Source organism: Lissotriton vulgaris, chromosome 1_1 (assembly GCF_964263255.1).
Source record: "Lissotriton vulgaris chromosome 1_1, aLisVul1.2, whole genome shotgun sequence".
Classification (NCBI taxonomy): domain Eukaryota; kingdom Metazoa; phylum Chordata; class Amphibia; order Caudata; family Salamandridae; genus Lissotriton; species Lissotriton vulgaris.
The window spans coordinates 1751759399-1752047756 of record NC_141685.1 but is presented as its reverse complement, the minus strand read 5'-3'; the positions used below and the strand labels follow the sequence as shown (position 1 = coordinate 1752047756).

General features: G+C 45.1%; 1 protein-coding gene across 1 annotated transcript; it reads right to left on the bottom strand.

Annotated features, from left to right (window-relative positions):
* Positions 1-56055: 56055 nt before the first annotated feature.
* Positions 56056-286926, bottom strand: GNS (glucosamine (N-acetyl)-6-sulfatase). The gene is made up of 14 exons (XM_086919043.1): positions 286689-286926; positions 181509-181568; positions 167212-167415; positions 165872-165937; positions 160934-161032; positions 159365-159532; positions 153212-153294; positions 149835-149953; positions 128575-128678; positions 127478-127579; positions 105163-105270; positions 85123-85233; positions 65053-65213; positions 56056-57854 (listed from the first exon to the last, which is right to left on the bottom strand). Exons 1-14 carry the CDS (start codon positions 286839-286841, stop codon positions 57776-57778), a joined length of 1617 nt encoding a protein of 538 aa, XP_086775169.1. The 5' UTR covers positions 286842-286926; the 3' UTR covers positions 56056-57775.
* Between the last annotated feature and the right edge of the window lie 1432 nt (positions 286927-288358).

Here is a 288358-nt window from a genome sequence, read left to right as displayed (position 1 = left end):
ATGCACCTTCATATGTGTGTCCCGAGCTCGCTCTTTCTTTTTCTAATCAGTGACCAACTTTTTCTCCAAAAAATACTTCCCAGTGTACAAGGGAATATTTCCCCTCCTACAACTACATGTATTGAGCCTTGTAAGTACTGTTGCATGTGTTGTCTCTGGTGTTTGGGGTCAGTGTCGGAGTAGTTGCGAGGACATCAGGGTACTCTGCAGCCCTGCTTCCGGTCCTCTATTGAGGAGCAGATTACAAAGCGGATTTTGATGCACCTGAAATTTTCTGGTCCATTGGCAATGCCGCAAAAGATCAAGATGTTTAAGGAGGTCATGCACCACATCTTTGGCACTCTACTGGCACCTTTAGGCCCCATGAATCCGCTGAGGCCTCTAGTCAGTGTACCACCCATGGGTTTGTCCTCTGCATCATCTGTAGCTCCTGCACCCACTTCAGGTTTAGCGCTCCCTCCACGTTCTGCCACACTGTCCATGGTGGTTTCTACGACATAGACGCTGCCAATTCCAGAGGAAGAGTTCGATCCCTCAGTTCTGAGCCAGATCTGTCTTTACCTCAGCCGAAGCCACGCTGAAGACCAGTCCCTATGCACCCATCCCCATATATCATAGCTTTTAGCGATAATGGGGACAAATCTCACCATGATAGTCTGCACATGGACTTGCAAGAGTCCAGTGGGCTGGACAATCCCTCTGACTCAGGACTGGTCTCCCCCTATGGCTCTTCAACAGACAGAAGAGTCTGCTTCCTTCGCCATGGTAATTAGATAGGTGGCAAAGTCTTAGATGTACAATTGCCTTCCATTAAGGTAAAAACCAACCTGCTCAAGGAAATGTAACAATCTGGACAAGACTCGTCTGAACCCTTACTTCCCTTCAACAAGGCCCTCACCAACACCCTCATGAGCACTTGGACCAAACCCTGCTCTAGCCCACCCGTAAACAGACAGGTGCCATGTTATCACATATCCGCTCCATGTGACCCTGCCTTCCTTACACAGCATTGTATTCCTGAGAGCCTGGTAGTACAGGTCTTAGTGGCGAGGTTAACCCCAAATCTTTCCCACTTCCCCACTTGACAAAGAGTTAAAAAGAATTGAGGTATTTGGGAAGAGCATATTTTCTTCCACTACCCTTGTTCTCAGATCATTCAATAGCAGCTGTTTGCTGGGAAAGTACTCCCATGCATTGTGGGGCTTTGGTCGTTGCGATCTCAGCTGCAGTCCTGAAAGAATTTTGCACCAGTGTGGCAGAGAACATTCAAGGGGACCACGATGAGACCAAGTATGTCTTTCAGTCAGGCCTGGACACAACAGACTGCTTATGCAGAGAAGTTGGCACAAGCGAGGTGCTCCAAAGCTATACCTGGATGAGATCCACAGGCTTTTTGGGTGCTGTACAAGCATCACTCATGGATATGCCTTTTGAAGAGTCTCATATCTGGCATGAGGCATTCACCCTCGAGCACGTTGAAGAGAGAAGAGCTACTGCACGCTCCCTCTGTTTTTCCACACTCATAAGGCAGTATCCCCCCAAATGTTTCCTGTTTCAAGGCATCGCTATGAGTTCCGCTATCAAGGCCCACTGCCCCAACAACAAGCACCCCAGCCTCTCTGGCAGCCCATCAAAGCTGCTATAGTTTGTCCTTAGCTGCACACAACAACCCCATGGGAGGCAGGATCACTCATTTTCTCCACGTGTTGCACACCATAATATCTGTTAGGTGGGTCCTGTAAATTGTATAACGTAGTTACTCCATGCCATTCCACGTCTTTCATCTACATCAGAGCAGCTTTCAGAAAACCATTTGTCCCTTTTCCTACAAGAAGTTTTGAGAAACAAGCTATAGAGAGATTGGAACTGGGTGTTATTCCTATTATTTCATAGTACAGAAAAGGGGTCGAGGCCTTCGGCCTAGTTTACATCTTTGATCCCTCCATTTTTTCCTCTTGAAGGACAAATTCAGAATACTCACGTTGGCCCAGATTTTATCTACCCTGGATTCAGGAAATTGGATGGTAGCATTGGACCTGCAGGACGAGTATTTCCATGTCCCTGTCCTGCAGACCCACAGGCGCTACCCGAGTGTAAAGAGGGCCACAAGGATTTTCAGTTTGCTGTGATCCCTTTTCACCTCACCTCCCCTACTTCAAAGACTGGCTTTTGATGGCTGGCTCACCACAGTCAGTCATGGACCACCTGCAAATGATGGCGGACATCATTGAGTTTCATGATCAATGTAGCAGTCACACCTAACTCCTTTGCAGAGACTCCCTTTCATTGGGGCCATTCTGGACATGGTGCAATATAGGGCAGTTACCGAGAACTAGTTAGACATTCAGACTATGATGCTGAAGTTTCAGCCTTTGTCCTTGGTCACAGTGAGGATGGCTCTGAGGCTTCTTGGTCTCCTGGCCTCCAGTATCTTGCTGGTTGACCATGCCAGGTGGCATACTCGGGCACTGCAGTGGGATTTGAAATCTCAGTGGACCCAGCATCGAATGAACCAGTCAGACTCCATCCAGGTTTTTTTAGAAGGATGCAGAAGATCTGCTGTGGTGGCTGCTCGACTTCAATTGGACCAGTGGTAGACCCCTCAGCCTACTCTACCAAGAGCTGTAGAGGGCCACAGATATGTTACTGATGAGTTACTAAGGCCATCTAGTGAAGATCAGAGGGCTCTTGTCTTCAGAAGAGACCCGTCTCCACATCAACCTGTTGGAGTTGCAGCTCATTCGCTTGGGCTAGAAAGCCTTTCTGCTGTTAATCAGGGAGGCTGGCTCCATTCCACTGTGCGGTATTGCAACAATGAGGGCACTTGGCTCCTGGGCTGGGTGACAAGAGGCCCAGCGCCTCTGGACCTTGCTGAATCGCCAGGGAATCTCCCTGATTGTACACCACTTGGCAGGATCTTTAAACTCCAGGGTGGACAAACTCTGGCAATGCTTTGCAGCTCATGTATGGCAGCTACACCCATGGCTGGTGCATGGCATCTTCCAATAATAGGCTGAGTCTGGCTTGATGGCTTTGCCGTTGTCAATAATGAGCAGTGTCAACTTTTGTACATCGGAGTCTCAGGAAGGCTCTCACTTGGAGAAGCCTTCTGCCTAGAGGCTGCCAAGGGAATCCTGTATGCCTTCCTGCTGGTACTTCTGCTGCCCAGAGTTCTGAAGATAAAGAATGATTGGGACCAAGTTATTGTAGTGGCTCTAAATTGAGCCAGGAGATTGTGGTACCCTGAACCTTTGGGCACGAGAACCTGTCCTCTGATCAGGCTGTTGCTTTACGAGGTTTTTGTGTTGCAGGGCAATGTCTTACACCTGGGCCAGCACAATCTACTCCTCCATGCATAGAGATTGAGAGGTGGCAGTTGAATGCCTTTGATGTACCTTCTAAAGTAGTGGATGTCATCCTGGCAGTCTGGCGTCCTACAGAATCTGTTTGTTTCAAGCGCTAAAACAAGTTTGCGGGTTGGTGTGACACTAGTAAAATGGACCCACTGCAAACTAAACTGTCAGATGTGTTACTGTTTGTTCTGTCTTTGGCCCAGCAAAGACATGCACTGGGTATTTCTAAAGACTGTCGGCCCTTTCAGCCATTTTATGTTTATTGAACCAACCTTCTTCCTTCAAATCACCAGTTTTGCATTTTCTTAAAGGTTTGGTTTACGTGTTTCTGCCTAAACCTTTTGCGATGCCACACTGGGACATTAATTTGGCCCTTGCTTTTCTTATGTGTACTCCTGACCCATTGCAAAGCTCTTCCTAAGTCTCCTGACCCTGAAGCCAGTCGTTCTCATCTCGATGGCCTCAGCATGTTGCATGAGTGAGCTACAAGCACTTTCAGTTCAGCCTCACTACATTACCTTCTTTTGGGACAAACTAGTGCTGAGGACTAGAGCTGATTTTCTCCTGCAAGTGTTAACTTCCTTCCACGACAGGCAGTCCATCACTCTTCCGACTTTCTTTGTCCCACCTTACCCTATAAAAGAGGAGAGACTTAATTGTTCCAACCTCAAAAGAGCATACTTTGTCCAGATGGATAGTTCTCTGTATTAAGATCTGCTATGCAATGGTCAAAGAGTAGCCATCAGAAGACTTGAAGGCTCATCACCCGGGCCAAGGCTTCTACCACTGCATTGGCATATGGAAAGTCTGTTCTGAATATTAGGCTGGATGCATTGTGGGCATCAGTGCCCAAGTTCACCAACCACTACTGCCTTGACAACCAGGTCCAACAGGAAAGGCATTTTGGCCATTTGGTACTGCAGGACTTAATGGTCTGTCATTTCACAGACCCACCACCGTGGGCGATACTGCTATGGTATCTATTCTAAAGGTGAAGCATTCTGTGAACTGGTCTAGTTTCCTTCTAAAAACATCTCAAATTAGAGATCTGCACACTGGCATTAACTGTTAGCTTATGGACTCCATGTCTAAGGGTGAAGACGATGTCCAGAAAGAAACTGACCTCTGCATGCTTTGGTGATGTGTAAACGTGGCTACAGCTGTCACTCATGGGGAGAAGCAGAGGAGACTCAGAACCGCACAAGGCCACCTACTTGTGTACAGGGGATATTCTGAAACATCTTCCACATCCTGTCTGGTGCCTGGGGATATTCTAAAGGTGAGGAATCTGCAGTTGGATACAGTATCCACCAGAAAGAGCATTACTTAAGGTAAATAACTTGTTTGTACAGCTCACCAGTAGTCCTCTATTCTGTAGTGTAGTTCCTATTTTCCCAATAGGCTCTGCGCATTGGAATAACATAAACAGCAGTGTAGATTTAGGACTGAGGTAATCTAGGTCTCTACTGACTATGTTAAACTTAATTTAGGTTTGCGCCAGCTAGCTCAGCGGTCAATAGAAACTTTATCGAATGAATAGGGAGGGATGAACTTCCCTGACTCAGACAAGAAGGGTTTCAGTTTCTGACAACCGCATAAACATGACAACTTTGTTCCCACAGAATAAGAGTGTATCTCTAGAGTCGTGTGAAAACAATAGGCAGCTATTTCACTCAGTCAACAGTGCATACTTAGTTTCACCAGAGTGCAGAGAAATAGAGAGACGGCCGTTTTCAATAAAAGGTGTTATTTATTGAGCAGTCTTCTTTCTCATGCAAGAGAAATGAATTGCCACACTTATCATAAAGTAAAGTGCGTACAGTAAAACTAGTATTATGAAATAATACTGTAAAAGCATTGATATGGTTTCTTAGCCATATGATACTTTAAAATGGATAAAATATATATATACATAAAAACATTTTACTAACGTACTCAACTGGTGCTTCTAACTACGCCTACCCCGGTGTAGCTGACCTAAGCCTAATACTTGGGAAGGAGTAAGTAAGTAAGTAGCAGTTTAAGTTAAGTTGGTCAAGATTGTTTTGCCAAGAATCTGCACCAAGAATTCTCTCAAGGGTTTAGTCAGCTCCGTACCTTGGTAATAGAATGTGGGAGGTCTGGTATCTCTTTCCTCAGGACTTGATCCCCCAGCAACCAGCAAGAGTAGGCTGGAAACACCGGAGCTGTGTTTTCTCGGCTGGAGAAAAAGACAGCGTCTCTCTCAGTGCGTCAAACGGGAGGGGCGGCTTCCGTGGGCTCTCGCATCAGATGGGCTCTCGGGCAAGTAGATGGCCGCTCTGCTCCAAACCACTGTGTGCTTGCTTAAGGCAACTCTTGGTATATTTAAACCTGAAAGGTGCCGGGTTTGACGTAAGGTTGGACATAAGACGTCACTAAGAACTAACGGTTCTTTCTGGACTTCAGGAGTTCTTGTTCAAATCAAAACAAAAGCAGGGGGGATTTCCCGGGCTGCTGGAGGCTTGGTTTGTTTAAAGAACGCGTTGTGCTTTCTAGGAGTCGATGGGAGTAGCCATGCTGTGCGTTGGACTGCATGGGCTATAACTGAATATGGATATGATTCTTATGCCTTTATCAGGACATTATTGATTATAACCTCATAAGGGCAAGGATCGGGAATATCGAATTAGGGTCCTAGATATAAACACAACAATTCTTGTGTGAAAGTAGGAGCAGATGATTTTGGGGGCCATGCATAAACATCAATAAAAAGTGAATAACAGATGTTTTTCATCTCAGGGTTCTGAGTGACATCATAGAGAACTTTAGCTTTGCTCTAGTCTGTTAGATGCCACTTGGAGCCCCTTGGTGAAAAGCATCCTTGTAATTCACTGTTATCCATCTATAATTCTATTTGTAATTCCTTTCCCTGATCTGATTACCCTAGGCTATGATGCAAAGAGTGGACAAAGCAAGAAAGTGTTGCTTTTAGTGAGTCATTCATGAAAAGCAAACACCCCAAAGGTGGTGGGAGGAATTCTTGCAAATAGCCTAACCAGGCAATCAGTCGAAGTAGCATTTCAGTGCATAATGTTTTTTGCTGACCATGATACTTCAGATTAGACCCAGTCATATGCAAATCTGCCTTGATCCTGCTCCAATAGGAACAGTCCAGCCCGAACATCCAAGCCAGGTCTCTCTGAACAAGAACCAAATAACAGCCTCTGCATATTTGGGCCTCTTCAGTAGGGGGCAGCTTTGTTCCACTGCTATTTATGTATAATTCTAATTAGTTTCAAGGATGTGATGTCACAAATGTTGCTGTGCCCCTGGGCTGGCAGTTACAGAGCGGGGCAGAGCAGGAACGGCGTTGCTCCTCCTGGGACATTGCACAAAGAAGCTCTTAATCTTAAATCATTAAAAAAAACTAGTTTGGACACCTGGATAACTTACCTTTGTTGACAACACTGGCGATACTTGGAAACAGAAACAATCTGCATTGAAGACAGATAAGGAAAGTAAACATAAGTACCACCTATTTTGTAACCAGAGTCTCTTATTATCATCAGAGAGTTGACAGACTGCAGATGTGTGATTGGAGGGTCAGCTCAAGCATGATGTTTGCTGAGTGGACTTCAGTGTCCGAAGCTGTCAGTTGAGCACTGCCAATGCTAGCTATGATCCAACCAGAACGAAAGCATGCTCAATTAAGTGAGACACAACATACGTTCACATGGATGACCATGATAAACCTGCCAAGCAGTGGCAGTACAAAGGACAGCATTAATGGAAATTCAGTGTATTTGGTGGGAAAATAATACCTGTTCCAACTCTTTGGTGAAACAACCACTTCTGTTCACCACCCTTGGGTGAGACATAATCCGCATCCATCAGTCTTGGTGCACTACAACCTGCCCTCCCAGCTATGAAGCATACAGCATTCAACTTGTCTGCCATCATGATACCACCACAAGCGCGGCACCAAGTGGGGCCTGTAATGCAACGCAAGTCATCTGGATGTCTGATCAGAGATGCAATGTGCGAGCTGGCACACCACACACACCCTCCCAAAGCTACTGCACAATGCTGTAGCACTGCTGAGTACTCATACTATGTACAACATCTTGACAGTTCGGGCTGGACTGTTTCCATTGGGCGCAGGGTCAAGACTGATTTGCATATGGCTGGGTTCAAACTACAATGGCATGGTGAGCAAAAAAACGATGGATTTAGGCCCAGATCTCTGTACTGGGGTGAATGTATGAGATTGTTCTGCATTCTGTCCATCAATTGTTCTTTTTGCATTTGTCACCCCGAGTGGGACGGGTATGCTCAGACGTGGATCCTGTGCTCTCCATGCCACTGGAGTCAAGCTATCCTGGCTGATGAGGGCTGAAAGACCGAAACCGGCTCTAAGATGCTTGTTTCCAGTTCAGGGAGGACCTGGCCTGGCAGTTCGGGCTGGACTTTTCCCATTGGGCGCAGGATCAAGAATGATTTGCATATGGCTGGGTCCAAACTGGAATGGCATGGTGAGCAAAAAAACGATGAATTTAGGCCCAGATCTCTGTACTGGGGTGAATGTATGACATTGTTCTGCATGTTGTCCATCAATTGTTCTTTTTGCAACATCTTGACATGCCCTACTATTTTTTCTTCTAATAAATCAGCATTTTGTTTTTAGGTAAACATTTCTGCCAATTTAAAAATAATGTGGCATGTCTCCTAGCATTCAGCATTCAACAATGGTGAAGCAATGCTCAACAATAAAGCAATGTATTATAGACCAAAATGAATAGGAAAACTGTATCAGGTAATCCGAGAACTAAACAAAACTTTGCTGAGTTAATGACATTCCAAGTAGTCCTTCCAAATGCAATTTAATTTGGCTATAAAACACCTATAATTAAAACAATAAGCCTTGGCAAAGTCAGTAGCTCTTACCTTTTTGAACTATTGGCTTTGTCAACACTTTTTGACAATGCTGTGAAGGCAAAAAAAGACACGAGACAGACAAGTCATTCTGTAGGTGTGCACAAGTGTGATAACTAGCGCAAGCCTGCGTCACCATTGTGCGTACCTGTGGAATACACTGGTGGGGTTTTCTATTTTATTTACTGATCCAAGATGGCAGCTAGCACATCTGTCATTAAATATGAAAATATATTTTTTTTCTTGCACAGAAGCACATTTTGATATGTGGAGCGGACCGGCAGCTGCCATGTCCTCGCAAAAAAGCTTTTGAGATATTTTTTTTAAAAAGACCATGAGGGATAGTTTGTATCCGGAAGCAATGGAGAATGAGGGCACAGCAAAGCTCACGTGAGGCTGGGGGTAATTAAAAAAATAAAAGTAAAAAAGCTAGTGAGTAGTGGAGAAATTAATGGACATGCTTGAAGGGGCATGAGCGTGCAAAACAGAGCACACACTGACATTTGTTTGTAGGGTGGAAGCAAAACATGGACTGCTGAAAGACAAAGGTAGTTCCCAAAATGTGAACAGTAGAAGGTTACACGTCTGCCAATCAAAAGGATGTAAAAGAGGCTATACTCCAGCCATTGACAAAGGAGCAAGCAAATGAGAGTGCCAATAAAGCCACCCAGTTGGAAACAATGGGCAGGCCTTACGCCCACTATACATTTTTAGTGTGGTTCATAAAAAGTATTTCGCAACCAGACAGCAAAAAGCTATATGGTACATGACACCTAAGTAGTATTCCACAACCGCCACTCATACCATTCCTTGAACCCAACATTCAGTATTGACCTGTTTTTTCAATTCCTTGAAACAAGTCTTCTGCCCTCCATTAAGGTCATCACACCCATGTTTTCTTTTCTCGATGTAGACCGGCGATGCTAGGGGTGGCATTTAAAATAATATTTACACTGATGGTAAAGTTACAATTTCAAACCTGGTTTGCTGTGGCTTTATGTCATCCTATAGAATCTTTATGAATACACAAGACAGAAAAAGATGAAGCAAACCAACATTCCTTACTCTATATCTCCTAACAGGCATCAGACTCCTGTAATCCTGAAATAAATTCCTGAATTACGATCTGGTCCAATTTTTCGCAAACTCAGTCCATAACAATATCATGTTTTCTTGTTTGTTTATTTTTGCACTTTCATACCAGTCTCATAAATTACATTTTTCAAATACTAACTTCAAGTCTGAGACAACCAACAATTACATATGTAGGAAAGAAGCCTTTAGATGCGATTCTTTCCCAAGCGTATGCAATAATTCACAAGCATGTTTCAATAATCTGAATGTATCAACTTCAAAGTCTGAGAAGCTTTAATCACCGTTTATTACATTAAAAAAAATTATAATCTCACCTTCCAATACATGTTGAGTAAAGTTAATTCCAGAAGTTTCAACTATCAGCTCTATCTAGATTAAATCTCCTTTCTCTTACGACATGTTTTGCCACATGTAATAATTTGAATATACTGTTAATCCAAACTAGGGGGCATATTATCAAGGACAGCGTTAAAATTATTGCTGGTTTAGCGGCAGAAAACTGCCGCTAAAGTGGCGATAATGGGCTTGATAATATGCCCTGGAGAATTCCAATAGAAGCCCATGTTCACACCAGAACATGGACATCTATTGGAATTCTCTATGGCATATTATCAAGCCCATTATCACCGCTTTAGCTGCACTTTTCTGCCGCTAAACCAACCGGCGATCATTTTTAACGCTGTTCTTGATAATATGCCCCATGGATTTTAGATTAGACTAAATAAAAAAATAAAAAATCGTCCCCATGGCGGTATTGCCTCTACGCTACTAGACTGTTGGAGAATAAAGACTTGGTGATTTTTTTGCAGACAGAAACAGCCAACCTTTCTATTCTATATCACTTTATTCATTCAAATGACCATTAAAGTGCATAGTAATAAATACATTAGAACATATAAAAACTCTTACAGATCCCTTTAAAACAGCATCGATGGCTACAATAATAAACATTAGTTCATTTAGCTAGGCCACTACCCACTTTTCGTCAGATAGATGCATGGTAACTCCTTGCTCTCATCAATTCTTCATGCTGGGAGTACATCAGTACATATTGTGAGCAATAATGTTCTTTAAATCAGTATATAGTATACATGTCTGTCATAAAAAAAAGTATTGTAATACTTCAAAAGAACAGTGCAAAACGTAACAGTATTACACCCACAGAAAAAAGAGACAAGTAGAAAATCGTAATCATTGTATCCTTGTACATTCTAACTAAGAACCATAAAGTGCCATGTGTCTCCGGACAACAATATACCCATGTTAAATTCCACAGAATAAGGATCACTTTGACTGTGGCCACACTTCCAACTCATTTAATGCAGGAACCTCACTTACAGACTGGTACAAGAACTTCTGATGCCTAAACTAGAAACTCAGCAGAAATCTGCTCACAGCAAATACAATGGAAGATGTAGTGTCAGATCTTAGTATTCTCAGAGCCACCCTATATTGCCTGATACCCAGACTGCAGCAAATCGAATGAATCCATTTCCTGCTGTAAAGAGAGTATTCAGTGCAAAAGAAAAGAACATGTTCCACTGTTTCCTGTGCAGCACCACAGGCTGGGCATAGTTATTGCTGAATTTGACCCGAAACAGTAAATGCCTTTAAAGGGAAGCAGCCAAATCTAAATCTCATAAAAACATTTTGCCCCATAGGTGGTGCGATTTGATCATAAAAAGGCTCGAATTCTGCTTAGGGCTTGATGCTGAAGAACTCAGAGGTCAAGCGCCCGCTGATCTATTGGTAATCTACGTATGCCCAGTATTTAGCTTTCAATATTGAAATTTCATTCTTACTGAAGGATTCTGGGCTTTCCCACAAATGAGACATCCCCAGCAGTGTGTCTAAACCAAGGAATTCGTTTGGCACCAGTTAGGTTCAGAACCTCTTTCAGACATTCGCAGTATTGGGTTATCTATGGAGTGGACCAAATACGTAACCAGTAGGTGAAAAAAAGCATTCAACCTATTAATATGTGTAGAGTTAAGTGGTAAAAAGTAGCCCAGATTGTTAAAAAAGAAAACATCAGATGATGCTGGGTTTACGTCATAATTGATGTGTCAATGAGCGCACTTTTCAACAGTGGATAAATGAAGCCAACCTTTTATTTATCCACTGTTGAACAGTATGCTCATTGAAGCATCAATTCCGATTAAGGCTCCCGGTTTTATGGTATTTATTTTTTGGACATTTCCGTCTGTATTTATCCATATTTATTTTTTGCTAATGTTATCTGTATTTATTCATATTTATTTTGGGTTTTGATGCTGTAAAACACCCACAGAAGATAAATGTATGCACTTTTAAGAAAATATGCAAATTTCAGTTTCAACCTTGAGCACATCTACTGCTGTTAAAGCCTCTTTACTATTTATTTATTTGAAAGTTTTATAGAGCGCGGACAAGACCCTTGCGGGTATCGGAGCGCTTTATAGTAAATGAGTTTGGTTATATCATACAATAACATATCATAGAGCACAGCATTATTCATGAAGACAAAAGTAGAACAACATGACGCAGAACAGGAGCGGCTTGGTGATGATAATGAGTAAACAAACAGCAAAGCGGTAAGGTGCGCAGCAAAGGCGGGCTGACGAAGCAATGTCGTGAGAGCCTGGGGTTGTGTTTAGGTGAATTTTGCCATAAGGATTCCTTTTACTTCCAACTTGAAGGTTGAGGTGGAGGGGTTCAGTCTTGTTTCCGGTGGAAGCGCATTCCATATCCTGGGTGCCATTCCTGAGAAGGATCGTTTGTAAGTTTTTTTCTTGTTGAATTTTTGTGGTTTCAGAAGGAGGTTTTCCGCACTTCTCGTGGATCTGTTCCCCCCGCATATTGTGAGTTTTTGTGTGAGAAAGCTGGGAGCCCGTTGATGTAGGGCCTTGTGAGTCATGCAGGCTATTTTCAGGTGAATTCTGGCTTCAAAAGGCAGCCAGTTTAGAGAGTTTAGGTCAGGGGAGATGTGGTACCGTCTTTTCGAGCCAGTGATGAGTCTTGCAGCTGCGTTAGTGGCGGCTCTTAGGGAAGCTGTAGTGGCTTTGGGGAGACCGCATAGAGAGACACTTCCATAGTCCAGCCGCGGTAGAACTAGGGCTTGATCCACCATCTTGAAGTCCTTGGGAGGTAGGAACGGTTTCAACTTCCTTAGTGTATTAATCTGAAAGTTTGCTCCCTTTGTTGCGGTATTAATGCGTTTCTGTATATTGAGATTGCAGTCCAGAATTCTACCCAATGATTTAGCTGAATCCACAATGGTTGGTTGTATGTTGAGTGCTGTAAGGTCTTTAATCCAATTGTGCATTATTGGGACTTTGGCGGGTGGGGCAATTAGGAGGAATTCCGTTTTCAAAGCATTCAATTTGAGATGATTTTCTGCCAGCCATGTTTGGGTGGACTTAAGAGTGGTGTTAAGCAGATTAATGTCGTCAAGGGAGTTGATCTTGAGGTACAGTTGAGTGTAGTCAGCGTACATGTGAAATTGCACGTTGGACGCTTGTAGCAGATCAGTGAGTGGTTCCATGAATAGGTTGAAGAGTGTAGGGGATAGTGAGGAACCTTGTGGGACTCCTAGTGTATCTGTGACAGATTTGGTCAAGGTGTTGTTGACTTTGAATTTTTGAGTCCGGTTTTGCAGAAAGGAGGTAAACCAGTTGAGCACTGATCCTGATAGACCCATTCTGTGCTTCAGCAGATCAACCAAGTTTTCGTGTTTGACCGTGTCGAACGCCGAGGAGAGGTCTAGTAGGATCAGAAGGCACGCTTCATTTTGATCCAGTATTTGGAGGGCATCATCAATGATGTGTATCTTGGCCGATTCTGTGCTGTGGTTTGCCCGGAAGCCAGATTGATGAATGTTGAGAAGGTTGAAGTGATCATTATGATTTGTCAGTTGATGGTGAACACATTTTTCCAGAAATTTGACCAGGGTGGGAATATTGGAGATAGGGCGATAGTTGTTTACGTCCGTGGGGTCAGCTGTGGGTTTCTCAAGGATGGGAGAAACCTGCCCCACCTTTAGGGAGTCAGGGATGCAACCTTGTAGAAGAGAAATGTTTATGATTTTGGTCCAGAGAGGTAGTAGCAAGGGGTAAGATCTTTAACCGCATTCACGGGGACAGGGTCAATGATGTGATTGGAAGGCTTCAGGACATTGAGAAATTTGCCAATGGCATCTTCAGAATAAGTGTAAAAATATGACCATATTGCGTCATTTTTTAGGGCAAAATTAGACGGGGTTTGTTGTGTTGAGATAGTGGGTGGAGAAGTTTTGGCGAGCTGGCAGGCCTGCGCGTTTAGATCCTTGATGAGATCTTTCTTGATGTTTTCAGTCTTAGTATTAAAGTGTTTAGAAAAGTCTTCACATGTGTGTTGAGGTTGAGTTAGATCTTGTGGGCGTTTAGGTGGGTCCTTGGATTGAGTTTTAATTAATTTAAAAAGTTTTTTGGGACAGTTTCTTGCCTGGTCAAGTTGTTGGCTGAAGAAGACTGCTTTGGTCAGCTTGACCTTTCGATAGTAGGAATTTCTCTTTCTTTTTAGCGTCATAAGGAGCTTGGCGGATGGTACCGATCTCCAGTAGCGTTCAGCAGTTCTAAGAGAGCGTCTGTCCTCGTTAAGAAGATCATTGAACCAGGGTTTAGAGACTTTAGTGGCAACCCTTTTCAGTTGCAGAGGAGCAAATTCTTTGATAATCAAGGACATAGAGTTGAGGTAGTGGTTGGTGAGATCGTGTACATTGGAGGACCCAGTGGGGGTAGAAGTAGGTTCTGGCTTGAAGTAGGTAACGTGTTTTGGTTGACTTTTTTCCAGTCTCGTTTCCATACTTAAGGTTTTGTGGGTTGGGCCACGTTAAGTTTAACTGTTTCATTGATGGAGAAGGTGATGATGTTATGGTCTGACCAGTCACAGGGGAGGATCGACTCCAAGTGAGTGGACTCACTCTTAGAAATTACCAAGTCCAGAGTAGCACCTTTATTGTGTGTAGGGCTGTTACAAATTTGGTTGAGGTCTAAGGCGTTCAGGAAGTTCTTAAGACTGTTGACCACTGAGTCGTGGGGGTCGTTCCAGTGAAGGTTGAAGTCCCCCAGGAAGATTTGGGTGTTTTGTCGGCCAGTGTGAGTTGTGATCAGGTCCATGAGGAGTTCAGTAAAGAGGAGGTTGTCACCAGGTGGGTGATAGATGATGTGTAGCGAGCAGACAGGTTTGCCATTACTGCTGATGTCGAGGTTTATGTATTCAGAGGAAGGGAGTGCCGAGGATATAGCAGTTTACGGTGATGCTGCTCCGGTGAATGCATGCAATGCCTCCTCCAATCTTACCAGTCCTGTCAAGCCTGATAATGTCATAGTTCGGGGGTACTAGGATGTCGATGAGAGGTGAGGAGGATTCTGTGAGCCCTGTTTCAGTGAGAATTATCAAGTCCAGATCAGAGGAGGTAATGAGATCGGCTATGTCCGTGGCGTGTTTAGAGGCCGATCTGCAATTCAGGAGTGTGCATTTAAGCCGGGGTGTGGCGCAGGGAGGGGTGAATTCCTGTATGATTGGGAATTTGCAGAGATTACTGTCGGTGATTCCCCTGTTGTTGTAAGTAGAGGGCCTGTGAGGGTTGGTAGGGATAGAGGGGATAGGCAAGTGTGTGAGTGCAACGGGTGACCTACAGAAGGGTTCATAGGAGAGCAGGAGAGCGTGAAGATCGGTCTCCGAAAAAGGGGTATTGGTGCGCGTAGGCCGGGAGGATAGATTACGGTAGGGTATAGATTTCCAACCGGTAGCGATGTGTTTGGGGGGGCCGGGGGGGGGGGGTTGAGGCCGGGTGGGGGATTTGCTAGATAAACTGGTTCTGTATGATGTGGGAAGCCAAGGATGACGCAATAGCATAGCTTTAAAAGCGTGGAGATCCTTTTTGATTATCCAGTTATCCAGTCTGGTGTCAGGAGTGGTTGTGATAGGCGAGGGAGGAGGATGAGAGCAGTGTGTGTGTCTGGGGTGTAGACTGGTAGGGTGTTTGGGCTAGAACTAGAGTGAGTGAATCGGTATGTGTAGGTGGATGTGTGTGTAGGAGGGGTGTAGGTGTAGGTGGCTGAGTAGATGGGTTGGAGTATTGGTGTGTGAGGTGCGATTGGGAGAAGTTGGTGTTCAGAGGGTAGACTGATGTCTGAGGAATAAAGGGGTGATATGCAGAGTGTAGGCGACAGAGCTGTGGGGGATTGGTTAGCTTGAGTGGAATGCTTGATGATGGTGTTAATGCAAGTAGGGGAAGAGGTAGCCGGAGAGTGGGTATTGTTAGAGAGGTGGGGGGCGATTGTGGTTTCCGTGGTAGGTTCAAATGCTCATATGGGTGCAGAGGTAGAGTGGATCATGCTGTTTGTGGATTGATTGGTCTGTGCGGAGTTCGAATTGGGAGTGTAGATGAAAGGAGGGGGTGGGGGGAGAGATGGATAGGAGGGGTTGTGTGGGCGGGGTGAGGAGTATCAGGAGAGGGATCATTAGCTGATGGGGTTACGTCTGTAGATATGACCCTATTTATGGGAGGAAGTTTGAGGTGGGAGTTGACAGTGTTGAGTGTGTTATTGTGAGGTGTGGTAGGAGTAGGGGGTGAGACAGTGTTATTATGAGGTGTGGTAGGAGTAGGGGGAGAGACGATTGGGGAGGGGGTGGTGAAGGAGGGATGAGGAGCTATGGTCGAGCCTTGAGTAGTTTCGGTTGCCAAGTGTGGAGCGGATGTAGTTCCTGCCATGGTGGGAAGGGGAAGCGTGAGACGTTTTGTTGAGGTGCTGCTAAGTGTATTGGTGGGGTAGACGCCATGGTGGTAGGGGTGGATGAGTCTGGAGCCCTTGATGGTGGGGAGAGTGGATTAGCGGAGGGGCCGAAGGGCGTTCGGGCGGTGACACCATGAGTAGTAGTGGTGGTGGGGGTGGATAGGACAGCCGCTCGGATATTGTCCACTCGTTCTTTAATGATGGGGAAGATGTTGTCTAGGAGATTTAGACTACGGTCCGTGGCTTGGATGAGGATAGTACTGTTGTTGTAAATGGTAATAGTTGCTGTAGCTTGGAAGAGTTGGGAGGGGGCGATATGGATGGCTAGACCATGTGCCGATTTTTTTGTGGAAGATATCGGAAAGGTGGCTAGGAGTGCTTTCCTCCATTGTGCTCTCCGTTCCGTGTGGAAGATGAAGTCGATGGTTGTGTGCCCATTGCGTGGGGAGAAGTAGGGATCAGCGAAGAGAGTTTCAGGGTGTGATTTGATAAAATTGTGTTTGAATCGTTTGGCCGATTTTTTTGTGAGGCCAGGAGGCTAGATGATGATGGTGTGAGTGCCTGTGAGTTCCATGGTAAGTGTAGGCAAGTAGGTGCGGCTGAGAGGGTGCCCGGAAGACTAAGTGACTAAAGATGTCTTTGACTAGGGAGGTGTTCAGCGAGAGGGAAGGGGGAGGAGGAGGTTGGGGTGCAAAGTATGCGCCTAGGGCGCAAAGAGGGGGGGCCAGGGAAAGATGAGAAAAAGAAAAGTCCTACTTTACTGACCCATCAAGTATAGGGAGGGCTAAGGGGGAGCAGAGTCCTGTTTTAATGTTCATGAACCCGGTCAAAGACTATGGTCCTATTTCAATTTTGGTGAAAAGCACAGTAGAGTCCTGTTTTTATGTTCATGGCCCAGGGCAAAGACTGTAGTCCTATATCAGTTTTGACGAAGGACTATGGTCCTATTTCAGTTTTGTTGAAGAGCACAGGAGAGCCCTGTTTTTATGTTCATGACCCAGGGCAGAGACTGTAGTCCTATTTCAGTTTTGATGGTTAAAGTAAGAATGCAGAGGAATGGGAGGGATCCCTTACACACCATCGGCCATTTTAGTGAGAGGGGAAAGTACGAAAAGTGTGAAAAAGTACTGGCAGGAGAAATGGCGGTGGTAATGTGGGATCAGGAGGAGCAGAAGTAAACAGTGATTGAAAGCACTACAGTCAATAACTCAAAATTAGAATTTCCCTCGAACCTAGAGAGAAGGCTGGGCTGTCTGGACCGCTGTAAGTGTGAGGGGTACTGATTCTTTTGTAGGCAGTGGCGATTCACCATGATTTCCTCATCTTTGACATCTGTATGAACCAGTATGCATCTTCAGCGATGTTGAGGGAGGGGCGGGATCGCAGGAATGATCCTTGACGTTGTTTTCCTTAGTACGGAGCTTCCGCCTTGAGGCTCTGATGGTGATCGTTGATCCAAGCTATCAAGGCGCCGCTTCCCCCAGGTGCCGCCGAGGTGTGTAGGACATGGCCTTGGCCCAGGAGTGCACAGACAGGCCCCCGCTCGGTAACCGCATTAGCTGCGCTGCGGTTGGTTCTGCGAGGGTCCCGTGCGACAAGACCACTGAAGTTAGGGGGGGGGGCAATAGTATCTGTGGCAGCAGGACGTCCCCTCCTGCGGGAGCCGTCAGAGTGTGATGGGGTCGGCTCCCATGGGAAAGGCACCCGTCCTGGCAGGCCTGTCACACTGGGCTCTAGACTGTGTGGTCCTCGATGGGTCGGATGGGACCTGGAGCCATGGGGGCCCCCCCGAGCTGCATAGCCATTGGCCTGGCAGTCATGACAGACAGTATTTAGAATTACTCAAAAAGTAACCCAATTTCTGTTTTTATACACATTTAAAAATAAATACTGACAAGAAAATAAATGTTTTCTGTGTTATATTTATCTGTAAAAATCAGTAAAAACGGAAAACAGGGAGCCTTAATTACGATATAAACCCAGAATCATATGATGTTTTCTTTTTAACAATCTGGGCTATGTTTTACCATTTAACTCTACACATTTTAATAGGTTGAATGCTTTTTCACAGTCTCATAACAAACATTTAAAATAAATATATTTATGATTACACTCCTAGTTACTATTGTACTTTATTCAACATAACTTCTTAGAACAATGTACCTTTGGTAACGCCCTGTTGGTGGATTCTCTATTTAACCCCAGATTCCTCCCCTTGGGATCTTCCGCCAGAGTGGATTCAGAATACTCAAAAGCAGTGCTCCAGTGACTCCACAGTGTTCTGGAGCCGCATGCAAGCACTACCCAGTGCGCTGATGTCAGTTTCTTTCATGAATTCTTCTGCATGTTCTGAGTCAGAGCCATCGGCAAATTGAATAGACAAGTGTAAATATATGTAGATTGGGATCTTTTCAGAGAGAAGACACCATGTCATAGAATGGAAAGTGGGAAGATGGTGTAGAATCTGCGGTTAGATAAAATATGCACCAGAGAGACAGCGTCCCCAAAGGTAAGCAACTTAAATATATATATAACAAAGCATCACCTCTCAAGGTGGTGAGTCTTTGGAATGGCTCAGACTAAAAAAAGTTACCCTGCTTAGTGAACTCTGCTCTGTTTTCAAAAACTCTGCTCCATGGAGCGGAATTTTTTTCCATGCTCGCGCTAGTCAACGTCAAGTTGGCAAGCGAGGAAAATCCACCTTTCCGCAAGATTTTTCCATGCTTACCACAGTCTAGTTAGCGAGCGAGGAAAATCAACCTTCTGGCGAAATTCCCCAAAGTGGGCGGCTGGATTTCTCTCTTTTTTTAAAAATGTTTTGTATTTTTTTTTGTCATATATGCCACCAGATGGTATAACTCCAGATGGGATCTCTCAAATCCGCCTGCACTAATCAATACTATGCGCCCTGGAATTGTATGCTTGGCGGTTAAAAGATCTCCCAGAGGTAGGCTGTCTACTAGTCCAACTCCCATATTCGATGGCAGTAAACCTTGCCCCAGGGAGGACCAGACCACAAACCCCTGGCATATCCATTGGACTTTTCATCATCTATCTGTCCAACCATTTTATCAACGGAGCCCAGATCTTCGCCGCACCCTCTCCACTACACAACAGATCTACAAACCCCTCCAAAGAACTGTTTCGGATCTATAAAGAACTTACAGACGCATCGAGCCTGGACACGCAAGACACATACTCCGATGAGTTATGCGAAGAAATTGCGGATTTCTTTGTCAACAAGGTAGAAAAGATTCACGCCTCATTCCTCGTTCCCTCCACACCCGGCACGATATCTCCCTCTCTCCATAAGACCACTCTCACCCACTTCCTCACTCCTGACAAAGCAAAATTGTCCAGCATAATTAACAGTATTCATTCTGGCTCCCCTAATGATGTATGTCCATTAGACAAATGTAAAGATATCATGGACAACACTCTCCTGGATCAAATAAGCCATCTCATCTCTCTCTCCTTCAAAGAATGTTACGTCCCGGAGGCTTGGAAAAACGCCCAAGTCATCCCTCTGAAAAAAAACCCTAACATTCCAATCACTCAATTTCAAAACTTACGGCCAATTTCCCTACTGCCCCAATGCGCCAAAATAATAGAAAAAATTGTGAACATTCAACTCATGGCGTATTTAGAGGCAGAAAACATTCTCCATCCCACCCAATCTGGCTTTAGACCCAAATACTCCACAGAAACTGCTGTCTTGTACTCTACGGAATCTATCCGCAAGATGGTGGACGAGGGTGAAACCGCAGCGTTGGTCATGCTAGACTTAAGCGCCGCTTTCGATACGGTGCTACATGCCACGCTGTTGTCCCGGCTTTCTGACATTGGAGTAAAAGATGACGCGCTGGAGTGGATTAAATCTTTCCTCACCAACAGAACCTTCCAGCTCCATTGCCCGCCTTTCAAATCATCCTCTCGGATCGTGAGCTATGGGGTTCCACAGGGCTCTAGTCTGAGCCCTACTTTGTTCAACATCTATATGGAACCCCTGGCTCAAATCATAGAGAATTTTGGTATGGGCATAGTGAGCTATGCCGATGATACGCAGCTCATGTTCAAGCTTACCCCGGATACTGATAAGAATGCTTCTAATTTCTCGGAGTGCATGACTGCTGTCGCCGGATGGATGGACAGTAACTGCCTCCGGCTGAATGGTGACAAAACTGAGGTGTTAGTAATAGGAAATAAAACCTCCCTTTGGTCCCAAGCATGGTGGCCCACATTGCTTGGTGAATGCCCTCAACCGGTCGAGAAAGTCAAAAATCTCGGGATCATGATCGACTCTGACCTTTCAGGTAAATCCCAAGTCCACAAGGTCATTGGCAAATGCATCGGTACACTTAGAATTCTTAGGAAAATCATCGACCTAATACCGATTACAGCCAGGAAAACCATCGTTCATGCTCTTGTCACACCTCACCTGGACTACGGGAATGCCCTTCTGCTAGGCATTAACCAAAAACTTCTACACCAGCTGCAATGTGTACAGAATGCAGCCGCCCGATTGGTACTAGGCCTTTCGAAAAGAACCTCGGCCAAGACAGCACTGTCCAAGCTGCACTGGCTTCCCGTAAGGGAAAGAATAAAATTCAAGAGTCTCTGCCATGTCCACAGGATAGCCCACAACAAAGGCCCCTCATATCTAAAAAGCCTCATGACCATTCATCGTCCTATTCGCCATTTGAGGTCTTCAGGAATGTCCCTCTTCAAACTGCCCCGCGTTCAAAAAGCAAAAATCGGCGGCCGATCCTTCTGCTATCTAGGAGCGAAACTCTGGAACGCTCTTCCGATTCATTTAAGAATGGAACCCTCTGAAACTCTTTTCAGAGCGAATTTAAAAACCCACCTTTTTCCTCAATAACTCCGGCCCCTGTCCCCTCCGACATAACCTTCGGATGAGAGTTTTCAGCATTTAGCGCGGGGATACACAGCTGTGCAGCCATGCGCTTAATAAATGTTTTATTATTATTATTATTATTATTTACTTATGGCCATGATATTTCTTAGGCAGTCTGCAAACCTTGGGGGGGGGGTTGGAGATTTCTATTCTCTGCACACCTCCCTCCTAGCGATGACAATCACATAAAATATAAACTGAATGATACTGTCTCTAATATCGTAATCAAATGGTAGACCCAAAAAAATCAGTCTTGGGCTGCAAGTAACTGGTCTTGACAATACCTCCTCTGCGAAGCTGCAGACCTGTTGCCAATAGTTTTTAATTTCTGGGCAGTCTGCAAAAATGTGTAAGTCATCTGCAGCTAAAAGCTTACATCTAGGACAGAAATATGATGCTCCAGATATTTTTGTCAATTTGGAAGGGGTCCAGTAGACCCTGTGTGCTGTGTAGAGATGGTTCCTTCTAAGATTGGCAGGTTTTATTGTTTTTTGGGATATTATAAATGAATCTATCCAAACCTCAAGCTTCTTTTCCGTACTATCTACCAATAAGTCACCCCAGAGTTTAGAGATTTCTTCCTCCTGTCTATCTTTTGCCCCTATTAGTAATATGTACCAAGAAGAGACCTCCCCCTTCCATCCTTTGTCTACTGGCTATTTCTAGAAATTCACTTCCCTCTTCTTCTAGCGCCCAGTTTTTACTTCTCCACCAAGATGATAATTGATAATATTTAAATCTTGTAAGGGATCTTCCTGTCATATTAGATAAGGATGTCCTGTCTAGGAGAGCTAAGTTATCATGCAGGTCTCCCCATCTTACAAAGCCTGCCTACCTCAAAGGGGAAGAAAGGCGATCTAATAAACTTTCCGGTGTTCCGGGGGAGTCCCAAATTGGTGCTAGGGAGTTGTAGTAAGGAATTTTCCAGATTTTACAGACTGCTTGCCACAACTTAAGAGCTGTAAGTAGGATTTTTAGGCGGACTTTCTTATAAAATTTCTGGGCAACGAATTTAAACAAGAAAAATTCAAGTCCCTGGGAAGGTCGGATAGCATTGCTTGGAACAAACGGCCATGTGAAGATGAATCCAACTTGTTAGCCAGGAGTCTGAAATTTTGTAACTGGAACGCATAACAGTAGAAAAGTAAGTCGGGGAGGGCCAGGCCACCTATTTCCAACCCCCTTCTCAACTTCCTCCAGGCAATTCTTGGTGACTTAGTAGCCCAAATAAATGAGCCTATCTTGCCTTGAAGGCTGGAGATGTCTTTGTTATGGAAGGTCAGTGGAATACTGTTAAATAGGAAAGTCACTTAAGGCAATACTATCATTTTGATTAAATTGCTTCTACCGTATATACTAAGAGGTAAACCGGCCCATCTTAGTAAAAGTTTAGTTATATCTTTAACCACTGTTTGCCAGCTTATTTTGGAGACATCCATCAATTTTTGCGTAATGTAAATACCCAGATACCTGATCTTGGTTTTCACGCCTGGTATGGGGGCAGGACTATTCCAACTCATTATATCTGTTTTGCTCTTATTAATGCTGTATCCCGAGACTGCCCCATATTCCTCTGCTAGTTGAAATAACTTAGGAATAGCCTCTAATGGATTGATGGTATACAGCAATAAAACGTCAGCATATAATACAGTCTTTAGCTCCAGCCCACCCATTTTAAAAGGAATGATTGTTGGATCTGATCTCAACAATGAAACAAAGGGCTCGATGTACAGATCGAAAAGGAGAGGAGACAGGGGACAACCCTGTCTCGTCCCTCTCGATATCGCAAACCAGTCCGTCAGGCAAACATTAATCAAGACTTTTGCTCGTGGGTTCCCGTACAATATTTTAACAGCCTGAATAAAGGATGATGGAAAGCCAAACCTGATCAGCGTGTCCCAAAGGAACATCCAATTGACCTGATCAAAGGCCTTCGCAGCATTAATTGCCACGATGGTCAATGGCAGTCCTTTTTCTTCTGCAAAATCTATTGCTCCGATGACCTGAAAAGTCAACTCATTTAATTGTCGACCTGGCACAAAGCCCCTTTGATCGGGATGGATAATGGTTTGAATAACTTTAGATAGTCTCTCAGCCAGAATTCCAGAGAATATTTTTAGGTCGGAATTCAGAAGAGAGATAGGTCTATAAGACTCTATTTTCATGGGATCTTTATTAGGTTTAGCTATTAAAGTAATAGTAGCCTCTAACCATGAAGGTGGAATACCCCCTCCTTGCTGGTATATATTGTTAAAGAGAAACAACAAGTAGGGAAGAATCTCTTCCACATTATCCTTATAGATCTCCGTTGGTAGGCCGCCTGGACCTGGGGCTTACTCCTACTCGTCTTGTTTAACTGTACCCTGATTTCCCCTTCAGTGATCTCACCCGATAGCGTCTCCTTATCTGCCTCACTCAATTGAGGTAGTACCCTTTGGCTCTACCACTTCTCCAATTCTTCTGTTCCAATGCTTATATTTTCCTGATATAGCTCTTCCATGAAACCCCTGGCTTCAGCCCTAATCTCTTCGTCCTTAGTCAACTGTTTTCCCGAATTTCGTTGAGACAGGGTATTGATGTTCTTCCTGGTCCTATCTGATCTATCTTTCCACGCTAGGAGTGCCCCACACTTCTCCCCATATTCGAAGTTTTTAAGTTTTCTGGTCTCCCATCTATCATGAATCCGCTTATCTGCTTTGGCTTTAAAACTCAATTGTAGCTCTAGAAGTTCCTTTTCTAGTTCTGGGATCTTCTCTCTTTCCCCTAGAGCTGCCTGCTGTAATTCCTGTTCTTTCTTCTTAATAGAGTCCAAATCTTTAGCTTCTCTTTCTTTTATCTCTTTTCTTTTTTGTCTCATCTGGTATCCCAAAAAACCTCTAAGAAAAGCCTTGAATGACTCCCAGAGAGTTTGTTCTGTAGTCGAACCCATATTGAATAAAAAGAACTCCACTATACTGCCCTTAATTTTAACTCCAATACTATCATCTAGTAGGATAGTTCTATCTAGAGTCCATCTGCGTTCATAGACAATATTCTTGAAATTGATGTTTAGTTCTACAACTGAGTGGCCTGAAAGGCCCACTGGGATATGGGCAACTGAGGTCAGAACAGACTCGAAGGTATGGTCTACCAGGAACAAGTGAATTCTTGAGAATTGTTTGTACTTTTTACTATAGAAAGAATATTCTCTTAAGTCACCATTCTTGGCTCTCCAAGCGTCCAACAAGTTGAAATCCTTTATTATGCTTTTAAGAACTGAGAGAGACCTTTTGGGCGGAACATATTTTGCTCTAGAGGTGGGGTCTAGCTGACAATCTAAAACAAGATTGAAATCCCCCCCACCCCCGAGAATAAGAGGTGTTTTGCTCAAGATTAGAATCCTCTCAAGATTACGAAGAAAAGTTTCATTATCTTCGTTTGGGCCGTAAAACACTGCAAATGTGTAAGGTCAACCAGCGATCAGAAGGACCGCCACCAACCACCTCCCTGACTGGTCAGTGTCCCAGCTCTGTACACTGATTCCCTTGTTTGCCCTAGTAATTATTGCCACTCCCCTAGAGATTCCCTTCTGCCTGGAGCATAAAACATCCTGTACCCAGCGTTTTTCCTCAAAAACCTTCTTACACACTTTTGCCTCAAGATGGGTCTCCTGCAACAAATATATACTAGCCTCCAGGTTCTTTAAAAAATCACAAACCCTCTGCTGTTTCTTGAAACTTCCTATTCCATTAAGATTCCAGAAAATGATCTTACTACTCGTATGTAAATTTACAGCCATAACCAAATGTTACCCAGCCAGCAACCCTCCGGGATAAATGCAGCATCTGAGTAGCTGTGTATTGTATTTCTGAGGTCAAATGAGGAATTTTTATTCTTTATTCTTTTTTCCCTTCCCTTCCCTTCCCTCCCCACCGCACCCATTCCCTCCCTGAGGAACCCCCCTTCATCTTGGGCGTTGTCTCGCCCCTATGAAACTCCCCGTCTTTTAGCACCCTAACTATCCTATCCCTTACCATCTATTATATGTGTGATTTAGTGTGTTTACAAAGTTATTTTTTTTCTTTTTCTTTTGTAAGTGTAATGTGTTATCCTCCTTTTTTTTTTCTCTCAAAGAGAACCGATCAGTATCTCTGATATACCATGTTCATTATTCATATAAACAAGTGCTAGCAAATGCTAGGTTTAAGTATATGGGCAGTAGTGAAGACTAGATATGCCCAAACTAAACTACTCCCTCATATTCAGTAACAGCTCATCTACTTCTTTTGGCTGGTTACAAGTGTACATTTTATTATTCCACATGACTTTAAGCATAGCTGGAAACTTCATTTGTACTCGCGCCCCCAGTGATCTAAGTTCAGGCATTCTCGAACCTAGTTCCCATTGTCTCTGAGCCGTTCTTCCTCCTATATCCGACATGATTTGGTATGGATTGGCCCGATAATAGAGAGAGGCGCTCGCTAAAGATCTGCTAAGTATCAGCTCCTTAACATTGTAGGTCTGGAAATATACCAGAATTTTCCTGGGTCCCTTACGGTCTGGGTGTAGTCTGAAAGGGTCTCTATAGACTCTGTATTTCTGCTTCTAGATCTATATCTAAACAATCTTTCAAAACACCCTCCCTAAGGAGTCTGCAGACAAAGGCTTTAATATCCCCCACCTCTTCTCCCTCTTCAATATGCGAAGATTGTTCCGCCGTGAGTGAGTCTCCAACCGTTCCATGTCCATCATTAGAGCCCTATTTTGCTTTTTTAAAGCACAGAGATCCACAGAGTTCTCTGCCGTAGTGACTGAGAGGGTAGAGACCTTCTTTTCCAGTGTGGTCGTCCGAGCCTCTATTCCTTCTAATTTGGCTTCCAAAAGGTCAAACCTATCATGTAATCTTTTCTGATTTGCCTCGGAGATTTCAAACTTTTCAAACAAATCATCCCTCAATGAATGAAATAAAAGCCCTATTTTATCAAGCTCCTGGGGGGGAAGTAGGAGACTGAGGTGTATCCTTTTCAGATCGAGTGTGAGTTTGAGAAGTTAAGGTAATTGTGGTATCAGGGTGGTTACACACTGCACCTCCTGATATCCGTGTAATCGTAGAATCTTGATGGGTTGAAGTGTTTCCAATCACACTATTACTACCGCTCATCAGAATGTCTTTGTCTAGGCTGACCAGACTCTCTGGATCCTCTAACACCTCCTCAGCTTGTATTTCCGCGATAGGGGAGTACCTGTTCTCCAAGACTAAAGCAGATAGAGAAGGGATCTGAGTTATCTGGGTTGACTGTGTATCTACTTCTACACTTACTCCCTCCTTTATGGAATTCATTTTCTCCATCACTTTAAAGTAACTTTTAAGAGAGGGGGTGTTTTTTTGTGTTGAAACCTGCTAGGGGGGGTTTACTACTGACACTCTTCTTAGCACACCACTTCCTCTTACTCTTGTGTGGTGTAAGTGGTGAAGGTCTCACTTTTTCGCCCAATTCTGCTGAGTCCCAAACCCCCAGCTGTTTTAATTCTTGCTTCGACCTCAGTTGGTATCTATTTCTTAACACCTCCCCTCTACTTTTAGTTTGCTTAATACCAGTCTGTTCTTTCTCTCCTGTCCCTGAAATCACTGTTACCGAATTTGTCTCTACTGGTGCCAAGGTATCAGAGCTTGCTTGACGCTGGCTAAACAAAACTGGTACTCCTACAGGCAGAGCTGCCTCCATACAAACACTTCCTTTGACTGGGGTTAAGTATTTAGTAGCAGAAAAGTGCCCCCAGCACACAGGGCCTCTAAAATGATGTAAAAACGCTCCTTTTGTGCATTGCCACGCTTCCCACTTCCAATTGGCACAGCGCAAACCCCAAACCACAGTCCCAGATCTCGGACTTATCTTTTCTGTCTGTGTCTGATTTGGGGAGACCGAAGCGCCTGTCACCAACACCTCGGCTGCTGCTCCCGGGGCCTCTTCCAAACCAGCGTCTCTCCTGACATGAATCAGCCTCGCCTCGTCCTCCAGGTGCGAGTCAGCTTTACCATCTCCCCTGGATCCTAGCGCCGTCTCCATCTCCGTTCCGCTCGTTTTATCAAAAAAGAAAAAAAAAGAGAGAACTTGTTTTTACCGCGCTACTACATTGTGGTTTCCCTTATCACCCATTCTCACCGCAGGTTTCTGTGCGGGAACATCTAAAGCTGATTTTCCGGTGCGTTCGGACGGGGAGCTCCGCGACAGCCGTTAGCCTGCCGCCGCCATGTCCCTCTCCGGTGGCTGGATTTCTCAATGTGAGTGGTCACCGTAGGTCGCGACCACTCGTGTTGAGAAACTTTCTATTTGCTTTGAGAAAGCTCCAGTTAGAGTAGAAAATCTACTCGAGCAGCAGAAAGGAAGCAGCTCCCTCTTGCTGCTCATGGTGCAGTTTGCAATGATTTAACAGCACTGGACAAACATCCGGCACTCAAAATCACAGCCAACGCCATGATGCTAATGCACTCCGCCGCTTGTGGAACGCCGTGTAGCATGACAGAGTTTTCCGTGAACTCCGCCCAGACATACTAGACTTAACAGGCAAATTACCCATACTGGTGGACCCGACTGTTGATGCACTAGTACTTTATCAGCATGCACTAATACTCATATAGTTACCTGACAAATACCCATGACAAGCACTCTGCATTCCAACGCCATAGTAGCAGCCTTGCCTCTGGTGCAGTGAGCCCTTAGGCCTTCTGGAGACTGCCACTTAAACTACGTGTAGCTGATCTAAATGCGAAGGATATGCATCAAAAGACTTGTTTCTACACCAACTTGCTCTTCGTTGCCCTAGAAAATCCCACAAAGATCTGACTTTGGTACAATCGATGTAAAAACTGAGTGCACTCTTGGGATCCAAATGATTTAGGGCCAGATGTATGACCCTTACAATTTGCGAGTCGCAAATTACGTTATTTTGCGTCACGCAAAATGTAATGTACAACAGTGATTGTGATTGTTTGTGATTACAAATGGGTTCGCAAATTGCCTGCCTCATTAATATTCATTACGCAGGTGCAATTTGTGACCCCATTGGGAATGGCTAGCACTCCTAGGGATTGTGGCCTGCTGGGGTCAGCTGACCACCAAGTCTGTGTCTGATTTTTAAATAAAGCATTTTTAAAAACATGCAGCCCGTTTGCATTTAAAAAAGAAAAATGTAATGTTTCTGTTTCATTTTTTAAGAGTAAGCAGTGGTCCGTGGGACCACTCCCTGCTCTTAAAAAATATTTTCACATCCATTCACAAAGGGGTCCCATGGGCACGCCTTCCCGTTTCCGAGTGCCTACCACCTACTTTAAGTAGGTGGTAAACTGCGATAGATACCATTGGGACTCGCTATTAGGAAGGGATGCCCTTGGCACTCCCCTTCCTAAAGGCGAGCCTCAAACCCTATTTTTCGAGTCGGTAATAGGTTACTGACTTGCAAAATAGGGTTTGTACATAGGGCAGACCGATTTTGCAGTTGCAAATGGGCCAATTTCCCGTTTGTGACTGCAATAAACGGTCGTACATCTTAGTCCTTAGTGTCTCTTTCGAGGTTGGAGGTTGAGAAAAGGTCAGAACGATGATGTTCTGCCCATCATGAAAATGTGTTACAACCTTTGGTAAGAATGCAGCTCGAGTCCTTAGCACTAGTTTGTCTGTAAAAAAGTGGTATAGGGTGGCTGCACAAAGGTGTGTAGATGTTATTGCAACCAGGAAGACTGTTTTCAGAGTGAGCAGGCACAATAGACAACTGTGCATTGGTTAAAAAAGTATACACATTAGAAACGGGAGAACCAGATATAAATCCCACTGTGGCATCTCAAAGAGCTTAGGTGGAAATGTGCTGTGAAACTTTTAGGAAACATGTCACAACTGTTGATTTGATTAAGGGCAGTTCATCCAACATACATGGGAAGAGGCCGACAGGTAACCTTTCACTATGCCCAGAGCAAGACGTGGCTGGGGCAAAAACAAAGCAAACGACAATAAATCCAACAATTTTACCAGCAACGGATCCAACCAGTGGGTACCGCACCAAGCTACAAACTTGTTCCAGTGCCCAGAATACACTGATTTAGTTAAAGGGCACCAGGCTGCCAGAAAGATATGAACGACGGTCAATTGTCTTCACATAGAGGTGCAGATTGTCAAGGCTTGGAAGCAAGACCCTGCACTGCTACTGTGACAAACAGTCCTCTCGAAGTGGTAGTTTGCTGGAAGGACAGATGCTCAGGCCCAGAAGTTACAGAAATCACATTCTCCTGGCCACTAGGATTACTTGGGCCCAGTCGTTCCTGCAGGACTAGCGCCTATGGGATCCTGGGCAGAGAGAATCTGGGCCAGTCTGAGCATCTTGAATTTGTCCTTCTGCAGGAAGGTGCTGAGAGGGTGAAGATCCATGACAGGATGGAGCTTTTCTGGCACAAGGAAGTAGCAGAAATAGCACCCAGTCCCTACTTCTGAGACCTGTCCCATCATCCTTTGGTCAAAAAAGCTTACACTTCCTAGCATAAAACAGACATATGGTCCTCTAAGAAGTGATCTGGTGTAGGTGGCAAGTGCATTGGGTCGGGGAAAAAAAGCAGGACAGCCCTGGAGCACAATCTGTGGGACCCATTTGCCAGATTTAATTTGTTGCCACCACTGCAGAAATGGCTGATCCTGCCTCCTACTGGTCACCTGTGAACTGGTAAGGGAGCACAAAAGGGATGAAGGGGCAGAAGACTGAGATGAGCATTGCCTGTTTGCCAGGTCGTTGTCTGTTGGGTACATGGCCCAACCTTGAAAGTGCTGGCAGGCCTGCTGTGCAGGCAGTGCGGCCTAATGTTGCCGATATGCCAAGACAGAGGCATATGGCTGAAAAGGATGAAGTTGTTGGGGGGGATTGCCTGGCGAGTTTTGAAAGACTCAAGGAGCGTGCCGTGACCTAGCTTTCCTTAAAATGTTCCAGGGCCGAATCCACCTCCTCACCAAACAGGTGGGTGCTATCGAAATATCAAAAACATAAATTTGAAAGAGGGTCTCAGGGCATATTTATAGACCAATACATAGGCACAGCCCCCAAGGGATACACTTACACAAACAGCAAAATGTCTATGGGTCTGTAGAATCAACTCTACGTCCCGTTCAAGAACATAAATGGCTCAAAACAAAATCGTGAGAAATAGCATGCTCCCGGATGTACTAGAGGCACAGCATGATATTACCAGGGTATTAAAAGTACCCATCAGTTACCGTTCGATGCCGCCCTTGTCATCATATGGGTCTCCTCACACCATGGAGAATATGCTCGCAGACACTTACTGCTGGGGTGGTTGCCGCGAACCCATTCAGAATGGAATTATCTTCAGGGATATTGAGCAAAAATATGTTTAGGTAACTGATTTGCAGTGCGTGAATAAGTGAGAGTGAGAGAATGGTGAGGGGTGTAAAATTGGAGAGAAGAGAGAAAAGAAAAATTTAATAAAATCTCTCAAAACTTCCAAGCTTTGAAAACAGTGCAAAATAAAGCATATTCAACACATAACTGCTTTTCAGAATCATGGGTCAACATGTTTCAGCAGGTGTGGATATAAATTGTCCACTGCTTTAGTCAGGACCACATTTTAGCTACTGCAAGAAGGTGAGAAAAAGTAAAAGTAATATAAAATGGTAACCATGTCACCTGATCATCCTAGGTCATGGAAAGTCTCCTCCAGAAAACTGGGAATTAGACCAGAAGAGCAATCATGCCAGGAACAGGATGCAAGGAAAGAAAAAGCAAACAATTATGTCATCATTAGTATATACATCTATTGATAGCTAAACATGCTTATTGTTTTCTGTTTGTCATACAGGCATACAAACAAACCTCCATTCTTGAGGTATAAATCCGTGTACCTATTAGGTAGGAGGATAAAGCATCACCTCACCTGGCTGCAGCTCAGGTAAGAGGAGCACCACTCTAATAAAACAAAGGATAATAAGTCAGGGATCTTCAATAACGTTAATGCCCATTATATTCAATTGGTGTATAGTGAATCTTCAATTAACCTATATACAGAGACTCTGTATACAATACAACCACAGTACTAGTCAGATATTATAAGACCGCTTATCATGTGGCTCTTATTTGGTGGAGATGTGGCCTAGAGACACTCGCCTAGCTGGTCTAAGACCGATCTATATTGTACTGTGAACCAGCTTCTCTCGTAGTGATGGGATGCAAATACACACCCTGGTAGTATTTCTTAGTCGCTAGTTACTGTCTCTCACCACCGAGAATCATTTCTCTGCCTTCGTTGTAGAAACGCCGTGCTCTTAACTGCACAGCCTACCTCTCTTTGCTCCGCATTCATACTCATCTACAACAGTTTTGGATAGACCTTGCTCATAACTGTGCAGCCTGCCTCTCCTGTCTCCGTATTCAGAGTTAGAGTATACACATAGAAGGGCTGCGCACCGAGCGAACACTCATTCGGCTCTCAAACCGCGGTAAAGGACCTGAGGAGCAGGAGGAAGATCCCGCAGGAACCGGCGGGAACGAGCACCGGGACAGTCTTGTGATCAATCTCAGTTCCCGGCCTTTAACCGAAGACGAAGAGAAGGTGCTCAACAGGGGACTAGGCTTTGTAGCTACACAGACAGGGGATCCCTTCCTGGCACATATAGAAATGTCCCAAAAAATCGCCAGATAAGGTTACATTTCTTTTTTGCCAATACAAAAGAAGGGTCCGATCACATAGATGTAAATACTGGGCTAAAGAAACCTTTGACTTTTAATCCACCCACTGCCTGTTTACCTGCAAAGGTGTTGACATTTGAACAGGCAGTTGAGAGTGATGTCATGAAATTATATCAAGCGAGCGATCGTCCCTTTATCAATCTTCCTAGAAAAGAACAGGATGCACTTCGCAGCCTGACGGAAGATGACTCGCTGACGATAAAACCAGCAGACAGGGGCGTGCCATTGTCTTACTCAACACGGCTGCTTATCGCACAGAAAGCCTTAGACAACTTCAAGGCACTAAATCATATCTTCCTCTGACAGAAGACCCGACAGAACGACTTGCTAACATCATTGGCCACATGATAGAGGAGGCGGTTACAGAAGGATGGATTACATCACAAGAAGCTAACTTCCTGTGTACCACTCATCCCACAATGCCTTATTTTTATGTACTCCCAAAGGTCCACAAGCAACAACGACCTCCACCCGGATGCCCTATAATATCGGGGATTGGTTCTATTTTAGAACCTTTGTCCACTTTCGTGGATTGCTTTTTACGTCCCATGGTCAAAGGAATGCCAACATTTCTGCAAAATACCAAGGACGTACTTCGGATATTACCGGACATTGAATTTGATACCTCTACAGATCTCTTAGTGTCCTTTGACGTAGAATCCCCTTATACTTCAATTCCTCAAGATGACACCTTGGAAGTAGTGGGAAGTCTACTACAAGAGAGAGATCTACAATCAATAACTCCAGTCCCTTTTATCATGAACCTTGCACACTTGAGAGAAAGAATTTCTTTCGGTTTGAGGAGACCATTTACCTGCAGATATCGGGGACCAGCATGGGAAGTGTCTTTTCTCCCAGCTTAGCGAACCTCTATGTCCACCAGTTCGAACAGGAACACATTTTGACACCCACTAACCTGTTCTTCCAGTCACTGCGGACATGGAGGCGCTACATCGACGACATTGTTGCCGTCTGCGAGGTACCGTAGAAGACCTTCTATCATTTCATCAATGGCTTAACACGAGGAACAACTACCTCCGGTTTACAGTTGAGCATGATAAACATCAATTAGCATTGCTCAACCTCTTGATAACAGCTACATCTGCAGGCTTAATATCAGAACTTTACAAGAAGCCTATGGCCCGCAAATCTTTATTGAGTTATGACAGTTGCCATCTGAGAGCTTTGAAGAACAATTTACCATATGGACAATTCTTCAGGATACAGAGGAACTGCTCCAGTAAAGGCAATTTTAAAGCACACGCACACAACTTAGAAGAACAACTGATAACAAGGAAGTATCCTAAAAAGCTCATACGTCAGTCAATGAAGCCCGCGTCTAACAACCACCGTGAAGCTCTCCTTGAACCGCCCATTACTAAAGAAAAAACTGAAAGAATTACTTTTGTCAATACATACAACACGAGGTCCAATCAAGTACAGAAAATAATCAGGAAACATTGGTCTATTCTGAATACTGGTGGAGATCATCTCCCGCCTCCCCTGTTTGCTTTTAAACGGGGGCCAAACCTTAAGGATAAACTAGTGCATACTAGACCTAAGGGCAAAATACCATGAGCGGTGGGCACTCTCTGGGATTTGCCAGCGGTGGAAGGACACCATCCATGTGGTACTTGTGCTGCATGCCCCCAGACTTGTAAATCATTGAGTTTAGATATCGGTACGGACCGTCCCTGGCAGCAGAAGATATTTACTAATTGTAATAGACAGAATTTGATTTATCTAATCACATGTCTTTGCCAATTGAAGTACATTGGTATGACCACAAGAAGAATCACAGTCCGCATATCTGAACAAAGGATCACCATTCGGTGCCGGAAACAAGCCACCCGACTCACAAACCATTTCCTACAAGCAGGGCATGGACCTACATAATTCTCATGGACTGTAGTAGAGCAACCGTTTATTCCTGAACATGTGTCAGACATCATTAAATACATTTTCGCCAAAGAACAAAAATGGGTATATAGACTCAACACTGATAAAGAGGGCCCAAATGAAGATATACCTTGGATGTCATTATAAGGGTGTGACGTGTCGATTTTTTCATGCATGACAGTTGGCAGTCTTAATGACTCCCTATACTTGTGCGAGAGCTATGATAACATTTAACCAATTTCTATAAACGAACAACTAATTTGAGCAAGTTCTAGATATCACCGGTAGCAGAAGATTAGATAGGTGAAGACACGTAATTATAATTATAAAAATCTTTCTGTCGGTCACCCGGCTGGGATCTTTTTCTCCATTAACATATACCATAAATTTCCTTCAAATTATGAACACACTACTTCTTCCATGTCCCCCAGGAATGAGGCACGGTTAACTTCATGTGGGTAGATCGGTAGCTATTGAAGATTGCTATAAGAGATATGGGTATTTTTCATTAGCATTATTAGTACCATTCCCACCAATTACCTGTAGATCCGGGAAGGAAGATTAGGCATAAGAGAGTGGTTGCATGAGGTTTGTTTGATTACATAATTATAATGCAACTGATAAGGAGAATCGCCGTATGCATGAGTATGCCTTCCTCCCTCAGCGTTCGTCTGGTAGTGATTGCCATGGTCACGCTTAATGCGAGTGCATTGGCAGGCTTGGTGACATACACACGTCACACTGTAGGCAGTACTGACGTGCCAGTGTTAATCATTAGGCTGGCGCGTACCACAAACTCCTAGAGGTTTATAAAAGATAGCTCTTGTTAACTACAATATTCTAGAAGCATTTCTCTTTAGCCAAAAACAGTTTTTTAAATAAAAGCTTTATTAACAACCTGAGCAATACAGACGGAGGCAGTCATCGGACTCTGGACTATATTTCCCAGGTACACGGTTGTATCAAGTGAGCCGCGTACTCACGTGACCCGCGTCCTGTCTTCTGGCAACTGGCAACAAAAATAGTGTTGCAGTGCTGCAGGTTACCTCCCTGAGTCAGCTCGGAGGGACGCCAGGAGAACCAACGGACAGGTCAGTGCCCATATTTCTTTACCGCGGTTTGAGAGGCGAAGGAGTGTTCCGCTCGGTGCGCAGCCCTTCTATGTGTATACTCCAACTCTGAATACGGAGACAGGAGAGGCAGGCTGCACAGTTATGAGCAAGGTCTATCCAAAACTGTTGTAGATGAGTATGAATGCGGAGCAAAGAGAGGTAGGCTGTGCAGTTATGAGCACGGCGTTTCTACAACTAAGGCAGAGAAATGATTCTCGGTGGTGAGAGACAGTAACCAGCGACTAAGAAATACTACCAGGGTGTGTATTTGCATCCCATCACTACGAGAGAAGCTGGTTCACAGTACAATATAGATCGGTCTTAGACCAGCTAGGCGAGTGTCTCTAGGCCACATCTCCACCAAATAAGAGCCACATGATAAGCGGTCTTATAATATCTGACTAGTACTGTGGTTGTATTGTATACAGAGTCTCTGTATATAGGTTAATTGAAGATTCACTATACACCAATTGAATATAATGGGCATCAACGTTATCAAAGATCCCTAACTTATTATCCTTTGTTTTATTAAAGTGGTGCTCCTCTTACCTGAGCTGCAGCCAGGTGAGGTGATGCTTTATCCTCCTACCTAATAGGTACACGGATTTATACCTCACGAATGGGGGTTTGTTTGTATGCCTGTATGACAAACAGAAAACAACAAGCATGTTTAGCTATCAATAGATGTATATACTAATGATGACATAATTGTTTGCTTTTTCTTTCCTTGCATCCTGTTCCTGGCATGATTGCTCTTCTGGTCTAATACCCAGTTTTGTGGAGGAGACTGTCCATGACCTAGGATGATCAGGTGACATGGTTACCATTTTGTATTACTTTTACTTTTTCTCATCTTCTTGCAGTAGCGAAAATGTGGTCCTGACGAAAGCAGTGGACAATTTATATTCGCACCTGCTGAAACATGTTGACCCATGATTCTGAAAAGCAGTTATTTGTTGAATCTGCTGTTATTTTGCACTGTTTTAAAGCTTGGAAGTTTTGAGAGATATTATTACATTTTTCTTTTCTCTCTTCTATCCAATTTTACACACATCACCATTCTCTCCCTCTCACTTATTCACGCACTGAAAATCAGTTACCTAAACATATTTTTGCTAGATATCCCTGAAGATAATTCCATTCCCAATGGTTTAGCGGCAACCACCCCAACACTAAGTGGCTGCGAGCATATTCTCCTTGGTGCGAGGAGACCCATATGATGACAAGGGCGGTATTGAACGGTAACTGGTGGGTACTTTTAACCTCTTCCATGCTCATGATGAGCGGAGCTCATCATGAGCCACGGTGCTCCGGTGCTCATGACGAGCTCAGCTTGTCATGGCCTGTGGAACGCTCACACGCGGGGATAATTCCCCTGCTGTGCTGAACGTTCCACGGAGCCAATGCACCTGTGTCGTCATAAGCACAGGAGCACTGTAGCTCATGACGAGCTCAGCTCGTCATGAGCATGCGGGCGCTGTGCGCCCCCCCCAGCACAGCGGGGGAATAACCTCGCAGCGAAGGGGCTAATACCCTGGTGATATCATGCTGTGTCTCTAGTACATCCCGGAGCATGCTATTTCTCACGATTTTGCAGGATGCACGCGGTCCCTGCAGGGGACCCCATAGGAGGGCAGACCCCGTAGTAGGGCCGTGGGGAGCCGACCGCCCATTCCGGTGGGTGGAGGTGGTGGGGGGGCGTTGACAACTGAGGGAAAGGGCGTCCCCCTTGGGACAGTAGATAGTGGTAGCCCCTCCCACCTCGCGCCCTCTTTGCTGCTGCCCCCTTCACTAGTCGGTCGCTCCTTAGGCTGCTCCTCGCCAGCCGTAGGGTCCTTAGGCCTCCCAGACCCCTCCCATCCCCCCGTCGGACGCGAGGCCCGCGCTCTTCAGCTCCCCTTAAGGTAAGCGGATCAGAAGGCCTCCCCCTGGGCCCCGTCCTTGGGTACAACCCGAGTCGACAGGGCTCCGTGGCTATGCCACGGGGAGACTTGAGATCTGTGGAATTGTGTCGTGCGGGGTCTGTTGTGCGGTTCTGGGGCACCGAGTATGTCGATTGGCAGCCGGTGCGGGGGCTAGAATCTGGGCTTAGGGACATCAGTCGGCACCCATTTACGTGGCTGGCCTATACGGGGGCACCGGATGCTGGTGTTTGGTTGAGGGGACGGCCGGAATAGCATTGGAGCTCAGCGGCGGTAGCAGGCCGTATCAAAAAACTGGCTGTGGTTACTTCGCCAAAGACCAGGGGGCAGCCAGAGCGGTGAACGGCGGAGGAGCGCAACAGGCGATCTCCGCCGGCACCACGCCGGCAAGGGCTCGAATAGGTTTTATTTATAGATTAGTGGCGCAGTCACAGCGGGAACCGTAGCGGAGCGCAAACGGCGATCTCGATCAGCAAAGCCTTAATAATGTTAAGTGCATGAATGAATTAATTGGTTCAAGGTCTGGGGGCAGTCCTAGCGGTGAGGCGGCGGAGCGCAACATGCTGTCTCCGCCAGCACCATGATCGGCGGCAAGGTTGAGGCGGCGGGGCGCAACATGCGGCTCTGCCAGCACCACGATCGGAGCAAGGTTCAAAATATGGTAGCGCTCGTGAGTATTTTGGGATCACGCTTACCGGCTTCCATATATGGCTGGCGACAGAGGCAGGCTATTTTTCCTAACCAGCTTTCTATTTAGCTTCCGGTCGGCGCTCAGCGTACGCCGGAACCTGCTGGTTCTGGCACAAGGAACCTGTTCTAGATCGGCCGGGCTGCAGAGTCACATTGCTTTTGGTGGTTTAAAGTTTTCGGAAAGGACCTGGGCCTTTTAGTTGTACTGTTTTGAGAAACCCCGCACTGACCCGGTGGGTTGGTAGTTGGTACCTCGACCCGTTTTCCAGCTTGTGTGATTAGCCGTCATGGAACTTGGGACTCGACTCGGCGCAATAACAGAGAGCTTTAGCAGAGGCTGCAAGTCGCAAGTGTGACGCTCACTCATTCTCACGCAGCACGCACTCTATCAGGATGGGCACCCGTGGTGTGATTTATAGGGCGGAGTTTGCGTAGCGCTGCAGCCCAGGTGGCGCGTTCTCTCATGTACCTTCCCTTGCTTCTTCGGCGCTCCCTCAGTCAGGGGTGCCACGGGGAAGGCTACACATGCAGGCCATCATCGCCTACCCGAGCCTTTGCTGCAGCCTGCCGCCCTCCCTCTTCCCAAGATGTGGTGTTAGGGCTAGTGCTGCCGATTTTGAAATAATTTGGGGCACCAGGTTCCAGTCTGGGCAAATCACTTCATTTCTTAGGCTGACAGCGATTAATGTGACCTTCTGCAATGTTACAAGTGCTCACATTAGGCACCTTCATATGGCAATGCATGGCGGAAGGAGGGGGGCGTAGCGGAGTGTGCACGCTCGGACCTCAACAAAGGGCGGGGGACCTCATTAACGCAGTGCCATGCTCCCCCCCTCCTTCCCCGCCCCCCGCCCACCTTTTGGGCCGAAAGCGGCGCGCACGAGGGGTTTCAATGGAATGCCTTGTCCATGAGTTCGGGTAAACAAGGCCAAGCTGACAAGGCTATCAATTCGTTTGGCTGCGGGACGGGTGTGCAATGATAGGTTATGTGCTAACTAAATCGTTTGACGCTATTCATTGTAGTCATGTTGCGTCGTCTTGGTACATGTATAATGCGTGTTCCTCATTTCAGGCAAACCGGGATAGACAATCCATTAAAAGCAACAAGAGCACGGTACCACCCCCACAATCATAAGGTAAGAACGAAGAAGGTGGGGGGGGCACCGAATTAAGGAAAGGGGGTCCCTGACAGGGACCGGTGTTCATGGTCTGGTCTCCCGGGGTCTTCTGTAAGGTACTGGACACTGGGTGGGGCGAAACTTAAATGATGTTTATATCAATCAATACAGGAGCGAGACACACAGTCGACGTCGCAGCACCGTATTCGTGGGATAAGTGACGCCCAAATTATACCCGAGGCTGCGTAGGTCAAAGTAAGTATGAGAAAGGTTAATAGAACGCCAGCAGTTAGAAGGAGGGTAGGGGTCTACGGATCCACGGGGGTTTCGATCGGATGGTCATTACTACTTTTTCTTGCAGGAGAGTAGGCCACACAGGATGTCCGAACGGAGAACAGCTGGCCTAGGATCAGGGTCGGTTTCGGAAGCACAGGCGGCACATGCGGCGATCTTCTTACAACTCGTGGAAACGAATGGCCTGGCGTGGGCCACAGACTTGCTTAAGGCCAGCACATCGACCCCCTGTGGTAACAATGACATTATAGCACTGGATGGTGATGACACAGGTGGAGCAGGTCACGCTAGAGCGTCTAAAAGGTTAAGGGTTCCTACGAACAAAGAATTCCTGCCTCCGTTGAAAAAGAAAGGTGGTACAAAAACGACGGTCGCAGTGGTACATGAGGTGCCTTGTCCATCAAACACGCCTGATCTCGGGCAACCGCCGGCGGACTATGCCACTAGAAGCGATCTTGGTAAGATCATGTCCACCTTGGAAGTGTTTATGAAGGACATGAGGGAAAGTGTGTCGTCCGGTGCTAGTGGGGATGTAGGCCCTTCGAATGTATGGGGGAATGGGGCATCAATTCCTGGCTCATCTGGAGCGGCCAGCGGGGAGCCAGAGGGCAGCGACCTGTCCAACCTGCCTTTCGCCCCGCCGGCGCCTGTGCCAGCACTACCACCGTTACCTGTCACACCCCACATGTCACCAGTTATTCCAGCACAGCCAGCTCCACCGGCGCCACAGCCAGCGAACACGGTGCCCACCCCCCCGTCGGTGCATATGCCTCCTTAGAATACAACGATTCCTCCCCCCACGACGCCAGCTGCTTCTCCTGCGCTGCCAAGCGATGAGGAGGAGGTGGTGTTGGACGCTCCTTTGTTGTCAGGCCGATCCTCTTTGTCCTGGGAGGTCCCGCTGGCAGCGAAGGAATTAATATGGAAACGGGAGTTCATCGATATTTTCTCACTACTCATGTTAGGTCAGCAAGGTGCGGATGTACGTAGGGCAGGGTTAAAAGAAGACGACAAAAAAGTTAAATTTCAGCCCTGGCCAGAAAAGTCCATTGACACGTGGTTGGAAGCATTTGCGATATTGTCTTCTGTTATCATGGAGAAGTTTGCGGACCAGGGACCGGCTTTAGTCCAGTACGGGAGACTAATACATAAAGAGGCGAAGAAGTGGGGAGGTGTAGGTTGGTTGGATTACGATAGGGAATTCAGGAAGAAAATGTCCAGATCGCCTAAGATGCGCTGGGACCACAAAGAAGTTCAGCTGTGGATGGACCATATGGGGTCCAGGGCGCTCCAAGGCGTAGCAACGAACAGTAAAGGGAAGGATGCGCAGGTAGTGGCAACTGAAAAGAGCAGCACAACGGTTCAGGCAGAGCAAAGGATTCCGCCCTTTCGGGGGGGCCAAAGGGGGAGGGGTCTAAGAAGGGGTGGCGGGAAGTCACCAGCGGGGTCATGCAGATTGTTTAACAGCGGGCACTGCCACTGGGGGAGATCCTGCAAGTTTACACACACATGCAGCAACTGTGGAGGGCAACATCAGGCAGGATCATGCAGGACGCCCAAAGGACACAAGCAAGGTAGTCATCACGGGGGGAGGGGCGGGTCCTGGCAGAATAAGTAACCCGGGGCCGTTAAAAAGTAAACCCCCCTGCCCCAAATCCACCCCCCCCTTACCGCTGCCTACCAAGCCATCACCAGCCCTGTACTGCCCAAGTACTGCCCCCCTCAGTCGGTTAGCTACAAGGACCAGCGCAGTGAAAGGGCCCTCACCAATAAAACTGGACCGACTAATTAGCCTGCTGAATAAATACCCCAATAGATTGGATGGAAGACTGCTCCTGGGAGGGTTTGCTGAAGGTTTTGTCATACCGTACAAAGGGGCGCCTGTGGCACGAGACGCTGAGAACTTGAAATCAGCTAGGGACAATCCGGAGGTGGTGAGAGCGAAGGTTTTTAAGGAGCTGGAGCTGGGGAGGGTTGCTGGCCCATTTTCACAGCCACCGCTCCAAAACTTCGTAGTATCTCCCATGGGGATAGTGCCCAAAAAAGAGCCTGGGGCGTTCAGGCTGATACACCACCTGTCCTACCCCGAAGGCGAGTCGGTCAATCACAACTCAGAGGAAGGGGTGTGCTCCGTCTCGTACTGCTCATTCGATGTGGCCATGGACCTCGTACGTGGGGCTGGCAAGGGGGCCTGGCTGGCGAAAGCTGATATTGAGTCAGCTTTTCGCCTCCTGCCAGTGCATCCCAGCAGCCAAAACTTGCTGGGTTTTAGGCTGGGCAATGAATATTACTATGACAAGTGCATGCCCATGGGCTGCTCCATCTCATACGCATTCTTTGAGGCCTTTAGCACCTTCCTACAGTGGGTACTCCAAGAGATGGATGGGGTTGAGAGCGTGACTCATTATCTCGATGACTTCCTTTTTGTAGGCAGAGCAGAAACACTAGACTGCGCGGAGGCACTGGCGAAATTCCAAGAAATGACAAAATATCTGGGAGTGCCATTGGCTCCGGGGAAGACGGTGGGGCCAGCGCAGGTATTAGTTTTCCTAGGCGTAGAAATAGACACGAAGGCAGGGGAGGCAGCCGAACTGGCAGCTCAGATCAGAGTGGTACTGGGGCAAGATAAAGTGTCACTGGACGACATACAAAGCCTACATGGCAGACTAAGCTTCGCCACAAAAGTGATTCCAGCTGGTAGGGCCGTTGCGCGCAGGTTAGCCAGGACACCAGCAAAAATAAAATGCAGACACCATCAAGTGAGGCTGAGCTTGGGGGTCAAAGAAGACCTTAGGATGTGGGGGTTGTGAAATCATGGGCCCTTGGGAGCAGGAGGCTTCGATACAGGTTGAAAGGGTGCAGACATTCATGGTCTGGGCGAAAGATAAGGGGAAGAGCCACTCGTGGATGGCCGGTCACCTGTCTGCTATCGGGCATCATGCCAGGCTGTTAGGTCAGAAGGACCCAACCACATTATTTGCAACCAGGGCGGCGCTCAAAGGCTGGGCAAGAGTGATGCCCAAACAAGCAGACCAAAGGGCCCCCATAGATTACGAGACATTAAGAAACATGCTAGATGCCCTTCCCACAGTCACCCACTCTGCCTACGAAGCATCCCTCTTCGCAGTGACATTCAGCCTATCATTTTTTGGAGCATTTAGAATAGATGAATTGGTGGCTCGCTCCGAAAAAGAGATGAATTCTAGGGCTCTGCTGATGAAGGACGTACGACTGACAGCGGAATCAGTAGAGATGTACTTACAATTCTCAAAGACAGACCAGGCAGGCAAGGGAAGGAGCATTTCATTACGGCGCCTGGGCAACGACAGCTACTGTCCGGTGGCCCTGCTAGCCGCATTCTTGTTTTGCCGTCCACATACAGAAGGGCCGCTATTGATACATTTAGACGGCTCCCCGGTCACAAGATATCATGTGGAGCATGTGATGCAGGGGTGTCTATTCTTAGCAGGCTACACGACGAAGGGGGCCAAGTTCAGCTCCCACTCTTTCAGGATAGGGGCGGCTACCACAGCTTTCAGGGAAGGTCTTCCAGCCGAGGCGATTAAGAGAGTAGGTCGATGGGACTCCAACTGCTACAAAAGATATGTGAGACCAATGAGTGCAATACGCCCTGTTAGCAGAACTATGGTAGAGAACGTATAGACAAATAAAGAATAAGTACGTAGGCCATGCTTAGGTGGCAGTTTAAGGTACAATGTGTGTTACAAATTCCAGTTGCCTCAATTTGGTGGTTGTTTTGCTTTGCAGTGCTTTGAAGTGTCAAATAAACTATAATCTTGCAACCTATTGGGTTTCATTGCAGGAACACAGGTGTGGGTGATGGGGCACTCTTATGTCACAAGACTGGCGAGATGGGTGAATGCAAACACTTGGAAGCATGGCTTCACCAACACTAATATATCTTGGTTTGGCTTCCCCAGAATGCATTGGGCGGCACTTTTAGCGAAGCTGCGTAGGACATTGAGGGAGAATAGGCGGCCGCCAAACATCCTAGTGGTGCACCTAGGGGGGGAACGACCTGGTAACATTAGGCAAGAGGCGTTTGTTAGATGCAATGAGGAAAGACTTGAGCATCATGAGCAGCGAATTGGGACAATGCAGCGTATTATGGTCAGAAATATCTCCAAGACCAATATGGCATGGGGCAACATCGCAGGAGGCGCTAGAAGTTACCCGTAGGTGCGTAAACGCAGCGATGCGCAAATTCAGCGAACAGCGAGGGGTAGGTTTCATCAGGCACGGCTTGCTGCACGCTAAATCCATTGGTTGCTGGGAATCTTGACGGGTTACATTTGTCCAAAGTAGGCATGGCAATATTCCTATTAGATCTAGGGGAGGCGTTAGAAACAGCCGGATGCAGATAGAGGAGAAGAAAGGGCTAGGTAGTGGGGGCTCTAGGCGCAGCGGGTGCCACGCCCAGGGCTGTGGAAGAGGTACAAGGCGATCACCATACAGGACCGGCGCAGGAACAGGACCTGAAGCCCCAGTGCGAAACGCACCGTGCTGAGTCATACATAATCCAAGGGGCCCTTCTTGGGGACTTGGTTTCGACTGCGCCCCGTTAGTCCTTAGGGCGGTTGTAAGCCTGAGCAACCGGGGGCTTGCCGATAACGCCCCGCCTGGATGGAGAAGGTGTGAGTTAACTCTCCCTTGTCGGGAGGGTGGGGTGGGTGGACGATAGTTCCGCCGGTGGGAGGATTTCCTCCCAGGCACCCCACCGGGCTATGGCCGCTGGTGTCCGCTTCTTTGGCTCAACTTCAGGCGCCCTGCAACAAGGGGTTGCGGGGTGTAGGGAGGTCGCCTGTCAGTTAACCCATTCTGTTATTTGTACTACAAATAAACCTGCAATTTCTTCATCCCAACATGCTTGTCTGTGTGCCATTTGGTTTGGGGAGGTTGTGGGCAGAGGCGTACCAATGGAACTACTATGCAGGATGCACGCGGTCCCTGCAGGGGACCCCATTGGAGGGCAGACCCTGTAGTAGGGCCGTGGGGAGCCGACCGCCCATTCCGGTGGGTGGAGGTGGTGGGGGGCGTTGACAAGTGAGGGAAAGGGCGTCCCCCTTGGGACAGTATATAGTGGTAGCCCCTCCCACCTCGCGCCCTCTTTGCTGCTGCCCCCTTCACTAGTCGGTCGCTCCTTAGGCTGCTCCTCACCAGCCGTAGGGTCCTTAGGCCTCCCAGCCCCCTCTTATCCCCCCGTCGAACGCGAGGCTCCCGCTCTTCAGCTCCCGTCCCTGCCGCTCACCCGCTGAAAAGGGGGGAAGTGGGGAGGGGGGGTTATTAACAAGGTATTTATGTTTTCTAGGTTACAGGAGGAGTTACAAGGCGATCCCCATACAGGACAGGCACAGGAACAGGACCTGAAGCCCCGGTGCGAAACGCACCGTGCTGAGTCATACATAATCCAAGGGGCCCTTCTTGGGGACTTGGTTTCGACGGCGCCCCGTTAGTCCTTAGGGCGGTTGTAAGCCTGAGCAACCGGGGGCTTGCCGATAACGCCCCGCCTGGATGGAGAAGGTGTGAGTTAACTCTCCCTTGTCCGGAGGGTGGGGTGGGTGGACGATAGGTCCGCCGGTGGGAGGATTTACTCCCAGGTACCACATCGGGCTATGGCCGCTGGTGTCTGCTTCTTTGGCTCAACTTCAGGTGCCCTGCAACAAGGGGTTGCGGGGTGTAGGGGGTCGCCTGTCAGTTAACCCATTCTGTTATTTGTACTACAAATAAACCTGCAGTTTCTTCATCCCAACATGCTTGTCTGTGTGTCATTTGGTTTGGGGAGGTTGTGGGCAGAGGCGTACCGATGGAACTACTATGCAGGAGGCACGCGGTCCCTGCAGGGGACCCCATTGGAGGGCAGACCCCGTAGTAGGGCCGTGGGGAGCCGACCGCCCATTCCGGTGGGTGGAGGTGGTGGGGGGCGTTGACAACTGAGGGAAAGGGCGTCCCCCTTGGGACATATATAGTGGTAGCCCCTCCCACCTCGCGCCCTCTTTGCTGCTGCCCCCTTGACTAGTCGGTCGCTCCTTAGGCTGCTCCTCACCAGCCGTAGGGTCCTTAGGCCTCCCAACCCCCTCTTATCCCCCCGTCGAACGCGAGGCTCGCGCTCTTCAGCTCCCCTCCCTGCCGCTCACCCGCTGAAAAGGGGGGAAGTGGGGAGGGGGGTTATTAACAATGTATTTATGTTTTCTAGGTTGCAGGAGGAGTTACAAGACGATCCCCATACAGGACAGGAACAGGACCTGAAGCCCCGGTGCGAAACGCACCGTGCGGAGTCATACATAATCCAAGGGGCCCTTCTTGGGGACTTGGTTTCGACGGCGCCCCGTTAGTCCTTAGGGCGGTTGTAAGCCTGAGCAACCGGGGGCTTGACGATAACGCCCCGCCTGGATGGAGAAGGTGTGAGTTAACTCTCCCTTGTCCGGAGGGTGGGGTGGGTGGACGATAGGTCCGCCGGTGGGAGGATTTCCTCCCAGGTACCACATCGGGCTATGGCCGCTGGTGTCCGCTTCTTTGGCTCAACTTCAGGCGCCCTGCAACAAGGGGTTGCGGGGTGTAGGGGGTCGCCTGTCAGTTAACCCATTCTGTTATTTGTACTACAAATAAACCTGCAATTTCTCCATCCCAACCTGCTTGTCTGTGTGTCATTTGGTTTGGGGAGGTTGTGGGCAGAGGCATACCGATGGAACTACTATGTTTTGAGCAATTTATGTTCTTGAACGGGACGTAGAGTTGATTCTACAGACCCATAGACATTTTGCTGTTTGTGTGGGTGCTATCGAAAGGCATGTCTATCAAGAACAGCTGAATGTCTCCCGAAAAGCCAGTGCACCGCATCCGGACGTGGATTTCATAGACCTACCTAAACAATCCATGTTGTCAAGAGCACAATGGATGACAAATGGGGCCGCATACTGAACATCTTGAATGGTTTGGGCTATAAAAGCCTGTAAGGCTTCAGGGCCTGCAGTTAAGATTCTACCCAAGTGGTCCCATAGTGCATGGGTGTAGCCACCTAGCAACAGCTTACGTTGACAAAGTACTCCTGGTGAGTTTGGCTGGGAACAACATACACTCACCGAATATATCCACTCGTTTTGACTTCCTGTCAGCAGGCGTGGCTGGAAAGGCGTTAGGGTTGACTCTGCTGGTGGTTGCCTGCAAGACCAGACTTTCAGGTGTTGGATGATGTGTTAGGAAGTCCGGGTCCCCTGGAGCACGTCTACGATGACCAGAGACCAGTCAGTTGATTGGGGTGGGGCTAGGGGACAGAGCATTACTCATCCCATGTAACCAGCAGTGCGTCAGTAATAGCTCCATTGAAGGGGAAAAAAGGTTCAGTCGGTTCCTGGCCAGACAAGACAGTAGGAACTCTGTCAATATGTTAGTTTTTACCACCATAGTGGGGAGATCGATGTCAAGGACCACATCAGTCCTCCTGGTCACTGTAGCAAATGAAGTGCTTTCCTCGGTAGGCATCCTGGGGGAGGAGTGGGGTAAGGGGGGAGAGGCAACCCAGTATAGGGTGCAGTGTCCAGCCCACTGGCTCTCGCAGGTCATGGAGTTGTGTGAAGAACCGGAGCACCAGCGGCACAACTCATGGAGCTATGTCACTGACATCTGCTATCAACAGTCCCTACAAGGCTTGAATCCTGTCACTTTACGGGGTTCCATACCTTGCACATTGGAATCTTTCTTGAGAGAGAAATCTCTTCACGGACACGGACTCAATAAACGATGAGCAGAGTTTCGGATCCCGTTCTGAAGCCCAGAAAGAAACTGACGCCAGGGTGCATGGGTTCTGCGTATATATATGTATCTATATATATATGTATATATATATATATATATATATATATATATGGCTCTGATCATCAATTCCGGAGCAGAACAAAGTCGATGCGGAGGCGCACAGCGCCACCTACTGACGCAAAGGAGATTTTCAGATCCAGTCTGCCAGTGGGTAATTCACAAGGTAAGGCAACTGTGGTTTTAAGTATCCATCAGAAATGCTTATTTAAAACCTGCATCAACGATCTGCATTTGAACAATAGTCACTGGCATCAATGTTGTAGTGTCATGCTACAAATCACGACAGACAATCTTTATATTTTAATGGAGCCTTTATTATGTGCTACTGCTCTCGTCCCTGTCCCTACTCTAACTGCCCTAGTTCCTGTCCCCTGGACCCTCCCGTTCCTGTTCTTCCCCTTAGCTCCACCCCAACCACTAAACTGTATCACGGTATTACATCTCCCCCCTTGTTAACAAAATAAACTTAGCGTCCAACATGTTTATAGTTCCTCAATCAGCCACACGGGTCTACAGGTCGCCTGTTTAGGCTCTGGAGACACGTCTCCATTTCCCTGGTGTGGTTTTCTGTTGCCTTGACAAGATCATCCGTGAATACAGGAGTGCATCTTTGAAATTGCGAGATGTCTTGTGTGATCTTCTTGTTCCTAGGTTCGTGGCGGTTTCCCATGAGCTTCTGGTTTATTCCCTCATCTTCAGTTTCTGAGGCGACCATGATTGCCCCTAGAGAGGTGACTGTGAAGGGCTGAGCTTGATGGCGGCACTCCGTCTTCCTTTGTGGCTCTTGTTCGATTGACGCTCGATCTCCTCCGTGAGTGGATGTTGTTCTGGTTCTCTTCCGAGCACCCGCATAGAATTCTACTTCCTTTTGTCTTGTCCGCTCGAGGGCAACACTGTCCTCCTGTTCAGAATCATGCATGCCAGACGGTGGAGCACTATCTGACAGGGTCATCCTAATTTGGTTAGGGGACTCATTTGCTTCCTCTGGTTGTCTTGCCCACTGCCACTTGCGTTTGAGACTGGTGAACCTGATCTGTAGCTGTCACCACATCCGGCCTTCCTTGCAGGGTGACTGGATAGTCTTTTCCCATCCAGTTGGTAATGCCCCTTATGTCTGTTTTCCTTCTATAGGCCCTTTGAGTCAGCCTCGCTAACCCCTTCAGGGGTGACGGTATATTATTGATGTCTTGATATACCTGCGACTGACATGACATGTTGTCTTGTGGGGTGATTGTGTATTCAGAGACATTGGTGTGAGCTATGTCGCTTTGGATGGGATGAATGTCCGGTGGTTCTGTGGTGTGTTCGGGTGGTTGATACCATGGCCATTGTCGGGACCATGACTCGGTTGACCCGGGAGATCGGGCAGACATGCTTTCTGAATCGGAGGAGTCTTTTGTTGATGTTCTTTGAGAACTGTCGTTTGAGTGTGTCTTGAATGGTAGATTTCTGAAACGGGTAGGCCATGACGAGCTGCTCCTCGAGTCAGAGTTATCTTTGGGATATTTCTCCGGGTACCTTTCTCGACATGTCTTCGTTGTCATTTCGATGGAGAGGTTGTTTGATAACCACATGTTTATTTCTTGTTGTTGATCCCCGGGCACTTTGTCTCTGCCTCTCTCGTATGATGGTGATGGTCTCCTCTCCATTGCCTCGTTGTCCCGGGTGTCGTGTATGCGTTGGTCTTCCCTTTTCCGGTGCCTGAGTGACTCATTCCGTCTTATGTGGTTTGCTTCTTCTTCACGCTTGTTTCGTGCCCTGACATCTGGGCTACAGGTGCGATGTGTCTCACTGCTTGATGCTTCCTCTGACTCATCTCCAGAATTTGGAGAGCGGTGAGGTGCTCAGGCGTGTTAGTGTACTGATTTTCAGTGTTGACGTGGCTGGTCCGGTCTTCCATACTTTGTCTTTCTTGCACATTTGTTGGGCAAGCGGTCATCTGGTCCATTGTTGCGATCTGTCCTACTGGACATTTCATCGGCTTCAGAATCGTTTGCACCATACATTGAATGACTCCTTGAGATTGTATCACTGCGACTGTCGTAATCCTGGATCCTCTCGGTCTTTTGTATTGTTGACTCAAAGTATTTCATGTCATTTTGTCTCTCCCACTGTCTTATCTCTGGTCCGCCTTCACCCTCCCTGTTTCTTGTTTTGTTTGTTTCTGGGGCTTTATTTACAGACATGCGAGATGTCTCTTTCCTGGTATCTTTGTGTCTTGCACTCGGGTGCAATTCTTTTGATAATTCTCCTGCTTTGACCCGCAGCCCAACTTCGGCCTTCTTGATGATTTCCTTAAGCGACCACTGCCCTCGAAGGATCTTGCGCTTTGTCTTAGAACTTGAACAGCCTTCGATTACCCGTAGTCGAACTGCTTCCTCATTTGCGAATGTGTTGAAATGGCAGCATTGTACCAGACTTTCCAGCCTTGTGATGAAGTTTGGCAATGATTCTCCTGGTTCCTGCTGTGCTGCATTGAAAACCATGTGTTCATGATCCACGTTTTCCTGTGCGTTGAAATGAGTGCGTAGCGTCTCTTTGAGGTTTCTATATGTCTCTGTGTCCTTTGCTGAGAACGTCATGATTAGGCGTCGGCCTTCTTGAACAGCCGAAGTAGTAACAGTAGACGGTTGCTATCTCTTTGCTCTTCGGTTGTTTCAAGAAATGCATCTAGTGATTCTAGCCACTGGTTCCATCTAGAACCCAGACTCTGGCCACTGGTCTGTGTCACTGGAGGTGGCACCTCAATGCAGATATTGGATTTTTGTTTTCCTGGTCTCCCCGACATGGTGGAGGAGAGTCCTAGTATGCTACTGTCACAAGACTGTTCACTTGTGCTTCCCGCGTTGTTCTATAACTCTCTGCAGTCTAGGTCTTATGCACAATTGTTCCCTCTTTGATTTTAATTGCTTACTTTCACTTAGCGCTGGAACTTACTTTGGGACCTGGATTCGTTCGTGCCTGTTGCACTCCAGACTTGCATTTGCTCGGGCTTGTTGCATCTGAGGCTTGTATGGGCTGGGGCTTGTTGCATTCGCGCTTGGTATTGGCTTGTGTGTTGCATGCGTGACTTGTATTTTCCTGCGTTCTTTGTAGTCGCGCCTTACGTTTCCTTGTGCTTATTTACATCTGACGCTTGTTTCTGTTCGGGCTCGTCTATATCAGACCTTGCAGTTGCCTGCGTTGGTTTATTCTCAATCGTTGCCTTGGCTTGGTCCTTACATTTGCTTGCATTTGTTTTGTTGTAATTCTTGTATTTGTTAATGCGTGTTCCTGTACATTTGTCACGGCTCGTTCATTTACATGCATCAATGCTTGTTCCTTCACGTTTGTCAATGTTCGTTCATTTACTTTTGCCAGCGCTTGTTGTGTTTATTGTTGCCTTGGCTTGTGCTGGTTGCTAAAGTCACTTCGATTCATCACACTTCTTGTTGCTTGTATCAGTGCTCGATTGTGCTCAAGGTCATCTTTGTTTGTTACTTGTGCTTGCTCATGCTTGTTTCATTTGTATTTCTTGCCTTTACGAATGCTTGTTGGGCTCACTGTTGTCCTTGTTTGTGCCTGGTTACTTGTTTCAGCTCTTGCATTTGCTTGTGCTTGTTTACACATTGCACTTCTTGCATTTACTCGTGCTTGCTTGTGTTGGCTCTTGTTTGCTCGTGCTTGTTTTCTTGTTGCACCTCTTGCACTCACTCGTGTTTCTTTTGTGTCTGTCTCTTGCTCGTTTGTATTTACTGCTGCCTTTGTCGATCTTTTTGCATTCACTTGTGCTTATTTATTGTGAACTCTTGTATTTGCTTATGCTCGTTTCGCTACTCTGCTTGAATTAGCTTATGCTTGTTCTATTGCACTTCTTGCATTTGCTTGTGCTTACTTGATTACATTTCTTGCATTTGCTTAGGCTTGTTTCATCACACTTCTCGTATTGGCCAGTGCTTGTTCCTTTACCTTTGCCAATGCTTGCTCTTTTACATTTGCCAGTGTTTGGTCTTTTACATTTACCAATGCTTGTTGCTTTACATAACAATGCTTGTTCTCGTGCATTTGCCAATGCTTGTTCGTTTATATTTGCCAATGCCTGCTCTTGTGCATTTACCAGTGCTAGTTCTTTTACATTTATCAATGTTTGCTTCATCCCATCTGACAATGCTTGTTGTATTTCTCTTCTTGTCTTTACCAATGCTTGTTTTGTAGTTGCTTGTTGATTCTTGACACTGCCTGACCTCAAGATGGCCGCTTATAGACTTCACATAGGGGATGTCTCTCTGGCCGCCTGACTCTAAGATGGCCGCCGCTATGAGAATCTCGTTTCCCACGAGATCTCAGTCTCATTCAGGCCTCCAGACTCACGTCTCTTCACTCGGCACTCACCGGCAGCCGATTTCCAAGGCAGACAGCACTTCCAAACACACCCGGGACACCAGCGTGGAAGGTAGGATCGGGGTGGGCTCCCGACCTCCGTTTCTTCAGCCGCCCCTCCACTCCTCACGCATCCGGGATGAGCACCCGGTCCTAGCGCTCGGTCGCGCTTTTCCCGCCAGGCAGATCCAGCGCTCGACAGCGCTCACCAACTTGGGCTCCACGCGACCAGCCAATCGCGGAGCAGGGGACTTTCACCGCTGGCCTTCTCACTTTCGGCCGCGGTTTCCTTTCAGCACACGTGTCGCGACAGCGACTTACAGCGTGTGCGGGACGGGTCACGAGTCTATGTGGGCTTGGGAGGTGATTAGCTGCACCATCCCACCCTCGTCGCCAGCTGTAGTGCTGTGCTACAAATCACGACAGACAATCTTTATATTTTAATGGAGCCTTTATTATGTGCTACTGCTCTCGTCCCTGTCCACCTCTAACTGCCCTAGTTCCTGTCCCCCGGCTCCTCCCGTTCCTGTTCTTCCCCTTAGCTCCACCTCAACCACTAGACTGTATCACGGTATTACAAATGTTTTGTCAGAAAAATGTATTAAACCTTCCAAGAGTGCTTACTATTAACGCTTGTAAAATGTCATACTTTCTGCAAAATGGAGGGAACTGAGAGGTTCTCGAACCTACCTGTGCCTGAGGTCGCCTCGCAGTCCTATGCTCATCAGATTTCCATGGCCATAATATAGAGACTATTCTACTTCCTTATGTTGGGGCCCCAGAAAACAGTCAGTGCTTGCCACCACTCTAAAGGGCGCCCCAAGAGGCGGGACACATCTCTCAGCTCATCAATTGAAGAGAGACTCACAAGAGGGCCAACACAAGATGCTCAGCACTACTTCACGTGCATAGTTCTCCGAGTGATTGTGATATACACAACTCCCCCCACTGTTCTTTCCATACTGTGCACGTGGCTAAACAAACTACACTCATGTACAGTCCCCCTCCCCCCCCCACCTCCTCCAAAACAAGGCTCTGTCCACCTGGACCTGGAATGCAAGCTGTAACCCTGGCAAGGAATTTGCGGCTCCTCTCTTGGCATGTCCGTCTATTTCCCATCGCCCTGCCCTTCCACTAGCTTGTGTGAGTGCACGAGAATGACTATTTTACATGCAGCAAATATTAAGCCCCACATCATGAAACCAACCACTTGGGTTCCGAGTCGTGTTTATCACTGTATAAAATAACCAGGGCGGCGCGGTAGAAAGCGCAATGGCTGTCCTTTTTCAACGGCCTTCACACAGCCGCCATTTTAAGGATCAGTAACACGAGCTTCCTGGACCCAGGCCTACAGAGCGACATTATAGATAGTTAGTATTTATTACCATTGACATTTCTTTCTTGTGCAGCAGCTAGATGCGCACTCGTTCTTTCTTGGCCGCAGCCCTCCCTGACTGGACTCCACCCAGTTCAGTAGCAAGGGGCTGAAGACCCTTGGCAGCACATACAATCAATATCTGTCAAATGTATGCTTCTCCTCTTGGCTTGCCCTCACCACTTAACACATCATCTCCTCCTTTCTTTGGCCCTGGCTCTGTGTTTCCTGTAATTTTATTGGTTCCTTCTCTCCCTTCCAGCAGAGTCCACCTCCACCTTCACAACACTATGTTCCGATTCCTGCATTGCAGGGCTTCAATGCAAGCAAGCGTGCAGGGGCGTAGCTTCAGGGTGGTCGTTTTGGGGTGTTACATAACCCCCTAAAAATATTATTCTCAAGGAAATAGTTGGGCACAAGTGCTTACAGTTGGGTATGGTGAAGTGTCAGCCGGTTTTCACCAGAGATTTTTACATACTTACATACCCATGTACGCACACACACATACTCTCTCTCTCTCCTCCCTGTTTTGAAGACCTTAAACATGTTGGGGCAGATTTACAAGATTATCTTCAACAAGAAGCTACAGGGGTTCTATAGCAGTCGGGTCAAGCCCCCACTCACTGATTCAACACAACTATATGACCTGATGCTGTTTTTTTAACAATTCAATGTGGATTTCAAAATCTCTTATAGCTCCCACCCTTTGGTGTGCCACCTGGGCAGTTAGTACATATACTGTCCCTTATCATGAATCCCTGTTCAGTTTTAATATTCTGTTCCCTTTTTATACACCCTACTGTGTAGTGCAGTGTGTGACAAAAAAGAAAACACCAGAAATGTGAGAAACAATGTGAGAGAAGATGTGGAGTACCGGAAGTAACACCATGGGAGTCCTCTGGTTGGTTCTCACCAGTGGACTCAGGTTCTCATCATTAGCACTACCACATCAAAAACTAAAGAGGAGAAAGAGAAAGATCAGAAAGTGTTGTGATGGTGAAAAAGAAATGTGCACCACTAGTAAATATGCTGGTGCTGCGGAGAAGTGTCTCCCTAGTGGAACTGCGTACTGACCCAAAATAAGGTGGACCTTGTGACTTAGGACCACATTATTTGGAATTAAAAACGAGCTATACCTCCACTGGCTTTACCTCTTTATTCCTTGCCGTGAGGTTGCAGACTTTAAAAGACACTGTGTTGCCTTCTAACTCCTTAGAGGGCCAACATGTTTCATTGCCTTTGGAATTTTGGCAATTTTGTCAGGGCGAGGGTCAGTATTCACCACACTGCTTGTATTTCATATACATGTAACCGTTTGGATGTCCGACTAGCATACCAGTGACCCCTTTCTTTGTCACTCACACTGTAAAAATCCACATGCTGCTTTCTGTCAGCCGGATCTATGAGTGCACTTCTTTTGAAATCGTCTGCAGATTTACAAGAAACTGACGCACCCTGCATTAAAGTAGAGATGTGACAGTTTCCCTGCTCTTGCGTGCAAAACCCTTGTGCCACCATGGATGCGATTTAGATACGGCGCACCATGGTGCAAGGATTGACTGATGCGTCCGAAATTCTGATGCATCTGTTGGCGCAAAAGTCACGCATTGCTGGAGTTGTGTCGCAAGCACAACGCAACTCCAGCAATGCATGGGGAGGCCTATACTTCTTGTGCTGCATCACTCCGTATGCCGGCTCCAAGCAGGCATATGGTTTTGATGCAGTGGCGTCCTATTAGTGGCCTAGTGAAATGTTATGGATTTCACTGCGTCAGTTTTACGAGGCTTTCAAGCGCTGCTGCGCCGCAAAACGTGATGCAACGGCGGCGCAAGCTGCGCAAAAGTGATGCAAGGGGCTTGTAAGTGTGTCCCGTTGTGTTTTAAGTGCTCGTAAAAATCCGCCCATTTCTCTCTCTCTCTTTCCACCATCCCTGAAGCCCCCTCATGTTCTGCTTCTCATATGTGTTCTTTTAACAAGAACCGAGCGTGATTGTTAGCAAATCTAAAGTTAACCACCCCCGCCTTCTTGACCAAGCTTCGCCCCGGCAAGCATGATTCGCATAGACGGTAGTTTTGCTAAATTGGTGAAAAATCCAAAATTATTAAGAAAATATTAAATAGATTTCCATGCATGTCTGCTAATCGAACTCAGTATGTCTATAAAGTAAAACACAGTAACTATAGCAAACTAATAACACATTATCATTGTTTATTCTTTTACAAAGTGCAGCAGTGACTAGGGTTAATTGAAAGGGCACTTTCCTAATGAAAAAAAGAGGTGCACAAGCATTCAGTGCAGGACAAATCCAGGTCTGGGCACCATTACAAAACATGATGTTACAAAGAACATAACACCGGGGTGGGAGAGAGGAGGCGTGCAAATTAGTGCATTAGTGTTTCACTTAGTAAACTGGCGGCAGCGTCCTGTGTGCAAGAAGCAAGTTTGGTCAGCAGCAGGAGTCAGTCCGTGCAAAGTGCTGAGTCACTGACTGACCAGTCTTCATTCCTCGTCAGTTGAAAGCACGCTTATCTGTGGTCTTCCTTGACATACCTAGGTCTCTTCTGTCATTCGGAGTATCCAGCAGAATATGCGCTGGTCACGTGATGATTCCGCCATCTTCATCCAGTCACTCATCTTGTGCAATGCAGACTGGAAACCCCCATTGTGGCAGGATATATTAACCGCATTGCTGCGGCGGCTTTTTCCGCTGTGTGCGGCATTTTTTAAAATACCGCGTTACATGACGAGCTCAGCTCGTCATCAACATACGAGCGCAGTAGCTGATGATGAGCTGAGCTCGTCATCAGTAGCGAAGAGGTTAAGGGTGCAGAGTCATAGGAAAAAATGCATCTGTACGTTTTTACTGGTACGGACGGGACTCATGTATGGAACTTTGGAACACCAAGATTGTAAAACAAAACAACTTTTGCACCACACTCCAGAAATGCTCCCCGCGGATCAGCAATGAAGTAACCACCATTTTCCATTTTTAAGACATTACTTAGTATCGTTCCATCGAGTGTGCCAGGGAACGCAGAAGCCCGCTCCTGACCACCGTAATCTTGACTCAATGAAGGGGAACCCACCAGTTTATTTTTCTGTCCAACCATCTCGGTGATTCTGCCCTAATTTATTCCTGTAATGAAGTAGAAAAAATTCCAATAATATCACTCTACGCCTCAGCTTTAACACAACACTAACCTGCCATGTGGAGGTTAAAAGATGCGCTTCGGTGTTATTTACCCAGGCTTCCAATCACTAACCTTTAATGTATTCAAGGGAAAATGAATGGTTCTTCAAAGAGTCTAAACATGTTTTCGGTGAAATGACAGTTCTGCAGTGAAATGCAACTGCCTGAGGATGACAAGGACCATGTAGGTGCTTCAGTTACACGTGCTTGGAGATTTGAAAAGTATATGCAACCCCACACATTTTTCCTGAACTAAACTGAAAACTATCCTGAGCGAGGCTTCCCAAGTGGGTGTTGTATCAGCACTCTCCCTGTTGAGTCCCCATGCCGGAGGGAGGCAGGCCAGCAGCTGTCTTCTGTACATCATGCAAAAAAAACTACCTTGTATTAGGCAGAGCTGAGTAGCTTCTGATCAAACATGGTCAAAGAAGGACTTCAGTTAATTTCTGTTAAAACTTTATCTGTTATGTAACTATTTATCTATTTGCAACTTGAAAAACACAATAATAAGTAAAGAATTATTCAGCTAAAATCTAAATCGGTTTTAATCTGTCCCACCACCTAAAACCACTCAACAAGGCTTCAATGTTTGACATTCTTGACTGTGTGGTAAAACACATTGACACACACATTTACCCATATGCCGCTAATTTCTGACACAGAGGTTAACACTTTAAAACCTTTCTACTGCATTCAGACATGAGAAGCGTTATTGACAGCAGGGTTGGGGTTGCTCCCTGGCCAAGTGATATGGATAGTTTTAGCAAGAACACAGTCCCGTCAAATAGTTATTAGAAGGAGTGGGCAAGGGGGGGGGGAGGAGTTGAGTAAGACCTATTGTGGCTTCACAGCCGCATACTTGTGTTGAGGAGTTGCAAAAGTTTTTATACACAGTGTGTTCTTTTAGGTTTTACATTACCAATTTTAAATTGTACTACACAAGACTTTCATGTGCACTGACACTGCAGCGGGGAGGTGACCAGAAGTGTTATGGACCAAGGTGTTGATGACCGTGAATCAGGACTGTTGATGAGGAGCGTGCACTGGAGGAATGAGGACAGTGAGGAGGCAGTAGAGTGGAACAGAAGAGGGGAAGCAGAATAGATCAGTAGGAGACACGTATTATAGTGCTCGGAAGAAGCGCAGAAAATACACACAACTATAGTATAGGAGGAATTAGCAGGGAAAAATTGAGTGACTGGTAGGAACTTAAATGAAGAGTAAGAAACATAAGGGGAAATGCACATTTGAGACTGTCGCCCGAAGCACTGTGATCCTTTTCGAAATAGATGACAATGACCAACTGCCAGGGACACCCCATCTCCAGTTCATGGTACCACCAGTCACTTCTATGTGAGCAAATTCTTCAGTGTTAATTGTGCGCTTCTAACCAAATGTAGACAACAACCAATGCAATACCACAACCTCCGGTAGCGTTACTATACATGTATATCTACAATTATCCTCCAAGCCTGAATCTGCTTTTTCATAATGACTCTTGCAGGCACTGCACACATGACCAAGGGAAGCAGACCTCGACGGTGAGTTGGCTCAGGTGAACAACAGAAAGACGTGCTGACCAACACCCTGCAAAGCCGATCCCACTTTCGTCTAGATAATAAATCTATCAGGAGCCTTCCAAGAAGATGTCTAGCTAAGCTGGAGTGAGCTTGTTACAAATCTTGCAGTATCATCAAGTGAAAAAGTATTAGGCGGCGCGCTCCCCTGTTGTAAGTCCAAACCAATGACTTTATATCAGACGATGGAGCTGATCACAGCAGAAACTGCACTTGTGGGTTGTAAAACTGTGGAAGTTATACATGGAAGCCACTCTTGTTCAGGGGCCTATAGAGGAGTCTAGATGACTAGAAACAGCTGACCATGAGCCACAGCCTAGATATGTTTCCATTAATCTGTGAATGAATGAATGAATTCACAGATTAATGCATGGCTTGTTCCACAAAGGAACATCACAACCCCGAGAGAAAGCATACCTGGAGAGTGGTACACAAGCACTATAAAAAGAGTGGGTTATGGCCAGGCTACAAACATGAACATATTCATCATTCGATTTGTACAAAAAAATTCATATTGCACAAGGAAAAGAAGATTGAGGTTTGAAATCAAAGCTCTTGGACAAAAAGGCAGCTGCTAGGGTCCGTGTTCCAGATGGAGTTCTTTGCTGACAGACCTTGTCCAATCCAACAGAGAAGAACTGGCGCCAAACTGTTCATGGTTTTAACAATGTCACTTTAATGGCCGTTTGGAAAATCTGCGCATGTGCATTCCATTATTGCTGAACATCTGTCGTGGGTCAAACCTGTAACTGCAAAATAAGAGAGCAGTTTATGTATGGCACACACAACATACTCTGGCAACAAACACATGTACAGTGCAGACAGACACCCAAAACACAGGTCTATAAGCATCTTCTCCTTCAGAGGTACAACAAACATGGGGAGAAGCACAGACAGACATCAAGGCCATGAATTTTCAATAACCTGGTCACTACATCATTATTTTATAACCGTTCCCTTCCTGACTTCAGCAACATAAGTAATGGTTGCTTCTTGCCATCTTGGGTGTCTTCATGAATTTCATAGGAGCTCCAATATCTCCATGTAGGCGTGGCATTTCAGTATGCCCGTGATAGTGGGCTATTTCCCATCTAAAACCGTAACTATTTCATGATTCAAACTATATTTTAAAAGGTTTCCTTTGCAAAAAAAACTACTAAGGAAATGCACACAATGCAGATGATTATTTACTTTTATCTTAAGCTTCTAACGAGGTCAGATCGTTCAAACCACCACCCACATCATGGCGGATGATGCACGCCATGCGCTGGAGGACGACAAGCATGCCTCCTGGCCCTTTGAGACGTCTCTGTGTATAGTGACTGAATAGGCTTCCCAGAAAGGGTTCTGGATATCTTCACCTCCTTCCAGATCCACAGGCATACTCTGGCCAAGACACACGCAGAATCCTCTTAACATCACGGTGGAAAGGAGGGATATATGAGAATATCCACACACCACTCTACCTGGTGCTAGACGCAGGGGATCTGAAGTTAGGAGCAAGGTGTATCCTTTGTTCAGTATGTAGATGTAACTCAAGTTATCTAAAATATCTATCATCTAGAACCTTTTTTTACCCCCAAAGCTCACCTCAACAATGATAGAAAATCTCTCAAAATATGCAAAACGGGATCCCTGCAAAAATGCCCCAACAATATAATACAAAAGCTGGCACAGGTGTTGCCATTGCCTTTCTCAAAAAAGCCTGAGGATTCATACTAGATTGCAGACCTAAAGCAATGCATCAATCAAACTGTCAAACCAGACAATCTTCCGCTGCACTCCTTCACAATGTAAAAAAAACTGAATTCCACATATGGCCTTCGTATCAGTGATTTGTGAAATAGTCACATTCTGCATTGACACAGGAGGCACAGTCTTCACTGGACCCAACGTTGGCACACAGAAAACTACCTTATGTAGTCAAATAGGTCTCGCCTATGCAAGAGCTATTGACTTTGTTAAAATGTTTTAGCCATGTTGTACATCAGCGTGGGTGCTGTTCAGCATGACATAAAGTTACCGGGGTAAAGGAAAGTAGCATAGAGTGTTGTAAAGTGGAGTGTAGTATCATAGAGTAGCCCTGAGTGTCATGGCGGGAGTAGAGTGTCATGGAGTGTAAGGGCGTAGAGTGGCGTTAAGTAGAGTATCAGAGTGGGTTGGAGTGGTGCAGAGTGGCATGGCATAGAGGGTGTTGGGTAGAGTGAAGTACAGTGGCATAGATTGCAGTAGTGTGGTAGAGTGTTGTAGAGTCAAGGGGCGTAGAGCGGAGTGGCATAGTGTGTCATAGAATAGAGTGGAGTCAAGTGGTATGGAGTGGCATAGAGGGAGTAGCGTAGCTTAGAGTGGAGTGTTCTAGAGTGGAATAGAATGGAGTAGAATGTCCAGAGAGGAGTAGAGTTTAATGGAGTAGTATCATAGAGTGGAGTGTCGTAGAGTGGCCTAACGTGAAGGGGCCGAAAGTGGTGCAGAGTAGACTGGAGTAGAGTACACTGGTTGTGAGTAAAGTGGTGTACAGTGCATTGGCATACAGTGCAGTGACAGAGTAAAGTGGCGTAGAAAGGAATGGCATTGAGGAGGCCGCAGTGGTGTGGAGTTCAGAGGCGCAGAGTGTGTGAGATTGGAGTGACGTGGCGTAGAGTGGAATGGTTCAGGAGAGAGTGGAGTGATGCAGGGTGGAGTGCAGGACTGTAGAGTAGAGAGGGATAGAGTGCAGTGGTATAGTGTACAGTGGCGTAGAGTGCAGTGGTGCAGAAAACATTAGAGTGTCGTGGAATGATACAGAGTGCAGTGGCGTAGAGTGCAGTGGCATAGTGCAGTGAATAGGGTGCAGAGGCATAGTGAACTGGCATAGAGTTGAGTGGTGCAAAGAGCAGTGTCGTAGAATATAGTGGTCCAGAGTAGAATAGAGTGGTGTAGAGTGCAGTGACGGAGAGAGTGCAATGGTGTAGAGTGGTGTTGGCGTGCAGTAGCATAGAGTAGCATTGAGTTCAGTGGCGGAGATTGCAGTATTTTAAAGTGTTGTAGAGTGCAGTGGAGTTGAGTGGTTCCAGGCAGAATAGAGTGGTGTAGAGTGCAGATAAGTGCAATAGTGTAGAGTGTCGTAGTGTGCAGTGGAGTAGCATACAGTGGCTTACTGTGCAGTGTGCAGTCCTGAAGAGTAGAGAGGTGCAGAGTAGACAGTGACAGAGGGGCACAGAGTAGAGAGCGCAGAGTAGAATAGAGTGGCATAGCATTCAGTGGAGTAGTGTGCAGTGGCGTTTCATCTTACAGAGTAGATTATAGTGGTAGAGTGCAGTGATACTGTGTAGTTGACGAAGAGTGCAGTGCCATAGAGTTCAATGGTTTTTAAGTATAGTGATTTTGAGTGAATTGGCACAGAATGCAGTGGATTAAAGTAGAGTGGCATAGAGGGCAGTGGTGTAGAGTGTAATGGTGCAGTGTGGCATATAGTGCAGTGATGTAGAGTAGATTGTTTAAGAATAGTGAAGTGACTTAGAGTGGACTGGTGCAGGGTAAAGTGGAGCGTTGCAGGGTAGAGAGGAGTGGTGCAGGGTAGAGTACAGTGGGTTAGAGTAGTGCTAGAGAGCACAGTGCTAGACTGCAGATTAACAGAGTAGAGTTCAGTGGTACAGAGTGGAGGGGCTTAGAGTGCAGCGGCGTAGAGTAGATTGCCTCAGAACAGAGTGAAGTGGGGTGGAGTGGTGCATAGTAGGATAGTGTAGAGTGGTGCATAGTAGAGCGCAATGGCCTAGACTGGAGTGGTGTAGAATGCAGTGGTAGTGTGGTAAAGTGCAGGGGCATAGAGTGCACTGGTGTAAAGTGGTGCAGAGCAGAGTGCAGTGGCGTAGAGTGAAGTGCTGCAGAGTGGACTGTTGTTGAGTGCAGCGGTGTATAGCAGAGTGACAGAGTGAATTGGCAAGGAGTGCAGTGGCATAGAGTATTGCAGAGTAGAGTATAGTGGAGTAGAGTGCAGTGGTGCAGAGTAGATTGGTGTAGATTGCATCGGTTTTAAATAAAGTGGCGCACAGTGCAGTGTCGCAGAGCAGAGTGGCGCAGAGCAAAATAGGGGCAGCGCTGAGTGGAGTGGCGCGGAGTAGAGTGAAGTAAAGTGGCACCGAGTGCAGCTGTGTGGAGTAGAATATTTCATAGTCGAGTGAAATGGTGAACTTTAGCGTACAGTAGAGTGGCATAGAGTGCAGCATATTTTAGAGTGGCATAGAATGGATTGGTATTAGACATGGAGCGGTATAAAGTAGAGTGCATTAGCATAGAGTGCAATGGCAGAGTGTGTTGTGTTGCAGAGTGGCGTGGAGTGGTGAAGAGTACAGAGGTGCATAGTAGAGAGGTGTGAGGTAGAGTGCACTGGCATAAAGTAGAGAGGCGTAGAGTCAGGTGGCGTAGATTGGAGTATAGTGCAGTGACACAATGTAGGGTTGAGTGGAGTGGTGTGGTGTAAAGTGGAGAACACATGGTGTCGTAGCACACTGCCATTACAGACAACACATCTTCAATTGAAATTACCTTTATCTTTGCACAAACATACAGTTTTACCGTGAAAAGAATACAGTGCACAACCGATAATGTGTGGAAATGTCATCAGCTAGTGTATTGGTTTGTTTCAATCGTAATAAAATATGTTTCCACCACATATCAAAATTACAAAACAATCTGCTCCATTTAAACTTTTCTAATTCTGATATATTCTGAAATATCTGCACAGTTCATTTACAGAAATTTCAATTTTGCTGCGTGCTGGAAAAAAGAAACAAAGTCGTACAGCCTTCTTCAAGCACACCCCCAGTATCCAGCATGATTGTCACATACATCTCCTCACTTTGAAGTCTGAGAAAGAAAAGTAAACATCAGGCTCCCTGGAAGACAGAGCCTGGCATTTGACCTCGGTCTTTGAATGCACATCAAATGTGACAAGATAAGAACAAGATTTAAGGCCTGTTTGTAGAAATCTAGTACTGGTGGAAAAATACAATGAATGGAATTTGGGCAACAGAAGGGACGAACTCAAGCTGGACAGCCCAAAATAAATAGGCCAGCAAACAGAAGCAAGCACATGTGAGTTACAAACCACAAAGCTAATGGGAAGCAATGGGCAGCATGCATTCCCAGGAAAGCTTTCCGAATGTCCCCAAAATGTCAGCAAACCAGACAACTTTAATATCTGGTAGGCTTCGACTTAAAAAGCAATGGCAATGTCAACCAGGCTATCAATACTTCAATGATGTCCAATTTCTATTAGTGCTCCTTTAATGGCCTCTCAGAATACCGTCTTCCAGATGTTCAATGATATCCATCATTTCTGCCCAAGCAATGGCAACTCCCAATTGGAACCATACGATTTCTTATCTACAACAGCTCTCCTTTGGTGGAGATGTAAAAGATGAAGATGGCTACTCCTAATAAACTACCACTAACATTTAGGAAGCTGATCTACAGGAAGGCTGTCAGTAAGACAACCAATAAAGGACAGGCACCATTCTTTATTTCCCACAAGACTGGCAGACGGCAAAAAGGGTTAGTTGTGGACAAAAACACCACTTGTAAAAAGGTGTAAATAAAAATCTTCACCTCATTAGAAAAGACTTCAATGGAAGAAGCATCAGAAGTTGTTGAAGGATGAAAATGGGATTCTTACAATCATATCTATAGAAAAATAGATAAAGGGGCAGTAGCCTAGTATTCAGAGACTCTTGGGCGATAGAGCAGAAAAAATAACTGAGGTACAACTACCAATGCAGTAAACTACAGGATTCTTGGATAACTTACGACCTTAATGTGGCTTTGACTACTTGTAACACACTGCACTTACAGAACAACAAAATAAAAGTTAAGGTTCTCCTGCGCGAATGGTATAGTCTGCTTTCACTTTTGATTAACAAGGGGGAGAAAGCGATGTAAAGAGGAAACTGTACAATTTCAAGTGCTCTCTTTCCCTAATGGATCCCTGCTTGGGGATCACACTGGGCAGGTGATTGCAAGTATGGCTCCACTCCACTAGACACCGGGGAGGTTTTCTTGCAAGGGGAACATACTCCTTTGCATTGGCCTGTGGTCCTCCACCCTGGTCAAATCGGTCTTCCTGTCTTCCGACCCGGGAGTAGAAATGGGGTATTACCCCCAACCTGCTCCCTCTCCCCAGGGAATTGTTTGGTGCTCTGTTTTTGTGGGTAGCAGGCCCCCTGGTCAAGGGCCTGTGTCCCCTTAATCTCGGGGTATGATAGTCTTTCTGGCCTCCTGGGGGCAGATGAGTGCATCCCCAATCTGCTTGATGGGAGAGGCAGAAAAAACATCAAACACCAGGAACAAAATGGTCCAAAAACAAATAACTACAAATGAGGGAGGGAGGCCCATTTAGGCATTGGGGTTTGCTCCCACCCCAAAGGAGGACACACAGACCCCTCCAAATATGGGGTAAAAACACACGTTTGCTGTGTTTTGGCTATTTTCTAAGCTCCCTCCAGGAGCATCAACAAAACCTGTGTACCTTTAAAATGCCCAAGACGTGAGAAAAAATGGACACACATTTGTCTTGAAATCCTTTCGTGGAAAAAAGGTTCTCAAAGCTTAAGTGCTAAGTACCCAAAACATCAAAAAATGGCTCAGCACTGAGGAGAGAAGAGCCTCAGCAGCCAAGGGGTTAAACCTCCAGAAACCACCATAGATTATTTTAATTCAATCAGTCAACCAAACAAGACTCGTATAGTGTGGCTAATAACCCATGAGGGTATCCAGGCACTGAGGATCCTGCTGCGGAGGTGGGGCTCAGTCGAATAGTCAGGTCTTGAGTCCTTTCCTGAATTCCAGCAGAAAGGGTGAGTTTCAAAGGTGAAGGCGGAGATCGTTCCAGGACCTGGCCGCAAGGTAGAAGAAGTAATGACCTCAGCTGTAGTTACGACGTATGAGGGTGTGTGAGTGAGGCGAAAGGAGGCAGAGCGCAGGTGTCTGGAGGGTAAATTTATTTATTGTGTTCCGATTCAAAAAGAACTTCTCTATTGAGACCACTGATTTTTGTGACAAACAATCTCAACTGTATTCAAGAGGCCACAAAATATCACATCAAGGGTCACTCATGACTGTGGAGAGAGGTCTTTTAAGATCACTTTGTAAGTCACTTGAAAATAAGAACAAAAAACGAATCTGCATCACTAGTAACATTGGTCAAGTAAGAGTTTCTGTTTCTGCGATTTCCCCCTCACCTCCCCAAAACAAATTACAGCAAGCCCCTTGAGCAATTGATATTCATCCCTAGTCTGAAAAAATGGCATTTTCTTAAATGTGTCCCCATGACACAGCTGGCTATCGTAGGGGAGAGGATGCGGCTAGGGTGGTTGATCTCAAATCTAGGGAACCCAGTTCGAGTATCTGCAATGTCGCTCAACATCCTGTGATTCTGGGCAAATTACTTAACCTCCCCGTGCCTAACAAAAACAAATGTGTCGTTGTGTAAGCAACTGATGCTCATGTAAAGCGATCTAATACCCGATACCTTTGGGTCAAGATTGCGCTATATAAAACTCTGGGGAATATATATTGCTCCTCATCATCCTCTCAACAGTAAATGGTTTTAATCACAAGAAAATTCCATATATCATATTGAAAGTAGAAATTGTTTTATCTTTTGAAAAGTTAAAACTATTCTGACCTACACCAAATGTTAATTGACAGGGTAGGCCCCAACTCCCAGGTCCACTGTGATATAGCCACATTATCGATCAAGAACATCTCAATGATTAAGGTCATCTCGTATCAGAGCAGTGAAGGAAACTCTTCAGATTACAGGAATATTAACAGGAAGTTGCTATATACTAGTTAATTCAATGGACTGGGTCAATAAACATTCCATAGCTCCTGACTCTCAAGGACAATGCTGACAGATACAATAAACGCAGTGACTGAAACAGTCACATTTGAGCCAAAGAGCTTGGTTACCTTGGGTCAAAGACGCCTGCTGAGTGGCAGGATGATCCGCAACAGGACTGCAACATCATCAACCTATGGTTCATCTTCTCGAGGATTTCCTGGTCAATGGTCTTAGCAATGTTGGTGAGCTGGTGTGGGTCTTCAGTCACATTATAGACTTCCACAAACACCTATAAAAAATATTAGAGAAAAAAGTGTTATGTGTTGTTTACTAGGAAGGGTTTAAAATACTAATTGCAATTGTTAAAATTATTTTGTTGCAAACCTGCCATTACAACAGTAACACAAATCCCTACCTCTAAAAAATAATTTGAAAACTCAGTTTTATACACTTTATTTGATGCACATCATTCATAAATATCAACTTCATGCCACATATTTTGGTATCCATATCTCCAGATAAAAACAAGTTAAGAGATGCAACATCTTGGGGCAAGTGACAGGAAAATATTTTTGGTCTATACATAATATATGAAGACAATCAAACACCTGCTCAAATATTTACCAAACATTAAGAAATTTTTAACACCATCCTTAATACAATTTGGAAGGAACACATTATTCCTACAAATCATTATGCCCTAACCCGCCGACCCACACCCATGCCAGGAACTTCAGAATAATCATCGAAAGCAAACTGGACATAGCTACACAGGTCAAAGCCGCCAGTGCATCCTGCTTCCATACCCTGAAAAAGATCTTCAAATGGATACCAAGGAGCACTAGAAAAGCTACCCGTCATGCCCAGTCACCAGCAAGTTGGACTACGGGAACACCCTGTACACTGAGATCCCAAAGCAACTCACTAGAAGACTACAAACCATTCAGAACTAGGCAACTAGACTCATCCTCCATTTTCACACAAAAGTCACAACTCGCCATACCTCAGGGAGCCCCACTGGTTCTGGATACACAAATGCGCTCATTTGCAACTCTTTATAGACACATTCAAGACACTAACTACATAACGTAGGCCCCAACTACCTGGACAGTTGCATCTCATTCTACCAACCACCCGGACACCTCCACTCCACAGGACTCCTACTCGCACACATCACATGTATACACAGAATTAGATCAGGATGGGCTCCTCCTCCACATCAGATCCTCCTCTCCTCTTTTTGAATCCCGCAAAAAACTGAAGACCTGGCATTTTAATTAACCATCAAAATCAGGAAGGGGAGGTAGAGGTAGGCAAAGAAAGGACCTGTCCTCCAAGGTACTATGCAAATAATCAAGAGAGGTACCCTCCAAAGGGACAAAGAGAAAGGGGATAGTAGTTATATATATATTTCCTTGCAGAGGCAAAAAAGGAGAGGGAACAGGGAAAATATTTTTTCTTTTCATAAAACCCTCACCCACCCGGGTTTCCCATTGGCTGCATGCTTCATCATTAGGTCCTTCCCTGCCCTCTACGGACAGGGTGTGCTGTGACCAGCGTATGCGCTGGAGCTTTGATTTATGAAATATAGGGGTGTCCCTATGCACCTACCACTTATGATAAATCGGAAGAGAGTGGGGTTGGGGTGTCGCTAGGATGCCAAGGCAAGATGGCGGTTTCTCCGTGAGCTCTGCTCGATCGCGGAGCTTCAGGGTAATTTCAAGCCCCTTTCTGCGGAGCATTTCGTCCTCCGCCATCGGTCCCGCACTCGCTATGTGGCGGTGAGGCTCTGGGCTAAATTTAGCTTCATAAACTGGTTTGCTGACCCCAGGAGCCGCAGCGGTTGTACTTCTCTTCAGAAACGCGAGCGCCCGCCATTTTGTTTTGCGGCGCTCGCGCTCTTTTTTTTCTTTTTTCCTCAACGCTGCATTTGTATGTCATTCTATTGACATGAATTATATTTGTGGCACCAGTTTTGTATCAATTCCTTTGTGAGTCGCTTTATCCATGGTAAATGAAATGGGAAACTCACACCTCAAGTTCACAATTATCGCTTTGATATTCTTCAAGTCATGGTCTCATCTACCCTGCTGCTATATGCTGAAGCAACTCATACTTCTCTTCATATGCTTTGATTGGATAACAAATGGACTTTGATGTTGCTGATATTGCTTTTTTGAGAAGGTCCCAGTTATCTACTCTGCCCATAGTACGTTCTTTAATATATGCGCCTATTGCAGTAATATGCTGTGCGTTATCTCTTAGCATGTTGCTATTGAGGTTATCTCTGTGGTGAAACAGTTGTTCTGTATTGGGGCGCCCTTGTAAATCACCTTTAAGTGTTTCATACACTTTGCATACACCCATTTACTTCATTTTTTACTCCAGTGACCCACTTATTGCCTCTGGTTCCCTTTTTGTTATTATATGGGCCGGATTCGCCCTGTTCTTTTTACGCCTCATTGTTCAAGCCAACAAACAAAGATGGGCAGCGATCATCATATCAATTCTAAAGCAGCTTCTTCAGGTGCTACACCAAACAGACATAAAAAACGATCCACCTTCTCCTATTCTTTCCTCGCAAAATCCAGTTCTTGATTCTATTTAGGATGAAGTACGTTGTCTTCAGCCATTCATGGTTACTACCAAAGAAAAACTAAAACAGAGGACAGATGGATTATCATGGAAGGAAATGTGTTAGAGCTTGAACAACCAGTAAGTGACCTTCATGACTTATCTGTTAAAATTCCTTTACTAGAACAAGAGATTTGCAAGCTGAAACTACACACTGAGGACCTTGAAAATCGTAATCGAAGGAACATCCTCCGCCTGTTTGGCCTTCCGGAAAATATTGAAGGTCTAGACATGTTATCTTTCATGCAGAAGTTCCTTCATGATCTGTTAGATCTTCAATCATCTACACTTCTCAATATTCAATGTGCACATCGCCTGGGTTGTCTGCATTCTATTCAAATAAACCATGTGGCATTATTATGCTCTTCCTGGAATTTACTGAGCTTATGCAGGTTTTGAAGGCAGTCAAACTTAAACGTCGTCTTACATGGTTGGGACATAATATTTACATTTCTCAGGATGTTTCCAACGCCACGAATGTTCGACGCAAAGAATTCCTTGCTTTTCGCCCACAAGTGAGACACCTGAACATTCAGTATGGCATTCTCCATCCATGTCTTTGCAAGATTACCCATGAAGGACATTCACTTTTATTTGAAGATCCTGAGAAACTCAAACTCTTTCTGAACAACATCTCTTTCTGCAACATGGACACTAACGTTTAAATTCTTTTCTTTGTTAATGATTTGATATTGTTGATATGAAAGGTCAATCCCTTTCTGATGTCCTATTTCGTTGTTCCCTATTCCTATGCTTATACCATTCTCTCACTTTTTCTAAATATCGTCTCTTCTCCTAACATGAATACTAATTTTTCTTTTCCGTAGCAGATTGATATCTATTGTTATGAAGGTTTATATATCCTATGAATCTACTATTTTCTTTATCTTTTCTGTCTTCCTAATATCTATTCATCCTTTACTCTCTTCAATATTTTGACTGTCTACATTATTCTGTTTTTTTCTCCACTTTTCCTCTCCTTCTATTGTTTTTACTTATTTACTTATCTATTTCTTTTTACTTTTCTTTGTGAGGCCTTTTCCTACCTAATCCCTTCGTCCGCTGTTTCTTGTTTTTGGAATCTCCATGATCCTCCCTTGCCGGATGCTGTTCTTTCTTCAGATCTGGATTCTTTTCCTTGATCTGCTCACTCTTTCTGTATATCGATCTCTTACTTCATCTTTCCTATTCATTTTCTCTCCCATACTTTTGTCTTTTCTCACATTTCTCTTTGATCTGTTTCCTTTGTATCTTCTTTTTCTTCTATTCTTTCCTCCTCTTCTTTTTTTCTCTTTTTCTTAATGTTTGTTCTTCTCGTTTAATGATGCCCCACTTGTTGCATGTGTCCATTAGTGCTGTTTATTGTTATATAACACATTTTTTCCTCCCATCTCATTTATGGTGTTTCTTTCTCTCCAGCTGTTTCCCTGCAGTGTATCATCTCCTTACATGCATTACCCCTCCATCCCTCTATTATGTGTAATTTTGTCACGTGGAATGTTCGTGGTCTTGGACAGCCCATCAAAAGACAAAAGGTATTTTCTCATTTATCAAAATTAAATGCTCAGGTTGCCTTTATTCAAGAAACGCACTGTAATGAAATAGAATCGATTTAGTTAAAAAGACAATGGGTGGGTCAGGTTGTGTTTTCTCCTTCAGCTAGTAATAAAGGGGGTGTTGCGATATTGTTTCATAAATTTGTGTTTGTATTTATATAGCGCACTTCTACCCTGAGGTCTCGTAGCGATGTATTCATACCGCTGTGGAACCCTTACTGGCCAGGCATCCAAGCGCTGCTGCGGCCGTTGCGGAGATTAAGTAAGCTACTGCCCAGAGTCACAGAGTGGGACCCATGATTAGACAAGGCACCGAGACAAGAATTATCAGGTCCGGGGAGATGGAGTCCAAGAGCCGCTGAGGCGGGAATTTTACTCTGGTCCTGGACCAGACCTCTGCATCAGGGTCTGCCGCTCTAACCAATGAGCCACGCTTCTCCACTAAGTCATTACAGGTGCTAATTTTATCTACACAAACTGATAAATAGGAAAATGGGTAATGGCTAAGGCTGTCATCCATAATAAAGAGCTAGTTCTTTTGAACATTTACAGCCCAGTCAGACCAGAACCAGAATTTTGGAATTCTATAAAGATTTTACTTTCCTCCATTGATTGCCCGAATATTGTACTTGCTGGTGACTTTAATCAATGGATAGATCCTTTTTCTGACAGACAATCTAAGTGTAAATTTAATCCAGATAAATCCCAAAAAGCCTTTCAATCTGCCATTGCCTCTCGTTCATTATTTGATGTTTGGAAAACTTGTAACCCTGACTCTCTTGAATTTACTTTTTTTTCAAATGTTCATCAGACTCGTTCTAGAACTGATTATATTTTGGTTGGTTTAAACAAAGAGAGAGGTAGTAGTGTTCCCTTATACAGAGATAAGAGATTGAATCGCACAACTAGGAATCATTTACAATCAACAAATCACAGTGTGAACATAAGGAGTTATCAATACAATTTTTTTTTTTTACTGTTATCGGGGTGCTATTCTGATCCTTCTGGCACCCACTACCCAAAGAGTACCATTGGTTGCAACAACAAAGTTGTATACACAAATATTAGAAAGACATTTGCAGCACACCCTTATGTTTACAAAAACGGCCAATGTGGGGGCCTTAGAACCATGAAATCAATGTTGCGCCTGGCGCAAAGACTGGGCACCTATTCACAAAACCGCATATAAAGCAGCCCTTAAACTTTACAAACTAGGACGACAAAAATCTAAAGCTGCCTTTTTTGAAGAAAAAATTTGTCTCTCTTCTAATTCTTCCAGAGAAACATTCAAAATTGTGAACATGCTTCTTAAAGTCCCAGCCCCCCCTTTGGTCCAGAATGACCCAGTACTGAGATGCAATCAGTTAGCAGAATTTTTCGATACCAAAATTCGGAAAATTCTAGATAGCCTCCCTCAATCCTCCATCACTGAACTTGTCGAGATCCCTTCCCCTGACCCTACCTGTCCCCAACTTGAGGCTTTCAGTCCCATATCCAAAGAAGATTTTTGTAATATCTTTTCCACTATTAAAAGTGGCTCTCCCTCAGACCCAGTCCCGATGCACATTCTAAAGCAAACTTTAAACATCATTGCCCCGGTAGCCACGGAGTTACTCAACTCGTCGCTATCCTCGGGCATAGTGCCCCCGAGCTGGAAACAGGCCAGAGTCAAAACACTTTTAAAGAAACCAGGACTAGACATCTCCGATCTGGCCAACTTTCGCCCGATCTCGCTTCTACCTGGACTGAGCAAAGTGGCCGAAAAAGTGGTGAATAAGCAGATCTCCGAGTACCTAGAGGTTAACCATCTCCTCAGTGACTCTCAGACTGGTTTTCGCCCGGGTCAGGGCACAGACACCGCCCTTTTGGCGGTGACTGAAGAGGTAAGATGCATCTTGGATTCAGGGGGATCAGTAGCTCTGATCCTCCTGGATCTGAGTGCCGCATTCGATACTGTGGATCATGCTGTCCTGGCCCAACGCCTGGCCCTGCTGGGCATTACAGGATCAGCCCTCAAATGGTTGCAGTCCTACTTGGAGGAGAGATCCTTCAGGATCTGGGAAAATGGGTCCATGTCAGAGCCCTTCCCTCTTCAGTGTGGGGTGCCGCAGGGCTCCTCCCTCAGCCCCACACTGTTTAATGTCTACATGGCCCCGTTGGAGAAGGTGATAGCCCCATTCGGGGTTAAAGCTATAAGTTATGCCGACGACACGCAGCTTGTCGTCTCGCTGTCGCAACATGAGGGCAGCCCGGTTGATCTCCCAGACTGTCTTACAGCCATTTCCTCCTGGATGTCCAGTTCAAAACTTAAACTAAATGGATCTAAGACGGAGATCATGCTCCTAGGCAACCAATTTACCTCTCTGCCCCCCGAGATGTGGCCTGCTTGTATGGGAGATCTTCCACCCCCTAAGCAGCAAATAAAAAGCCTAGGGATTTGGTTCGAACCCCAACTGACCTTCAAGACCCATGCGCAGAAAGTGGTTGGAGGCTGTTTCGGCCTGCTCCGGGCAGCCCGGAAGGTACTTCCTCTCCTTCCGTTTCAATCTAGAAAGCTGTTAATCCAGGGTTTGATTTTGTCCAAACTGGATTATGGTAACTCCTCGCAGCCCCTCTTGCTACCATCAAGACTCTTCAGCGAGCTCAGAATGCCGCAGCCAGGCTGCTGATGGGGGCGCCGAGACGGGCCTCAGCCAAACCATTGCTGAAAGCCCTGCACTGGCTCCCCATCCAAGAGCGGGTCTCTTTCAAGTCTCTCTGTATTGCACATAAGACCCTGCAAGGTAAAGGCCCTCCAGCCTTGAGAGGATTGATCCGACCTTACAAGTCGACCAGGGCCCTTCGCTCGGATGGAGAAAATCTGGCCATTGTCCCACGAGTGAGGAAAGCACGAACAGGAGGCCGACGGTTCTCACTGAATGTGTCAAACAAATGGAATGCTCTCCCTAGAGAACTCCGAATGGAACCGGATCACTTGAAATTCAGAAGAGCACTTAAAACCTTTTTGTTCCCTACCACCCTCTAACCTTGCTTTCGCTTGAGTTCACCAGGTTCAGATTAGGATTAGCGCTGGGACGCTCCAGGGCAGCCATGCGCTCTACAAGTCCAAATCAAATCAAATCAAATCAAATCAAATGTTTCATGTACTCATCTTATTTCGCACAAATTTTCCTTCTGATGGCCAAGTAAGTTCAAACCAAAAAGCAATAAGTATTTTCAAATGGCGTTTTCTTTTTTATTATTCTTTTTCTTTTCTCTTGTGATATTCAAATCAGACAAAACTGCCAACACGTGTTTCATCTACCCATAGATTTTGTCAAGGCTGTAATACAAGACAAAGCGATTTTGGTAATACAATATCACAGAAAATTATTTTACATACAGTTTGATTGATATCAGTTAAAAGACACATGAGTCTTGTATCATTTTACATAAAATCCAAGGAAAAAGGTCCAAAAGAATATCATCCCAATTCCTATTTAGATTTATGGAAGAGAAGATTTCATCAGAAAAGTGGATCATACCATTGCATATAGAGAAGAAACCCGAAAAAAGTACCATAAAAAGAAAACTACTGAGTTAATTCCTTATATATCACACCCACAGATGTGTTAAAGAAAATTTGTAAAAATTGTTATATCACATGGCCTACTGCCAAGTATTCCTAGTTATTAATATTAGGAGACCACTCAGAACCAAGAAACGTAAGTGATGCACGGATGATATATTTCACCTACCATGCGGCGTAATAAAAATAGATCGAAACGAGTGCCAAATGGCTGAGAAGTAACAGATTCCTACGACTTGTCTTTAGCACGACCGTAAATCTGTACCAAGAATAAGCCAAATTATAAGTACATATTATGACTTCAATTTGTCTAAAAATTGGTTAGGTTGCTAATATTTCATCACTAGTTAGACCACGAAAAGCCTCCCTAATACTCACTCGAGAAAAAAACATTACAAGTCACACATAAGTTCTTGATGACTTTCTCTGTATCATTGCAATACAAAATTCAGTTAACAACTCTGCCCATATAATAGTTCTTTCTGTACACCACATATTATAAGATTATTCAAGGAGAGCATATTACTAACGAATACTCACTTGTAGACACTCGGTCTTCTGAAAGACTGTTAGATATTGGAGATCAACGGGATGATTCAAACCAGACCCCCTTCAAGCAATCTATATAATCTAAAGGTAACCAGAAAGCATCTTTTATTGCAACTGGTCTTAGCTGTGTGCAAACATTGGCAAATTGGGACAGAGAATATAAATAAAATGTCCATTCGTACCAAATGTGAGTACCCCTTTGTAGACCAAATTCGGTCTATCATGGCCGATTGTGCTCCAAGATTACTTCAAAATATATTGAGAACAACTTTCTTTTCTACCATTTTGCCACCTCGCATAAATGTGGGTGGGAAACGCCTAACAAATCGTCAATGCTAAAATCCAATAACGTTTGTTTAAAAATGGAAAAAGATATAAAAAGGGGACAAACAACTAGTATATACTTTCAATATATGTAGGATATACTGCTCATTCCATATACCATGGCATGTCCTACATCACGAAAATGGCTGACCTTATAGACCTGTGTGAGATGAGCTCCACTAGGTTTCAACACTGACGGTGTAGGAACCTTGATAAGTTCCAATCTAAAAAATAAATGTAAGCAGTCTCGTTCCTCTTGCATTGTAAATCCCTTGTCAAGCTTGTAAATGCCAACTCGTACTTCCGTTTGTAAGTAATTAATGGGCAGCTTACCAGAAATACTGGAGGAGCATCCGTACACTCCTATCCCTCAACGCGTCCTATCCCTCTTGTGCATTAAACAGAACGCTGCTAACCGCCATGTATTTAAAGAAGAAGCAGGTGTATTGCTTACGTACATCGTCACATGATCGGCCATGTGCCCCAATAAGTTTGTGGTCTCATAACCTACCTTAACATTGTAAAATGTCAGCGCCATTTTGTAATAATACGCTATTATGCCATATCATGGTGATTTTGATCTATTCCACCAAAATGCTGACAATATAGCATATCCTCATTTTTCTTTCTCGCAACTATTGTAATCGCCCCATATCAATCGGGATTAGACTTTGTTTGCAAAAAATAACGGTTTGTTGGACATTGTTGGATAGATGGAAGGTTAGCAAATTACAGCACTTTGCATATGGTGAGAAGAGCGGCTTCCTCTTAGCCTGGAAAGCTAAAGTAGATAAAGCTCACAATCAAATAAGTAGTTTAAGAGAGTCTACAACAGGAGATATAGTTGATACTAATATAAAAATTGGTCTGGAAGTTTGCAGACACATGAGTCAACTGTATAAAGAGGATATTTCTCCTGGGAGGGAAAATATTGAGGGTTTTTAAAAGAAAATTGAACTCCTGAATTTAAGAGAAGATCAGAAGGGGACTTTAGCAGCTAAGATAAAGGAGGAGGAGATCCCACTACAGTTGAGAAAGATGGCTAGAGGGAAGGCGGCTGGGCCGGACAGCCTCCCAATTGAAATCCACCTCAGTCTCCTAGATTCTATAGTTCCAGTCTTTAAAGAGCTCTTTAATACACTATTTGTAGAAGGGTAAGATCCTCCGTTAACCTGGGCTGAGGCAACGGTAACTCTAATCTTGAAACCCAATAAAGACCCTCTTGTGGCAGATTCTTACAGACCTATATCACTGTTCAATACTGACTAGAAGGTTTTCGCAAGGATTTTGGCTGCCAGAAGGGCTCGAGTCGGGGTACCACGCGTGTGGACTGCGTCCCCCCACTTATTTTACCGGGAGCACGATAACTATACACTGCAACGGAGTACAAGCCACCTTTCGTGATGTCACTTCCTGTTGTGACGTCAGCGTCCCCCCACTTTTTTTTTAGGACTTGTGCCCCGGCTGTCAAGGTAGCCAAAATTATAAAATGCATTCTACATAGTGATCAGAGAGGCTTCATTCCTGGGAGGCAGCTTAACAAGTTAACCTTTGTAATGCTTGGGGTAGTGGATTTGGCAGAAACTTATTATCTACCAGTAACAGTTGTGGCAGTGGACGCCGCTAAGGTCTTGGACCAAGTTCCCTGGCCTTATCTTTGGGAGGCCCTAAAGATCTTCGGATTTCCCAATAAAATAATAAAGGCTGTCCAACTCCTGTATTGTTTGCCTAGAGCATGGGTGCTTGTAAATGGAGTGTTAACCGATTGGTTCAATATAAGACAGGGCTGTCCCCTATCCCCGCCTTTATTTAATCTGTATATTGAACTGTTAGCGGCATGGATCAGAAAGGATGATACCATTGTTCCATTTAGATATGGAAACTAAGCATGGGCGGAAAATCCGTTCCGCTCGCGGATTTTGCGGATTTTCGGTAAATTCGCAATCCGCAAACTCTCGCGAATTTACCGAAGATCCGCAAATTCCCACGCAGCGGATTTTTTTGCTTGGTGATACAATATTGCGGCGTGCGACGTTCACTTACCGTCATTCAGCGTTTGCCGAGTTGTTTTTCTCGATATTTTGCGAGTGCTGCACCATTTTGGATCTTGCTGCGGGATCCCGCGAGAGTTTGGCGACGCATCGCGAGAGTTCGCAATTGCGAACATGTAGATGCGGCGGGCAGCAACAATCTCGCACTTGCGAAATTACAAAATTTGCAATTCTGCACAAGAAATCCACCAGCAAGCAGCATAAACCTTCTGAAAATGATGATTTTTATCAGAATAACTCCTCAGGTTGACATTTGCCTGCACTTTTTTTGCAAGGAGTCCATTTTGGAGGGGGGGGGGAGGAAGGAAGTGCCCCACAGAAAAACAAGTTTTGCAAAACTGAAAGCACTCAGCAGGTGCAAAAGTTCAAACTCCTCATTAGTAACCATTCCCTGTAGTGCTTCCTGAGGGGCCCCTCCAGAGTTCAGTTGCCTACTTGCAACTATTCTATGACCCTGCTCTGACCCTCACAGCAGGCTCATAGAATAGCTACAAGTAGGCCACAAAGGTCCTGGGAAAAAAATTGCACTGCAACAGAAAGCAAATTACAGAGAAGGAAGCAGGTGCCAGACAGGAAGTTTAAATTCAGTGACACATTAATCAACCCCAAATTAATTCATGTCAGTTGAAGCAGGGCAAGTGTGCTTGCTCCCCCCCCCCCCATAATCTACAGTGATGAACCAGAAATTAATTCATGTCAGTTGAAGCAGGGCAGGTGTGCTTGCTTTTCTCCCCCATAATCTACAGTGATGAATCAGAGGGTGGCAGTGATGTACCAGAGGGTGGCATGGGTGAACCAGAGGATGGCAGTTGGAAACAGAGGGTGCTGTGAACCTGTGATGATGTAAATGTAAATGTAAATGTAAATGTATAGGCATTTATATAGCGCACTACTTACCCGTAGGGTCCCAAGGCGCTTCGACCGCTGCGAAACCCTTCCTGGCTTCCCTGAGAGATGGTCCCTTAATGGGTATCTCCAGGGTGAGACCAGGCATCCCCGGTGGTCTGGTGGGGCCGTTAGTGAAGATGAGGCAAGCTAATGCCCAGAGTTGCCGAGTGTGATCGCTGATCAGAGTGGGCACCAAGGCGAGAGAATTATCGAGTCCGCTGACCCTGGTCCAGAAACCTGTCGCGCCGGGAATCGAACCCTGGTCCCGGGCCGTCCTCTGCTCTCGGGTCTGCCGCCTCTAACCAGTGAGCCACACTACTTCAATGATGAACCAGACGTAGAAACAACAAAGTCGCGACCGTTGCGAGCCGACAAGTAAGTTCGCAATTGCAAACTGGTACAAAACCCTCGCGAACACAAAAAAAAAATCCGCAAATTTGCGGATTTTCCGGATTGCGAATTCGCAAATACGCAAATTCGCGAACGCCAGATTCGCAAAATTCGCCCATGCTTAAAGCTAGAGATAAAATTAGCTTTATACGCTAATGACCTTATACTGTATACTTTGAACCCTGAGAGGGCTATTCCTACTCTAAGGGCCAAAGCAGAAGCTTTTGGTAAGATATCAGGATATAAGGTAAACAGGAATAAGACAGAAATTATTGAATGGAACCAACCAAAACAAACCCTGGGGGCAAAATCGCATATGCGCTACCTTGGCATTATAATCACGCAGAAATTAGCGGAAGTGACTACTGTGAATTGAAGGAAGATTAGCCAGGAGGTAGGGAGATTGCTGGTTAGGTGGGCAAACCTTCCCCATAACTTGTATGGTAAGGTAAACCTTATTAAGATGATTATTTTTCCAAAAGTCATTTTGTCTTTTTAATTCTCTACCACTGTTAATTAACAAACGGGAGATCGCTAAACTACAAGGAAAGAAAGGTAGCTTCATTTGGACCTCGAAGGGTTCCCGTATATCTTGGAAAAGATTAAGGAGGAGGTTGAGAAGGGGGTGCTGGCACTACCCGATTTGATGATATATGGCCTATGGGCATGGGCATGCTTTTTATTTTAAGAATTGTCGGATGATTTTAAATAAAGCTGACAGCTCAGCAATAGGAATCCTCTTTGGGGCAAAGCTTGGTGAGCTGAGAGAGGGGCAAGATAAATTTCTATTTAAGTTTGGGGGCCCAAAGTTTTTTAAGAAAGTAAGATTGAAGATTTTATTGGAGGCATTGAAAGCCTGGGTCTTTATCCGGAAAAAGCTAGGCATATCCTATTACTCATCTAGGGCCCTGATATGGGAATCACCAGGAACTCCGGAGTGCTTAAAAGAATCACTCAGCCTTCTTTTGTAGAACGCAGGAATCTCTCGCTGGGGAGATCTGAAGTTGGGAAGTGATTTAGTTGGTTGGGAAACGTTGAGTTTATGTACAGGGGGCCAACTAACAAGATTCAAGTACTATCAACTTTCTGCGTGGTGGGCAAGTCAAGACTGGGATGAGGAGGAAGATGATACCTGGTTGGATCAAGCAACCAAAATCAATACCGTTAAGAAGGAGGTTGCCTTGTGGTATCGTATTCCGGTAAATGCAGAACACGAACTGGATAAAGACATTCAAAAGCTTTGGGGATCTGAGGTGATAAACACAAACCTGAGTGATGTTTGGTCGAGTTCTTTTGCAATGCTTCAGGACACAGTTAAACCTGCTGATCTTAAACGAAATCACCTTTTTACGGTCTACAGGGTGTATTGGTCCCCAGCAAGACTGGCACATTTTTCAGGAACACACTATGCATGCCCAAGATGTAGAGATCCCTCAGCCGATGAGGTCTATATGTTTTTAACATGCCCAGAGATTACGAAATTCTGGTTTGAAGTTTGCGAATTCTTAACAGAAGTTACAGGTGTACAGGTGAGGGTAACTCCCCTACGTGTATTCTTTGGAATATGTCAAGATAGTGCTACCTGTACTAATAAGCTGAATGCAAGATTAATTTTTTATGAGATTTTACTGGGGAGACGATAGATTTGCAAATCATGGAAATCTGGTGTTCCCCCGCCTTTTTTGGTGTGCAAAAAGAAGGTTATAAATATAAATCAACAGAATATAGCATGCGATCCCAGCAGTCTGAAAAAAAGTATGGGCTAAGTTGGTGGACTGGATTCAAAAACCTGGGGTCCAATGATTAAGCCAATGATTTGCTGGCGGTCCTGTCCCCTTCTCTGTTACAGCCACACCAGTGAAGGGTGGAAGTGGAAGCAGCTTTCTATTCTTGAGTGGAATGACTCCAACCCGGCCTGGTTTACCAGAGATGGGAAGGGAGTATTGCCAACAAGTAAATCGGCAGAATGAGGACACACAAAAAAACTATTTATAAAAATAAAAAAAAGGAATAGCAACCATGTCCTACTTCTGGCGCAGGCACCCTTTCGGCAATAGAGCCTACACTTCCTGATGGAGCAAGTAGAAATACTCCTCCATCAGCTGGGAGAGGGTTTTTTTTTTATAATTGGAAGGGCATAAACCCTCTGCACAATTTGAGCTCCCACTTGTCAGAGGTTATGTTGCTTCATTGTGGCAGGTGGTGCCAGATCCTGCTGCCAACAGGATGACTGTGACGGGTAGAGGGATCACTAAAGTTGCTTAAAAGCTGCAGCAGGGGGAGGGGAAGGGACTGGACTGAGCATGACTCCCACACCCTTCTTGGGATCCGCGACCACTTCCATGAAAAGGCTAAGTAGCCTGCTGGGAGGCAAGGCTGATATTGCGGACGCCCACAAGTGCCCCATACCAGTTCCTCCACAGTAAACTGCCAATGGACTCTGAGTTCAGATACGTGGTGGCGATGCTTTGGCATTTTGCATTTTAAGGAGTGGGGAAAAGGTCTATTGTTGGAGTCCCCATGCATTGAAAGTCCCTGTGCAGGATTTGCGGGTGGAGATTCCACTTGGGGACTTGTTGATACGTCCTTCTATGCGGGTCTGCAAAATCATTGTCCTCTCCCAGGGTGGGTTCCTACAAGAGAGGTATCGGTGTTGATGGTCACCTGTAAAAGGCCTGCAGAGCAACAGGTTGTTGTTGTTACACCAAAGGAGAATACTGGGCTCTGTTTGTTGCCAACACTAGATCCTCTCAATGCCATTCTGGTTGTGCCCATTGCCATCAGAGGCACTCTTGTAATGGGCACATATATAACCTGGCATTTGGAACAATAATTATGCAGAAAGCCATCATTCCCAACAGTTTAATTACAGTACGGACTATGATGGGATGGTGTGTCTTGAAAAGAGCCAGCAGCTGTTGGAATGCCAACATCCTCTGTGGTTGAGGGTATGCTTTGCCTGTTTCCACATTCGGAATGGAACTAAACAAGGGCTGAAATTGTTAAGGTTGAAGAAGCAACTTATTTGCCCTGATGGTGAAACCTAGACTGTGAAAGAGAGAAATCGCTAGCTGAGTGTGTGCTAGGCATTTCTGTTTGCTGCTGCTCTTTATCAGGCAGTGATTCAAATATGGAAACTTTGTAAACTCTCCTGGAAGTGTAGTAATTCCGAAGGGCAACACCTTGAATTGTCAGTGTTTCCCACTTACCACAAAGTAACGGTAGTGGTTGTGAGCTGGGTGTATAGGAATGTGAAAGAATGTGTCTTTCAGATGCATCACTATGTTGCCTTGGTGTAGTAGCAGGATGACCTCTTGTAAGGTGAAAGTTTTCAGAGAAGATGAACCTGTTCAATGGTTTGTGGTCAACAATCGAATGGAGTGAATTATTCTTTCTGGGGTGAGAAAATATAAGCAGTACACCCCTGCCCAGTGCTGCAGTGCGGGTGTCTTTGCTAGGATCGCTTGCACCTCTTCCTCCAGAAGATGAAGGTGGTCTGAACTCAGTACAGGATGGTGGGATGTTTATAGGGGCTGTGTAAAATTCAAGGCAATGCTCTTCCCACACAATGGAGAGGATCCAGTGTGAAAGGAAGTGCCTTTGTCTTCCCCCAACAGGAATAGAGCGATCAAGGGAAGAACAAATCACAGTTTTGTGGCAGAGAAGGCTCATGGGGAGCCACTTCTATGTCTTCCCCGCCCTTTGACTCTATAGGCTCCCCTTAAAAGAATTTAGGCTGTGAAGAGTACTGAAAGGGCTGTTGGCAATGCTGATAGGTGGGTCTCTGCCCCAAACCTGCTTGCCTTTTACCGACCCATATATGCTGCTTGGAAAAAGCAGGCTGAAAAACTGTAGGCTGCCCACAGACTCTGCTATGCCTCATTCTTTTTGATTTTCTCAAACATCCGGTCGACCTGAGGGCCGAACAGATGCTCACCGTCAAAAGTACATTCAAGAGGTGCTGTTGCATCAGACCCTAAGCCAGGTGTGCCTACAAAAGAGGACACTTGTATTGATCCCTCTAGCTGCTGTGTCTGAAGCATAAAGTGCACATCAAATTTTAGCACAGCTAATTATTTTACCCTCCGCTACCAGCTCTAGTCCTCTTTTACAGTGAGCCTCATGTAGGTGCTTTATAAGCTCCGCAATCTCTTCCCAGTGGTAACAAAGGGGCATACTGAGTTGGAAATTTGCCAGATTGTGCCTGCCACAATTGCTATCCGCTTCCTTGCAGCATCAATCTTTTTGGACTCTACATCTAGGAGAGGTGGATCCCCTGTGACCTGTGCATTAGCCCTCTTACAACAGTGCACACCTCCAAGGGAATCCGGGACAATGTGCCCACGAATATAAGCCAGATCTTCTGGGAAAGGTGTCTCTGGTGAACTTTACCATCAGTATCACCATGGAAGATAGCCAACGGATCACTTGGTCGTGGACAAAATTGCCATGAGGAAGTTGCCCTCATCCTTCAAACTATGGAGCTTGGCGTGATAGTACTGGGTAACCTGCTGTATTACTGCATGATGCGCAGTAGTATAATTTGTTGGGGATGGTTTAACAGGGTGTGGGTTGAGATCAGGTCATCCTATGGGTTCACTATATAATCCTCCCAGGGATCATCTCCCTCCTGAGGTTTAAAGGTTCCTCATAGGGGTACTGTGTGTAGTGAGGACTACCTTGGTCAGAGACAGTATCCGGTGCTTCAGGTGGAGAGCAGTGCGGAGACAAAGTACATGGTGCAGAAGGAGGTATGGAGGGCAGTGGTGGGAAGGCTGTAGGGCTAGTAGCCACATGCCTAACTCTTTTGGGTCTTGATAGTGCAAAAGATGGGTACTGAGGGTCTTCCTTGAAGACCAGATGTCTCTTCTTAGGAGTTCTGTAGCCGGAGGTCTAGTCAGCATTTTGCAGGGGTCCAGGCGACTAAAAAGTTTCTTTTGTTTTTTCGTCCATTATCTCGGCCAGCTTTTTGAAGATTGACCTTCGTGTTGGTGGGACTTTCGGTGCCTGTTGGGGGATCTTGGGGGTCCTACTTTGGCTCCAACTGGGTTTTGTCAACAACTTGGGGTCCAGCATGTGGTGGCTTTGATGAAAAGTGAGGTTTTTCTGTGCCTGGGCGTTGACAGAGCAGAATGAGGTTTGGTGCCCTTGGGTAGGGCTTTGCTCTGCATCGAACCAAATGCTGGAGTATAGGGTGTACCAGCTGGATGTATGGGTCCCAAAGGTTTAGACCGTTTTTGGCTCAGCACTGGGCTTAATGCCCAACTCTCAAGAAGACGGCACTCTGCATCAGCAGTGGCTCATTTAGAGGCCTGAGACTGACCTTGAGGTGCAGCAGATGTGCTAGTGTGTAACTCCTGCTTTGGGCCCGAGCACATGCTGTAGTGCTCGTTTGAGGAACTTGACCTCCTCCTTAACGTCAGAGGTCTTGGTCAGCAGGGCCTGTGGGTCTCCTTTCATCTAGCCCTGATAAATGCATCAGCCGCTTGCTTCTTGGCGCAGGGGCTCACCTCTGCTATTAAATTGTCTTGTGATTCTCCCACCTTCATTCCCTCCGGTACCTGAATGCCTTTTTTCAGCAGAAGGCAAGGCAGTCTTCGCAGGATGTCTCTGCATGTTCTGGAAAGAGACAGATGTAGATCCTGCGTCAGTCGGCCCAGTGGTTTTTCATGTTGCAATTAAGACAGAAATGGGATCAATAAAGTAATTTTAAGTGCATTCTCGAGGAAAACGTCGATCAACATCAAAGGAGAAGACATCTCGAAGCTGCAATACATCAAGGTATGACTGGCTTCAACAGTCACTTCCAAAGCCCTCTCGGCATGAATGGAAGCTTCCTCAATGCTGTCTCACTGTTTTCATCACAGGTGTGGAAGAGGGGTTGCAGAACCCAAAATGAAACTGAGAAAAAATAATGCAGTGAGTATTACGCTTTGACTTCTGAGCAGTGCTTCCCAACGTCCGAGACAGATGGTAGAAGAAAACAATCAGAGATGGAATGTGTGTGTGTTGGTGCATTCTGGATTATGGGAGGAGTCGTATAGGGTCTTGTGATTCTAACTTCTAAGAAGTAAAACAAGTTGCAAACGTCTGGGGGAAAACATTAGATGGCAGGAGTATGCAGAGCATGCGTATTTACAGCCACATATGCTATGAACACACGGTTTCATGTTAAGAAATTTGGCAAAACTGGAAGTGTCAGCTTGATGCTTTACCATTTCCGGATGCTTTATTTCATAAAGATTAATTCTGCCAGTTAAAGTTGTGTAAACAAGGGCTCCTATTACTGGGAAGAATGTGCTTATTAAATATTTGTTGTATAGAAAACTATTTTAATATATACAGTTCTTTTTAAAACCTTTGTATAAGTTGGACAGATCAACACATTTTGCACTACTTATGTCCAAATGGAGTATGAAGCAAGTGACTAAATGGCTTTGGAAGAAATAAGTTACTTACCTGAACTGCAACTCTTCTTTGTTGGTATCTATCATAGGTTCTCATACTTGAATAGTTTCCACTTGTCGAGAATGGAGTCCAACTGTATCTTTCACATAGCAGGATAAGACTTTTAAATGCCTAGAATGCTTAAATAACAAGTTACTTACCTTCAGTAATGCGGGATCCAGGCTGACGCCTGTAGAATTTTCTAAGAGGAGGAATCTGAGGTTAAAAGTCTCAATCAGAAACAGTCGCCTCACTGAAAAAGACCCAAATTTCGTCCACCAGTCTTTATACTTTCTAATGCATGTCGTGCATAAAGAGCTTCCTCTCGGTGATCTGCCCTATACCTTCAAAAGCTTCAAAATCTTTCTTTCTGCTGCTGTCCTGGGTTAATCCGTATCCTTTGGGCAATCTCTTCTTGGAAGCTATTGTCTTGATGACGGGTAATGATTCACTCATGTGAATCTATGAATGATGCAATGCTGGAGAACGTACATTCCTATAATTTCCTAAACATGACATTTGTAAGTGGTGATCCCATATATGTTGCATTTCCACGCTCAATCTTCTTGTATTCCCCTGGGCATCCACACCTTGTTAGTGGAAGGAAACGTGAGACAGACACATACAGAGCATGTAAAACGCTAAATAACAATTCAATACAACAGACACACATCTCACAAATGTATGTTGCTTGACTATTCACTGGTTCATCATGCACACAACGTGCATTCAAACACTTTAACTTTTACAGGCTGACGTCAACTTTAAACGTGGAGAATAATGATTTTGCAAGTTTGTCCATAGATATCTGAAAACAAGACATCTGGAATGCAAACCCAGGGTTCACTGTCTTTATACCTTTCTACATGTGGTGTTCCATGAATCAATTCGGTATAATTTCTTTGTAAACTACTTATATTTTTGATCTCCAATTTGATGCTTTTCGACACTTACGTGAAGGACCTTAAGAATTCTTTAAAACTGTGATTGTCTCACTGTACATTAATCTACATGGAAATAGCTGTAGTTCAATAGTGTATTTTTTCTTTCACTTGTCACAGCATGATAGTGTTCAAGTATTTCCATTTTGTGAAGAGGTATAATTTTAAGGCAAATGCAATGATGTTTGTAATACCTTAAGGGACTGTTTCGCCAATGATCTTTTTGTACTATTTATTTTTTAATACAAATGTTTTAAAAAATACAGTGGTGTGATTGTCATGCAGTTTCACTATTCTAGTATTTGAAAGTTAAAGCGGAGTAGCAACTGATGAATTCCAAATCTAAACCATTTTTCATCCTCGCTGTGTGCCAGTGGAATAATGTGTCGATTAGCTCATACAGGACAACTATCAAATCTACTGTAGGCATGGAATAATAAAAATAATTGGTTGGGGTATAATGTCAAAACATCCAGGGAATCAAGTGCAGTCTACCGTATAGAAAGGAACGCCAAATGGTTATTTAAAGCGGATACTTTTTGCATTTGGCTTAGCGAACCATGTTACGAGAGGTAGTATCACTACATTGACGTATGACAATGTGTATGTGTAAATTGGATGAGTCTAACAACCTCAAAACATCTAAATGGACTCATACATGTCGATATAGTAGTGCAGAGCATTGTGTACTGCTTCCAATATTAGCACAGCTCGCTAAGCCTTTTATTCTCCTAATATTGATATAATGAGTACCACTGAGCTGGGCAACAGTAAGATCAGACATTTACAGTTTGTGGCAGCACGCGCTAAATCTGTAGAACAGGTTATTACTAAAGGTAACTGTACATACCTCTGCATCATCAAACTCACAATATTGGAGATCAACCGAGGCACCAACAGTCCGTACGCAGGCATAGGTGTTGTTATAGGAATCTTCACAAACGCAGTCTGGGAAGCAAACCTGTAATATCAAATGTGAAAAGGTCACTGCCTGGAAAACATTATACATGGCACTAAACGGATAAACACCGAAAGTTCAACACACCCATGCTTTTAAACTATCCAAATTAGCTCTAGAGCAAATTTGCTACTCTGCTTATTTTATTAATTGAAATGTCAAATAAAAAAAAATATTTTAACAAGATAGTATTCTCATTCAGTGACGTCCAAGTTAACAAGCAGTGGAATAGTACGATTCAAAGCACTTCATAGGCACTTTCTTCCCAAGTAAACATATTTTCAGTAAAGACATACTTTCTGCAGATATTAACACTATGAAGTTAATTTGAATGGCAGTTAATCCTTCAAGATTGTAGCTGTGTGTAAAAATATAAAGAACAAGTTTACAGAATTGTCATCGCAAAATTTGGCACACAAGAAATGTTTTAAGGGACATGGTCTTAGGTAATTCGAAACACGTAGACCATTAAATCACATTCTTTGGAGCATATATTCAAATATGTCTGAAATACATTTTCTCCAAACACTATTTTGAGCTGTTTTCCTTCAATTGGCAATCAAACAAAACACACTTGCGTGTCTTCAAACACTAATATATCTGAATCCCAAATGCCACTGGAAAGTTTTTTGTAATAATGTAGCCTTAAGGCCAATGGTTTCATTCAACATTAGGACTTATTCCAATAAAAGCTTGGGTGAGAAGCTGTGGCTATGTATCAAATGGTATTAAAAGAGAGTCATACATTAGGAAAGAAGATTAGGAAAGAAGAAACCATGAACCTCTAACATTTTATTAACATAATTACAATTGTTTAGAGATTTCACAGCTGGACCAGAGGCAATAAGGCTTTCCCTCTCTTTACTACTGAGAGCAGCTTACAGCACAATGGATGCATACACGAACAAGATCACATTTCCCAAGAAACCACATACAAAGTGGAGATGACAAGATTTACATGTTCTTGGTGTTCCATAACTAAATTTGTCCAGCAACGACTCAGAGTGCAGAGGCATAATTCTACCCTACACACTGGTACTGAGGCCTTTATTGACAGTCCTGTGCCCCCTAGCCTGAGAGGGGTGTTCTTTCACATGCACTGTTCCACTGCGTTTGCTTGTGATTAATCTGGCTGCTTTCTGCTTTTCTGATCCCCTCTGTCCACTTTGTATCCTAGTTTGTTCCCTTTGTGCCTTCTGTGGGATTGCATAAGCCAGAGCACCCTTAACATGGACAGAACATTTCCGATGCTGTCCTCCCATCTCGCATAGGAACTTGATCCTTGAGAGAGCTCTGATAGTCGGCAGAAGCAGAAATGTCCCCGACTGGAAGGGGGTGTGCCACCTTGAAAAACAAAATTACTTATCTTTGGTAGCCCCTTTTATGGTAGAGACTCTATAAAACTGCAGATTCCTCACCTTTTGAATTTTCTCAGGTGCCATATGGGATCCGGAAACTATAAAAGCAATTTCATTGTGCGCCGACAGATGGGGTCACGCAGTTTTGTTTTGGATCTGTTAGTTCCAGATGTGACATCGAGACCACTATAAGACCTCCATCTCCGAGCACTGATATCAGTTTTTTTCTGATCTCTGTACGCATTGCCAGGTGCGGAGCCATTGAAATCAAAAGTGAAGTGTGCAAACGTTTCAGATTTTGGATCTTATTAATGTACTATATGATCCCTCTCCACAGAACAGAAAGGTGGTTGGAGTGGTGAGGAAGCTGCAGTTAGAGTCTCTACCAGAAAAGACATTACTAAAGGTAAGACACTTTGTGATACGACTGAGATGATAAAAAACAAGGTCCAGGATGAGTAGAGATAAGCACATCACGCCTGGGCTAGGGCTGGCCGGTGATGAGGCCACTGGTGGGGCTAACAGGCGTAGTGTTTTGTGCTTACTTGTTTCTTGTTGTCTTCTTTTTCTTTTCTTTGAAGTTCTTGTTTCTTCCTTGCAGTTGTCTTCATTGTACTGTGTAGAAAACACATTTTTCTTCTTCTTAGTTAATTCCTTCTTGTGGTTACCTCTTCTTCTGTAAATTGTGGTTGTTGCCACTGTGGTTTCTTAAAGTTGCGCCATCTCCAGGTTCACTTGTAAGTCAGGTACCTGAGATTTGCTTGTAGCTGTAGGTTCTTCGTCACCTCGTCGCCAAAATATGTAGTGAAGGAGGTCCACTCAGGAAGGTTGTAATTCAGGATGCTTTATTCATAAAGACAACAGGTTGTAAGGTACAGGATATCATGTTGATAAGTGGTAGATTAGAGCCCCACCAGGAGCTGCCTGTCAGCTGCTCAGCCCATGACCAACTGTCACTGCCTCACTCAGTCCCAACATTCTGAGGCATCATCAGACTCCAACATTCTAATGAGACAGAGCACAGGCACTGGCAGAGCAGGGCTGGTAAAACACCTTACAGTGTAATATGCAGGATACTACACACTTGTTCTTCTGATAGATGATAAATGCAGATTCCTCACCCAGTGAAAAGATACCAAAGTAGTACCTCCATAGGTGGGTCTGTGGAATGGCTCAGACCAGGAAATCCGGTAGGGCAGATCGGAGGAAATGCCCATCCCACAGAACCTGGGTGTTTAGGCAGTAGTGCTTTGTGAAAATGTGGAGGGATGCTCATGTAGTAGCCTGGCAAATGTCCATGTCTGGCACATCATGCAAAGGCACAGTGGTAGAAGCCTTTGATCAGGTAGAATGAGCACAAAATCCTTTTGCGGGCTGCTTCCTTATTAACAAACTATAAGTTGGTCATCTTGCAGGTATTCTCTGGTTCGATCAATGTCATTAAAGTGTCCTCTTAGGGTCAAGTTGGTGAAGTTGATCCTGCTCCTTCTTAGAGAGGTGAAGTGAAGCATAAAAGGCCAGTAGAATAATGATGGCTTTCTTAAGTGAAAGGGCATAACCAAATTCGGCAGTAAAGCGGTCTTTGCCTGAAGGACTAGTTTGTCCAGAAAAAATGAACTACATGGTTGCAGGAGACACAAGGCTTGAAGTTCATTCACTTGTCTAGCAGATATGTTTGCAATAAAAGACACGGTTTTGATGGTTTGGAAGCAAAAGGAACAACCATGCATGGCTTTGCATGGAGTGCACGTTAGATAAGTGAGAACCAAATATAGGCCCCACTGTGGCATGAGGTGATGGTGGGAACATGCGAGTCAGCACTTTGAAAACAAGCATTTACAATGCAATGGTTTCGCCTTTGGAAAAGTTAGAGCTATTGGCATTGCTCACACACAGAGCCCCACACACAAATACACACACACACGCACACGCACACACACACAGACACAGAGCCGGACACACACACACAGAGCCAGACACACACAATGGGGTAGATGGCTCTCAACGCCCATTCCCTACTTCACAAATGCTTTGTGGTGGCTTAGTGGACTATTGCTTCCACTGTAGAGGCCTTTGTTCAACTTTATGGTCACAGGTTCAAATACCGGTGGGTCCACTCAGCCTTTCATCCTTCTGAGGTCGATAAACTGAGCACCATTGAGTTGGGCAACAATAAACATCTGTTATTCAGTACTAAAATACCCTTGGGTGAACGTGTGCTTCACAAATGGAAGTTATGTTTCCAGCTTTCACCCATCTACCGCACCTAACGGAAAAATCATCTTTGTATACATAATGGATTAACAAAACCAATGCTGGTCAGGCTCACTCACAAAATTAGGTTAGGAGGCTGGACGCCTTCTCCAAAACAATGTTGCAAAAAGGCTTACCACTCAAATATTCCACTTATAAAACTATTTTAATGCATCTCCCACACCCCAACAACACGATGGAAGGGTTAATATTAATGGAAACACTGCCTAATTGTTCAATTATATAACTGATCAGTTCGGTCACAATTTAACGTATCCAGTTTGAATCCAAACGCTTTAACTAGTTCATCAATACTTTCGAGGCAGGAGAATGATCACGACGGATCCATTCTGTAGTGCCGCTTCTACCAGCAGCATCGGACGTTCAGCTTTCATTTCCTGTTCCTCGACTCCGGACTTAAAACACTCCACAAATCCCGACAGTGTCGGGCAGCTATAGGACAGGCCATCGCCACACATACATGCAATTTTATACATATAGGCCCCTTACCCACCCCACGCGAAAAGAACACGCCGGGGCATCAAGTACTGAGAAATATTTAATTGTGAAGTAAAAGGGAACAGCTGATCACTATGTATGTGTGGCTCCAACCAAAATCTATATTCCGTCTTTTTCTGCAATTAGACGGTCATCACCGGACTAAGCTGCATTAAAATGGGTTTCTTCTCATTCAAATGTTGCCACAAGCAGAGAAATTCCTCCTCTGTACAGAGAGCCACAGTGGCTAATCTACGACGTTGCTAGGTAACAGCCTCACTGCTGCCTCCACAAGTACCATACCGAGTCAATTTATATTGTTTTGAAATGCATCGCATGCCTATGGAAGCAAAAAGCGAGCTTGCGCTGCTTCGCTAGCTGCACGCTGAGAGCAGTAATGCCGCAAAAAATCACCACATACATATCTGGCCAACCGTTGAGGGCACCGTACGGAGGTAACGTGCACTTTGCAGAAGGTCGGACAGTGATGTATATCAGGGGTCGCTGTGCTCGGCGCTGAGCAGACATAAATCACAACATAGTACGACGCCAGCATACCCGTGAGCTTTCACTGTGGGATAACATCTTAGCTGGGGGCCAACGGTGTAGACTGTCCCATCGGTTATCTGGTTTTGGATTGAGATACCAGACATTTTATAAAAAAGCACCATAGACAACTGCACCAGCCATCGCACCCTGAAGGAGCCCCAGTCAGCACCCCCCAGCTATGCACCAGTGTTCTTCCACTGCACGACACCCCATCTGTGCACTAGTGCACCAGCCATCACACTCTGCAGGAGCCCCAGCACCCCCAACAGCTTCTCAGCAGTCCAAAAACTTAGCAGCTCTAAGCATATGAGATATCAATGATAGCTAAAGCTGTCTGGAGGTAAGACCCAGAAGAGCATATCGGCCAATCACATTAAAATGTCCTTTCAGAATTGGATTATCCCACCAAACTGTTTTTTTTTTTTTTTTTTTTTTTGAAGTTCAACAAAGTCTTTATTGTCGCGATTTAGGCACAAGTGACACAGCCTTAGGCCTACAACCCTGGGGCCGGCCGCGTTTTGAAAAATTATAGCATCATTAAACTACACAGCCTTACAGCTGGCAACCCGGGGTCCAGCGGCGTTCCTGCAGCAATACAGTGGTGACGTGTCGTATTTAAGCGGGGTCCAGCTGACTGCTACTTCACATGCAACTTCATTTTTGGGGGTGTTTAGCCCCTTTTTTGTAGAACATTCAAAAACAATAAACCTGGTAACCCCTGGGCAATTCTACACTCTGGCATCCTCTGTGTGTAGTATGATGAATGTGCAGTAAGTACAGGTCTAATACATTGAGCAGTGTGGATAACACATTAGATCTGGTGCTTTAAGGGCAGGTCACATAAGGCAACACCAATCTATTCCTCCATTTCTTCCCCCTCAAGAGTAAGTAGATAGTCGGTCAAGTAATACCAAAAATTCTTAGGGCGCGATCTCCTGGGCAATTCCTCCTCGTATGTGAGCAGCATGTCCCTACAATACGTCAGATCTTTTAGCCATGCTTTAGCATCCGGGACTTTTTTCCCTTCCCAACACCTGGAGATTTGTCTTTTAGCAATTAATAGCGCCACAGCACAGAACTTCCGTTTCCCCGCTTTAACATTTGGTACCAGGCCCAGCAGACAGTTTTTAATAGTGCACTCCACCTCAATCCCCACCATTGTACTCAGAGTGGTTGTGATTGTATCCCAGTATGCGTTTATCTTTGGACAATACCAGGCTAAATGGATGAAATCCGCCCCGTCATATCCACAACGTCTGCACCTGGCATCGTCTCGTAACCCATATTTATGCAACCTATGTGGCGTGTGGTATGTTTGATGTAGGTATTTAAGGTGTGTAATGCGCAGGTTTCCATTTGAAGTGAGTAGCTTGAGGAGCGTGCAAGCAACAGACCATTCACGCTCCGTAAGCGCTTCTGGCAGCGAATCGTTCCATCTTTGCAGGGCTCTGTCAGTGTTGTGCGGGAGTTCGCTTTGTGCCATTCTGTACAGTCTAGAGACCAGATGGGATGTGTTCGAGGAGGTGATTATAAATTGTAGTGATTGCAAAGTTGGTGGTTCTTCAGGGTAAGTTGGATATAGTTCCTGAATTGCCCTTTGTAGCCTAAAGTGTGTGAATCTGAAAAGTAGGGTCGGGTTGCTGACATAGGTCAGATCGTCGGTTCTGCGGAAAGTTCCCTCATGGTATAGATTCCCAAATGAGTCTATTCCTATATTCTTCAGTATGTCCATTCCAACTTTCTCATTGGTCACTGATATGTTTGGGTGGAAATGCAGTGGGAGTGCCGGGGCATAAAGCGGAAGTTTGTGAGTCATCCTACCTAGTGTTCTCCATGCCCGAGCCGTGGTATCAATCGTGTTAATATCTTTTGAGTGTAGTGGCGGTCGCTTATGCATTACTATCGCATCCAGTGGAACCGGTGCTGCGTCACCCTCTTCCACCGCTGTGTGCGTGAGATATGGGGTGGGGTGATACCAGTGCGCTGCGTACTGGGCCTGCCCACACAGGTAGTAGAGCCGAAAGTCAGGCACACAATACCCACCCTTTTCGTAGGGCAGTGTTAATGTACGCAGGTCTATGCGTGCCTGCTTACCTGCCCATATAAGCTTAAGCACCAGGGATGTTATTTGGGTGAAGACCGCCCTAGGCGGTGTGATTGGTATATTAATGAATAGATACAAGAACTTCGGAAGTACATTCATCTTGACTATTGCGATTCTGTCCGCCAAGGACAGCGGCAGCTGTATCCATCTTTGCACTTTACCCTCCAGTTCTGGGAGTACCCTCCCGTAGTTTGTCCTGATTACTTCTTCAGGGTCCCGGCTGTACCATATGCCCAGATAGCGCGTGGGGTCGGACTGCCAGTCCAGCGGGAAGTCAGGTGAATGTGGAGTGGTGGAATCAGTGAGTGGGATGATGATTGACTTCTCCCAGTTAATCTGTAGCCCAGAATGGCGACCGAATTTAACATACTCACGCAATAATGGGCTAAGATTCTGTTCGGGGTCTCGCACGTAGAGAAGCATGTCATCCGCATACAGCGAAATATGCAGAGGCCTCCCGGGGAAATGTAGAGCTGAATGGTTATGTGTCTGCCGAATTCTGCACGCGAGTGGTTCCAGGGCTAGGGCGAATATTAAAGGCGACAGTGGACATCCCTGTCTAGTCCCTCTAGCAATATTAAAAGGTGCCGATATGTAGCCATTCACCCTCACTCTAGCTACCGGCCTCGTGTATAGTAGCGACACTCAGGATATATACCGTACCGGAAACCCCATTCTCTGCAATATGGTAGGTATGTAAGACCATTCGATGGAGTCAAAAGCTTTGGCTGCGTCAAGCATGACGGCCGCCGCTTTTGTCTGGGGGTTGAGGTAGTGAGATAATGCAAATAACGTTCTTGTATTGTGGGAAGTGGCTCGTGTAGGGATGAACCCTGCCTGATCAGGAAGCACCAGGTTCGTCATCAGGGGCTGCAAGCGGTCAGCTAAGAGTTTCGCTAAAATTTTAGAGTCTACATTTAACAGGGACAGGGGACGGTACGATTCGCAGTTCTCTGGCTGTTTATTAGGCTTTAGGAGAGCGATGATCACCGCTTCGCGCAGCGACGGCGGTAGCACCTTCTGGTCAAAGGCCGCACCATACATTTCAACCATGTGGGGGGCAAGGATGTCGACAAAGGCTTTATAGAATTCACATGTATAGCCATCAGGCCCCGGAGCTTTCCCGTTTGGTAATGCGTGTATAATGGCAGTCACCTCTTCTACTGTAATTGGTTGTGCCAGGTATTCACGCTGATTGTCAGACAGCCACGCTATTGCTATATCCTGAAGGTAGTCGCGTGTTTCCTGTGGCGGAGCAGGTTGACGGGAAGTGTACAAGTCGGCATAATTACGAACAAAGCTATCAAGTATCTCCGCAGGTTGTGTACATAAGTTGCCATTCCTGTCTCGCACTTGTGTGATCAGTTGTGGCTCTCGCCCCGTACATATTTTCCTAGCCAACATCCTGCCAGGCCTCCCACCCTCCCCGAACCGTCTGGCTAGTGGCCGCTTGTTTACATATTTCAGCTCATCTTCCGCATATTTTTGATGTTCTATAAGGGCAAGCTTAATTTTCCCCAGTAGTTCTGCATTACCAGTGTGCTCGTACTCCCTCTCTAGGACTGATATCTCATGTTCAAGCCTGGTTATTTGCGCTCTTATGTCTTTGAGTATCCCAGCGGTCGTGCTTATGCAAGTGCCCCTGAGCGTCGCTTTGAATGCCTCCCACAGAGTGCATGGATCGTCAACTGAGTTCTCATTCAACTGGAAGAACTCCTTTATTGCTTTTGTTACTGTAGTCACGTATAAGGGGTCTAATAGTGCCTGCGCGTGGAATCGCCAACTGAATGGAGGGGGTGTGTAGTGTGGGATCTGTAGAGTGAGTTCTACTGGGTTGTGATCGGACAGTGTGCGCGGGTGTGTCAGTATCTGTGTAGTCCACAATACCACATCATCTGTCCCCAGCCAGTAATCTATCCGTGACCAGCTACCGTGTGACATGTTCACATGTGTCGCACCCGGTGTTGATGGGTGCTTGACCCTCCAGATGTCTTTGAGTGCAAGTTCCACCCGTATGTCTCCTAGCTTTTCCCTGGCTTTCTTGTGTGGCTCCACGGAAGCAGCAGAACGGTCTACTGTGTCTTGCAATGCTACATTAAAGTCCCCCCCCCCAGAGTATAGTCGTATCAGTAAATTCCAGCAGGTGATCCCATAATTCCTGATAAAAACCTGGAGAATCGACATTTGGACCATACACATTCACCATCGTCACCCCCCGCCCACGCAGCACCCCCGACACAATTACATATCTACCGTTTGTATCAGCAATTGTACGTGTTATTCTGTAATTGGTGCCTTTTTTGACCAGTGTCATCACCCCTCTGGAATAGGAGGAGTATGCTGCCGAGTGGTTCGATTCCGCCCAGCGTGTACCAATTGGTCTATGTATTTTGGGGTCCATGTGAGTCTCTTGAAGCAACGCTATGTCTATGTGGTGCCTGTCAAGACATGCAAAAATTTGCCTGATCTTTTTAGGATTGGTGAGGCCTCTCACATTCCATGCTAGTAATTTCAGACTATGTGCACTCATATTAACAACATTACCTCCTGGATGCACCACACGTAACCCGCCCCCGCCCCAGATGTCAGCTCCACGTTGCACAGTACCATGATTTTGGATGCCAACCTGTTAGCAATGATCCCACATCGGCGTGCAGCAGTGTATTTCGATTGTCCAGGTAGTTCAAAAACCAACAAACCCCAACTTTCCCAGTACCCACCCACTCCAGCAACCCAATTCTGCTGAAGCCATAATACCCTCAGAACTGTGATAGTCAACATAACTTGTCGGGGACTGCCCTAGTGGAGGTCCGCCGAGGACGCAGTACTCCATCCTAGTGAAAGGATGTGGGCGAATCTACGATCAGTATACAGAGCGCCTGAGCCCTGAAGCAGCACCATTCTCATTGTGCATCAGTGAAGCAATAGGCATTCAGAACAGTTTTACAATATGTGACAGTAAGCATGTTATCTTTCCCTCAGGTACACAGAGGTGGTATATAACGGCAGTTCAACCAAGTCTATACTCTGATAGTGTTAGGTTCCGCTGCCATGCAAACCATATTGTATTGTGTCCCCCTCTGACATGTTACCCATACTCAACATTGTCTCAGTATTCATTACCCTCTGTATGGATAGGAGGCATCGGTTGGGAGCTGTAGTTCATGTGGAGTCCAGCTTCACCCTCCTATAACTGTAGGTCCGTCAGTTAGGTAAGCACAGCGCAGCGTTTATTAGAAGGTCTTACCTTTCAATCTGACTCGGTGTGTCTGTCTTTGCGATTGGATCGTTTACCTTTGGCAATCGTTGTTTTGATGAAATCCATTGCAGCTTTCGGGGTCGAAAAGAAAATAGGTTTATCCTCCCACGTGATCCGAAGGCGAGCGGGGTACAGCATGGCATACGGGATCTGCAGATCACGAAGTTTGGATTTAGCCTCGTTGAACTCTTTGCGTGCCTGTTGTACTGCGAACGTGAAGTCTGGGAAAAATTCAAGTTTGTTACCCTGATGTTGAATCTCTCCTTTTTCCCTCGCCAGCCTGAGCACGGTGTCCCTGTCGCGGTAATTTAGAACTCTAGCCACAATCGGTCTAGGCACGGCTCCCGGTTTGGGTTTTGGCGCCAAGGATCGGTGCGCTCGTTCAATAATAAATATGGGGGATAGATTTTCAGGGCCAAACAGGTCTTTGCATAGTTTCTCCACGTAGGTCTCCATTCGGCCTGTGTTGGTTGATTCTGGCAGACCTGAGATACGTATGTTGTTACGCCTCGACCTGGCTTCCAACTCCTCGGCCTTGGCTTTGATCACTTCAAGGACTTTCTCCATTCCCGTACATTTGGCCGCCGTGGTCCGCGATTCGTCTTCCACCGTCGAGATCCTGTTTTCCGCCGTATCCAAACGTTCGCCCTGTTTGTCAAGCTTGGCCGCCATGCTGTCCACTCGACCTGTTAAATGATCAAGTTTGCTATTGATATCCTGCAGGTTTGCTTGTATGGATTTCAAGATGTTTTCCATTACACTACCATCTTGAGAGTCAGTTCCCAGGTCTTCCTCTGCAGCACCAGTTTGATTTTTTGGCGCCTTTCGAGCCTCAAACGTTAGCTTCGGCTGTTGTTTATCTGGTTTGCCCATGTTGTGCAGCAAGGGGATGCCGGGTTAGTAGTCCCTGGGGTTTGTTCGCCTGCGCGGTGTGTAGTGTATCTCCTTGATCCGTAAGGAGGGAATATAGCATCAATTCTCTATGTACACTGAGTGGCGCTCAGATCAGACCCCCCAGACAGAGCGCTCCGCATGGGTGAGTTGATGTAATATCTCAGCGCTGCACCAGGACCTCGCCGATCCCCACTCGAGTACTGACAGCAAGGATCGGTTCCGGCAGGCGAGGCGCACCACCCCACTGCTTCACAGGAGATGTTGGTAATGCTCCTCGCCGTTTATACACCCATGGAAAGAGCATCCAGCCCTAGCAGTAGGTACCTCTCCGTATTGCTGGTGATGCGGGGTCGGTGACAGCCGCCCGTGAGGGATCCCAGCATCGGGCGCGCAACCCACTGAAGACTTGCTCTCCCCTCCAGGTCCGCCACCGTATGCAGGCAGGAAGAGGATGGTTTTATTCCTCTGTTGCGTGATGGGCTTAGAGGCAGCAAGCACCCCACTCTCCAGCGCGCTGGGTAACCTCGAGTTTGCTAATGCAGGGGCGCCGCCATTTTGCTACCCGCCGTGACTCGGCAGTTAGGAGCAGTCCAAGGGGAATTGGGGGGGGGGGGAATCGCTGTTATGGTAGGCACTGTAGGACCGTCCCGTTTTTCTTTGCTGTTGCCAAGAGAAAATCAAGCTAGTTCCGCTCTCCCCATTTCACCACTAGCACCCGTGCATGCACAACGTGGAGCGCGTATCAGTGTGAGAGACATAAAAGCATGTATGAACGGGGGTATGCTGCCACGCCATGTCGGCCCCGTACCTCCGTGTCCGCCGTCCTCACACCGTAGTGCCGTGCAGGTCCTATCGGCAATCCGCCACAGGCGGCACTCGCTCGGAGCACACCCGCTGCTTTCCAGTCCGCCGTTAAATGTGTACACTCACTCCAGGTGGTGTCTGCGCGCTCAGCCTCCGAGAGCCCTCTGCCGAGCGCCGCCCGCCATGATGGACCACCGAGTACGCCGGGACCCACGGCTGCAGTCGCGACTCCAGTGTGGCAAGACTCGATTCTCACACGCACGATCTGTTCCCACGCCGAATGGTGTGCCTGGTGGCCCACGGCGATCCGTGTCAGCGCATTTTATCGGAGCTTTTCAGACTCGCCCGGCGGAGCTGCACAGCTAGGCAGCCATTCCGCTGTGCGCCCCCTAGCGCCTCCGATTATCCCACCAAACTGTCACCATAGAATTGTGCTCTACAGATCGACACTAGACCACAAAAGGATTTCAAGTTGCACCAAACCACTGTTTTCTTTTTGAAGTAGATTCATGGTTTCGATGATATACCGCACAGAGAATTATTTTTCAGCTTTTCCATTTGCTGCAAAAACGTATAACGTTTTAGGTATCAAACTTGGGAAAGATGGAGATTTTAGCCTGACATTTGTTGTGCCTGCTCTCATTTAAGCTGGCGGGAACGGGCACACATGGACAGCGGGAGGAGGGGGGGGGATAGGGCAGGAAAGGCACGGACAGCAGGAGGGGGGCGGGAAAGGACAGCGGGAGGGGGGGCGGGAACACGAACAGCGGGGGGGGCGGGAACGGGAACCCTCATTCACATGACTTCCCGCCATAGAGGTTGATCAGGAGCCGCCCAAACCCAGAGCAATTCAAGTGAAGCAACGCCATTTTAGACTGCGAGAAATGGGTTAGAACACGTGACCGGATCTGTATACCAACCCCCACTCTGAAGCACAAAGTAACAAACGCGGTCTTCCGGTATACTGCAAAAGGGCACGCGGGAGGTGCTCCATGGCAACCATCCCGAAAAAAACACTACGACAGTTAGAACGCAACAATCCCCACCTAGAAGTATTTCGAGTGAACGGTACAAACACCATTGCTATAACTACGTCCAGCCAACAACGCATCTTCGCCCATACACCACCCGTACAGTCGTAACAAGGACTTGTCCAATGAATTGTCTCAATAATATTAGGTGCGTCATTTGTGGTGGTTTGCGAAGATAGAAGCAATACGCGCATAAGTTGGGTAGGATCATGTTTTTTGGAAGGAATTCTAAACTCAAACAAAACCTTTCAATAAATATTTAGCCAACATACAACTAGAATTATACATAGACTTAAAATGGCGCGCATGACTATGTGAGGAAACTATTGCCAACGGCATCAAACAGCAAAATATCATACCCTCGTCTACCATTGTAACCCGTTGCCTCCATCGCAAGAAAACCCCTCGGACACGCTGCAACCCCACGGACAAAAATGTTAGGGTCAGAAAGGTGACTCACCTGAGCAGTAAGGGACACGTCCACCACCCCGAACGACCAAAGGAGAAAGAGAGAAGACGACCAAAAACATATACCCCGCCCACGCCGCGATGACGATGCAAAAAGGGTGGAGAGGGTAGAAATCGCGGGAACGCCCATGAATCTGGTCCGGCCATGACGGACAGATCTCTGTTCCAGTGGCTAGCCTCCATTTATGGAGCTAGCCAATGGAACAGAGGGGCGGATTCCAAGCCACACTGTTTCTAACATTAGTTTTCGCCTGCGCCGAAAAGCTGTGCAGAGCGCAGCCTTCGACGATGCGAAACCTAAAAAGCAATGATCCGGCAAAGAGTAAGACAACCATAAGGGCCGTCAAATAACCATTAACGGTAGCACCGCTGATTTACAGACATTTCGCATCAGGATAAACACCGACACATTCTGGACGCCTATGATTGATATTTTTGAGGGGGGGCCCTCACAATGCCCTCCTCACTGTGGTGACCATGTCAACTACAGTTGCAGCACTGCTTAATTAAGCGCTGCAGTGCAGGTGGTGAAATATCCAACAGTATAATTAACGTGGGCCAAAGTTTGCATATCACCACAGCAAGGCCTTACTATGACAATAAAAGACAAAACAGAAGGATGGTCAACAAACTTGCTTGCAAGGGTGAATAGGATGAGGAGAACACCAGGCAGCAAACTTCTCCTTCTGCCCTGAAAATACAGATTTAGCAGGGGGCTGCCTGGCTGCCAGAATGACTCAGACTGCTTCGGGAGGAAAACTAAAAGTCATCAACCGTCGTTGCTCAATGTCTAGGTACAGAGATGTGGGTTGTGCAGACTCTCTTGCCAGGCCCCACTGTGCTCTTGTGAAAGAATGTTCTCCAGAAGGGGCAGAAGGATTGTAGGACAAATGCTCATGGCAAGAGGTTTCGGATACCACAATTTCCTTGCCCTATCCAGAGTCACCAGGATAACTTGGAGCTGGTCTTTCCTGATCTTTTGTCAGCACTCTGGGCAGGAGACGGAGGGGTGAAAAGGCAAACTGGAATTCTGATCCCAATTGCGTCTTCATCGTTCTCCAATGAAACAAACTCCAATGCTCAAAAGGTTGAACACTGCGCGTTCTATGCGGTAGCAAAGAGGTTGAGCCAGGGTTCTCCCCATTGCTGGAAGACGCCCTGTGCCATCTTTGAATGTAACTGCCATTCGTCATCTGCTAGGTACCAGTGGCTGAGCTTGTTCGCCCTGATGTTTAAAGATCATGCCAGGTGTTGGGTGGTCAGGGAGATGCCCAGATCATTCAGCAAAAGCCTCCTGTCACTGGACCCTCGAACCCACTCTGCTCTGTTTTTTTTAGGAACACATGTCAGTCCTGTTGCTTGAGAGAACCTGCGTTCCTTCCCCAGATAGTGGAGAGTAATTCCTTTAGTGCCAAAAGAATTGCTTGCAACTCCAACAAGTTGATGTAGACTTGATCTTCCGCATGAACCCTGCGGCCTAGCAACAATGTATTAATCACAACAGTTAACTCTGGATGGGGTAAGGAGAGGACTTCGCTGCTGGTCCAGTTGCGGTTGAGTAGCGACCACTGCAGATCTCTTCCGGTCTTCGATGACACCTGAATGAAGTCTGCCAGGTTGCCTTGGGGATGAGCCCACTGAGACTTTAGATCCCAAAAGAAGAGCCCGCATGTGCTACCTAACGTGATCCACAAGCATGATGCAAGAGGCCAAGATGCCTAGAAGCCACATAGCTGTCCTCACTAACACCAAGCACAATGATTGAAACAGTGGGATCATAGCCCAAATGTCCTGGACTCTTTGAGGCAGAGGAATAGTTTTAAAAAAACACTGTATCTGAGATGGCTCTGATGAAGCAGAGGTGCTGTGGAGTAGTGAGGAGTGCCTTCGGCACATTGATGGTGAAACTCAACTATACTAACAGATTTGTCGTTGTTTGGAAGTCGTTAAAAACTGTTTGAAGTGTGCCTGCTTCAGCAGCCAGTCACAGAGGTATGAGAAGAGAGGTATGCCCTCAGATGAGTTGTGATCAACACCATCCCCTTTGTGAACACCAGAGTGCACTTGTCCGGCCAAAGGGGAGCACACAGAATGGAAAGTGCTCTTTGCCTATCAGGAACTGCGAGTAACACCTGTGGAACCGCAGGACGGGTATGTGAAAATATGCGTCCTGCAGGTCGATTGCCACCATCCAGTCCAGTCTCCTGAATCCAGGGCAGACAGAACTTGGGCCAGTGTGAGCATTTTGAACTTCTCATTCCGGAGAAAAAAGTTCAGAGGGTGGAAATTTAGGATGTGGTGAAGGCCCCTGTCATTTTTGTCAGTGCCAGCAAATAGCAGGAATAACAGCCAGTACACTCTCTTATGTTCCTCTCTAAGCACCAAGAGATCTTGAACTTCTTTGTGCATTATATACAAAGGGACTTCTGAGAGGTGTTGCGGTGTGGGTGACATGTTCAGGGGATAGGTCAAAAAAGGTAGGGAGTGACCATGTTCTCCTATCTGGAGCAGCCATTGGTCTGAGACTACCATCCGGGGAGGTGAAAGGTGAACCGGCCTCCTACCTGATGTATGTGTGACACCAAAGACAATTTGAAGCGGTTTTGCAGAGGTGGCTATGGGGGGAGGGGTTGTGGTCTGGGTAAGATGCTGCCCCTGTGTGCCTGAACTTTGTATGCCGGCTCACAGGCCTTGTCCCCAAAACAGCTGGGAGGCTTATTGCTGCTGAGGCCTATACTGTTGCTGTATCCGCGGAGATCCCCTGCTGAAGCCTCAAAAGGGGTCTTGGGTAAATACAGAGCAGGCTAAACTAGGCCATGATAGCGCACCGTGGCTTTGCTCTCCTTAAATTTCTCGGTGGCAAAGTCAGCATTTACCCTGAAAACTTTCAACCCATTAAAAGGCATGTCCATGAGGAACAGCTCGATGTCCGAAGAGAAGCCAGTGGAGAAAACTCAGGTGTGGTGCCTAAGCACCACACTGGTTTCGACTGCCCTACTCTAGCCAGTTTGTTGTGTCCAGGCCAGAGTGGATCGTATACTTCACATTCGAGGGTCAGATGTTGTAGAGTATGCCCGACAACTTCAGGACAGCAAGCAACACATCCACCAGTCTTTCCCACAAGGAGTTTGAATACCGTCCCAGAAGACACGAGGTGTTGACGAATCGCGAGGCAAGACTGGTACTTGACAAAAGACGCTTTGCAATAGTTTCCATCCATTTGGATTCCCCGTCAGGTGGAGTGATGGGAAATGAGTTGGAGTTCAGGTGGCTAGATGATGCTTGTACTACCAAGCTCTTTGGGGTAGGTTGCTGGAGCAAGAATTCTGGACGGTGTGCAAGATCCTGTTTTAGCCCAGGTGTCCATTACTATATCAGTTAGGGTCTCATTAAAGGGTAGTGGAGGTTCTTTGGGGGGGAGGGGGGGGGTAAGGGGGGTAAGAATCGCTGCATGGTTAAGAACCTTTGCTTAGAGATTGGTCCTAATCTCCTGTATAGGTAAACTTAAATCATGCACTGCAGCTGCCCATCTGATAACAGTAGCAAAGGAGGCAGATTCTTCTGTGGCAATTGGGTTACGGGATGAGGGCCAGTGTCAGGGGAGGTGTGAAGTCCACTAGCATTTTTTAGATCATCGAAAATGTCACTGCATTCATAAAAATATTTTACTTCCGGCAATCCGGTTAATACGGATCATAGTTTTGGAATGAGGGCCAGGGTGACAGAGGCTGGGCTACAGAATCCAATAGAAGTATTTGGTCTGACTCCGGCAACAGTAACGCCAGAATCAGCATCTAGGCTTGCACCTGTGGCGTCTGTCTTGGCGCCGGAAGTAGCGTTGAATATTGCACCAAGACAGGAGCCATCAGGACCATGCTCGAAGATGAGATAAACACCCAACAGGTCTCTCGTACTGCCAGTTTCAAAAACTACACCGAGCATCTCTCCTCCACCCAACTAATCCGTTATTACCCGAACGCCCAGGGAGAAAGCCCCAGATGTCACATGCCCAATGTGGATCTTACTCATGTTATAGTCATGCCCAGCCTTGCAGCAAAATTGGCAAACAGTACATGACACTTTGCGGGAGGTCACAGAACTACCTGATCTCTGTACCTGGGAGGTGACGCCACTTAGTATATTCAAGCACCAGAAGTAACAAAGTGCGCATCCGATTCGCTGTGCTGTCGCTTTTCCTAGCCAAGTATACGCTTACACTTCAATGGCGTGCACCACTGGTGATGGTCTGGTACGGGGCACTGAGTAAGTATGGTAGAGGATGCCCTTTGCAACGAGGAGGTGCAACATTTCTGCAACTGTCCCACTTCTCCATAATGAACCACCTTCTACTTGCAGCTCCTTTAACTAGTCGAACAAGATTAACCCCTTTGCCCCACACAGTGATCACTCCCATACCCCTGACACAATAAATCCTCCAGACGCTGCAACGCTAATTCAGTGACCTGGACAACTGAATCCAGACTTGTGTTGGAACAAACGCCTTGGGAAAACATTGCCTACTACCTTGCCTTGCTCCTACCCAACCACTTGGCCCACCTGGGCACCGTCTGATCATGTCTAAACCTTTCTCCTAACAGCAAATTCCACCTCATTTCCTTGCAACTACCTATGCGCCACAGTCAACCCTGGCACATTTTATCTCCCCTGCCTACTTCTCGTTTACCGCCGACTGTGTTTACGTAACAGGATACAAGCAACACGCTCCTGTCTCCTTCACTAATTTTCACCTGGACCCTGCCACCAACAGATTAGCTGACAACCAAGTGGGAATTTGTTTTTATTCTGGTTTGTAATGCTGTGTTTCTTTACGATATTTTGTTTCACTACGACTATGTACCACAACGATTTGTTTTGTTACATGTGCTGTTCACATTGGAAAACCAAATAAAAATATGTTACCAAAACAAAGTGTAGTCTAGACAGTAGAAAAGCTAAAATCTAGTAGAGGAGATCGAGTAGCAGAAATTCACCTTGACTCCGAACTAAGTAGGAACTCCGATCAATTCTTTCGCTCGTGGATGTTTTTATTTTTCTTGTTCTGCATTGCTGTTTTGCGGTATCATAAATTCATAATGCTTGACATTTGTAATTGTTAATTAGAACTTGCATAGACCTTTTGTTGCGCCTAAGTGTGGGGCAAGTGCTGTAGACAAGTTACATATGTAAATGAATGCTACTGATCAATCAATCAATCACATATATTTATAGAGCGCACTACTTACCCAGAGGGTCTCAAGGCGCTTGGGGGGAGGGGGGGTGCTGCTACTGCTCGAAGAGCCAGGTCTTGAGCTTCTTCCTGAACGAGAGGTGGTCTTGGGTCAGGCGCAGGTCGGGAGGGAGGGAGTTCCAGGTCTTGGCGGACAGGTAGGAGAAGGACCTTCCTCCTGTTGTCGTTCTTCGGATGCGGGGGACGGCGGCGAGGGCGTGACTGGCTGATCGGAGTTGGCGTTTGGGAGCGTAGAAGTTGACGCGGTTGTTGAGGTAGCTCGGGCCTTGGTCGTGTAGGGCTTTGTGTGCGTGGGTGAGGAGACGGAAGGTGATTCTTTTGTTGACGGGGAGCCAATGCAGGTCTCTCAGATGTCCGGAGATGTGGCTGTGTCGTGGGATGTCGAGGATGAGTCTGGCTGAGGCGTTCTGGATCCGCTGGAGTCTCTTCTGGAGCTTCGCGGTGGTTCCGGCATAGAGGGCGTTGCCGTAGTCCAGTCGGCTGGTGACGAGGGCCTGGGTGACCGTCTTCCTGGTCTCGGTGGGGATCCACCGGAAGATCTTCCGTAGCATGCGCAGGATGTTGAAGCATGACGAGGAGACGGCGTTGACTTGTCTGGTCATGGTGAGGGAGGAGTCCAAGATGAAGCCCAGGTTGCGTGCGTGGTCTGTCGGTTTGGGTGCGGTGCCCAGGGCGGGGGGCCACCAGGAGTCGTCCCAGGCGGAGGGCGAGGAACCCAGGATGAGGACTTCCGTCTTGTCTGAGTTCAGTTTCAGGCGGCTGGTCGTCATCCACTGACTTAATAACACAATGGTATGGAGGTCAGTGTAATATTTGTTACCTTACAGATCTATCCAGACATAAATCTTGAGGCAGGGATTGTGGAGTGCTCCCTTTTCAGAAAAAGTGCCCGGAGACAGATTTCTGTCTGAACAAACTTCACAGAGTCCAACCTCGCTATTAAGAGGGTGGAAGTTGAAAGAGGGTTATAGTGTCAAGTTTAAGTGACTCATAGATGAATAGATGAAGCTTTCCAAAAAGGGAAGACCGTTTTACAGTCCTTATGCCCGGGGATCTTTAGACATTTTGGATACATCATTAGTTTTTTGGCAAAGCAAATACTTTCAATTCACTCTGCACACATAGTCCAGTGTGGCGTGCACATTTACAATTTGGCAATTAAATGCCTCTGAGCGGAGAAGGTTCACAGGACAGTATATATGTTATGCTCTTTGATAACAAAGCATCAAAGTCCAAAAACAGATTTCTAGTAAATCAAGGCGAGATCCTGGGAGCCAAACAAAACGTTATCTCAGCTGTTGATTGAATCTGCCTAAGTAGAATACAAAATTAGTTTATATTTCAAAATATGAAAACATACCCTTAAATGAACGTTTAAATCAATGCTTAGAGTACTTATATCTAGAAACACTATTACATGGGGTAAATATCTGTATTTCATCTATTGTGCGCTAAGCGTTTCTTACAGAGACACCGGGGCCCAACACCGGACAGGTGGGATCACTGATGTTGTGTCCTTCTCCTTGGTACTCAATCAGAAGATCCGTGCGCCAGGTCACATTGGGGTCACTTTTCTGCGAAATGAACAAAAGAACACATTTTGTTAGTGTGAGACATAAAAACACAATAATCTAACAGCCCCTCATAAATGAACAGCATGGATTCAATCAGGTAAAAGGCTTTCTTCATTGCGTCTATGTATTTATTTGTGCTCAACAAGGTATTTCACCACGTGAAGGTCCCAGGCTAAAATAAAAAAGATAGTGCAACCATTTTGTTTCAAAACAGAAAAACAAATGCTGCAAGAAACCAGTAGCAAATACGGAAATAGCTGCAAAGAGCATGGCAAGCTTTTCCAAAATATTGGGAGCAGAATCCATGTTGCATCTCACAGCAAGAACCCAATTACACCTAATGCAAAGACCAAAGCTTCACACAAAAAGATCTCCAGAAAATGGGCATTCCATAGACGAAGAAAGAAACGTACATCTACGTCATGCAATGCTAACTGCCACAGCGCTGGCAGAATGTGCTTACACCACAGTATTGTATTTCAGCATTTACTTCATTTATTTCATTTACTGCATTTACCTATGTGGTGCACTGAAGTAGTTGCCTACATGAACAGCAAGCTACACACTCCATAGTTGGAAGAAGGTTGTCTTGATTTTTGATCCTATGTTGGAAGTGTTTCCATGCCGTGTGTGATGACCACAGAGGTGTGGTTATCGTGTTATGGGATGCAGTGCTTAGCAGTGTGGTGGATGAAGATGTTAGAGAGACAGGCGCATAGTGCATGGTTTTCAGCGAGCTGCCAGCTTTGAGCACATCTGCAGGTCACTTATGATATTTCTTATTGTCTTATGGTCATAGTCTACTTAGCTGGTGAGTTCACTGGGTTATTAGACCTAATATTTTGTTTACATTGCTTGGTTTTGAGCAGGCATGGCTGGAGAGAGAAGTGGTGAAAAATTCTGCTGGAATGGCATTATTACTGTCATAACATACTGTCATAACATACCTGAATGCCATCGTGAGGTGTAAAGAAGCGGTCATAGTATATGGATAGCTGGGACTGGCAGTGGTGGACTGGATTAGAATCCTCTGATTGGACACCAGTATGTGACAGATCTAGTGAGTTATTTCATGCCGGTTTTGTATGGAGATGGCTATGTTATGGGCTAGTTCAGTCCTGGGTGAAAGACAAGGCCTGTAGCAGATATGTCTTATAGTTTCAAGTTTTTAAAATTAATTTAGCACAGTTACTTAAAACCATTGCTATACAGAATCTACTTTAGCACAGTTATAAAATTTAGCTTTTAGCACATTTATCATATAAAAACAGGGCTAAAAAACAATTTTCCAGGCTTAGAGACCGGTATGCTTATTGAAGAACAGCGTTATAGTTGCCTGTGTGAACATTTTGCTGTGCTTGGCCAGATAAAATTAATTAAGACAAAGGGTACTGGGCCAAAGGACGGAAAAAGTATGTAATGAGTCTTTGAGGGGGGGGGGGAAGCGTGGCGGCCAAGGGAGGAAATAGAAGATTGTACAAAAGTCTCAAAATTTTACCTCACCTTGCGAGTACTTGGATGTAAGTAGATGTAAAGCACAAGGCCGAGGCCTCCCAGCACGTCCTAGCACCCCATTTTAAAAACAAGGGTTTCAAGAGGGGCCTTCTGGGGGCTGCTAGTGCCGGGCAGCAGCACAGGAGATGCAGCCATGATTCAGAGTGGTATTTGCAGAGCCTACAAGCCCCCCCCTCGCTTGTTGGGGCCCATTTGTTGAAGGCCCTCGAGCGCAGGCCTAGAAGTCGCATAAACATTATATTCTTCCGAGCCACTGCGCTTAAATTTTCCTGGCAATATGCTTGTGGGATCCCAGGAAGATACGAAGAGTTCAAGCGGAGCAGAATGGTTGATGTCTTTAGAGCCTGCAGATCCATAGACGGAGAGATAAGTTTGACTTGCTTGTTGATGGCGCTTTTCCAGGCCGAGTATGGAATAGTGACTGAGAGGAGAGATGACTTGTCAATCTCTAACACTCTTATGGCCTTTACAATCTGGGTGTTCCAGGGATTGCCAGGACTGGACAGGATTCCTTTTAGCTGGGATTTAAGAGTGTTATCACCTGCTTTTAGGGTCCTTATAAAATATTTCAGGATGTCGGCCTCGCATTAAAGAGATTGTCTTTCTAGACCCAGCTCCAATCGTAGTCTTGCACGCTGAATGAAACTTGGCAAATGGACATTTTTTTGTAGGTGGAGATTTGGGCAAGCTCAAGACTGGGAGAGCATGCACCAGGAAAGGCCTGATGTCCGTAGGTTACCGCAGGAAGTAGAATAGCTTTGGTCACCTTCAGGATGGCTTCGGCAGAGGGGCTGCTCAGGGTTTGGTTCAGCCGGGTCAGGGATTATGTAATTGCACCTGCTCTCTTTTGCAAGGCAGCTAGGTGAGCTGTAGGCCTGGACGTCTCGTTGAACCAGACTCCCAAGTAATTATATTTTACTATTGTGTTAATCCTGGCGGGCCCGATGTTCCATACCAGCCTTTTCTTATTCTTGCATCTGCCAAATACCAGTACCTTCGTCTTTGCCTGGTTGATTTTCAGAGCATTGGCGGTGTTATATATATGGAGCGTACTTAATGCCCGTTGGAGACCCGATTTTGCTTGGTCCATTATTACGATGTCATCTGCGTATTGTAATATGTGAAGGGGCTTTTTGTCGGGTCCTAGTTTTGGAGGGAGAGGATTACTATTCTCCAGGAATGTACCGAGATCATCTGTGTAGAGATTGAACAACAGCGGGGCAAGAACACAGCCTTGCTTTAGCCCATCTTCGACGGCAATTCTTGAAGAAAGTGTCTTTGGGCCGGTTTTAATTCGCACCCACGTGTTCTTATGCAGGGAAATTAGTGCTCATAGTAGGCCGTGCGGAATCCCCCATTTGTTCAGCTTCCTCCACAAGATGTTCCGAGACACTTTGTCAAAAGCCGCGCTGTAGTCTATGAAGCAGCAATAGAGTGGAAGATGTTTTTTTTGTACTGCTTTTTGACTCAGAGTGGCTAGAGTAATAATGTTGTCTATTGTGGAGGCCGATGCCCGGAACCCAGTTTGGTAGTATGGTATGTTATTTTCTACGACCCATTTTTCAAGCAACCGAAGACAACACCGGGCATATGCCTTTGCCTCCAGATCTAATAGGGCAATGAGGCTGTAGTTAGCCGGTGACGCAGGATCTCCTTTCTTGAATATGGGGCATAGAGTCGAACCTAACCAAGAGTCTGGTAGCTGGCCTGTCGCGAACACGTTGTTAAATAGGGGAGTCAGAAGGTCCGCCCACTCTTCCGGGGCACTTTTAAATATCCCGGCAGGGAGTCCGTTGGGCCCTGGAGCTCCGTCTTTTTTCTTGGCTCGCAGATACTTGGGGACCTCGACTGCAGTGGTCAGTTCGAGAGTTTCTATTTGAATGGAAACAGCGCGATCTCTTAATTCAATCACCGCGGGGTCCCCAAAGTCACTGCGATAAAGATTGGTCACGTGCAGGGCCCAGGCTTCTTCACAGACTGCGTTTCCTCTCGTCTTGTTGGAGGAGCGGAGTTTATTCATATGATTCCAGAACTGGGACTGACTTTTGCCCTTGAGTAGGGCGAACATTTTTATCCACTCAGACTGTTCTTTGAGTCTCTTGTTCTCCCATAAGGATTTCTTGTAGGTCGTCCGCAGCGATGCCACCTTGTTGGCAGTGTGAACAGTTCCAGTCAGTTTGTGCTGGCGGACGGCCTTCCTGAGGGTCTTTCGTTGGGAGGCTAACAATGGGTCGTGGGTTTGCTTCGAATGTGGCCCGAGTGTTCTGTGATGAACCGCAGGCCCTGCCAGGAGATCCTGTAGCTTACCAATGGCGTTATCCCACCGGTAGTGTGATTCTGTCGGAGCACTGTGTCTGAAGTTAAGTGTTTCGCCCTTGAGCCAGGTTCCCACCGTGGCAGATCCCCGTGAGTCCCATTTGATTCTTCTAACCATGGTGTGCAGTTCGGCTCACGTTGAATGCCCCACTTCTGTCGTTTCGAGGGCGACTTGCACTTGCAGGTGCAGTGTACCATTATGGGATTGTGGTCGCTCTCCAAATGATAGGGAATTTCCATCCTGGCCAGATGATTGCCCAGGAGCGGTGAGAGAAAAATATAAATTGATAGTTGAGATTCTCCTGAATGTTGGCAAGAAATGAGTGTCCGGGTGCTGTTCCAGCGAAATTTGCTGAGCCGAGCAGAAGTTATGAGTTGTTAGAAAGGTGGTCATCGCTTCTTGCTCTTTGTTTTTCCCTGCTAAGAGGCCGTTGGTTGTGAGGTCTTTGATGTTAAAGTCTCCTAGTAGCAGTACCTCCGTGGATGCAAATTCCACTAAAAGATCTTCCAGTTGTTTTATCATTTGATCAGTTACAGTTGATTTTGCAGTTTTTGCTGTATTGTGGTAAATGTTCATTAGGAGGATAGAGTGTGCCCTGCCTGAAAATGACAGACCGGTGATCAGGACCGTCTGCCCTGCCGTCGGGTTCCGAGGGATAGGTGCACCTGTGGCTGTTGAAAATAGAGAGGCCCCCTGAGGGTCTTCCATGAGATTTGAACTTGGCGGCCGGTTGAAAGAGTTCATAATAGCCAAGAAGAGGCGATGGAGATAGAGACCAGGTCTACTGAAAACAAATGATGTCGCTTTTGTTCAGGAATTCCACGGCTGATTTTGAAGCAAGGGTTGACTTTAGCCCGCCCGGGTTCCAAGATATGATAGTTAGTTTGGAATCGGGCCAGTTGGTGTTCTTGTTAGGAGGATCGCTGTTGCTGGGCGAAGTTGATTGACAGCTCTGGGACGAAGTCTCCGTGGCGCATGTCGTTGGCATGGGGGATAGGGCAATTAAATTTGCAGCTTATCATACGTTGATTATTATAGCATGCAATGGTTAGGAGATTGTCAGCTTTCGACGCATCTGGGAGCCAGGCATGGGTTGCGCCCTGGGACCCCTTCAGTACACTGGTGAGCTGTTTCGCAGGGGCCTGTGGGAGAAGAACGTGGGGGTATTTTTGTTGAGTAGGAACCCACTTTTCAATGCCCCAGTTTTCAAATCGATTGGCTTCCTTGAAAATTGCATTCCTGATGGATTCCTGGGACCACATTGTAATGGTGGCATCTGAGCCCCCTTTCCCTGGTATTGTGGAGAACTTGACTGATATAAGGTCTGAGGAGGTGACCCGGCCAGCGCTGGAATGCAGTTGAATAGGCGAAGGAGGTTGCATCTGTGAAGAGTGTCATGTGGGCCCTTGTGCTCGTAGTGTGGATAAAAGATTAGTTCTGCTCCCTTTTCCGGGCTCTGGTGATCCTGACTCCTGGCTGTTCCAGGTAAAGGAGCTGTCGCCATCAAGAGTTGGAAGCGTGCTTCAGGTGGGTAAATAGTCCCCCCCGGTTGACTTGTCATTCCCGAGACTTGTGGCACTTGAGGCAAGAAATGCTTTTGCATGTGGAAGTCCCAACAGGCTTTAGTTGGGTCTTCTAATGGATGGGGCGCACAGCGGTCTGTTGCCTTGCCCGCTGTTGAGCTATGAAGATCCGTGTTCGTGATTTTTGCCGGGGCTGGTCCCTGATGACGGAGGTGATGGTTGTCGGTAAGGGAGTGGAGCTGTGGGGTGACCAATGGTGGCCCTCTGAGCTGGGACCCACTCCGACCCCGGTATCTGAGGTGAAAAACCTGGGGGTCTGGCTGGATGCGGGCCTTTCCTTTGTAGGGCATACTAAAAAAACTGCGGCCTGTTGTTTCGGTCTCCTAAGGGGCTTGAGACCTGTTCTCAAGTTCTTTGACGCCCCGACCAGGCAGCTGGTGATCCAGGCAACTATCATCTCCCGCCTGGATTATGCCAGCTCTCTTCTGGCTGGGGCTAACCAGGCCGAGTTAACCCGTCTGCAGCGGGTTCAGAATGCTGCGGCGAGGGCGATTGTCGGCCTGCCCAGATTCAGCTCGGTGGCAACTGTCCTTCGTACCCTACATTGGCTCCCTGTCAGGAAGCGCATCCTTTTTAAGGTCTTGTGTCTCGCTTTTAAGATTCTGAGAGGTATTGGCCCAGAAATCCTATCCAGCTGTCTTTCCTTTTATGTTCCCACCCGCACCCTCCGTTCCCAGGGTTTGGCTCTTGCGGTGGTCCCCAGATTTAGGCTTAGTCGCATGGGTGGCCGCTCGTTTAGTGTAAAGGCCGCGTCAGTATGGAACTCCCTTCCTGTTGAAATTCGTCTGATGGAGGACCTCTTGACTTTCCGGAGGGCTTTAAAAACTTTCCTGTTTTAGCTGCTTTCATGTTTTTAGTTTCCTGTTGTGTTATGTTCTACCTTGTCTCTGCGCCGGGACGCCCCTTGGCTGGGGTATCTGTGCGCATAATAAATCAATATAACATAACATAACATAACATAACATGAATGACTGGCCGGACTTTTAGTAGCTTGGTCGGCGCGAGGGGGAGTGATTTTTCTCACAGTGCATGGGCCGGCTGGTGTGGCGGAGCGTAGAGGCTCTTCAAGGATGGATGGAGTTTGAGACTCTTATATGGGCGTGGGTTGAGATGTTCCATGTCTGATGCTATGGCACTCTACGCTGTTCAAGATTGCGCCCAGGAATTCGGGGAGGGACGAGAGTTTGTTGATTATTGGGCTGCAGGAACAGGGATTCCGATTGCCCATTGTCCCCGCCAAACCTTCGAGGGTGCTTATCCTGGAGCCCAGATCCGACAGTGCTGAGGCCAGAGTTTGCATTAGATTGATCTGCAGCTCCATTTTCTGCGACTGCCATAGCGTGGCCTTGGCAATTGCATCTTGTTTGGCATGGAGGGATGTCATTGAGACCGAGACAGAGTTTGTGGGGTCCGACAAAATAAACACGGATGATTCCTGGTCCTCTGGAGGGATTCTGAGGGAGTTTGAGGAAGGGCTGAAGCCCGGTGAGTGGGCGAGTGATTCTTCAATTCGGCTTTCTAAGGAGGCGAGGAATCGGTTGAATAGTTTGTGAGATAATGAGGGGCCGTCATTTTTGGGGCTCTTGTTTGAAGGTTGGGGGTCGTTCAGGCTAGTTGAGGGTGCCACTGAGCATGAGCTTGGGCTGGGTTGTAATAGAGCCTTCGGTGTTAAGTCTGCAATATAGCAGTTGTCAATGTGTTCAAACAGTGTAAACGGGACGCTGCCATAGGCTTGGGCTTGGACTTCTAGCTTAGTTGCAGTGTTTAAAATGGTGATGTTTGTAGAGTCTGAGCTGAAGACTGGTGAGGATGGATTTCCTGGATCTACAGAGAAGGCACTCAGTGAGACAAAAGAACTGTCATGAGTCGTGACAGCGACCTCCTGGGAGAGGATGAGCAACTGATGTGTCTCATGGAGTGACTCATGGAGTGTCTCATGAGTGATGGAAGATTTGGGCGAGAGTAGAGAGGGTTCCTACGGAGTTGAGTTTTTAACGTAGGCAGGTCCGGGGGAGCAGTGGTTATCAGTCTGGACGTCAGCTTTTAAGTCTGTATCCTGCTGAGATGTTTGGGTAGGGGAGGAGCCCTTTTGGACAGGGGTTTTAACAAAGAAGTCGCTAATCCGAAGATGCGATTGCGATGGTGGACCGCCATTGTGTAACGTTTTCTCTTGGGGTGGTGGCGACTTCTGTTGAACCCCACCGGGGGAGGCGGAGCGGAGGGTAGTACCCTTCCTCCGTGGGAGTTTTCTAAGTTGCTTGGAGTTTTCCATAGCGAGCCTGCAAGATATTGATCGCCGGTTTAACAGGGGGGGGGGGGGGGGGGGGACTACACTCCTCCTGTCCCGTCAAGAGTGGTAAGTGCCCAGAGGTGGAGGAAGAGAGCCAGATAACAAGGACCAGGGCAGAGGCTTCTCACCTGTTGACTGGTGGCCCCCCTCGGGCTTGGCGGCTTGGTGGCGGTGTGGCGTCTCCCCTTAACACCGGGTCTTGCCCTTCCGGTTCGTCCTGCACACGGGTAACACTTTGAACCACTTAAACCCCCGTTGTGGTCAGCTGCTTCCCACGGCACCGCAGCACACCCGGGCTCTCCTTTTCCACCTGACTCGGCCAGGTATCAGGCACCACTATCAGCGGCTCTGAGGTGGGGCGGGACAGGTCCGGGACAGGTCAGCCGAGCTCTGCTGTAATTAGCCGTGAATAATAGAAAGGCCAGGTTAGCAGAACCACTGCTACAGTGACTGTTGTGGCAGTTGTAGATCCAGCAGTCAAAGGGATTGTCCGATGGTAATCCTGAGGCCCCCCCCCAATAACCAGGTCCTGGAGCCTGGGGTCTGGGCGAGGGCGGGGGTTGGAGCCGGTTACCCCTTGCCCCTTACCCCTTCCCTCAAAAAGACACATGCGGCTGCTCGGCGGCGGAGGTGTGGCCCAGAAGCTGCGGTGGAGGGGGAGATGTTGTGGCGAGGTCCGCAGCTTCAGTTTCCATAGCTTCGGTAGCGTCGGCGGGCAATGTCCAGCTGGTGGTTTTCAGCGGGCAATGTCCAGCAAGTGGTTCCCGCGGTCCCCCAGCGGTGCGGTGTTTTCTCTGGGCTAGGCAAGGCAAATAGTGTTTCGCGGCAGGCCGATCATGTTAATGGTACCCCCGGCAGCCCCGTAGCCCGTAGCCCGTTTTCCCGCGGTGACCTGTGCGTTCCGCTCGGTCTGGCGTTCTGCCGATTTCGCCTCTTGGCTCTCCGGTGCTCTCCGGTGCTCTGTAGCGGACAACTACAAGGCTTCCAGAGAGTGTAATACTCGGTGTTTTTAAATCTTTATTTTGCAAAATTTCACTGGGCTGAAGTGTAACCCGTTGGTCTTACTCGTTAAATCCAGCTCCCTTCGTGTTGCACTGCATGGGTGCCTCGCATCTATCAGTGCAAAAGTCCGGACCAGAGTGGCAAACCCAGCGGATCGGAGTCGGCCACGGCCGCAAAGAGCCACGGAGCTGCCACACACAGTCTGCCAGTAGTCGTTCACTCACCAAACAATGCCAGCGATCAAAGAAATCCGTCTCCGATGGACGCCACTAGCTCCCTTGGTCACTCAGTGAGTTGAAATGCCCGAAATATCCAAAATGTCGGCATGGAAGCAGGCGGAGAGCAGAGAGCGGCTGGCTCCTTCGCAGCAGCTTCAACAACACTGGCTGCGGGCTCTCTGGAAGATCTGGCACTGGTACTCACTGAGTCTTTCAGATGTCCTCGGTAAATTAATTAAGAGTGTAATGTCTTATAGAAGTGTAAGAGGATTAAGCTACAGTTGGCTGCCAGCCATCGAGTGTTATGGCATTAGCATTAGCCAGATAGCTTATATATGAATTGACATTACTATATAAAGGCAGGCTAACCATAGGTCAGGTCTTATTGTTTTACCTGGATATAGAAATTAAAAGTAGTGTGCTTGTTGGGTTCTTCCAGATCTGTGGGCCGTACACTGCAGATTGTACTTAAAGGCTGGTTAACTTTCTGGGTTCTATTCAGTTTAACAATGCAATAAAAGTGGGCATATACTATGCAGCATAAAGAAGCAAATCCTAAAAAAACTTGATGAATATCGGTAAATCTGAGTGGATGAATTCCTCTATGTGGCAATAGCAACCTGCTAAACAAGAGAAAAGAAGCTGCTTAAAGTGCAATATTTCGATATGTTGTTACGTTTGCAAAGGAGGTGGGGGTGGAAAAATTGAGCAGTAAAATCTTGATAAACTAAGGTAAACCCATACCATTAGACACCGGTGCAGATGGCCTTCTGGAAATGGAGAACTAGGTTATCCACAATGATTAACAAATTATAAATGAACAGATGTTACCCAATATATGGCTTGCAAAAATACAGTGGAAGAGGGACATACTTTGTACATACCAAAGCCAACAAAAGTTGGATGGGAGATTCAGAAAACACAATGCATACATATTGTCAATCTGCTGGCGTAAGATCCACAATTAATACCAAATGTAATCAAGAGACAAGACAAGCCTTCCATTTTAGGGGCAGAACCTTAATGCATGTACTTAATTTCAAACATCAAATGTGGGAGGCAGGCAGGTTTTTATATCATTGTAGTTTAAATATGGCTTTTACACCAGGCTACACTGCTTCAAACCATCCCACATGAGGCATTTTAGGCAAAGAAGCAGGGGTAGGGTGGTGGAGGGGGGGATTTAGAAAAAAACGGATGGCTCTGTAAAACCTGGAACTGTAAAGACAAGGAGGTGAAATGGGTGAAGTGCAATAAGGATAGGGCTACGGTTTCTGAAATAAATGTCCTGTAGTGCCTGTATGGGATGATGTATTAGCAAACTAGTAAACAGTCCCCCCCCCCCCCCCCCCCCCCAGATAGGTGGCCCTAAAAACAAGTGCTGAACGAGCACAGGGCTATATTACTATTACAATGATAAAAGCACCACCCCTGAAGTGCTTGAAGGCTTGACTGTATAGTTTGAAAAACAGATTGAAACATTACATTGCTGATGCCCTCTCTCATTTTAAGATGTATATCTGGAAGCTCGTACAAGGTGGAGGACCGGCTATGCCCACTTTCCCAAAACCCTGAGGTGTTTTAGGCTTCCAGATTGAACGTGCTGCAGACCATCAGCAAGCATGAGGAGATAGCTTACTTTGTTAGAGGATGCTACTACCGCCTTTATGTAGTGGGAAGCTCAAAACCCAGATCCAAATAAATGGGAGTGAACCAAATCAATGGGAGCAGGCCGATAGGCGACCCGAACACCCACTGCGAAGCCTGCTATTGGTCTGCTAGTAAGGACAATGTTGATTGGGAGGCAGAGTTCTAGAAATTTTGTTAAAGACAAGAAGGAGGGCATCACCAAACGAGTTTAAAGAGCACAGGTGGTATGGGGGTCACACATATGCATTACTCCTTTCAAGACCAAGCTCTTCAAATGCATGCATGTCCTAACCGTTTCTGAGGCTCTTAAGGTCAGTGATCCAGCTACTGCTAGAAGAAACAGAGGCAACAGCAAAGTAATACAGTTTAATGACCATGGGGTAAAGGAGGTCATTAAGGGTTTCAGGATGGTAAAGGCAAATGGCAGGTGCTTAAGAATTTCACTAAAGCATGTTTGACAGATTGCAGTTACAATGGGCTTAATGGGGGTTGTGTGGAGAAAGGATTACGTTATTTACCTGTAGTAATGCTCTTTCTTGTAGACACTCTATCTAACTGCAGATGCCTCACCTTGTGATGCTCCTCATTTGCCAGAATGGATTTGGAAACTCTTGCACCAAAGTTTGAGTCGGCAGATAGATCAATTAGCCTCCATTCAGACTCAGTCCTATCTTCAGACATTATGACAGGGAGCCACATATAGAAGGCATCTCTGAGTGCTGCAATTAGATTGTTCATTGGTCTTTTCCTCACCCTTAGTCACAGAGTGTGACCGATCTGCAGTGGCAGTGTATGAATCTAACTCACAACTGAATTAACTTCTGTGTGACCAGTCTACAGAATGGGGAGGAGGTCATCCAGTACCTAACCTGCAGTTAAAAGTCTCCACCAGAAAAATTGTTACAGAAGGTAAGTAACGTCTTATTCTGATGAATACTTCTAACTGCAGATGACTCACCTTGTGAATCGACCCCAAAGCAATGCGCTGTTCAGGTGGGACAGAGGAGTGAATTTTAGACCTGGAGGTCCAGCAGAGCGGGAACAAAGGCCCTCGTGGACCTGTGAACCAATCCACTAATGCCTGATTTCAGTGTGGACGAATGTCCAAGTGGCCGCCTGAGAAAACAGAGGAGAGCCCTTTTTAAATAAATAGATAAATGAGCATCACAATGAAGAAAGATGATCCGGGCTAATAGGTAACCCATAACTATGCCCAGACCAAACCTGTGTTGGCCAAAGATAACATGAACAAAAAAAGATCAGACGACTTAGCCTGCAGAGGGTCAACCTGCTTCTCCTCACACCAGCTACCAAATTTGGACGAGTGGCCCGAACTTGGTAGAAGGGTGGCAGGCAGCCAGAAAGACATCTACAACTTCTCATGTACGATCAATATTTCTCAGTAGGTTCTACATGTTCTCCATGCATGGAGCACTCTGCTCTTCTGCGGAGATAGCCGGACTTACCAAAAAGAAAAACAAATTAGAAGACAAATATTCAAAGTGAACAGCTCAGAATACCACACTCTCCTAGCCAAATCTGGGACCACCAGGATCAGCTGCACTTGATCCATCCTGACATTCTTCAGTACTCACAGATTCAGTGGCAGAGGTGAACCAGGTCCCCCAGAGACCCACAAGGATGAAACTCAAAAGCAAAACAGACTGGAAATTTAGTGTTTTCGGAGGTGGAAAAAATATCCACTGAGGGTATGGCCCAGCATGCAAAGATGCCCTGTACCATTTACAGAAGTAGATGTCGATAATCAATCAATTAATTAATCAGGGATTTATAAAGTGCAGCAAATCACCTGTGAGGGTCTCAAGGTGCTGGAGTAGCTAACTGACTTGTGGTGATTTGTTCAACTTGAACAGCCAGGTCTTGAGACCCTTGCTGAATTCCCAGAGGGATGTGGTGGTCCTGAGGGGCAGGGGAAGGTTGTTCCAAGCTTTGGCTGCCAGGTGTGAAAAGGAGCATCCTCTGCTGTTGCTTTAGCAGATCAAGGGGGTGTCTGCAAGGAAGAGAGAGGCGAATCATAGGTGTCTGGTCATTGGTGAAAGGTCATGTGTTTGTTCAGGTATGCTGGTTCTCTGTTGTGCATTTCTTTTTTATGGGTCGTCAACATCTTGAACTGACATTTCTCCTGGATAATGTTAATGTTATAATGTGTTTTATATAGCGCTCGGCTACTCCGAGGAGTGTCCCGGCGCTTTAAACCCAAAACGAACAGGGAGCAGAGGCAAAAGGGGGAAAAAAAAACTACTGAGCGTACAACCATGTCTTCAGATTCTTCCTGAAAGCCAACAGAGAAGGATTCCTTCGGAGACCAACCGGCAAGGTATTCCACAACTGGGGCGCTAATCGCCTGAAAGACCGGCCGCCAACCCTCTCTCTTCTTATGACCGGGACCAAGGCCAGAGCCAACGACTCATACCTTAATGATCGAGTAGGTTGGTAGAAGACCATCCCCTTTTGGATGTATTTGGCCCCGGACAAATGAAGCGCTTTGAAGGCCAAAGTGAGCGCCTTGAAAATGATACGTTTTCGAATGGGTAGCCAATGCAAAGTTTGCAACAGATCAGAAACCCTGGTGTGCCGATGGAGTCCAAAGATGGCACGCGCCGCAGAGTTCTGAACTATCTGCAGGCGCTGAAGAAGATATTCTGGCAGACCCAAATACAGAATGTTCACGTAATCAAGGCACGATCCAATGAGCGCCTGAACCGTGGATTTTCTGTGAGCCAGCGAAAGAAGAGGGAGAAATTTACGAAGCATCTTAAGAATGCCGAAGCATCTCCCTGTAAGGCCAAGGATCTGGGGCTTCATAGACAGATGATTATCAATCTTTATCCCCAGGTTCTTGGCCGATGTAGAGGCAGCCGAAGGAGGAGACATATTCTCAGGCCACCAGGCCTGCCAGATGGGATCCGACCGGCAGCCAAAGAAAAGCACTTCGGATTTGTCAGGATTGCACTTGAGGCTGTGTGTGATGTGGATAAGGAGCCAGTGCAGCTTCTTGAGGTGGTGTGTGATGTGAGTTCATCTGGGGAGGTCGAGGATGAGTCTTGCCGCTGAGTTTTAAACTGTCTGTAGTCTCTTCAGGAGGCGTGTGGTGATTGCTACGTAGAGAGTGCTTTCTGTTGTCCAGTCTGCTGGTGAATAGGGCCTGCATGACGGTCCTTTTGGCTTTGACTGGGAGCCACCTGTGGATTTTCCAGAACAAGTGTAGGGGGTGGGGGGGAAAGGTGGATGACACTGCGTTTGCCCGTTTCTTTATAGTTAGGTTGCCGTCCACGAAGATGCCAAGGTTGTAGGCGTGGTCTGTCGGGTGGGGGATGGGCAGAGGTCAGCAGGCTACCATGCGTCATTTGATGGTGAGGTGTTGGTCCCAAAGATGAGGACTTCCATCTTGTCTGTGTTGAGGACTTCCATTTTGTCTGTGTTGAGCTTGAGACAGTTGTCCTTCATCATGTAGTGTTCATCATACATCTGTGGAAGTGGCTCTGGTGGTGGAGGGGTCTTCAGACAGTAAGAGGATGAGCTGGGAATCGTCAGTGTAGGAGATGATGTTGAGTCCCTGCAATCGAACAGTGTTGGCCAGTGAAGGATGATCCTTGGGGGACGCCACAGCTGATCTGCTTATGTTCCGAGGTGACCGGTGGGAGACGATTCTCTGGGTTCTCCCGGTGAGGTTAAAGGCAATCCATTTGAGGGCGTCTCCCTGGATTCCAATATGGTGGAGTCTGTTGATCAGGATGTGATCGGGACGGCATCGAAGGCCACTGACAGGTCTAGGAGGATGAGGGCTGCCTTCTGCCATGGTCCAAGAGGGTCCTGATGTCATTGGTGGCTGTGTTCAGGGCTGTCTTAGTGCTGTGGTTTGCTCAGAATCTGAATTGAGAGAGGTCCAGGAGGTTGTTGTGCTCCGGGTGTTTGGGTGAGTAGCTGGTTGACTTCCTTCTCGAGAACCTTCCCTGGAAGGGGAAGCAGGAAGATGTGCTGGTAATTCTTCGGTTCTGCTGGGTCGGCAGATGGTTTCTTCAGGCGCCTACCTTCAGCGTGTTTCCAGTCCTCAGGGAAGGATGCTGAGGTGATGGAGGTGTTCAAGACTTTCTTGGGCTTGTCACCAATCTTCTTGCTCTGAGGCTGAAGATGTAGTGGGGACAGTTCATGATGGAGATTGTGGTGGCTTGAGTAGTGAGCAGGACCCACTGGGTGAACAGGTGTCCAGGGTTTGTGCTTGTTGGTGTGACCAGGCTAATGCTGTTTGCAGCAGGGGGTCGGGTTTGAAGGTTTCGTTGATGACTGAAATCTTGTCGTGGAAGACGTCCGCCAGGGTGTGACAAAGTTCTTTCAAGGGGGTGATGTTCTCGGCAGCTGTGTGGTTGGAGAACTCCTTCATGATGGCGAAGACCTCATTGCTGTGGTTTGTGCTGACTTTTATGCAGTCTGCTAGTGCTTTCTTCTTTGTTTCCTTCAGAAGATGTGATCAGCAAGGTGAAGTCTGCTGAGTCCATCTGCCTTGATGCAGAGCAATCCCCCAAATGACAGATCATCAGTGAAAGTCCAGCCAGCACCAAAGCCTTAGAGCCATCAGACAGAGGGTGCAAGACTCTATTCCGCCCTAGATTGTTGAAGTACCAAACTGTAGTCGAGCTGTCTGTCAGTATTTGGATCAACCTGCCCGTAATGAAAAACAGAAAAACCTTGAGGACCAGAAGGCTTGTGTGCAGCTCCAACAGCCTGATGTGATGGCTGTAAGAAAATGAGTTGTTGGTTGACTGGAGTGTGAGCCCTGGTCAAGCAGCAACGACCATCATTGTCAGGGTGAGGCACAAGCCAACCCTAAATTAACCTGTCCCCAACCTTCTGGGAGCTTGGCATAGAGAAATCAGGCTTACCTTAGAGGCAAAGTATTTGTGCAATATTTCAAACAATTTATAAATGGAAGCACCACAGAGAAAGGTTCATACATCAAGGTATAAATATTGAGATTTCTTTAATAAAAAACAAAAAAAATAAAATCCAATGAGTAGAACCGAAGATATGCAGTTTTAAAGAATTTAGTGAAAATAGTTCCAAAAAGTACAAATCTGGTCTGGAAGTTATTCTCAGTGCTGGGCCCACTACAGACAAAGGTACCATTGAAGGGCCCGAATGTGCCAATGAGCATGAGGCACCACAAGGAGGCAAGTTGGTAGAAGAGCAAGCAGCCTCAGAACCATAAAAGTCTCAGACAGTAGCTCTTGTATAAAATATTGAGATCTTAACCTGCAGGTTCCCTAGTCTGAGCCAATGGAAAAGCACATAGGGCTTAATGACAATGGCCCAATAAAAGGAAGCCTCTTAGATGGTAGAAGGTGAGACTTGAGCTTTTTGAAAGAAAATCCCAAGGTAGGCAACACCACAACTATCTGTAGGTGCTCTAAAACTAGCTGATGCAAGCCCATCTTCAACAACCAGTACTCACGGTGTGGGAATACACAGATCCCTGACCTGAGAAGATGAGCTACTGCCACAACCTTCTTAAAGGTCAGAGGGGCGGATGTCAGGTGAATGGCAGGACAGTGAATAGGAAGTGGTTAAACGCCACAACAAAGCGGCGTTACTTCCTGTGGGCCTGCAGGATCAGTGCCTAAAAGTATGTGTCCTGGGGACTCAGGTACCCCATCCAGCCCTCTGGGTCCAAAGACAACAGAACATGAGCAAGAGTCATAATTTTGAACTCCTTGAGGAATAAGTTCAATACTCTGAGGTCCACAGTCCGAGGCTCCAGCCTTTCTTTGGGACTAGGAAGCACCAGACTATGCCTCAGGTATAATTTCAATCACTCTAGGCCCCTCAAGTATCCACAAACCTTCCAATACTGCTGAAGGAATTGGTGAGGAGGGAAAGTTATGTACAGAGCATGCTGCAGCTCTGCTTTCATTAAGGCGTTCCAGCACAGAATTTGCCTTTTTCCAAACAACCTAAAACCATTAAACAACATGTCTGGGAGAGAGGACTTGGCTTCCTAGAAACCCCAGTGCCAGGCATCCAAACATGGAGTGCACTGGTGCCCCACAGCTCAAGCAACAGAATCCATGGTATCTCGGCTGGCCCACAACATTTATTTTGCCATTTCCTGGATGTTTTGCAATGCCTGAGGAAATAGTTTCATAAATCTAGAGGCAAAGCTGGTAAAACCACACACATTAAGTTCTAAAGAACAAAAGTGTGTGACTAAGCAGACACACAGTACTCCAGGATCGAAGCACCGGGCTAGATGAAATGACCCTTTTGCTCATAGTATTTACTCTTTTGATCCAAAGTCCAGTGGAGCACTAGGGAACAGGAGTCATTGCAAGAGTTTGCAGATTGACTCTGGAACCTTGGAGATTCCCCAAGTGAGGAATCTGCAATTAGAAGTAGCCATCAGAAGATTTAAGATGGTAATGGCTTTCCTTTGTTCATGTGGAATTGGAATCGGAGAAACTTAAAGAGGCTAAGCCAGTTAGACAATTCTGTCACTCTTCAGAGCAGGGTTTTACTTTTAATGGCATTAATATTGGCTGAATGTTTAAAATGTACTGGGTATGTGCACAGTCTGGTTTCTGACCCAGCAGCTGAGCGTAAGTGGGTTTGGACCTGACTGTGTGTCCGTTTGCCCCTCCAATCACCTTGTTTTTGTTGAAGTGTTCCTCCTTTCGCCATTTACCGCATTGTACTCGCAATGCCTTTCCAAGGATAAAGCATAGCAGCTTGTATGGTACACTCAGGTGACCTTTGCCAACACTCTGCTTAATAATGATTCTCTTTCATTGTTGAGTGGAACCCATATAATGCTCACTAATGACACACACTAACCTGCCAGCACGCCGTGAGGGCAATGGCCTTCATCTTGCCCCCAGGACCGCCGTGAGGGGAACGGCTCAAACAGCACTACAGACCCACCGGCAGCAGCGGGAGGACCACAGCTCCCAGCTGCCTCGGCTACCCTGTGACGCCGCAGACGCGCCCGGAGGCGCTTGAAATCAGCGGAGCGCCGAAGCGCTCTGGGGGACACACACTTACCTGCCAGCACGCCGTGAGGGCAACGGCCTTCATCTTGACCCCAGGACCGCCGTGAGGGGAACGACTCAAACCGCACTACGGACCCACCGGCAGCAGCGGGAGGACCACAGCTCCCAGCTGCCCCGGCTACCCTGTGACGCCGCAGACGCGCCCGGAGGCGCTTGAAATCAGCGGAGCGCCAAAGCGCTCTGGGGGACACACACTTACCTGCCAGCACACCGTGAGGGCAACGGCCTTCATCTTGCCCCCAGGACCGCCGTGAGGGGAACGGCTCAAACCGCACTACGGATCAACCGGCAGCAGCGGGAGGACCACAGCTCCCAGCTGCCCCGGCTACCCTGTGACGCCGCAGATGCGCCCGGAGGCGCTTGAAATCAGCGGAGCGCCGAAGCGCTCTGGGGGACACACACTTACCTGCCAGCACGCCGTGAGGGCAACGGCCTTCATCTTGCCCCCAGGACCGCCGTGAGGGGAGCGGCTCAAACCGCACTACGGACCCACCGGCAGCAGCGGGAGGACCACAGCTCCCAGCTGCCCCGGCTACCCTGTGACGCCGCAGACGCGCCCGGAGGCGCTTGAAATCAGCGGAACACCGCTCGCCCCGCGAGTCGCGCGCAGGAGCAGGCGGGAGAAGCCCGGGACAAGGGCGGGACCATCTAAGGCCATCGTAGGCCAGAGGAGGCCGGGCTGGGCCACCCCCCCTTGGAACCGATTTCAGAACAGAGGGGAAAGGACCTAAGGTACAAACTCCCTTTTGCCTATTGACTACTTCATCTTCCATACAGGTCTCTCCCAAGTGTTATAGTAGCGGAATTGATGAACTACTCCTGGGGGAGGTGATATTGCTTCAGTGTCCACAATCAAAAGCTAGTTCTCTATGAACTGCAACGGGGGCATTAGAAAATCTGACAATCAGAGTAATTCGCTTAGGGGAACAATGGATTACTACATTAAGAGCTCTGTTCTCCCTATTGCCCGTGAATTAGAGAGAATAGAGAGCTCGCCAGTTATGGATAGTTCTCCGAGTGTTTGTTTGTCTCTGCAGACTGCCGATGCAACCCAAGCAATTTCATTACCTGAGGAACTAAATAATATGTGTAGATCCTCATATGCTCCTGTGGAATCAGAAGGTCTTCAATCTAGAGCTCCCATTTCCCCTATACCAATAATTAGCCCTAGGACTAGATGCTCACCCCAACTTACCCAAATCTCGCAGGCTACCCCACATGTAACACGCCCATAGGAAAACTCACATTCCGCTGCTGCTACCCAGGTCCCCTCTACCCAGGTCACCTCTACTAAAAGGAAGAGAGATGGGGTCCGAAAAAAGGGGAGGCAGGGCAAGCAACCAACACTAACCACAAATTCCCCACTCCCTAACACTCCTAGCATTGTAAAATCTAAAGTATCTACCAATGCCTCCTTATTGGCCTCGCTTGAAAACTTGATAAAGTCAATACTTTCTCCGTTAATTGACAAAATGACCAGCTTAGGGGATAGACTTTCAGGGGTCGAGGAAGCAATCAGTGCAAATTCTCTACTTTTAAGAACTAAGGCAGGACCCTCTCATCCACCGTGTACCTCTAGTCCACCGTGTCCAGCCCCCACAGAAATACCCAACATCACCATGCAAAGTAAGACCATCCACAAACAACCAGTAACCCCACATAGCAAAAACTTAAACCCCTCGAAGGCAGTCACATCTTCACGGAGCTCCCAGCCTAGAAAAGGGCCAAACAAAGAAATGTCACTCCAAAAGGGAATAGAGGTCAATTGCGACAATGTGCCACAAAAAACCAAACATCTACATTTGCCACCTGAGGCCGCTCCTTTCGTGTGCGTCCTCTCAGGTGTACCAGAACTCCCACTGGGGAAATACGAACACAACCAAGAGTTAAGAAACAAAGTAGTATTTTAGCTATCTAAAAATAGATCCCTCCCACCCAACATTGATGGTACCATACTTAGCGTCAGAAGAGTGGGTTGGTTAGGACCTCTCCCGAAATATATTGCGGGTGATCTGGTACTTGTTAAATTTAGGAACAGACATGTCGTCTCATACCTTCAATCTCGACAGCCACAGCTAGGAGATGGGCCTATATCCATTTGGAGTTTAACTGATTTCTACCCCAGAACTTCCTATGCTCTGTCGTATTGCCAAGAAGAACATAACAGCCACTGGATGGCCAGAACTGGACATGTATTGAGTGGTCGATTTATTCCCACGCTTAATTAACTTATCTTACTCCCCCGCTCTTAATGATTAGTTATTGATTTAATCCTTGTTCAACACACGTCACTTTCTACAAAATGAAACGTATTGATGTATTTGTTTTTATTTATGTATTGCTGTCACCTTTATGATTTCTCATATTTTTAAATTGAAATTGACCTTTTATGGGTTTTTTTTTGCCACTGTATTGTACATGCTTTTATGAAATGTTTTTACTTTTCGAATAAAGCTAACGAACTGAACTGAACACTAATGGCTTAACAGTGCTTGCAGAGGGATTGGCCCTCTGTATGTCTGGGTGGAATCCCTTGTATTGCTCTCTAGTTATGTAAAAGCGCCTCGAATGGGTTGGTCCTCTCTCACTGCTATGTGTAATGCATGGAATTCTCACAGTTTGATTAACATTGCATGTAGTAGGGTTGGTCCTTGGTTATGCTTGGGTGTACTCAAGATAATACTCCTGAGCAACCTAACAGTGCCTCCAGTTGGATAAGGAATTTGATGTTATCCTAAGATTTATCGCCCATTCAAGCAGTATCAACGTTTTTTTTCCTCCATGATATTATACTCCATAAAGTGGTAAATGCTTGCATGCATGGCTGTGTCTATTGTTTCAGACTCTGCAACAACCTAGGTTTGAAGCATGTCTGCTTCATCTGATGTTGCTAATTGTAAGTCTTCAAACATCACACACCTCGTCCAATATGTCCCACAGAGGCCATACTACATATAACAGCCTTTCAACCATGCTCTCGGAAACACACGAAGGAACGGGATGCAAATATGAGTGCATGACTTCACTAGGGGTATCAAGTGCTGCATACACATTAAAACAGGACAACCCAGAAAGCGTTTGGGCCTCACAAGGGATAAGAAAGCCTGTACAAATATCAATACAAAAAAAGTAACAAAAGGGTAGTGATGTTAGTACATGTGAATGAGTTTCCACTGTCTTATCTGTTCTACAAGATCAAGAAAATGGACTTGCATTAAAGTGAGCAAGGACATGGGAAGTATGAAACACATTCCTTTAGGTCTGAGGCAGTCCCAAAGATTGAAACAGCAGGGAGGCGCCAAGATTTGCAGGTGGAGGTCCAGGTGTTACAAGCAATATATTTGTTGTCACCACACTGTAGACGTGATGGATGCCTATAACTCGCACAAGTCAAATTGTAATGGATTACAGGATACCTATAATTGATGCAAAGACCTAACTGAACATCCGGCTATCGAACTCGGGATGTCAATGGTTGGCAGATGGTACAGTAAATGGCTAGAAATTGATATTCAGAATAAATATTGACATCACTCTCTCCGGACTACTGGAAGCACAAAACTACACTTCCTAGGATTACACTAAAAAATATTCTGGGTAGGTTATGGAAAAATAAGAGCAAAAAATGTTTATGGAAAAAGACCATCATGCCAAAATAATTTTAAGCTAAAGCAGGGTAACCAGCATTTGTAAGCACTTAAGGACTAAACTCTAGTTCAACTGGTCACAGAGAGGAGACTAAGGATAATTCTTACCTCAAACATCTTCCCCATAACATTTTTGGTAGAACCACTGCTAGCATGTGTAGAGTATGCTTAACTTTCTGTGTGAACAGGCAGGCTCTGGTAAAAATAGAACTAATAAAAGGTTTCAAGCATAAATACTATTATTTCAGAATGGGGCCTGTCACTATTAATATAGATATTCAATATAGTGCACAGTAGTGTGTGGTGCAGGAAGAAAGTACAAACATAATAAATAGGACAGGAAGATGTGCTAGGAAATGCTTAACTCTTCTGAGAGTCTAGCACTGGTGGTGGTGGATGCCCAGTCAATCAGGGTCACTAACTAAGTAAGGCAGCTACAGAGGTATCAGCTCTGCACTACACTGCACCAACGCCTCTGTATGGGGCCACATTTGAGAGGTTCACATTAGAGTATGAGTGAGGAACTGCAAAAACTAATCAGACTGACAATAAGGCAGGCTTAGTGGAAGGGACAATTATAAGCAAAATAATACCATCTCCATCCTTGGCTATAGTATGAGGATTTTACAAACCGCTGCAAGACAATGTTCATTATATTAGATGCACTTCTGTCAGTGGCGTAAACAGGACTAGATGAACATCAATAATTGGGTGACATGAGCATTAGATCTTGTCATCAATGAGAGGAAATGATGAAAAATTGGTTATAGCCATCTTGCATCCCATTTATTGACTGCATTCTTAGTATCTCAATAGTCCAGTCATAAAGTATTATATACTGTGAGAGCATATTTTTTTCAAAATCAAGAAACGTAAGGGTGGAGCGGGCTGATCCAGAAAAGTTCACCAACAAGTAAAACTTACCAAGAGAGGTAAAAAGGACACACCATCCATCTTAGTCTTATTTAGATCGTAGCCAGCAATATCAAGAATGGTAGGCCCCAAATCGATGTTTGCGACGAGCATCTGATGGGGGAGGGGGAAGACATTAGTTGCCATACAACAGAGAAGCATTTTCAAGAAGAATCGAAGAATGAATACAGTGTTGCACAGGCACATAATTTAACATAGCTCCAAAAGGTCTGAATATTTGTGCATTGTATATCGTACTTCGGCTGATAGGGGGTGCATGTGTGTGTAACCATAAACAAAACTTTAAGCACATCCACAGGTCGACAATTTAGCATGTGTGTAATTTCAGTTGTGCCAGGTTATTCCTAGAAAACTGAGCCAGGGGTGAACTTCCACATACTATAATGCCACTTTACTTGGGCATTCGCTTTCCTCTGGGGTACATGGTATACAATTTCAAGTGGGTACTTGTGCATAGGGTACAATTATGCAAACTGAAATGCTAGCACATTTGCACAATAACACTATTTACTTTTCTACACAAGAAAATGTTCTTCCTCATTAAGAAGCTGCATATCCAGGGCTCTCAGGAGTTGTATATCCACCCTTAAGAGATTCACTTGTGCCCTTGCCATGAGTAAATGTCTAACCATTCCCAGGATGGGAAAGAGACGGACCGAAGCCGCAAATGCTCACATATTCTCATGTATGTGGACATTTTCAAGAAAAAATATTCCTTGAAAGCCCACTTCCTAACCCTGTGCTAGGGATTAACTCCCACTAAATTTTACGCCATCAAGAATTAGCGCAAGGCCCCTTTGTATCTTTGCTACAGAAAAAAAAACAGCAACTGCTTGTGTAAATCTGACCTGCTCTCTAAATTGGCTTTGTGAATCAGAACCATCGGTCTTACTAAGTGTTTAAAAACAGTAAAGAATATATTGCAAGATGCATAGAAATACACTTATTGGTGTGTTTTTGTACAATGAGTCCCCAAGTCCCAATTGAAGCTTAAAACAGTCAATCTGACGTTTAAAACTGCCATTTCGATAATAATCCAATCGAGAACATAGTTATAAGAATAGTAACCCCGTCATCAGTTATCCTACCTCGCTTGTTTGGTTCTTTTTGACGCCAGGCCCTCGCACAAGTAATGGAACCTTGATGTCAAACTCATACAGCTGACGCTTGTCTATTGGCAAGGAAAACTGTCCTAGAGCATGAGAGAGAGCAAGGAATGGAAACAAAAGTCACATCATCAGATCTATAAATGTAGACAATGACAAACTACAGGATATGCCAGAAAGTAAAAGAACTATATATCATGAGCTTCTGATCACGGATTAATTATTAGTATGGCATGGAGAGGAGCAATTCAGCCTTTCTTCACAAATTGGTATTTACTGTTCTGCTGAATTAGCAATTATCATGAATTATGACCAAGGTACAACGTCATAGCTACAATTCAATTTTAGATAAGTCTTCTGTTTTTTCCCAAAATCGTTTTATTGGTACTTTTATGAACTTAACTTCACAGTGCAAGAAGACAGTTTTTGCATTCAATGCTATTTCAGTAACTTTTAAAATATAATCGTTTCTCGATCACGGACCCCAATTTAAGCTAGGGGTCCATGTAACCAAATTTGTTGGGACATCACAAAAAAAAGCAACAACTGCAAAAATGCTCTCTTTCCCTTTTACATTAACAATCTACGACAGACATAGGAGTGTGGTCATTTCATCCCCATGTTTCGGTCTCGGTCGGCCCTCTGTATCCTACTTCGAAGGTGATCAGTCTGGTAATCAAAAAGATGCCGTGTTCTGAGCCTTGGTGGGCAGGTTATCTCCCTGCAGTGCTTTTCCACGTAAGGCAATAGTGGCTCTGTGTACACATAAAAAGGTATCTTTGTCATGAATCATTTGAATTGAAAGTATCTCCAATGCTTTCAAATTGTACACCAGCCATTCTTGTTGGGAGAGACAGGTTTTAACAATGTTTTGCTATTAATATCTATGCCACTACTACCAACTTAAAAATCAATATCCGATTCTTAGGCCTAGGATCGTTTCGGATATTATGTATATTGCAATAAATGATTTTCACAAATATTATTTAAAACATTCTTTACAGAGTTTTATACAGCGCAAATTCGACCAAAATCGTGTATCAGAGCGCTTCAAATAGTAGCATCAGTTACGTTACATCAGGACACACATTCATTGAACTTGTTTTGTAAAATATTTTTGTAGACTTAGCACTTCACTTGGGCCACTGATGTTCTATAGTCTTTAATAACACAGAAAGATGTGTAATGCACTCAGACCCTTCAGAAGGATTGCCTCCTCCTGCTGGTGATCTAAATCCAGGATGTGTTTCAGTCACTGGAACACCGGTCTCTACTTTGTGAATCACAGGACACATGCCTGCACTCAAAGGATCATATGAAAGGATATTCATTGGGTCTCAAACCAAATTTCCCCACACAAAATGGTAGGGATGCATAGCTGGACAAACACGGACAACAACCGCAAGACTACATACACCTGACGACTCACATTTACTCGGGTCTGCCTAGCGCTCTGGGCATCCAGACGGCTCAGACATTCCATTTTGGCGCGTAATGAAGGCACCTAATCTGACTGAAAATAAGAGCATGCAGAACGGTGAGCCCAAGAAGAAGAGTTGGTGGAAGGCTTTGCAGCTTTGAAGGACCACTTCATGAAGGCATAGAGCACAAACTACTTTGCCCACGAGAACTACACTCCTGCATTATTTAGAAGTAGGGGTGGTCAATGTTTATGTTAAGTATAAGTTTCCTGGTGGTCCATGGAATTCTTGCAAGGCAATCGTGATGTTCCGTTGCTGTAGCAGGGATCTTGCTAAATGAAACCCATAACAACTTGAAGAGAGTTGTTTCCACAGATGACTTGCATTCTGAAACAGGTCACTAAGTTCAGGAAGTATTCTAAGGATGCAATCATATTAAAGAAGTGACTTTGAACATTTACATTTGGAGACTACACAGTTTAAGTTATAAACTAGAAACAAAACACTGATTCCAATGTTCTCAAAAGGATTTCTGAACTATTGTTTCTCAATAAATTTGGCTCAGTATTATATGAAGTAACAAATAGGATCTAAACATGTTCATGATGCCTGCATATTGTGTTTTAGGTACTGATAATCCAAGGACAGCGATTACTGTAATCAGCAAGGTAATACAATACTTATTCAAGCTGTATATTTTAGGTCACAGAAGTTCTATCCAGAAATTCATATTACATACATCAAGAATTCAAAGTGTAACTACAGTTAAAGGTAGTCATTGTTTTAATTGAAGTGTTACATGGGGCGGCTACAATATACTTAAGACATTAAACGTCTTCTCTGTGTTTTCAGAAATAATCAGATATTCCAGTTCACCAGAAAGTCAGAGATTTAATGACAAACTGTAGAGATCTTGTTGGCTACATAACTTTTTTGCTGTCACTGGCTGGTTCAAAGGAAAGGCACTTGACTTCTTTCTTGTGGTTAAGGCATGCAGAGTCGAAACACATGATGCTGAGCTGATCTCTGAACGTATCTGTTTCATGGATAGGGGAACTCAAATCCAGAAGGTGCCCCCAATTTCTGATTCAGAGCATAGGAAGGCTTACTTTCCAACCAGATACAGTACTTTCGGATGTGCCTCCTTCACAAATACACTCTTCACTAAAGCTCTCTGTAATCCCTCCAATGAGGTGTACTACCACTCCACAGACTACAGCTTCGCAGGCAGTGGTTACTCCACCACTTTCGAAACCCGATCCTTTTGCAAAGATTCCTATAAGAGGGGTTGTGGCTCTGCCAGTACACAATGTTGCAGACATTACTCCTCAATGACGAAGATATTGCACTTCTCATATATAGAGGACAGACCATTCATTTTGTTTATCAAGTATTTTCATTGAATTTTACAACAAAGAGCAACAATACGTGTTGACCATACAAAAAGATAATTTTAGCAGCAGAGTCTGATGTGCTACAAAAATAAGAGAAGTAAGGTATGGAGGAAACATGGTGAAGGTCTGAGACCAAGGTGCTGCTGGAGATGTAGAGGATAGGAATGTCGGAGCACATGAGAGCTGTAGGGTTGGAACACATGATACACGTGATCAGAAGTTGATTGAAGGGCAGAGCCAGAGAAGGTCAGACCATTCATCATCAAGAAGATATACTTGTAAAAGTTGAATTGCAACTGGGATCACTGTAATCTCTGCAGGTGAACTCCACACAGATCCTGCTCTCCTCAAGACTCTCATACTCATTCATTCAAATAACTTTATTTCGATTCCAAAAAGGAGTCATAAAAGTATACACCAATATAAAAGATACATAATTTGTCATAAAAGTCCACAATACATATTTACATTTTAGGTTTTACAATGCATTAAAAAAGTAACCTTGGTCATATATATGGACAGGACATAAAGTGCTAAATGCATTTCATTAACAGGCCAACAGGAGAAACATTTATAACAATTTCCACCAATAACTTATTTCAGTATTGATTTCTAATAGCAAGGGCCGATCTAATAAAACTAAGTACAGCATTACATATCCTTAGAGTTGACAAGGACAATATATGTTCATAGCCCTCTTTGTAGTAGCGTGATCCAAGAGATAATGTAAATTGATACTTGTATATGCACTACTCACCCGCAAGGGTCTCAAGGCGCTTGTACGAATACCGCTGTGGAACCCATCCTGGCTTTCCCTGTGAGGCGTCCACTCCTGGGCACCCCCAAGGTGGAGGCCAGGCATCCTTAGCGTTGTGGGGGCCGTTGTGGAGATTAAGCAAGCTATTGCCCAGAGTTGCAGAGTGGGGACCATGATTGGAATAGGCACCGAGGCGAGAATTATCAGGTCCGTGGAATTTTGAGCCCAAGACCCGTAGAGGCAGGGAATTGAACCCGGGTCCCGAGCTAGACCTCTGCATCAGGGTCTGCCGCTCTAATCATTGAGCCACACTAATGAATGTATTTCTTGGGACCTTATACAAAGCACAGAAAAGGATAAGGTGTAAAGTACTTTGCGAAACCCTATCATTACAGGGGCAAGGGGGTAACCTCTCACACCACCCCCTTGCTTTGGAAAAGCAAAAAGGAAGTGTAATGTACTAAGACGAAACCTTGTAAAATAAAAATGCCATTGCGTATGGATGATGTAGGATAAATAAAAATGCCGTTGCAATTTACCCCTCCGATACAGTGCATGCTCACTATTCCTTAAGGTACCCAAATTAAAACAATAGGCGTTTTTAATAGTTAACTTGGAATCCTTGCCAATCATGTAAGGGTTTTCAAATATATTACCTAACCCAATCTTGTAAAAGGTATCCCTAACATATAGGAGCCTTGGAATCTCCATACAATGGTCAAGTTTAAGGCAGTCTGTAAAATTTCCTTTGTCAATTTCAGTTCTTCAGATTGCCAAACTTTAGACCATAACAATAGGGGAGACACATGTATAATGTCACTTACAAACTCCATACCCACCTCCCCATACTCATAGGAAGGCATCTCTGTCAGACTTTCCTCTGGCTAGGGTAGCTCCAATAGGAAACAATATCGTTCCTGAAGTCCTAGTCAGAGGGGTAGCTAAACTAAATATAACCATGCCAATACCATCAGTGAAGTCTACAGATGTTTTTGAGACCAGGCAACATAAATCTGGTGCCATGCAGCTCTTCACTGATGCAGTTTCCCTCTGAAAGTGATGTGCGGAGCTTATATAGGTGCAACTCCTTCAGGCTGATGTCAATTGATTTCAAGACCGTCTGCTCCCCATACGTGGGGCCCCAAAAGCAAATTGAAAGATCAATGTGCAGATTACTAGACTTGGGATGTAATCAATGGGTAGAATCCAATCACATAAAATAGGGGATGGGAGGGTCGGTGAGGAATCTGCGGCTAAATAGAGTCTCTGCCAGGAAGAGTGTTACTGAAGTAACCGTTTCTTCTCATGGAGACTTCTAGCTGCCAATTCCTAACCTTTTGAATAGATTACAAAGAGTAGCAGATTGGAGGTGGACTGTGAATGGACCAGAAAATCGTGCAGGACCAAGCAAGCAAAGTGTCCTTCTCAGCGGATCTGGCTGTCCAGCCAGTAGTGGTTTGTGAATGTATGGAGGGATGCTCGCATAGCAGGATGGCATATGTCTAGGACAGGGACTGTGTGTGCTAGCACAGTAGTAGCTGCTATGACCCTAGTAAAGAGAGGATTAAGTCCTTACAGAGGCTGCTTTTTAGCCAATGCATAGCAGATCTTAATGCAGAACACTATCCAGCGGGAGATGGTACTCGTCGACAGTCTTGCCTTTTTTCACTCTGGCGAACCCCACGAAGAGCTGATTCTCCACTCGGTGGTCTTTGGTACGATCGAAGTAAAAAGTAAGCTCTCATTTGTGGTCCAAGAGATGGAATCTCTCTTACTCCTTAGAGAGTTGAGGAGGAGCAAAGAAAGCTGTCAGGGTGATATTTGACAGATGTGGAACGGCATCACAACTTTCAGCTCAAAGGATGCCCTAGTTTGCAGAACCAGCTTTTCAGGGAAGGTGGTGGTGTATGGTAGATGAACACACAGACCCTGAAGCTCACTCACAAACCATGCGGAGATGATGGCAACCAGGAACACTTTAATGGTGAGGAGTTGTAGAGAACAGCTGTGGTGCGGCTCCAATGGAGTACACATCAAATAAATAAGGATGAAATTGAGGTCCCATTGGTCCAAAAGGAAGAAAAAGATGCAGCAACCCTTGCAAAAACCTCATCACAACCGGTAACCTTAAACAAGGAAGGAAGGTTGATCAGGCTATTGCAGGAAGGACGAAAGGGGCTAAAGATAACCTTTAACCATGCCCAAATCAAGGCCTTGCCCAGAGAGGGACAGAAGATACAAAAGGGCATCAGACAATAAGACCTGGAGGGGGTCAATTTGGCGTGCGCCAGTAAAAAACCACAAACCTGTCCCAGTGACAGGCCTATACAGTCTTTGTCGAGGGATGCCTGGCTACCAAGATGGCATCCAGTACCTCCAAAAGGTGATTGAAGGCATTCAGCTGGCACCACTCAATCTCCATGTATTAAAATGGAGATTGTAAAGGCCGGGGTGGTGAACAGCAGATCCTCGAGCAGGAGAGCCTGCGATCAGGCTCTCCTGCTGGAGGATATGCTGTTCACCACCCCGGCCAAATGCTCAAGTCCAGGAGTTCTACATACCATACTCTCTGTGCCCAGTCCAGACCACTAAGATGACTTGGGCCCGAGTGGTTCTGATCTTCTTGAGAACTCAGGGCAGAAGTGATATCGGCAGGAAAGAGTTCAGGGTCTCGAGTGCCAGCCGAGGCGGAAAGAGTCCCAGAGCAAGATGCCTTGGAAACTTCAACTCACACTGGCACTGTTTGTTCTCAGAGATGGAAAGCAAATCAAGCCAAGGTTCTCCCTATTCGCTGAAAAGATAAGCGCAAACTCCGGGTGTAACTGCCGCTTGTGATCCGGTAGGCGCCGACAGCAGAGTTAATTTGCCCGGAAGATCCCTTGGCAGTCCAGACATTTCCAAAGGCACAAGGTCTCTTGGCACAGGGTCCGTGACCCCACCCAGCTATGTTTGTTGCTCCAGCACATGGAGGTGACTGTCTGTGAGCACTGGTACCAGCCTACCCTTGATGGATGGCAGGAAGACATTCAGTGCCAAGCGGATGGGCCTCAGTTCCAGAGGTTGATATGGAGCCGGGGACTCTGCCAGATACCAGAGGCCTCTGAGCTCCATTTCTCCCAAGTGGCAGCCCTGGCCCAGAAGTGGCACATTTGTCACCACTGTCTGCTCTGATTTGGAGAAAGGAAAGGGGGGGTCTACCACTGACCCAATAGCGGGCCAGTAACCATCACTGCAGAACTTTCGCAGTCTCCGCTGAAATCTGAACTTAGCTGGACGGCCTCGTTAATGTTGGGCCATTGGGACTTCAGATCCCACTGCAGAGCCACGAGCAGCAGGATGCAGGAGGCTCTTGGGCAACAGAAAGTAGCAGGAATAACCATCATGTCATACTTCTGGAGCAGGCCCCTCTCAACAGCCCCTTTGGTAAAAAGGGCTTGCACTTCCTGCTGAAAATGGAGAGATAGATCCTCTGTGAGTCACTGGGTGGGTGGTGGAAGGTGCAGCGGGGATGGAAGGAAGGGTAAGGCATAACCTTTGTGGACAATCTGTAGGACCCACCTGTGCGATGTGATGGCTCACCAACCCACATAAAGCTGTTGGATTCTGCCACCTACTGGGTGGCTGTGACCACAATTGGCTACAATTCAAATGTTTGGCAGATGGGGCTGCATGCGAGGGGGGGGGGCATTCAGGAGGGGTCAGTGGACTGGTTGGCACATTGACCTTAGGGTACAGTGGGCCCCTCTGCCCCTACCACGAAACTGCCGTTCTCCCTACAGGGGCAGTAAGGGGTGCCTCAACCAAAGCCACTAAAGGAATGTTGGAATTGTTGCAGGTGGAGAGGCTGGACAGAAAAGGTCAGAGCGCGAGCAGGAGCCCTACTCTACTCGAAGTGTTCAAAGGCAGAGTGAGACTGGTCCCCAAACATGCAAGTCCTATCAAACAGCAGGACCATCAAGGAGGACTGGATGTCGCAAGAGAATCCCATCTACTGCAGCCAGCATGGCAAAGCTAGTACCCAAAGAGTAGGTGGTGTCCATGTCACAACGAATTGTGATTTTGGCCGCATCACAACTATCTTCGCTCACCGCCAAAAGGACCAGACAAAGGTCTTCTTGTACACCAGGGAGGACTTGAACCACCAAGTTCCAAAGCAAAAGGAACAATTAATGGACAGAATGCTGAACAATGCAACATTCAACCCCCGTACAAGGATCTGGGTTTAATCAATCAATCTTTTGCTCACAATGCCACCCCAGTTTGGACCCAGCCATATGCAAATCAGTCTTGACCTTGTTCCTTATGGAAACTAGGCACAAGTACCAAAGGGCATAAGTGTAACTGCCCAAAAAACAGGAGACATTGATTGCAGGGATAAACTGCTGATGACAAGAGGCATTTACCAAAGGTAGGGAGACGTGGTCAGCATTGGCGTCAAGGTACCCAAGCCTGACATGGGTTTGGGCATGAGGGTAGGAACTGAAGCAAAACACAGAAGTGGCTCCTAGATTCCGAGCTGGCTCTAGGGCAAACCCCCCCACGGAAGTCCAGGTGGAAAGCCTCTTGGCTCGATGAGGCTCAAAGACATACAAGCGGGAGTCTGTAGGGATCCAAAGAGCTAAAGTATAGCTGCACTGGTCTATTTGATGTGGTGTGGAGTGGCTGAAGGTTCCAGAAGGTTGTGCCTGAACCAGCTGCGGAATCGGCTCCAAAGTTGGCCGGATTCAGGAGCAAGATGGCTGGTGATGCCCACACACATTGTCAGAGGAGTGTGAATGGCACAAAGGAGAGGAACTCCACTTCCACTTCTTGTGTTTCAGCCTACTGGAGCACTGGGATTGCAGCGAAGACCGGCCTCTAGCGTGGCTCCATCGACTCTGGAAACGGGAGAGGGACTGGGATCAAGCTTTAGTGCGGGACTTGGAGTGGTTACAATGCTTTGTTTTAGTGTTCTTGGAGACAAAGTTTTGCCTTGCATTCCCTGATGGCATTGGGGCTCATCGGCGCACAGTTTGCAGAAGCCTTGTTCAACTAAGTGTTCCAAACCCAGACACCACAGGCATAACTGATGGGGATCTATCACAGACATATGTTTGCGACAGTCATTACAGGGTTTAAAACATCTCATGCACATTGTAAAAAAAATGTGTGCGAGGAAAAAACCAAGATAAGGGTCTCAGCAAAGAGAGGAATCTCCGAATCAGTGTCGAGTGGCGTAGAAGCAAAGGAAAGGACATCAGAACAGGAGTGGCGCCTATATACGCCCCGAATGTCACTAGAACGGCCTCAATGTAGAGCCACAGGGTGCCACTTACCAGCGCACATAGGTACTATGGAAACGTTTCTGGAACTAGCCTGACCCCTGAATATTGAAAAGATGAGAAATCTGCAGCAAGAAGTCTCAGATTTGCTAATTACCTTAACATAGAAATAAGAGAAGGCTTTAACGAGATTAACTGCAAGGCAATGATAACCTCACATCTCAAAATAAGAGCAGCAGCAGACTCATCAGCCTTGGCAGCACACAGATATTGCCATGAGCTGGCAATGTGGCATTCTTCTTGGCTATGCCTGGCCGGCCAGACACCCGAAGATAAGCAACACATTGTCAATCTTCCTGTTCGATGCATTAAATTAAATCAGAAATAGTCTTTCAGAGCTTTTGGGTGGGGAAAACAGGGTGCATCATTTCAGGCACAAGGGTTGTCAGTGGTCAATGGCCTAAACAGTAGACCTTAGTGCGGAGTAATAAGGGATATTCTAATAAGAGTTATGAACAATGGCAATGCACAGGGTTGGAGTGATGTCCGAAAGGAAGCTGGATACACAAATCAAAGGTTCAGTCAATTTGTGAAATTGTTTATCTAGGAAATAAGAAGGTAAAACAATACATACACAAGGATTTAAGTAGAAAAATATTCTTAACAACAGCTAAACATTAGACAAGGGTGTATGACTGTATGGTGTCCCAGTGAAATAACAGTTAAACCTAAGCTACATAGTGACATTTAAGGCAACATATGTACAAGGTTTCCATTTTTTAGAACATTTCAGCGACCATAAAAACAGTAGACCCAGCACAAGCAACAGTAACACGACAGTGCAAGTCAAAAGAAAGAGGAAGACACCAACCCTCTAAGGCTTCAGTGAATCTTCTACACAAACCCTCAGTGGAAGCAGTGAAGCCTCTAGCAGAAAATGGTGACACTCCCTTCCCTCTCTGACTCCATTATAGCAAGTGTCATGAAACATCAAGCAGAGTGGCACAAAAACACAACAGAAAGATGGGTACGAAATATAATGCAGAGTTGGTACAGTCTCTGATTCAAAGCCCTTTCACTGGCAATATCCCCCAAAACGTCAAATCATTTCTATCAAGAAAACTGCAGTAGAAGGTGGACATTTTATTGTAAAAAGCACCTTGTAAAATGTTTCCGATTCCCATAAATAAAAGGGCATTTATTCCCTTTACTTTCTGGTTCAGCAGAAAGGACCCAAGTTGAATTCAGGCTCATTCTCGATCTTAAGTTAGCCAATAAATGTAGAAGAAAAGAGAACCTCAGAATCTTATCCCCAACCCCCAACCAGATATATTCTCAATTTCATCAAGGAGACTGGATGTGATCTGTTGAATGTCTACTCTCATATTCCACTCTTTGTGAAACATCAACAATTCCTGAGGCTGCTGGCGGGCAAACTGTGGTAGAGTCTAGTAATTCTCGTGCAGAGCCTTGGTGGTGATGCAGTTGGAGGCAGCTACTGAAGGAGGACGTGGAAAGTACAAGTTGGCGATTTCTAAGGAACACATTTTGCTCCAGCTAAAGCTTGTCACCTACTTTATATGGCGATGAGTGGTCGGAGAAACGTGTCCACGCAGACATTCGCCCCAACAGCGTTTACTATGGAGAGTTTCTGTGCTAGTTTCGAGCGCCAGCACTAATCAGATGGAGACGTTGGGGGTGGCAATGGGTTTCTGCTCATACTATATCCGGGCACTGTGAAGGTTTCTAGCCTCTTTCCAAAGCTTTAGGAGGTTCCCCTCTCACTATATTTGTAACGACGGAGCAGTGTAGCGTGATGCAGTATTGAATGCATTGCTGCGGGAAACCGCACGTGCAATGCTTTCAGCCTCATTACTTGAATGACAACTTCTATGCGTGGCAGCCATCTTAATTCTGGTTAAGTACTTCGAGCTCCATAATATTGCTTTTTACCTCATCTGGTGTGTCAGGATCTCCTCTTACACGGTTTCTCAGGATTTAAGGTGACTATCCCAATTCAATTGACAGAATATACCCCAATATGATGGATGCGAGTACATTTTTAATTTTACGGTTTGCTCATTCCATTACTCCTGTCCTGAGCAAGTGAATAACGGCGATTCACTACTTCCTTATGCATTTTGTTATTGCGTCATCCAATTCATAAGGAGTTCTGTTTGATTACATTTGATTTACTTGTACTATGTGATAATGTGCGCTGCAGCACAAACTTTCAGCCTTACTCCTCCTGAGGCTTTTCTTTCAGTTCCTGGTGAACCCCCAATGAAATGGACGGAATGGATGGAATATTTCTTAAATTATATCTTTATTACTGTAGATGTGATTCATTGTTTTGCTTAAATGAAGAACCAATGCATGATTTCCAACAACATGAAATTCATATTTTAGCATAAATTCATCGTGCACAAGCTGTATTTCATGAAGGCCTCAAAAAGTTGCTTTTCTGTCATAGTATGAACTTATGAAATGAATAATCTGAAGACTATGGGAACCTTTCGTAAAGTTTCTACTTGTGCCCTAACACTCAATGATTCCTGTCACGTTTGTAGATCACTCGACTGGACTTGCAACAAAATTGTTACTTCCTAGAGCACATGCTTGGGAAAGAACTAACAAAGGATGAGACAATGGACTCACCTACTTCCTAACAGGTCACAACCAATCGTACAAATAAAGTATAGTGGTCTTAAGAAATGCAAAGTAATGGATTACTTCATTCTTCCGGATTTGTATACTTTTACCTACTACATCAGCTCATTCTTCTGATACTGAACAATAGGAAGAAGTGGTCTGACAAATCGGTGATGTCAAAGGGTGTAAACCAGGAATTGATAGAGTATAATTGCCCCAAGTATGGACAGAGGCGGTTCTTATATTGTCCACCTTCTCAACCCACGTTGCGGTACAGAGACTGATGATTTGAACTGTCAGAAACTAACGCGAACTATGACGAATTACTGCGATTGCTTCTGGCTGTTTTATTGTTTAATACAGAATTCAAGGATATGGTTATGTGTCAATGTGAAGATGTGTAAGCAGAAATGTATTTATACTGTACATTTTTATACTGTATTTACTTTATTAGTAATGCTTTTTTGTTGAATGTAAAGATTAGTAAGTTGTATTAAGAGGGGAGAAGTGTGGTGGATCCTTTTTATTCTCGTCCAGATCCCTGTATGAGATAAGATATGTTGGAATGTTGGTGGGGTTTGAAAGGGAGGCAGTGATTCAGTTGGAGGCAACTACTAGAAGAGGACACAAAGAGTATAGGCTGTAAATAACTAAGTAAAAATTGCACACCAGCTGAAGCCTGACACCTACTTTACAAAGACTATTGCCAGTACAATTTGTCTGGGCTAAAGTTGGATGTGAGAACTTTCTCAAAATACATGGCAGTAGTGGTGGCAGAGGATGGGGATTTTAAATCGGACCATAACTAGACGATTAGTTGAAAAGGCTTCTTCCCCTATGCAGACCGGTCTTCATTTCAGTTTGTAGGTAGACGCTCTCCAGCGCTTCGGACTGCATATCAGTCATGCCAAGTCAATCCTGACTCTACTTGAATCCATCCACTGAATGGGGGCGGTACTGGGCACCCAAAGTGGAAGGGCACTTCCTCTGGGTGACAGATTATCTTCTATCCAACTGAAATGTTTCAGTCTACAGAAGCTGAAGCTCCAGAAAAGCCAAGTAAGTCTCTTCTAGGTTCAATGGTGCAATGCCTGTCTGGATCTCAGAGTCTTCAACAGTTTCTCGAAGCTCACTGGTCGCAATTCTCAGACAAAGATGGGAAGATATGGTGAGCTCACTCCATCAATCCAGTCCTTCCCTTGGTGATGCAATCTTAACAATCTTGTGTAGGATTTTCCTTTCCACTAGAATATTTCCACTGAAAAATGATAGTGATAGATACTTTTCTGCGGGGTTGGGGGGTGAATATAGGTCCCAGGAAGAAAATACCTACTACATAAATATTCGAGAACTCAAGCAGTCCATCTCACTCTCCAGTCTTTTCTGTTGGCTTTCAGGACAAGCTTCCCCTTTGTTCACATGGACAATACAACATTGATACCCTACTTGAACAAACATGGGGGTGCCAGATCAAAGCTTTTATCTCCAGAGGCTTGACTCATTTTAGGAATTCTCCAAATTACCACAATTCATCTCTTAAGGTAGAAAAATGCAGAGCTGGACATACTCGGCAGGATTATTCCAAAAAGTTATGTATGGATCCTATACAACAAAGTTTTAGAAGATGCTTACTTTGATAGGAATTTTTCTTAGTTAGACTTCTTTGCAAATGCCGAAACAGAAAAATCCCCAAATTGCCTCAAGATACTACAAAGCAGAGTCAAAGTTGAATGCCCTTTTCATTAACCGGGTAACGGACATATCTTTATGTATATTTTTGTTTTCCATGATTCCAGCAGCCATTGACAAACTGACTAATTCCGAGGCATGAATGATGTTCATCTCCCTGGAATGGCACCAGAGTAGAGGGAGAAGGAGGTTACTACAGACCAGGTCGTCCTCCTAAGAATAATTGCAAGAAATGAAGCCAGTATCTGGGTTCAGGGACCTGTCTTGTGTGTGGGCTATCTACCAGCAGTGTGTGGGTATAGCCGTTCAGAAAGAAAATAATTTTTCTTTCTTGTTTTCCCCTCACTCATCGGAGTTTCCTCACGGTGACATGCTTCATCATCGGGGTCATCCCAGTTCTCTACTAAAAGGGGCGTGCTGCGACTCTCGAGCTACGAAGGAGCACTGTTATGTGAAGGACTATGTGTGGTGAGAGTAAGTGGAGTGGATGTGTGTGTGAGTGTTAAAAATACCGTGCTAGTGGGCCTCAATGTTTTATTCTGCTCCTAGACCGGTATGTTAAAAGTGGGGTTTGTACTGTAGACCAACCTGTGATGTGGGTTGGTTCAGTATCTGGTCAACATGTTTCACGCTACCCCTAGCGTTTCGTCAGGACCATACAGGGACCAGCCCTGTATAATGCCACTCCTAAAAAACCTAGATTTAGGATTCAAAGAATAAATTAGTGCAAAAAATATTTACAGTGAATGACGCTGTTCCAACTCGGTACACGCGTAGGTTTCGTTCAATGGTGAACCTGAAAAAGATATGAACAAAAAATGTTAACAACTACCTCGCCCCTTTCTCAGCCGAGATCGGGGTCTTCTAGTCCTTCAAAACGTGCAATTGTCCATGCACGTTCACTCATGCACGTGGTTGATATGGTGTGAGTCTTGCCATACTGGTACGTGCATGCTTTCAAAGTCTGTTGCCTGCCGTCGATTGACACTGGAAGTGAAACTACCGTGAAGAATCGTGACAGACACACATAAGTGACTATACAGATAACAGTGAATACACAGATCAGACACACAAAAAAGAGAAAGTCTTGCCAATAATTACATTTGTTGGTGCAAAATGGCACATCATGGTCTCATAGGGGGGCGGTATCGCCTCGGTGGAAACAATGCTAAAAAATTATTAAAGTTGTAAAAGATAGAGTTAGTATTCTAAAGTTTCTACTCTTCAGAGTACGTTTCTCATGTTCCCAAAAAAGTTTTTAGGCCTGGATGGATGGAACTTACTTCCTAATCAGCAATGCCGCATAGTATTACCTAGCTGCTCCCCCTTGGACCGCATCTTGAGAAATGGTCCGTGGGTCCGGGTTTTATAGGTATTGACTTCCGGTTTTAAGAGACTAGACTGTTATAGCGGCCATCTTTGAAGGATGTAAATAGGCTTTGTTTGGGTCTTTTTACTATTCCTATTCTGCAATAGGCCTTGTCATTCTGAGTTCAAAAAAGTACATTGTTTACATGGGGATTTTGACGATTGCATCTAAGGTTTCAGAAAGAGTTCTGGTTTGGAGTGAATGGCTTTGTAATGTTATCTATTCAAGACACCCCATGGTATGTCATCGTTCAGACCCCTGGTATCCGTCTGAAGTTTGAAAACCCACCGCTGTTCACGTTCATGGAGGGCTTTCTCAAGGTTTTCCCTGTTTTTTACACATTCCAAGACAACCCATTTCAAGTCGTTTGGGGTATGATTTCTCTCGATGAAGTGGTTGGTCATGCGTGTTGTTGACTTTTTGCAGCGTATATTGCTTCTGTGCTCCACAATCCGGGTGCTTACTTTTCTTGTTGTCATGCCAACGTAGTGTAGGTTACACGTGCATGTGATCAGATACACCACCCCACTCGTGTTGCAGTTGGAAAATTCTCTGAGTTGCCATGTGGTGTTGTTGTTAAAAGTGATTTTTTTGGTTACTGAGGTTAGATGACATACGCTACAGTTGTTACACGGGTAGTGGCCATTTGGTAATGGTTGTAGTCTGTTTGTGCTTACTGTTGGTTTGGGTCGTGTATGTACCAAGTAGTCCTTCAGATTTCTTCCTCTTCTGTGACTGAACATCGGTTTGGGGATGTTTAGTTCTCCACTATTCAGTATTGTCCAGTGTTTTTTTACGATCTTGCTCACTTGATCAGACACTTTGTCGAAGGTTGTGATGCAGATAGGTCTGTCACCGTTTGGAGTTTGTGCCACTTTCGGTTCCAGGAGAGCCTCTCTGTTGTTGTTGCTTGCTCTTTTACAAGCTTTCTGTACCATTTTTTTCGGATAGTTCCTTTGTTGTAATTTAGTGCTCAATTCCTCCGCTTGTGATAGATAATCTGATTTGTAGGAGCAATTTCTTCTTAGTCGGAGGAATTGTCCGAAGGGAAGGTTTTGTTTCAGGTGTCTTGGGTGGAAGCTGTTATAGGTGAGGAGGCAATTTCTAGAGGTTGGTTTGTGATGTGTTGTGGTTATCAAAAGTCCGTCTCTTGCCCAAATATTCAGATCCAGAAATACCAGATGGCTCCTGCACAATTCAAAAAAGACTGGTCATTAATATCATGGCACTGCACCAGGGACTGGCTAGTCCTGATCATCAAAACAGCGGCTCGCCTATCCGAAACACTAAAGGAAGTAATACAGACATTAGAGGTCCATCTAAAGTCGTACATAGCACCTGCCGAGCTTAAAAAAAGATTAGATGAGTTGAATAAAACGATGACTGAATTCGAGATCAGTCTAAAAGATTCCAAATACACGAAATTGGATAAAGACAAGAAAATGTTTTCACATGAGACAATCTATCCATACATACGAGACGATTATAAACCAAGCAATAGAAACCCTGGTTACAATACAGATAGCGATGGATCTGACAGCGGCTCTGACAATGCAAACTCTCCGAAACTTTATAATTACCCTCCAAATAGGAAACAAAGGAGAGGTAGAGGAAATGCAGGAAGATACCGAGGAAACCAACCACAAATGTGGCCTACCTACCAGCCACCATTCGGCCCCCCACCGCCATTCTTCTATGGCCCACAACAGTTTCCACCGATGTACCCCCAACAACCATTCCAGAATTGGAACAGCAACCAAAGCAACCAATCTCGCCCTTTTTTAGGAAGAGGCCAAACGACTCAGAGAGCGAAAAACAAAACCGGCCAACAGGTGCAATGGGCCGAGCCCGTGGAAGTATCGAAACGCCACACACGGAGCAAGGGGCAACCAGAACCATCAACGAGCAACCCCCAGATCTAGTAGTAAATCTATCAACTCTAGCATTGACCGAAATCCAAAAACAAGTTCTAAATAAAGGACTAGGCTTCATACCTACACCAACAACGGACAAATTCAGACTGTGTGCAGAGCTAAAAGAGTTTCTGAGAAAACTAAAACTACAGGTCTTTTTCAAAAACAATGATCAAGCACAAACCTCAAACTCGGACACTGGACTAAAGAGAAAGTCAACTTTTGTCCCACCACCTCAAAACCTACCAGTCGAATTACTGGCCTTCGAAAAAGCCGTAATGAAGGATGTAAGGGATTTGGATCCGAACACCATAAGAGTCTTTAAGAACACAAGCAACTCGGAGTTCGAAGCGATCCGAGAATTATCGAATAACACCGCCATAACCATCAAACCGGCGGACAAGGGAGGAGCAATAGTCCTACAAGATACCGAAAAATACAGACAGGAATGTCTACGACTTCTGGCCGACACAAGGAATTATATCATCATTAAAGAAGATCCCACGGAGAGAATAAGGATCAGCATAGCACACCTGATTGAGGAAAGTCTGGTGAATGACTGGATGGATAAGAAAGAATCCGAATTCCTAGTCAACACAAAACCGGTCATCCCATACTTCTACACGATCCCGAAGATCCATAAACGCATGGATGACCCTCCAGGAAGACCAATAGTCTCTGGTATAGGGTCTGTCTTGGAACCAGTATCAAGATATGCGGACGCCTTTCTCCGCCCCATTGTTCAAAAAACGGACACTTATCTGAAAGACACTAAGGATGTACTATGCCTTTTGAAAGAAACATCTTTTGACCCCACATCTAGCGTTTTGATAAGTCTAGATGTGGAGAGTCTTTACACGAGCTTACCGCACAAAGAAACATTGGAAATCTTGGAGGAAGTACTGTTTGAAGAGGAGTGGACGTATCACGCACCCAGACATGTGGTATTGGAATGCTGCAGGCTAGCTCTCACAGAAAATTTCTTCCGGTTTGAGGAAACCTTATATCGCCAACAACATGGGACTAGCATGGGCAGCACTTTTGCGCCGAGCATAGCGGGACTATATGTCCATCAGCTAGAGAAAAAGAAAATCCTAACTGCCACCAACCCTCACATGGACCACATTAAACTTTGGAAACGTTATATCGACGACATTTTGTTGATATGGAACGGCAATGAGGAAGAGGCATTGAGATTTTGCGATTGGCTAAATGAGCAAGATCCATTCTTAAGATTCACAAACACCATGAGCAGGAGCCATCTGGTATTTCTGGATCTGAATATTTGGGCAAGAGACGGACTTTTGATAACCACAACACATCACAAACCAACCTCTAGAAATTGCCTCCTCACCTATAACAGCTTCCACCCAAGACACCTGAAACAAAACCTTCCCTTCGGACAATTCCTCCGACTAAGAAGAAATTGCTCCTACAAATCAGATTATCTATCACAAGCGGAGGAATTGAGCACTAAATTACAACAAAGGAACTATCCGAAAAAAATGGTACAGAAAGCTTGTAAAAGAGCAAGCAACAACAACAGAGAGGCTCTCCTGGAACCAAAAGTGGCACAAACTCCAAACCGTGACAGACCTATCTGCATCACAACCTTCGACAAAGTGTCTGATCAAGTGAGCAAGATCGTAAAAAAACACTGGACAATACTGAATAGTGGAGAACTAAACATCCCCAAACCGATGTTCAGTCACAGAAGAGGAAGAAATCTGAAGGACTACTTGGTACATACACGACCCAAACCAACAGTAAGCACAAACAGACTACAACCATTACCAAATGGCCACTACCCGTGTAACAACTGTAGCGTATGTCATCTAACCTCAGTAACCAAAAAAATCACTTTTAACAACAACACCACATGGCAACTCAGAGAATTCTCCAACTGCAACACGAGTGGGGTGGTGTATCTGATCACATGCACGTGTAACCTACACTACGTTGGCATGACAACAAGAAAAGTAAGCACCCGGATTGTGGAGCACAGAAGCAATATACGCTGCAAAAAGTCAACAACACGCATGACCAACCACTTCATCGAGAGAAATCATACCCCAAACGACTTGAAATGGGTTGTCTTGGAATGTGTAAAAAACAGGGAAAACCTTGAGAAAACCCTCCATCAACGTGAACAGCGGTGGGTTTTCAAACTTCAGACGGATACCAGGGGTCTGAACGATGACATACCATGGGGTGTCTTGAATAGATAACATTACAAAGCCATTCACTCCAAACCAGAACTCTTTCTGAAACCTTAGATGCAATCGTCAAAATCCCCATGTAAACAATGTACTTTTTTGAACTCAGAATGACAAGACCTATTGCAGAATAGGAATAGTAAAAAGACCCAAACAAAGCCTATTTACATCCTTCAAAGATGGCCGCTATAACAGTCTAGTCTCTTAAAACCGGAAGTCAATACCTATAAAACCCGGACCCACGGACCATTTCTCAAGATGCGGTCCAAGGGGAAGCAGCTAGGTAATACTATGTGGCATTGCTGATTAGGAAGTAAGTTCCATCCATCCAGGCCTAAAAACTTTTTTGGGAACATGAGAAACGTACTCTGAAGAGTAGAAACTTTAGAATACTAACTCTATCTTTTACAACTTTAATAATTTTTTAGCATTGTTTCCACCGAGGCGATACCGCCCCCCTATGAGACCATGATGTGCCATTTTGCACCAACAAATGTAATTATTGGCAAGACTTTCTCTTTTTTGTGTGTCTGATCTGTGTATTCACTGTTATCTGTATAGTCACTTATGTGTGTCTGTCACGATTCTTCACGGTAGTTTCACTTCCAGTGTCAATCGACGGCAGGCAACAGACTTTGAAAGCATGCACGTACCAGTATGGCAAGACTCACACCATATCAACCACGTGCATGAGTGAACGTGCATGGACAATTGCACGTTTTGAAGGACTAGAAGACCCCGATCTCGGCTGAGAAAGGGGCGAGGTAGTTGTTAACATTTTTTGTTCATATCTTTTTCAGGTTCACCATTGAACGAAACCTACGCGTGTACCGAGTTGGAACAGCGTCATTCACTGTAAATATTTTTTGCACTAATTTATTCTTTGAATCCTAAATCTAGGTTTTTTAGGAGTGGCATTATACAGGGCTGGTCCCTGTATGGTCCTGACGAAACGCTAGGGGTAGCGTGAAACATGTTGACCAGATACTGAACCAACCCACATCACAGGTTGGTCTACAGTACAAACCCCACTTTTAACATACCGGTCTAGGAGCAGAATAAAACATTGAGGCCCACTAGCACGGTATTTTTAACACTCACACACACATCCACTCCACTTACTCTCACCACACATAGTCCTTCACATAACAGTGCTCCTTTGTAGCTCGAGAGTCGCAGCACGCCCCTTTTCGTAGAGAACTGGGATGACCCCGATGATGAAGCATGTCACCGTGAGGAAACTCCGGTGAGTGAGGGGAAAACAAGAAATAAAAATTCTTTTCTTTCTGAACGGCTATACCCACACACTGCTGGTAGATAGCCCACACACAAGACAGGTCCCTGAACCCAGATTCTGGCTTCATTTCTTGCATCTCCCTGGAATGGTCATACAGTGGTAATTCACAGATCTACTTCAGCTGTGGAAATTTCACACAGGAGGCTGTCTTGCAGACTAAACCTTATTCACAATTTCAAGAGCCAGATTCTGCATTCCAGCCCACTATCTTCCAGATTGCCTCCTGAACTCATCCATTATGGTCGTTTGAGTCTGTCACAAGATTCCATGGACATTTGAGAGAAGCCAAAGGCCCATCAAATGGCAATCCTACCCTTTTCAATTGAAGAGGTTCTGCACTTGGTGCATTCAGAAAAACGACTCAACAAACTGCCAGGAAGAGCTTCCTTCTCTTATACAGCCTATTAGTCTTACAACTTCCATATCCAAAGATAGAGAAATACCAACTGCAAACATTTATTGATAGTAATGTGACCTTCTAAAACTGCACCTCAATGGACAGTGTTCAACAACAAAGCCGCCCCTTTATGAGATGCTGGTTTTAGAGACAGAATCAGTGCATAATTATGGTGGAGACTCACTTTCAGTATTCTGATGCATCACAAAAGGATAATTAAGAAAAAAACAAATGCAGTATTAATTTTTTTTAAATGAAGTGGTTTCAAATGCAGGTCTTCTGCTCCATCAACCCAGCAGGGAGGCAATTCATCTTCCCAGCCACATAGAACTTCACAAAAAGACTGAACTACCGATGCAATATTGCATCTCTTCTGTATGTGAAGCATCGTGAAATGCAGTTATTTGTACAATGAATGTGCTGGGCTTTGTATGGTTTTTGGCTATGAAGGAGCGCTGGACCGATGCTGCAACAAACACTGCAACTGTTCTTTGTGTTAGAGAAGCATGCACTGCTGTTGCTGCCCCTGCACCACACCTCCTGTTCATTAAAGAAGCCTGGTAAATATGTTTCATTTTACAAAATCAAAAATGATTGGTATTGGTAATGGTATCCTAATACTGATGTAGTGGACATATATTCCAAAATAATCCCTGTGTTTATGTGAGTAATCTAATGAACAAAGAAAGCATCAAGTGCAATATGTGATCAAACTAATTTCCTCACCCATTATAGTCTGCATACAGCGTCCAACTTTAGGCCTGTGTCAGGGCGTTGACAAGGAATTAATGTAATCGGAAAGGCTTGCGGTGGTAACATGAACATATTATTGCACATTTCAATTTTCAAACAGCGTCAACTATTTCTTATGTTTACCGGTGTGAAATCCATTATCAGAGGTGTAGAAAATAAAAGTATTTTCGAGCTCCTCGCGTGCATCTAAATCCTTCACCAGTTTCTCTACCAGGTCGTCCACAGAGAGTAAGGTCTGCCATCTGTGCATCATGGGAGAAAAGATGCAACCATTATAAAAAAAAATCTTATAAACCTTGCCAATAGGAGGGTTCATCAGGTCCTATAAAAGTATCAATGCTAGTCGTTCTATAAATACATAAACAAAGTAAAGGCAACACGTCAAACAATCTATCTCGTTTAAATGTAGTAATACAAAGGATTTTAGTCACATATATTTGTTGAAGATAGTAATGACTAAGACGCCAACTTTATTTGGAAAAACACAAGCACCAGCAAGAGCTCTTATATTGAGGACCTTTTCATTCACACACGGACAGCGAAATAGTGAAACTGACATGTACCCTGGAACTGAACAGAAGACCCACTGATCTCATTGAGATGTTTAGCTGGCAGGTCACAAAACTACAACATGGGGAGAACACCACTCTGCATTCAATGGGCTGATAGATAGCCACAGCGTAGACAAAACTCAAGACCAACTGACCACGCACACAAAGTTTAGTGCCAGAATGAAGTAGCAAAAAACAGTTTCTTTTTGGAGCCCTCAGTACTGGAAAACCCACAAACCTGCTGAAAATATTCTGCATACTGAGGCCTAGACGGGCATCCTTCAATGAAAGGTTAGTGAAGGATGGAAAGATGAGGACAACCCCACCCTAATATAGTAGCCAGACAAAACAGAATTATTATTATTTTTTCAAACGAACGGTCTGAATTACTAGGAACAAATACATTCTCACTAACAAACCCATGACCCATGGAAAACACTTGTAAGATTAGTGGAGGGTCACAAGAACGGACTCTCTATGCCACTGAGAAGGCCGACAACAAGCAGAGAAAAGTCTACTTTTCAAGACACCCAAATGCACCCAGAGGCCAAGGAGTTGACAAACTAAGAGCAACACAATACTCTGTAACATAACATAACGAAGGTTGTGAACTCTTACTAGTGGGAATAACCTTTAAAACACGACACATGGGTACAATTTGTTTTCAAATTACAACAAAAGGAAGATTATCGGAAAACAATCACAAAAGAAAGGTTATCAGAAAACAACGAATAAAAATCATCCGAGAAGAGCGTTTTATTATTTTTAAACATAAGCTTGATTGGCACTTAAAATAATTCGTAAAATGTTATGAAAAGGTTAGGGGAAATTGAATACAGGGCACTGCACTAAATGGATACAGTCATACCACACAGAGAATACCAAGTGCATCACTAGACCCATTCGTACATTGCATTCCTCGCAAATTAGTTGCATCTCTTCTTTTAAGATATATCTAACTTCACTCTCTGGGCTACAATACTGCTTTATTCTAACATGTTACAATTATCCAGACGAAACTCAGATTATTCCAGCGGTGGTTACTCCTCTTGAGCGTAGGAGTGTTGCCCCCGCCTGCAAGTTGCTGTAATTGAAATAGTCCCACTCCCGGCTCTTCAAAGGACTAGGGTCGACCTCGATGACGAGTTTGTACATGTGGAGGCAGGACGTGGCCTATATCGTTACTTGGCAACGATGGCAGCTAGCTGAAGTTCACTGCGCATGTCTGGTTGGACAGGTTACTGGCTATGTCCAACCTTACATGCGCACTTTGGGTCTCTTAAACCCATGCTCTATTCGGAAACCAGGAGAGAAATAGCACAGACCCTTGGAGTCCTTTAGAGCGCCGGGTTAACCTGCCCAAACAAATCCCAGTTGTTCTCATGCAGTTTACAAGTATAAAAGGCATGAGAACCAAGTCCTGATTGTTTGTGGTCAGGTTAGCCTGTCCCACGGGCCATATTTGACTAGACAGCGCGAGGGCAGGTTGATTAAAGAACCTGACCAATCACTGTGAGTGTTTGATTGGTTCAGATGCTCCGTCCATCACCACCCCCTTTTGTACCGCTTTGTTCGCCATAAGTTGGCAGGGTAAGCTCAGACGTGAGTCCCTTGCTCACTTTGCCACTGGATTCAAGCAAGCCGGGCTGAAGACGGCTGAAATGCTGGAAACCGGTCCTCGGAAGCTTGTTTCCGGTCCAGGGAAGACATGGCTTGGCAGTTCGGGCTGGACTATTCCCATGAGGCACATGGTCAGACTGATTTGCATACAGCCATGTCTGAACTGGGGTGGCAGAGTGGGCTAAAGAACGGTGATGGATTAAACCCAGATCTGTTGACTGGGTGTGAGTGTTTGATTGGTTCAGATGCTCCGTCCATCACCACCCCCTTTTGTACCGCCTTATTTTTAAGGCACACATTGGGATTGGTCATGTTTATTTAAGGGTGAGGCAATGATTATCCTTTTCACCTCACGCACAGCGCGAGTGACGGTGCTGTGCATGAGTGGAGTGCGTCACCGTAGTGGCATACTCCAAGGGGAAAGAGAGTGCATATGTGCAGCACACCAAATCTTGGATGTTAAGGGACTGCAGAGCAATTAAACTGCTCTTTAATTTTGATCCGGACTGTAAAAAGAACCCCGATTGAGAAGATAATATAGTCCCCCTTACCAGACAACCCCTACTCGCATGTGCTCCTCTTTGTGGTGTGCCACCCTATGCAGTGCCCTTTACAAATTCGCCCGGACTTAGAAGATGCTCCATCTCAGTGACATACCCACAGCGCCCCTCAAAATCCTTTCCCAACCCGAAGCTTGGCTTTCCAGAACAGAGAACTAGCTCCTGTCCTGAATACTTGGGTTCGTGCAAGACCGGTTTCTTGTTTAAATAATGAGACCAAGGTTTATTGTAACCCCCCTTTCCACCCACAGAATTATTACTCACCCAGGGAGATGTCGGTGATGTCTGTGAATCTCTCTCTCTAGGTTGTTTGCATTCTGTTTGAGCACACGCTAATCCAGGATTTCACAAACCTTCTCTCATTGTGACAGATTGCCCTCAAGAAACCCACATTTAATAGTGGCTTTGGTTTATTGCTGATTGATCTGGCCCAGTGAGAATGCCCATTCACAGCCTTCTGCCAAATCCACAGGGGTCACTCTCCAGGAACATTAGAAACCCTGCAGGAGGACCGTACTTTGAAATAAATTCTGAACTCGGTGTGGTCCTTCACTTTATTAGTGTACAGGTCGGTTATTCTACTGTAGCTCTGCATGCCTCACAGTTATAACCACTCCTAAAGTCTTCAAGAGTATTACAATAAGTAAGACCACATTTTGATGGTGTGCACAAGTTAAAAAAAGAAAATCTGAAGAAAGTCCAATGGGATAATACAAAAAATCATAACTTAAGTAAACTATTAAACTTTACTAGAATAACACATTTTTACCTTTTCCTGTAAGCATCGTCTAGAAAGTTAATTGAAGAATTTGCCATTGGGGTCTTGGCTTGCCGAATTAGCCAATGTTTGTCCTAGTGAAATAAAACAACAATTAAGCAAAACAAGAAGGACACATTTTATTTCCTTGTGTATTCCTAGCACTACAAACAAAAAGTTACGCATATAATGCATCTCATTCTACACAGTAAATGCTTAAACACAAAGTTATATTGCTTGCCTTCCATCTGTGACTTACTACAAATTTTCATGAAATAAGACAACTAGGGCCCGAGTGCTAGTTCCTATAACTAAAGTCATTTTTGGATCAGTTGATTTGCCAGTTTCTAGATCCGATAGCTCACAGGTGCATTATATGGAAGTTAGAGCTAAATGATCCTTTGAATCGCATCACCAATTTTATACTGAAGGTCACCTCACATATCTATGCAAGAATTTGGCTAGAATTATGCATTAGCAAGCTATAACTGAACCATCTTCTTAGTTCAAACTAAATTCAGGGTGGTCTGCAGATTATGATCTTGCTTGGAGCTATTACTCATAATCTTTGAGTACCACAGGTTTTAGCCGCGAGCTCGCGTGCTTCCAGTTGCGCTGCAGTGAGATTGGCTTTGGAGATCAGCTATATATGCAAGATTCTTTTATATTTGGTAAATATGCACAACACAATTTTCCCCTTAAGTGAACTCTGACATCTCTACAGAGATCCTTATTATTGGTATTTGATAAGCCTTTACCACAACAATTTCACCTCAAACCACCAGTCAGCATTTATTACATGTCAGGGGAAGGCTTGGGTATCCAAGAAGAGAGGATTCTTAAGGTTTTTTTCTTAAATTCTGTACACTCTGTTACTTTACTAAAGAAATCCATCATTGAACTTGTAGGTATCCCATTCTGGGACTATCCACAGTAAGATGGCATTTACATTCTTTTTCCACCCACCACAGCATACAGCCCATTTCAGCCATTAGATAACTGCACTGTGAGTGACAACGGTTTTCCCTTTCACATTGAGCACATTCACAGAGAAAGTAATTCACTTCAGTGCCAGGGATTATTGTAGCAATGTATCCTTTTTGAGACCAATAGAAAATGTTTGCTTTTAGCCAATTTTTAAATGTTCTAATTTTTCTGATTCATGGGGGGCAAACAGCTTCCCCCAAAAAGTTTTGCAAAAAACGTAACACAACAAAACACGTATTTACAAAACCAATAAACTGGCAGCCAAAACCAGATCTCTAGTTTTTGTCAATGCTCGATTTACTTCTTTTTTATTTTTAGGGTAGATTGCTTCTTCGACTTACCTGGAGGTTTATGGTGGTGCTTTGTAATTGAGCTTTAGTGTCAACAAGTAGAATCTACATTTTGCTAGACTAAAAACAGGTTCTTTACTTCCAAATCCCAGTTTCGGCTTTTTGATCCAAACAAAAAACAACCAGATGTAAATGTTTCATAACAATTTTAGGTTATAAAGCCGGTGGCAAGGTCACCACACTTTAATTTATACATGACGAGACCATAGCGAAAATATCAATGTCCAATCGTGTCACGGTCAGGCGAAAATTTTCACAAGGAAATTAGGGTAAGCAGTGCTTACACCAAAAGGAACCTTAAAGATTTCTAGAGGAGGAGAAGGAAAGGATGTAACAGTTATAGCCTGGCACTTGTCATATACAGATACTACTTTCAGCTAAAAAAAATGGAGAAGAAGCCAATATGGGCAAAAAAGAATAAAAATGGTGGCCAAGCTGATAAAGCATGTTACTCACTAACCCTATTGCGGTGAAATGATCATTACCAAATACACGGTCGTAAAGGTTAGAAAGTGTGGAGAAGTGTGGATCAATGATTAGAGCGGCAGACCCTGATGCAGAGGTCTAGCCCGGGATCAGGGTTCAATTCCCCGCCTCGGCGGGTCTTGGGCTCAAAAATTCCACGGACCTGATAATTCTCGCCTCGGTGCCTATTCCAATCATGGAGTCCCACTCTGCAACTCTGGGCAATAGCTTGCTAAATCTCCACAACGGCCCCCACAACGCTAAGGATGCCTGGCCTCCACCTTGGGGGTGCCCAGGGAAAAGCCAGGATGGGTTCCACAGCAGTATTCGTACAAGCGCCTTGAGACCCTTGCGGGTGAGTAGTGCGCTATACAAGTATCAATTTACATTTACATTTACAAAGTGATCCCAAAAACCATGCATCAGCTCAAACAGTGATACCAACACTATGGGCCTGATTAAGACTAAGTCGGTCCATTGGGCTGCTGAAGTTGCTGTGGCAGTCTACTTGCTGTATTGCGACTTTGGTGGGTGGACCGCTGCTACCGCCAGGGATTAGCTATCTTGCAGCGGTCCGAGGAAGTAATATGCTGGAGGTGCAGCTGCGCCACCACCAAGCATATTGCAAGTTTCCCCACCACCCTCCCTTTCATGGTGGTGAGCCCACCATGAAAAGAGTGGCGTTGAGGAAACTAAGGGGGCCCTAGTAGGGCCCCCTTGTCACCTCTGTGCATTGGGGCGGCATGCAGGGGGGCACATGGTGGGCCCTCCTGTATTTCTGCGCCCCCTGTTCCAGCACGGGAGCAGATGCATGACAATGTGCATTTTCTCCTGTACAGAACGTGCTTTTGTGCTCCCCGGCTCTCCTTTGAGCCTTAGATAGGCACCGCCGTAGCACGCACTGCCCGCCAGGATTCAACTCGTAATCCGGTGGGCGGTCTGACTACGAGTTTGGCAGTCTTCCTGCAGGGGCGGTGGCGTGGCGGCCCGCAGGAAGTCCGCTAAAGTCGTAATTAGGCCCTATATATAAATTCTACTTCGGAACCATAAAGACCATAGGTGCATCAATTTAAATAAGCAGTCAAAAAATATATGTATAACATCCCGATGGGGAAATATGGCCAAACTATATCTAAAATCTAGGTGGCATCATGAGTTTATCTGATGAGCCCTTAGCTTATGGTCTGTGTAAAGAAAAGTCAACCACATTTTTTACACAGACCATATATTTAAACTAAGCACTCATTCTACATGGTTCATGTAACTGAAGAAGGGGACATATATTTGAGGGGTAATCAGAAAAAAACATGATGTTGCATAAACTGTATATAAAGTTAGGGCGCATTTGGAATGAATGCCCCCATTGGGAAGTTATATATTTTGCACTACGTATTTAGATTGAGGTTTTATCTATACTGTTGTTGGGTCTCCCTGTAATGGATCCATGTATAGATCCTATTGCTTTTTGACACAAGGCTGACTCTATGTATATAATAAGGATGACATTCAAATGTGATCTGGTTGCTGCTCACCAAAATGAAATCTTTGAGGTTTAGATATTTATTGATGTATGACCTGCACGTATAGTTGTTATGACTAATGATTGCCGTAATTTATATGTATATGTTTACAGAATTGAGACAAGGAAGAACGACTTTAATATTATGTGTATTACATCCACTTTTTATACAGGATTGCTTTTATTATGAGAAGTTCTCATACTTAATTGAAAATACGTAGAAACATCAGGATTTCAATTAAACAAAATGACAAGCTTGCTCGGTATGCTCTTTCACTTACCGAGGATTAATGAATTGGTTAATATAGATGTGTTCGTTGTTTCCCACTATGAATGTAAATTAGAATGAGGGTTATGACTTATTTCTAGTATGAGATCGAGTTGGAGGCAGAGCACCTTTCACATTTGTTCCTGATGCCGCATATCCAATTTGCTGAAAGAATGGTCGGGATTCCAAACAGATGACTATATAGGTAAAATATTTCTATAGTGTTTTTAAGCAAGTAATTTGGTAGGCGTTTAGTGTAGATCTAGGGATCTAATCTGTGTTATTAATTTTTTTTATTAAACAGCTGTGAAGATGCTCAATTTGTTATATAGGAACGAAATTAGTTGGTTGCGGCTATGATGTTTGATATAATGAAGAATAAAGAAAGACGTTAATCTACAACTATGAAGTTACTGAAAACAGTGTGCCCTTCTCCAATTGGATGAATTAACTTTGTCTGCAGCAGCTTGCAGCTGTATTTCAAACAGCTGAATACAGGGAGAAGTAGCACCTGAGAACTTGCCCTACGTGAAGGACTAATCAGGGGCGCGCTGGGTTATCTTTCTCGCCACGGATGCTTCATTTGTATGCTTAAAATGAAATAAATCACGCATGTCTGTCGGTCACATCACAGACTTATGAACAAGGGACTGCACTGAACAGGGATGGCCTTTATAATCCCTTCCTTCACTCTTAAGCACCAGTGAAACAGCGAGCCACAACTCCAAGCTAAGGGTCACGAGCCTTGGGTACACTTTATTTCATCTGATGAAACACATCACAGTGATAATCCACTTGAGGTGTAAAGCAAACGAAGTTTTTGCATTTCAAGTAGATGAGTACAGTCGTAGCTACCAAGAGAAGACAAAACAATTATTGGTAATATACAGGATGTTCCCCCTCCCAAATTTTCATCGGACTTTCTGAGACTGAGCAGGTACAACAATTAGATAACTTGTGAGTGTGAGTCACATTAGAAAACATCTGAACATCCGAGGTAAATAAGGCCTGCAATTTGTTAATATTTCAACTATCTGCACTTTCAGGTGCTATGGAATTTTCTATTATTGATTACAGCTGAAAATAAAGTATTTAAACTCATTCCGCTCCTGTTGCCAACTATTTCACTGACACCTCAATTAGAAACTCATGAAATAGAACGTTATGTAGCTCTTAAACTGCCTTTGTGTTTAAAAACTGTAAAAATAATTACTGCAAGGGAATATATGCAGTTGTAACTAATAAAATGCCATGATTTTTCCTTGGCTGCAGTTTGTGCTTTATGTATCAATAAACCTCTAAATAAAGCATTTTGGGACGCTTCAATTGCAGAAAAATTGAAAAGACGTAACAGGTAAGAAAAGGACTGAATGGTCAACCAGACAAAGTAGAAGGTCTGCTGGAGCCTTCTTCACCTCAAGCTCTTAACAATTCAAAAAAATGTGCCAGGCATATGCCAGCACCTCAGTCTGGAAGGCAGTAGATACATGTAGCTGAAACAAACAAGGAAGGAGACAAAGACCCAGCTAGTCCTGTGCCCCTCATACTATGGACCTTACCACAAATGACTGGAAACACCCTTGCTGGAAATCCAAGTCCTCCTATATTTGAGTTTATGAACTTGGTGAAACAAAGTGCAGCAAATGGCTGCAAATGACCCTCAGCTGCATTATTGTGATTGTTAACTACAGCTATTAAATAGCATCCTTCCAATCTTGTATTGTGGTTGCATTTATATAGCGCTTCATACCCTCTAAGAGGCGCTGAAGCACATTTGCAGTTGGAAAGCAGGCTACTCTGTGGGAGTGCTATGGGTGGAAGTGTTACTGTCACACAGCCTACCTGGGCAGCGTTTTCATAAAGTGTGCGAGGACCACAACTGTGCTCTTGCCATGCTTTTGTCATTGACACTTTGAAGCAAAATGGAGTGAAAGACAGGATGTTTAAGCGCATGGATGAACAGAAAGTGTATGAGTGCACTGTGGCCAATGTGGGACGAGTTTTGGTGTGTTCTGTGTTTGGCACAATATTCAAAACAGTGTCAATTCTCTGAAAAACGTCAATTCCTCTATGGAAATACCACATCTTCCACATTACAGCCCAAGAAGACAGTTTCTCCCTCGCTCGCCACAGTACTTTCCGGTGTCACTTCACCCACTCTGCGTTCCCTGAGCTCTGCTTTTAGTGGACTAGTCATAGACAGTCTACTCTTTCCTAGACCTCTCATATCCATGGCTCAAAACACAGATCATCGCCACCTTGATCCAGCTAAAACCAATAGGTGCTGCGTACATCTTTGCAGCTACCAAGGCCAATTTCAATAGCCAGAATGCAGCTGTTTGTAGAGATTTTTGTTAGCAGTAGTACACACAAACTGTATTTATTGATAGTTACTGAACGTGAGATTATGTGTGTGCAATGCTCAAATTAGGAAATGTGGACGATGGATAGACTGCTATCAAACTAAATGTGTTTGTCACTTCCCATCCTTCTTTTAAGTGAAGTGGAACATGAAACACATCGACATTAGCTGTACCAAATGCAGAAACTCTCTTGAACGCAGTGGAGTATCTTACCTTTCCATGGACATTGAAGTTACTGGTCCGCGGAGCATCGACATCTAGAAAGCTCTTCTCATACTGTGGGGCAGCAGTCCATGGCGCGTGTGGGGCAGGAGTAGAGATCATCATAAAGAAGGGTTCATAGTTGGATTTGTAAGTCAGAAAATCTAAAGAAAAATTTGCCTGCAAAACATAAATAAAAAGAAACAGATATGTGGTGGGTATACATTTTTGGAGTTTTTGTTGGTTCCTTTCTCATACGAATAAATACATGCTGACTGCTCTGACATTACTACTACATTTCACCAAGGTTTAATGAGCAGACATCAACTTGATTATTTTTGTCTTCTAGCCATCTGCTTGAACTACTTGTTTCTACAAATATACGCTTTTCTGATCCTGCATAGGTACTCAATTCTCCTTCTAATTCAATTGGTCTCACAAAAGTCCAAAGATGTGCTCAGATCAGGCCAGTCCCTGGATGCAAACAATGCTGTTATATTCTCAGTAGACTCTGACACAGTTTTGTCCCAAAGTGAAGTCTGTTAATTCATGAGGATAGGAACAAAGCCATAAATGCTACAGTACTTGCCACTCAAAAGACAACAATTATTTTTTGGGATATTTTTGATTAATGTAGACATATCACACAATACGGAGTGCTAGAATATTGTGGTACATTTTTATCATACCTTAAATATTGCCACATAAATATCATATTTTCAGGATATGCTATCTATTTTACCATAATATTATTTCCACTTGCATTGTGTGTCAAAATACAGTTTTTTATATACACACCTTGTAATTGTAGAAAATACAATGATAAAATACATAACACATAGTAAAAATACTACATACATAGCCCTAAGTCTGGTCCTAATCCTTGTGGAATACTTACCTGATGGTATCATTGCACATGCTATTTTTCTTCAACATTATTAAAACCTAGACATTGGTATGGTACACACATTTGGACTACAATTAAGCAGAAAGTAGAACATACTATTTCACATTGTCTGTTATGTGCAACCAATAGTTCCATTTGGACACAAATTGCTTTTTTAAAACAAATACACTGTACAGTCAACCTAATAAAAATAAACCCTGCATAAACGATGGCAGATAGAAAATATATAGCGCCCTGTGCCCGCCTCCTACAGCCCTAGACGCTGTAACAGAGAGAGCCTGCTTGTAAATAATCATTAGATACTTACAGGCAAAGATGAGCCTGGCCCACATTACATAAATGTTCTTTGGAAAGTAAAGAATGAGGTAACAACAGCCCTTGAACATCGGTCCCTCAAACTCCTCAGTTCACTTTCACAAATTCTTCACAAGGATCTTGGTGGGCTTCTCGTAGCAAACTGTAACATCAGTAGCTTTACTTCTGCCAATCTAGAATGTGGCGTACATTGAATAACGCAGTTATTGGATAGTCCTCTAACGCATTGTAGCCAAAGGGTCACCTATACGCCGGAGTTATTAAAGATGTTTCATGCTTGAGATATTTGCATTTAATTTGTAAATATGCCCAATATGCCATTTGTAATACATACATTGTGCCTAAATAAAAGCTCTTACCAGTACATCAGTTAGGTAATCCACACTGTAGTTCCCACCAAACTGACGTGCTTTTCCATTCACAGAAAGTGTATAATTGTAGTACTTTGAGTTTTTCTCCTAAAGGAAGGATACAGAAAATTAAGTCCATCACTAGTGCAGATTTACAGATCCTATCAACCTAAACGCTGCTTGGCGTGTATTTGTATTAAGAATCCACAACTGAGGTACGATAGGTAACCACATTTTTATATTGTATCAATTTTTCCACTTAAATTAGCAGTACTCTGCATATCAATTATGAGTTATTGTCCATGCCTAGAGATCCATTAACACCTAATTTCCTGCATTTCCACGTAGATGCCTTAACAATGTAAGGCTAGATTTCAGAACCATTTTTTTTATGGTGGCCACATACAAAGAACTTCCAATGAAAAGAAATAACACTCATAGCTAATGAGGTCCAATCACACCTCAGTTTCTAAAAGTAGGCAGGAACCAAGCACTCTGAGGACAGCGGCTCTGCCACGCATGAACACGGGTAGGTGTAGAGGGAACTGTTGGTTATCTTTGGTGGTTTGCTGAAGGGTAGTTCTAGGTCATGAAAGTGGTTTAGAATATGTAACATCTTTCTCTATTTAGTTGCTCGCAGACAACAATAGGCAAAACAACACAATAACATGGCTATAATAGAGGAAGAGGAGGCATATATAGAAATTAAACAAATAATAATTGTTTCTAATCCTTTTATGTATACACCAAACAATGTTTATGATCGGACTATGAAAAAAACGTTTATTACTCCTGTGTTACTCAAATTTTCATAGTCCACTTTATGTACTTGTTCCAGCAATGACTCGTAGTACAGTTTCAGAATGTTGAACACAGTAGCAGCCTGTGCAGATAAGTGCAGTGAGGTGGGGCAGTGGTGGAGTGGAGGGGTGAAAGTGACAAACGACGGGAAAGGGAATGTAAAATAAATAACTAAAACCACTTACCTTACCGTTTCTGGGACAGGTTGTACGGGATATTGTGGTGCAGCGCTTTGTGGTACATGCAGCCGATTTTGAAATGCACCCAGGCCTCTAAAGGAAGCCAATTCAGTGTACGAAGGTCACGAGAGATGTGATCAAGGGTAGTGACATAGCTACCTATTCCCACTTGGAAATTACAGTTTATAAAATGTGAAAAGGAATCTCCAATTTTATCCTATGGGAGAGGTAGGCAACTCAGTAGTGAAAAATTAATTTACAGGTCACTACCAGGACATGTAAAACTTCCATGTCCAACCTTTTAATTACGATGCACCCTGCCCTATGTTCTCCCTAGGGTGTACCTTTGTGGTGACTTATAAAAAGCAAAAGGGGAGTTTAGGGCTTGGCAAGGAGGTTTTATTGCCAAGTCAACATAGCAGTTTAAAACTCCATTCCAGTTGCAGTGGCAAATCTGGGACATGTTTTAAAGTGCTTCTTTAGTGGGTGGCACAATAGGTGCTGCAGCACACAAGTAGCATTTCATTTTCAGGCCCTGGGTACATGTAGTACCAAATACTAGGGATATTCAAGTAAATTAAATATGCCACTTTGATGTATGACAATTTTACCAGGTGTAAATGGGAGAGCACAAATACTTTACCACTGGTTAGTAAGTAGTGCAGGGTTCTATGGCAAATAAAAATAGGTTTGGCAAAAGAATGGAAAAAAATGGAGGAATGCCACACAAAAGATGGTTGTTTTCAACAATCATCAACTTCCTTTTTTTCAGCTGGAAACCGGATTTCTGGTAGAGGCAACTGACACGCCCTTCCAGGTCTGGAGTCAAGGTACAAATATGTATTTCCTCCATATTTGATGATCATACGGCTCACAGGGCAGAATGCAAACCTAGTGATAGTGACACAAGAGTGTAGTATGCAAGCTTAGTTTCAAGTTTTTCGACAACTTTCTTCTGATTCTCCAATCCTACTTCCTCGGATTCAGAACATTTTGAATGATGTTCATGGCAACAAACATCTGTTGATAAAGCAAGGAACTCTCAAATGACTTGGAAGATTACTGCTGGAATATTCTAGGCCTTTTGGAACAAGCTTCGAGTCTCATCAGGAAGGCATGGTCAGATTCCATAGTTAAGCGATAAAGTTCAGCTTGGGTTAGATGGCAGAACCTGGATCCCGTGGGGACCTATGTAGTCCACATATTGAACCTCTTGCCAGAGTTGGAAAACGGAGGGCTGACATACTGCACCATCAATGCTTGCCTCCTTGGAGCCTATCTTCCCTTTCACGAGGTGCCAAGCGTGCTTCTGTATCCTTAATAGAATCAAAGCTTTTCTTCACGTTTGCTGGGAAATTTTACATTCATGAAGTCAGCTTCAGATTGATGAGGTCTGATGTCCTAACTCCTGACCAAAGTGCAGACATCTAAGAAAAGTGAGGTATTTAATAAAAGAGGCTGGGTTTGGCAGTACAAGTTGATATGGTCACAGGTATGGTCGATTCAATTTCAGATTCACAGTGGGATAGCTCCAGACTTGTTTTTTGCTTTCATGGTGGGATCAAAGTCAGCATAAAATGTATTTGATACATCATCAGTAATTTAAAACAGCAGAATCTTATTTCCAGCTGCATTTCCCCATGGGCATGCCAAGTGACCCATTTGGCCATACTTTTAAATAGTTACACAATTTTGTCTGACCTTGCTTTTCTTATGTAAAGAGTTAAATTAGACAATAAGGAGAGTGATTGAAGTGATGGAATACCTTCATTTCAGGGAAAGCAGTGCACTGCCTATTGGGAGAGATTGCTAGTGGTATACCCAAATACTGAGGTGGGTTCTGCTTGTAAAGGATCACTAATCCCAAGTTGGTGCCTTTGTACTTTCCCATACCATAAACATATTTAAAGTTTGTGGTTGCAGATATTAGTCCATAATGGTTTGCCGCACTAACTGCATAATGGGAAAAGCTATATCCCACCTATGTGAATCAATACTGCTCTGCAGTTTTAACTTGGAAAGAGACACTGTATCACCCTTCCTCTACCCCTGATGCTGCACATAGTCGTTAGATCTGAAAAATGCGACTGTCAGACACTTTCTAAACATTACACTGAATGTAATGGAGTAATACAACACAAAACTGAAATTATATTTCTGGACATTTAATTTCAATATGTCGAGATACTAGCAAGAAATATTCTGAGTGTACTGAAGACATATAAGACTGTGGGTCAGATGTAGATAGTCAGCATTTACAGATTCTAAAATACCGAATTATACCGATTCGTTATTTTAGAATCGGTAAGTGCTATGTAGGTATCCATTCGGTAAATTTTACCGAATCTGTAAAATTCGGTAAAAGGGGGGAAACATTGAAGGGTGGCACAGGGTGTCACTTTGAAACCCTGTTGCACCCCTGAATTGTGTATGGGTGCACATATGGCACACATACATGCCCTAAGGGCATGTATGTCTGCCACATGGTACTGTTAATATTTGCATAAATTTGCATTTTTTAGGGTTTTCGAAATTTACCACCAACTTGTAGTTGGTGGTAAATAACGAATCCTAAAATGGGAAAATCACTCATTTGAGTGCTCCCTACATTTCAGGATTCGGTAATTTACGAATCGGTATTTAAGAATTCGGTAATTTACCGATTCCTTAAATTACCGATTCAGTAAATTACCGAATCCTTAATTTAGGTCCCTACTTATGAAAAGCCTAATTCCGGTCGGTAACGGCCGAAATTCGGTAATTTCGGCCGTTACCGACCGGTAATAGGCTTCCTACATCTGGCCCTGTATGAAGTAAAAGCAGTGTCCCGACAGCATGCGAGAATGCGAAGTTCGATCGGTGGGGGGTTGTCGGGTGTTAGATCAACTATACACAGCTAGTTATGGATTTAAAATCAATTTCATCATAACATCTTGACAACCATTTTTCAGCAAATGATTACAAAGCAGCATGCTCAACACTAACCAGATGTAAATTTCCACAAGAAAAGTACCGGGACACTTGTGGCTACCCTGACTGCTGTGGCCTGGGTGCATTATGTTTTCAGATCTTTGGCAGTACACCAGCCTAAGCTAAATAACTGCAATCTCAGGCGAGTTGGTAAAGTAGTCTGGAAAGGTCGGCTCAAGCAAAAAAGCCTCCAGTAGACAGGATGAAAGTTGTGTAAAACAGGGGCGTAACACAGGCACCCGCATCCCTGAGGTGCTGAGGGGGAGGGGGGGGGAATAGATATGCAGGGGCCCCCAGCACAGTAATCCGGCCGAAGATCTCAGGATTCAATCCGGACCGGGCCCCTCCGTTTATCTTGCAGTGGGGCCCCCTCAATTTCGTTACACAACTGGTTTAATGTATAGGAGTATGGAAAGCCATAGAAAATCTGGCGTGTACCATGCCAATATACAACTCTGTCTTGCACGTCAACACATAAAGCTCAGAACAGTACCCGGTCTATGTCCTTTTCGTTGCCTTCAGAAATGAGGGCATACGACTGGGCCAGTTAACCGGCCTTTCAGATAGTCACCTGTTGGCAAACCTCCAAATGCACTACTTGGGTGATGCAAATCATGTGTTTAAATTTGATTAATCAAAAATGCTGTAACAAATCTCCTATAAACACTAAATGTTCTTGGCAATGCCCTACAGTGAGTAAAGGAAGGGTGCATTATTGACAGATGTTTGCATGTAAGCTCTGCAAAAGGAACCCCCGAAGAGGCAAATACATCCCTAAAAATATGTCATTGTGTGGTTTAAGTGCGTTCCTCCTTTTTTTTTATTTCTACAGAAGACGATATGAACATAATTAGGTATAATATATGATGTTCCACACAGTGTTAGCAAAATGATAACTTGAAAACGAACCATAAACTTAAACAACGCAGTTTTAAGATAACAATAAGACATGCATGTTTCCAAGTGTTCAAAATTGTGGGATATTTAAGTCACTTACTAAAGCAAACCAGTAATTCCACCCAGGGGGGATGTGCTCAACGCCACCAGCATCTTCATCTCCATACTGAGAAAACAGGACACAAAAGCAGTATTGAGACTCAATATGCTCCAGGTGCAACACGATTAGAGGTACTTGGGTGAGATCATACTTCTTAGCCTCAAATGGTAACAACTAGAATAACTCAAAGTTCAACTAAATTGAACAGTACACAGGAAGTTACATGTGTCGGCAATTGCTTAAAACCAGCGGCATCTCTATGTTTCTAAACGTAATACTTTTTGGTATTCACAAAAATTCAACATTGGTTTAAGAATGCGCACACTGAACAATTTACATGGTATACCTTACAACAAACTTCTAATGAACCCGGATACCTTGAAGTATGGATGCAACAGTGCAGGGTGAAACCCGGCAAGTAATAGTACCAGAAAAGTCTGTAATGTCAATTTACAAACTTCCATTTTGCAGTATCAGTCAAAAGACAATAAAATATTAAAGCCCTCCTGCAGAGAGTTTATTAGGCCACCTTTCTATTGAAGTCCAGCATGTATTGTTAGTACCTCCAATTAAAAGCCAACACAAACTGGAGCAAAAACAAGGTTGTGTAAGGAGAAACATTTGTGTTGCGGTGTAACAGAGGATACAACTGTAATCTTCACAAATGCTTATTCGATTTTTTGACGTACCATCCAAAGCAACATGCCTCGGTGGTATAAATAACATGCGTTGCAAATCCATTAACCCCAAAAAGGTCTTATCAGATCCAGAACTCAGATAAAATAGCTCCTTCCCATTCTGGAAGAGATTTCCTAAAGTCCCTGAGAGAGAAGAAAGGGTTTACCTTAGATCATCTCCTCTTGCAAGTACAAAGGAGAGATAGACTTAAATGCATCTGTTCGATACGTCAGTGGAAGCAATACGCGGCCCATGTAGTGCACCAGTCCTGACGCTTTGCTTAGTTAGGTCGTCTTCGAGGCCAAAATGAAATAACGCCTGAAAGAGGACTTAAAAACATTAGAAAACCAAATTTAACTTTCCTGAATAGGTTCACCAGGATCCAAAACGAGCCCTTATACAGCGCCTTGAGTATGAGAAGGAAGAAGATGGGTGAACAACAACAGAGGCAACATTTTGCCCAATTCATTTGGAAAATGTTACTTTTTCAGGGATGTTACTCTCAGTAGCATGGAATAATATCCCTTCCCCAGAGGGAACAGGTCAAGTTCCTGAGTGCGGTAAGACCAATGTAGACAATCATGCTTTACTCCCTTATACACAAAGAAGTGCAACACAAGACGTGACTGTGAAATAAGAGAGACAAAAATGTCATACAATACCTGATTTAAGTATTTGCCAGCAAAAAACGTTTGGTAGCCGTGAGCGTACAGCAGCGCTGGAAATGTGTTGGGCTCCTGAGTCTTCTGCCAGGATTTGCTGCTGCAATTTCCCTCCAAGGTGTTATTCACAACGTGATGGTTATGAGGGTACTTCCCGGTCAGAATACTGGATCGGCTTGGACAACACAGGGCACTGGCCACATACTACAGAAGACAGGGAATGGAAAGCAGAATGCAGAGTGATGAGACAGCAATAAAGAAGGCTGGGATCTGCTAGGAGAGGAGCAGTGTTGTCATGGTTGGGTGCTCTCGGGGTGACAAGAGAAAGGTTGCTGCTGGCCAGCTCTGGAGCAGGTGGGTGTGTGCTAGGGTTTTGTAAGTCACTGACATTCTGAGGTCCTGATAACTGATGAACACTCTCCTTGATATAGAAAAGAAGGCAAGATCAGCTATAAAATGAAGACACAACTGTAGCTATAGCTACAACAGATGTCTTGAGCATGTTTTGATACTCACTTTGGATTCTCATATCGAGAACAAATATTTCATATAATAAAAATTAACAATATGTACAACTATACCACTGAAACTTGATGCATAGATAGCAGGGATAATTTTTGGCTGGACAAGGGATTTACCTGTTAAAGTCCGTTTTATTTGGGAAACACTTTTGGCATTTTTTAAATGTAATTTTTCGGAAAAAATCCGTAGGAAACCTACGAACTGTTTTTTTGTGTCACTCAAGTGAAAAGTACACACAACTGGCCATTTCATCAGGAGAACCCCATGTTCACTTTAATGCATTAATATCAGTGGGTGCCCTTAAGTAGAAAGAAGGTGAAATTATCAACAGTGCTAATAGTTTGCACCATCAAAATACAGACAACTTTTCCTGAGAAAGGTTAGGACTAGCGTTCAAATACCCAATGTCTTACTTACCATACGTCAAGTATAACTATTATACAAATAAATGTTTCAGAACTAGAGGTTTGTATGCCCATATTTAGCTGTATGGGTACAATAGTACATATAATGAACATTTGTTTTTTGATTTTCAAAAAAACCTTTATTTCAAAGAATATGCACAGTACAATTACACAATTGCCAAATTGCAGGAGACTAGGCGCGTCGAAGCGTTCCAGAACCACTGAAATAATCACATGTTCAAACGGCAATAGAAACTTTATCCAGAAGAGTTACCAACAGCTCAGTGAAAAAGGGCAGGAGCGGGCACCCAGAGGGAGAAACATCATGAGTAAGGGAGGGAGGGACAAGGACGGGGGCCCGTGTACTGGAGGGGGCCAGCTTATGGACCAGCACCGGCGGCAGCCGCGGGACGGGAGCCGGCAGGGAGCGCGGGAGAGGACGCTGTTTGCTGAGGGGCGCGGCTTGCAAGATAGGTAACTAGTGGTCCACAATATCTAGAGGACGGGTTTTAGCCGGCAAGAGATCCCAAAACTCAGAAAGGAGTACCACTGTTAGCTGCCGACCAACACACTACAACAAAGGTGACAATTTGAATTCTGCGTCACGGAAGGTGTAAGAATAGCCTGGACAAGCCACTGTTATTTTAAGGTAAATTTATATTTTACGAGCACTGCTGATGTACTCTTCTGAAAAATAAACAGACAGTGACTCCAATACGTGCCTATGTTGACAAATAAGTTCTGGTGCCGAACACCGGAAAACACGGCACAGATTGTTGTGTACCTAGACTCCACAATAGTATTACAAGTGTGTATACGAAAAACAGCAAACAGCACAAACATTGCCACCAGTCCATAACTGGAATGCACATCTGTAAAATACTCACCCTAAAACCTGCAAGTATATTACACTCACTCCCATTAAACAATGGCTTTAAACTTATATTTATTGTACGGCTTTTCTAATTCTGTGCCCTTGTTTTGATGCTCTGTTCAAGTTAATTCTAACAAAACCTTTCCACTCTCTCTATAGACAGTTTGAATAAATTCCTTTCTTTTTTTAAGGTATGCCTACAGACAGCTTTAGCTAGGTCACCAGCACAGTGGCATTAAAATAATTTATGAATGGGTGAGGGTGGGTCAACCCTCTTCATCCATTGGTCTTCACCAGTCATTGTGCTATAACCCACCAAAATCATACAGCAGTCGCAATGGGTCAACCCATTTCAGACACGCACTCTCCTACACTGTAAGGGACAGCAATTTGTCTGATCATATGTGCACATCTGCCTAAAGAAAAAAAGTGCATGCTAACTCCCAATGAACCTTGGTGTGCCAATATTTTACTTTGTCAATGCTTTTTTTTTTAATTGTTCAACTTTGTTTTAGCCATTCATGTGTGTTAAAATTGTGTGTTCAGGTTTGAATAATTCAAAACCACTAGTCCCTTTCTTTGCATCACTAAAAATCATAATTTCCAAGTCATGTGCATGAAAACTAAACTAGCTTTGGCAGACCCAATAGCTATCAACTATGCAAGAGCTATTGGGTTTGCCAATATGTTTTAGCATGTTGTACACTACGCGGCTGCTGTTCAGCATGGCTAAAAGTTAGTGGGGTAGAGTGCAGGGGAGTGTCGTAGAGTAGAGTGGAGAGTTATGGTTGTGGGGTAGAGAGCTGTGGAGTGGGGCAGAATGATGTAGAGTTGAGAGACGTGAATTGGAGTGTCAGAGTAGCATAGAGTGGAGTGGTGTACAGTGTTGTGGTGTGTCGTGGAGGGAGTAGAGTGTCAGAGTGGAAGGGCATACGGTGTTGGAGAGTAGAGAGACAGAGCAGAGTATATTGTTGTAGAGTGGAGTAGTGTAGGAGAATGGAATGGCAGAGTGGAATAGAGTGTTGTAAAGTTGAATGGTGTGGACTAGAGAGGAGTGGAGTAAAGCAGACTGGAGTAGTGTGTCGTAGATTAGAATGGAGTATAGTGGCATGAAGTGGCATACAGGGACTTGCGTAGAGCGTTGTAGTGTGATGAGTGTTGTAGAGTGGCATAGAGTGTTGCAGAGTGTCAGAGTGGAGTAAAGTTGTATAGGGTAGAGTGTCAGAGTGGAGTATTGTGTAGTGTCAGAGTGTTGTAGAGTGGACTAGAGTTAATGGCATAAAGGACAGTGGAATAGAGTAGATTGATGTAGAGTGCATTAGCTTTGACTAAAGTGGCGTAGATTCCATTGGGGAAGAGTGAAGTGGCTCAGAGTGGAGTAGAGTGGCATAGAGTTCAGTGATGTAGAGTAGATGGTTTCAGAGTAGAGTGAAGTGGTGTAGATTGGAGTGGTGCAGGGTAGAGTGAAGATGCATAGAGTAGAGTGGCGTAGAGTAGCCTAGAGTAGTGTGGCATAAAGAATGGCGTAGAGTTGAGCGGCGTAGAGTTGAGTGGCGTAGACTATATTGGAGCACAATGCAGTAGAGTGGCGTAGAGGTGAGGGGTGCAGAGTTGAGTGCATTGGAGCAAAGTGCAATGGAGCAGCGTACAGTGGGGCAGAGTGCATTGGCATGCAGTGCAATGGCACAGAGTAAAGTGGAACAGTGACAAAGAGTGCAGTGGTGCATAGTAGAGTGGGGTAGTGTGCACTGGAATACAGCAAGCAGAGTGGTACAGAGTTAAGAGGTGTAGAGGGTCCAGTGTCAGAGTGCAGGGGTGCGAAGAAGATTAGAGTGGCGTAGAGTGGATTGGCATAGAGTATACTGGAGTAGAGTGCACTGCTGTAGAGTGCAGTAGATTGTTGCAGAGTAGAGTGCAATGGTGCAGAGCAGAGTGGCACAGAGTTCAGTGGCAGAGAGTACAGTGTTGCACAGTAAAAAGTTGTAGAGTGCAATGGCATACAGTAGCATAGAGAGGTGCAGAGTAAAGAGACGGAGAGTGCAATGGTGTCGAGTGACAGAGTAGAGTGTTGCATAGTAGAGCATAGTGGCGTACAGTGCAGATTACCGTAGAATGCAGTGGAGGAGTGTGTATTGGTTTTGATGTAACGTGGTGTAGAGTGCATTGGGGTAAAGCAGAGTAGCGTAGAGTGGTGCAGAATAAATTGACGCAGAGTGCAATGGTGTACAGTAGAGTAGAGTGCATTGGCGTAGAGTGTTGCAGAGTAGAGTGTTGTGATGTACACTGCAATGGTGTAGAGTAGATTGGCATAGAGTATATTGGCTTTGAGTAAAGTAGTGTAGAGTGAATTGGCACAAAGCGTAGTGGAGTAAAGTGCAGAGGCATAGAGTGGAGTGGAGCAGGGTAGATTGCAGTGGCTTAGTGGAATGGCATAGAGTGGAACAATGTGGCACAGGGTACATTGTTTCAGAGTAGAGGGAAGTGGTGTTGAGTGTAGTAGCACAGAATAGTGTTTTGTAGAGTGATAAAGTGCAGTGGTACAGAGTAGAGTAGTGGGTTGTAGAGTAGAGTAGTGTGGGGTAGAGTGCATCAGCATAGAGAGGAGTGGAGCAGGGTAGATTGCAGTGGCGAAGCATGGAATGGCGCTGAGTGGAATTGAGTGGCGCAGAGTACATTGTTTCAGAGTACAGTGAAGTGCTGTAGAGTGTAGTGGCATAGAGTAGAGAGGCATAGACTGAAGTGACAGTATGGAGAAGAGTGGCATAGTGTGAAGTGGTACAGAGTATAGTGTAGTGACGCAATGTGGAGCTGAAGGTTGTAGTGTGGAGTGATGCAAAGAAGAGTGCAGTGTCGAGGAGTGGTGTAGAGTAGGGTGGGATTGGGTAAAGTGCAGCATGTATGGTGTGGTAGCGCTTTGCCATTACAGACAACTCATCTGCAATTGAAATTACCATTACATTTAGGCAGACATATAGTTTTACTGCTAAAACTAGACAGTGCACAAAAGATAATGTGTGGAAATGTCATCACATAGTGTATTGATTTGCTATGAAAGTATTATATTGGTTTCCACCGCACTTCAAAATTACCCCAAAATATGCTACATTTGTGCTGTTTTTAGATTCTGAAATATCGGTTTGGTTCATTTAAACACATTTCAATTTAGTTTTGTGCTAGAAAAAAAATCATACAGCACAACCCAAGTAGCCAGCATGATTGTCACATAAATGCTCTCATTGTGAGGGTAGAGAAAGTAAAATAAACACCAAGCTCCCTGGAAGACAGAGACTGATATTTGACCTTGGTCTTTGAATGCACAGCTAATGTGGCAAGATAATAACAAGATTTAAAGGCCTATTTACAGAAACTCAGTACTGGTGGAAGTATACAGTATATAGTGTTTGGGCAAGGTAAGGGACACACTCAAGCTGAAAAACTGGGGGTCTATATAGGAGCTTCCAGGAGCTCAAAACAGCTAAGAACCCCTACCGAAGTGAGTCAGAGCATGTAATACTATTAAATGTATCTAAATATAGGAACAACAGGAAACCTGATCAACAGAAACGCACTTGATTGTTGGTGAGACCCATCCATAAACATTGGATTCCCATCAAAGTCTTGTCATATTCAATATTCTCACTTGGTCATCCAAAGTGGGATGGTCTGTCTCTTGATCATTGAGTTCTTTCCATAACCCACATGAAGTTGGGTCAAGCCCACAATCACTTCTTAACCATGAGCCTGTGTTATTGATGGGACCATGTGCAGTGCAAAACAAAAAACAAGTGGTGACTTAAAATAGGGTAAAGAGTCAAAAAAGAAACTTTAATAGATATTGACCTTTCCCGAACTAAAAACAAGACCAGTGCAAAAAAAGCAGTTTCAACATATAACTGCGTAAAGGGCTGACATGTTTCAGCCGACAGGGAAAAAGATCCCACAGCTTTCTTCAGGGCCTCTGTTCTAACGTGTTTGCTATTGCGTGATTTATAATAAATCTAGAAAATGTGAATAAATCAATTTAAATAAAGGACTCGGGAACTGTCAGCGGCAACGACGGACAGAGCGGGGCCTCCTACTTCCTGAGCTTGGTCCAGGAGAGGTGAAGTCTGGTCCCTGGTCAATCTGGATGTGAGAGACACCGGTTGATACAGAGGAATAGTAACATGGATTGTTCACTTATATCCTTTATTTAAATTGATTTATTCACATTTTATCAATTTATTACATATCACGCAGTAGCAAACACGTTAGAACAGAGGCCCTGAAGAAAGCCGTGGGATCTTTTTCCCTGTCGGCTGAAACATGTCGGCCCTTTCCGCAGTTATATGTTGAAACTGCTTTTTTTGCACTGTTCTTGTTTTTAGTTCGGGAAAGGTCAATATCTATTAAAGTTTCTTTTTTGACTCTTTACCCTATTTTAAGTCACCACTTGTTTTTTGTTTTGCACTGCACATGGTCCCATCAATAACACAGGCTCATGGTTAAGAAGTGATTGTGGGCTTGACCCAACTTCATGTGGGTTATGGAAAGGTCTCAATGATCAAGAGACAGACCATCCCACTTTGGATGACCAAGTGAGAATATTGATCATGACAGGACTTTAATGGGAATCCAATGTTTATGGATGGGTCTCACCAACAATCAAGTGTGTTTCTGTTGATTAGGTTTCCTGTTGTTCCTATATTTAGATAGATGTAATAGTATTACATGCTCTGACTCACTTCGGTAGGGGTTCTTAGCTGTTTTGAGCTCCTGGAAGCTCCTATATAGACCCCCAGTTTTTTTTGTTGTTATTATCAGTATTTAAGGGGATAATATTCTGGGCTGGTCTTTAAAATATCCCTTAGACCCTTCTCTCACTGTGTGTTTTGCGACACACTCAAGCTGTACAGCCTAAAGCAAATAAAGACAGCATGTAGAAAGCAAGCAAAAGTGAGTTACAAACCACAAAGCCGATGGTAAGCAATGGGCAGATTGCTTTCCTAGAAAAGCTTTCAGAATGTCCCCCAAGATGTTGCTGCACTGTCTGGTAGGCTTCAATCTAAAATGTTTCAAAACTTGTTTTAAGAAAACCTGCTTGCTTGGAAGCAGACATATTCCCATATTGTTCTATTATAAATATGTGCCCCAATTCATTTTATAGTCGAAATTTGTGTGCTACACTTGCTTTTTTTGTGTTCGCTCTATTTTCGTGCCATATGCTTGCAATAAAAAAGCATTGGCAAAGCCATCAGGCATCTCCTGTGAGACTTATTGGCTTGGTCAGTGATTTTTAGCCTTGCTCTAGATCGCTGCGGCTACTTTGCACGCATTCCTAAAGATACAAAAAAAAAAGAAAAAGCACTATGACCTGGCCAACAAGTCCTTTTGTAACCATGAAGCAACACACGTGTACCTACAAAATGAGGTAAATGGTTTATTTTTATTTAGCAACCTGAGATGGATATGTAAACAAAACTTTGCGCAAAAGTGCTTTAAAAAAATAAACAGGAGAGGAGAGGGTGCCTCTGGGAAAGCAAACTGCAAAAAAGGGTGGGAGAAGAGGGGAAAGCAAAGGCCCCCATAGGATAGAGCAGCACATGGGAGAGAACCAACATTGAGCATTGGGGGTGGGCAGAGAAGCAAATGAGGAAGACAGCTAGAAAACACATGCACACTTGTGGAGTGCCTTAAGAGAAAGAAAGTATACTACCCCAAAAGCGAGCAGTCATGGAAGTGTGGAAAACGTGTAATATTTTACTTGGCATAAGCTGCAGCCATTTCAGCTGAGGTGTCCTTTTAAGTTTCCTTTGTAATTCTTTCGTCTTTTCATTCTGCCTGTGCTATCTATTTTAGTTGACTTCCTGACTCAGCTAAAAGAAATGTACATGCTGAGAGTTTGTAGCTGTCAGTACTTCTGTTGACTGTCAATCACTTCTGCTGCCATAAGCACTCTTGCTCCCCCTCCCACTTTACTGACCAAGTGGTTATTCATCTGCCCTTGTTTGTTGAAAACTATTTCAAAAACTTGTCCTTCCTATTTCTGTTCACATGCTTACACTGCAGAAAAACTGTATAAAAGCTCTGTGCTTTGTGACTTCAGTGTACTACCTCAGGCAGCCCTTAAGAATGCTGTGTGGACGTGGTCCCACTCATGAGTGATTAATAAACTTGTTATTTATTCCTACTCCAGTGCTGATCCATACTTTGTTGGTTTTTGAACTCATGGACAAAAGGGTGACCCTGCACCAGTGTACCCCTAAAAAGGTATATTTCCACAGTTGGCGCCCGTCTTGGAACCCCATCGGAGACGTCGCCGCCCGAAGGAGTGGTCTTGACGGAGGATTGGAATTTTGCTGAGGAAGCGCACTGCACGAGGAGATCGTTGTCTTTGCAGGCAGACATGACTTTTCTGGTTTTCCTGATTTGACCCTCCGGATGGTGCGGTCGCGACTGGCGTTTTCTTTGGCGCAATTTTGGAGAGACCCTTAGGTCGACCAGATATCACCAGGTGGGATTTGGAGACTTCTATCTGGTACGGTCGCTAAAGCGGCACTCTTGATTTGTTAAGCCAGAGCTTTTTGTTTGAATTTGTGATTCACTTTTTGCAAAAATTGAAGGCAGGTATTGTGGAGATTTTTCTCCTTTTGAAAGATTTTGAAGTAGTAATATTTTACAAATTTTTTATGAAGCATGCCTGTTCTCAGCACACTCTGTAGGGGGTCTTGCTGCTCTGGTGGTACCAAAAAGTAAGCTTGAAAAAAAAACTCAGCCGTCTCCCCCAGAGGGGACACCTAATAAAGACATATATGTCAAATATGGTATTTCTCCCATAATGTAAAGTATACTGTGGAACAAATACACAAAGAAAGATTCTGATCTACAATGGCCTGTGAATGGGTCATTTGATTTTAAAATGGTTCAATATGTAGAGTAGTGTTTATTTGAAAGAAAAAATAGACAGGATATGTTTGATTGTGTGCGTATGTGGGAGAAAGAAGTACGAGAGAGAGTGAAGAGAGCAGAAGTTATAGCAGAAAAAGAACAACGAAAAACGATATATCAAAAAAGCGCTAGAATTAAAAAAAATAAAGTAAAGAAGAAAAAACAAAATAGAAAAAGAAGATAGGGAACGTCGATTAGAGGTAAATGGCCAGTACCCTATTAGGCACCCTATTTATCCCATACTTATTAAGGCTCAGGATGACTACATCCTATTAGATCACCCAGTATAAATTTCCCACTCCAAGTGCCCCTGAGGATGAGGTTTTGGATAAGGAGCATTTGTCTTCAGAAGAAAAAGATAAAGATAAGCAAATTGGGCGGCAGACTTGCTCTACTTTATCTAGGGAAGTGAACGATAACTTGCGGTATATTGCTAGAGAGGAAGCAGGTTGGACTACTACAGCAACACAGTTACAGTTCAGACTTGGGGAAGATGCCAAACAGTTTTATTTTTGTAGAAAAATTCATTTGGGAGGTAATATATGGTTGGTGGCATATTTTTAATGCAACAGAATCAGATGATATAAGTACTGATTATTAACAGTTAGGAGATGGGACGGTCCTTTTTTCGAACCTACCTGATATGATTAGACGGGTGGTCAAATTACAAGATGACACATTGCGTTTGCGAAAGGAGCAAGAATTAGCTAGGCAAAATAAAGTTGCAGAAGCAGTTCAATCTCAGGCAAAGAAAGTAGATGCTTTGGTGGATGCGAATAAACCTAGCAGTAGTGAGTCTGCTATGAAACCTATGCGTGAAGCTGCACCCCTGTTTGTTCATATGAAGGGTGCAGGAACCAATAATGATGAAACTTCAGGTGATGCAAAGGGATATTTTATATATAATTGGGTTTACACTCCTTGGAGTAAAGCGGATGTGATGGCTCTTAAAGCTGCTTTGCCCGACCCCCGCAAAAATCCTGCCGCCTTCTATGAGGAGGTGGAAGGAGCCATTAGCTCCTGCACTACGACCTTGCCAGATTTTTATATGCTCTTTGGGCTTATTCTGCCCCCTAATATGTAGAGAACAATATGTAAAATAGATGATAATGTAGCATATGGTGATACCTGGGAACATTTAGAACAAATAGACGTGGAAAGGGAGCCTGCACAGAAACCTCAGAAGGAGATATTAGATCTTGCAAAAGCTATTGTGACTAAGTTAAAGACTCTCATAACCCCTAAGAAAATAGATTGGACCACGTTAGCGTCCTGTAAACAGAAAAAGGAGGATTCTGACTTCTTTTCAAGGTTTGAGGAAACTTTCTATGATTTTAGTGGTCAGTCATTGGCCGATGATACGGGTAGGCATTTGTTTGTTGACAAATTTGTTGCTAATATGTTACCAGAAATAGCTAGTCGCTTAAAGGCCAGCGAGAGTTCTTGGACCATGTCTTCCCCAGTTTCCCTTTTGACCATGACCCAATATTATGAGCAACAGGAACAGGAACGAAAAGGCAGGGAGGATAAGAAAGTTAAAGAATTAAAGACTCAAGTATATGGTCCACTATTTAGGGGAAGTGGAAGAGGCGAACGCGCAATGTATACACCTGGAGTGCCCCCTTTTGCAAGGTCAGCAGTATCAGCGGGGAAGGGACAGTATGAGAGGACGCCCAGGGAATTCAGGAAGCAGTGGAGGTACAGGAGTTAGCCCCAGATTTAAAGCAGTTGAACAAGGACCAAATTACTCGAATACTTTTGATAGACAAAATCAATATCAAATGTCTGATTATTCTGCTGATGCTGCTGCAGATTCCGACTATGCACATTAATGCCAAGGATGGGGTAAGGGACCGGTCAAGGTACCAGTAGATCAAATGGGTTATGTTGATGCAAGCGTCTTGGGATTTACTGGTCGGTTTTTGGTTGACACAGGGGGCTACCTGTAGTGCTCTGTCTAAAAGACTGGTTATTAGGGCTCTCCTGTCCAGCACTATGATAACATCAATAGGATTCGATGGGACACCTACACCTAGCCCACTTTCACAGCAATTTGAATTCGGACTTGACAAATTTACTGCAGCATGTTCATTTTTGCTTTCCCCTACCACACCTGACAATATTGTGGGTATCGATATGCTTAAATATTTTTAATCAACAATACGTTGTTCTCCAGAAAGGAGGTGTGTTATTTTAAATAACAATTATCCAATGGTTGAGAGATCCTGTCTTATCAATGAGGATGCCACTCTGGCATCCTTATCTAGTGTGAAGAAGGAACATTAATATAGTTATCATTTCTTGCCTCCCATCATCACAAAGTCTCGTGAAAGAAATTGTAATATTGTAGACAGCAGGTTACCTATTTAGGTCACCTCCTGTCTAAGGGGAGACGTGCACTCATAACAAACCACATTCAGACCATTCTAGACACTCCTGTACCCCGCACTCAGAAAAATGTTCGTGCATGGATTGGCCTCATTTATTTTTGTAGGCCATTTTCACACAATATTAAACCTTTGTTGGTCTTTTTTTTTTTTGCCCTCTCATGGACTGCTGAGTGTGGAGCGCCTTCCAACAGTTACGCCAAGCCCTTTGCTCTGCACCAGTATTAGGTACCCCAGACATGTTGATGAGTGATTATTTGTTAGAGTTAATTGACAGCTTGTGTTCTATTTATCATCAGGTGCGGGAAGCTCCTACTTCGTGAGCCCTGCTGTGTTGACAGACCACCGCAACATCCTGGTCACCGAAAGAGAACGAGCTGCGTCACCTGAAGGACCTGAGGAAGTCTTCCCGGACCACACGATCCCTGGTACATCTAGATATCTGCTTCGATCCAGGAAGAAAGACATTTCAACGGAGAACGAGACTGTTTGAGCCACTGTCCTGGGTGGTTAAACACAGACTACAAAGGCGGGTACCTTATTAGTGACTACTCGTCTCAATGTTAGTGAAGAAACAAACACCTGTCCAGGACCTTAGGGCACCATCTGTTTTGTTGTTTGCCTAACAAGAAGGAGATCGCTGCGACAATATGCAATGGCAGTACAATCTGCATCCTTGGTCTGACTTTGACTACTGCCATCATCGCTACTGTAATGTGGGTAGTGGAGGAAGTAATGCCTGGAGCCTCCTTACCTAACATTTCTGTTACATCAATTGCTGCAAAAAAGCCCCATCATTTTGATCTACCGCAACATGAACTGGGATACTGGCAAAATCTGAGAAACAATTAATTTCTTCAAATGTTGCATCGGACACACCAGCTAAGCAATGCTACTAACTGTTTGGTTTGTGGCAAGATTCTTCCTCATCAGAACATAAAAGGAATCCAGTTGTTACCGCTGCCATTCTCTCACAATGGCTCCTGCCCAGCTTGGTTCAAACTTCTATATGCCTCTAATGAACAAAGTCTGTTACCCCAACGAAGATAGGGGACCCATAAGCAAAAGGGGCAGCTTTAGAAATGGAAGAATATAGTAAAGGAAATGCAGCAACAAACTATGTATATTTAAATTCTATGTCGGCTAAAGTAAATAGACCCCTTGTTATCTCTGTTGCCATGACCACAGTCCCCCTTTGTGTACAGGCGATGTGCCAGTGGGCCACAGTAACTGTACTGCAGTGTTGCAGATGTCTACAAGAGGCCGAAGCAACTTCCTTGCATCACGTCACACTTCTTACGTTTGTGGAAATAAGGCATACTACTTCCTACCTCCAGACTGGTCTGGTACTTGTTACATAACTTTCCTTCTACCACCTGTGTTTTTAGCTCCCTTAACCTACCATCAGGATTTGCAATTGTTCAATCACTATGCAGGTAGTAGGGGAAAACGTGCAATCAATGTCTCTATAGTCCACAAGACCGAAACCACATGGGAACCATATAGACTGGAGCATGCTGTATCATCGGATCCAGCTGTTGTGACTTCACACTGAACAATTCACCTTCTGTATACGCGGTCATCTCCAAACTACACAAAATAGCTACTGAGATATATCAAGATTCAGGATCATGTACTTGTGCTGGGTGGTTCTGGAGCATATTTTCTGTACGGGGATTGAAAATACTATTGGCCTTGTTCATAAATATAGCTATTCTCTTCTCTTGTTTATGTATCCAATGTGGGCCAGTGCTTTGTTCCCTCTGTATTTCCACTTGTAATACTGGTCTACCATCTAAAACAAATGTCCAAAATGTAAATACCCGTTTAGCAACAGATCAAGAAAACAGTAACATAATGTTAATTGATATATATGATATTTTTCGTACCCTTTAGAAGCATAAGAAAATATCTTAGCTTATCCCAAAATGGCCTTCTTTGGAAAACGTGTATTATTTTACTTCGCATAAGCTGCAGCCATTTCTGCTGAGGTGTCGATTTAAGTTTCCCTTGTAATTCTTTTGTCTTTTCACTCTGCCTGTGCTATCTATTTTAGTTGACTTCCTGCCTCAGCTAAAAGCAATGTACGTGCTGAGAGTTTGTAGCTGCCAGTACATCTGTGGTCTGTCAATCATTTCTGCTGATATTAGCACTCCTGCTCCCCTGTTCGTTGAAAACTATTTAAAAAACGTGTCCTTCCTGTTTCTGATCATATGCTTACACTGCAGAAAAACTGTATAAAAGCTCTGTGTTCTGTGACTTCAGTGTACTACCTCAGGCAGCACTTGAGAGTGCTGTGTGGACGTGGTCCCACTCAGAGTGATTAATAAACTTGTTATTTATTCCTACTCGAGTGCTGATCTCTACTTTGTTGGTTTTTGAACCCGTGGACAAAAGTGTGACCCTGCACCAGTGTACCCCTAAAAAGGTATATTTCCACAGAAGAATAAAATGAGCCAATCAGAGAGAAGAATAAAAGGAGCCAATGACAGAGGTGGTAAACAGGCTATGCTCCACAATAGGACCAACAACATCATGGATAGGCAAATAAAGTCAACAAATACAGGCAAGCAAATGTAGGGAAAACACAAAGTCAATAGCAAAGTATGGCTGAAATACATTTTTAGGTAACCTTTGGACATTTCCCCAAGATGTCTTAGCAACCACACAGCTGATCTGTCTGGTAGGCTTTGACCTAAAAATCCCATCACGCCAGCTTGTCAAGTTGAGGCTGACTAGCTTTGCCAAAGCTTGGGAACGTACTCACAATTATACCTAGTAAACATTCTCAGTAAACGTTTGTGCTAACCAGCTGAGCTGTGGTCATGCCCGCCATTGTTTTTGTGTTTTTCTGGTAAAGGTCTCATTCACTCCTAAAGTAACAAAACCAGTTGACTTCACTGTTGAATAAAGACCATCAGTTTCTGATGTTTCAGGAATCTTTATTAAGAAAATCCTGACAAGGAGGTCAGCACGACTGTCCCAACCCACAGCAAATATCCAACTGGCCACTGATGATTCTGACAAGGATGTCAGCACGACTGTCCCGACTCACCGCAAATCTCCAACTGGTCATTGATGACACTGACATTCCAAGTGCCATCAAGGACACTTGGAAAAACAAACTTCCATATAGAACTTAACACATTTGAATATGAATTTTGAATCAAATATAACACTTACTGCGTTTGAGAAGGTCATCCCAACGTCAGCAATAAGGGCTTTAGTCTTCTTTAGAGGTGTCTACAAGAAAGACCACAGTTAAGTCAATGCCAGCGTATGCCATTATTCTATGGTATATTGCACTGCGAAAGGCCATAAATTCTGCAACATTCATCACGGTCTTCATTCAAATGTACTTCTTAACACTACTGTCCTCTGCGCACACTACAATTCCTACATGGGAAGCCCCAATTCATTTTTCCCCATTTTAAACTTTTATAGTAGGATTTTATATGCTACATTTGCTTTTTTTATCTTCACTCTATTTTGTGCCATATTCTTGCAATAACAAGCATTGGCAAAGCCATCAGGCACCTCCCATGAGACCTATTGACTTTGTCAATGATTTTTAACCATGCTCTAGATCACTGCAGCTGCTTTGCGCGCATGCCTAAAGATAAATAAATGAAAAGCCCTATGTCCTAGCCACCAAGTCATTTTGTAACCGTGCAGCAACAAGTATGTGTGCCACTAGAAAAGGAGGAGAACCTTTTTTTACTTTTTATTTGTCAACCGGAGATGGATTGGTAAACAAAACTTTGCGCAAAAGTGCTTAAAAAACCAAACAGGAGAGGATGGAGAGTGCAACTAGGAAAGCAAACTGCAATGGAGGATAGGAGGCGAGCGAAGCAAAGGCCACCATAGGATAGAGCAGCACAAGGGAGAGAAAGCAACATGGAGAACTAGGGGTGGGCAGAGAAGCAAGCATGTCCAGCAGCGTCCAAAATGCCAGGTTCGCAGGAAGCCGATAAAGACCACAGGGACCTTCAGGTTCCCCCTACAGTTGTCAACATTTGAAACGGGGTGCCCTAGGAGGGATCAAGGCACCCAGTACTGTGGCCAGGCCCTCGGGGATGGGGTTTCTGGGGACAAAATCGGCCTGGGAGGGGTGCCACATGGCTATCTCTGATGTTTTTAAAAAAACTAAAGGACAGGCCACAAGGGGATAGGGCCCCTGGTGCCAAAAATCGGTACAGGAAAGAGGGGCCACTTCCTTTATTAAATAAATAAAGAAATAAGAAAAGAAATAGTTGGGCCCCAGGGATACAGTCCAGGGGGTCATAATCAGCCTAGGGAGGGGGGCCGCTCGGCTAACCTCCCCATTCTAAAAATACCAGGCCCTGGGGAACGGGATAACCGGGGCTAGAATTGGCATGGGGAAAGGGAGGCCACACAGCCCCCCTTCCTTTATCATTTAAAAAAATAAAAAAGCTATCAGCACAACGCCGGAGGCCCTGGCCCCTTTCTGCACCACTCTGCTGGGGCTCCTCCTGGTGCGTTGCTGGTTGGGGGATGAAGTCTTCATTCCTGTCGAGCGCCCTTGGGGGCCATCAAGACCTCCTGTTGCCTCCAGGAAAGTCCCACACAGCGTATTGCTGATAGGTGGTCGGAGACCACGCCCCTTTTCTCAACCTCTCTGCAAATTCGATCCTGGCGCACTACTGGTTGAGGAATGAATTTCACTTTACTGCTGAGGGCCTCAGGACTTCTTCCCCCAACCAGTAGTGCACCAGGAGGCACATTTTCTGAGGGGTGGAAAAAGGGGTCATGGCCTCCAACAATCTCTTAGCAATCCAGCTATGTTGGTCTTACTGGAGGGAACAGGTGGAGTAGTTGGCCCCCAGTAACTTTCACGAGTAAAGTGGGCTTCATCCAGGAATTGAGCTTGCAGAGTGGTGAGGAAAGGGGGCCAGAGCCGGACTGGGAACCACAACCGGCCCTGGCAAAGTGCTCGGCTGCCCCCCCGCCCCCCTTCCCCACTCGGGGGGGTTGGAGGTGCCGCCGAGCTCTTTGCCGCGGCCGGTTTTCTGTCGATTTTTGTACAGGGCTGTTTTTGCAGCTAAAACAGCCCTGTAACAAAAACAGCCCCCAGGGGCCCAAAACCGGCCCCCACCCGTGCGGCGCACCAGGGGATTGCCCGGTGCCCGCTATGGCCAGTCTGGCCCTGAAGGGGGCATGGCCTCTGAAGACCTCTCAGCAATTCTTCTGGATGGGACTTACTGGAGGTACCAGAAGGGGTAATGACCTAATCCATAGCCTCCCAGATGTTACACTGGCACACGTTCAAGGGCATCTTGAAGGTAATATCTTGAAGGTAATATCTGGAGAGGTCTGTGGATTAGATAGTTTTTTTTCACAATGTTGAAGACCTTTTTGGGGTAGTTTTTAGACTACCTGAGCTCAGATTTGTGGAAGGGTGCTTTGGTGTCTAAACTGTGTTTGTTGCCCTCTTTGCGTTTAAGGCAAAAAGGTTCTGGAGTAGTTTGAATGGGTTATTCCACCATTAGCATTCTGTAGTTCTGAAGGTTCACTGTTCTTTGAAAAGTTCTTTAAGTTTTGTAGAATTACAGATCTTGTTTCTTTTTAGTTTATGGGGAAGAAGGGCATGATCCGTGGCCACCTCTGTCATGGCTGTGTTAAAAGTGGCCATGTACAAGTTAGATTCAAGTTTGGTAGGGATACTCCTTAATCTCTAAAAGATAACATTTTCTAGTAGAGACCTGTTGGTATAAATAAAATCTTTGACTCAAACATTTGATTTATTTCGGGGTGAGATTTTGGTGCACATGAGAGAGAAAGGGAATTTTCTAGATGATCTGACCAGTCATCTGGGATAGAAGATTCAGACAAAACAAGGCCTGTTTTGGCGATTACAGGGTAAAAAATCCAACACTTTGATGTGAGCCCTTCAATGCCTTTGCAAGCACCGCCAGCCAGCACCACTCGGGGACTCCATCCCCCACCTGTCTTTGCGGCTGGAGCCGCCGATGCCCATTTCCACAACCTGCGTCGCTTTAAAAGCGGCTCAGGGCTCCCGCGATGCAGGATCCCTTCACTGCCTTTGCAAGCACCGCCAGCCAGTACCACTCGGGGACTCCATCCCCCACCTATCTTTGCGGCCTGAGCCGCCAACGCCCATTTCTGCACTAGGAGGCCCTTTAAAGGCGGCTCAAGGCTCTCGAGGCACGGGACACGCATGGGCGCGCCCAGGCCAAGGGCGGGCCCATCCATGACCGTCGGAGCCAGGAGGAGCCTGAGTTGGGCCCCCTCCCTAACATCTGCGCCTGAATCAAGGTACTGTCACTCGTAGTTGTTCATTTTACAGTACTGCAAATATGGTAAAGTGAAAGGGACCGGCTGAAAAAATGGGTAGTGGTGCGGTAGCGATGTTGGATACGTTTCTGACTAAAGCAGTAAGTGTCCTTGCCCATGAAATCAAACTAACTGAAAGGCGCTTCCCAATGGAACCCCTTTCTTTCCCTTTGGGGTCACCTACACGAAGTGCAAATGAGACCTCTTCTCAAACACAGTCATCACCATTGCTAATATCAGGTGATCTTTCACCTGGCCAACGTGGAAATGACCCTGCCACCATAGTTCATCCGGTTACAACAAGGAGGGAGCTGGATTCCTCTCCCCCTAATACATCTCCAAAAGACCCTATACGCAATACTCCAGCGAAGTGACGCAGGGCGGAAGGCCTCCGAACCCAAAACAATCTAAATTAACTCGTGTTCCCAAGCCTAAGGGCTCACAAACCAGGGCGGTAACAGTGAATTATATAATATCACCACTGCCAGCAACTGTTAATATTTTACCGCCACAACCAGTTCTGGATGACGTATTATGGGCAGAAGTGAGTAAAAGGATAACTATTATATTGGACTCCATTCTAACCAACTTGACGGAAATTGAACAGAGACTAGACGATTTAGAGATCCAGAACCATTTGGTCTTATCTCGAGCGGACCCCCAAGAGACCTTCTTCTAAGTGCACCTATAAACGGAAACTTTGTTCACTTAAATGAGGATCGGGGACCACCCATTCTACCGACAACCATAATTCCATCCACCTCTACCCCTAGGGTTTTAGAGCAGCTTCCAATCGGCACTGCGAAATCTAACGCACATCTGGAGGTTCGGAACCCCCAAGGAATGAGTATAAGAGATGTATTTCAGCAGGTTCCAGCAGCCCAGGAGGAAAGAAGAGTGGTTGTACAGTCAGCAGGAACACAAGAGAACTGTCCTATGGCTGCAGATAATCATTTGCAACAAGTCCTTCTTCTCCCACCAGAAGCCTCTACTCTGGTACTGGTTTTGGCGCATGTACCCCCGCTCCAGGAAACTCAAAACTAATCCACGATACAGTTAATGGATAAATGTCTCCACTGGCTAACAAACAACCTTAAGGACAAAGGACTGGGGAGCCACCAACTGGCCAATAAAATGATCATGGCCAGGAGAGTGGGGTGGGTGGGCCGCTCAAGCAAAGTTATAACTAGCGACTGCATGGTGATACATTTTATGAATGCCCCTATGGGTCATTTTCTCCTAGATAATCTGTATAGATTTTCTCCTAGGAAGTCGAAGATTGTTTCCTTACCACTGGAGTACTTTTATAAACAGGGTCCATAGCTACATATGGGTTACAGGTTCAGGAGAATGCTTGAACAACCCTTCCCGAGAGATTAGCGAGGATCCTAACGTTACTTCGGGGATAAGGTTGTACAACAGATACGCAGCCTTTTCAGATCAAGAAACTTATGATTAACACCATCATCCCCCTCACCAAAAGAGAGGGAAATCACACCAGCTACTTCAGTGCCAAGGGTGGAGGAGAACTCATTAATCCCATTAACTGTAGGGAGGGCTTCCACAGCAGTAACTCTGGTGCGCAGTGTTCAGGAGACTCCTCTGATTATTATTATATCACCATCGAATGTCACTGAGAAAAATAGGACTAGCCTAGCATCCTGGAAGGTGGCAGGAATAGCTCCAAGATAGGAAATCCCCATTTGCATAACCGTTGTCAATCACTGGAGATTAAATGCTTCCCGGCGACGTGGGCCAAAGACACAGTTTTTTTCCCAGGGTTCCGCACTTTTCACACGCCCGCAACACAGTCACTGCCCGGCAGAGCAAATGGGGGACTGATAACTTCTAACACTATACCCCTACAAGTAAGGCAGGTTGGCTTTTCAAATAGCCATTTCAAGCTCCTTCAACTTGAACATAGGAAAGAAGAGACATGGCTAGTAATTAACTATTACAACAATAAATTTGGGAGAAATATGAAGGCAGTGGTAGAAGAAGTAGCAAATGAGATAGAAAAAGCCATTGCCAACATAAATAGGGGCCCTGTTAATATTATTTGGGTGGGGTATTTTAATATGCATCTTTGTAAGAATAGTGGGGCTATGGTGTGTGGCTTAGAAGACCCCCAGGTGTGGAAATTGAAGAAATTGATGTACATAAACAGCATTCATTTCCCTTCTCCTCCCACCACTCCTCTCCCCGTGAGCACCATGAATACCGTAAATTATTGACCGTATCACTCTTCCAGTAAGAGCCCGTACCCATATGCATATGTACAGCCATTCTAGGCACCATGGCCTTTTACCCATTGGAATCCCCGGCTTCTCTCCTGCGCGTATCTTAAACCCTCTCCCTCTGCGCGACCCTGCTGTGAAAGGCAACCCTTCTGCTAGACTCACACAACCCCCCCTTCCCTCTTGAAGAGGCATCCTTCGCTTTAGCTGACATAGCCCTCCCCAGCTGCACCTGACTGCCCCCGCTCTCTCATGTACGGGTCATAAGATCTCTCTCTCTTTCTCTCTATGTGACTCTGTCCCCGTGTCCACCCTGGCCCCCCCCCCCCTCCCTTCTCCTCACATGGGCAAGTCATAAACCTTCTTCTGCAAGACCCTGTCCTTGAGAGTCACGGCCGCGCCTGACCAACACCTCCTTTCCTTCCATGAATGCCCCTCTGTTGACAAATCTTCCCTCCGCGCTCGATTGTCCACGCGGCATGAATACCACTCCTTTGATGACCCCTTCCCCCGAGTCCGGCTGACCACACATGTCCGAGGCCATCGCCTGAGCCAGGAGATACCATTTACTGCCCTTATTGTATGAAGTCACTCCTCTTCAAAGGACCCACTATTGATCCTGGCCACCCCACCCCCTGGGTTATGATCAGGCGCACACATCCTAAACAGTTGGCGGAACACTCAGCTGCGTGATTGCCCTCCCCTCTTATCAGCAGGTCAAGGGTCCCTATTGTGAACATATGTGGGGTAGGATTGACACGAGGATTATAGGGATGTCTTTTCTTTTGCGTCACACTGTCCTGATTGTACTATCAAGTGTTTTGTAAGGTATAAAAGAAAGAGTCTCAGCTCACTTGTTAGAGCACCTCCTGAAAGACACCGTGTTTCGTGTCCGAAATGACTGGCTCTCCTCATGAGAAATAAACTCTGTCCTTGATTCCTGCTTCCAGCGCCCGTCTCTTTATTTGGTAACTATTCAACATGGGAACTAAGAGGCGGTTTGCGCCAGCGGCCTGGGCATCGGTAGTAATCTGGGCTCCTGTTTCACAATTGGCGTCCCAACGCGGGGTCCATCAGTGACATAAGGTTCGGTAAGAGAGATCCAGACGAAGAAGTGAACATCTAAATGATCGGAGTATACCTGCCTTGAGAGGGCCCTCGCCCGGCTGCCGATCGAAAGAACTTCACCAATTCTGAACGGACCTCTCTTGAGTGACCTATTGTCCTGACTGGAATCCCACAGGAATGCTACATGGAGTAAGAGAACGATCGGGCGCTGGAGGAGGGAGATGAAGAACTGTCCGTATGGTCCGGTCCGGGTAAGATTAAGTAGGGTGTTTTTACGCCTGATTGGTAGGGTGGTTCTATCCACCTGATTGATTGATTGATTGTATTGGAATCAGTATTTGTATACTGATATTGTTGGTATTGGTTCATTTAGCTTTGAATGCTACTTGACATATTGGTTCTCTTCTTGAGAACGAGACATTCTCTGTTTGCAAACAGCGGCGAATAGGAACGTCGTCCCTCTTTACAGATAGAGAAGGGTAGGTAATGCAGACTTTTGTCCCTGTTGTAATCCGTCATGCCTACTTTTCTCCCCACTGATTGTTTGAAATCGATTAATAATCGATTGTTGCTCTTTGAGATCTTCCCTGTCTACAAACTGAGACGAGTAGAAATATTCTGTCTTCCTTTCTGGATAGCGAAGGGCAGGTAATGCAGACGTTTGTCCCCGTTGTAATCCGTCATGCCTGTTTTTCTCCCCACTGATTGGTTGGTTGCCTGGACATTGTTGTTCCAGGAATTGTTTCGTTTGAGGTATTTTCTGCCTGCAAACAACGTGGAATAGAAATATTCTATCTAGTCTTTGCAAGTAGTAAAGGGTAGGTTATGCCCCTTTGTGAATTCGTCAGTCCTACCCACTCCCCACTGTTTGGTTATTTGGGGGGTAGCTCGCATGGTCCGCCCAGGAGACTACCCTTATGGAGGACATATGCTCCCCGCTCATGGGCCATTTAGTGGAAGTAGACCATCTGGTCCGTCCAGGAGGCTACCCTAGTAAGTGGAAGTACATCGCTTGGTCTGCCCAGGATGATACCCTAATGAAGGAATATATGTTTCCCTTTTGATCGATAATCTCGTTCCACCCCGGACCATTTATTGGAGGGAACTCGTCTGGTCCGTCCAGAAGTACCCCCTAGTGAAAAGGACACATAAAAATATGAAGTGATCACCGTTCCCTACTAACAGAAAACTTTAGCTCGAAACACGCTAAGGAAGAGAAAGAAAAAAAATAAAAAGAAATCAGGCTAAGTCAGTAACCCCCTGATGAGCTTTTGACTTCACTAAAAATAAGAAACATTAGAAACAGTTCGTAATAAGAAATATAAAATGGCGAAAAGTTTGACAGCAAAAAATAGCCACGAGGTAGCTAGGCTCCATTGCCTATTCCTGCTCCCAACATGTCTGCCTCACTGCCCGCCACGCCCACATAACGGTCACATGAAATAGAAACAATTCAATAGGTACCTACCCCCATTCCGGAAGCTCCCGAAGTGCAACAGGTCCGCGGTTACGCCCATCCGGAAGGCGAGGCCTCGAGGCATGAGGGGCTCGCCTGACCGCGGTCAGTAGGAGATGCTGGTGGGCAGGCGGCCCAAAGAATGATAAGGACCTCTCCATCTCACCTCTTCTGCCGCCCTGCAGGCCACGGGGAGAGAGGGGGCTGTCTTGCCTCGGCCACCGACCACCCCTCTCTCTCACCCGATCCGGCTTTCGTTGAAGGACGAAGCCAAAGCGAGGATGGCGGCATTTCTTTGTGCAATAATGGCCGCAACTACACCAAACGCCTGACAGTTGCAGGTAGTCCCGCCACATGCCAACGCCTGGATAGTTACAGGTAGTCCCGCCACAGGTGAGCCCTATTTAAGGTGAGCTTGCCAGTAGCTCTGCCTTGGAAAAGACTATAGCACGCACGCGCGCTATGCTGCTGGATTTATCAACTTACAGCGCTGCTTATTTTTAAAATACCGCTTTTTGTATTTTGGTGATTCTTAATTTCGTTATCCCCTGTTTTTAACTGTATCTTGCTCAGCCCACACACTTGCATATAAATTGGGCCCCTCACCGCTCTTTTAGCGGAATTGTTTTCTTCTTTCTCCTGCCTTCGTGTTTGGCGCTTGGTCGCCATCTTGGGGGTGGCGAGTTGCAAGGGAGACACTTGTTTGAGCGCTCTAGCGCTTGCGAGGACCACAGGTGAGCCCTATTTAATGCTCGCTCCCTGCGCGCAGCGGTGACGCGCAGCGGTAGCGCCGGACTCTCGCCGGAGTCAAGCCAGAGTCCTGCCCGTCTGCGCCCGTCAGCGTCCCGGAGGCGGGCGGAGCGGCGGGTGGGACTCTACCATCAGGGATGTGTCCCCCTGGGACCCCCGTCTTGCGCTATTCCTCCAGCGATCTTCGCTCTTTCCATCCTCTTGTCTCTGGCTGTCGCATTGTTTTTCCCGGTCGATTTCATGGGAAATCCCGTTGCCCGGGTTGTGGCTGGCACCCGACCCGTTTGCTTACCTCACGGCCGAGCATTGACACCTTCAGGATGGGCTTTGGTTGCATGCTATTAAACACCAGATCAGCATGCAAACATGCGCAGGACATTTATGAGCTTCTCGATATAGAGAAGCCACTATGCCTCATGCTTACTGAGACATGGTGGACCGACTCTTCTAACCCTGATGTTGCTATGGCTATCCCGCCTGATTATAACATCTTCAGAAAGGATAGAGCCAAGGGAAGGGGAGGTGGAGTGGCGCTAGTGGTCCGGAAAGGAACCCCCTGTGTGATCCTGCCAGCTATTGACATTCGTGGCTCTGAGACCCTAGCCTTCTCTATTACTCTATCGCCCCACCAATCCTTTAAGGGACTGCTTATATATAGGCCACCTGGTGCACCCGGCACCTTCTTTGAAGATCTGGATTTGGTGTTGGTTGAGTTGGCCCTGAAAGCGGAACATTTTATCGTGGCTGGTGATCTCAACTTTCGTTTGGATGATTCATCTGACCAGGCTGCCTCCAAACTCTCTGAGGCGCTAACCCCTCTGGGACTTGTCTCCTACCTTCAGGAGCCCACGCATGAGAAGGGGCACACCCTTGACCAAGTGTTCTCGTCTGTCCCTCTTGAGGGTATAGAGGTTGCTCCTGTCCTTTGGTCAGACCACTTCCTTGCCAAATTTGTCATCAAGGGCATAGGTAAGTTAGTGCCTACCCCTGCACACCAACAGGGTCGTGTCCATAGGGCATTCCACCGAGTAACCCCAGAGATGCTGGCTCAAGCAGCTGTGGCCCATCCTTGCCTCCTATCAGGCGACCTAGACAGGGACTTGCAGACCATGCAGGATTGGTTTTTGGACAGGCTAAACGATCTCGCCCCGGAAGTAACATCTCGCCCGACACCGAAACGGGTCTCCGCGCCCTGGTTTACCGCTGCACTGTCGGCTACGCGGCAGCAGTGCAAGGTAGCCGAAAGAGCTTGGCGGGCACAATATGACACTGCTGCCAAGCTGACCTATAAAACGGTGGTCAAGGCTTATCACCGGGACATTCGCCTGGAAAAAAAAGCGTATCTTGCCAGGAGAATTGATGCTGCTTCCAACTCCTGCAAGGAGATATTCTCCATCGTGAGAGAATTCACCTCACCTTGGTCGAACATCTCGGACCAAAAACCATCTGGGACCTGGGCGGCGGATCTTGCTGACTTTTTTACGAGCAAGATCCAACGCATCCAGGAGTCATTCCTGGTACCAATGTCTGTGGGCCAAACTGAATGTGATATCACCATATTGCCACAGACCGGGCCAAGGGCGACGCTGAGTGCGTTTCCTCCGATCTCTGCTCCGGACTCCCTGGCTTTAATGGGCAATTTAAAATCGGGTTCTCCCCTTGACCCATGCCCGGCTAAATTTCTAGCGAAAGTCGCGGAGGTGATCAACCCGCTGGCTAATCCGCTTTTGAATCTTTCACTGAGGCTAGGTGTGGTCCCGCAAACCTGGAAGCAGGCGATGGTGATCCCTTTGCTTAAAAAATCTGGCCTAGACCCGAAGGCCCCAGTTAATTATAGGCCCATCTCTTTGCTGCCGGCCCTCACGAAGATTCTGGAAAAGCACGTTCAAGGCGTGCTCTCCAATTTCCTTGAATCTAATGAGATTTTGCACCCCACCCAATCGGGCTTTCGTCCCCATCTTAGCACTGAGACTGCGCTCCTGGAGGTTTCGGAAACCATTAAAGGGGTTCTGGACTCTGGGGGCAAAGTCATGCTGGTGATGCTAGACTTGTCGGCGGCTTTCGACACCGTTCCCCATGATGGTCTCCTCGCAAGACTTCGCGAGATAGGCATACGGGGGACGGTGTTCGACTGGTTTTCTTCCTTTCTTGCCGGCCGCCGGCAAACGATCTGGGCCCCGCCTGATTCCGCCGTGATGCCGCCTCTGGGAGTCGGGGTCCCTCAGGGCTCTATTTTGAGCCCGACCCTCTTTAACATCATCATGACCCCGTTGGCGGCACTGGTGGAGTCACATGGTGCCCAGATCGTATCCTATGCGGATGACACCCAGCTCCTCTTCTCTTGTTCGAGAGGAGGCGACTTTGATGGGGAGAGTATTCGGGATTGCCTTGGGGCTGTTTTTCATTGGTTCCATCTTAACAGCCTCAAGTGCAATTCCGACAAGTCCGAAGTACTTTTCTTTGGGTGCGACACCGAGCCTGACTGGCAGACTTGGTGGCCACAGGATATGTTCCCTCCATCCTGCTCCTCTCAGGTTGCAAAGAATCTGGGGGTGAAGCTGGATAACAGGTTAACCTTGAAATCGCAGATCCTGGGGGTGTCTGGCATGTGCTTTGGCATCCTTAGGATGCTGCGGAGGTTTCTTCCTTTGTTATCCGTGGAACATAGGACGCTGACAGTTCAGGCTCTGATTGGGTCCAGGTTGGATTATTCCAACATTCTCTACCTGGGCCTTCCCGAGTACCTGCTGCAGCGCCTTCAAGTGGTGCAGAACGCCGCGGCCAGGGCTATCTTCGGCCTTAGTAGGCGCTCCAGTGCCTCGGGCTTGCTGGTAACGTTACATTGGTTGCCCATTCGTAAGAGGATCGCCTTTAAGGCTTTGACCTTGGTCTATAAAGCTCTTCACAAGGGGGGAGCTAAGTACCTCCAAAAGAGAATGGTCTTTTATCATCCGACCAGGTCTCTGAGGTCGGAATCCCTGCACCTTGCTGTCGTCCCTCGGGTAAAGAAAGCGCGCCTTGGTGGGCGCTCTTTTGGAGTGCTGGCATCTCAGCTATGGAACTCTCTGCCGCTGGCCCTGCGGGGTGCCACTAGCTTATTGGCTTTTAGGAAAGGCCTTAAGACGTGGCTTTTTACTCAGTAACCGTCCTTTTTGGTATCTCTGGCTCACTACTCTTTTAGTCTTTTATTTGGTGTTATGTTATTATGCTGCAGTTTTCTTGTCTTTTCCAATAAAAGCGCCGGGACACTCTTTCTGAGTAGCCGTGCGCTATAAAAATGATCCAATAACATAACATAACATAACATGTCAAAAAGGGGGGGGGATGTCTTGCCACAGCCACCGACCCCCCCCCCATCTTCAATGGCTGGCACGGCCAATACCGAAGCGCTGGAGCCGAAGAACGGCGCGGGGTCGCTGGAAGGGGGAGGCGGCGCGAACGAGCCTCCCCCACCTCCCTCCAGGTGGAGGCTTCCAGCGACACCCCAATGCTCTTACTTAAAGAGGGTCAACATCAAAAAGCGGTCTTTTGCCCAGGACGGGCACACGCCCCATGCCTTCTCTCCTCAACCTTGAAGATTCTATAAGAGCCGGGGGGCACCCCGATCCCTCCGCATGGGCGCCCCCGCCCCCCTCACTGGGAACCACGACATCGGTGCAACTCCTGCCGGCGCCAGCCTCGGATTGGAAATGGCTAAAATGCAGCCACGGCACAGACTTGTTCAGTTCCGGTGGAACACCAGAATGACCCGGTAGGAAAATTGTCGCCGCCCTCCCCACTCTTTGACTAATGGTCCATATTGTTAGACTGTTAACCACATAGCACGAAACTTTTTGAACTGCCAACGGAAGGTTCTGGTCCAACCATGCGTGACTGGAGACACTCTGACTATGCTGGAACTAGCCTGACCTCGCCCAAAATGGCGCCGACACGAAATGAGACTTTTTGAGTAAACTTTGCTGCACCCTGACCGCACAGATTTTTGTCCCGAGATACGTATGCGGTTTCTTGGATAATGAAGGTAGATATGAAGGATATTGAGTATGTGCTTGGACAATGAACTGACTTAGGGTGGGTACTGATTATGATTTGGAAAATGAATTGGTGTAATTTAGATAATGGATGAGCGTTGGATAATGAATTTATGAATTAATTAAAACTGAATTACTGACATGCATCATGCTTGCTCTGTAGGGAAGTTTAATACGATTTTATTGCACTGCTGCACTTTATGCAATGAACTGCCACCAACTTCGTTCTTCTTATGTACAGTCTTAACCTGCTCCGTGGCCGGTCCACTGGGTTGTAGGCCTGTATTTATACATCAACACTTTTTATTAAAAGTATTTTGAAAAAGAAAGCATAGTGGTAGCGGTTGCATTAATGAGTTTTGGATGTTTTACTACTGTGAACGAAGAATAAGTATGATGAAAGCTGAAGGTTAAAAAGGACCAGATATTTAGCAGCTACATTATGTGTCACAGGCAGCCGGAAAAGTGTTTTAGACACCCTTAAAACAACACCACAGAAATGCCACCTGACCGCCACCCTTGCACCAACAGAAAGGGGTTGCGACCAAGTAACTCATGTAGATGCGCAGATCGTCAATGATTATCTATCTGACATTACTGGTCCCTCTGGGCTTAAACGCCGAGATGGTAAAGAAACGCAGTACGTGGAGATAGGTCGAGTATGTGGTAGGTAAAGACATTTTCGGACTACTGCATGCTGATGTGCTTTGAATGCTGCCCCCCCCCACCCCTTCTTTCTCCTCCCTTCTGCAGGTCACGTCAGAACGTCGGCTGAAGTGTGGGAGAGCGATGGTCGAACCACCGACGAAAAGGGAAGGAGGGAATATGTGCATAGTCCTTATAACGATAAGTTTCAGAAATGACTGTTCCTCCTTAGAACATAGCGACTGGGAGGATGGACTGACATAGAAACTGGACGGGTACTGAATGACGAAAAATTGACTAGAAATAACACGTTAGATAATGTAACTAGACGTTTGACTAGGTAGGGAAAGGACAAAGAAAAATATATGGGTAAGGGTTACCACGGCACCACCCGTCTGGGAAGTTAGAAATGTTGCTGATGTTCAAAATGCACTGCCCCCTTTCTCACACTCTTATAGATATAACCAAGCTGTCCGACTGTTCTCCCGATCAATACTTGCCGTTGCCTCAGCCTGGAGAACTTCCCACCAAAGGAAGGAACTGAAAAATGGTTTAAGATCCAACCATGGGTAAATAGCGCGACCAGGTTAATTTCTGATCAACCAACCGAGGTGTAAGTATTGGCAATTGAGAGCACTCACAGAGATAACGGGCGAGGAAGGAGAAGGAGGGAAGGGTAGAAAGAGCTAAGCACGTAGATAAATAGGATAGTAAAGATACGTAGGATATAATATGGATTTTGTTGGCCACCTGTTGTTTTCTGTTTTGTCGTGAATGTCTTATATATATGTAATGCATGTGCTGTCTTCCCTGTCTGAGTTTGTATGTATGTACGGATTTATGTCTTCCCTCTGTCTGTATTTGCGTGTTACCTGACCTTTGCTGTTCTGTGTTGTGAGCGCACTAAATGACCTATTTTCGTACACGTCCCTCTCTCTCACCACCCCCTTATCTCTCTCTCTTTCTTTCTCTCTCTCTCTCTCTCCCTCTCTCTCTCTCTCTCTCTCTCTCTACATGTCATACGTGTACCGAATGGCTCGTTTAGATTGCGGACGACTCTCGCTCTCTATGAGAGTCTCCCTATTTTCTCTCCCTCTTTTTGCTAAAAATTGTGCCCCACCGGCACCAGTCTGATTTGATGCATATTGAACGCAAAGGTGTTCAGCGAAATTGACCGAAACTAAAATGATTGTATCTCGCCATATTACTGCCTCTCCTTTCTGCAAAATGAATGAACTTGAATTGGCTGAGAAGGAAAGGACAGGTAAGACGACTAAAGTCCCCCAAATCTGGCCATTTATAGGGGAACTGTATGTCAATGGCACCTTATGTCTGTTCTTCAGAGACGAACGCCAACGTCTAGATTGACCCCCAAATGCCCAGATTGCCCCAACCCCCTTTGCACCCAAGCGCGAGCGCCCGATGCATCCCCGCCCCATTTTGATTGACCCCCAGCTGCTGTCCCGGATATAAACATAATGACCATGCGCAACTGTCGTCCCTCGAGAAAAACCTGTTTTACCCTGACTCTCGATGATAGCACCCCCGCCTTGTTTGAAAAGGTTAGCCAGCCTTGAAGGGAAATGTTAGACTGTTAAAGCTCAGGTTAGAAAGAAGAGTCTCCCTGGAGGCTCCGAAATGTCGAGTTTGATGAAATACACAGTTGACAAGAGTCTGACTTTCCTCCATATGTGACCTGTGTAGACAATGAATAAAACCTGGCATGAACTCAGTAGGAATGGTGACATATGCACTGTTTGGTAGATGAACATCTGACTGTGACCAATGAGCGTATCTCCCAAGTACGTTGGATTGAGGGAGGAATTCACATACGTAGATATCTTCTTCTGCCATTTCTCTAAAACCTTGTTTTGTACCTATTCAAAGATTCACGATCACCGAAGGAGAAGGGTCAGATGTGACGTACAGCCTGGCTGCAGATCTTGGGACACGTGTGACCTCGACCAAAGGTGGAGCTGCAGAGCAACAAGATACGGGACGAGACCGCAATTTCAACGTGGAAAATGAAAAATGATGGGCCGCCTTGAAGCCCTTCGTCTGCTAACCCACGTGTGCCTGGAGTCTCTGTCCCCCTTCTTTGGGCCCGATTGATGGGCCTGTCTGCTTGTTATCCTTTGCTCCCTTGGTCCCTTTTGTGTGTCCCAGGAACTCTGACCCAACTCCGCTCTCTCTCCTATCGACTATTTGAACCACACTCACCCTCTTTTCCACGTGACTTTTTGCCAAAAGGAAGAACTGCATTCATATGGGAATAGGGTATTGCCACGGAAAATATAGGTGCCAAGCATAAGGCGCCACCAAACGGATTGTTTAGGGAACAGGACTGTGGTTTAACAGCAGAGGACTGACCGCACCCTGCAACGCGTAAGGATAGAACCGAGCTGGACCTATAGCTCCACCGCCGGTGCTCAACAGAGCCAACGAAAGTACACGGACTAGAGCCTACCAGTGATGGCTCACTGATAAAAAGACACTGTGACGAAGAGATCTTGTGTATTGAACTGAATTCCGCTCTCAACTGCTTGGTCAAAACTGTTCATTGGTCACATTTTTAAGCCAGAAACATTTATGCTATGTAGTGCGCTTAATTGTTAGGAACTCAACGAAATGCAATTTCCTATGTGCTGCATTCCGCCCATCACCTCAACTGTCTATGATTGTATGCCAAATGTTAGTATCAACGAATGCTAATTCTTCAACGATGCCTGTCTATCTGTAACCCAACCAATTGCAAAAATGAACGCTGTAATGTAAAAAGGGGCGACTGTGGAAATTGAAGAAATTGATGTACATAAACAGCATTCATTTCCCTTCTCCTCCCACCACTCCTCTCCCCGTGAGCACCATGAATACCGTAAATTATTGACCGTATCACTCTTCCAGTAAGAGCCCGTACCCATATGCATATGTACAGCCATTCTAGGCACCATGGCCTTTTACCCATTGGAATCCCCGGCTTCTCTCCTGCGCGTATCTTAAACCCTCTCCCTCTGCGCGACCCTGCTGTGAAAGGCAACCCTTCTGCTAGACTCACACAAACCCCCCCTTCCCTCTTGAAGAGGCATCCTTCGCCTTAGCTGACATAGCCCTCCCCAGCTGCACCTGACTGCCCCCGCTCTCTCATGTACGGGTCATAAGATCTCTCTCTCTTTCTCTCTATGTGACTCTGTCCCCGTGTCCACCCTGGCCCCCCCCCCTCCCTTCTCCTCACATGGGCAAGTCATAAACCTTCTTCTGCAAGACCCTGTCCTTGAGAGTCACGGCCGCGCCTGACCAACACCTCCTTTCCTTCCATGAATGCCCCTCTGTTGACAAATCTTCCCTCCGCGCTCGATTGTCCACGCGGCATGAATACCACTCCTTTGATGACCCCTTCCCCCGAGTCCGGCTGACCACACATGTCCGAGGCCATCGCCTGAGCCAGGAGATACCATTTACTGCCCTTATTGTATGAAGTCACTCCTCTTCAAAGGACCCACTATTGATCCTGGCCACCCCACCCCCTGGGTTATGATCAGGCGCACACATCCTAAACAGTTGGCGGAACACTCAGCTGCGTGATTGCCCGCCCCTCTTATCAGCAGGTCAAGGGTCCCTATTGTGAACATATGTGGGGTAGGATTGACACGAGGATTATAGGGATGTCTTTTCTTTTGCGTCACACTGTCCTGATTGTACTATCAAGTGTTTTGTAAGGTATAAAAGAAAGAGTCTCAGCTCACTTGTTAGAGCACCTCCTGAAAGACACCGTGTTTCGTGTCCGAAATGACTGGCTCTCCTCATGAGAAATAAACTCTGTCCTTGATTCCTGCTTCCAGCGCCCGTCTCTTTATTTGGTAACTATTCAACATGGGAACTAAGAGGCGGTTTGCGCCAGCGGCCTGGGCATCGGTAGTAATCTGGGCTCCTGTTTCACACAGGGTAATCCTCTTCCACATTTCATGCATAACGAATACGGGGAAGCTTTAAATAGACAACTATAAAAGTGGAATTTGGGAATAATTATTGACATAAATGCAAGTGAGATAGGGATAACATTCAGGAGGGGAAATCAAGAGTCTACGATTGACTTCATTTTAGCTTCGGCCACTTTAAATGGGAAAGTGGCCTACACAGGTAGCTTATTTTCTTGTCCTAGCGATCATGCGATATTATTTACTCACTTAAGTATCCTAAGTAAGGCAAAATAACATCATCAGGTAATGGAATGCATAACCCTGAACAGGAAAAATGAAATCCAACTTAAGTGGACACAGGCACAGTAACTGAATCTGGTCCCCGAAAAACTAGCCCAAGCTAGGGAAGAAATCACTTATTGTTTGGAGGAGAGCTCTTCCCCTTCATTCCTAGTCACCCAGTTTAGAGCCCTTTTGATGAAATTGAAAGAGGCTCTTACTTGCTCGAAGTCTCCAAATATTATCCCTAGCACCCGCTGGTTTGATTCATTATGCTCTACTGCTAAAAGTGCCCCCGTCAATGCTTTAAAAACTCACCCTAGAGATCCCATCATGATACGAGTACTACGCAATGACTATAAACAAGCGAGAAGAAGACGAGAGAAGGACCTTAGGGAGCAGGCCTGGGAAGATCTCCAACAAGTGGCTATCTCAGGTAGTAGTAGGGAATTCTGGAAAGTTGTAAATGTCCCCTACTTTAAAGATTCTAAAGACCCGTCCTTAAATACACATGTAGATGAGGAAACATTGGTGGGACATTTTGAAAATATCTTTGGTTCCAGTATCTCCCAACTATCACCACCCCGAGCTAGACCTTGTATCTCATGGCAGGCCAAGCTTCTCATTATCGGAGGTTAGAAAGGGGCTAGAGGTCTATGGCTCTGGAAAGGCTCCAGGCCCTGACGGAGTGCCAATTAACCTTTTCCAGGAGAACTACGATATGTGGGTCCCCCTACAAACAAAGGTTTTTAACACCATTGTGGCAGAGGGTCCTCCACCATCCTGGAAACAGAGTGGAATAGTGCCTACATATAAAAAAGGCGATAAGGCTTCCCCAAAGAACTACAGCCCAAATTCCCTCCTGGACTGTAGCGGGAATTCCGTTCTCCTACAGAACTGTGCATAGAGATTCGGAACCTCAGTGAATTAGGATGGCCCAAAACTCACCTCAGTACCCAAAATCCCCTTACCGAGCTAGCTACAGTGTCTCATTGGTCATAATAAACTCCCAATGTTTAGACAAACCAGAACATGAACTTAGATTACCTCAGGTAACGTGGAACACATGAACACTCTTTCGCTATATAATCATTTCAAACCAGAACGTGGAGTAAATGAGGACACGTGCATATTTGAAATATTTATTTACTAATGCAGGGTTCTCAAAGCAGTATCTTATATAATACAAGCAAACATATTATAAGCAACAAAATTATCAGCATAGTTACTAGTTCATAAAAGGCGAATGGTGACAGCATACTATGATGCTGAAATGAATAGGTATTAACAACACCTAATTCTCACCCACCCCATAGTATATTATATCTATGAAGGTCTCATTTGGGTATTAGCAGGGCGGGCCCATACCTCAAAATCTCAGTGGCAGAGGATCACATCATCTTCCACCAGCTCTCTGCATGCGAAGCACCATCAAGTGTGTGTACGTGTGTTTTCAGCAAATCAATATAAAACCCGCTTAGAGCCAGATTTTGGCAGCAGCATGCGTGTTATGTCTAGGGAGGTGCGAAGATCAGACCTCACAACAACACTGTGTCGAGTTTTCCTTGGAGCCTTCAGCACTCACTGTGCAGACAATGTACCAAGCAAAGCTGATATCAGAGCAATAACATATTATTTCTCAAGTAAATCATGAAGCTCTTCTGGGTTGAAAGCTAAAATAACAATTATGTGTCGTGTGCAAAATGAAGCAAAAGGAAAAATGGCGTTTAAACATTTAATAAGCTCATGCTAACTTAACACAGTATATAGAAACGAAATAGCTATATGACACCCCCCAATGATCCGAGCACGGTCAAAAATTATGGTAAGGTAAGACCAGAAAAGGGGCATAACATGAAAGCAGAGTTCAATAATAACGAGCTAAGCTAATTTTCAAAAGCAGATATGATGGCCTTACAGCGGCCAAATAAAAAGGTCTAAACTTTTCAACACAAGGCCCATTTTCGTACAAGACAATAGGCCTGCGGTGTAGAAAAAGAATTGTTTGTAAGCAATAAGCACCCCCAAAGAAAATGCAATCAGGAACGTGCTAATAGCAAAAGTCTCGAAGGCTTCTCAGGATAGGACTGAATATGCAAAAAATGCAGCTACAGCCTCCAACATGAAATCACTGTCATCATCCGAAAACAGTTCTGCCATCCAATTAAGCAGTGGGAAAGAACATACGTGCTCCTCCAGCACTGGATCCTCTAGCAACATCAGAGGACAACTTGGTGGGTTCTCAAGAAAGCTCTGTGACAAGAACTCATGCGCTGCTGCGGGTATGTCCCAATGACTCATTAGTCCATGCATCGCTGCCAAGGCCATAATCCTTTCGTCAGAACAAACCAACTCGTGAGCAACTACGGGGCTCATCAGATGATTAAAATCGACGTCAAGAGACACCGTCATGCAGAGACACAAATCAAGGGCCCAGTCAAAATCGCAGCTCAGGCAATGAAACACAGGCTGGACACATGTGAAATAGGAAAACTGAAACGATAATCCAAATGCCGTGCTTAAAGTCGCAAGCGGCAGGGTGCCATAGTAATCAAGCATCCGGTTGCGAAACAGTGGCAGGAGGGGCTCTGCGGCTTCTAACGCAGGACGGGCATCCATGTTTAATAAAACAAAATATCACCAAAACGCCTGCAGCCAATGCTAGCAAAACAGGGACTTGAAAATATAGAATGAAAGAAGGCAGGGATGACTCCAAATATTTTCGCGAATGAAGTCACGAGACCACTGCTAACTATTTTAAAAAAGTGAGCAAGGCCAGAAGTGGAGGAGGCATTAAAGATTTGATGAACCAGCTCGCTGAAATGTAACGGCAAATCAGTATTTAAAAGCGCCTGCACCTCTGTGCGCGTGTTAGCTATGTGAAGGACGAATGTTTCTCGGGCTGAACTCGGGGCCACCTCTTTTTGAGACAAAAGGGCTCTTATTCTACTCATACCATTGAACTCTGCCTTCAAGGTTGGGATGCGCGGCCAGATGGAAACATCTGCGTAGGAGGATACAGAACGTTTTTGCAACAGACTACACGTTCTGATACAGTTACCACATAAGCGATACCTTTAATTAACCCACAACATTCCTCGTTATTCAACAGTAAATAACTACCGTTCGCCAGTAATGTGAAAGTTGGAACGATTGCAGGAACCGGAGTGCCTTTCAAAACACAGGCTAAATTAGGCCAGTCCTGATTACAAGAACCATGTAACTGGATGTGCCTGCATATCAATGAATGGTCAGGGGACTCTGTGCATTCTTCCCCATTACGATATACTTATTTCTCATCTTTCAGGCACCTATAAGTGAATGGAAGTGACCATGCCTCATGGAGGAATGAGCTACCTAATGGTTCATATCTCCCTATCGCAATATATCGCATACAATTAGTAAATTTGTACAAGGCAAATGGTAATGTGATTAATCCGTGGATAAGCCACGTTGCAGCAGTGGCCTCAGCTACAGAGAACGGTAAAGATTCCAACCTCTCAATGTGTAACATGGAAAAGGATGCGTCAAGCATTGAAAGCATGCGCTGTTTGTCAGTCAAATTAAATGGGGCAAAGAAGGAGGACACGTTCATGTAATTCCAGGGCACTCTACCAGCCTTAAGCGTCTGCAGGGTCCACGCAAATTGCATTATAGAACGAAATTGATTTTGGCCATGGTATAACACAGACACTTCATCATTTACAATATCAACAACAGAGGATACCATATTATTCAACGTGTAGATGCGGGAAGAAAGCATGTTAATACTGTTATCGACAACTGCAAGCACCTTCTCCAAATTAGCTTGATCAATAGCCCTAAGGCGCTTAGCAGCCTCAATTTGTGAAAGTTTCCAGATTTCATTGTAAACTGCATAAATCCACCGTTTAGATCTACCACTAGTCGGGCCCTTTATAAAATCATTTAAATCCACATTATCAGTCAACTTGGATAGATGTAATTTAACTGCAGCTAATGTAGAATGTTGTAGCCAATTCTGACATAATTTGCCAACTGAGTAAGTGGTGACAGAATGATCAGTATCAAAACGGGGATCAGGCCTGACTTGTGTAAAACCTTCAGTTAAACCCAGAAAGCGACGTTGGCAAGAATCAGAGCTTCTGTGCCACATCAGCCAACCCTTCGGATCCAAACTGGATACATTAAAGGATGAATTGTGCAATAATGTTTGCAATTCACAAATGGAAAACTGTGTGAAATTATTCCAACCGGAATATTCTTCCAAATCAGGAATAGTAGGGGTATTTAATTTTTTTGAAGTAGCCAATCCAAAGCATGTTGTCTGGAAAATGGTAGAATTTAAAAACAACACATGATTTGGGAGGAGACATGCACGGTGCAAAGCCTCAGTGCCTTGTACCTGCCAACTTTTAGAACCCCAAACCGATTTAAGGTCAATGGTTTCCTTCCATAGCTCGTAGCCCTCTACAGCTAATTTGTCTAGAAAGGACTTCGAATACAACAATTTAGTATCGGTAAGTCTAACTTTGGACATGGACTTCTGTGTCATTTTAAAATAAAAGGACTCAGGACTTGATTGATTAAAGTCGGTAAAATAAGTGTACTTTTTCAAAAATGTACTGGAGCTGCCTTGTAATGGCGCTGGGCAATGTTCCCACTGTGTGTAATTTACAGTACCCCTTCTGGAACTCGTTTTATGCAGAAAATGGTTACCAAAATGTTGAAAGCAAAATAATTCACCATAATTAGCAGATTCTAAATATAAATCCTCAGCATCAAAGGCAGCATAATATTTCAAATCAGAGAATAATGATTCTACGGCCTGACATCCCAATCATCAGAACGTATGTTTTGTTTCACCACATCCCCCATGTTCACTCTGAGTACATTAGGGACATTAACCACTTCAGTAGGGCCTTGGATTTGAAATTTAACTGCATCCCACACAATCCCATCAAGAACAGGCCAAGCAGTGATGTTTACAAAATTCAAGGTTCTCTTCAGTCTGTGTGCTGAATGTGACGAGGAAAGGGGGGCCAAAGTTCCATTAAGATGCCGAATGCATGTTCTCTCCTCGACATAGTGTCCATCGATGAGACGGAAAAAATAAAACACAAAACCAATTGACATAAAAAGGTAAACTGAAAAAAGCACCAGCCAAATATACGTCCAAGGAGGGATCAAAAAATGTTTTTTAAATAATGTAGCATAAACTGCTAAACGTGAGGGTTTTTTCGAATTAACTGAAACAGAGTCAAATGAGAATCTGGATTCTGTGGCCAAACGTGTTTGTAAATCAGGCATCGACAAATCAGCAGGATAGGCGTAATCTAGGTCATCAATGTTATTAACGGGAAAAGTATTCAATAAAGGATTGGAAACAGCAGGCATCTCGAGGGCCACTTCTGGCTCAGCATTAGAAGTAGTGGCCAAAACAGAATTTCTCACAATCGAAGGACAGGAGACCGCCGGTGTCATACTATGAAGAATCGGCCACCCTGTGTATCTTGACATTGTCAATAGAGATAAACCTGTTTTCCTTACGACATGGAAGCGGTGGTAAAATGACTGTTCTGGTGCCCTTCACTCCAAGAACGGGAACCGGTGCTCGATAGGAAGGACCAAATTCTTTCTTGTTATCGATCTTCTCTCGAACCAGTTCTCCAACTTTGGGTAGCCAGCCAACTACCGGGATCTGCAACGCATCATCCGAAGTGGAGGGCAAATGTTCCTTTGCAAGACTGTCTCTGGTCTTTTGTAGATCCTGTAAAACATTGCAATGTTCATCTACGTCAAAGGCCGTGGCTTGGGCCACGCAGTCTAGACCGTCGAGGTCAGGGACATACATCTTGATACCAAAGAGCATTTCGTACGGGGTCCGCCCACCCAGAGACCTTCTAGGGAGATTATTAAGAGCATGCTGCACGCCATTGAGATGGGCCAACCAGTTTCTGCCAGTGCCTATAACTCGTGCTGTCAAAGATTGCTTTAAGTCACGGTTCATTCGTTCCACTACACTATTACCCTCAGGTCTGTATGGAGACGAAAACTTGACTTGGACCCCCAACGAAATCATGGCATCCTTATACGCCTTAGAGGCGAAAGCCGGACCCTGATCCGAATGGAAGGTACCACAGGCAAAAATCCCTACAAAGACACGCAAATCTCTTATGACAGTCCGTGAATCAGCGCTGCAATGGGGCCAGACCCACACAAAGCGTGTGCATGAATCAACTGCTACTAAGATGTACTTATAGGCAGTATCAGAAGAAAAAGGACCGCAGTGATCTAAATAAACGCAACCCAGTGGTTTATTAGATATGTACAACTGTGTCTGAGGTGGAAGCGCAGCAGTTGAAGGCTTAATCTGCTGGCAAATGTCACATTGAAGTACATAATCGCGCGTCTGTTTGTACAGTCCCCGCCACCAGAACCGTTGTTGTAGCTGAGTTACAGTGGCCGAGACGCCCGCATGCGCAGACGCCACACCTTCATGTGCCGCTGTAATCAATGTAGCCCTGCGATCCAAGTTGGGAATCAACCGTTCACCAACATCAGGAATTTTCACATAAGGAATCTTATTGGGACTGAAGTGGTATGTGTACTTCGAAGGGAACCCCGTAGGATATTTACCTCCCTTCTCAGTGGCAGCTACAGCCGCCAAGATGTCATCATCTATTTTACTTTTGGACCGTGTAACTGCTGCAACTAAATATTTTGATACTGCAGATTTTGACGCTTAATCAGCAAGCGAGTTACCGACAGCGTGAACTCCAACACGCTGATGGCCGAGAGTATGAATCACAAACACAAGTGGCAACTGCTCTTTAAGCTCAGCCACTCGGACCCAGATCATCTTATGTTTTATTGCGCTACCCTTGGAATCACAAAAGTCATTCTGAATCCAAAAGAACAAGTTCTCATTGTAAGAGTGGACACAGTAGTAAGAATCACTTATGATAAGTGTTGTCACACTAGGATCTGCATACTCCAATGCAAGCATCAGAGCACGAAGTTCTGCTAATTGTGCGGTGCAGTCCCCTAGTGTCTGCGTGTGCACGACACTGGACTTGAACTCATCGTTCACCATGGCACCGACCACAATGGCGCATGCGGAAACGTAGGCATGTTTAGAGCCATGCGCAACCTGCGCCGAACCATCAGTGTAAATGATGCAACGGAAATCCTCCAAGGGTCGCATTGCTAAAGGAGCCGGATGAACGAATTCATACTGTAAGTACTCCTGCGACCATAATGAGGCGTCAAAAATAAACGGGACATCCTGGGATGTCAAGGATGCAGCCCATTGAATCCACCGAAGGTGCAAAGCTTTGGAATTTGGTACACTGGCTTTCGTGACTGCCTTCAAGGCAGGACACGGGGTAACAACCAACATGCGCTTTCCCTGTGACAGGGCACGTTCCTTAAGAATTGCCATCTGCACAGCCGTCAAAACTTTCTCCACAGTGGAAAAGCGCAATTCAGCCGAAGTGTACAAGTGTGACTTGTAAGCAATAGGTACTGTGTCTCCTTCATTAAAAGTCAGGTACGTGAAACCCACCGTCCCAGGGATAATTCTTATCACCAGGTTGGTCTGGTTATCACGAGTCAGTAAGAATTTAGAAGCGAGCAGATCAGCTTGCAAAGACTGCAGAATAGCTGAATGCTCAGGCAGCCAGCATGATTTGGAAAAAGTTGGTTGTATCAAAGCATACAAAGGCTTGATACGCTGGGCATATTCCGGAATGTATGTCCTCCCGAAATTTAAGGAGCCCAGTAAAGATTGTAATTTTTTCAGTGTCGTTGGAGCACGCAGTTGTGCACATTTCTCCAGGAAGTGAGGAGCCAAACCTTTTCCTTCATTGTTGAGCTTGTAGCCCAGAAACAACACTGTGTACTCTGCAATGTGCGATTTTGCAAAATTAAATTTGTAACCCAAGTTTGCAGAGGTACAAATAATTCCGTTGACTCGACACAGATGCTCCCAAAGTTCGACGTCTGTGAGATATATGTCATCCACATACGAACAAGCATCCGGGTCGATTCTCTCCAAAAGAGAGACAATGCGGGCAGTAAAAATCCCAGGACTATTCTTATGGCCCATAGGCAAACGCCGAAATTGTTTTTAGACAGTGCCGCAAGTAAAGGAGGTCCATGGGAACTTAGACCATCCAATCTATGGGCATAAAAACCATTGGAAATGTCAAGCGTGGTTTTAAACCGCTTACGCACAAGACTATTCACTAGAGCAGAGCCGTGAGTACTCTGTACTGCACAGTTACGGCAATGTGAGTTTAAATGCCGGTAATCCAATACCAAACAATACGAACCATCTGGCTTGTTCACAGTAAAAAGAGGGTTATTCATCGGTGACACACATGTTTCAATTACACCTTGATATTCCAATTGTTCAAGGATAGCCGCGACAAAGCCTTTGCTTCACGCCGTATGGGATATTGAGGTTGAGTTTGCGGCTGAGACCGTAAAGGAATCTCGTGGCACGGGGACAATTTATCCCAACCACATTGATTGCGGTACACAGCCGGCGCTAGAGCCAGAGCCCACTCTTCTGCAAAATGCAGCGCATCCTCTCTCGAGACTGTGTTCGCGAAACTGGGGAGGATTACCTCCTCCCCTCGTGGAGCTGCGAGAACAAAAGGTGGGGGCCAGTCAGCCTCCGAAAGCAAAATGTCATATGTAGACGAAAGATTTTCCCAAAATACCCCTTTTATGGTTCGCTGTATGTCACCCTCGATTAACAGGACAATTTCAAAAAGTCTATCAGGGGGAGCAACTCTTGTATCAGCTGTTTCGATCACAACATAATTATCAGTCGCTGTCACCTTCAGTAGTGGACGCAGGGCCTCTCTCACTATGGTAATCTCTGCCGCGCTGTCCAGCAAGGTCAGAGCCCACGTCAGATTCCGAAGCCGTGTTCTCACTATCTGTGGCATATTGATGTGCTGTTAAGGCCGCAACTTTCTTCTTTGCAAACTGCGGTCTCTTTGGTGTCGAGCCTTCCTGCCTGTCTGCAACGTTTTTCGGGCGGGGCTGGTCACGTCCTTGTTGACCACCCCGACCCCTGCCGCCCTCTCCACCACCGATAGTCGGGGCCGATGAGTCCTGAAAGGAACGAGGAGAGCGTTGTTCAGAAGCATGAAAATGATCAGGAGATTTAATCATCGCGCAATCGTGCAAGTCATAAACACGTTCAGATTGCGCAGGTAGCGGTGACGCAGGACGAGAAACCTGTGTTTGTTGTTGTTGCTGTTGCTTTCCCTGTTTCTGTTTTTTAGGTCAATTCTGTTTCTTGGACTTGGGCTGAACATCCGTTTCCGAAGCTTGTCCCTGGGGTTGCTTTTTCTCCTTAACAGAAAAAGGCTTAAGATCCTTACTATTGCGACCCACGGTTTTATAAGCCGCCACAATAATTTTCGCTAACTGACGGGGTTTCTGGGCCTCGGGAAGCGCCGCCAATGCGTTACCAACCTGAAAGTTCACTGCATCCCCCTTGACATTAGCAAGGATGAGATCGCAAACCACATCAAAGGTGCCACACAGGCGCATACCCAACTCAACCGCAGACTCCAGTCCGTGATCATCTTGAACACGTTTAAGGACCGTAGGCAGCACTGCCATAGACGGAGTGCCGTAGCACCTCGCATAGACCGCTGCAAAAGTCTTACCCCAGGTCTCACAGTCAACAAGTTCAGGGGCCAAATCTTTCGGCAAACTAAGCGTTAGAATCCGGTGTTTTTCACCAGGAGTCGTATTAGGAAATACAGCTTCCAGGTGGACACATTTCTCGGCAAGCCAAAAAGGAAAATCATCCTTATCCTGGGGTTTCTTGCCCATTACAGCATTGACCATGACGGGACTGAGTTTCAAACCACCCTGTCCGGCCGGAAGCGCCGCACCCCCTGGGGCTCCACCCGGAAGATTACGGCCCATGTAATGCACTAAGGCTCTAATCACGGCAATTGCGACTACATGTAGTCTTCGAAGTTCAGCAACGTTACAATCGCCGTGTAGAGGATGAGGAGTAAATCCAGTCAAAACAGGCCAACTAGCGCCTGGAATGGACAAAGGACCTAACCTCGGAGCGGTCAAAGTATGGGGTAGGGCGCCACCAAACCAAACTCGATGCTGCCAAACGTCAATAGGAACCTCCTGTGCCCTGTACGGAGTATACTCATTAGGTACAGCCGTGGGAGTGTACGTGTGGAACACACCAGAATTTGCGTCCACCTCCGGAAATGTCACCCACTAATAAAACAGTACGTAAGGGTAAGCAGCATCCGCACTCACCACCATGATCACAGCCAAGCCTTCCAAAGGCACATTGTACATACGCAAATGATCTCGCACCGCAATGGGACTATGCTGCGGAATGTCCACGGCAGCCATGACAGCACAGGAAATACGAAAAACAAAGTAAAACTTTGTAGCACAACTGGGTAGTAATTCAAGGAAACCGTTTAGTTAAGATTCAAGCTTGAAAAGACCTATTTTAAAAATAGGTAGGTTTTTTCCGACACCACCGTTTTCCGTAAACGACAGTGAAGGGGTTAAGGATTGAATGATATACTACTCGAGTGTCATGATATAAGGCCAACAACGTATGGGCGCCATGTAGCGGGAAATCCGTTCTCCTACAGAACTGTGCATAGAGATTCGGAACCTCAGTGAATTAGGATGGCCCAAAACTCACCTCAGTACCCAAAATCCCCTTACCAAGCTAGCTACAGTGTCTCATTGGTCATAATAAACTCCCAATGTTTAGACCTACCAGAACATGAACTTAGATTACCTCAGGTATCGTGGAACACGAACACTCTTTCGCTATATAATCATTTCAAACCAGAACGTGGAGTAAATGAGGACACGTGCATATTTGAAATATTTATTTACTAATGCAGGGTTCTCAAACGCAGTATCTTATATAATACAAGCAAACATATTATAAGCAACAAAGTTATCAGCATAGTTACTAGTCCATAAAAGGCGAATAGTGACAGCATACTATGATGCTGAAATGAATAGGAATTAACCACACCTAATTCTCACCCTCCCTCTTTAGCATAGTATATTTATATCTATGAAGGTCTCATTTGGGTTTTAGCTGGGCGGGCCCATACCTCAAAATCTCAGCGGCAGAGGATCACATCATCTTCCACCAGCTCTCTGCATGCGAAGCACCATCAAGTGTGTGTACGTGTGTTTTCAGCAAAGCAATATAAAACCCGCTTAGAGCCAGATTTTGGCAGCAGCATGCGTGCTATGTCTAGGGAGATGCGAAGATCAGACCTCACAACAACACTGTGTCGAGTTATCCTTGGAGCCTTCAGCACTCACTGTGCAGACAGTGTACCAAGCAAAGCTGATATCAGAGCAATAACATATTATTTCTCAAGTAAATCACGAAGCTCTTCTGGGTTGAAAGCTAAAATAACAATTATGTGTCGTGTGCAAAATGAAGCAAAAGGAAAAATGGTTTTAAACATTTAATAAGCTCATGCTAACTTAACACAGTATATAGAAACGAAATAGCTATATGACAGGACACCACCGTCAAACTTATGGGACGGCTTTTATTAGCCAGACTGGAGTTTTGGGCCGAAGAACATAGCATTTTCACGCAGGCACATTATGGTTTCCGGAGGGAAAAGGGGACGGTGGATGAATGCCTAAATCTCTTATTATCCATAGATTAATATACCAAGGCACAAAACGGGAAGATCTACATGGCCTTCATGGACTTGACCGCAGCTTTTGACTGTTTCTCACCAGAAGCTATGGCTCATGATGGAAGGACGGGGCATTGATCCCCTGATCATCTGCTTTATTTGCCAGTTGTACGCCAATGCCACTGCCTGTGTACGGTATGGCAGGAATGGGGAATGCACACATTTTTTTAACATCGAGAAGGGAGTAAGGCAGGGTTGTGTCCTCGCCCAGTTTATTTTTTCTATCTACACAAACTGGGTGGAGGCCGCCCTGTCCACCTCACCTTTGGATGTGCCTACATTTGACCAAACTCCTCTTCCGATATTGGCGCACGCTGACGACGCAGTACTGATGGCTATAACTGGGGTAGCCTTACAATCCCTTATAACTTCATACACATCATTTATGACCTCATTAGACCTAAAAGTAAATTAATCTAAATCTTTTATAATTATAGCGGGAACGGGTAGAGGAGAGACACACTCCTATTTCAATCTGGCCACAAAGAAAATTGAGGTGGTAGATTCCTTTCCATACTTAGGGAGTCCTTTTTCATAAAAATCATTCATGGGCTAACTTGGTGGCAGAGCACAAGGCATGGAAAGAAGCCTCGAAGCTATTAAGACCTTTGCTAAGAAGTTAGGTGCCAGCCCCCTGGACACAATTAAAAACATCTACTGCACATAAACTAAGGCTGCAACAACCTATGGGACAGGAGTCTGGGGATGGCAAATGTAGATCAACTCCAGAAATTGGACGATAGCTTTTTTAAAATCGACTATCATTACCACAATCAGTTTCAAATTATATTTTACATTTAGAATTGGGGCCACCCTATTTGAGTGATTCTATAAGACTGGCTCCAATCCTTTTGTGGCTTTCAATCTGGTGTAGGTCCACTGTTAATTTAACGCAACTCATTATTAAGGTTTGTCGGATAATGGATCACTATAAGAGGTTAGGATGGCTTAAATATGTAGAGGCAGAATTGACTGCATTGGGGCAGGGTGAATTATTTCAGGATCCCGACTCCTGTTGGAGTGTTTCGAAGCCGAAAATAATTGCATTATTTATGCAGAGCAAACTAAGCCAGGAGGGGTCAAAAACACCTCCCAAAACTTCCCTTGCATATGACCTTATTCCTCCAAGATCCGGGGAAGGATTTGCATACCTCTTGTATTATTCATGCACAGCATAAATTTATTCTTTTGCGTTTCCGATTGAAGCTGATTCCACTGATGCTAGGGTACCCAGAGAGGAAATACAAACTCTCAGATTTGTTACCCTGCCCATGTAATAACCAGTCTCCTCAATCAGATCTGCATTTATTTGTATTCTGTAAGTACTATTCTGATGAAAGAAAAGCATTTATTCTTCAAATTTTAAGGTCCCATAAATTTACACAATGTATGGTGGCTCTGTACTTTTTAAAGGCTATTCCGGATCCGTTTGTGTGCTTTTCCCTAGCTTCATTTCTTTGGGCCAGCATGAGAAAAAGGAAAACTCGGGGACTGTTATGTTAATTAGCAGTAACTAGATTAAAACTGGACTCAGTTATGTAACATGGGACTTACTGCTATTTAGAGAAATGCAGGATTTTAATGGTTTTATGATATTATCTTTATTACGCATATCCTTAATAGATACATTGGTTTTAAGTCTTTTGTATATATAAGTTGTTTTTAATATTTTGGATGAATTTGTGCTTTTATGATCGGTTTAAAAAGATCCAATAAAGTCTTTTTATTGATGGATGTGATATTAGACTATGAGGTAAGAAGATTCTCTCCAAGATTTGGGGGCATATTTGAGAGAGAGCTGGAACAGTTTCTCCAGTAGAAAGAGAAGGGGTAAAAGGTGTGAAGCCAATGTGATGGTGAGTTGAGAGGTAATGTTTGAGAAGATGGGGCAAAGAAGAGTGCAAGAAATTGGAGGTTGGGAAGAGCGCAATGGGCTGTGAGTTGGTGTTGACTGTACTGAGTAGCAATTTCTGGCCCCACAGGAGTGTTTTGAACTGTAGGTTAAACTAAGCAAGGGTGATGTCTGCCTGCTGAATCATCATGTTACCATTGCTGTACTTAAACAAACATAATGAGCACAATGGTATTGGTCCACGATAAGTGTTTCTGGGAACTCTCATTATCTTGCGTTTGATTTCAAAACTGCAATGTGTTTCTACTATGTCCGACAATGGTGTGTGAAAAATTATCTGAGACTGCAGCTTCTCTATACAGGAGAACTGCAGCTTCAGCAAGTGCTGCCTTGCAAATCATTTGTTGTACGGAAGTCAAAAATACTTCTTTCTCCAGTCCAGTCAGGAACTGCACTACCGATGTCTCAGTCAATCCTGGAGCATTTCGACGCAAAGTACTACCTGTATCCCAATACTCAGTGCAGTCATTTGTTCCATGCCTAAGCTAAGATGCAGTCACTCCATCCCTTCTGTTGTACTCCTTTGTCTGGATACTCAATTGCAGGTGCAAAACCGAACATATTCAAAAAGTGCTAGGCAAACATTTTTCTCACCTCTCTCACATCTGCTGCCAACTTGCCTCCTACACTTTTACTTTTGTTTGTCTTTCCATCCTCCTTCTGATGATGCCGTACTCTTAGCAACACTTGTGCTGGAGTTCTGGGGCACAGAGTTCTTTACAGGCACCAGTAGACGGAATCAACAATTGAGAGCCCTTAGGTGGAACATAATGTTCTGTCAAGAAAGGCCTGAAAAAACATCACGTCTGAACTATTCTTGGGAATCCTCTTGGCTATTAAGTAAACAGTTCTTGTCTGTTTTCAGATACATTCCTCTCCATCCAGATTAGATCTAGGCTACAGGGAAGCCTCACCACCCATTTGACTTTGATACAGCTCTTACATCTTTATCCAGTTAAATGACTTTGACTCGACTTTCCTTCCTGGTCCTCTTGCTCTCTGAGTCCTGTCAAAGGCTTTTTCAACTTGCCCACAATAGCATGTGGAGTTACTAATATTCTGGAGCATTCCGTCCCGTCCATAATCTGTTCTTTTTGCTTTTGTCGCCCAAAGAGGGAAGGGAATACCAAGACTTTGATTCCGTGTTCACTGTGCCACTAGATTCAAGCTAGCCTAGCTGATGAGGGGTGATACCCCAAAACAGGTTCCAGGATGCTTGTTTACGGTCCATGGAGGACCTGGCCTGGCAGTTCGAGCTGGACTGTTCCCATGAGGATCAAGGCCAAGACTGATTTGCATATGGCTGGGTTAAAACTGAGGAGGCGTGGTGAGCAAAAAAACAATATATTAAACCCAGATCTGCGACTGGGGGGTGAGTGTTTCCATTGTTCAGCATTCCTTCCATCAACTGCTCTTTTTGCCAATATTCTGGAGCATGTCTACGCCTTATCTCCATTTCTCATCACTATGATATTTATCCCTAGCCTACACAATGTGCTCTTTTTTTCTCTTTTCTCTTTACATAATTCAAAAACGAAATAATTAATGTATGAGCTGATCATAGAAACGTATCCTGCTCACTTCTTAACACATCTGTATTGTAGCAAATAGGGGAGAAAATTATGGTATGTGCATACCTGATAATAGTAGAGTAGAAAACAGAGTGCACTAGCTTTTTAACCATTTATAGTGAAGCTCAGCTAAAAAGTCCAAGTCTTCTCTTTTGCGAATGGAATTGCCTGGATAGGCACTCTGTTATGGGTCTTACTTTAAAGTTCAAATAGGGAATCATTAACAGCTGTCTTGAATGTCCCTGTAAACACAATTAGGATTGGTGAAATAGCTGTAGAACGGCTGTAGTCTATAACCTTCAAACACATAGGTGGTAAATTCAAATGGCTGCTAGTATTTTAAGTCACTAGAAAACGGAGGAAAATTGGGAATGAGTACAGTGAGCTTCCATTCTCCCAAGGAGTTGGTCTGGCCCAATCTCATGGTTATACAGTCAGCCATCTGGGACATTTCATTTCTGCCATAGCAGACAACAGGCAAACCCTGGTGAAATAACAGGAAATTGTCACTTATAGCTGCCAAATTAACTTCGCTCTACTTAGGAAATAGGCGAGTGTTGAGCATTCTCTAAAATGCTGAAAATGGACCATAGAACCAAAATGCAGAAGAAGAGAGTTTACCATCTTTTTTGATTTTGTAATCACCAGGGAATACTTGCTTCATGCATCTTACCTCTTTGATGCACCTGGTTATTAATCGAATCCACTACGGCTATAGCTGAAATACGAATAGTAGTTTATGTAATCAGCACAGTATCCACGCCACTGCATCAACACTGGTCTGCCAGAAACTACATCAAAGAAACGTCACTAGCATTCCATATTCTGCAGAAGGAGACGTTTACAATGGAACTCCAATTGAAAAGTAACCTGGGCAATTTAATAAACATAACACGCCAGCTCAATTATAGAAAATGATTTTCAACACATTTGTCTCCAAAAATACAAAAACATAATGATAAGCACAACAAAATTAGTGCAATGATAAAAACTTACACAAAGTCTCTCAGCCTAGACAATGGATGTCCCTATCCATAACTTTTACACTGGATGCTACACGGTCTTCCAGGATGTCACCAGATGACAAATGGTTGGTAATTTACGCTCCTCAATTGCTAGTGTCTTTATGGTTAAGATGCTCCCGAATAGGTCTCTCCTGAAGTTGGTTCATATTGACTTCCAACCCAACACCACTCAAAAACAAGTCCTCTGACCCTATAATCTAGACAATAAAATTATGCTCCACTCATGCTTCTTTGTTTATGAAAGCTCCACTTGCGCACTTAACCACTATTTAATTTATTTTGCTGCATATACTTTTACCACCACAATTGCTACCAACATTCATGTTGCACACTTCATCACCACCTTTAGCATTTTCACTCTTATGTATGGACATAATAGATTTTCTGATTGGTCTCTGCATTGGCCATGATGACAGCCCCTTGTAACTTTGGATCATCCATGACGCACAGTAGTTCTTGATTTTTTTGCTTCTTACAGGGACAATAATTTGATCCTTAATCATTTTATTAATCATTGGCCCAAAATTCCACCTCTTAAATAGGGCCCTTAATGCCGGTAGAAACTTCTCAAAGGATTCTCCTTTTTTTCTGAGCTGAAGTATAAAATGTAAATCTGTTCAATGCTAGACTGCGGGTAGGTTTAAATCTAGATTCTACTCTAATAGTGCTTCATATAACTCATCAATGTCTCCTTGGCCTTCTAAAACTGGAACTTGGGGAAGCGTTCTGAAAACAAGTTGTGCCTCTGAACCTAAAAAGTGTAAGAAAACGGTTTATTTTTGTTTTCATTCAATAGGCATCTTGTCCCCTTCAACAGATTTAATGTGGGTAAATAATTCTTCTTTCCATCGCCCCAAGGGTACTGATGGTTCTCTTTAATACTGTAAAACCTTTGGTGGGGGATCAAATTGCATCTTGAAGGTTAATGAAGAGAAAGTCTAACAAGTATCCAAAGAAGCAACTACTTTAAAATATTCTAGAGCTTAAATCTGCTGTGAAGTCAGCAAACAATCTGAGAACCTATATTTATTGTTCCTTCACTATAACATAAGATGCACTAGCTGTTATGTTCCCACAATTCCTTATAAACACACACGAAGACCACTTGAGATGCTGTGAGTAGCAATGATGCTGGAGCTAATAATGTCTCCCTGTTTGGTGTTGAAAAGGTAAGAGTCGCTGTATTTCCCACAGACCCTGCAGAAAAAAAGTGCACCAGCTCCCCTCAGTGATCTCAAGAATGGGTGAGGGAAGACCCTACTGGATGGGTTTCACTACTTTACAGGCTGACGCCCAACTGATGTAATTTAACATGCCATGTGTGATGTTATTATGAAGTCATAAGCAGTGCATGATGTGGTCACAAGTTATAGTTCGTTCACTAAACAAAATATAACTGGTGTGTATCAGTTTTTGTTTAGATTTCAACATTAGCTTGCGTCTCATTCCAACACCTAACAAGAACGTCACTTTAACCACTAGTTTTCCTGTGATTTTGTTTTTAACACATAAGGTGAGATCTTTGCATCTAACTTGCATCTCAAATGTTACCCTTTTAAAATTTGGGAGCTCTTAAGCGGCTGAGAAGATGGGTAGGCTGTGGACGCTGTACTTAGGCAGGCTTTTCTCCCTTTAACTATTTTAAGCCGCTTTAAAAATACATTAGGTCTCATATTACTAAAAACCTTACTTCCTCTTTAATTTTTCATCCGTTGGTTTCATACATGCAATAACATCTCAAGGCTCATTTACTTAAGTCTGCTACTCAGAAAAGGCTACACATTCAACAGCTCCAATTCAACATGCCACTCGGGAGTGTCTAACTTTTGTCTTGAATACAAAATGTAAGGGCTCTAGCTGTTGATTAGAACTCAGTGGTAAAGCTGAAGTTGATACCTCTAGCGTTAACTGACTGCTGCTGCTGGTTTTATAAGTACACAATTTTTTTCCTCCTTAAAGATATTTTACGGACATGGATGAGGAAGATATTTGAGAATAATCAGTCCGCTTTTTAGCTTTCTCGAGCACTAACCATAATTTCTAGGACAACAAAAAAAACTCATTTTGTTCCTTTCGTTCACTCTCCTCTGTAGGAAAATGTTTCCTGTTTTACAGCTTTGATTCCATCAAGATTGCATTTATATGTACATTCTTTTGCCATAAACACAGAACGTTAGATCTCTAATTGCTCATTAGACTATAGCTTCATATGAATTGACTGACATGCTGCTGCTGTTGGACGTATGTTTTACTCAGAATATCAAATGTTTTCCCCATATGGATGAGGAAGAAAGCGTGAGCTTTTAGAAAACGTAATCTCAATTTGCTTCTGGAGCACCTTCTCCACATGCCTTTTTTTGTTAAATTCATTTTCAGACCCGAGGACCATCTTTCTAAGTGCTGTAATGGCTGTAACAGTACACGGTTTGAGCTGTAGCCAGTCCATTTCAAATTGACCAATCAGAGAAAATCTGGACACCAACGATTTATGGATCTCTAATTTTTCCAAGAGACTAACCCCTTCATAACCAACCGCAGCATATTCGTAATCAATTTTTTGGGAAATTACGAAACTGATTTGCACCAAATAATGAAAAGTCTGTCTTTGAGCCAAATTTGGTATAATTCAGTTGAGCTATTTTTTCTATAACAGACAGCAAACTTTCCTATGAGAATTAAAATGAGAAATCAATGTTTTGGTACCCCTCTTCTTCTTGGCCCCTTCTTGAAGGATTTCCACAAAGGAGCCAAAGTGGATGACCTTATTTTTGAGAAAGTTTAACGCAGATTTGACAAATGGTACCAAAGTTATTATAAAAGCAATAATGCCTTTTCCATGGAAACTCTTACTCAACTATAACTACTCTAGCGCTATCGCTGCCAGAGTAATGTACATAGATACACATATGTATATAAAACACATGCAATAAGCAAAGGAGACTTTAAACTTAATTTAGACATATAAATTAACATATCTACAAGAAAATAAAGTAATTTATTTAATATATATATATGTTTAAAACATATTAAAAAAGGAAACATTTTAAAAGATAAAGGCAACAATAAAGTGAAATATTCATTTATATGAAGTATGAATGTATATTACTTTAAAAATATTTAATACAAAATATAAGTATATGGTTTTAACATTTTTTTGTTGAAGGTGTGGGTTTAGGGGCGGTACAGGTTTTTAGGGTTCAAGGATGGGCAGTGTTTAGGGGAAGGTAGAGATTTTAGGGGGGCGCTAGAGGGCGCGCATACAGTATGGCCGCCTTTAGGTGAGGCTCCTGTTCCCTGGAGTAGTATCCTGCCATAAGCTTGGCTGTACCATCTTTAAAGCCCAGACTGGCTCTGCCCCATCTTTTATTAATACAGCCATTCAAGACTACATTCCACCGAGAGAACTTCGCTCTGCTACCCATCATCTCCTTGTGGTCCCCCGCTTCAAACGGAAAAAGTGGGGAGGTTCCAAATTCTCTACCACGGCTCCCGCATTTTGGAATTCTCTCCCACTCCATTTGAGATGCTGCTCCCAGTACCCCCTGTTCCGTAAAGGCCTCAAAACCTTTTTTACCCAAGCCTTCCCCTCCTAAATTGCCGCATCCCTCAACTTTTCTGCCCCCTGAGTAGCAATAGTCACACAGCGCCAAGAAACCGCTAGGTGTATGCGCGCTCTACAAATTCCTTAAACTCACACACACACACTCAACTCAATCCTGGTTATCTGGAGGGCTACCGGACCCACATGCGAAGATTTCTGTAGCTGACCCGGCCTCTCAGACTCGGTCCGACTTTGATGCAGCTGCAGCCCTCTGTGCCTGTGACAGATTTCCCCGGAACCGGCGCTGGAGCACCTGCGGTGAGAGAGTGCGGCCACCGGCGCTGGGATAGCCCGGGGATTGCCACGAGGCATTAGGCCCGAACTACCGGCCTCTGCCTCTAACAGCGGGACGCCTGACTCTCTGCTCCGGCTGTTTGCATGACATTCCCCACTCCTCCCATGCAGTGGCATCTGTGAAGTACTGGCTGGCAGGGGAGCGTTACGAACTGTGGTAGCATCTATAATCGGCCTCAACTGGCTGGCCCCTATATCCCCGTCGCTAGCTGGTGGTTGTGGCGGCCTAAGCAGCGGAGACGGACCTTGCAGTGCGCGGGGTTCCCGCCTTCACAGCCTGGGGAGTGTTGACTAAATTTAGGACGCCGTAGCGGAGCCGTAGATGGTTGCAGACGAGTGCTGCTAACAGGCCTGACTGCAGTCTGGTGGGACGGTGCGGCAGGTGAGCCCAAGGCCGGCATAGGCCCCCCAGAGAGCTCTGATCGGGCACTCAGTCATCGCAACGACACGGGCGCCACTGGGGACAGAGATATTTCTTGCGAAACTAGGGTATTCCACTGGCACTTGCGTTGGTCGGCGTTACCAACTCATAAATATTCCTGGGTGCCATAAACCCTGTGCCTCATCCCTAATATTGGCTGGTACCTTGGGCGAAGGGGAGTATCACGGAGCAGCCACAGACACTTCGACTAGTGGACGAGATGTAGTAGACGGCCTGCAGTCGGCGCCCCCCCCCCCCGTCCCGCTGGAGTGTTGTGGGGGGGTGCAGCTGCGTCTGCGGGCCTTGACTGCTGGAGTGCCCTGCGACATGTGCGATATACACCCAGCTTGAGTGACGACTCGCTGCATGCCCCTGCAACTGGGAGGTGCTGGGCGGATTCGCACGGCTGCGGATACCAGCGGAGGGTGCAGGCCTGTCGGGGACTGGTGCTAAGGGAGCTCTTGCTCTCGATCTGGACTGTGCTTGTTGCGCTGGGGTCTGCGGCCATTGGGAGCCTGCATAATGCCATAAGGTAGTGGACATTGTGGTTTTGGTGGCTGCACAGGGAGGGGCGAATCCTCGACACACACAACGGCCATATTACCCGCACATACTGCTGTGACGGTTCAGCACTGGCTTTGCGGGCCTTGAAGTCTCAACTTGACGGCGCAACGATGGTGAGGCAGGATAGTCGCCAGTCACGTATCAACTTTGATGCGGCTAAAAATGGGCCGAAGACGCCTGCGGCAGCACTCAACATAAACGGAGCAAGAGCGGCGGGTGGTGATAGCTCCCCCCCTGCGGGATTGGACATGCAACAAATCTTGCAGGAGATGCGCCAGGGTTTTGCCACGGTGGTGGACAAAGTGGACAGAATGTCCTCACCGATGGAGGCCTTGGTCCACAAGGTGGACCAGGATGAGAAGCGGATAACAGCCGCTGAACAACGCATATCAGACACCGACGATATTACAGCCTCTCACACAACCCAACTGGCGCGCATGGACAACCTGCTGTGAGTCATAGCAGCGAAAAACGAGGATTTGGAGGCCCGAAGCAGACGAAATAACATTCGCGTCACGGGCATCCCGGAATCCACAAACACGGGCAGGATGGAGCTTTATGTGGAAAAGATGCTCCGAACATCTATTGGGGAGGACGCCTTTTCGTCGCAGTTCATAGTGGAGCGGGCGCACAGATCTCTGGGTCCCGTGCCCAAGCCTGGAACTCCGCTGCGGCCCATCATAGCCCGCCTCTTGAACTATCGAGACCATGATACGGCCCTCCGGGCAGCCCGTAACAAGCATAATTTGACATACGACAGCGTAACCTTTTCAATCTACTCGGATTTCACCCCACTTGTGCAGGAAGAAAGGCGCAAGTTCCTTGCTATTAAAAAGAAGCTCCGGGATGCCCAAATAGACTATGCATTACTCTACCTAGCGAAGCTACGAGTAACGTACATGGGGAAGCAGCGCTTTTTCACTAATCCGCAGCACGTGGAGGACGACCTAAAATCTGTGAAGCGGGCGCAGCGGGGAGGACAAGATCAAGCAGCTGCACACTGAGACGACCTGCCGGAGGCTGATGAGGATGCATGAGCAGACATGCAATTGCACAGACTTTTCCTCGAGCGTATCGCAGGACTGTTGGACTCTGAGGGGGTCTAGACATTGAGGACATGTAGCATTTTGAGAGAGCGGAGCCGACCGCCCTATCCAGTGGTAACGTATTCCAGGGACCACTAGCCCTCTTCAGCCTCCTCCGAGGGCGTTCCAGGACCGGAGGCTAGGGGGGGGGCGAAGTGGCTGCGTGCACTGTAGGCGATTTCCCGCACAGGCATACCCCCACCATGGAACTAGTTCTTTGGGGACAGTTTAATCTTCAGGGTGAGCAGAAGGGAGGGGGGTGGGTGGCATCGACTGGCAAGTTAGGGTTGCTTCAGTGGGCGGGGGTGGTAGTTAGGGGAACAAGTTTGCACTGAGTTCTTGTTACACGACTAAACACTGTGCACTGGGATGGGAATGGGGGGGAACGGGGAGGGTCTGCTTGACAGAGTTGGGGACTGTCAGCGTGTGGGAGGGGGATGGAGAATGTTTGGCTGTTCTAGGGTACAGGACGAGGCACAGGACAAGATCCACAGGCAGGTTCGGATTCATACAGGCAAGATGGGACAGTGCTCCTTAGAGGAGATGTCCAAGTCAATTGTGTTGGGGAATGGCTGACGACACGAGTACTTCACACATAGCGGTGCTTTCCTGGAATATCCGGGGCCTTATTTGGATCGTCAACGAGTGCACATAGCACTTTTGCAGGAGACCCACCTCACATCATGTGCGAGTTATTCATTTGCAAGCAAATGGGCAGCGGTTCGGGTTTTCTCATCTTATTCGTCATATTCCTGTGGCACTGTCATCCTGCTCAAGAGATCCCTTCAATTTACAATGATTGGGAATGCTAGTGATCCGGAAGGTAGATATGTTATAATTTGGGGCAGGCTTGGCACGGATACAGTAACTATAGTCAACTGTTAGGCACCGAATGTAGATACTCCAGAGTTCTTTACAGCACTGTGGGGAAAAATTGTCAATATTGGCTCTATGCAGGTCATCTGGGGAGGGGATTTTAATGTGGCTAGGAGACCCACGTTGGATAGGGCGGACGGGAGCATGCAATATAATACAAAATCTAGGGATGTTTTACATGGTATTATGGAGGAGGGAGGCTTGATTGATAGTTGGAGACACTAACACACCGGGAGGAGGGAAGGGACTCATTTCACCTCCCACACTAACACCTGGGCTCGGCTGGATTACGGTTTGTTATCTCGAGGATTGAGCACTGATATGGGTTGGCGTGATACACCTGGCCAGAACCTACTCGGATCATTGTCCTGTGCTGGTGCGGCTGAGAATGCCGGGTTATGGTGTTACCAGACCCCCGTGGAGGTTGAAGCCCACTGCCCTACTTGATGAAGTGTTTAAGTCAGAATTAGGTGACAAAATAGCTGCCTTTTTCCCTCGTAATAAAGGATCCGTGGAGAGTGTGGAGGTAGTGTGGGAGGCGTTCAAAGTCACGGTGCGGGGATACTGCATCTCTAAAAGCTTCGGGGTGTTGTGTGACATAAGAGGCTCCATATACAAGTTAGAGCGAGAACTGAAAGAGATTGAAGCGCAGATGATCAGATGTAGCGACAGGAGACTTCAGGGCTAAATTATTGGAATTTGAAGCGGAGGCGGCAAGGGAGGTGAAGTATAGGGGGTAGCACTGGGTGGCTCGTAGATATTGAGAGGGGGAGAGACCGGGGCGAGCACTAGCAGAACTAGTTAGGAACCCTAGATTCGGAACTAATATCTTGGAGATAAACACAATGGATGGCAACTGCTGCCAAGACACGGAGGGTATTCTGCAGACATTTCAATCCCATTACAAGACACTGTACACATCGCAGGGGCGGGTAGAAGAGGGGTATGAGTCCTTCTTAGATGATATAGCACTATGCTGGCTCAGTGATGTGCATAGGGCGTTTCTCGCGGCACCTCTAGAGCTCGACGAGATCAGGGAGGCGATTATGTCATTGAAGAATGGCAAGGCATCGGGTAGCGATGGTTTGCCTGCTACATTCTACAAACAATATATAGATATCATGGCTCCTGTGCTGAAGGAAGTCTTCGAGGACTCATTGGCGATAGGGATATTGCCATGCTCGATGCGGGACATGGTCATTACCTCTCTATTAAAACCAGGGAAAGATCCTACAGATTGTGATTCGTACTGACCTTTATCGCTCATAAATTGCGATCCTAAACTATTGGCTAAGGTGCTGGCCACACGGCTCTCTCTTCTTATGACCAAGATAGTACTCCCGGACCAGGCTCGGTTTGTACCGGGGAGATCCACAATTCACAATTTGCGTACCCTTTTTTCGCTGATTCAAACTATAGCACCTGAGTTCCCGGCGGCCGCAGTGTTCTTAGATGCCACAAAAGCTTTTGATTCGGTTGAATGTCAATATTTATTTACTATTTTGCATAGAATGGGGTTCCCTAAATTATACATATCATGGATACGACTACTCTACACACAACCTACCGCTAGGGTTTTGATTAATGGGCGCTTATCCGCTCCGCTTTCGATCACTCGTGGCACCCGGCAGGGGTGTCCACTATCTCCCCTGCTTTTCGCTATTGTAATAGAGCCTCTGGCTTGCCACATTCACCAGCTACACAGGGCGAGTGCGTTTAAGTGCTTTCAGCGGCAAAAAGGGGTGTCCCTATATGCAGATGACTTGACACTGTATATAACTGACCCTCAAGCGAATCTCAACCCCTTACTGCGAGAATTTTTGGTGTTCGGTAGGATATCAGGTATACATATAAACTGGAGCAAATCGCAGTTCTTTCCACTCACTAATGCAGTGAGAGAGTTCCAGCTCGATTACCCACTAGAGTGGTGTAGATCTGATCTCCGATACTTGGGAATACAAGTATCTACGACAGAGAAGAGACCCTTAGGCTGAATTATGGCACGCCGATTACCAAATTGGCAGATAGTGTAACTCGCTGGATTTCCTTGCCACTTTCTATGGCGGGCAGGGCGTCGCTTATCAAAAAGGTGGTTTTGCCTCACTTCTTATATTTGTTCTTAAATATACCCTACTTCCCGGGTGCATTTTTTTTCAAAACACTGCTGTCTGAATTACTGCGATTATTCTGGGGAGGCAAACAACCGCGTCTAAAATGGTCCACTGTGACACAACCATATGTGAAAGGTGGATTCGATGTGCCAGATTTCGAGGTGTATTATATGAGCGCCCAAGCGCACTACGCCTATCACTGGATGATGCCGACTTCATTCATGCAACAGCTGGCAGTGGAGGACTGGGTGGCTCGGCCGCTACCCTTGGCCGGTCTCATACATGGTCCTGTCGAGGCTCTCGATACACAACTCACCACAGTGTCATGCACGATCGATGCTTGGAAACGTATAGCGCGTAGATTGCGGGTACCACTGTTATACTCTCCACGGATGCCCTTGAAATACCATCCACAGATGCCATTGTTGCAGGAACCAGGATTCCAGGCGTTGTGCAGGCGAATTGGCATTGCCAGATGGGGGGATTTGTTTATAAATGGGCAACTTCGCAGTAGGGAACACTTGTTTCAGGGGTTCCAACCCACTCCCCTGGATGTGTTCTATTATATCCGATTGACTCAGGGGCTGAAGGGGGTATTACCGGACTATCCGAAAGAACCAGATGTTGTCATTCCGCTTCATGGGATGCTGAGCTCGAACACTGGTGGGCACCTGGTATCCAGCATTTCCGGAAGCATAAGGGCACAAAGTCAGGAGACCGGAAGCACTGCTCGCATACGATGGAGTGAGGATATCGGATGCGACATATCAGAGGCACAATGGAGCTACTGTTGGGGTATGACAGCTAATTTTTCAGCAAGCTGCCGGCTTAAGATAATCCATTATAAGTTCTTACAGCGAGTTTACTATACCCCAATACTGAAACTCCGCTTTCGTCTATCGGAGGATGATAGATGTGCGTGATGCAGAGCGGCAGGTGCGGGGTTTATTCATCTGGCATGGGAATGTCCCGGAGTGTGGGACTTCTGGTCGGATGTGCATACGGCCCTTCAGGAAATGACGGAACACACATTTGACAGAGATCCACTTATTATGCTACTGGGTTACACTGGGCTGATACCCAAACAACATCGTAAGCTGTTCGACATTGCCTTATTACTAGCTAAGCGCAGGGTAGCGTGTCGGTGGGGACGTGGCAGGGCACCGAAGTTCAAGGATTGGCTAACAGATCTCACACATTGTCAGGAACAACATGTAGTGTACGCGGAAACTCTGCCAACGATGTGCAGACCTAGAGATATCTGGGGTCCCCTTCAGACTTACCTATTGGGCAGCACAGGCACACTGGACACTGCAGAGATAGAAGTAAACGGGGAGGCTGTGCAGCTATGATCAGAATTCCACTCGGTGGCACTGTTGGCGGTGGGGGAAAACCAGTGGAAGAACTGTGCTATATTGAAGCTCTGCTGGTGTGTGTTGCCCTATTGATGGTGGACTAGGTCTTTCTCAATATTGGTTGCACGGATAGATTTCTTCCCTATCGTTTGACCCTTTCTGTGTGGTTCTGATACAATTTGCACTACGAATAGATGATACGCTGGCAGACTGCTTGCATGCACTCTCTTACGGCCTGCTTAGAGATAAATGTTTTCCTACCATGTTTCTTTGACATAACTGCTGTTTCTAAATATCGATATCAGTGGTGAATCCAACCATGTCACGAGTCAGCCTTGAGGGATACTATGGAGCTTTTAGGCTTCAAGATCGTTAGCTTTAAAGGTAGTAAGGAATGTTCAGGGCTGGCTCAGGCATGGGTAGTGTTCAGGGATAGTAAGGGAGTTTTGGGAGTTTTAGTGTTTGGGCATGGGCATGGGTAGTGTTTCGAGGTAACAAATATTTTTGTTGTTTAGGGATGGATATTTTGTTGGGGCAGTAAAGGGTTTTTAGAGTTAAGGGAAGGGTAGTGTTCAAGGACAGTGTGTTCTGCTAGCTTTGCAGTTCACTGTGGAAGCTCATTCCTTTTGTGTCGTGATTATAGTGCAAGTCATATGATGGATATTACAAGGTCAATTCCTGAATGTCATCCTAGGGTTTATTTTCCTGTTTGTTTTTGTTAAAAAAAAGGGGGCGATACCGGGGTACCTTAGTTAAGTGTGAAATCATTGTGCTCCTTCATAGAACTTTCTATGTTGCCACGGCGAGTACTTATTTGAGTTCTGCATTTGGCAGTTACTTATGTTGCATTAGCAACTAACAACTTCTGCTCCTGGTGGGGTTCTGCACATCTTATACTTAATAAATCACCTCTATAATACTCAGGGAGTCAGTCTGTTCCGTTACCACCCTCATCATAAGAGAATTCTTGCCAGAAATCTTTTCAGGTTTTTACATTTGTGATGATTAGTTGCAAACTTGGCAGTCTATTCAAACTAACCTCCCTCTCAACCAATAATAACATGGTTCATCTTGCTCCACTAGCATGCTGTGTGGACACTGTTTTTCTCTACTAGCTTCATTCTTTACTCTTTCCACTGAACATAACACATCTCTATACTAACCTATTTACTGCTACTTAGGCTGCAAATACTGTTCTTGCTCACCTTTGTGTGGAAAACGTGTAATATTTTACTTGGCATAAGCTGCAGCCATTTTGGCTGTGGTATCCATTTAGGTTTCCTTCATAATTCTCCATCCTCTGCTGCTCGTCTTTTTCCCTGCCTGTGCTGTCTATTTTAGCTGACTTCCTGACTCAGCTAAAAGCAATGTGCATGCTAAGAGTTTGTAGCTGCCAGAACACCTGGTCTCAGACTCAACTGTCAATCATTTTCTGCTGTTGTGCTTTGCTGACTAAGTGATCTCCCATTGGCCCATGTTTGTCGGTAACTATTCCTGTGTAGGCCTGTACCTACTATTTGTAGCCACATGCGGACCAGTGCAGAAAAAGCTGTATAAAAGGCCTGTGTTCTGTGACTTCAATGTACTACCTCCTGGAACACTTGAGGGTGTTGTATGGACCTAGTCCCGCTCACGAGTGATTAATACACTTGTTATTTGAATTCCAGCTTCAGTGCCAATCTCTATTTTGTTGGTCTAGGGACCCGTGGACAGAGAAGGGTGACCCCTGCACCGGTGTGCCCATTAAAAGGCACATTTCCACATTTGTCTTACTGGTCTGTCTGTACCTCCATGGCATCCAATAGTGTATAAAAATATGAGAGGGGTGCAGCCTCCAAATTTCAGTCCGAGTAACTTTTGTTTTCACCTATTCACATACCTTAAAATGCCAAGAAGTGCTTTGCATGCTATGATGAAAATATTCCCAGCATTCATCTTTGCAGAAGAGTACATTAGCTCTAAAACCAGCATTACACTATAGAACTCTCACTCTCTACCTTAACACCCAAAGGGTGTTGGAAGACCTTCATTTCTAAACTCACTTGTAAGTAAGTACCTGGAGGTCCAAAGAGCCATAAATCAGACTTTGCAGGAAATATTGCCTTTTACAGAAAGTATGTATTTAACATTTTAACAACTGCCTTATTTTGATCCAAGCCATTGAGAGGAATTATGAACTCATTCAAAGACATTTTTCATATTCTGCTGAAAACTGAAGACATTGATCATGGTATCCAACAACCTTCCACCACTATGGTGTTTACAGGGGCTCTGTCTGACCCACCTGTGCCTGACCTACATATTTTGTCCATCCAAAAAGATGACCACAATGTGCCTCTGCACACAGACAGCCTTAACAGTTATTCAAGTCAGCCCATGATTGACAAGTCCACATTTTAGTTCTTCGCTTCAACCGATTCCCAACAAAGCCTGCTTGAACGCACCTAAAATGCATCAATCACAGGGAGATGCGATCCTCGATAAAGGGAGTGACATCGGGTGTGAGAGGCTCTATGCAGTTGCGTCTTGATTGACGGAACATGAGGAGGACGCTTCAGTGGGAAAAGGAGGAGTTAAGCTCTGGGGTCTGGCTCCAGAGAGAGCAAATAAGTACGAAGGGGTTGCCAAATATCTTTGGGTCTAGCTGTGGGGGGTTGGAATGTGGCATAAACTTCACTTGTCAGGTCACAGTAAGTCATGCTCCATAGCCAGGCCTTAGTGGTAGGGCGTATCCCACTGCCCCAGTAAAGTGCATTTTCTCTCTTTGCTAGAAGCAGAGTGTAGTGCTAGAGGCACTCCTATGCTTTGTAACCAACCGGATGACCTCGGACTACCATGAATTTAATCGACTATTGGTATTTTACCCTAGCCTTAATGTACAACATTTTACCCTGAATGTGCATGTTTGCCTTGAGGATTTCCTTCATATCTCTTGTATATTTAAAGCGGGAGCTGTCACAGAGTACAACAGCCTTGCCAAGAACAGAGCTTGTGGGATGTGCATTTGAAAGCATGAGAGAAAGAGGTGTGGAATGTACTTCTAGGTCTTAAAGTGCAGTGTTATGAGTAGTGGTGCTCAAATGTGCATGATGTTGTACATTGGTAGATGACGTGTGCGATGCTATAGGCAGTGGTGCACAAATGTGCATTGCGTTGTACACTGGGAAGTATTATGAAGTTCTTACTATTGGATTGGACATGCCCTCATGTCATCTTGAATTCTGACTCTGTCTTGCTTGATCTTTTTGCACGCACAGGCAGGCCCCCAGATTACTCAAGTTGTTTAGGTTATTCACGTTCAAGGTTGCTTTGCTTTCTGTGCTTTTGGAGATTGTTGAATGAACCGGCAGAGACTTTCGTAAGCTTTGTTAAGATAAAGGCTTAAACACATGAGAATGCAGAAGGAACGCGAGAACTCCTTTGCCTTCGTAATGCTTGCATGGAAAGTGGCCAATTCCAGTAAGTTTCCTTGGCGGAGAGGGAAGGCCCCTCTGAACCTACTAATGTGTTTTGAGATTATAAAGCGGAGGTTTGTTGACTTGGAAACCAGGATTGTTTGAGGCTGAACAGTGGACACAACGTCAGTGCAGGCATCTGGTTGCGGAGTCTCTTGACCCCGGCTGTGAATCCCCCAGTCTGGAGTGGGCCAGGGTGAAGTTTGCACTAGGTGAAGTATTTGATTTTTTATTGTTACCATTGTGGTGAGTGGCTGTTTGTGTGCACCTTCAGTTTCCAGTGGCTATGATGATCCGAGGTGTTTTCTTGGAGTACTGACTTTGTGATGTGTGAGAGTGTGTCTGCACATCCAAGTTAATCATCTGATGTATTTAGTGTAAATATCTTTCTGATTTCTAGCAGGACGTCCAGCATAATCTGCTTGTGCATTTTATTATTATCTATGCATTTAACAGTTCCATTTGACAAATGTGTTATTATTGCTTGCTTTCTGTTAGAGAGCATTGCATAAATAAAACCCAAGCCTTATTCTGAGAACAGTCTTTGATGTGCTTCATTTTATAAAGTGAAATCTCTTTCTAGGTGGTGTTGTGTTCTGTTTATTGCTTCGTCTTGTTTCAGCCTCCGTGTGGGAGAGTGGTATTCTGTATTATCTGGAAGTGCGAAGCAATACATTTTTGGCGTCACTCGCAGGATTCGAAAAAAAAAAAGGGAAATGCTTTCTAAAATGTCAATGTTTTTAGTTGGAGATTCCTAAATGTCAACTGAGTCATTGGGTTGTGAAGTTGCTTCTAATGCCTTTTTGACAGATGAGGGGCAAGCACATATTTAAATGCTTTCAGGATTTTTCTTTTAAATTTGGAAAACAACTTGGTATTCCAGAGAAAAAAAGTGGTGTCATTTTGAATGCATTGCGCAGCATGTATAAAAAATGTTTACAGTTAGAAAGATAACGTAATGAAATGCAAAGGAAGTAGTTAGAGCCAAGGAGAATTCTGATATTTTAACACGTGAAAATAAAATATTGAAAAAAGAGTTAGAAATTTACCAGGCAGCGCAAGATCGAGAAATATGGGGCGTTAGCCAGAGTGAGTCGCTGATGGAAAATGTGGATAAAAATGAGCTGCAGGTTAATTTACAATGCTCACAGGAGGTTTTAATTAATTCTTTGGAGGACTTTCCTCAGCCAGAAATTAATGGTGTTTTGTTTGAATTTGAAGCTTCAGACGTAATGTTGATTTGAGAAAATGAAGCACAGTTTCATATACATGGCTTTGATTGTAAAGTGCAGGAATATTTTATCAATTACAGAGCAGATAAACAAACCAGCCTGTTAGAACTAGCGATTATTGGTTGCAGTTACAAATCAGACTGGTCAGTGAATGACAAACTTTGCTCTACATGGAGGGACGTTATTCTGAAAAAAGAAAGGATGAAACATTTTCTTTTTAAACATTACTCTGAGTGGGGAGAGAAGCATCAATGTGCTTTTTAATCTTCAAAAGAGGTTCTGCAATGTGTTTCAGACGTATGGCTAATACAGAAAAGAGACACTGAGTTACATATTACAGTTTAGTGGCAGTGTGCCGCTTGGAGTATGTGTGAAAAACAAGGAAAGAAGAGGGTGCTCTTGGGCTTTTGGACTGAAACGTTGTCAAATGCAGGAAAATGTTTTACTCCCTTTGAAAAACAGTTGCTAGTGTTTCAATGCACTGTGACAGACACTGGGCAGACGCAGTTGTGTGTGTGTTTTTGTGCTCTGATAGACACAGGGCAGACACAGTAGCTTTTGAGTTGTGCTCTGACAGACACAGTTGCTTTTGTGTTTTTGCACGCTGACAGGCACTGGGCAGATGACCAGAAGGCATAATGTGATTTTGAATTTTGACATTTCTCTAATGCAATGGCTGGAGAAGAATTTCCTTCACTAATACAGAATAGGCAAAGCACAAGAAGCAATTGTGATCAAATGGTACATCCGGACAGAATCTGCAGTTTTCCATGAACCGTTGGTGCAGATCCCAGTGGAAAATCCAGGGGTGGTGTTTGAGGTGCCTGAGATACAGGATTTGCCAGTAAAGTGGAACAAGGAGTTGTGGCAAGAAATGAGGAAAATGTTACTACCAAGCGCAGATACTGTGTATCATGGAGATGTTCATTGTCCCATAAAATTTATAGACAGAAGATTTAATTCACTTTTAGATGAAAAGGCTAAAATCTTGGAGACAGACATGGTGATGCCTGAAATTGAATGGCGATAAGACCGAGGTGCTTGTGGTGGGGAGAGCCCCGTCGGTGTGGTCATCGGCTTGGTGGCCCCAGAGTCTGGGGTCCACACCTACGCCCTGCGCTCAGGCCAAGAACCTGGAGGTATGGCTGGATACAAAGCTCTCCTTTGAGTACCCTACCAGGCGGGTGGCAGGTGCATGTTTTGGAGTCCTGAGGGGCCTCCGTAAAACCCTGGATTTTCTGGTGACTGCAGCCAGGAAGACCATGGTACATGCTCTGGTGACATCGGGCCTTGATTACGGCAATATTCTATATCTGGGTGCAACGGCTAAATGCATACAAAGACTCCAGGGTGTAAAGAACGCAGCAGCTCGTCTGGTTCTTATGCGCCCGAGGAGAGCCTCCTCGAAGGCGGCGCTGGTTTCCCTCCATTGGCTGCCGATAAGAGAGAGAGTCTTGTTCAAGGCACTATGCGTATGCCACCGGATTATTCAGGGGACGGCACCATCCTATTTATCTGATCTACTCACTCCTTGCCCCAGCACGCCAACTTAGATCATGGGGGACAGGCCTGGTGTGCCTTCTCACTATTAAGAGAGCTAGGATGGGTGGGCGCTCTTTCCGTTTTTTGGCTGCACAGCAAAGGAATAGATTCCCCCTGAGCCTCCAGGTAGAGGCTTTGGAGGGCACCTTCAGGAAAAATCTGAAAACAAATCTTTTTTTCCCCAGGATTGTCAGGACTGGCTAGGTTAGGATGTGGCAATTAGGGCAGTTGCAACGCAGCGCGGGGACACACTGGTCAAGTGTAACCATGCGCTTTTTAATGTGCCTATTATTAAGGATCTGTGCAAAAATCGAAAGTGAGTAAACTTGTGGCAGTGGTTAGGGGGGATTAGTTTAATCTGTGCACAGCAATAATACCAGTCCTTGCCAGAGATAGGGTGGCCCAGATCTTTTTTCCACAGGTGTAGTAGAGTTTAGTCACCATATGAGCCCCCTCAGAGTCGGTTATTAACAATGTAAGGGGTGGGAAGTCATCAGGGGCAAGAGGGGATCCGGGAGCGTAATGTCCTATGGAGCAGGCAAAATACAAACATATCCATGTACGTGGCATGGCAAATCTAGTGTCCACCTATATGGGATAGTACATGGCCGTCCGGGAATAAGTCACCTAGTGTGTGGGGGTCGTGTCTTGTCAGTGTGCGCTGAACAAGTTTTTCAAGTGTCAAAGGCAGCCTTGGGTTTTGTGAGATAGGAAGTTCAGGGGAATATAAAGAGTCACTGCCCAGGAGCTTAGTAAGTTTTCAGCAGGCCCAGCATGTTGTAGACAAGGTCTGGATACCCAAAGGGTCTAGCTTGAGACCCTGAGGAAACAGAGCCGCTAGGGGTGTCAGGTTTGTCCGGTCTCGTTCGGGTTCAGCATAGGGTAAATGGACATCCGGATGAAACCAGGGGTATGCAAACTGGGTCTGCCCACAAGGAAGTAGGTTTGAAAATCTGGGACTGCAGACTCACCTTGGTCATGTAAGAGTTTTCCAGGCGATCAGGGGCCTACGACTTGCCCAGATCAGTTACAGAAGGATACTACGCAAGGTGGCAAAGAATGAATTAGTCAATGAAATGGGTATATATTAAATTTAAAAAAGAATTTAAAATACAGGGGGGCAGAACAACCATTTTAATAATGACAATACCACCTGCCATGGAGAGAGGAAGCTCAATCCAGCGCTTAACTTGGACTGCAAGTCTGTCGATGGCGGGCCGTAGTTAAGGCGAATCACTTGTTATTTGTCCCTATGTAAAATAACACCCAAATATTTAGTAGAGTCTGCGCACCATTATAAGGGGATATTCGCAAGGTGAAGGCCCAGTGACGTCTGCAAGGGGAAAAGCTTGGTCTTTACCGAGTTAATGTGCAGACCAGAAAGACCAACAAAACTAATGATTTCTCATACTAAGGGGGCTAAGTTGACGAGGTATGTCGAACAAATAACAAAATGTCATCAGCGTACATCGAAATGAGGAGTGGTCCAGATTTTTAAAAAGGCCATGGTGCATGTGATGTTCTTGGAGGTGGAGAATCAGAGGGCCCATGGCTATAATGACCAGCAGGGGTGAAAGAGGACACCTCTGCCTGGTGCTTCTGTATACGGCAAAGGGCTCAGAAAGAGAGTAATTTACTAGTATGCAGGCTATAGGGTTCCAATATAGGAGAGATACAAGGGCGATAAACCCCGCGGGAATCGCAAGTCTTCACAGCATTGCATTAAGAAAGGGCCATTCTAAAGAACCAAAACCCTTCTCTGCATTGAGAAGGGCGACCACAATAAGTATTTTATGGGGAGATGCTATTCAAAACAGAGAATACGGTGTGCAATTTGAGTGAGGTAGACCTGTGGGGAACAAATCTGGAGTGGATGGGGGACATGATTTGTTTGAGCAGCAACAGTTATCTGTTGGCCACTGCTTTGGCTAGGATCTTATTGTCAAAATTGAGTAAGGAAAGCGACCTATAGGAGGTGCAGAGTTTGGTCTTTACATGGTTTAAGCAGTTAAGAGATCACTGCTTCTTGCATAGTGGGTGGGAGGATCCCTTTGTCTAAGGCTTCGACATAGACATCCAGTAGGTGAGTGACAAGAAGGCCATCAAGGCAACAGGCCTTGGAGCCATTAAGGAGTCGATCACCTGGGTCATTTCTTCAGCAGTGAAAGGTTCACTTAAAAATTGGGATTGCCTGGTGGTGAGCCAAACCATGGCTATTTCCTCAAAGTAGGCCATACGTGACATTTCGTCAGGATCCAAGCATGAAGTTCATACAGCCTTATATTTCTACGATGAGGTCTTCATTGGCAGTACTCTGGGCGTCACCGTCCAGATGGAGTTCAGTAATGCACTCAGTATCCCAACTGAGGCATAGGAGGTGAGTGCAAACAGGGTGTTCTCCCTCACCAAATTAACGAGCAGCAAAGTATTTGCCAAGTTAAGCAGTCCCCCTAATAACAAGGTCCCGGGACCTCCGTGAGGAGAACCAACCGTATGTGTAGGGAAGAGGACTTAGAATGGAGAGAGTTGTCCTTGTCAATTTCAACAAGTTTGACCTCTATCTGTGCCGGACTATTACAGATGTCTCGTAGCACGCCTTCGTGTTTCAAAATGCAGATCCCATGAATATATGGAGTAAAGGCATCCCATAATTTGTGTGACTACCAATGGAGCCAAAGTTAATTTTGAAATATTCAAGGATGGAGTCGCGAAGTTCTGAATGAAAAAAGGCATCCAACAAAGCAGTGTTGGGGAAGGATCAACGCCTCTCCCAGCCTCCACCATAGAGGAGGGTATGAGGTAGTTTACCTGGGGCATGGACGGACACTGTACGTGGTAACATTTGTATATCCTTAAGCCACAGACCATTACCATCGGATATATACCAGTAGTCTAGGCGCATCCACAATGCATGAGGGGCAGAGTAGAAAGTGTATCCCGGTCTATTGAGGTCACGGAGACTCCAGGCAACTTTGAGAGTAAATGTATCAAGAATATCCCAGAGAACACGTAACACACATGGCTTACCGCCAGGACATGCACTGGTGGTGTCCAATAAGGGGTCAATAATTAGATTCAGAGCGCACCCAACAATATGATGTCTGTTTCAAATTGGCCGAGGAGGGCAGACAGCTCCTGGAAGGGGGGGAGGGGGGGGGGGGAGTTGGGGGATCGTCCACATTACTGACATAGACATTCAATAAGATGACCCTCCTCCCTAGCAACGTCCAGGCCACAAGGACATAACGCCCATGTTTGTCTGCGATAGTGGCATGATGGTAAAGGGAATATTTCTGTGAAGGAGGATGCATACCCTGAGGGAATATGTGCTTTAACTGGCAAAGTATATATGGAGCCCCTAAGATGCTGCAAACGCAGGAGAGGACTGGGGAGGGGGATACAATTCCTGTAAGTGCGCCACTATTACACCATATCAGTTGAGTTATGATAATACCCCTTTACCCTTTCAGGGATTGTTTAGGCCGCAAATATTCCATGTACGGAATGTGAGTGCCGCCGGCAGTCTATCACCCCCCATCCATATCCTTGAATTAAGAGAGACGTGGTTTAAGGACTAACAGACCATGGTCTTCGAAAATGTAATCTCCTTGGCATAATAGCTTCTACTACAATAGAGAATTGAAAAGAGCGGGCATGGTGCCAGCACTTCATGATTCATCACATGTCTGCATAGGAATTCTAAATTTAAACTATTTGTTCCTTGAATGAACTATCACATGCTGTGCGGGTAACCAGAATTGTCGATTTTTCTCTAACCCTTCTTTATTAGAAATGGGGATACCACCTAGTTTTCACCTACATTTCAATAAAATACTCAAATGGAACTTTGCATGTACAAGGCATTTCCCAGAACAGCTTAATTATTGGAGACTTCAATCCATGGTCAGACATCCAAAACCAAGCAAACATTCTTAAAAGTAATTGAGAACAGGAATGCCTTGGACTCCGTACAAGTTGTAAATGAATCCAACCATGTCGCGAGTCAGACTCTGGGCAGTTTATTTACTCACAACATCAAAAATGAATTGATATCTCTGCAGCACAGTCATCCCACTGGATACAATCAAAACAGAGAATCAAAAAGAAAGGGTGGGATAGCAGCGATTCATCACCGATTTGCATGAAAATCTTAAACCTTAACTTTTCATCCTTTGAATGCTTAATCATACTGTGTGTTTAGAACCCGAACAATTGCCATCCAGCAGAATACAACCACTTAATTTTTGACAAAATACTCAAATGGGCCTAACATGTATAATCCATTTGTAAGAAAAACATTATTAGAGGCCCACACGATGGGCCTCGAATATATATTCATTGTCTGAGCAGCCACTAATCATGATTCGATCATTCCTTAATCACCCTCTTCCACAACAATCTTAGGCATTAGTACTGAACTCCTTTGAAGATGGGGGTTGCAAGACATCCTAACTAGTCAGCTAACGAAAATCAGGGAGTGTTTACATAACAGTAAACCTAAAGCCCTCTACTGGCTCGGATCCTGGCTCCTTGCTCACAAGATGCAGTGGTAGTTAAAGGATTTTACTGAACACAAAACTAAATGAATGAACCCTAGAGGTAAACAGCGCTCAGAAATCAGAGAAACATGCTCATAAGTCTACCATAAGGAATCAAAATATATTGTGTATCAATGGGCTTTGAAACAAAGGAGGGGCTCAACATTTTTATGAAATGCTCAAAACTGAAGTGTTAAAAAAAAACCTCACCCAGCACCTCCCAGAAACACTGCAAAGATCTGACGGACTTCTTTGAGAATGGTCAATAATATATGAATAAATCATCCACAGGACTTCTCAATTCTTAAATTAACTGTTTTTTGTCTCCCTCCTCCAATCATCGTCCTCCTCTAAACTCATGTCGGAGTGGCAGGGATGATGGAAGTTACAATGTTGGCTAAGAAAATCAAAGTCACCACCCTTCAAGTAGAACCTTCCTCAGTTTCTTTCATTACAAAAGTTGCCCCAACCCTTGCACCAGACGTAACTTAAGATTGTAAGGCTTCTCTTTTCAGTGGAACACTTTCTGATTCTTTGGAACAAGCGCTCATCACTCAACTTCTCAAGAAACCTCTTGGCAGACCCGCAGGTGCTTTCCAACTACCACTCAATCTCAAACCTTCTATAACCAAGAGAAATCATGCAAAGCGAAGTCGCAAGGTAATTGCAAGAATATGTGGAACAGAACTTTATTCTGAATGACTGCCAAGCTGGAATCAAACCTTTTAGAGTGACAGACTCATAACTGGCAAACATCAGAGAAGTATCCTAATGTCCCTAGATGAAGGACAGTGAGCTGCTTCGATCCTCTTTTACCTCTCAGCTGCTTATGACATAGTCAATCAAATCATATTACTAAAAGTCAGTAAGGAGTGGGTGGAGTTTCAGTGACGCTCTAGATTAGATTCACTTGTTTCATCACAATCAACACATTTGTATAGTCTCATCCTCCTGCATAGCACAGCATGGAATACCAGAGGTATACTCTCTCTCCCAACTCCTCTTCAATATCTATATGCTTCCCTTGGCCCAAGCTGTTGAAAACTATGAGGTCAAATTCCATATGCACAAGGACAATACCCAGCACAACAACAGAGAAGACATGATCATTGCCTAGACTATGCTTACTTCTGATAAGCCAGGTCTGGTGGCTTAGTGGACTAATGCGCCCACTGTAGGGGCCTGTGTTTGACCTCATAGTCACAGGTTCAAATGCCGGTAGGTCCACTCAGCCTTTCATCCTTCTGAGGTCGATAAAACAAATACCATTGTGTTGGGTAACAATACAAATCTGTTATTCAGCCCAAAGATACCCTTGGTGAACGTGCACTTTACATATACACGTTATGTAATGAAGGAAAGTTAGCTCTGATCTCATCTAAAATAGGAGTGATAACCATAGGAAGCATGGGCTCAGACTATCAACTGGCTTCCCATTCTGGGATTCCCCCTTCCCCGTTTTTACGCCATAAGAACAGAGATCAGAGGATCATTTTTGATTCATTCTTCAACTTCGCTCCTTAATCAATACAGTGAACAAGAAAACTAGTTTCTAACATCCCCTCTTCAGGAAAATCATTTCACTCCTCCAAATGACCAGGAGAAGATTACTTAATGGGGTACGCATTGACCACCCAACATTAGAAAAAGAAAAAAAACACCGTATTGCCAGACTGCAGGAAGCACTAAATCAGGCAGCCAGAAGGAGGCCTGCATCTCCGAACACCAGAAGAAATGAGCCTTATACAACCCCAAATTCCCAGGTGGTTTAGAGAAAGGTGATGTGGAAGTGGATGTGGTAAAGCAAGATTCAACCAAATCCATTGGACTGAACACTGGGTAGAGAATGAAGAAAACAACATGGCACGATATGTAGATATAAGTCTCCTAAATGGCCAAGTCATAACCATAACAGTAAGCTATTGTATTGCAGGTGAGCATGAAGCTGCTTCTTCTTTCAGTACACATTGCACCACTAGAATGCCAGTGATCGGCAAAATGACTATGATTTCTCTGGATCCAGGTTTATCTTTTGTACTAAGAAATTTTATTTTAATACACTTTTAGATTTTCTTGTGAGATGGCCTTATTGAAGAGAGGACTTTAAAGTGTCCATGACAAAAGACAGCACCCTGCCTGAACTGGGTCCACCCAGCCTACTAAATACTTTTCACCCAATTTGTATGCAGCCCCAGAAAAGAACTACACAAACATATACCTCTCCATTAAATAAACTCGACCAATTTTACAAAACTAGCGCAAATGTGCTTCTGGTGCTCCCACAAAGGAGAAGCAGACTGCCTGCTAAGTGACAGATGGTGATCGTATGGCCCAGAACCAATATCCATGTATTGCAATGCCAGGTGAGATACACACACACACAACTACACCTTGATCCCCTTGCCACCAATATTAAAATTGCATACATGCTTACCCTACCCTCTAGCACTGGTATACCACCTTTGCGAATTAGCAATGTGGGTGAGGATCTACCCCACTTCTTGTAACCCAAACATTTACCTCAACAGAATGGCAACTGATTTAAGAATTGGAGAAACTGTTATACCTCAATTCCATGAGGCAATGTGTCCCGGGGTAAGGCACCTCAAAACACATCAAAATATGAAAGATACGGAAGTTGCTAGCCTGGTTGGATAGGAGGGAGATGGCTAGCCGTGTCGTACCCGAGATTTTGGGGGATGACGGAGTTGTCGTCTCTGATCCCGGCGCCATTGCCGAGTCCTTTGCCGACTATTTCCGAGATGTTTACACTTCTGTTTCGGACCGGTCTGAGATCGATTCGACAGAGCTTCTTTCGACAGTCGAGCTTCCCTGTCTCTCGGACGAGGAACGCGACGACTTGGACAAAGACATCTCGGTCGACAAAATCGCCCTTGCGATTCGCTCACTTCGATCGGGCAAGGCGTCGGGCCCAATGGCATCCCGGTTGAGCTATATAAGATCAGGCCGGATGTGGTTTCCCCGCACCTTCGTAACATGTTTTTGGAAGCGCGAGACACCGGCCTACTTCCCTTGGACCAGAGATTGGCCACCATTGTGGTCATCCATAAGGAGGGGAAGCCGAGAGACTTATGTCGCTCTTATCGGCCCATCTCCCTCCTCAATGCCGAGCCTAAGATCCTCGCCAAGCTACTCGCCAATCGTCTGGTTGGGCTTATTGGCGACTTAGTGCACCCGGACCAGTCGGGCTTTATTCCTCATCGCAATACTGCCCTTAACCTGCGTAGACTCCACGGCGCAATGGCCAGGGCTCACACCCTGGAGAAGCCGGCGGTCCTTGCCTCTTTAGACGCCACAATGGCTTTCGATTCTCTTGAATGGAGCTACCTCTGGGCGGTCTTGTCGAAGCTCGGTTTTGGCCCGGTGTTTATTGCCTGGGTAAAGCTCCTTTATGCTGACCCGCTGGCTAACGTTGCCGTCAATGGCCGCATTTCGGCGTCTTTTGCCCTTCATAGAGGAACCAGACAGGGCTGCCCCTTGTCACCTCTCTTGTTTTTGCTTGCTCTTGAACCACTTGCGGCCATGATGCGCACTCACCCAGATCTGCATGGCATGAGCTGGGCTCCTGGCTTCGAGGACAGAATCTCGCTCTATGCTGACGACATTCTGCTCTACCTCACTTCCCCTTGCAAGTCGCTCATTGTGGCATGCGATGTACTCAGACTTTTTGGCAGGTACTCTGGCCTCATTATCAACTGGGCCAAGTCCTTCCTGTACGTGCTGAAGGGGGATACACCGCGCCTCCCTAGAGGCTGCAACATTCAGGTGGCCAGCCAGGGCTTTAAGTATTTGGGGATTTATATCTCCGGTAATGCGAGGGTGAGATACGACCACAACTTGCTTCCCCCTCTTCAGCGCCTTCGGCGTGACGTGGAGGGTTGGCGCAAGCTTCCACTCTCTTTACTTGGTCGCGCGGCATTATTCAAGATGATGTCTTTGCCCAGGTTTTTGTATGCCCTGCAGAACACTCAGGATCCGGTTCCCGCTCACTATTTTCGAGAAATTGAGAGCCTTCAACGTGCCTTGCTCTGGGATGGCCGTCCCCGCGTTGCCACCACGAAGCTCACGCTTCCGTGGTACGACGGGGGTATTGCATTGCCGGATGTGCGTAGATACTACTGGGCCTCCCAGTTGGCGGCTATCAACCATGGTTTTTACGGCCCGGAACACAACCCCGGCTATGCCATGGACAGGTGGCTCTTAGGGGGCGGCAACTACTACAGGGCGCTGTATTCGAGGTCTCTGGACGGGCGGTTGTCGGGTCCAAAGAGGACTGCGGTCCACATCTGGCGCACGATCACCAAGGCGCAGGTTTGGCAGGGCAGGTTGACTAGATTTACCCCTTTGTACGATTCCGACATTCTGGGCAGGGTATGGCACACCAAGGGCTTTGATAAATGGGACCTCATAGGAATTTCCAGAGTGGACGATATGATCTCTAAGGGCGAGATTAAGACCTTCTCCCAGCTACAGGCCGAGTACCAGCTGGGCGGCACGGAGTTCTTCCGTTATCCCCAGCTGCGACACGCGCTGCTATCTGCTAAGCCGACAGAGGGAGCGATCCCAGAAAGCTCCCCGCTGGAGGACAGGGTGTTGGACGGTCATATGCTTGACAGTGCCATTTCACTGTCGTACAAGAAACTGAATAACGTTCGTACTGACCTCCTCCTCGGTGTGCGGGAGCAATGGGTGCGCGATGGCCTGGAAATCGGCGCTGTGTCTTCCCCTAAGGAGGTCGCCATTTCCTCTCGTCTCCGACTGGTGCAGTTCAAGATCTTGCACAGAGTGTACGTGACTGGCCCCCGGCTTGTACATATGGGCTACTCGGCCGATGGGCTCTGTCGCCGTGGCTGTGGCGCCTCGGCTACTTTTCTACACATTCTCTGGGAATGCCCCGTCATAGCTTCCTACTGGAGACGGGTGCATCGGGTTATGGAAGAGGTGACTGGGGTAGCGGCGACTGCGGAAGCTAGGAGATGTCTCCTTAACATCTGGGAGCCGTCCGATCATAATGTGGCTCAGACGCAGTGGGTGACCCTTGGCAACATGGTGGCTAAACGCGACATTGCGCAGAAATGGGGGGCTGCGACGGCTCCCCTTGTGGTACAATGGAAAGCCAACATGGATTGGTGTATGTTTAGGGAAAAGACAGTCTACGTTGCCAGGGGTAAGCCCAGAAAGTGGTCGAAAGTATGAGGGGCTTGGAATGCTTACAGGGGAGATATTTGGTTGCCCCCTGAGCCTGTTTCTTTGGAGGAACACTTGTCGCCATAACCTGTGACACCAACTGTTTTAAGATATGCTGTTGAATCCTGTTTCCTCCTTTTCCCCCCCTTGATCCTGCTTTATTCTTCTGTACTCGTGCTTCAGTGTACGCTGCTCCCTGCCCCGCTCCGGCACCTTGTAGGCTCTCCCTGCTCCATTGCCACTCTTCGGCGCCCTTGGCGTCTTTTCCTTTCTTTGTTCTAATGTTCCTTCTATTATATAAAATATAAAAACAACCTTCACAGTACTGTGTTCAACGCTCTTGCACTATTGCTCTTCTGATTCACGATGCTGCCTTGCCTCCGGGATGTCAGGCTGAATAGCTGTGTGCATTTTTTCAATAAAGGTTTTAAAAATTAAAAAAAAAAATATGAGAGATACATCCAATTAATTAGAGGGCCCAATCAATAATAGAGTTCTAGATCAGCTGAATATATTTAAGGGTTTTATTACAAGATTCAATAGGTGCTTTGCAGAATAATTGCAATAAAGGCTCTACAGCAGAGAAAGCATTACAGAGGGGTGCAAAACCCAAAATATTTCAACTCTCAAGTGGTCAGCAAAAATCAAAAGAGAAACAGACAGCATCCCTAGTTGCATTCAGTAAAGCTCTGGCTCATCCCCAAAATCAGGGGTTAACATAGGAAATCTTTCCATAGAACAGAATGAAAAGTACCTAAGCATCATGGCGTGAGCAAATGCATCATATCATTAGCATACCAGAGCACAGTTTTATTAAACATAATATTGCCTTATCACCTAAGCATTATCCCACTACATTAATAATAATTGTGCCCACTCTAATGCTAATGTCATCCGGAATTGGTAGCACAAAGTCGATACATGAACAGCAACAAACTATTCTGAATGAGTACGGTACAATGAGCTTGTGGAAGGACATCTGATTAAGTTCGAGTTTTGTGACCAAGCTGAGGAGATTTATCAAGAACAGCAAGGAACAATGCTAAGGGACATAAAACAAACATGACTCTGCTTGACTGTGTTCTGCAGAAATAATGAACAGTGAAATGTATATGTGGGGTGAGGGGGGAGACCGGTTAGACGTCCATTTTTAACAAGATGGCTGCTAGGCCCAAATTGAGACCAGTTAACAAGGGTCAGGAAAACACACTTCTTCACATCATAGGAAGATTGTTTTAGAGACAATAGTACTATAACAGTGTGCACATGTGTATTCAAATGTAAAACCACATTCTGCACATTGTTAATAATGCACAAAAATATGAATGGGTAAAAAAAATCCTCAATAGCAATCATTTGTCAGAATACAAGTACTTCACCTACTTCCATGCCAGGAGCAGTAGTCACGGTTTGTTACTTATATCAAACATTTGCTTGTACTTTAATAAGTATACTTGCTTAGATAATTATTCATTGGGTGTCAATCTTTTAGGGCTTAAAACTGAAGCGCTTGCCAACGGATTGAACAACTCAAACACACTCTGCTAACAATCAAATGATACTGCAAATCAATTTATTTTCCCTTTTATCAGTCTTCCTCCATTTTATCAAGCTGATACAAAATCTCAATATCGACTTTCTCTCTGCCAGAATGACGCGTTTATTTCCGTTCTAGTTTTGTTTTACTTGTGAATGAAGAAAGTGAGAGTGCTGCACATCTTATCTCCTTAGTCCATCCGTATAGATAGTCTCAGACTATTTGCTACGAGAAAGTATTGTTTCAACCCACACAAGATTTGCACAATTCACCCTTTTTGCTCGTCTAAAGTCTGCTTTCACTCTCTTTAGGTATTGTTAGTGACGCAAAGAACCAACTGTTGACACAACCTGAATACGACGTCATGCCACCATGAAAGCGAGACCATACCTAAGCCGCAGTGTGATCACAAATATAATGTGACAAAATTGGAGAAAAGAGCTGAAGGAGAAAGCACCCATTTAAAAAAAAAGGTTAAACTGCCTGCTTTATCAATTAAAGTGATAGAGCAGAGATGTTATAATTCACCTAATTATGACAATTTTACACAGAAATTACTTGTGATACAATCTACAAGAAATGACAAAATAAGTATTAGGCTCTATGTTTTTAAGAGATTCACCAATGAAGTCTTGATTTAGATACTGCATCGTAAAAGTATGCAGAAATGTTAGAACTAGATTTCTGATAAAACCTAACAGTCAATGAGTTAATGTGAAGGTTTCACATTTTAGTAATGAGAGTACTCGGGTTTACATAAACGTGACAAATAAAGTATAACACATATAATTTCTTATGCCATAATAAAGTTGCTTCTTGTGTTACGAAAAAAAGATAACACTGGAATGTGTAATGTGAGCACTGACAAGGACTTGGAAAATAGCTGCTACAAGCAGGTGTATTGAAATATATTTCGAAAAAGTTATCATTGATGTGTTTTCTTAACCTCGTATTGCTGAAACGACATCATGGGCCCGATGTAGGTAAATCTATATTTACCACTTCATAAATACCGAATCATACCGATTCGGTATTTATGAAGTGGTAAATTAGAGGGGGGGGGGAGATGTAGGTATTTCAGATTCGGTAAATACCGAATCTGTAAGATTCGGTATTTACCGATTCTGTAAAAACCGATTCGGTATCCCCCATTGATTCCTATGGGCCTTGAAGCCCATAGGAATCAATGGGCATTACCGATTCGGTATTTACCGAATCGGTAAATACCGATTCCAGCAAGGGTGCAGGGGGTGTCACTTTGACACCCTCTAGCACCCCCAATACTGGCTTGTGTGCCATGTGGCACACAGACATGCCCTAACGGCATGTCTGTCTGTCACATGGCATAGGTGTGCATGCACACATGTGCATGCACACCTGGATTCGGTATTTTAACCCCAATTGGATTGGGTGGTAAAATACCGAATCTGAAAGGCCTGTGGGACTCAGAAGAGTCCCACCTACATCTGGAAGATACCGAATCGGTAAAAATACCGATTAGGTATTTTACAGATTCTGTAAATTTACCGATTCGGTAAATATACCGAATAGGTAAATACTGGCCCCCTACATCTCAAAGTGCCAAATACCGGAATTTGCCACCTACATCGGGCCCATAATGTGTAAAAAAAAAAGGACTTGTGGGATTTTACGTGAAGTGATGATGACTTATAAAAAATAAATGTTGTGAGTACCTTATGCTTATACAAATTAATGGCAGTATATATCACAATGATATTTAATGTTTAAATGGGAAATTAATGCATTATTTTGTGTAACGCGAGATCCATGTTTTAGCACAAATTCATCATACAGAAGCTGTATTTCATGAAGGCCTCAAACTTTGCTTCTGTTCCTAGTATGAGCTAATAAACTGAATAGTCTAAAGCCTAAGGAACTTTTCGTGAAGTTTCCACTTGTATTCTAACACTCAATCGTCTCATTCACTTTTGTAGCTTACTTCTCTAGACTCGCAACAAAAGTGTTACTTCTTAATGGCAGGCATCGCCTCATCCAATTTAAATGTCTTAATACGGTGCACTACACGCCAGACAGATTCTATCGATATGGCATAAGAGACCCTGCATCCTGTTCTAGCTGTGCAGAGCCGGAGGCCGGGTTTCTGTACGTCACCTGGTTCTGCCCCAAAATTTTAGATTTTTGGAATAAAGTATACCGGACCCTTCATGACATAACTGGTCTACCATTGGACCCCGACCCGTTCCTAGCACAGTTGGGGTACAATCAAAGTACTGTTAAACGTGTAAGGCGACTAGTGGCGATTGGTCTGTTGCTAGCCAAAAGCTGGGTAGCCATGCAGTGGCCCTCCTAGAAGAATAGAGGATTGGACAAAAGATATGATGTATTCTAACACTCAGACAGAGGTATACAGTGAATCATTACCCCTGAGAACTGACCCAAAAGTTTTTGGAGCCTGTTCCAGCAATATTTGATTGGCAAAGAGGCAGGGGAGCCTGAGGGAGTGGGTGGTGCTGAGGCAGACATCCCGCATGCCAATCCAGGTATTGGGAGAGACATACAGGTTTTTTGGATTGTGTGATATGGGTCAAATCAGTGCCAATCTAATATTGTACAAACCAGTATGTCAACTGGAAGTGCTCCGGCATAACTAATGTATATGGACCGTTTCTTTATTTCCCAGTGTACTATGTAACTGTGTCAATGTGCCCCGCACGGTGTTCATGACTGGACTGGGAGTGTATTGTATTTGTGTTATGTTAACCAAAATGCAATAAATACAATTAAAATAATGCTTGAGAATAGACTGACAAGAGATGAGCGCATGAACTCGCCTACTTTCTAAATGCAACAAACAATCATACAACATAACTACAGTGGTCCTTAGGAAATCGCAAGAAATTGATTACTTAATTCTTCCGGATAGGTGTACTTTTTACTTACTACATCATCTCATCCTATCGAGAGTGACCAATGGGACATGGTGGTGTGACAAATTTGGTGATGTCAAGGGGTGTAAACCTGGAATCGATGGAGTATAATTGCCTAATTTTGAACTAAGAGGCGTCTCCCCTTTACACATCTTGCGGTACAGAGACTGACGATTTGGGATCTCCAGAACAAGCAAACTGTGACGAAATACTGCATTTGCTGTGGCTGTTATGCATCTTAGTGGGACCTTTTCAGCTGATAGGATCCTTAACGAAGTGGCTGCAGTTCTGACAGAGGCAGGTAAGATCTGTCTATTGAACTGGAGCTGGTCATTGGAAAAATTGCTGAACTTTCCTACTGGGTTGGCGTGAGATTGAACGGATGGCTTTTTCAGGTCTCGCGTAGCACTGTAGTACAACGGGCTGCTCGCTCTGCGAGACCTCTTGTGAGCAAGGAGATTTCAGTAGGGGACTTGAAGCCCCGCTCCTCATTTTCATTGGCTGGCGTCACCGTTTATGCTAAACGGTGGCCTGCCATTGGAAATTAGGTTTTTAGGCCACTGCCCCTTCTCCCTTTAGTCAGGCCCATCTGGCTCGTCTGCTTTGTGGCTGTCGCAAAGCAATTTCCTATCTTTAAGGGGTCTATCTGTTTTCACTCAGGTGCGCGAAAATAGATGGCCCCCTATCTTCCCACATTGGCGAGCGCTGGTTTCCCCTTTTTTCACGTTTTTGTCCCTGTTCTGTTACCTTTGGCCCAGTTCCGTTACTTTTAGCCGGTTCTGTTGTTCTGTTACTTTTAGCCGGTTCTTTTACTTCCGGCCCGGTCCTTGCCTTTGGTCCAGCTGAGTCCCTCTAGTTCACGCTCTTGAGGCCCCATCCAGGCTGCAGCGCTCACTCCCCATACCTTCATCGGTGCCCCATACCTCACACCCCTCACTCTCAGGACTCTCTCCCCCTCTCTGGAAGACTTCAGGGTTATCGGTCCAGGCTCTTCCATCGCTCCTTATCGCTCTGCATTCACCCCTGTCCTGCTCCGCACCCTCTTCCTGTACCTCCCACCCCCCCTCCCCCCCCCCACCTCCCTTCCCTAACCAACCCCTCCCGCCTCCTCTTCTCTCCGGCACCAGCTCTCGCAGCCGGCGCATTCCTCTCCGTGGTGGAGCAGTTGTTATTTTCTTATTCGCGCAGGAGCAGGAAAAGCCTAGCTGAGCACAAATAACGGATTTAATTAATTAGATTTAACAACAAAGCTGAGAGAGTTCATAATGCATATTATCATTGACTGGCGCTGTTATACCGGAGCCGCCCACCACCAGACATTAAATAGTTTGTGTCTGCTATGTGACTGAGATTATGGATGTAGACTCTTAAAAGTACACAATGACAGAGGAGTAAATGCCGGAGGAGTAACAGGGCACAACAGGAACAGCTACCAGCTCTGTGTTTTAGCGAGCATGCTTGGTCATGTCGCGAGGACACTAGGACTGCAGTGCGGATCCCTCCTAGTGCCAAAGCCAGGACACTGACCACCACTTCCTGAACCTAGGAAAGGACAGTAAGTGTGGGAAAAGAAGGGCATTCCAGTGCCGGATAGAGCTGGAAAAATAAGGGTGGAGACAAACACATGCAGAAAAAGAATTTAAGCGCACAAATAATAACAAAAGACATAAATAACTAAAGTAGCTGTGTTTGTGTGGTCATTTGCTTGCGAGTACTAATACCGCTACACTACATTGAATTCCTATATTTTAGACTACAGGAAAGAAGGGCGTGCCTGATAATTGGGCATCCGCCGGTTTAGTCAGGCAGGCTTTTTTTGAGGTAACCTTCAGTCCTGAATTCCGACGGTTCAGAATGATCCCGTCTGACGTTACAACTCTGTCACATGCCGAGGCGTTGGGGCTACTTTCAGTATGGCTGGCAGAAGTGCTGCTGCTAACTTAGAATGGTGGACTGAGCTGACTGGTCGTTGCTGCAGTCGCAGGGCATACCCACAACGCTCCCCGTCAATATCACATGACAATATGGGCCAAAACTGCGGGAGACGGACTGCCCCTCTGGTGTTTCCCAGATAGTCTTCAAGCAAGGGTGGGCTGCCATGACCTCACCACCCCTCACGGCCTCTTGCAATTCACGGCCTCCAACAGTGTGGGGCTGGATTTAACTATTTTTGCCAGGGTTTACTTTGGATCCCAGTCCGGCACAGCTTAAATGGCTAGAAATAAGATCACTAATGACTAGCACAGAAACATTTCTTTTATGATGGTGCAGTACGTACTCTTTACCCATGTTCATCTTTCTCACAGCTGGTTCAGAATAGCATGTACTGCACTCAAGGCCTAAAAACATTTGAAACAGTAAAACTGAAATAAACGCAAAATGTGACAAAGCCAATAGGTCTCGTTTTTTTGATATATTGACTCTGCCAATGCAGTGCAGCACGGTGTGTGTGTGTGGGGGGAAAAAGAACAAGCATTTGCAATGCAATAGGTATTGCATTACTGAAAGTTTGAGCTACTGGCATTGAAAATAATAATGAAACACCAACAGCTTAAACTTTCAGTAATGCAAGACCTAGTGCATTGCAAATGCTTGTTTAATTGGTCTTGGATATAAACCCCCCCTCGGCTGAGGAAGATAGATCTCTTAAATATTGCATCTCAAATATATGTGAATGCTTATTAAATTTTATCAATTTAAAGCTAAGTCTTTATGCTAATCCTTTGATCCTTAAACTAAATAATATACACATTTCCTCTGCTGGTTCGGTTTCATTTATTTGGTTGTGGCTAAAACACATTTATTTACTGGTCAAAGGATTTGGGTGTGGGGGGGGGGGGGGTTTACAAGGGAGCTGTTTCTGTTATTGAATATTAGCAATTATAGAGTCAAGGTCCTCATATGATAGTTGCTCATTCTCTTGGTATTCCAATCCCTTTCAGCACAGCACAAGATCAATCGGAGGAGCTATGTGATTGATATGGTAGCTGAGATTATTAGAGATACAGAACCAAATTTGAATTAATTGAAGTAATTTATGAGGCCCACCACCTAAACGCTACAACAGTTTTTCTGATAGAGTGTCGGATGGTTATTGTCTGGCAATATTGGGATATTAGGGGGGAATGTGTACTAAGAGCATTACAGATTTGCCAAAACCCAAAGTTCTGTGATCCTTTTGACCGAATGCCAGTTCTGAAGACGACAAGACGAGTGGTGTGAGTATCAAAAGGGTTGTGAAATATTGTTGTTAAATGAGTACTAATACGAATTGGTAGAGAAATGTTTTAGTGTTTTGGGTAGAATGGGGTTGGTGTATTGAAGTTGTTATCCGGAACGAAGTGGCCTAAGATGCCAGGATATACATCGAAGGGTGGTCTAAGTGTGGCATACGCTAAGTAAGTTTGTCTGCTGTTTCGAAGATGCTGTGCATGAGAAGTCATCTGCAGTACCATCAGAGAAGGGAACTTTGTAAGAGTGTGAACATTAGAAATCGTTGAGATTTTTCTCAAGTGCACTGAGATCAATCGTATGGATTTTTCAGGTGAAGTCGAGCTGGTCGAGTTTTCGCTTAGTTTGGATGAATAAATTCTGGTTGTGTGGAGATCTATAATTTCTTTTATAGCTGCATTTAGTGAATTGTTTAAGATTAGAAGAGAAAAGATTGGATTGTGAAGGGTGGGGGGGGGTCAGGTGCTGTGAGGAGTTGTTCTGACGTCAAAGTGTCGCAATGCGATCGGACAGTTGGTGTAGAGCTGCGCTAGGATTGGTTGAGGGTGCTAGAGAGAGCAGTGCAGGGATTGGAAGTTAGAACGGCAATAAGGAAGTGTATTTCTTTGGAAATATGAATGGAATAATTATAAAGGACAATAAAATATTCTGTTTTGAATCATGAAAATTTTAAAAAGCCCAAAAAACACTGACACATGGTGATGTGCCTATTCCAACTAGAGAGGGAGTGCCCGTAGCAACTGAAGGCACGCCTGCCTTGTACATGTCTTTAGAGAAAGGATATCATACATGTACTTGATTAGAAAATTGGATGAAATACACAGAGAAAGATGGACCTTTAGCTTTCCCTCAATATGGTACCTTTAACATACGAATTCCTGAAAAATTAAGGAGACAGATGAACAATATTAAGCCATCACCAAGACCTATGCAATTTGAAGCTCTTGAAGAATGGGAACATGTGGCCCATCAGGAAGAAAAGGAGAAATATAAGGGCCGATATAAGAATACTTTAAATAAATATGAAGTGGGACTCTCAACAGAGGATATCGAGAAGGAACATTGCAGAGGGAGCACTAATGCATCCTGTATTAGTTACAGACAAGAGTGAGGGAGATAAATGCAGAGAGAAGAAGAAACATCTAGAAAACCCTCAAGCTCTCATATTAGCTAATGAGAATGGTGAGGAGATCGATGATGAATTTCTGAGTGAGTTATTGATGAATTGACCACCACCATATAATGAAGAACAGTCACAAACAGGATCAAATCCATTTACGGGAATTCAGCCAGCTGCACCTGCATCACCAAATAGCTTACATTTTGTAACTACTTTCCTGACTGAAGAGCAAACGCTTAGAGGAGTAGGGTTTAGTAACCCCTTATTACTAAATGCTCCAGATGCTCTTTCAGTTCCAGTAACCATAGGGCATGTGGTTCCATTGTATCAGTCAGGTAAGTGAGGCCAGCAAATACGTGCATTAACTGTTCCTACTGGATTGGGGGGAGCGAATAGTGTTTCACAAGAACTTACTAGAGATCAAATGAATTTCAATTTGGCATACTCGAATGTGAATACCTCTTAACAAAGGAATGGATCAGGAGCCAGTGAAGGGATCATTTAAACTGCTGTGTAACCTAATCAAGTTAGGACAAATTAATTATCTAATAATGGAGAGGGAATTAAGTAAACCCCTAAGAGAGGACCACAGGCTATAACGGGAAAAAATGAGAACTCGAGGTTCTGAAATTTGTGTCACTCCACAGATTGAAGGAGCAAGTGGAGGATCACTTGAGGGTGATTAAATCAAATGGTAGGGCCCACCCCACATGAACTCAATGAGTGGATTAAGGACATTGCACCTTCCACTTTTGACAACGGTAAAAAAAAGAACAGGGAACTCCAGGGGGGGGGCGGGGGGAATTCAAGTGGAGATTCACTCGATGTAGCTAAGCGGAAGGTGGAATTGCAAGAAATTATTTTGGGAACCATCAGTCCAGGAAGATGTGTCAATCATTGGGATGATGAATTGCTGTTCATATGTAAGAATATCACAAGCAGAGCTAGAAATACTCATAAGAAACTGGCTGAGGCTGCACAGAAATATAGGGTGGACATACAGAAATTGAAAACATTACAAAAAACGTATCTGTTGGATTTCAGTGATAAAGATCTTCAGGGTCTCAAAACTCAGAAACAAAAATATTTCCAATGAGAGAAGTGCCAGGAGGAGGGTATGTTCATGTTCCTTGAACTAGACCAGATATATTGTCCTTTACAAATGATTTCACAAAATTAAGTGAAAAAACAATTGAATGGTATAGACAGTTTGAGATATTTGTGAAAGTGGCAAACGTTTTATTGAACGATCTAGATAACCCATTTTGGTCCCCAGTGACTTATGGACTGAGTGTAAAACTGCAGTAGATTGGCCAGAAACAGAACCTGCAAGGGATTCGAAAACTGGTGCACCATTAACTGAAGTACTTCAAAAATACAATCAGGCCATTACTTATTTAAAGGGAAACATTTCTCCAAAGGAAACTGATAGAACGACACAAGAATTAAAAGAGAGAGTGCATGCGTATTCCGAGAGACTTCTTCCGGCATCTAAGCAATATAGTGGAATGGAAAATGTGTCAGGGAAAGATATGACATTTTGTATATTGATTTGTGTATGGATTAAGACCTGAAATAAGTGAAATGATATAGCAGCATTTGATTTGTTGGCAGATCGAGCCCATACATTAGATTCTTCGGTAAGCAAAGTATTGTAGAGTTTAAGTGGATTCTAAGCATAAGAGATTAAAGGAAAAGTGGATGTTGGCTCAGATGAAGGCAGCAAAGAATGGTTAAGTGGGAGTTGGTAATGATTGTACTGTTTTAGAACAACGAAATATTCAATCAAATAATGCTATGCAAGGAGTAGCATTAGGACAGCAACAAATGTGACTACACAAGGCAGAGGACAAGGGGCTTCAATAGAGATGTTGAAAAAGACTAACCCATGTCATATTTGCGTCAAGTTCTGGCATTGGAAGCGCAAGTGTAGGTTCAATCCACTGAATCAGATGAATGGGCAGATAAAGCAATAAAACTATGCAGGCCCAAACAGGTGATGTGATGCAGAATCAGCAGACTCAAAAACAGAAAACTATTTCATTTGACTATGCCACAAGCTCCAATGCATCACATGAATGGTCTGGTGCAGAAATATAATGTGAACATGGGTATTCATACAAATGATAAGATTGACCTAAACCCGGAAGTAACTCAACGATACAGATTGATGACAGTGATTCAGATTTATTCCAATAGTTGTGCCTGAGAGGGGAGGAGGAACGGTGCTTGGCGTATTCTTAGAAGTAGACCAGAGTGGTCCTTATGTGGATGCCAAGGTGAACGGAACCTTCATTTTATTTCTAGTTGATACTGGTGCTACCCATTCCACTGTGAGAACAGAGTAAGTTCCCAACCTACCCCTCACTAGAAAAAGAATTTAAGTGTGGGAGTCTTTAATCGAATCATATCGACTCCAGTGTCAGAACCTGGTAAGGTACAAATTGAATCATTTGAGGATTTGCACAAATTTGTGATATGCGATTCTAGCCCTGTAAACCTTTTGAGTCGAGTTATATGGTGCAAATTGAATTGTTCAATCTATTGTACTCAGAAAGGAAGAGAGTTTCATACTAATGATAAAGATATTGTATTCAAAATGGCCAAACAAAGGACTGAAATTTGAAGGGTTGTTTCCTTTATTGACAAGTGATGATTTTCCACTAAAAGTGAGAGCCACCGTATTACCTGAAGTTTGGGATTGCACCAGAAAATATATTGGACTGATCACGGGAGTGGCTCCTATATGGATCACTTTTAAACCAAATGCAGAGTTTCTACGAGTTCCATCATATAATTGAGTCACAAAACTATTGCTGAAATAACACCTCTGATTGAGTCAGATTGAACAGGGAATTTTGAGAGAGATCATGGGAAGCCCATGCAATTCACCTATTATGGGAATTCAGAAACCAAATGAAAAGTATAGGATGGTTTAGGATTTGCGCGTGGTTACTCACATTGCGATACCATGTTGTCCAATCGTGCCAAATCGAGCTGTGATACTATATCAAATTCCATGTGACGCTGAATGGTTTTCTGTTATTGTTCTGAGTCAAGCCTTCTTTTCCATCCCTTTGCATCCGGATACCAAATGTTTATTAAGTGTGTCTTGGCATGGTGCCGAGTTCCACAACGGTTTACAGAGAGTCCATCCATTTTCAATCAGATATTGAAAAAGAACTTGGAATCATTGGTAATGCCAAATCATTCCGTTCTAGTACAGAACAATGACAACCTGTTGTTAATGGCAGGTACTCAGGAGGCTTGTATTCGTGACACTATTGCCTTACTGAATCATCTGGCAGTGAGTGGGCAGAAGGTATCCCCAACAAAATTACAATTCTGCAGGAGAGAAGTCCTTTACTTAGGACATCAGAGTGAGAACGGAGCCAGAAAGGTGCCACAAGATGAGATTACTGTAATTTTGCATATGAATCAGACTAGCACACAAATGAAGTTCGCATGTTTCTGGAAATGGTTGAAAATTGCCGCCAGTGGATTCCATTTTTTCCATTGACAGCCAAGCCACTTCAGAAGCTTAAGCACAAGTATGTGTCAGATCCAGTTCCATGGAATGATGAATGCATGCGCTCTTTTAATGAACCGCAAGAGTTTGTGTTGAGCTCCAGCATTGGGAATGCTCGACTTTAGCAAAAGCTTTACTCTATTTTGCAGTGAGCGTGATGGCTGAACAATGTCCATTTTAACGCAGATGCATGGAACTGCATGCAGGCCTGTTGCCTACTTTTCAGCTACATAGGATCCAATAGCTGCAGCATTGCCTGGATATCTAAAGCCAGTTGCTGCCACATGTGTGAGCTTGGAACAGTGTGAGAGCATCACGATGGGTCATCCGTTGAAAGTGCATGTACCACATTCTGTTGAAATTTTGCTTACTCGTACTCTAATGCAAAATCTCAAAAGTAGCCGGCTAAGTATGAACAGGTGATTTTGGGTGCAGAGAATGTGTTATTGGTGAGATGTAGGAGTGTGAACCCAGCTATATTAATTCCCTGGCCAGACAATGAAGTTGTGATTGATGAAGCAGATCATGATGGTTTGGATGTGACTGAGTTAAAACAAAGCCCCGACCAGATATCCTGGATGTTCCATTGCCTGAATCAGATAATGTCTTGATTGTGGATGGATCGTGTTTAAGAGAAGCAGGAGGAAATGTAAGAGCTGCATATGCCATCTGTACAGATATGGAGTGGTGGAAGCTTTGTGGTTGCAAGGGGTGTACTCAGCCCTGGTGGCTGAGTTATTCACACTGACCAGGGCTTCTAGCATTACCTAACAATTGAGAGTCACCATTTTCAGGGACAACAAACATGGATTTTGGGATGTCCATGATTTTGGACAGTTGTGGTCTCAGCGTGGGATTATGACCTTTTTGGGTTCACCCATCCGAAACGGAGGAGCGTGAAAAATCAACTGCTGTTATTACAATTGCCAGCCCAGATTGCAGTTGTAAAATGTCCTGCCCATTGACAGGGGAATGATTATGCGACTGTCGACAACCGTTATGCGAATGAGACCATGTGCTATTGCGCTCTAAATTCTTATATGTTCAATGGGGAACCATTAAAAGAACAACCTGATGTAAGAGAATGCAGGCTGATGTTTTCAGTTGTGAAAACATGGGGGGGAATAAAAGCATTATAAGATGAAGTGTCAGAAACAGAAAGACAGGGATGCTTCAAAGCAGGTTGCACACAAAGGCAAGATGAGGTGTGGATATACACAGACAGAAGACCAGTTTTACCGGATAGTTTGTCACCAATGGCAAGAAATACCATGGTTCTGCACAAGTTGCAAGAGATGCTATAATGCGTCTTTTTCTACAGACATGATTTAACCCCTGATTCCGAGCTGTGGCAGATGTATTGTGCCAGAGTGTGCAATATGTCAACAACAAAATGTGAGAAAGAAGACACAAGTCACCAAGAGCCATGTAGGAAGATCTAGAGCACCCTTTAATAGGATGAAGCTTGATTGTATTGAGATGCCCCCTTGCAATGGACTAAAATGCATTTTAGTGATTGTGTGTGTTTTTTTTGTTGGGTGGAAGCCTACCCAACTAGGTGAAATGACTTTCTAACTGTAGCAAAATTACTCCTTAGAGAGCTTATACCACGGTTTGGATTTCTGACCTTTTTGGAATTGGACAGGGGACTCACTTGAACAATGAGGTGATGAGGATGCTTTGTGCATTATTACAAATTGAGCAGAGATTACACTGTCCATACCAATCGGAGGAGTCTGGAGTGGTCGAGCAAGTGAATGGAATGCTCAAGTCGTGTTTGGCAAAGGTGTGTGCGCCCACGTCTCTGAAATGAAGTGATTCTTCGCCCTTGGTGTTGATGAGTTTGAGAAGTAGACCAGACAAAAGAACTGGACTGTCCCCCACACAAAACCATTATTGGGAGGGCTATGAGACAGGCTACAGTCCCCGCCAATCCATTAGTGAATCTAACTGATGATTTGGTACTCAATTACTCTAAAGGATTGACTGATGTGGTCTGTTCTGTGTCTCAGTAGGTTGGGGAAGCTGCCATCTCACCATAACAGGAGCAGTGCCATGACCTGTGTGCCGGTGACTGGATCCTAGTGAAAAAACACATGCGTAAATTGTGTTTGGAGCCTCGTTTGTGAAGGTTGTATCATTTGATCCTTGTTACTACAACTGATGTCAAATTTAGTGGTCTACCTAAATGGGTGCATGCAGCCTACCTTCGCCGAGTCCCATGCCCCTTGCAAATACGGTGCCTGTAATGGATGTGTCGGTGGTCATAATGAGACATCCAACTCAGGTCAGTCACAGAGTAGAGGGGGCGCTAGCACTGGTTAAAATGAGGGTCCTGGTAGGTAACAAGGGTCATGCGGAGAGGTACCCCACTAGGCAAATGTTGATCCAAGTGTTGTGAACAAGGCAAGTGAAAAGCAAGTGAATAGTGGAGACTGTTGGCCTACAAGAACTAACAGATTGTGGCACATATTGGCGGACGGAAGAGTACCCCTAACTGTAATCGAAGTCTCAAGTTAATCTGAGCAAAGTGATACAGAAGATGATGGACCAACAGTGACAAAATCAAAAAGAGCTAAAGTACCAAGTCGGAGATATGCTGCTACTTATCTAGCAGCAGCAAATGACTGAGAGAAAGTATTTCAAGCTTTTTGCTTCAAGAATTTAAACTCACAAAAAAACACCTTGAGAGAATGTTGCTATAAAGGATATTTTGCAAAGCAGTAAAACGAAAGAAATACCCTATGAATAACTGAAGAGACAAAAATACCCTGTATTATGCAAACTCGCGTTATAAGCATTCTTGAAACGTCAGAGAGACAGGAGATCCAAACCCAGTATCGTTAAGACGTAAACTTATGCGTCCTTGCTTCTTGGCTGCTTTTTCTATAATTCTTCTATTGTTGCTTTTTGTTTGAAATCTTCCTCATCATATTTATGTGAAGCATGACATTAACCCTACCCCTGTTACTAAACCGTTGGATGAAAAGAATGATGGAATTGTAACTAATAAGTCTTTACATCATGATCAATCTATTAATGATTTTTCTTTAAATGTCTTTCCTAAACGTCTGTACAAATATGTGGACACTATGGAAGCTAGTGATTGGTATGTGTGCACCTACCTTGGCATCAGAAGGGGTGACTTACCATCACCTGCCACTTACTTATGGCATTTCTTGTAGTGTGATAACCAGTTTATTCTATTGCAAAGGGAAATCCCTATATTATGATTTGATCTTTTCAGAAATACCTATTAAGAAAAAGCTGAATATTATACCTGATAAATTAACTGCTGACGAATGGGTGAATTCTTCCAACCTACACAAAGTATAGATACAGTATATACACATAGGCATAACTTAACTTGTACGTTACATACTGTGCAAAAGGTTTTTATCAATTCAGTTGATGATAGACGTGAGGAAATAAAGAAAAGGCTGAAACACAATCAAAGGGCACACCAGGAGGGTGAAATTAAAAAGGGTTATGCACACTCGGCTATGGCATCATAGAAAAGCTATGCATATTGAGGAGTAAATACGGAATTTAACAATACATTTGTTGGTCCCAGTGAATGTGATCATACCTTCCAAATTCTGGGGGGAGGAGGGGTTAAATCTTGGAGGATCTGATCCTGTCTTTCCAGGGGTGTACTAGATTTGTGGAAAAAATGCCTATTATAGGTTACCAAAACATTGGTATGGATGTTGCTATATGGGAATAGTATTTCAAAAATTGCATTATGTGGGAAAAGCTAGTGGAACCAATTAATTTAAACACACTCATTTTAGGAGAGGAATAAGTGCTGCTGAAATAATTGGGGATATTTTTGGTGCAATAATACCACCAGTTGGGGTGATTCTAGATGTTCACAAAATTCGCAAACTTTCTGCTGTAATTGATCGCTTATCGACTTATCAGCAGGAGGTTTCCTCGTCATAGATACTTAAATGGTAGCTATAAGATTTAGGGTTTTACAAAACAGACTTGCATTAGACATCCTGCTTGCAAAAGTGGGTGGAGTCTGTTGCATGCCAAAACTCCAACTGTGCTGTACTTTTATCCCTGACAAAAGCAAAGATTTGCAGGTATATATCAGCAGTATTACTAATTTGGGAAAAGATATGACAGAATTGAAAGCTGATGGTGACTGGGAATCTATTAGTACAGGATTTACCACTGTGGGAAAATGGTTTGCAACCTTGGGAGGTAGTTTAGTGGGGAAAATATTAACACTCGTACTAACGATTGCTATTTGTGTATTAATAATAAGATTGATCATCAGATATTATAAACGTGCAAAACCTGAGAAAGAATCTTAAAGTATAAAGAGAAAGAGGGCAGAAATCGAATAGGAGAATAGACAATGTGGATATTACAATGAATTTGAAGCCTTAGAAAAAACTAGGTTAAAGCTTATGAAGATACCCGCCTTATAAGTGTGACATCAGATAAAGATAAGAGTGGCTCAATTTATCATCAAATCATTCACCTATTTACAAGAATTTTACACAAAAATGATTTGTGACACAATGTACATAAAAAGACAAAATGAGTATTAGGCTCTATGTTTAAGAGTTTCACCAATAAAGTCTTGATTTAGATACTGAATTGTAAAAGCATTCAGAAATGTTAGTACTAAATTTCTGATAACACCCAACAGTCAATGAGTTAATGTGAAGGCTAATACTTGGCAGATGGCGGAACCTTCATAGAACTGCACCTGATCCAAAATTACCTCTATTATAATTTGTCCCCTCTTTTTCAGACAGTGAAACGGGGATCAGGCGCTATATGGACTGAGGGGACACGACGTCTGGGCTTCGAATGTCAGTGATAACTTCTCTTGCGAAATTTGGTGGAGAAGTAAGGAGACACCTTGAGATACATTTCTATTCACTATTTGAAGGTTTCATTGGATAACTTCAGTATTGACTTGAGACTGCGAAACAGACCCCAACTATTTGGTCTTCACCACACGACCACACACACCGCCAAGGATTTGATATTCTATTCTTGCCCTGAAGAAGTCCCACCCGGGACGAAACGCGTCGGCTGTTCGTTTTCTTCTGTTGACAAATAAATGAATCAAACAAGACCTCTGGACATCACTATTTGTGCTTTTACGATAATCTTGTTTTTCTTGCACACTTGTAATTTATGGTGCACCTGTGCTTTTTTCATTACTAGTTAATGTGAAGGGTTGACATTTTAGTAACAAGAGTACTCATGTTTAGACAAACGTGACAAACACAGGGAGTTTTCAATGCCAGAATAAAGTTGCTTCATGCGTTACGAAAAACGAATAATAACACTTGAATGTTTAATGGAGGCACTCCCAATGACTAGGAAAACAGCTGTTACATGTAGATGTATTGAGATTTATTTTGAAAAAGTTATCAATGATGTGTTTTCTTAACTTCGTAATGCTGAATGACATATAGTGTGTAAAAAAAAAAAGAGGACTTGTTGGATTTTATGTGATGTGATGGTGACTTACGAAACATTTAGGAGTACCTTATTCTTTTAAAAAGAAGCAGAAGAAAGTACACAGAACAATTTCCTGTGTGCACAGAGTAACATCTTTTTCACCTTTTATGGTTTCTCCTGAAAAGTCAGTCTTAATATCAAGGGTATGGAAGGAGTATTTTAAAAATATACAAGTATAATTAATGATGAAACATTCGCTCTTGAAAAAATGAGAAGGTGAATTTTACACGATTAAGGGCTAGAATGCTACTGGTATTGTTAATAGGCAGCATAGCCCGTTGGGTCCCTAAGGTATGCATCTCAATAAATATTTTTTTTTTTACAGAAACAAGAGACGGCAAGGATGGAAATATAGATGGATATGAAATCTCTTTGTAGGCAATGGCTACATCTTGTAGATTTCTATTTTACAACAGGAATTTAAATGTGATGAAATAGTAATGCAAACAAAGAACAAATAGCTCTAAAACAGCTAATGGAAATCAGTGAATGCTGCCTACGAGAAGCAATATCGATTGCTCTCTAGTTTGTTAGAGGAGTAAAAAATTAAAATGTTGACAGAAGTTGTGAATAATGTAGGGAAATGGCAAATTAAAAAGAAAAATGAAGAATGGTATATGAAAAATTAAGGAGAATTACTTGTTTTTGCTTTAGCAAGCTAGATCACTTGAGCAATCACAAGAAGCCTCCTACACCTGCCATACAGTGTCATATATAAAAACGAGGATCGTTTAATTTGCTGTTGCAAAAACAAACGTTGGAAGGAAAGTTTGAAGTGTATTGAGGATAATTCATCATATGACAGTGATGAAAATAGTTTAAAGTTAACCACAGATGATAGACAGTGAAGAAAGTAGTCACTGATGTGCACGGTATACACTGGGGGTTTCAATAAGAGAACAGAAGCACGCTTGGGTTCCCCATATAATAAAGTATCAAGAGAGATTTGAAAAACTGTCTGCAGAACAGATATGAAAGGTATGGAACCTGAGTATTATGGCCATTCGATTATCTGTGTATACCTGCACCTCTTCTCAAGTGGTGGCATGTACAGGGAAAGTTAAATGCATTTGCGGGAGGTGCATCAGTTTTAAGCTGGAGCGATTATGGTACATTAAATATTACGTTGGATCCTAATAGCACAGATCAGATTTTTGAATTAATGAAAAAGTTTGCTATGCAGGCAATAAAAGGAAAGTTTTGATGGATCTAAAGGAAAAATTAGGAAGACACAAGGATTAACAGAATTCTTTGGTAGGACTATGTGGAACCCACATCAAATAAAATGAGGCTTTTCCTTTGGTAATTAGAGAAGAAGTGGAAATATAGTTGAAAGCAATGGACTAGGCTCAAATACGTGAGCCAATGTACTCTTTCCTATGGTTGGTGCCCCTGTTCATTGTACAAAAGGCAAATGGCACAATTCAACTACATGCCTCAAATATTTTAATAAAACATGTTGGGCACATCACTTCTCTACCCTACCCTATATTAGTAGAAACTTAGACAGAAGCACAGGGCGGAAAGGAGTTCAATACAACAGAATTGCACTCTGTATAGCACCAAATGTACTGCTGCACTGTGCATGCAAACTCCTAATAGCGTTTTTTTACTCCACGCAGCTATTTCCAGTATAAATGCATGTCTTTTGGTTGCCTCGGCTACAGCAGTGTTTCAGAAGTTCATACACATTCTTTTTAAGGGTCATGAAGGGAGAGCATACATCCAATACATTGGTAACTGGAGCAGACATGGAAAAACATGATTAAAGATTAAAAGAGGCTCGGAATGGCTTGTGGGGACGTAGATTGACAATAAGGGCACAATTAGGGTCAAACTGTAACATATTGACGCCACGAGCTAGGATGCTGGTGTGTAAAGCCAAAAAAAAGGACTGGCAGAAGCATTGCAACAACACTAGTTCTGACAAGTATGAATGACTTCAGTTCCATTTTAGTTCCTTCCTAGATTTGGCAGACTGTCACTCAGGATACTTTTAAATGTTGTCAGCCCCATGGGGGGCTTGGGGGAGGGAGCCGACCGACGGGAGGTCTCCTCCCCCGGGCGGTTTGGGAGGGCTGCGAGGGGTTCTTTCCAGAAGTTGCCAGAATGTTCTAGTTTTGGGCTGGTCTAGTAGGACCAGCCAGCCCAAGTATAAATTCCACCTTTCCCGCCTACCCGCCACCATTTTAGGTTTGGTGACCTGGTGGCTAGGAGGGCTTTTAGCTTTTTTGTGAGAGAGTGTCTTGTGTGTCTGTGAGACTCTTTTCAATCTTTGGTGCTTGTGATTATTACTTGGTGCTTAGATAATGGAAGATGCACGTGTCATTGAGGCTATGCGCCTGTTGGCGGATGCCGGCCGTTTGGATTTGATCGCAGGAGGTGGGCAGGCTAAGCCCCAACGCCAGGCTTCGGCTGGTGTGGTGGCCGCGGTGATGGCATGTTCGTCGCCGAAGAAGAGACGCCCGAGTCAGGTAAGCGAGAGGGGCCGTTCCCGGTCTAGGAAGCCGGCCCCTCAAAGGATGGTTCGGGGGGAGCCCGGTACTTCGGAGGCTCCGGAAACTCAAGGGGCTTTGAGTGCGGGGGGGGGGTGAGTCTTCCCTAGCTCTGGCTCCTCAGTTGGGAGTTGTTTCTGGGGCGGGGGGATTTCCGGTTATGGTGGGTCGGGGACAGGTGTCAGGGAAGAGGGGTAGGGGCGGTCGGGGAGGAAGCAAGAAACGCTCTGCTTCTGACCCGCTAGTTGAGCGGCGGGGGCAGTCTTCAGACGGGGCCCCTGTGCGTGGTGGGCGGAGGGGATCGGTTCAATTTGTGTTGCAAGATACGGAGCGGGAACAGGTTGATTATGGTGCCCATGACGCCATGTTGGTCGTTGACGAATCTCAGTTTGTACCTGAGGCCGCTCAACGGATGTTGTTAACCCCTTCAAGACAACTTTCTTACGATGTTCTATCAGGGGAGGGCCGTGATGTTAATGTGGGCAGGCCTCGGGCTGGTTTGTCTTCTGGTTTCCTTCCGATGGGTGGTCAGGAGGTTGTTGGTCGGGAGGCTGAGGCGGGTGTGGGTGATGTTGGGGGTAATGTAGGGAGCCCGTTACTGTTTTCGACGCCGGGCTCGTCGGCGGGTGAAGTTGTATCTGTGGGAGGTGGCTCTAGAGGCGAGGGCGAATGGGCCCAAATGGGCGAAGGAGGTTCGTTTTGTGGCGCGAATACGGTTTTTGAAGATCCGCGCTCGGGGAGTTTTGTTGGTGGTGTTTCTCTGGGCCATGATGAAGGTGGATCTTTTCACACTGGTTTGCAGGTTCGTCAGACAGCTTTTGGTTTGGGTTCTGCGGCATTTGGCGCTTCAGTTATGGGTTCGGGAAGGTTCCATGCTCCCGGGGCATTAAGTGCGGGGGGTGTAGGCTTCCAGGGCACGTTGTTGGGTCCGGATAAGGGCTTCGGCCAGGTGAGCGGCGGGCCAGCGCAAGGGCCCAGGAGTACAGCTCCTCGCTTATCTGGGACTTCAGGGGGTCCTTATTTTATGTGTGGTTCCCCTGGGTGGGAACATTTTGGGGCAGCGGGGCTTGCGCAGCGTAGTTTCCAGAAGGAGGTTTCAGGCCAGGAGTCATTCTCGAGGGCCTTTAGGCAATCTTCTTCTACGGCATTGGCACCTGATAATTTGGATCACAGTGGAGACGAGGAGGTTGTAGGTGGATCTCCGGTGCGGGAGGTACCTTTACGGTCGGATGTACGTGGTGGTTCTTTGGAGCGGGGTCGGAGTATGGATGTTGGTTCTCAGTGGAAGGGGAATGTGTCTGGTTGGATTGTGGATGGTAGGAATCCTAGCACACCAGTCCAAACTTTTTCTTTGCAGGAAGAGGTTCGGCGCAGAGTTCCAGACTTGGCAGGGCGCGGTCCAGTCCCATTTCGCCAAGGGAAAGTGAGGAGAGTGCCTAGCGCGGCCTTCTCTGTTCCACCGAGGGATCCCGCCGCGGCCAGCACACGAGGGTCTGGCGTGACCCCGCTGGCCCCAACGAGTAGCAGGTATAGGTGGCAGGCCTTGCCGGCGGCTATGGAGCAACAGAGTCAACGCGCAGGGAGGTACAGGCGCGTATAGTCTGCTCCCCCTCCTGGAGTTTCAAAATCATTTAAATGCACAGTTGTTGATACCGGGTTGGGTAAGACCCGTGGTGATTTGATGCATACCAGTGTCGATTCAGTGGTGTTGGACTACGATGAAGAGAGTCCTGAAGAAGGTGAATTGCGGGATCCTGAGGGGGGGGGGGGTGCCCTCTCATGCTTCTCATAGTGTTTTACAGGCTCCAGTGGTCCAGAGTCAACTGCAAGGGAGAAGAGAGCACGGCCCATCGGGTAGGGCGCCTCGCCGACCGGATGCATTGACCTCGGCGCCACGGGCGGAGCCATCGAGAGTTGTCTCTCTGTTGCCAGGTGAGCAATCAGCCACACAGGCCAAACCTATTATGGTGTCTGTGGGTACAGGTGGTGAAACCGATGTGGTCATTGGTGATGGCCGTCTGGTTAAAGGTCGTTACGTAAAAGACACTGCAGTTGGCACCGAGGATGTGGTGGATGTAACGGATAAAGTTGAAAGTGGTGTTATGGCTGGTGCTTCCAGCAATGTTAAAGAGCCAGTGGCCAGTAAGGAGTTAAAAATCAAAAAATTGCCATACATGGGGGTTACGAAACCTTTAGGTGCTCATCTGATGCTGAGTACCAAAGAACGTATTTGGAATGGTGAGTATGTGGAACTCCTTAAGCTATTGCACCGGGAAGTCCGGTCTAAGGAAGGGTCTAAGGAGGAGGAGTTTGAGCTGGCTAAACGCCCTAAAGTGCCTTTGAATATTGAGAACTGGACAGCTGCGTTTTTGATTTATGCTAGTGTATATTGCGAAAAGTTCCCTGAGCGCAGCGAGTCCCTTTTTAAATACATGGACGTCATTCGTAAGGCACAGATCACCAGGGGTGGTTTTGCCTGGTCTCAATATGATGAGGAATTTAGGGCCAGGATGGCTTGGGACCCCGAGGCGAAATGGGGGGAGCTCGATTTGGATTTATGGCAACATACAATGGGGTCAGCATCAGGGGGGAAGACCATTTTTACGGCAAGTGGTTTCCCGTTAGTCTACCGGCCCTTTCAGGGGAAGCCCACCCGGGGAGGGGTAGGGGCCACTACAACCATGCCATCAGGATCTGGGATCTGTTGGGAATTCAATAGGGGCCCCTGCACCAGAGAGTACTGTAAATTTAAACATGAATGCTCTGGTTGTGGAAGGAAACACCCGTTGTCCAAATGCTGGGACAACCAGCCATCGGGTAGCCAGCAGGGTAAGCAGTCGGGTTCAGGAAATTCCAGTACGTCCTCACAGTTTTCAGGGGGAAGGGGATCCAGAGGTGCTAAGGGTGCTGGGTCCAAGGGCTCGTACATCAGTTAAAAATGAAAGGCTGTGCATTGCTTTACAAGGTTACGATGATGAGTCAGCAAAATTAAAACTGTTGGAGGGTTTTCAGTTTGGTTTCCGGCTCGGTTACCTAGGCTCTCGGGAAAGGAGGTGGTCTGCCAATTTAAAATCGGCTTCTGAACATGCCGCAGTGGTACAAGACAAACTTAATAAAGAGGTACTTGAAGGAAGGATGGCTGGCCCGTTCCATGATTGGCCGATCCTTAATTTGATTGTTTCACCGGTTGGGGTGGTCCCGAAGAAAGAGCCGGGACAGTTTAGACTTATTCAACACTTGTCGTGGCCTGAGGGGTCGTCTGTTAATGACTTCATTGACCCAGAGGCGGTGTCGGTCTCTTACTCTTCGGTTGACGTGGCCATGTCACTTGTTGTGACCGCGGGCGCAGCCGCTGAGATGGCCAAGTGTGATATCAAGTCTGCTTTCAGGCTGTTGCCTGTACACCCGGATGATTGGTGCCTTTTGGGTATACAATTCGCAGGTAAATGGTATGTGGACAAGGCTCTGCCGATGGGCTGCTCCATATCATGTGCTCTGTTTGAGTGTTTTAGTACTTTTCTGCAATGGTATTTTTCCCATCAGTCCGGTCATTCATTGGTGACACACTACCTTGATGATTTTTTCTTTGTCGGATCCCCGGGCTCCGCGGAGTGCCAGAAGGCTCTGGACACATTCCATGGGCTCATGGAGGATCTGGGAGTTCCTTTGGCTCCCGAAAAGACAATGGGCCCTGCTACGGTCCTCTCCTTTTTGGGTATTGAAATTGATTCTGTACTTATGTCTGCTCGCCTGCCCGAGGACAAAAGGGTCAACATGGTGGACCTGCTGGAGTTAATGTTGACAAAAAGGAAAGTGCTGGTGAAAGAGATTCAAGTGCTTTTGGGCCATTTGAATTTTGCTTGCAGAGTGGTGAGAGCGGGCAGGACTTTTTGTAGAAGACTGGGCAGGGCTTTGGCAGGTCATCACTTGCCCCACCATCGTGTTCGTCTGTCTGCTGGTGTTAAGGAAGATTTGAGAATGTGGAAGTTTTTCCTGAACTCCTTCAATGGTGTCCCCTTGGTCAGAGATGTTGACTTTCAGTGGGACGTGCAAATGTTTTCGGATGCTGCCGGCAGTGATGGTTTTGGGCTCTTTTGGAATGGCAAATGGTGTGCGGAACGTTGGCCGGATGAATGGTTGAATGGTGGTCGCAGCATCACTTTTTTGGAATTGTTCCCTTTATTGGTCGCTTTGACCCTGTGGGGGGAGGAATTGGCACACAAGAAAGTGCTGTTTCGTGTGGATAACATGGCTGTTGTAGAGATAGTGAACCGACAGTCTGCCAGAGACGAACAGGTGTTAAAACTTATGAGAGTTTTCGTTCTGGGTTGTTTGAAACACGACATTCATTTTCGTGCCTTACACATTCCTGGCGTGGACAATGACATTGCGGATGCTCTGTCTCGTTCACAGTGGGGGAGATTCCGTGGACTGGCGAGGGACGCAGACAGATCCCCGACTCCGATGCCGAATCATCTGTGGCACGTCGGCGAGGTCGGGTCGTACAATTGGTGGTAGGTTCTTTGTCTGTGTCTACGCGTTCTGCATATTCCTTAGCCTGGAGGGAATTCCTGGAATCTGGTGCTGTCAGAAGGGAGGATCTGTCGCGTCGGTCGGACGATGTGGTCAATTTTATACTGGACCTCATGGATAAGGGCCTAACCAAAGTAACCATTGCTGGGAAACTAGCGGGGATTGCTTTCATGGGGAAGTTGTTGTGGGGTTATCCCCCGTCAGCGGGGGAAATCGGCAGGAGGATGCTTGAGGGCTGGGCCAGGGAGCAAGGGCATGTTGGTAGATCCAGGGCTCCCCTATCTTGGCAAGTGCTTGCCAGACTAATCACAGTCCTGCCTTTGGTATGTTCGGACGATTTTGAGGCATGTGTGTTTTCAATGCTCATGGCGTTCATGTTTTTTGGAGCTTTCAGGGTCTCGGAGTTGTTGGGGTCGAAATATAAGTGTGGATTGTATTGGAAGGACGTTTTTTGTTATGATGAGGGAGTGCATGTCTGGTTGGCCAGCTCTAAAACTGATCAGTCGGGTAAGGGAAAAGGTGTGTGGTTACAGGCGCGCGCTCCAAAGCTCACTTGCCCTTTACTGCTGGCGCGGCGCTGGCGTTCATTATGCGGGGGTGGTGATGAGGTTCTTGTTTTCCAACATATTAATGGCACCCCTGTCACAACGTATCAGTTACGAATGATTCTACGCAAAGCTCTGCAGCACATTGGTCTCGATAGCAATCTATATGGGACTCACTCTTTCCGAATAGGTGCAGCCACTGAGGCCTTTAACAGAGGTTGGACTGAGAGGGATATTATGCGATTGGGGCGTTGGTCTTCCAATTGTTTCCAGCGTTATGTGAGGAGCTCGGCAGAGGAGGCGCATGCGTCGTCCTCCTAGACATGATCTCTAATTGTCTTTTCTTTTTCAGGATCCGTTGCTGGGCCTCGCTCCTCAGTGGTAACGGTCTGGATAGTGGGGCATTCCTTCGTGAAGTGGGCCAGAGTCCAGGCAGCACGAAGTTACTTTGGAGAACTACTTGGTTTTAATGATCGAATGTTTAACGTTATTTGGAAGGGTAAAGGTGGGATGCTCTGGAGAGAGTTAATCCCTTGTTTGAACAACAACATGGTGGGCGGTTTATGCCCGGATATTTTAGTCATTCATTTGGGAGAAAATGATCTCTGTGCTACGAAAGGTGTGGTTTTACTGCGAGCTATGAAACGAGATTTAGGCCTCATCAAGGATCTTTGGTCTGGGTGCCATGTTTTTTGGACGGAGTTGATACCGCGCAGGACATGGAGAGGGGCGGTGAACCCCAGGGCTGTTGATCGGGCCAGGAAGAAAGTGAATTCAGAGGTGTCTCGTTGCTGTAGGAGCCTTGGTTTCAGCAGGATCTCACACAGGGACATTAAGTTTGAGTCAGTTGAGTTTTTTAGGGATGATGGGGTTCATTTGTCTCGTGTGGGCATGGATCTTTATTTGTTGGAGCTTCGTGAGGTGTTAGCACGGGCATTGGCTATGCAACTTTGATTTTCCCATTTCCTTTCAGCTTCGCGTGTTGGGGGGCAGAAAGGGAGGCGTGGATGGTCTCCCCCGCCTACCTTTCTGGGTGGCGGTGTTTTTGTGTATCAGTACGGTTTTAGGCAGATTGTTGGTTGAGTATTCGATAGAGTATTTCTTTGACTGGTGCCGGGGTATGTTGGTCAGGGTTTGACCGTTCAGTTTTGTGAGGGGGGTATCTGCAGGAGTGCAGGGTCAGGCAGGGTCTATGATTACGGAGGGCATGACCGTTGTTATTTCATTTGTGGTTTGACGAATAAAGTTTTAATGATGACGTATGTTTTATCAATGACGAAATGTTTTATTGATGACGTAATGTTTTATTGATGACGTAATGTTATAATGCTGTTATAATGTTTATGATGTATTGTTGGGAGGGCCCAAACATTTTAGGGGGTGGGGGTTGGGGGCCTGAGTTTGTAGTTATTTATTTATTTAGTGAGGTTTAGTTTTGTAAGGCGTTGCCAAGGTTTGTATTTGTAATGTGCACCTGTTTCCTAATAAAGCGGCCTTTTACACACACAAACAATTTTTGGTCTACTTTTCTCCCACCCCTCGCCCTCCCTCCCAAATATGCCTTAATATAAATACACCAGACAAAATATGAGCCGACTCTTTTGATGAGGTGAAATCATCTATGTATTAGTGAAAACCCCCTAAAGAGCTTTAACCCGAAATTAAACTGTTACTCAAGTGTTGCGTTTTACTGTAACTCTATTGCCCCTCCTCTCACCAGGTACCCTCCCCCTGTCATCAGCTGAGCGTTCTGGAATGTTGACAGACACCAGCTGATGACCTTTGTGATCAGACGCTCTTCTCCCATCCTCCCCTCTGATACATTTCTTGTGTTGGAATGATAAGCTATAATAAAAGCATTTTCTTCAGATGAGCATTTCCATGAGTATTCTTAACAAATTGGTGACGAGAGCCAACACAGCAGAACCCGCGTGCAGAGATCGGTGAGGAGTCGGAATAAGACACATAAAATATCGATGATTCAATGTGAGCAATAGCACACACCAACGAAGGAAAACAAGAAAAAAATATATAAGGTCAGTGAATAAGGGGGGGGACTTTTTCGAGGAAATAACAAATTTAAAAAAAAAAAAGAACAGAGTAGACAGCGTTGAGATTAACATCAATGTCTGGCTGAGTGAAATTGACTAAAAGAAGAAAAGAAAAAAGAAATACTGCATTGAAATTGTTATGCATAAGGAACATTGAGCGACTAGAGAAAGTTCACACATCACTCAAAAGATTAAGAGCTTAAAAGAGCTGCATTCTAAATTTATCGTGGCTTCTGCGCAGAGCTGACAGGAATCTCCTAACTGCCATCTGTCAACTGCCACCTGGCAACTGTCAACCGGCATTCACCTGTGAGGAGAATTTTCATGCAGTGAATGATGTAGCGTATAAACTACGCAAGGCGGCCATCTTGAGTGAGCTACAAATGCGATAGTAACTGTCATCACCTCACCAGCAATTCAACAGATTTAACACGCATGTGCACATTGTCTCTACAGATAAAGGGTGAAAATAAACAACGATCGTAAATAGGATACTTCAAGCCCTCAGCATTCACAGGGCAGCGTGCATCACGTGTGAACAACAACACAGAAACTATGAAGGAAAAGCATACCGGAGTGGCAATCTGCGCTGATTGGCACAGCAAAACAAAGTAAAAGGTACATTACAAAACGTTATGCAGAAAATGTGTATACCAACACAAAATAATTCAGAATAATTCCTACTCTAAGCCATTATTGAAAACCTCAGGACTTAAAAAATATATATATATAAAAAGTGGCTACTGGCTTTTTGCTGAATTTAACACCGCCTGCCTCATTTCTAGCTGGGGGAGCAGAACCCCCATCAAATGGGAGGAAAGGAGCGAGCTTTTTACAAAATTCGTAGATACAGTTGAGGATATACAACATCTTGATGCACTGTTTAGGTGCTGGTGGTATAAAGGTTTTCAAATGAATCAACAAACAAATGAGGTCTGAAGACGAGGGTGACAAATATGTAAATGCTATAGATGATCTTAACAGTTATTATTACCCACTGTATGTGTAGGTGTGGACATATATAGATTCTTTCATAGGAAGCAGGGTCTGAATTAATCAATCTGTTGATGACTATGTCGCAGCATTGAAGAATTTAGCCATCACATGTCAATTCTGTGACCTACACGATGAATTCATTTTTGATCAGATTGTGTTTTAGACGTTGATGATAACAAGGAGGGTAAGCTTAAGAAGAAACCAGTATGTGAAATGTGTATAGGGGGTGTAAACGTGTCAATTGTTGTTGACTCAGGTTCACTGTACACAATTGTTAATGCAAAAGTGTGGAAGGAGAAATTTTTGCAAAGATTAGGTGGACAATTAGAACCCCCAGATATTTCCATGAAAACATTTCCAGGAGAACCCATTGATTTGGGGGGGGGATTTAGAAGACTGAAGTTCACGTTCAAAGGAAGAGACGCCTTATGCAAACTATATATATCCCAGTCAGGCCCATCAGTTTTAGGTTGGTTAGATCAAGGAAAGCTTGGGATTGTACTCAACCCGAACATTGAAGAACCTGTTCAAATTGTAGAAAGTGAGGATAAAATTTGTAAAGGGGTCAAACTTAAATTCCCCAAAGTATTTACAGACTCCATTGGTCATTACAAGAGATTTGAATAGGAAATGTGCGTGAAGAAAGAAGCCAGTCCCATAATACATAAGGTTAGGAACATTCCGTTCTCCATTAGGGAAGGGGTGACAGAGCATTTAAAAAAATTACTGCAAGATGATATCATTGAGAAAGTTGAATCTTCCGAGTGGGTCGCCGCTATGGATGTTGTGAAATGCCCCAATGGGCGGTTGAGATTGTGCATTGATCTCCTCGATCTTAACGAGAATATCTTAGTAGATCAATTTCCCCTTCCCCGAATTAATGAAATGCTAGCTTGTACAAAAGGAGTCAAGTACTTCTGGACAATAGATCTCAAGGCAGCATACCATTAGATTCCTTGGCATCCTGAGGGCAGAAGCATGACCACTTTCATCACCCCTTTCGAGTGTTTCCGTTTTAAGAGAGTTCCTTTTCGATTGGCATCTGCTGCTGCCATGTTTCAGAGACTCATGCATGAGACATTTAAGGGGGTAGAAGGCATTCTGTTATTTCAGGATGACATATTAGTCATGGGTAAAACAAAAAAAGAACATGACATTAAACTAATGCAAATACTAGAGATTCTAGAGAACAAGGGCCTCACAGATTAATATAGCAAATGCAAATTTGCATGTTCAGAAGTTACGTACTTGGGTCACTCCATCTCGGCTGAGGGAATCAAACCAAAAAAAGTGCTCCTAGATGCACTTCTAAATGCCCCAGAACCTAAAACTAAAGATGAACTTCGCTCCTTCTTAGGCCTCATAGAATTCTATTCTAAATTCATTGAGAGGTTCTCTGCTAAAACATTTGTATTGAGACAGTTGATGAAAAACAAAAACTAATTTATATGGTCAGATGAAATGTGGTAAAACATTTTCCAGGCTAAAGAAGGACATATGCACTGCCCCACCTTTGCAAGGATTCGACCCATTGTTAAAGAGTATTATAACAACAGTGCCAGTGGGAGAGGATTAGGTGCGGTCCTAACCCAAATTGATTCAAAAAGTACAGAATGCACCATTGCATTTGCCTCATGTTCACTTACCCCAACTGAAGAAAAGTATTCGGTCATTGAACGTGAGGCCTTGGCTTGCGTTTGGGGGTTGGAACACTTTCGACAATTTGTGTGGGGAAGCAAAGTAATTTTTAGAAGTGACCACAAACCTCTAACAAAAGTATTAACCACCAAGGGATTGTATACAGCATCTCCAAGACTTGCGTACCAGGTGTAAGAAATGTGGTAGCTGATTTTCTGAGCAGGATGCCAGTTTTAGTACAAGAATCTAGAAATGAATCAGATGAGAAATTCTGGGTTGCTGGTGTTCATGAGGAAACGCATGGCATATCGCTTGAAGAACGGTTTACTGAACAAAGTAAAGATCAGACATTAGGCGTAGTGTGCAACATGATAATGAATGGATGGCTGTTAAAGATAAATGAGGAAAAAGAGTTGTTACCATACTGGGAAGGTAAGGATGAACTCTCAATCGAAGAGGGATTGCTTTTAAGGAGTGGCAAGGTGATTCCACCAGTCAAACTCAGACATACTATTCTAGAATTATGCTAGGAAGGACAGCTGGGTATTTGCAAAACCAAGACCAGGATCAGAAACTCTTATTAGTGACCAGGAGTGGATCTCGCCACAGAGAGAGTAGTGAGGGATTGCATACAATGCACAAATTCAGACATGTCCAAGGCCACGTTCAGACCCCCACTCCATCCTATACCGTGCCCCAACATGCCATGGGAAAGAATTGGAATAGACATCATGGGACCCATTACGGAATCCAGGGACCAGGTTTACGCCATAGTGCTAATCGATCACTTCTCAAAATGACCTGAGGTGGGGTTTGTGAACAAAACGGCTACCCAGAGTGCCCTACAATTTCTTGATGATGTATTCATAAGGGAAGGGCTGCCTAAATGCGCTGTCAGTTACAATGGCCCCCAGTTTACCTCAGAGATATTTATTAAATATTTAAAAAGAAATAATATTACACACAAAACAACTTCAGATTACCACTGGTTTATCCGGGTCATTAATGGTATTTTGCAACTAGCCACTAACAACAATCTTGTGTGGAGAAATGAAATTGGTAAAACAGTGAGGGCGTACCACATAACACTATGCAATGGCACACAACACAGCCCAGTCGAGCTTATGAGAAGGAGGACACCCATGTCCAAGGAAAATGTCGGTTGGCAAACGACAGCTAAAAGATCAATTGGTCACCAGACATGGTTAAACGCAGATTACAAAAGACACAAATAGAATGAAAGGCCCGCTGTCACATGAAACACAGCTGCAAACCTGTAAAGGTGTCGGTGGGAAAAATGGTGTGTGCAAAACTTAGTGGGTTCAGAACAAATTTTCCCAACCCCTCATGGTGGAAAAAGTGTTTTGTAACTCCGCTTTATTGAGCAATAGAAGAATGTGGCACTTCTCAAGGTTAGCCCCAGGCAAGCACAGTGGAACAGATGGAGAAGGAATGGTTGAGCATAGAACCCTTAAAGGTGGTAGGGGAGACGATGAGGACGATGGGGATGTTCCTCAAGGTACCCCGTCTTCGGCCTCAATGGGCCACAGTGAGTGCTTACCTGTCAATGTAAGAACAAGATGTGGATGCAGTATTGTACCTCCGAGCAAATTGGATGACTTTGTATATGACTAACTACTTATCTTTCATACTGTTCCTGAGTATTCTTAACACTCAAGTGTGATGAGCATAAGAAAAGAATGGAAGCAGTGGAGACAACGAAATTCGAATTGCTTTCGCACTTAAGGTGCTCACTAAAGCTGAAGTAAAATATTTGGTTCTAGAGAAGCAGATGCTAGCTTATATATGTGGTGCGAACCATTGCAGACAATTCTTGTGAGACACAGATTTACTAATACGAAATTATCACGAAACAGGAACAAAATTGACAACAGAAAGCACTTTGAAAATGGTATTGTAGTACTCAGACTGTCCGGCGTATTTACAATAGGACATGTATGTTAGTTGGGATACTGTGTGATTGTAGTATGTTACAAGCGTGAAAAAGATGATGAAATGCATGCAGTCCTCACACAGTCTCAGCAGCCTGTGGCAAACTTAACGATGACCGTGTGCCAACGTTACAGATGCAAGTGATGTGATATAGCACACTTCAAATGAACTACAAACATAACCTAGTGAGTGTGTTTCCCATTTGTTTTGAAATAATATACTGCGCAGCATCAGAATAGCATGTGGGACTCATGAGAAAATATGTCAGTAAGCTTGGTTTAAATAATTATGTTGTTTGGTGATATTATTGTGAAGTAGGTTTCTGTGTGCGAGAGATTAGCTATCGTTCTCTTGTAGAGAACTAAGGACGACGCATGGATTTAAAATACTGAACAGCCATTGTTTATGGTAATCCATAATCCAAAAGGTAATGGGTTTTGGTATTTTCCTTAAGTCGATGGGTATAAGGTTTGAAGGGTTGCTAACTTGAGAAGGAATAATCTCCCACCCATGGTGCCAAAAAGACTTAAAATAAAAACGCAGATTCTTCGTAGCATATCAGATCACTGCCAATACGATGACATGTTCCACCGACCACGCAAGGGGGATTGGGGGGGCAGCCGACCGCAGGGAGGTCCCCCCCCTCCCCGGGCGATTTGGGAGGGGCTGTGGTGAAGGGGGGAGGTATATGCAGGAGCATTGGCCATTTTAGTATTTGGGCTTGTCCTAGTTTGTAGCCCAAATGGAGCCCAAGCATAAATGCTTTGGGCTCCTGCTCCCAGCCTCCATTTTAGGTTTGGTGACCTGGTGGCTGGGAGCTTACGCAGAAATTGTTTGTGGTGGTTTGTTAGGCGTTTACAGTTAGCGCTATTTCGTTTTACATTTAGCTTTTATATATCGTAGTGGTGTCTTACTGTGGTGATGGAAGATTATAGGGTTGTGGAGGCTCTTCATCTCTCCGAAGCGAGGAGGATGGATTTGGTGATCAGTGGGGGGCCGGCGTGCCCACCGCGCCAGGCCTCGGCTGCCGTCGCGGCTGCTGTCGCAGCCTGTTCTTCACCGAAGAAGCGCCGGGCGACTCCGGTAAGTGTGAGGGGCTGGTCCCGTGTTCGGAAACCGACCTCGTCAAATGCAGGGCTTGTTGTGGGCGGGGAGGCTCCTAGCACGTCGCGCGACCCTCCGCGTATGGTGGCAGAAGTTGCAATGTTGTCCCACGCTGCAGTGTGCGCTGCTGAGAAGGCCCTTTCTGTGGAGCGTGTGGTCAGTTTTGGGGCCTCACCGAATGTTGGCAGGCGTAGAGGCCGGAAAGGGAGCAAGAAGCGCTCCTCTTCGCTTACCGCGTTAGAGCGGCGGCCGGAGTCGGGAGCGGGCGTTCCTTTGCATGTGGCGCGGAGGGGCTCTGAGCAGTTGGGGGAGGGGCGGGGCGGCTGGGAAACGGGCGGGGAGCCGGGTTTTGCGTCTTTTAACGCTCCGGGGCATTTTCAAGTGAGCGCTAATGTGGGGGGGGCAGCAAGCGTTGACATAGTTGAGCCAGGGAGATTTGGTGAGGCGGTGTCCTCTGAGTTACAGGAGGTGCCATTTGGAGCCAATATTGATTTGGGGGATAAACAGTTTTTTGATGATGGGAATGTTGGCAGCCCATTACTGTTTTCTACTCCAGCATCTTTTAAATGGGACGTTTTTTCCGTGGTAGGGAGTTCTAAAGGAAATGGAGAGTGGGCACAAGTGGGGGAAGGGGGTTCCAGCAAGGGAGGTTTTTCTTGTTATGGTTGGGGACAGACAGAGGAGAGGGAAACATTTGGAGGTACGTCAGCCGTTTCATGGTCCATTACAGCAGGCGAGAGTGTGGGTAATATCATTCCCAGTTCTTTTCCTCAGTTAGGTAGGGATTTGGAACCAGCAGGCAGTGTTCAGGCTTGGGAAGGTTTAGACACTATTCCCTCTTGGTCAGAAGGTTTACAGAGCCGTGATTTAGATGACCGGTCTTCTGGTAGGGTGCTCAAGGGGAGTCTTAATGTTGACAAGAGTAGGGGAGAGAAGCGAGGTGAAGGGAAAGGTGCAGCAGAAGGGGTTCAGAGTAGGGGTCCAGCTTCAGCAGTAGTCGCGGCTATGTTGGATTGGAGTGAGGATGAAGAGGTAGGTGGGTATTCCCAGTTGGGGGATACGAGCAGGGCTTTACAGTCAGGTCGGATGAGAAGGCGGTCAACTGGTTCAGCATTTCCTCGATGGCAGGGGGCTGAGGCGGCTTTGGTTTTTAGGGATCCCAGCACACCAGTCCAAACTTTTTCTTTTCAGGCCTCAGATCTGCGAAACGGCCCGGACTCGGTAGGGCGTTGTACGGCACAGTTTCGCTGAGGTGAAGTGAGGGTAGAGCCTAGCGCGGCACTTTCCGTACCAACGAGGGAGCCCGTCGCGGTCAGTACACGAAGGTCAGGCGCGACCTCACTGGCCCCAATGACTAGCAGGTCTAGGTGGTCTGCCTTACCGACGGCTATGGAGCTACAGAGTCAGCGTATGGGGGAGTACCGGCAAGTACAGTCGACTCCCGCCCAGGAGGACTTTCGGAAAAAACAACAAGTGATGGACCGAATGTGGATCAATGTCACACATTCCCCCAGTCAAAAGATCTGGGCCCAAATCCATCGTTTTTTTGCACTCCACACCACCCTGGGTTAGACAATGGCGATATGCAAATCAGCTCTGACCCTGTTGCCCCATGGGAACAGTCCAGTCCGAACTACAAAAGCCATGTCCTTCCCAGAACGGAATCAAGCATCCGAGGACCGGACCGGTTTCGAGGTAACACCTCTCATCAGCCCGGCTAGCTTGACTCCAAGTGGTGTGGAGTGCCTGGGACCCACGTCTGGGCATCCCCAGCGCACTTAGGGCGGCAATTGCAAAAACAACAAGTGATGGACCGAATGTGGATCAATGTCACACATTCCCCCAGTCAAAAGATCTGGGCCCAAATCCATCGTTTTTTTGCACTCCACACCACCCTGGGTTAGACAATGGCGATATGCAAATCAGCTCTGACCCTGTTGCCCCATGGGAACAGTCCAGTCCGAACTACAAAAGCCATGTCCTTCCCAGAACGGAATCAAGCATCCGAGGACCGGACCGGTTTCGAGGTAACACCTCTCATCAGCCCGGCTAGCTTGACTCCAAGTGGTGTGGAGTGCCTGGGACCCACGTCTGGGCATCCCCAGCGCACTTAGGGCGGCAATTGCAAAAACAACAAGTGATGGACCGAATGTGGATCAATGTCACACATTCCCCCAGTCAAAAGATCTGGGCCCAAATCCATCGTTTTTTTGCACTCCACACCACCCTGGGTTAGACAATGGCGATATGCAAATCAGCTCTGACCCTGTTGCCCCATGGGAACAGTCCAGTCCGAACTACAAAAGCCATGTCCTTCCCAGAACGGAATCAAGCATCCGAGGACCGGACCGGTTTCGAGGTAACACCTCTCATCAGCCCGGCTAGCTTGACTCCAAGTGGTGTGGAGTGCCTGGGACCCACGTCTGGGCATCCCCAGCGCACTTAGGGCGGCAATTGCAAAAACAACAAGTGATGGACCGAATGTGGATCAATGTCACACATTCCCCCAGTCAAAAGATCTGGGCCCAAATCCATCGTTTTTTTGCACTCCACACCACCCTGGGTTAGACAATGGCGATATGCAAATCAGCTCTGACCCTGTTGCCCCATGGGAACAGTCCAGTCCGAACTACAAAAGCCATGTCCTTCCCAGAACGGAATCAAGCATCCGAGGACCGGACCGGTTTCGAGGTAACACCTCTCATCAGCCCGGCTAGCTTGACTCCAAGTGGTGTGGAGTGCCTGGGACCCACGTCTGGGCATCCCCAGCGCACTTAGGGCGGCAATTGCAAAAACAACAAGTGATGGACCGAATGTGGATCAATGTCACACATTCCCCCAGTCGGACTTTCGGAGTCTGTGAGATCTAACTTTGGTAATGCAGTGTCGGGTAGGACCCGTGGTGTAGACTTTGAGAATGCTGGGCTTCAGGTGGTGGAACCGGTTTTGCTTGATTATGATGATGACAGCCCAGAGGAAGGAGAAGTACAAGAGTTGGAGGGGGGTGGGCCCTCTCATGTGTTGCATAGTGTTTTGCAGGTTCCTGTAGTGGCACAGCAGTTTCGGGATAGACAAGAGTGCGGCTCATCAGTGAGGGCTCCTCGGAAAAGGAATACACAGGAATTCTCAGCGCAGCGGTCGGAGTCCGCTAGAGCAGCTTCTTTAGAACCAGGTGAGAACAAGGTTACACAGGTCAAACCTAAAATGGCGTCTGTGGGGACAGCAGTGAAGGGGTTGGGGGGGGGTAGAGGGGAGATTGCTTAAAGGAATATGTCAAAGATACAGGTGTGGGTACTGATGACAGAATTGGGGCAGCAGGAGGTAAGGTGGAGAGTGGGTCTAACACAGATGCAGCTGGGAGTGTTAAAGAGCCGCTTGATAGTAAGGAATTAAAGATTAAAAAGCTACCCTACATGGGAGTCACCAAACCTTTAGGCGCTCATTTAATGTTGGCAACAAAAGAGCGCATTTGGAAAGGTGAGTATGTGGAGATATTGAAGCTTTTACACCAGGAGGTCAGGTCGAAGGAAGGTTCTAAGGAGGAGGAGTATGAACTGGCTAAGCGCCCTAAAGTTCCATTAACTATTGAGAATTGGTAGCAGCTTTCCTAATATATGCAAGCGTATATTGTGAGAAATTCCCGGAGCGCAGCGTATCTATATTTAAATATATGGATGTGATCAGGAAAGCGCAACTTACTGGAGGAGGTTAGGCATGGGCCCAATACGATGAAGAGTTTAGGGCCAGGATGGCATGGGGTCCAGAAGCAAAATGGGGGGAGTTAGATACAGATTTATGGCAGCATACATTGGGGGCTGTGTAAGGTGGCAAGACCATTTTTACAGCTAGTGGTTTGCCGTTAATTTATCGGCCCTTTCAGGGCAAGCCCACCCGGGGTGGGGTGGGAAGCAGTTCAGCTACACAGTCTGGAAATGGAGCGTGCTGGGATTTCAACAAGGGGTTATGCACTAGAGAATATTGTAAGTACAGACACGAATGCTCTAGCTGCGGTTGCGCCACCCCCTTGTTAAGTGTTGGGGGCCCAAACCTCCAGCTAGCCAGCAAGGGACTCAGACAGGTGCAGGTACTTCTGGCCAATCACATCAGTTTCAGGGGGTCGGGGAGGTAGATGGGCGCAGGGCTCTGGGCCAAAGGGCTCTTACACCAGTTAGGCTGTCACAGCTACAACGGGCTTTGCAGGAGTATGAGGATGAAGAAGTAAAACTGAAGCTTTTGGAAGGTTTTCAATATGGTTTTCATTTAGGTTATCTGGGTCCAAGGCAGAGACAATGGGCGGATAACTTGAAGTCAGCATCTGAGCATAGTGGGGTGGTGCAAGAAAAACTGAGCAAAGAAGTGCGTGAAGGACGGATGGCAGGCCCTTTTGATGACTGGCCGATCCACAATTTGATAATTTCACCTATTCGAGTGGTGCCTAAGAAAGAGCAAGGGCAGTACAGGCTAATTCAGCATTTGTCATGGCCTGAGGGGTCTTCAGTGAATGATTTCATTAATGAGGAGGCTGCCTCGGTTTTCTATTCCTCGGTTGACGTGGCCATGTCACTTGTGACCGCGGGCGCAACTGCAGAGATGGCAAAATGTGATATTAAGTCTGCATTTCGGTTGCTTCCAGTCCATCCAGATGATTGGATCTTCTGGGTATCCATTTTGAGGGAAAATGGTACGTGGACAAAGCATTACCGATGGGTTGCTCCAGGTCGTGTGCTTTATTTGAATGTTGTCACTCCATGTGATGGAATGAGGAAGTGGAACACGCTGCCAAACCAGAAAATAGAATCACGGAATCTGATGGAAGCTTGAAAGGGGAACCGGCCCATTCCGGGATTCTCCGGAAACTAAGGCGGTTTGGAAGCCATTGCGAACTGCCCACCTCCACAACTTTGAATGGCTGAAAAGATTTCTATGATTGTATGTGAAAAACGAGTGTCACAGCAGTAAAAACCTATAATTCAAAACAGAAAACCGCAGCGAACAACTGGTTCCCTCCTTGCCTTACATCCAGAAAGCGCACAGAGTCGACAAATCCATCTAAGTGTTTTGGATGAACTGAACTTACCTCAAGTCCCCAGAGGTTAAGGAACAGGGGAAAGAATTCATTTTGCCCTGAAGAGAGTTTGCGAAGAAATCCCCCAAACTCGAAACGCGTAGGCGAACAGGATCAAGTCCTAAGTTTTCAAATACAGATAAAATACTTAGGAATTCATAGCCTAAAAACATTTCTACCGAGAGGTTATTTGTTTTCACGCAGACTCAGTGGAAGGCTGCGTGGTGTTAAAATATTGATTTTGTGATTAAATGTATGTGTGCTTAAATGCTTATATTGATGTTACTGAAAAATACTTTGACAACTTTCCCTTCTTTTTGAAATGTTATCACTTTTTTTGTAAATTATTTATACTAGTTATATGTCTCCATATTGTTTATGTATTTTGATTCATGTTTTGTGTTGTAAAGATTAGGCATCACGACTTTTTTGGTCAGTACGTAAATAGCAGTGGTATTTCTCTTGACATAAATAATATCCACCAAAAGTTGCTTTTTTCACAAAATTGATGAATAAAACGGCGTAAATAATCGCCTTGATAAACATATTAAGTTTTGTTTATCCTTTCATCCAAAATTGAATGGTGTGAAATACAATGAAGTGTGGGTTCCTTCCTCTTTTTTTATAAATTATTTGAATGTTTCAGCACCTTTCTGCAGTGGCATTTCACGCACCACTCGGGTCATACGCTGGTGAGTCACTATTTTGATGATTTCTTTTTCGTGGGTTCCTGGGGCTCCGCGGAGTGCCAGACAGCTCTGGACACTTTCCATGGGCTCATGGAGGAGATGGGTGTGCCTTTGGCTCCGGAAAAAACAATGGGTCCTTCCACAGTGTTATCCTTTTTGGGTTTTGAAATTGATTCCGTGGCAATGCGGGCTCGCTTGCCAGATGACAAAAAAGTGAAAATGCTGGACTTGCTGGACTGTATGCTATCAAAACAGAAAGTGAAGGTGAAGGAGATTCAGGTGTTGCTGGGACATCTTAATTTTGCTTGCAGGGTGGTGAGAGCAGGGAGGACTTTTTGTAGAAGATTAGGCAGGTCTTTGGCTGGTCAGCATTTGCCTCACCACTGTGTTCGCTTGTTAGCGGGTGTCAAGGAGGATTTGCGGATGTGGTTCTTTTTCCTCACTTCATTTAACGGTGTGCCACTAGTCAGAGATGAGGATTTTCAGTGGGATGTGAAAATTTTTCGGATGCTTCGGGCAGTGACGGTTTTGGCTTGTACTGGAATGCAAGGTGGTGTGCTGAAAAATGGCCAGAAGATTGGTTGATTGGTGGGAGGAGCATAACATTTCTGGAGCTCCATTGTTGGTGGGATTGACCCTTTGGGGGGGGGGATGAGCTGGCACACAAAAAGATCTTGTTCCGGGTTGATAACATGGCAGTACTGGAGATAGTTAACCGACAGTCAGCTAGAGATGAGCAGATCTTGAAACTAATGAGAGTTTTTGTACTTGGCTGCTTGAAGCATGACATTACCTTTCGAGCCTTGCACATCCCCGGTGTGGACAATGACATAGCTGATGCTTTGTCTCGTTCGCAGTGGGGGAGATTCCGTGGACTGGCCAAGGAGGCGGATAGGACGCCAACACCAATGCCGACACATCTGTGGTACGTAGGCAACGTCGGGTATTACAGCTGGTAGTAGGTTCTTTGTCTCTGTCCACGCGTACAGCATATTCTCTGGCATGGAAGGAGTTTTTAGAATCTGGTGCATGCAGGCGTGAAGAAGCTGGGTTCCGAGGATGTGATACAGTTCATTCTGGATCTCATAGAGAAGGGCCTGTCACAGGTGACCATTGCTGGGAAGTTGGCAGGTATCTCTTTTATGGGAAAACTCTTTTGGGGTTACTCTCCTTCGGCTGGCGAAATTGGCAAGAGAATGCTTGAAGGTTGGGCGAGGGAGCGGGGAGGTACTCAGTTGTCCAGGGCTCCCTGATCATGGCAGGCCTTGGCCTGGTTATTGGAGGCGCTTCCCTTAGTTTGCAGAGATGATTTTGAAGCTTGTTTGTTTTCCATGTTGATGGCTTTCATGTTTTTCGGGGCCTTTAGGGTCTCGGAGTTGTTGGGTTCCAAATCCAGAAAGGGGATTTACTGGTGAGAAGTGTTTTTATCAGATGAGGGTGTGCACGTTTGGCTTTCTAGTTCTAAGACGGATCAGAGGAAGTTGGGGAAAGGGGTGTGGTTGGAAGCTCGGTCCCCGAAGGTTACCTGACCATTGCGTTTGGCTCGCCGCTGGCGGACACTGTCAGGGGGTGATGATTGCGACCCTGTTTTTCTGCAGCACCAACGGGTCGTCGGTTACAGCGTATCAGCTGCGCATGGTGTTGCGTAAAGCTCTGCAGCAGATTGGTTTGGATAGGGAGCAATATGGAACGCACTCTTTTAGGATTGGTGCAGCCACAGAAGCGCATAATAGAGGGTGGACTCAAAGGGACATCATGCGGCTAGGGCGCTGGTCTTCTAATTGTTTTCAGCGTTATGTGCGGGGCAACGCGGGGGAGGCGCATACGTCATCCCCTTTGTCTTGAGTATTCATTGTTTTTTCTTTTACAGGTTCAGTAGCTGGGCCCCAATCTCGAGAAGTGACAGTTTGGATAGTGGGGCATTCGTTCGTCAAATGGGCCTGGGTTCAGGCGGCTCAAAGGTTTTTTGGAACGTTATTGGGATTTAATGATAAAATGTTTAATATTGTGTGGAAAGGAAAAGGGGGTATGCTTTTGGAGGGAACTCATTCCATGTTTAAATAAGGCAATGGTGAGTGGTTGCTGTCCGGACATTCTAATTATACACCTTGGAGAGAATGATCTTTGTGGGGTAAAAGAAGTGATTTTGTTGCGGGCAATTAAGAGGGAGTTATCTTTCATTAAAGAGCGCTGGTCTGGTTGCCATGTTTTATAGACAGAATTGGTTCCGCGAAGGATCTGGAGAGGGGCAGTGAATCCTAGAGCGATTGACAGGGCCAGGAAGAAGGTGAATTCTGAGATTTCCAGGTTTTGCCGTCAATTGGGTTTTGAAGAGTGTCCCACAGGGATATCCGTTTTGAGTCTGTTGAGTTTTTCCGGGATGATGGAGTCCATTTATCTAAATTGGGGATGGACCTGTATTTGTTGGAGTTAAGAGAAGTTTTGGCCAGATGTTTGAATGTGCAGAAGTGAAGAATTGTTCGGCCTTTTTTCCTATTGGGGGGGCAGAAAGGGGGGTAGTTTTCCTCCCCGCCTTTCTGGGTGGCGGGGTCTATTTGTTTTTGTGCAGTTTTTGGCAGAGGTTTGTTGATTAATGGGTAAGTTGTGTTATCGACAGGGAAAGGATAGGTTGGTCGTTTTTAGTTTGGTTACACGGAGGGCTTGTATTTATAGGTTATACTGGTTGATATGGTGATGTAATGTTTTTGTAATGTTTGAAATGTTGTATTGTATGGGTGGGGGCGGGGTCATGAAATTTTAGGGGAGGGGCGGGGTTAGGGATGTTACGTATTTAGTGAGGTTTAGTTTTGGAAGGCTTTTTGCCGAGGTTTATTTAATATGTGATGCGCACCTGTTCCAATAAAAAGCGGCCTTTTCCACATATTTTTTGTCATGGTCTGCTTTACCCCCCCTCACCCCTCCCTCCCAATGCTCTGACTCTGGCCTTATGCGAACAGTCGGCTTGCACAGTAAAACTTCAACACGGCACCGGTTTGAATTCGTCACATTCCCGAGATTACAACACGGCCTTTACAGCTTCATGGGCAGCAGCTTGAACACCGGAACGCGGCACTGTACACAACAGCTTCCCAGTGGCACAACCAGGAAATCGGCCAGATATTCTCGCATCCTAATTTTAACATGCAATGCTAACATATTGGCCACAGGCCGTCCTTGGATGCCGCATTCACAGTACACCGTGGCATTTCTATACTTCGTGTCCAGATGCTTACACGCCCTTCACGCCGTTTTTAAATAAATTCAATTCTTAATACCACACTCACAGTACACTGTGGCATTTTACACTGCGTGTCCAGATGCTTTCACATCCCTCGCGCCGTTTTTAAAAAAAAATTCCAATTCCAACTACGATATCTCATGCTTCACAAATCATTAGCATTAGGCACACCGCCCACCGCAACCGATTACACACGCCACATAATCACTGGATTCTTGGTTTACCTTGAAACCTAGCGGTCTCGGCATGTACTGCCTTTAATTTAACTTAATACACACCGGACTCTCACCGGGCGTTAGAATCCACTCCGCCCAATATAGTCACATAGCGGCTACTTCGTATAAATCCTCAATTAATTCAGGATTGCTCCTGTTCCACAGATACCAGGCCATTGCTCCTCCACATCAACTTCCAGGCTCAATACCAGTCCTTCAGTAGGGTGAGTAATCACAACCCTACAGGTGCATTCTTCTGCCTAAATGTACCTAGCGCCTCCATGACACACAGTTTCCGTTTAATTTTCAGACTGTCAACCACTTTCCTACCTGTCTTGAGAAAGACCCGCCGTGACCACCAACTGGGGCACCACAGGGTCGAAACGTCGACGCTTTACACTAGGTCCAGCATGAACAGGATTCTATACTTGAACAGATAGAAATCTTTGTTTTCGAAATAACTATCTGGCCTATCCTCACTTGTACATATGTATATGTTTGCACTGTATATATTGTTCATCACTTAAGTTCCTTGCACATTTGTCACCCCCTTGTATTTTGTATTATCCTTGACAGTCCATATTATCAAATTGTATTTATCATTGAATGAAGTAATTCCGGGATAAATCCTTTTTTTGTAAAAAAGCAATTGTTTTCTCCATGCCTTATTCATTAAGTATGGTTGTGTGTCAGAGGACGTAATTTTAAAACAGCATTAACAGCATCTTTTTACTTATGCTTGCTCTACCCGACAGAACCATTCTAGTTATATTCATGAGAAAATATGTCAGCCATCTTTGTTTAAATAATTCTGTTGTTTGGTGATATTATTGTGAAGTAGGTTGCTGTGTGCAAGAGATTAGCTAACGTTCTCTTGTAGAGAACTAAGAACGACACACGGATTTAAAGTACTGAACAGTCATGGTTTATTGTAATCCAAAAGGTAATGTGTTTTGGTATTTTCCTTAAGTAGATGGGTATAAGGTTTGAAGGGTTGCTAACTTGAGAAGGAATAATCTCCCACCCATGGTGCCAACAAGACTTAAAATACTATTACACGAGAAAAACAAATAAAATCATATTCTCTAAACTACCACGGAGAGTACAAAAAATTATTTGTTCATGTTTGTTCTCCGTATCCATGCAAAGTTCACAAGGCAGAACGCTTAACAAAAACTTTAAAACTAGGCGATCTTGGTGGTCCAATTATTAGCAGGATGCAGGATGCCACTAAGTCAGAACGTGTAGTACTCTATGTGATAAAAATAAAATCTGAGGACATTAAAATGATCATTGTGGGACTACCACAGGTGTGCATGCATTACACCTAACTAGGAAATACTATAAATAGTAAAAGATGAGTGACTTAGGACTTGTTTTGTTAACAAGCCCCCTAAATCATCTGGCACAGAATCTGCAATATTAGCATTATTTGTTTAAAGCAAGCCATAAAATACATGTATCATGACCCATCCAATATGCAGCTAGCACAACCGGCCTTAACGTGCCTGCACTAGTGGAATTCCAAGTCCCTACAATGCAGTTAACCGACTTTACCTATTTTTAAGTATGTGCTACAAATCTTACATAAAATACCAGGACAAACTTAATCAAAATGTTTTCCACCTCTCCAAAGAAAGGAAGTGTCTAAGCCATTCACAGACCACCTACAGATATAGCTGTCATATGTCTGCAGTGTATTGCAGTCATGTTTCTCAGTACATTCTGGTACTTGTAGTTTTGCTACTTTCATTATAAACGTAGGCAGTCATCTACCACATATAGAAATCAAAAAGACATTGGTGAGCTTGCACCAGTGTCTCGCAGGTTTACAGTGGTATTGGGAAATACAAAAGTGTAAGCGTCACAGTGCAAATTTTTTTTAAAAAAAATTGTTGAGAAACTCACTATTGATTCGGAACACGTTGCGATCTCCGTGTTAAGAATGTTGCAAAAAGCTATCAGGATATATATATATATATATATATATATATATATATATATATATATATATATATATATATATATATATATATATATATATATATATATATATATATATATATATATATATATATATATATATATATATATATATATATATATATATATATATATATATATATATATTTTTTCTTTTTTTTTTTCTTTCTTTCCAAAGACAACTAAAGTGTGTACACACACACACACACACACACATATCATGATATAGGATAACTTCAGATATGTCAACATGTATTCTGTCAATATTGTAATGCTGTGGGGTGGGAGTGGTTGGCACAACTAGACCAGATACCAGCAGGTCACTAAAAATACTGCATGCAGTTGTTTTTCCAATTACATTCTAGTACCTGTAGCTGTGCTACTTTTATTTTGAACATAGACCTTCAAGTGTCAGAAATCAGAGCCAATACGTGACTGGTGGTAATGCACCAGTATTCTTGTTCAACTACTTCCGAAAAAGTGTTTAAGTTAAAACATGTGAACGCCGTACGTCGTCACACTGCAAGTACCATCATAGCTGTCAGGTATGTCACATACATTGTAGAGAAATTGTATTTATATAGCCATTACTACCCACGACGAGGCAATGCAAAGCAATACTGCCCAACAGTGCAGTTAACATTTTCGCCATATACCTGATTCACGGTTAAGCCGTCCTACTGTGTAGTTACAAACAGTACACTGCTCTTGCCCAATAAAGAACCCTCGTTAGCATTTACCGCAACTATACATGTAATATTACACCATCTAAAAAACGTATTCCCCGTGCAGTTACACCACTCCTTCCTGTGTAGTTACCATGCCCCCCAGGTATACATCCTGGTCGTCTGTCAGTATCAGAACCACATTGGGTTTTTTGGAGCGCCCCCTGCGGGTCGCCTGCCCCGGCTGCATACACAACAGGAGAGTCCCCAGGCATAAGAGGCAGCAGGCTGCGACGGACGGGGGCATCTTCGGTCACAAGACGGCCGATCTCTGGATCATGTAAAGCCCTTACTGCCTGGCGAGTAACGTGACCAAAACACCTGGCAGAAGCAGCTCCAGCCCACAGAGAAATAGAATAGAAACTTCATGGCACAATGCCATCACGGATGCGTTAAATGTTACGGCCATCTTGAAATGTGAATGTTCCTCTTGGTTATGTATTTCTGCTCCGACTATAATTCCATTAAGCCAATATTTAATACAAATGTATTGATGAATTTGGGTTTCTCTGCTTCATAATTATGCTTTATTTGATTGCATACATAGATATTTTTTTTTATAATATTAAGTGAAATTAGTAACGATAAAAGCTTTAAAAACGATAAGTAGATCCAGGCTAAATCCGCTGCGACGTACACAATATTCGGTTCATTTCAATATGTGCTATGGCTTACTTTGCAATTTGCTCACTAAAGTGTCCACAAAACAGCTTGTCGTGTTAGTCCCTTTTCTCTGTTCTCTGTGGTTGTTTTCATGCAGCTGCACCACAGAAGGCGAAGATAGAGCCAGCGATAAAGAATCTTTGGTAGAGAGAGGCCTGGGTTCAACTACACACAGCTATGATAACGTGAAATAATCTTTACAAGCTATATCATCCCCAAAAAAATGTTTTGGAAAATCGGTAGCAAAGGTGCAGTTTAAGCATTTTTCTTAAGGTATTGTTTTGTTTATACTCCATTTCAAAGCACACAATAGCTGTGCATTGCTTGGAGGGTATGATTTTATTACAGGAGACCACTCTCTGGCTGTCAGGAGCAAACATACTACATCGCCATACTCTCACCAGTATGAAAACTGCGATCCTGGGTACAATGGGAGTCGAGTCAAGGAAATATTCTGCAACTTGTTTTTTTGCCTTTCTCCTACAGGTAGCAGCATATCAACTATAAAGCAAACACCTTAAATGAAATATAGATGCAGTGTAAATTCATCAGTGGGAAATGCATTTTTCTGGCAGGAAAGCTTGGATGGTTAATGCAATCACTTCAGATCTCTTGGTATGGAACCAGTGGTTCCCACAATTTGATTCCTGGTCGGTGCATGGGGAATATAGTGCCATTTATGTATAGTGGTAAGATGTCTAAGTCTATGAAAAAGCACTGTGAATAACTAAGTCATTGGTTTAAACAAAGCAATACGCAGTATAAGAGGTGGCACACAGTGTAGGCTGACAAAAGGTGCAAAAAGATTTTGGTTAAATATTTACAGTGCTTTCAAAAGTTATATTTTTAGTAATGTGCTTATTGTACCCTGTTTAAACCTTTTTTTGCAGGCTTTTATTAAATGGGCAAATTCCAGATTCTATCGATTAAAGCCTACGCTGGCTCTTTGTAAGAAGCTGGCTTTGTATAAGATATTGCCACTAGGTGATAATACTGTGCACGGAGTCTCAGGGATCCCCAAAAGTGTACAGGGCTCAATGTAAAACCCAAAGTGCTCTATTAGTGGTAGTGTGGGTGCGCCGCCTCAGCCTAACACAGAGT

What these genes read in the sequence shown, in the direction of transcription:
- GNS (XM_086919043.1), bottom strand. Translation starts at nt 286,841, where the DNA reads ATGCCCCCGTCCGTCGCAGCCTGCTGCCTCTTATGCCTGGGGACTCTC. An exon ending in ACTTCAATGTCCATGGAAAG is followed by an intron (nt 153,295 to 159,364) that starts GTAAGATACTCC and finishes TTATTTCACTAG; the next exon opens with GACAAACATTGGCTAATTCG. An exon ending in TGATAATGGATTTCACACCG is followed by an intron (nt 128,679 to 149,834) that starts GTAAACATAAGA and finishes CTCATGCTCTAG; the next exon opens with GACAGTTTTCCTTGCCAATA.